We start from the raw sequence: 266,638 nt of genomic DNA, 5'->3' as shown, positions 1-266,638 counted from the left end.
GATATTAAGAGAAGAACAGACACCTCTGATTTGGTGGATTATTACAGGAATAGTGCTAGTAACAATAACGTTGCTCTTCTACAATCGTCATCATTCATAGAATATATCCTTGACAGGAACAAAAATGAGTATGTCTTCTTCATTTCGCTGTACTGGTTGTATTGATTTGAAGGTTGGGCTAAAATGGTGGTCTCACATCTGCTTTTCTATCATTAGGCATTGGCTGTGTAATGTCTACAGTTTAAACCAGGCTGAGCATATTTTCCAGCCATTTAAAAGAACAATTTCCTTTTCAAGGTGTACGTTGACTAATGTAGGCCAACCATGATTGTCAGGTCAGCTAAATAAATGTTGTCTTTTAACAACCAGAATGTATGCTAATGTCACCACAAGGGGTTTGGATAACTGCTGGTAATATTCATGGATATGATCACCCGGGAATGGATGGATACAAGGTTGAATCACTGGAATATAAACAGAATTAAACCATATGACACAGAGGAAAATCTAAACAAAACAAACAGACATTATAGTGATGAGTAAACACACATGAATAGAAAATAACAAAACCGTACAGGACGTCTACAAATTTGACAGAAAGAGACTGGTGAAGAATCTATGATAAAATGGAAGCGCCCACAGCATAATCCCAGTCCAGTGGCATTCTCCTTTAATCTGGGATTAGCGTTGACTGAGGACAGAGAGAAGCGCTGCCATCTTTAAGGCATGCACATGGAGCCAGGTTTCTCTCTCACACGCACCTCCTAGGGACCATAAAGGAGACATGTACACGTGGATAAAATTACAGTACCATCTTGCAAACACACCCTCTAGTCTAGTGCTCACTGTTGGTAAACCATGACAACAGAGTGAGGCATCCAGACTAAAAGATGCTATGACACACATATACTTTCATATAAAGTATAACCACTCATTATTGACATACATCATACAATTCTGCTGCGAAATTGTTGTGTATTTCTTCAGTGATTCTCTCTGTTTATCATCCCCTATGGGATTCTAGTCTGTGGGACACTTCTCATCATAATGTGGTTTTACAATTGAACGAACTCAATGCAAAAACTCAATGCATATCATTTTCAGGCCTTACGGATATTTAGGGAATGTGATACATTGTATCAGAATGACAACAATGTTGTTAATATCAGACATATCATTTTACAAGATAAACTGTTATGTTTCTTATGAATCACATTCACTACATATATTTAAAGACTTCATCATTGGCAGTGTACAGGATTTTACAAAAGGACATTCACCAAACGCTTAAACTCGAATGACACTCTCAATAATGGTTGCACAAAAACAATCTGTGTGCTCCCACAGATATTAGAATGAGCCCACGCCTCTAGCTGGGCTTGGTGTGGGCTTGGCTGTGTTGGGCTTTGCTGTGTTGGGCTTTGCTGTGTTGGGCTTTGTGTGGGCTAGCCTGTGTTGGGCTTGGTGTGGGCTGACCTGTGTTGGGCTGGTGTGGGCTAGCCTGTGTTGGGCTTGGTGTGGGGTGGTCCTTCCTGTGCTGGTGTGAGCTGGTCCATTTTGGGTTTGGTGTGGACTAGCCTGTGTTGGGATGGTGTGGGCTATCCTGTGTTGGGCTTGGTGTGGGCTGGCCTGTGTTGGGCTGATGTGAGCTAGCCTGTGTTGGGCTTGGTGTGGGTAAGCCTATGTTGGGCTAGGTGTGGGCTGACCTGTGTTGGGCTGGTGTGGGCTAGCCTGTGTTGGGCTGGCCTGTGTTGGGCTTAGTGTGGGCTGGCCTGTGTTGGGCTTGGTGTGGGCTAGCCTGTGTTGGGTTTGGTGTGGGCTAGCCTGTGTTGGATTTTGGTGTGGGCTAGCCTGTGTTGGGCTGGTGTGGGCTAGCCTGTGTTGGGTTTGATGTGGGCTTGTCCTTCCTGTGCTGGTGTGAGCTGGTCCATTTTGGGTTTGGTGTGGACTAGCCTGTGTTGGGCTGGTGTGGGCTAGCCTGTGTTGGGCTTGGTGTGGGCTGGCCTGTGTTGGGCTGATGTGAGCCAGACTGTGTTGGGCTTGGTGTGGGTAAGCCTATGTTGGGCTAGGTGTGGGCTGACCTGTGTGTGGCTGGTGTGGGCTAGCCTGTGTTGGGCTGGTGTGGGCTAGCCTGTGTTGTGCTTGGTGTGGGGTGGTCCTTCCTGTGCTGGTGTGGGCTGGTCCATCTTGGGTTTGTTGTGGACTAGCCTGTGTTGGGCTGGTGTGGGCTAGCCTGTGTTGGGCTTGGTGTGGGCTGGCCTGTGTTGGGCTAGGTGAGGGCTGGCCTGTGTTGGGTTTGGTGTGGGCTAGCCTGTGTTGGGCTGGTGTGGGCTAGCCTGTGTTGGGCTAGGTGTTGGCTAGCCTGTGTTGGGCTTGGTGTGGGCTGGCCTGTGTTGGACTTGGTGTGGGCTGGCCTGTGTTGTGCTTGGTGTGGGCTAGCTAGCCTGTGTTGGGCTTGGTGTGGGTTAGCCCGTGTTGGGTTTGGTGTGGGCAAGCCTGTATTGGGCTTGTTGTGGGCTAGCCTGTGTTGGGCTTGGTGTGGGCTAGCTTGTGTTGGGATGGTGTGGGTTAGCCTGTGTTGGGCTGGTGTGGGCTGGCCTGTGTTGGGTTTGGTGTGGGCTGGTCCTTCCTGTGCTGGTGTGAGCTGGTCCATCTTGGGTTTGGTGTGGACAAGCCTGTGTTGGGCTGGTGTGGGCTAGCCTGTGTTGGGCTTGGTGTGAGGTGGTCCTTCCTGTGTTCGTGTGGGCTGATCCATCTTGGGTTTGTTGTCGACTAGCCTGCTGGGCTGGTGTGGGCTAGCCTGTGTTGGGCTGGTGTGGGATGGCCTGTGTTGGGCTTGGTGTGGGCTGGCCTGTGTTGGGCTGATGTGAGCTAGCCTGTGTTGGGCTTGGTGTGGGTAAGCCTACGTTGGGCTAGGTGTGGGCTGGCCTGTGTTGGGCTGGTGTGGGCTAGCCTGTGTTGGGCTTGGTGTGGGTAAGCCTACATTGGGCTAGGTGTGGTTCTGGCCTGTGTTGGGCTTAGCGTGGGCTGGCCTGTGTTGGGCTTGGTGTGGGCTAGCCTGTGTTGGGCTTGGTGTGGGCTAGCCTGTGTTGGATTTTGGTGTGGGCTGGCCTGTGTTGGGCTGGTAATGGCTAGCCTGTGTTGGGCTGGTGAGGGCTGGCCTGTGTTGGGTTTGGCGTGGGATAGCCTGTGTTGGGCAGTTGTGGGCTAGCCTGTGTTGGGCTTGGTGCGGGCTGGCCTGTGTTGGGCTTGGTGTGGGCTGGCCTGTGTTGGGCTAGGTATGGGTAAGCCTACGTTGGGCTAGGTGTGGGCTGGCCTGTGTTGGGCTGGTGTGGGCTAGCCTGTGTTGGGCTGGTGTGGGCTAACCTGTGTTGGGTTTTGGTGAGGGCTGGCCTGTGTTGGGCTGGCAATGGCTAGCCTGTGTTGGGTTGGTGTAGGCTGGCCTATGTTGGGTTTGGCGTGGGTAAGCCTATGTTGGGCTAGGTGTGGGCTGGCCTGTGTTGGGCTGGTGTGGGTTAGCCTGTGTTGGGCTTGGTGTGGGTAAGCCTACATTGGGCTAGGTGTGGGCTAGCCTGTGTTGGGCTGGTGTGGGCTAGCCCGTGTTGGGTTGGTGTGGGCTAGCCCGTGTTGGGCTTGTTGTGGGCTAGCCCGCGTTGGGCTTGGTATGGGCTGGCCCATCTTGGGCTACTGTGGGCCAGCTTATGACGTGCTTGCGCATGTTGGACTGGTGTGGGTTTGGTGTGGGCTAGCCCGTGCCCACCATGACATTGAATACTCATATGGAGCCAATGGAGTCCTATTTTGCTGAGAAACTTAAAGTTCATATATGCAGCCACAACAAGAAATAGACCAAGATTCAGGGTTGGTTAGTGGGGTCTGTGATCGTGGGGGTATATTACAGCGGCAGTAGCACCTACTGGGAGAAAAATGACCACTGAGGCTGAATCTGTTCGACATTGAGATATCATTGGCCCTGAGCTGATCACGTCTCCCTGAGGTTCCAATATTGCCTCAACGCTCTGACGTTCTGACGTTCTGATTTGATCTCATCTTATTGAAATGTGTTTCCTGTATGTGTTACTTTTATTCATCTTTAAGTTGCCATAGTACACGTGAAAGGAAATCATAGTACACGTGAAAGGAAATCGTAGTACACATGAAAACAACTTCTTGCCTCATGCCTACCTGCCTGCACTGTGACATCCCGCTGTGCTTTTCTCGTCCAGACCAGTTTGTCTTTGATGTGAATGACTTTACTGAAGTTTTGAGAGAAAAAGGAAGCTGCCTTTTACGGAACTAGAAGACTCAGGAAAATATACTGTTTCATTGGAAACCACAATATAATAAGGATAACTAACTCTGTATGCAGTTATTACTCAGAAGAGAGTGAAGGTGAAATCGGATTGTCACTAGTTACCACAGCCACAAAGTTAAAATTGACTACGTCTTCAAAATTCATGAAAACAAAAATGATCTTTTTGGTCTTCGTTTAAGGTTTGGGTTAGGTATAAGGTTAGCAGTGTGGTTAAGGTTAGGTTTAAATCTGATTTTATTAAGATAAATTGTAGAAATTGGCAGGGTTTAGCTATTTGTGGATGTGGTAACTAGTGACAACTGTGAAATAGTGTGAGAAGTGGGAATTTGTTGACAGAGTGTCATGGAAAGAAATCAATCAGATGTCAACCCACTTGGCACAAACTGGTTGAATCAACGTTGTTTCAACTCAATTTGTCAATGCATTGTGACATGGGAAATAAATAAAAAATTTAAGTCATCAACGTAAACTGTTGTTTTGATGGTGAAATTTCTACCACAGGATTATGTCATCATGATAACCACATTTCAAAATAGGCAAACCTTGTATAAAATATGTTGAATTTTTTGAGAACACACGATTTTGAAATGACTCAATATGGGTCAAAATTCTACAGAGATCCAGGACCATATGCATTTCAGTTAAAAAAACAACCCATTGTTTATTTTCCAGGACAAATTATGTCCATGAATGTTTCATGGGTGTTTAATACAGTCGCTTCACAGATGGTTTTGGTATTTTAACCTGCATGTCATGAACTCGTCTGTTGAGGATAGACAAAATCCCACACTCACAATGGTGCACGCGCGGAGCCGGCTCGTCAGCATGTAATGGGTAGTTTAGGGTAGTTTCTCTGGACCCCCCCTTCCCTAAAAATAAAATATGCGTCACAAGCTGACTACACTGGGCACGGGCGTGCATCCTCGTGCACCATCACGCTTTTGTTGATTTTGTCCATCCACACCAGCGTTCTGCTGGCATCCAATACATAGTGCCAACTGTAAAGTTTGGTGGAATATGAATAATGGCCTGGGGCTGTTTTGCATGGTTTGGGCTAGGACCCTTAGTTCCAGTGAAGGGAAATCTTAACGCTACAGCATACAATGACATTCTAGATGATCCTGTGCTTCCAACCCGTGGCAACAGTTTGGGGAGGGCCCTTCCCTGTTTCTGCATGACAATGCCCCCGTGCACAAACACGAGGTCCATACAGAAATGGTTTGACGAGATCGGTGTGGAAGAACTTGACAGGCCTGCACAGAGCCCTGACCTCAACCCCATCGAACACCATTGGGATGAATTGGAATGCCAACTGTGAGCCAGGCCTAATCGCCCAACATCAATCCTCGACCTCACTAATGCTCTTGTGGCTGAATGGAAGCAAGTCCCTGCATGAATGTTCCAGTATCTAGTAGAAAGCCTTCCCAGAAGAGATATAGCAGCAAAGGGGGGACCAACTACATATTAATGCCCATGATTTTGGAATGAGATGTTCGACATCCATATACTTTTGGTAATGTATTTCTTATAAGTGCCCGGATTAGTGTCCCGCCCCTTGAAAGCGGCAGGGGACCACTTCTGAATTGAGCGAGTCACTGGTACTTCCTGCTTTGGTTTTTGCTTGTAAGCAGGAATCAATTATGGTCAGATTGTGCTTGCTTATGGCCTTATACAGCTCGTTGAGTGCGGTCTTAGTGCCAGCGTCGGTTTGTGGTGGTAAATAGGCGGCTACAAAAAATATAGACGAAAACTCTTTTGGTAGATAGTGTAGTCTACAGCTTATCATGAATTACTCTACCTCAGGCGAGCAATACCTTGAGACTACCTTCATATTTGACATTGCACACCAGCTGTTATTGACAAATGGACACACACCCCCACCCCTCATCATACCAGATGTAGATGTTCTGTCTTGCTGATGCACGGAAAACCCAGCAAACTATATATTATTTGTGTCATCGTTCAGCCACGAGTCGGTGAAACATAAGATATTACTGTTTTTAATGTTCTGTTTGTAGAATGTCTCGAATGGAGCTAATCCAGTTTATTCTCCATTGATTACACCAATAGAATGGATGGAAGAGGCGGGCTACCCACTCGCCAATGAATTCTCGCAAGGCACCCTGATCTACACTCCCAGTATCTCCTTATTTTCTTCATGTGAATGATGTGGATTTGGTCCTTGTCTGGGAGCAACATTATATCCTTCTCGTCAGACTCTTTAAAGAACAAATCTTCCTCTAGTTTGAGATGAGTAATCACTGTTCTGATATCCAGCAGCTCTTTTTGGTCATAAGAGGCAGTAGCATGAACATTATGTACAAAACAAGTTAAAAACAATGCAAAAAGACACAACAAATAGCACAATTGGTTAGGAGCCTGTAAAACGGCAGCCATCCCCTCAATTCAATATTACTTTTGAAATAAAATAAATCTTACAAACTAATGTAACATTCAACCTTAAAATGATTAACAAATCCATGGCCACAGTTTGAGGTTACTGTAAGTATAAATGTCTTCTTGTGTAATCAAGTTCAAGATAGCATGCATAGGTCATCGCAGGTCAGTGGAGATTTTCACAATTGTGTAATAATCTGCCCATGTACTTTTAATGTAATCTCAACTGCAATCTGGGTCATTTGATTCTGCTATTAGATAAAGCACAGTGATAACACATTCATCTGTTTTAAAAATAAATAAAATATCTGACATTGTATTCCCATTTGAACTTTCCTGTGCTTTTAAATGGTTGTGTGACAACTAAAACAAAAATCTAACATTTTTATTCCATTGGAATTTGGTTAGGAATTTAGTTGGTTAAAGGAATAGTGATAACAGATTTGAAATTCAACTAACTTGTGGCTGTGTTTTTGAGTGGGTGAATATAGGTTGTATTTTCATTGATCAACGTCTCAACCAAATATTACCCAATTATCCACGTTGAAATTACGCGGTGTGCCCAGTGGGAAAAGTTTCTATGAGGCTCTGAGTGGAAGGAGTGGGGAAGGGGTGGGGTCATATGGTTTCTATGAGGCTCTGAGTGGAAGGAGTGGGGAAGGGGTGGGGTCATATGGTTTCTATGAGGCTCTGAGTGGAAGGAGTGGGGAAGGGGTGGGGTCATATGGTTTCTATGAGGCTCTGAGTGGAAGGAGTGGGGAAGGGGTGGGGTCATATGGTTTCTATGAGGCATTGAGTGTGACAACATCACAGTCAGACGACACATGGCAGGTAATATGTAGGATCAAATCAAATCAAATTTATTTATATAGCCCTTCGTACATCAGCTGATATCTCAAAGTGCTGTACAGAAACCCAGCCTAAAACCCCAAACAGCAAGCAATGCAGGTGTAGAAGCACGGTGTCTAGGAAAAACTCCCTAGAAAGGCCAAAACCTAGGAAGAAACCTAGATAGGAACCAGGCTATGTGGGGTGGCCAGTCCTCTTCTGGCTGTGCCGGGTGGAGATTATAACAGAACATGGCCAAGATGTTCAAATGTTCATAAATGACCAGCATGGTCGAATAATAATAAGGCAGAACAGTTGAAACTGGAGCAGCAGCACGGTCAGGTGGACTGGGGACAGCAAGGAGTCATCATGTCAGGAGGACATAGAGGATGAATATTAAAAGTAAAATTAACAAAATATTTCCAATTACAGGTGTAACCAAGGTGATGGCTGATCAACACAAAAGGGGCAATTAAAAAATAAATAAATTATCACATGCTGTATGATTCCTATAGAGCCCTGGATGCTTTAAGGGGGGTCTAAATAATGCTAATTTAACCATTCTCCTATTTGTTTAAAATTACATTTGTACTGCTACAGTGGTAAATATTAAAATAAAAGCTAATTCCAAATTAAAGAAACACCCCCACCTCTGTGTCATGTTTAAAAATAAAACAAATCCAATGTGACTGTACTTGACTCTCAGGGCACATCCTTACATCATGTTAATGTACTGTATGTACTAGAAACAGCTGGACCTGACAGTGGCTCTTCAGACAGAACCAGAATGAGCCACCGCCATGATATGCCCACAACTTGATATAAGAACCTTGACATGAGGACAATGAGTTACTATCCCAAGTCCACTCCAGTATGTTGTAGCATTACATAGTGTTGGAAAACATCAGTTTTTTATTTGAAAGGAGATATGTGTACAATCTTCTGTGTCCCATACTTGAACTGGATGATTTACCAAAAACTATTGGATTAGCAGACAATGCCATGAAAAGGTTTTTGCCCCTCCTTCCCATTTGCTCTATTTTTGCATATTTTTTGCTACTGAATGTTATTAGATCTTCAACCAAAATCTAATATTAGATAAAGAGAACCTGAGTTTACAAATAACCCCAAAAAAGGATACTTATTTTATTTATTTCATTAACAAAGTTATGCAACACCCCCACAATACATCAATCCACACAATACCCCATAATGACAAAGAAAAAAACGTTTTTTAGAAATATTTGCAAATGTATTCAAAATAAAAACGGAACTATTACATTTACATAAGTGTTCAGACACTTTACTCAGTACTTTGTTGAAGCACCTTTGGCAGCAATTACAGCCTTTATTCTTCTTGCTTATGACGCTACAAGCTTGGCACACCTGTATTTGCGGAGTTTCTCCCTTTCTTCTCTACATATCCTCTCAAGCTCTGGTCAGGTTGAATAGGGAGCATTGCTACACAGCTATTTTCAGGTCTCTCCAGAGATGCTAGATCGGGTTCAAGTCCGGGCTCTGGCTGGGCCACTCAAGGACATGCGGGCTGGTGTGGGCTAGCCTGTGTTGGGTTTGGTGTGGGCTGGTCCTTCCTGTGCTGGTGTGAGCTGGTCCATTTTGGGTTTGGTGTGGACTAACCTGTGTTGGGCTGGTGTGTGGTGGTCCTTCCTGTGCTGGTGTGGGCTGGTCCATCTTGGGTTTGTTGTGGACTAGCCTGTGTTGGGCTGGTGTGGGCTAGCCTGTGTTGGGCTTGGTGTGGGCTGGCCTGTGTTGGGCTGATGTGGGCTAGCTTGTGTTGGGCTTGGTGTGGGGTGGTCCTTCCTGTGCTGCTCTGGGCTGGTCCATCTTGGATTTGGTGTGGACTAGCCTGTGTTGGGCTGGGGTGGGCAAGCCTGTGTTTGGCTTAGTGTGGGAAAGCCTATGTTGGGCTAGGTGAGGGCTGGCCTGTGTTGGGTTTGGTGTGGGCTAGCCTGTGTTGGGCTGGTGTGGGCTAGCCTGTGTTGGGCTAGGTGTTGGCTGGCCTGTGTTGGGCTTGGTGTGGGCTAGCCTGTGTTGGGCTTGGTGTGGGCTGGCCTGTGTTGTGCTTGGTGTGGGCTAGCTAGCCTGTGTTGGGTTTGGTGTGGGCTAGCCCGTGTTGGGTTTGGTGTGGGCAAGCCTATATTGGGCTTGTTGTGGGCTAGCCTGTGTTGGGCTGGTGTGGGCTAGCCTGTGTTGGGCTTTGTGTGGGCTAGCCTGTGTTGGGCTGGTGTGGGCTTGCCTGTGTTCGGTTTGGTGTGGGGGGTCCTTCCTGTGCTGGTGTGAGCTGGTCCATCTTGGGTTTGTTGTGGACTAGCCTGTGTTGGGCTGGTGTGGGCTAGCCTGTGTTGGGCTGATGTGAGCTAGCCTGTGTTGGGCTTGGTGTGGGCTAGCCTGTGTTGGGCTTGGTGTGGGCTGGCCTGTGTTGTGCTTGGTGTGGGCTAGCTAGCCTGTGTTGGGTTTGGTGTGGGCTAGCCCGTGTTGGGTTTGGTGTGGGCAAGCCTGTATTGGGCTTGTTGTGGGCTAGCCTGTATTGGGCTTGGTGTGGGCTAGCTTGTGTTGGGATGGTGTGGGTTAGCCTGTGTTGGGCTGGTGTGGGATAGCCTGTGTTGGGCTTGGTGTGAGGTGGTCCTTCCTGTGTTCGTGTGGGCTGATCCATCTTGGGTTTGTTGTCGACTAGCCTGTTGGGCTGGTGTGGGCTAGCCTGTGTTGGGCTGGTGTGGGATGGCCTGTGTTGGGCTGATGTGAGCTAGCCTGTGTTGGGCTTGGTGTGGGTAAGCCTACGTTGGGCTAGATGTGGGCTGACCTGTGTTGGGCTGGTGTGGGCTAGCCTGTGTTGGGCTGGTGTGGGCTAGCCTGTGTTGTGCTTGGTGTGGGTTAGCTAGCCTGTGTTGGGCTTGGTGTGGGTTAGGCGTGTTGGGTTTGGTGTGGGCAAGTCTGTGTTGGGCTTGTTGTGGGCTAGCCTGTGTTGGGCTGGTGTGGGCTAGCCTGTGTTGGGCTTTGTGTGGGATAGCCTGTGTTGGGCTGGTGTGGGCTTGCCTGTGTTGGCTTTGGTGTGGGGGGTCCTTCCTGTGCTGGTGTGAGCTGGTCCATCTTGGGTTTGTTGTGGACTAGCCTGTGTTGGGCTGGTGTGGGCTAGCCTGTGTTGGGCTGATGTGAGCTAGCCTGTGTTGGGCTTGGTGTGGGTAAGCCTACGTTGGGCTAGGTGTGGGCTGACCTGTGTTGGGCTGGTGTGGGCTAGCCTGTGTTGGGCTGGTGTGGGCTAGCCTGTGATGTGCTTGGTGTGGGTTAGCTAGCCTGTGTTGGGCTTGGTGTGGACTAGCCTGTGTTGGGCTTGGTGTGGGGTGGTCCTTCCTGTGCTGGTGTGGGCTGGTCCATCTTGGGTTTGTTGTGGACTAGCCTGTGTTGGGCTGGTGTGGGCAAGTCTGTGTTTGGCTTAGTGTGGGAAAGCCTACGTTGGGCTAGGTGAGGGCTGGCCTGTGTTGGGTTTGGTGTGGGCTAGCCTGTGTTGGGCTGGTGTGGGCTAGCCTGTGTTGGGCTAGGTGTTGGCTGGCCTGTGTTGGGCTTGGTGTGGGCTAGCCTGTGTTGGACCTGGTGTGGGCTGGCCTGTGTTGTGCTTGGTGTGGGTTAGCCCGTGTTGGGTTTGGTGTGGGCAAGCCTGTATTGGGCTTGTTGTGGGCTAGCTTGTGTTGGGCTTGGTGTGGGCTAGCCTGTGTTGGGCTGGTGTGGGTTAGCCTGTGTTGGGCTGGTGTGGGCTAGCCTGTGTTGGGCTTGGTGTGAGGTGGTCCTTCCTGTGTTCGTGTGGGCTGATCCATCTTGGGTTTGTTGTCGACTAGCCTGTTGGGCTGGTGTGGGCTAGCCTGTGTTGGGCTGGTGTGGGATGGCCTGTGTTGGGCTTGGTGTGGGCTGGCCTGTGTTGGGCTGATGTGAGCTAGCCTGTGTTGGGCTTGGTGTGGGTAAGCCTATGTTGGGCTAGGTGTGGGCTGGCCTGTGTTGGGCTGGTGTGGGCTAGCCTGTGTTGGGCTTGTTGTGGGTAAGCCTATGTTGGGCTAGGTGTGGGCTGGCCTGTGTTGGGCTTGGTGTGGGCTGGCCTGTGTTGGGCTTGGTGTGGGCTAGCCTGTGTTGGGCTTGGTGTGGGTTAACCAGTGTTGGGTTTTGGTGTGGGCTGGCCTGTGTTGGGCTGGTAATGGCTAGCCTGTGTTGGGCTGGTGTGGGCTGGCCTGTGTTGGGTTTGGCGTGGGCTAGCCTGTGTTGGGCAGGTGTGGGCTAGCCTGTGTTGGGCTTGGTGTGGGCTTGCCTGTGTTAGGCTTGGTGTGGGCTGGCCTGTGTTAGGCTTGGTGTGGGCTGGCCTGTGTTGGGCTGGTGTGGGTAAGCCTACGTTGGGCTAGGTGTGAGCTGGCCTGTGTTGGGCTGGTGTGGGCTAACCTGTGTTGGGCTTGGTGTGGGCTAGCCTGTGTTGGGCTTGGTGTGGGTTAACCAGTGTTGGGTTTTGGTGTGGGCTGGCCTGTGTTGGGCTGGTAATGGCTAGCCTGTGTTGGGCTGGTGTGGGCTGGCCTGTGTTGGGTTTGGCGTGGGCTGGCCTGTGTTGGGCAGGTGTGGGCTAGCCTGTGTTGGGCTTGGTGTGGGCTTGCCTGTGTTAGGCTTGGTGTGGGCTGGCCTGTGTTGGGCTTGGTGTGGGCTGGCCTGTGTTGGGCTGGTGTGGGTAAGCCTACGTTGGGCTAGGTGTGAGCTGGCCTGTGTTGGGCTGGTGTGGGCTAGCCTGTGTTGGGCTGGTGTGGGCTAGCCAGTGTTGTGCTTGGTGTGGGTTAGCTAGCCTGTGTTGGGCTTGGTGTGGACTAGCCTGTGTTGTGCTGGTGTGGGCTAACCTGTGTTGGGCTTGGTGTGGGGTGGTCCTTCCTGTGCTGGTGTGGGCTGGTCCATCTTGGGTTTGTTGTGGACTAGCCTGTGTTGTGCTGGTGTGGGCTAGCCTGTGTTGGGCTTGGTGTGGGATGGCCTGTGTTGGGCTTGGTGTGGGCTAGCTTGTGTTGGGCTTGCTGTGGGCTGGTCCATCTTGGATTTGGTGTGGACTAGCCTGTGTTGGGCTGGTGTGGGCAAGTCTGTGTTTGGCTTAGTGTGGGAAAGCCTACGTTGGGCTAGGTGTGGGCTGGCCTGTGTTGGGCTGGTGTGGGCTAGCCTGTGTTGGGCTTGGTGTGGGTAAGCCTATGTTGGGCTTGGTGTGGGCTGGCCTGTGTTGGGCTTGGTGTGGGCTAGCCTGTGTTGGGCTTGGTGTGGGTTAACCAGTGTTGGGTTTTGGTGTGGGCTGGCCTGTGTTGGGCTGGTAATGGCTAGCCTGTGTTGGGCTGGTGTGGGCTGGCCTGTGTTGGGTTTGGCGTGGGCTAGCCTGTGTTGGGCAGGTGTGGGCTAGTCTGTGTTGGGCTTGGTGTGGGCTTGCCTGTGTTAGGCTTGGTGTGGGCTTGCCTGTGTTAGGCTTGGTGTGGGCTGGCCTGTGTTGGGCTTGGTGTGGGCTGGCCTGTGTTGGGCTGGTGTGGGTAAGCCTACGTTGGGCTAGGTGTGAGCTGGCCTGTGTTGGGCTGGTGTGGGATAACCTGTGTTGGGCTGGTGTGGGCTAGCCTGTGTTGTGCTTGGTGTGGGTTAGCTAGCCTGTGTTGGGCTTGGTGTGGACTAGCCTGTGTTGGGCTGGTGTGGGCTAACCTGTGTTGGGCTTGGTGTGGGGTGGTCCTTCCTGTGCTGGTGTGGGCTGGTCCATCTTGGGTTGGTTGTGGACTAGCCTGTGTTGGGCTGGTGTGGGCTAGCCTGTGTTGGGCTTGGTGTGGGATGGCCTGTGTTGGGCTTGGTGTGGGCTAGCTTGTGTTGGGCTTGGTGTGGGCTGGTCCTTCCTGTGCTGCTGTGGGCTGGTCCATCTTGGATTTGGTGTGGACTAGCCTGTGTTGGGCTGTTGTGGGCAAGTCTGTGTTTGGCTTAGTGTGAGAAAGCCTACGTTGGGCTAGGTGAGGGCTGGCCTGTGTTGGGTTTGGTGTGGGCTAGCCTGTGTTGGGCTGGTGTGGGCTAGCCTGTGTTGGGCTAGGTGTTGGCTGGCCTGTGTTGGGCTTGGTGTGGGCTAGCCTGTGTTGGACCTGGTGTGGGCTGGCCTGTGTTGGGCTGATGTGAGCTAGCCTGTGTTGGGCTTGGTGTGGGTAAGCCTACGTTGGGCTAGGTGTGGGCTGGCCTGTGTTGGGCTGGTGTGGGCTAGCCTGTGTTGGGCTTGGTGTGGGTAAGCCTATGTTGGGCTAGGTGTGGGCTGGCCTGTGTTGGGCTTGGTGTGGGCTGGCCTGTGTTGGGCTTGGTGTGGGCTAGCCTGTGTTGGGCTTGGTGTGGGTTAACCAGTGTTGGACCTGGTGTGGGCCGGCCTGTGTTGTGCTTGGTGTGGGTTAGCCCGTGTTGGGTTTGGTGTGGGCAAGCCTGTATTGGGCTTGTTGTGGGCTAGCTTGTGTTGGGCTTGGTGTGGGCTAGCTTGTGTTGGGATGGTGTGGGTTAGCCTGTGTTGGGCTGGTGTGGGCTAGCCTGTGTTGGGCTTGGTGTGAGGTGGTCCTTCCTGTGTTCGTGTGGGCTGATCCATCTTGGGTTTGTTGTCGACTAGCCTGTTGGGCTGGTGTGGGCTAGCCTGTGTTGGGCTGGTGTGGGATGGCCTGTGTTGGGCTGGTGTGGGATGGCCTGTGTTGGGCTTGGTGTGGGCTAGCCTGTGTTGGGCTGATGTGAGCTAGCCTGTGTTGGGCTTGGTGTGGGTAAGCCTACGTTGGGCTAGGTGTGGGCTGGCCTGTGTTGGGCTGGTGTGGGCTAGCCTGTGTTGGGCTTGGTGTGGGTAAGCCTATGTTGGGCTAGGTGTGGGCTGGCCTGTGTTGGGCTTGGTGTGGGCTGGCCTGTGTTGGGCTTGGTGTGGGCTAGCCTGTGTTGGGCTTGGTGTGGGTTAACCAGTGTTGGACCTGGTGTGGGCTGGCCTGTGTTGTGCTTGGTGTGGGTTAGCCCGTGTTGGGTTTGGTGTGGGCAAGCCTGTATTGGGCTTGTTGTGGGCTAGCTTGTGTTGGGCTTGGTGTGTTCTAGCTTGTGTTGGGATGGTGTGGGTTAGCCTGTGTTGGGCTGGTGTGGGCTAGCCTGTGTTGGGCTTGGTGTGAGGTGGTCCTTCCTGTGTTCGTGTGGGCTGATCCATCTTGGGTTTGTTGTCGACTAGCCTGTTGGGCTGGTGTGGGCTAGCCTGTGTTGGGCTGGTGTGGGATGGCCTGTGTTGGGCTTGGTGTGGGCTGGCCTGTGTTGGGCTGATGTGAGCTAGCCTGTGTTGGGCTTGGTGTGGGTAAGCCTACGTTGGGCTAGGTGTGGGCTGGCCTGTGTTGGGCTGGTGTGGGCTAGCCTGTGTTGGGCTTGGTGTGGGTAAGCCTATGTTGGGCTAGGTGTGGGCTGGCCTGTGTTGGGCTTGATGTGGGCTGGCCTGTGTTGGGCTTGGTGTGGGCTAGCCTGTGTTGGGCTTGGTGTGGGTTAACCAGTGTTGGGTTTTGGTGTGGGCTGGCCTGTGTTGGGCTGGTAATGGCTAGCCTGTGTTGGGCTGGTGTGGGCTGGCCTGTGTTGGGTTTGGCGTGGGCTAGCCTGTGTTGGGCAGGTGTGGGCTAGCCTGTGTTGGGCTGGTGTGGGTAAGCCTACGTTGAGCTAGGTGTGGGCTGGCCTGTGTTGGGCTGGTGTGGGTTTGCCTGTGTTGGGCTTGGTGTGGGTAAGCCTACGTTGGGCTAGGTGTGGGCTGGCCAGTGTTGGGCTAGGTGTGGGCTGACTTGTATTGGGCTGGTGTGGGCTAGCCTGTGTTGGGCTGGTGTGGGCTAATCTGTGTTGGGCTTAGTGTGGGCTGGTCCTTCCTGTGCTGATGTGGGCTGGTCCATCTTGTGTTTGGTGTGGACTAGCCTGTGTTGGGCTGGTGTGGGCTAGCCTGTGTTGGGCTTAGTGTGGGAAAGCCTATGTTGGGCTAGGTGTGGGCTGGTCTGTGTTGGGTTTGGTGTGGGCTAGACTGTGTTGCGCTGGTGTGGGCTAGCCTGTGTTGAGCTAGGTGTTTGCTGGCCTGTGTTGGGCTTGGTGTGGGCTGGCATGTGTTGGGCTTGGTGTGGGCTGGCCTGTTGTCATGATCGTCGTAATGAGCGGACCAAGGAGTAGCGTGTGGTCAGGGCGTGACATTACCTCCTCCCAAAGGTGCGCACTGCGGCCGCAAAACCTGAAACCAAATGGGGAGGGTAGGGGGGTTGATTAGTGTCTGTGGCGGCTCCGGTGCAGGTCGTAGCCTCCGCCCAGACACCGGATCCGGCCATGGCGCCGGGCTGAACGCCGTGCCTGGACTGGGCATCGCCGCCGGAAGCTCTGGACTGTGAACCGTCGCCGGAAGCTCTGGACTGTGAACCGTCGCCGGAAGCTCTGGACTGTGAACCGTTGCCGGAAGCTCTGGACTGTGAATGCGCACTGGAGGCCTAGTGCGTGGAGCCCGTACAGGTTGCACCGGACTGGTGACACACACTTCAGGGCGAGTGCGGGGAGCTGGCACAGGACGTACCGGACTGGGGAGGCGCACTGGAGGCCTGGTGTGTGGAGCCGGCACAGGTGGCACCGGACTGGTGACACACACTTCAGGGCGAGTGCGGGGAGCTGGCACAGCACGTACCGGACTGGGGAGGCGCACTGGAGGCCTGGTGCGTGGAGCCGGCACAGGTGGCAATGGACTGGTGACACGCACTTCAGGAAGGGTGCAGAGAGTTGGCACAAGACTCACCAGACTGCTGACAGGCTCTTCAGGTCAGATGCTGTGCAGAACACACCTACATAACATTTCTCTCATCTCTCTCTCTCTATCCCATCTCTATCGTCTCCCTGAGGATGGAGAGCTGGCACAGATGGCACCGGACTGATGCTCTTCCACTCTCCGCTGCTCCGCCGACCACCCCTCGTGCCCCCCCCCCCCAAAAAAATCTTGGGGTTTCTGTGGCCGCGGTTCCCGGCGTCGTCGCTGTCCTTCCACCTTCCTTGGTGTCTCCTTCCAAGGAAGGGTCTAACAACCTCCCAAAATGTCTTCCCAGGTCCAAAACTCCACGCTGCTTGGTCCTTGCTTGGTGGGATATTCTGTCACGATCGTCGTAATGAGCGGACCAAGGCGCAGTGTGAGTATAATTCCACATATTTTCAATCTCCTTGAAACAAACAAAACAATAAAGAAACAACGAAACGTGACGTCATGACGTGCACACAGGCAACTAAACACAAACAATATCCCACAAAACACAGGTGGGGAAATGGCTACCTAAATATGATCCCCAATCAGAGGCAATGATAAACAGCTGCCTCTAATTGGGAACCATATTAGCACCAACATAGAAATAGACTTACTTGATCACCCCCTAGTCACGCCCTGACCTACTACACCATAGAGAACGAAGGGCTCTCTATGGTCAGGACGTGACACCTGTGTTGTGCTTTGTGTGCGCTGGCCTGTGTTTCGCTGGTGTGGGCTAGCCTGTGTTGGGCTTGGTGTGGGTAAGCCTACATTGGGCTAGGTGTGGGCTAGCCCGTGTTGGGCTGGTGTGGGCTAGCCTGTGTTGGGCTGGTGTGGGCTAGCCCGTGTTGGGCTGGTGTGGGCTAGCCTGTGTTGGGCTGGTGTGGGCTAGCCTGTGTTGGGCTGGTAAGGGCTAGCCTGTATTGGGCTGGTGTGGGATAGCCTGTGTTGGGCTTTGTGTGGGCTGGCCTGTGTTGGGCTGGTGTAGGCTAGCCTGTGTTGGGCTTGGTGTGGGCTGGTCCTTCCTGGGCTGGTGTGGGCCTGTCCTTCTTGGGCTTGGTGTGTGCTTGCTGTAGGCTAGCATGTGTTGGGCTGGTGTGGGCTTGCTGTAGGCTAGCATATGTTAAGCTTGTTGTGGGCTAGCCCGCGTTGGGCTTGGTATGGGCAGCTTATGACGTGCTTGCACATTTTGGACTGGTGTGGGTTTGGTGTGGGCTAGCCCGTGCCCACCATGACATTGAATACTCATATGGAGCCAATGGAGTCCTATTTTGCTGAGAAACTTAAAGTTCATATATGCAGCCACAACAAGAAATAGACCAAGATTCAGGGTTGGTTAGTGGGGTCTGTGATCGTGGGGGTATATTACAGCGGCAGTAGCACCTACTGGGAGAAAAATGACCACTGAGGCTGAATCTGTTCGACATTGAGATATCATTGGCCCTGAGCTGATCACGTCTCCCTGAGGTTCCAATATTGCCTCAACGCTCTGACGTTCTGATTTCGTTGTATCTCATCTTATTGAAATGTGTTTCCTGTATGTGATACTTTTATTCATCTTTAAGTTGCCATAGTACACGTGAAAGGAAATCATAGTACACGTGAAAGGAAATCATAGTACACGTGAAAGGACATCATAGTACACGTGAAAGGACATCATAGTACACGTGAAAGGACATCATAGTACACGTGAAAGGACATCATAGTACACGTGAAAGGACATCATAGTACACGTGAAAGGACATCATAGTACACGTGAAAGGACATCATAGTACACGTGAAAGGACATCATAGTACACGTGAAAGGACATCATAGTACACGTGAAAGGACATCATAGTACACGTGAAAGGACATCATAGTACACGTGAAAGGACATCATAGTACACGTGAAAGGAAATCATAGTACACGTGAAAGGAAATCATAGTACACGTGAAAGGAAATCATAGTACACGTGAAAGGAAATCGTAGTACACATGAAAACAACTTCTTGCCTCATGCCTACCTGCCTGCACTGTGACATCCCGCTGTGCTTTTCTCGTCCAGACCAGTTTGTCTTTGATGTGAATGACTTTACTGAAGTTTTGAGAGAAAAAGGAAGCTGCCTTTTACGGAACTACAAGACTCAGGAAAATATACTGTTTCATTGGAAACCACAATATAATAAGGAGAACTAACTGTGTATGCAGTTATTACTCAGAAGAGAGTGAAGGTGAAATCGGGTTGTCACTAGTTGCCACAAAGTTACCACAGCCTTCAAAATTCATGAAAACCAAAATTATCTTTTTGGTCTTCGTTTAAGGTTTGGGATAGGTATAAGGTTAGCAGTGTGGTTAAGGTTAGGTTTAAATCTGATTTTATTAAGATAAATTGTAGAAATAGGCAGGGTTTAGCTATTTGTGGACGTGGTAACTAGTGACAACTGTGAAATAGTGTGAGAAGTGGGAATTTGTTGACAGAGCGTCATGGAAATAAAGAAATCAGATGTCAACCAACTTGGCACAAACTGGTTGAATCAACATTATTTCAACTCAATTTGTCAATGCATTGTGACATGGGAAATACATTTTTTTTAAAGTCATCAACGTAAACTGTTGTTCTGATGGTGAAATTTCTACCACAGGATTATGTCATCATGTTAACCACATTTCAAAATAGGCAAACCTTGTATAAAATATGTTGCATTTTTTGAGAACACACGATTTTGAAATGACTCAATATGGGTCAAAATTCTACAGAGATCCAGGACCATATGCATTTCAGTTAAAATAACAACCCATTGTTTATTTTCCAGGACAAATTATGTCCATGAATGTTTCATGGGTGTTTAATACAGTCGCTTCACAGATGGTTTTGATATTTTAACCTGCATGTCATGAACTCGTCTGTTGAGGATAGACAAAATCCCACACTCACAATGGTGCACGCGCGGAGCCGGCTCGTCAGCATGTAATGGGTAGTTTCTCTGGACCCCCCCTTCCCTAAAAATAAAATATGCGTCACAAGCTGACTACACTGGGCACGGGCGTGCATCCTCGTGCACCATCATGCTTTTGTTGATTTTGTCCATCCACACCAGCGTTCTGCTGGCATCCAATACATAGTGCCAACTGTAAGGTTTGGTGGAATATGAATAATGGTCTGGGGCTGTTTTGCATGGTTTGGGCTAGGACCCTTAGTTCCAGTGAAGGGAAATATTAACACTACAGCATACAATGACATTCTAGATGATCCTGTGCTTCCAACTCGTGGCAACAGTTTGGGGAGGGCCCTTCCCTGTTTCTGCATGACAATGCCCCCGTGCACAAACACGAGGTCCATACAGAAATGGTCTGACGAGATCGGTGTGGAAGAACTTGACAGGCCTGCACAGAGCCCTGACCTCAACCCCATCGAACACCATTGGGATGAATTGGAATGCCAACTGTGAGCCAGGCCTAATCGCCCAACATCAATCCTCGACCTCACTAATGCTCTTGTGGCTGAATGGAAGCAAGTCCCTGCATGAATGTTCCAGTATCTAGTAGAAAGCATTCCCAGAAGAGATATAGCAGCAAAGGGGGGACCAACTACATATTAATGCCCATGATTTTGGAATGAGATGTTCGACATCCATATACTTTTGGTAATGTAGTAATGTATTTCTTTTAAGTGTTGAAAGGCCAGTCTTGGTAGTTCCAAACTTCTTCCATTTAAGAATGACGGATGTGTCACGCCCTGACCTTAGAGAGCCTTTTTATTTCTCTATTTGGTTAGGTCAGGGTGTGATTTGGGTGGGCATTCTAGTTTTTCTATTTCTTTGTTGGCCGGGTATGGTTCCCAATCAGAGGCAGCTATCTAATGTTGTCTCTGATTGGGGATCATACTTAGGCAGCCTTTTTCCCCCTTTAGTTTGTGGGATCTTGTTTGTGCGTAGATGCTTTCTGCACGTGTAGCTTCACGTTCGGTTGTAGTTTATTGTTCTTTCCTGTTCATCAAAAATAATGATGTACACTTACCACGCTGCACCTTGGTCTGATTCTTCCATCAACGAACGTGACAGGATGCCATTGTGTTCTTGGGGACCTTAAATTCTGCAGAAAAGATGCACTTCCCCAGATCTGTGCCTCGACACAATCCTGTCTCGGAGCTCTACAGATAAATTCTTCGACCTCTTGGTTTGGTTTTTGCTCTGACATGCACTGTCAACTGTGGGACCTTATATAGACAGGTGTGTGCCTTTCCAAATCATGTCCAATTAATTGAATTTACCACAGGTGGACTCCAATCAAGTTGTAGAAACATCTCAAGGATGATCAATGGATACAGGATGCACCTGAGCTCAATTTCGAGTCTCATAGCAAAGGGTCTGAATACTTATGTAAATGGTATTTTACATAAGGTATTTCTGTTTTTACTTTGTCATTATGGGGCATTGTGTGTAGATTGATGAGGAAAATTGTTAACTTAATCCATTTTAGAATAAGACTGTAACGTAACAAAATGTGGAAAAGTAAAGGGTTCTGAATACTTTCCGAATGCACTGTAGATATACCGCTGACACGAAGGTTCACACACGTTTCCTGGCCGGCATCACAGTGATGAAGATAAACTCGGCAAGAAACGAAAGGTCCTCTCACTGTCAACTGCTTTTATTTTCAGCAAACTTAACATGTGTAAATATTTGTATGAACATAACAAGATTCAACAACCGAGACATAAACTGAACAAGTTCCACAGACATGTGACTAACAGAAATGGAATAATGTGTCCCTGAACAAAGGGGGGGGGGGTCAAAATCAAAAGTAACTGTCAGTATCTGGTGTGGCCACTAGCTGCATTAAGTACTGCAGTGCATCTCCTCCTCATGGACTGCACCAGATTTGCCAGTTCTGTGCGATGTTACCCCACTCTTCCACCAAGGCACCTGTAGGTTCCCGGACATTTTTCTGGGGAATGGCCCTAGCCCTCACCCTCTGATCCAACAGGTCCCAGATGTGCTCAATGGGATTGAGATCTAGGCTCCTCACTGGCCATGGCAGAACACTGACATTCCTGTATTTCAGGAAATCACGCACAGAACGAGCAGTATGGCTGATGGCATTGCAGGAAGGGTACCACATGAGGAGGGAGGATGTATTCCCTGTAACACACATCGTTGAGATTGCCTGCAATGACAACAAGCTCAGTCCGGTGATTCTGTGACACACTGCCCCAGACCATGACGGACCATCCACCTCCAAATCGATCCTGCTCCAGAGTACATGCCTCGGTGTAACACTCTTTCCTTCGATGATGAACGCGAATCCAACCATCACCCCTGATGAGACAAAACCGTGACTTGTCAGTGAAGAGCACTTTTTGCCAGTCCTGTCTGGTCCAGCTATGCTGGGTTTGTGCCCATAGGCGACATTGTTGCCAGTGATGTCTGGTGAGGACTTGCATTACAACAGACCTACAAGCCCTCAGTCCAGCCTCTCTCAGCCTATTATGGACAGTCTGAGCACTGATGGAGGGATTGTGCGTTCCTGGTGTAACTTGGGCAGTTGTTGTTGCCATCCTGTACCTGTCCTGCAGGTGTGATGTTCAGATGTACTGATCCTGTGCAGGTGTTGTTACACGTGGTCTGCCACTGCGAGGACGATCAGCTGTCTGTCCTGTCTCCCTGTAGGTCTGTCTTAGGCGTCTCACAGTACGGACATTGCAATGTATTGCCCTGGCCACATCTGCAGTCCTCATGCCGCCTTGCCGCATGCTTAAGGCACGTTCACGCAGATGAGCAGGGACCCTGGGCATCTTTAATTTGCTGTTTTTCAGAGTCAGTACAAAGGCCTCTTTAGTTTCCTAAGTTTTCAAAACTGTGACCTTAATTGCCTACCATCTGTAAGCTGTTAGTGTCTTAACGACCCTTCCACAGGTGCATGTTCATTAATTGTTCATGGTTCATTGCACAAGCATGGGAAACAGTGTTGAAACCCTTTACAATGAAGATTTTTACGAATTTTCTTTGAAAGACAGGGTCCTGAAAAAGGGACATTTCTTTTTTTGCTGAGTTTAGTTAGGTGGTAGTCCATCAGATAGAAGTTCTACAGAGATTAGAGTGAGTGAGTATCTGTGTGTGTGTTTGTGACTGCGTGCGAGTGTGTAATACTACAGACACACATTGAGGCTGTTGAGGCCGCTGGATGACTATAGGGTTACCACCACACGGTCCTGTAGATATAAATGTATTGTGTGTGTTTGTACCCGTGTGTGTGTGTGTGTGTGTGCTCCTTTAGATGTTGATGTACTAAACAAACAGCGCCACCAGCAGGTAAAGAAAGAGCAGGAACTCAAACAACAGGCTGCTGTCCAATGGGAGTTCAGGGATCTGGGAATGACGGACAGGTTCCGCCGTGATCAGGTTCTGAGAGGGGCGGGGCCGAGAGACCCACACAGTTACGCTCCTAGTTAGTGCGTGTGTTTGTGGTGCAGTGTGAATTGGCTACAGGAATAGGGCCTAGGTGTCTGTAACATGGTCCCAGATTTGTGCTCTTGCCAACTCTATTGCTGTCATTGTCAAGCCAAACATTTGTCATCACCCAGTAGTGACAAGGAGTTTAGCATGATGGCACAAACAGACTGGGACTCAGGCCAAGGTCTGCAGCAGTGAGGAATGTGTGTCTGAATGTGCGGAAGAACATGTTGTGGCGAGAACAGAACAGTGGAAGACATCTCTCCTCCTCCTCTGTGTTGCCATACCTTACCCCTCAGGGGAAATATTGCTATTCTCCCCTCAGTCACATCACTGATTTGTTTGACTAACCTAACCTCTATTTTGTTAGAGCAGTGTTTCCCAACTCCAGTCCTCCAGTTCCCCAACAGAACACATTTTTGTTGTAGCCTGGACAAGCACACCTGATTCAACTTGTCAACTAATCACCAAGTCCTCAATGAGTTGAATCAGGTGTTCTTGTCTGGGGGCTACAACAAAAATGTGTGCTGTTGGGGGTACTCAAGGACTGGAGTTGAGGAATACTGTGATAGAGAAGGTGGGAGAGAAGATTAAATTGCAGGTATCTTACATCACAGGTTGGGAAGAAAGAAAATGTGATCGTCTTGCAGACTGATAGTCAACATCAAAACAATTCTCAGAAGGGAGTCAGATCAAATAGGCTTACACATTTCATTTTCCATGGAGCCTTGTGTGAATACATATAGCATGTGTGTGTGTGTGTGTGTGTGTTTTGGGGACGAGGATGTTAAGCCTGCTTGTTGTAGTGCAGTACTGTACCCGTCCGTGTGTGTATGTCTCTCTCTCTATATCTGTGTGTCATCCCCCCTCATTCATTCCTCACCTGTGCTATTGCTGAGGCTTCCTCCTACCACAGCCACTCCTCCACTGCAGGCACCTCCACTCTATGCCTCTCTGCCTAGACAAACACCCAGAGACCATCACCACTACTTCACAGCCTGACCCGACGCAGCCAGGCCAACCATAAAAACAAGAGATAATATAAGACTGGAAACATTAGAACACTATGACAAATCTGGGAAACCAGGCCTGGTATTCATAGTTGACTTTGAAAAGGCTTTTGATAAAGTATGACTAGAATTTATTTACATTTTGGAGAATATTTTATACAATGTGTTACATTTATGTATAGTAACCCTAGGTGTAAAATAGTAAATAATGGCTACTTCTCAGAGAAGTATTAAACTGTCAAGAGGAAGCTGTGCGCTGTTCCTCTGACACATTGGTGCAGCTGGCTTCCGGGTTAAGTGAGCAGTGTGTCAAGAAGCAGTGCGGCTTGGCGGGGTCGTGTTTTGGCGGACGCATGGCTCTCTCCCAAGTCCGTACGGGAGTTGCAGCGATAGGACAAGACTGTAACTACCTATTGGATATCTTGGAATTGGGGAGAAAAAGGAAAAAAAATAATTATAAAAAACTGTCAAGAGGAGTAAAACAAGGTTGTCTGTTAGCTATTAAAATAAGATCCAACCATAATATCAAGTGGCTTGAAATCTAGGGCTTGAAAACAAAGGCGTCATTGTACGCTGCTGATTCATGTTTTCTTTAAATCCACAATTTGGATCCCTCCATAATCTTATATAGGATCAAAAAAAAAATTATAGCCCTTCTGGATTACATATTACGTATTGGATCACTGAAAAATACAAGTTTTACATTACTGTGTAGTTTACCAATAAAATGGTCTGACGGTGAAGTGGACATACTCGGTATTCATATGCTGAAACTCAAATATACTAATTGATTAAAAAAATGTTTTTGGAAAAAATGATATCATATGTAGGCCTGCCGGAGTTATGTCACACATGCAGCTAACAAAGATATATGGAAATGTCTGCTCTATCCCAAACTACAACCAATGAATTGCAGCATTACCACAAAAATGGAAGAGGCAAGTGGAAGGGGGAGAAAGTAAGGAACTTGTCTGTCAGCCCTGCATTAAAGACCAGAACTGGTTAAAGAAAATTGTGATAAAAGTATACCAGTTTAATTTAAGCACCAAAAATAGTACAGCTGTGCCATACGTATTGCAAAATAGTTAGGAAGAGATTTTTGATGTATCGATTCCATGGCAGTTTATGAACTGATACACAAAACGACGGCGGATTCAAAACTTTGAGTTTTTCATTTTAGATCATTATACAAAATTCTTGCAACCAATAGGATGTCATATATTTGGGGGATACAACCATCCCAGCTCTGCAGATTTTGCTGCGAAGAAACAGAATCCTTACATCATTTGTTTTTTGGTACTGTCCATATGCAGTTTGTTTTTGGTCGCAGGTTCAGGAATGGCTGAAGAATTGCAACATTTACCTGGAGTTAACTCTGAAAATAGCACTGCTGGGTGATCTGAAAAGTCATAGTCAATAGATCAATAATATAATAATACTCTTAGCAAACATGTTTATCTTTAATTTAAAATCTGTAGAAACTATGAGAATAAAAAGGTTCAGACCTTTTCTGATACATCACAGCTCAGTTGAAAAATATATGGCAAATAGAAATTAAAACTCTATGGTCTTCAGAGATAGATGGAAGGGGTTATGGGTAGCTGAAGGATGGGACTAAAAACAAACAGAATATAACCAATATACACAGGCAGTTAAGAAAGCAAAGGCTAGCTTTATCAAACAGAAATGTGCATCCTGTAGCACAAACTCCAAAAAGTTCTGGGACACTGTCAAGTCCATGGAGAATAAGAGTACCTCCTCACAGCTGCCCACTGCACAGAGGCTAGGAAACTCTGTCACCACCGATAAATCTACAATAATCGAGAAGCATTTTTTTTTATGACTGGTCATGCGTTCCACCTGGCTACCCCTACCAGGCTACCCCCTGGGAGGTTAACAGCTCTGCACTCCCCACAGCCTCACCATTTGTCCTTCACCCAAATCAAGATACCTGATGTTCTGAAAGAGCTGCAATATCTGGACCCCCACAAATCTGCTGGAGGGCCTGTTGTCCGCACCTCTGGCAGTCTCAATGGCGGTGCCACAGGGTTCAATTCTCGGGCCGACTATTTTCTCTGTATACATCAATGATGTCGCTCTTGCTGCTGGTGATTCTCTGATCCACCTCTACGCTGACGACACCATTCTGTACACTTCTGGACGTTCTTTGGACACTGTGTTAACAAACTTCCAGATGAGCTTCAATGTCATACAACTCTCCTTCCGTGGCCTCCAACTGCTCTTAAATGCAAGCAAAACTAAATGTATGCTCTTCAACCAATCGCTGCCCGCACCTGCCTGCCCGTCCAGCATCACTACTCTAGATGGTTCTGACTTAGAATATGTGGACAACTACAAATACCTAGGTGTCTGGTTAGACTGTAAACTATCCTTCCAGACTCACATTAAGAATCTCCAATCCCAAATTAAATCTAGAATCTGCTTCCTATTTCGCAACAGAGCATCCTTCACTCATGCTGCCAAACATACCCTCGTAAAACTGACGATCCTACCGATCCTTGACTTCGGCGATGTCATTTACAAAATAGCCTCCAACACTCTATTCAGCAAATTTGATGTAATCTATCACAGTGCCATCCATTTTGTCACCAAAGCCCCATATATTACCCACCACTGCGACCTGTATGCTCTCGTTGGCTGGCCCTCGCTTTATATTCGTCGCCAAACCCACTGACTCCAGGTCATCTATAAGTCTTTGCTAGGTAAAGACTGGAACGAACTGCAAAAATCACTGAAGCTGGAGACTCATATCTCCCTCACTATCTTTAAGCATCAGCTGTCAGAGCAGCTTACCGATCATTGCACCTGTACATAGTCCATCTGTAAATAGCCAACCAACTACCTCATCCCAATATTGTTATTTATTTTTTGCTCCTTTGCACCCCAGTATCTCTACTTGCACATTCATCTTCTGCACATCTATCACTCCAGTGTTTAATTGTTAAATTCTAATTATTTTGCCACTTTGGCCTATTTATTGTGTTACCTCCCTAATTTTACTACATTTGCACACACTGTATATATACTTTGCTATTGTGTTATTGACTGTACATTTCTTTATCCCATGTGTAACTCTGTGTTGTTTGTGCCGCACTGCTTTTCTCTGTCTTGGCCAGGTCGCAGTTGTAAATGAGAACTTGTTCTCAACTGGCCTATCTGATTAAATGAAGGTGAAATAAAATGTATAAAAATAACTAATGTAAAATATACTGTGTCTGTAAAATGTATGTAGTATATATGAGCTGGAAGTAGAAGCCTAAGTGCTGTTGTACATTAGTTTACTCCAATTAGAGGGGGTGGTAGGGTTAGGGGAAAAAAGGGAAGAAAAAATATATATAAATAATATATATTTAAAAAATATATATATACAGTACCATTCAAAAGTTTTGCACACACCTTCTCTTTCAACATTTTTTCTTTATTTTTTACTATTTTCTACATTGTAGAATACTAGTGAAGACATCAAAACTATGAAAGAACACATATGTAATCATGTAGTAACCAAAAAAAGAGTTAAAAAAATCTAAATACATTTTAGATTTGAGATTTTTCAAAGTAGCCACACTTTACCTTGACGACAGCTTTGCACACTCCAGGCATTCTCTCAACCAGCTTCACCGGGAATACTTTTCCAACAGTTCACAAATATGCTGAGCACTTGCTGGCTGCTTTTCCATCACTCTGCAGTTTAACTCATCCCAAACCATCTCAATTGGGTTGAGGTCGGATGATTGTGGAGGCCAGGTTATCTGATGCAGCACTCCATCAATCTCCTTCTTGATCAAATAGCCGATACACAGCCTGGAGGCTCATTGTTCTGTTGAAAAATAAATGGCAGTCCTATTAAGCGCAAACCAGATGGGATGGCGTATGGTTAAGTGTGCCTTGAATTCTAAATAAATCACTGACAGTGTCACCAGCAAAGCACCCCCACACTATCACACTTCCTCCTCCATGCATCACAGTGGGAACCACACATGCGGAGATCATCCGTTCACCTACTCTGCGTCTCACAAAGACGTGGCGGTCGGAAGCAAAAATATAAAAATTGGACTCATCAGAACAAAGGACAGATTTCCACTGGTCTAATGTCCATTGCTCGTGTTTCTTGGCCCAAGCAAGTCTCTTCTTCTCATTGGTGTCCTTTAGTAGTGGTTTCTTTGCAGCAATTCGACTATGATGGCCTGATTCACACAGTCTCCTCTGAACAGTTGATGTTGAGGTGTGTCTGTTACTTGTACTCTGTGAAGCGTTTATTTGGGCTTTCATTTCTGAGGCTGGTAACTCTACTGAACTTATCCTTTGCAGCAGAGGTAACTCCGGGTTTTCCTTTCCTATGGCGGTCCTCATGAGAGCCAGTTTCAAAATAGCGTTCGATGGTTTTTGCGACTGAACTTGAAGAAACTTTAAAAGTTCTTGAAATGTTCAGGATTGACTGACCTTCATGTCTTAAAGTAATAATGGACTCTCATTTGTCTTTGCTTATTTGAGCTGTACTTGCCATAATATGGACTTGGTCTTTTATGAAATAGGGATATCTTCTGTATACCCCCCTACCTTATCACAACACAACTGATTGGTTCAAAAGCATTAAGAAGGATAGAAATTCCACAAATGAACTTTTAACAAGGCACACCTGTTAATTGAAATGCATTCCAGGTGACTACCTCATGAAGCTAGTTGAGAGATTGCCAAGCGTGTGCAAAGCTGTCATCGAGGCAAATGGGAGCTATTTTGAAGAATCTCAAATATAAAATATATTTTGATTTGTTTAACACTTTTTGGGTTACTACATGATTTCATATGTGTTATTTCCTAGTTTTGATGTCTTCACTATTATTCTACCATGTAGAAAATAGTCAAATAAAGAAAAACCCTTGAATGAGTAGGTGTGCCCAAACTTTTGACTTGTACTGTACGGTACCAAAAGTGTTGACACTGGAAGTGACATTGACTGAGACAGGCTCACAAATATATGCTCATGAATTAGTAAAACGTGTGCATGAATTGATATAAAACATGCTAATGATTTATAAGACGATCTACGAATTGCAAAACGTCCCGAAGATGCTAGGGAGACAATCTCGACGACCATCACCCATTTCCAACCAACAGGGACACACACCACACAAAGACACACCACACAAAGACAAACAACACACATATAAGTGCTGCTTTCTAAGTCAAGAATGTGTAGGCTATTACAATGAACTTCCCACCTAATGTTATCCATTGAAAAATTTCCCTTGAATGAGTAGGTGTGTCCAAACTATTGACTGGTACTCTATATATATATTTGAATGTAAATAAATTATATATTTTTTCACTTTGCTTTATGTGATGCGATTTCACATGGATGAATTTACAATTTGGGAGAGGGGTTAGATGCCAGCAACCTGTTTTACATGGTAAACAATGGCCAGACACACTTAGTTTTATGGCACACGTTGTGCGGTTGTGTCAGGGATTTCCTCCTCTTCTTCAGAGGACCAATATGCGAGGACCAATATGCGGCATGGTAAGTGTCCATAGTTCTTTTAATGCGTAAACGTACACATGAACAACTGATTACGTCACCTGGGTGCGTCACCTGAGTGGGTGCGTCACCTGGGTGCGTCACCTGGGTGCGTCACCTGACTGGGTGCGTCACCTGAGTGGGTTGATTCACTGTTGTGGTCATCCTGTCTGGGTTGGCGCCCCCCCCCCTTGGGTTGTGCCGTGGCGGAGATCTTTGTGGGCTATACTCAGCCTTGTCTCAGGATGGTAAGTTGGTGGTTGAAGATATCCCTCTAGTGGTGTGGGGGCTGTGCTTTGGCAAAGTGGGTGGGGTTATATCCTTCCTGTTTGGCCCTGTCCGGGGGTGTCCTCGGATGGGGCCACAGTGTCTCCTGACCCCTCCTGTCTCAGCCTCCAGTATTTATGCTGCAGTAGTTTATGTGTCGGGGGGCTGGGGTCAGTTTGTTATATCTGGAGTACTTCTCCTGTCCTATTCGGTGTCCTGTGTGAATCTAAGTGTGCGTTCTCTAATTCTCTCCTTCTCTCTTTCTTTCTCTCTCTCGGAGGACCTGAGCCCTAGGACCATGCCCCAGGACTACCTGACATGATGACTCCTTGCTGTCCCCAGTCCACCTGGCCATGCTGCTGCTCCAGTTTCAACTTCCACCTGACTGTGCTGCTGCTCTAGTTTCAACTGTTCTGCCTTACTAAGATTCGAACAAGCTGGTCATTTATGAACATTTGAACATCTTGGCCATGTTCTGTTATAATCTCCACCCGGCACAGCCAGAAGAGGACTGGCCACCCCACATAGCCTGGTTCCTCTCTAGGTTTCTTCCTAGGTATTGGCCTTTCTAGGGAGTTTTTCCTAGCCACCGTGCTTCTACACCTGCATTGCTTGCTGTTTGGGGTTTTAGGCTGGGTTTCTGTACAGCACTTTGAGATATCAGCTGATGTACGAAGGGCTATATAAATAAATTTGATTTGATTTGATTTGATTACAAAAACAAGAAACGTGTGAAAACCTAACAGCCCTATCTGGTGCAAAACACAAAGACAGGAACAATCCCCCACAAACACACAGTGAAACCCAGGCTACCTAAGTATGATTCTCAATCAGAGACAACTAATGACACCTGCCTCTGATTGAGAACCACACTAGGCCGAAACATAGAAATACCCAAATCATAGAAAAACAAACATAGACTGCCCACCCAACTCACGCCCTGACCATACTAAATAATGATAAAACAAAGGAAATAAAGGTCAGAACGTGACAGGTTGATTGGTCTGTGAACTCAATTTCTGTGCAGGGGTTGGCAGCAGGCAATATAGTAAGAGCCGATTAAGTGTCCAAAATATATATTATTGGCCCCTTAAAGTTTTTAGTTTTTAGTCAAAAAATACTCTAAATTCACCAGGAATTCTGCTAAAAAGAGTTTAATTTAGGAAATCTGTTCCCAAGTGTTCCCACAAATTAAAAAAGAGACACACACTACCGTTCAAAAGTTTGGGGTCACTTAGAAATGTCCTTGTTTCGAGAAGAATATTTTTTTTTGTCCATTAAAATAAAATGTTCTGATCAAAGAATCAATAAAACTGGTGAAGTGAAGCTTTTTCTTTGCAACTCTACCTAGAAGACCAGCATCCCGGAGTCGCCTTTTCACTGTTGACGTTGAAACCGGTGTTTTGCGGGTACTATTTAATGAAGCTGCCAGTTGAGGACTTGTGAGATGTCTGTTTTCAAAACTAGACACTAATGTACTTATCTTGCTCAATTGTGCACCGGGGCCTCCCACTCCTCTTTCTATTCTGGTTAGAGCCAGTTTGAGCTGTTCTGTGAAGGGAGTAGTACACAGCGTTGTACGAGATCTTCAGTTTCTTGGCAATTTCTCGCATGGAATAGCCCTCATTTCTCAGAACAAGAATAGACACGAGTTTCAGTTATCCTTCACGAGTTTCAATTAGCCTTTTAAAATGATCAACTTGGATTAGCTAACACAATGTGCCATTGGAACACAGGAGTGATGGTTGCTGATAATGGGCCTCTGTACGCCTTTGTAGATATTCCATTAAAAATCTGCCGTTTCCAGCTACAATATTAATTTACAACATTAACAATGTCAAAACTGTATTTCTGATCAATTTTAGTTTTTTTTCTCTTTCAAAAACAAGGACATTTCTAAATGACCCCAAACTTTGGAACAGTATAATCAAGGTATGAAATTATTGTAATGTTATTGGTTTTAATTGTGGTCCATTTGCAGTATACAAAGGATTACAATTATGATCCGGCCACCCGACCATCGGCTCCTACAAAAATCGGCCCCTGGCTGAATCTAATACCTAGCCCTGGAGTAATGTGTAATGAAGCAGACAGCAGGAGCTTGGCCTTGGTGGTGTGCAGGTTAATGGAACTACTGTTTGAATAGTTGCACAAAGTTTATAGGCACACTCTCAAACACACACACACACGTTTAACAACTTCCATTCCCCCTGTCATGAGGAGATTTATGGCTGATTTAAGATTAAATCATGAACCCTGTTATGATCAACCCTGTTACTTTATTTGGCACTTAATAGGCACTTACTAGAGTATATATGTTTTTACCTCTTAAGTTGAACATGTGCTCTTTAAGACAGAATGTTAATTAAAGTGAGATGAAATCAACTTTTTTTTTAAACATAGTTATACTTCTCAAAAGGCACCGAATTGGTGGAATTACCCAGCTGCCTTTCACATACAAGATGCAAGAAAAGATACTGTTTCAGTGGAAACTACAATGTAAAAAGGAGAACTGGGGGTGGGGAAGTTTGACACTGAGCGTGAGGGGTGGAGAAGGGGTGGGGAAGTTTGACACTGAGCGTGAGGGGTGGAGAAGGGGTGGGGAGGTTTGACACTGAGCGTGAGGGGTGGAGAAGCGGTGGGGAGGTTTGACACGGAGTGTGAGGGGTGGAGAAGGGGTGGGGAGGTTTGACACTGATTGTGAGGGGTGGAGAAGGGGTGGGGAGGTTTGGCACGGAGCGTGAGGGGTGGAGAAGGGGTGGGGAGGTTTGACACGGAGCGTGAGGGGTGGAGAAGGGGTGGGGAGGTTTGACATGGAGCGTGAGGGGTGGAGAAGGGGTGGGGAGGTTTGACACGGAGCGTGAGGGGTGGAGAAGGGGTGGGGAGGTTTGACACTGATTGTGAGGGGTGGAGAATGGGTGGGGAGGTTTGACAGGTAGGTAAAAGGGAAAAATACGTTGCGAAACGTGTTACTTGGCAACATAACCAATAATTCCAACGTGCCTCGAGGTCTCTGTTAGAGGGGCACGTATTTCAGACTAACCTTTCTGCCCTGCTGCTCCCTCCTTCTCTCTCTCTTCCTCTCACACGCCCTCTCTTCTCACTGTGGCAGGAGCTGGTTGATCTAAAAGGGAAACAGCTTCTCTCCTCTGACACGAGTGGTTCCTCTGACAGGGATATGAACAGGGAAATAGCTTCTCTCCTCTGACACAAGTGGTTCCTCTGACAGGGATATGAACAGGGAAATAGCTTCTCTCCTCTGACACAAGTGGTTCCAGGTGGGTTTCAGACCCATTAACTCTCATTTTGGTTTACAAAGATATATTCCACCTGGATGCTTGGCAGCAAAAAGCTTTCGATCCATACCATCCTTGAGGCTGAAATATGAGATCAAAGAAAGACCAAGGCACTGTACCAACTGAGATTCAGAAGAGCTCCTAGGTGCTTTAAGATCGCCACACGTTGGAATCAGGACGTGAGTCAACAACAACCGTACGTGTGAATGAATGAGAATGGTAAAGGACCTTGTTCAAGCTTGCTTGAGGTTGCTGTGGATTCTCACCATGGCAAAGTGTAAGATCCCAGGTAAGGATAAGATCTCTCTCGCCTTATGAAAGGTAGTAGTGCATGAATTGTCAGGAGAGGGTCAAGGCAGGGCATTGGACGTCTTTAATGTGACTATGCTGACCCTCTGAGTGAGGAAACAAATAATCTGACTACTGTATGTCTTTTGAATACTTACATCTCATCTAATCTTAAAATACATGTCTGTCTATTTGTTCATAGAACTGGAGCTTTTTGCATTTTGTGTCCCTTTCACCGCACAACAAACTGTATTTCCTTTTGGAAAAACTAGACAGGCATCTGAAAAATAACTTTTTTTTGTGGTTGGACTGTCTCCTTGCAATCCTAAAGGAAGGAGGTTTTCCACAAGACAAATCCAGGGTAACACAATGGTTTAGAGATGATGGTTTGGCCAGGAGTTTTGTGAATATTGTCAGTGTACTGTCCCTGTAAGTTTGAACTTGCCTTTGAAGGATTTATGATGTGAAAACATCCAAGCCAATGCTGAGCCTCCCTTGCTTTGCATGTGGAAATATGTGGTCCAGATGTGTTCTCTCTGAGGAATCCAGTGGCCCACGGCGTCTGTGACGGCTGGCCCTCCACACAGCTCTGTTTGTTCTGTCTGGAAGACTACGGAGACCGGGTCCCGCTGTCCTGTCCAGCGTTTAGACTGGCAAGACCCAACTGTCTCTCCTGCACAGGAGGCTGCTGAGGGGAGAACGGCTTATAATAATGGCCAGAACGAAGCAAATGGAATGCATCAAATACCTGGAAACAATGTGTTTGATGCATTTGTTACCATTCCACTGATTCCGCTCCAGTCATTGCTACAAGCCCATTCTCCCCAATTAAGGTGTCACCAACCTCCTGTGCTCTCCTGTTTGGGATGTTGCAGAGAATATGAAAGAAGTCTACTGAGGAGAGGATCACAGTCTAACTGGGACTTCTGACTCTTCACACGTTTTCACATGCAAATTCTGTATTGTCATGCACCAGGGCCGTGTAGACCATTACATATATAGATGTATATTACCCAAATACCTTATATTCATTATTCTCTACTAGCCTAGGCTACTGCTCACAGAGAGGGCAAATATAGGGTCTATCAGCTGAACATAGTGAATGTAGTTGATATAAACCAGATAATTAGTTAGCTAGCTAGATGTTTGATATGCTGTTGTAACAATTGAACTACTCTTTACCTGTGATTGGAGTTTGTTCTGCTGCTAACATCTGCTTTGCAGGCCTACTTAAAAACAGTCCAATTGAACTGTCCCTGTCCCTGGAAGTGAGAGACGACATACAACTCAAAAAGTAGCCAGTGTGCCACTACTCATACTACCGCGGTAGCTTCTGCTCGCATGTGGGAGGGGGGATTTCACCCCCAAAATGTTATTAGCTAGTTGGATGGGCAAGTCTTTACAGAACAGGAGAGAAATTGACTAAAAGTAAAATAAAAACATATTGATAAAAAAATGCTACCAATCTGAAAGTGCACTTTTCTCATAGGAGGGCAAAAGTGCAGGTGCTCAGGTACTCCTAGAGCCCTATCTCTGCATGGGCCTGTCAAGCACTATATTTGACTCTGAGTTGGTGCCCTGTCTATGAAGGACTTCACCGATTGCTATCGTTGTTATTTTGACAGTAAAAAGCCCATACATTCCCTTGTCAACATGGATGTCACATTTACCCATTTACAGTGCAACATATTGTTGTGTAACCACATTTTGTGCACAACAAATGACTGAAAAAGCCACATATTGAGAATAGGCTGTGTGATTACCAGTTTCAAGGGTATTATCTAATACTTATCCAGTCAAACCCTGCATTTAACTCAACAATTGTAATGTATGGCCTATCATGTTTGGCTTTAGGAATGCACCATAACCATATAGTGCTGGACCTCACTCTGGAGTGTGTGGGGGTTAAAATGGTGGGGTTGGGTAAGACAAAACGTAGGAAATGCGTCAGAGTTGTGGACAAACGCAAACTATAGTAAGATGGAAAGAGGGGGAGAAAGGTTGACTGATGTGTTTAATATAGGACACTTCATATGAGTTACATTGACATAGAAAGAACGTACTGCACATTATTTCTAATGTGTGTAGGTTGAAAGAGAAAGATATTGAGGGAAAAAAAGGTGACATTTCCCCAAACTGTCATCTCTCTACTTTTACCCTAGATGCCCACGTGACATGCCTATTCTCTGAAGACTGTGTTCTGCCCTGCAATTTCAAACCCAGTGGGAATGAGATCATCCGCTGGTACCTCCACAAAGTGCTCCTCCTCAGCCATTCCCAGCAGGGTGGGGAACAGCCTCCACAGGATCACAGTCCCAGGATGTACCTGCTCCAGGACCAGCTCTCCCGGGGCATCGCCTCGCTACACCTCAGCCAGTGTGGCATCAAGGACCGAGGCCGCTACAGGTGTCTGGTCAACAGCACTCTGGGACAACAGGAGTCCTTTGTCATCATGAAAGTGGAGGGTTAGTAGTCTCGCTGCGGCTTGTATCGAGGCTAGATTATGTAGCTGAGTATCCACTTCACATGTCAAATGCTTTCACTGTAGCTTGTCGTGAAATGCCCTCTGTGTCATGAAGGTTAAAAGACGTGAATCAACCAGCTGCAGCAGTATTTGAGCTGCTAGACATAGAGCCAAATGGCTAAACTGATATCAAGCCAAGAGTAGAGTATTTGCTCTTGTTATTGGTTTTGTGACCTTGCTGTACATATACATTTTAAAGGGTTTTTGCTCTCAAATTCAGTTTGAAGTGAAACCACTCAAGGTTGTTACTCTCTAATCCTGGCTATCTCTTATTGTTATTTCAGCTCCCATCAAGATGGTTACTATGGAGAAGAGTATGAACAGAGAGATTCAGTGTCTGTCCAAGGACATCTTTCCCGCTCCCCGTGTGCAGTGGTCCACTCTGCCCCCGAAAGACAACCTGAGACCCATCACCCATATGGGACCCAACACTGAAGGCCTCTACTCCTTTCAGAGCACGCTGAGAATGTTTGAAAATACCCTCACCTACATCTGCACCGTTAACTCCACATATGGATCACAGTCATGGAGGAGCTCACTGCAAGAAAAAGGTAAGTCATAACCAGCATTTAATCTCTCTCTCTCTCTCTCTCTCTCTCTCTCTCTCTCTCTCTCTCTCTCTCTCTCTCTCTCTCTCTCTCTCTCTCTCTCTCTCTCTCTCTCTCTCTCTCTCATTTTGCATAGTCTATAGTTGAGTAATTCTCATAAAAACAGTGACAAACTGCTGTGAGTGACTGTTATGATGACAGAAATTTATATGCGGGAGCTCTAAACACCCAGTTAGACTTGGTTTGATTTATTCAGTGTCACACACTGCCCTCTGGAGTTTAAGAGAGTGACTACAACGGGTGACTACAACGGAAAGGCCCCAAAAGGACAGTGATATTTAGACATATTTATGGCTCACAGTCCATAAAAGTATTTAATCAACAGGGTTGATTGGAGAGGCGGGGAAAGAGCTGTCCATACCCTGCATCGCTCCACAGAACCTCCAGAACTTCTCCCTCACCTGGACCTTCACCAGAACCAATGATCCCACAGTCATCCTCAGCTATGACAGCAGAACCAGACGGATCTCCAACCTCTGGGAGGGCCGGGCTGGACTGAAGCCGGACCAGGTTTTGACGGGAGATGGATCCCTCCTTCTTCACAACCCAGAAAGTCGGGAACAAACAGGAACTTACACCTGTACATTCACAGGCCTCCAGAGCAGACACATGGTACAAACCCAGGTCAACATCAGGTCAAGATCCCAGTTACCAGTGACAGGTACATAAACATTAAACCTTCATCTTAAATAACTATACTGTACTATTTATTTTGTAGTATACAGTGTGAGCTCATTATACACACAAGGTTATTGAAGATAGGTGTTCATATAATTTCATAATTCTGCATTTTTCACATGTTTACCTTGTCCAAACGTCTAGAAAAGATGCCAAAGACAACAGACCAGGCAGAGCGTACAGGGGGAAGTCACTTCCAAATGTTGGTGATTGTTGTAGTAGTTGCAGTGGTGGTTGCAGCAGTAATAACAGCACTACTACTGTATAGAAAACTACGAGGTAAGTGTAGCCTTCTTGCAGTCAAATGACCAAATCGCCCTCTATTGGCCTCATGGGTAGAATGTTATTCATATTCTTCATAATTTTATATTAATCAACATTATTTCTATGTCAAACGGTTTTGTTATATAGTCTTCTTCTATGTATATAAAGTGAAAATTTGGGATGCAAACTCAAAATGTCATACATTTCAACTCTATATCTGACATGGTACATGGTAAGGATATTTTTTTGTTGTTGCCCATAACCATGTGTTGTTTCAAAGTAGATTTGTTTAAGACCAAGAAACACTGTGTGACCCTGATTTAGCCCACTGCAGTAAAAGGATAAAGACAGAGCTAGGGTTGCAAAGGGAGGTTATATTACTAGAAACTTTCGACGTTTACCAGTAAATTACCAGAATTTTGGTACATTTCAAGGATTTTATGTAACCTACCTCAAGACATCTAGTGACCCTTTTGGGTACTTCCGATTATCACAGGCATTTGTAATAATATCTGGCCCTTTGTGTGGCCTTATCACATGTAAAATAGTTGAGGTGAGGCACCACAGGCTGAAATAGTTTTGCATCTACCTCTCAATTTTGAGATTTTTTAGTATTTTGGTCCTTTAATACTAGCATTTTCAAAAAGTAAACATAAAAATATATTTTTTAAACTGTTTTTACATTTTGTTTTTCATACTACCGCCATCAAAATGTCAGGATTTGTAACCACATTCAAATAGACATACAATGCCTTCGGAAAGTATTCAGACATTTTTCACATTTTGTTACGTTACAGCCTTATTCTAAAATTAATTTAAATAAAAATAAATCCTTATTAATCTACACACAATACCCCATTAAGACAAAGCAAAAACTGGTTTTTAGAAATGTTTGCTAATTTATAAAAGAACAACAAATGAAACATCAGACTATTTACAGAGTACTTTGCACCTTTGGCAGCGATTATAGCCTCGAGTATTCTTGGGTATCACGCTACAAGCTTGGCACACCTGTATTTGGGGAGTTTCTTCCATTCTTCTCTGTAGATCCTCTAAACCTTTGTTTGGTTGGATGGGGAACGTTGCTGCACAGCTATTTTCAGGTCTCTCCAGAAATGTTCGATCGGATTCAAGTCCGGGCTCTGGCTAGGCCACTCAAGGACATTCAGAGACAAGTCTGGGCTCTGGCTGTCATCTTAGGGTCATTGTCCTGTTGGAAGGTGAACGTTCACCCCAGTCTAAGGTCTGCTCTGGAGCAGATTTTCATCAATGATCTCTCTGTACTTTTCTCCGTTCATCATTCCCTCGATCCTGACTAGTCCCTGACACAGTTCCTGCCTCTGAAAAACATCCCCACAGCATAATGCTGCCACCTAAATGCTTCACCGTATGGATGTTGCCAAGTTTCCTGCAGGCGTTACACTTGGAATTCAGGCCAAAGAGTTCAATCTTGTTTTCATCAGACCAGACAATCTTGTTTCTCATGGTCTGAGAGTCCTTTAGGTGCCTTTTGGCAAACTCCAAGTGGGCTGTCATGTGCCTTTTACTGAGGAGTTGCTTCCGTCTGGCCACTCTACCATAAAGGCCTGATTGGTGGAGGACTTCAGAGATGGTTGTCCTTCTGGAAGGTTCTCCCATCTCCACAGTGGAACTCTGGAGCTTTGTCAGAGTGACCATCGGGTTCTTGGTCACCTCCTTGACCAAGGCCCTTCTCCCCTGATTGCTCAGTTTGGCCCGGCAGTCAGCTCTAGGAAGAGACTTGGTGGTTCTAACCTTCTTCCATTAAAGAATGATGGAGGCCACTGTGTTTGTTCTTGGGGACCTTCAATCCTGCGGACATTATTTGGTATGCTTCTCCAGATCTGTGCCTCGACACAATCCTGTCTCTGAGCTCTACGGACAATTCCTCATGGCTTGGTTTTAGCTCTGACATGCAGTGTGCCTTTCCAAATCATGTCCAATCAATTGAATTTACCACAGGTGGACTCCAATCATGTTGTAAAAACATCTCAAGGATGATCACTGGAAACAGGATGCACCTGAGCTCAATTTCGAGTCTCATACCAAAGGGTCTGAATAATTATGTGAATAAGATATTTCCGTTTTTTAAAAACCTGTTTTCGCTTTGTCATTATGGGGTATTGTGTGTAGATTTCTGAGGATTTGTTTTATTTAATTAATTTTAGAATAAGGCTGTAACGTAACAAAATGTGGAAAACGTCAAGGGTTCTGAATACTTTCTGAAGGCACTGTACATCTCTCATTTCATACACCATTTAAAAGCCCATTTCATAGAGAATGTTACAAACTGGACTATATGTAGTGACTTACTTTGAAGAGATTGTGATTGGGTCTAAATAGACATTTGGCGATGTTTAGGCTAAATTCAGTGTACTTGTCTTTAACTGCCATTTCCCGAAAGTCAGACTCTTCCCACATGCCAACAAATTTTTCTCAGACTTAAAATGTTGTGTGGTTATCCTTAGATATATTCCCCAGACTTGTATTGGGGAAAATGTTGATGTATTCTAACTTTTATTCTAGATCATATTTTCTTTGGAAATATGCTCAAAAATGCAATTTATCTTTAGTATTTTAGAGATAGAAATATGAAAAAGTATATATCCACAATCTGCCCTACATAAGTCCGGTCCTGGAGTGTTTTAACAAAATGAAACCCAAATATTAAGGCTGACTTTATCCAGTGTCCAGAAAAATAGATTTGCGGTATATACAAATATGTGCATATTTCAAGATTAAAAGTTTATTTGCCATGTGCACAGAATCCAACAGGTGTAAAACAGTACAGTTAAATTCTTACCTTGATAATAATAGAAAATAGAATAAAAAATTAAAGTATGAAGAAAGACCACACAAGAACTATGATGTGAGTTAAAGAAACACGAGAATGCAAATGCTGCATACACAGGTCAGTGCCAGTGCCTTATTTAATGTGCAGGGCTACTGGAGTGGTGGAGGTGGGTTTATACATAGAAAGTTACTGCTAGTAGGATATACAGTGCCTTGAGAAAATATTCGGCCCCCTTGAACTTTGCGACCTTTTGCCACATTTCAGGCTTCAAACATAAAGATATAAAACTGTATTTTTTTGTGAAGAATCAACAACAAGTGGGACACAATCATGAAGTGGAAAGACATTTATTGGATATTTCTTTTTTAACAAATCAAAAACGGAAAAATTGGGCGTGCAAAATTATTCAGCCCCTTTACTTTCAGTGCAGCAAACTCTCTCCAGAAGTTCAGTGAGGATCTCTGAATGATCCAATGTTGACCTAAATGACTAATGATGATAAATACAATCCACCTGTGTGTAATCAAGTCTCCGTATTAATGCACCTGCACTGTGATAGTCTCAGAGGTCCGTTAAAAGCGCAAAGAGCATCATGAAGAACAAGGAACACACCAGGCAGGTCCGAGATACAGTTGTGAAGAAGTTTAAAGCCGGATTTGGATACAAAAAGATTTCCCAAGCTTTACACATCCCAAGGAGCACTGTGCAAGCGATAATATTGAAATGGAAGGAGTATCAGACCACTGCAAATCTACCAAGACCTGGCCGTCCCTCTAAACTTTCAGCTCATACAAGGAGAATACTGATCAGAGATGCAGCCAAGAGGCCCATGATCACTCTGGATGAACTGCAGAGATCTACAGCTGAGGTGGGAGACTCTGTCCATAGGACAACAATCAGTCGTATATTGCACAAATCTGGCCTTTATGGAAGAGTGGCAAGAAGAAAGCCATTTCTTAAAGATATCCATGAAAAGTGTTGTTTAAAGTTTGCCACAAGCCACCTGGGAGACACACCAAACATGTGGAAGAAGGTGGAAGAAGGTGCTCTGGTCAGATGAAACCAAAATTGAACTTTTTGGCAACAATGCAAAATGTTATGTTTGGCGTAAAAGCAACACAGCTCATCACCCTGAACACACCATCCCCACTGTCAAACATGGTGGTGGCAGCATCATGGTTTGGGCCTGCTTTTCTTCAGCAGGGACAGGGAAGATGGTTAAAATTGATGGGAAGATGGATGGAGCCAAATACAGGACCATTCTGGAAGAAAACCTGATGGAGTCTGCAAAAGACCTGAGACTGGGACGGAGGTTTGTCTTCCAACAAGACAATGATCCAAAACATAAAGCAAAATCTACAATGGAATGGTTCAAAAATAAACATATCCAGGTGTTAGAATGGCCACGTCAAAGTCCAGACCTGAATCCAATCGAGAATCTGTGGAAAGAACTGAAAACTGCTGTTCACAAATGCTCTCCATCCAACCTCACTGAGCTCGAGCTGTTTTGCAAGGAGGAATGGGAAAAATGTTCAGTCTCTCGATGTGCAAAACTGATAGAGACATACCCCAAGCGACTTACAGCTGTAATCGCAGCAAAAGGTGGCGCTACAAAGTATTAACTTAAGGGGGATGAATAGCTTTGCACGCCCAATTTTTCCGTTTTTGATTTGTTAAAAAAGTTTGAAATATCCAATAAATGTCGTTCCACTTCATGATTGTGTCCCACTTGTTGTTGATTCTTCACAAAAAAATACAGTTTTATATCTTTATGTTTGAAGCCTGAAATGTGGCAAAAGGTCGCAAAGTTCAAGGGGCTGAATACTTTCGCAAGGCACTGTACATGTAAACAGGCCTGGAAAGGGACTGCTTGCAGGAATATATAAATAATTATGGTAATGCTGTATACTAGTGGTAATATATACATGTAAACAGGAGTAATAGTGACCAGTAGCAGGATAAATAGATAAATACTTATGGTAATCAATAATAATTTTAGCATCAGCGTATGTTGTGTCTCAGTGGGTAGAGCCCTGTGGATGGGCATAGAGTCAGTTTGGATAGTCTGTGGGAGAGAGAGAGCAGTAGTTGTCAGCCATTTAACAGTCTTATGGCCAGGAGGCAGAAGCTGTTTACGAGTCTGTTTGTCTGAGCCTTGATGCACCGGTACCGAGTATGGAGAACAGTCCATGTCTTGGATGGCTGGAGTCTTTGGCAATATTTGGGGCCTTTCTCAGACACCGCCTGGCATGTAGGTCCTGGATGGCTGGGAGCTTACCCCCAGTGATGTGCTGGGCCGTCCCTCTGTAGGGCCTTCCGGTCGTTGCTGATGATATCTCATGTAATGAGAATACCTGAGAGTAGATTAATCACTTCAGAGCACCATGCATTCTGTACTCATACTGAGTTGACAATGAATGAAGTGCTGCCTCATATCATGTATTTTTACTCCTTAGCCAACCAACGGCAGGCTGGTGGGACCACTGTGGAGGACACAGAGATGCAGCCAACGGAAACTAGTAAGTATTCTTTATCAATTGTCAGGACTCCTCATTATATGGCCTTTGTGCTTTTGTCCTATTATAATCCAATCCATTTATCAGATTTTTACCATTCTGCAAGGGCAAAACAAAAATGACTTGTGTAACCTTCAGCCCAGATACCTTTAGCCTTTACAGCATTCATAAAACTCCCACTCTTCTATCACTTTTGAATGATTTTAGCTACTAAACCTCTTATTTATTCAAGTATGGTTGAAGTACACTGGTTATAAATAATGCAGTCTTTAGAGTTATTACTTTATTGGCTAATATCTACTGCACTGCCTCACTGATTGGCCTCTCCATCTCTCCCTCATAGTTAAGACAGATGATTCACCAATGGATAACTGCCAGAAGACCACAACAATAGCTATAATTAGCTCTGACTGACAAGCAGGTTAGTGCTATCCGGGATCCTTGAGAGTTGGGATGTCCTTACCCTGAACCCTAACCTTAACCCCCTACCCTTACCCTTAGCTTAAACCTAACCATAACCATTACCTAACCCTAACCCTAACCCTTACCTTAACCATAACCATTACCTAACCCTAACCCTTACCTTAACCATAACCATAACCATAGCCATTACCTAACCCTTACCTTAACCATAACCATTACCTAACCCTTACCTTAACCATAACCATTACCTAACCCTAACCCTTACCCTTACCTTAACCATAACCATAACCATTACCTAACCCTAACCCTTACCATAACCATTACCTAACCCTTACCATGACCTAACCCTAACCCTTACCTTAATCATTACCTAACCCTAACCCTTACCTTAACCATTACCTAACCCTAACCTTAACCATAACCATTACATAACCCTAACCCTTACCTTAACCATAACCATTACCTAACCCTAACCCTTACCTTAATCATTACCTAACCCTAACCCTTACCTTAACCATTACCTTAACCATAACCATTACCTAACCCTAACCCTTAACCATAACCATTACCTAACCCTTACCTTAACCATTTCAAATGTCAACTTCAATGGAGTAGGGACCTCCCAAGGATCCAGGATAGCAAAGACCCTGACAGGCCTTTCTAGATTAGTCATACTGTTCCTAATCACAGACCTGAAGTCATCAATCAAGCATTCCTTTGTAGCTTCACTCACAACTCACATTTTTTGCTTAAGGGAGAAAATTCTACCACAGAGATGTATTCCAGGGATTTAATTGGAGAGTGCTGTTCCACAATGGAGCACATCTGTGTTCTAGACAATTGAATAACTGTACAGTCTTCATAATTTACATTAAAGTTGTGAATACAGTGTACATTGTAGCAGTTGTAGTTGTCAACTCTGAACTGCCTTATACCATTCTAAGGTTTTGAATGACAGTACTGAGACAGAAATAGACACTGCCTAAGGTATCTAATGACAGTACTGTAACAGAAATAGACACTGCTGTGCTGTATGTAATGGAGCGTGACATTTTCGTCCTCAATTTGATCTTTCATTTTTAAAATGCTGATGCTGCTATGGTAGGTTTTGTGTGATATTTAACTATATTTTGTATAATACTGGTTATGCTGCACCTTTGAGTTGACCTGCACTTAACTTTTGTTGTGAAAGGATACACAAGCATGAACACGTACTTCTTCAAATGGCGTTTATACTGTAACAGTAAAGGTTTTATAGAAATAGAAAGTGTTCTCTCTCATTCAACGGTCTCTACAAAACCACACCCATACAGTGCATTCAGAAAGTATTCACACCCCTTGACTTGACTTTTTCCACATTTTGTTGTGTTAAAGCCTGAATTTAAAATGGATCAAATTCAGATTTGTTGTGTTACTGGCCTACACACAATACCCCATAATGTCAAAGTGGAATTATGGTTTTAGATATGTTTACTAATGAATTTAAATGAAAAAGTGAAATGACTCGAGTCAATAAGTATTCAAGCCCTTTGTTATGGCAAGCCTAAATAAGTACAGGAATAGAAATGTGCTTAACAAGTCACATAATAAGTTGCATGTACTCACTCTGTGTGCAATAAGCATTATACAACGGATTAAAACCGCATTCCAACCTGTGTCTATTCCACATGTTACCACCAGTTAAATCTATGACGTTGAAATGCTTATTTACTCTGTTCCATCTGACTGTGCAATCCACTGTCTCATCAGCTCAGCCAGGCAATTTATGTACTAGCATCTAGACATTATTTCCCATTTCTTTTCGACTAACATTTGGTTTTCAACAGCAGAGATTTGTATTAACCTTGCTGTTTGTCTGTCCTACAAGGAAAAGAAAATAAAGTTTACACTAAAAAAAATATATATTTCATGAAATGTTGCTTTTAGGAAAGGGGTGTGTCCAGTTGTGGAGCACAACTCATGAGGCCACCTCCTGCACTGCTCACACCTAATCAAGTCCCTGTGACTGAAAACAGGGGGAGAGATGCCAACTGAAAAGTTCTCTCTTAAAAACGTAGCTAGCCATCTAGCTATATGACATCACATGCTGTGTTAAATAGCTAAAAGGCTATAAAGTAACTAACTGTAAAGCAATCAGTCAGCAGTGGAAACATTTACAACCGCAATTAAGTTACTTTCTCAAAAAATGATGACATAGAGGAAATGTTTTGTTGAGCAAGAGCAGTGGCAACCAGATCAAAGTGTTGGGAAAATAAAGAAAATGTGACATCTTGTGGTCTTAATGTAAATTACAGGGGGCTAGCTGCCTGGTGGCTAGCTGCCCCCTAGTGCCCTAAATGGCGTTGTTCGCAGTAGAGATTGACATGGGAGTAGCAGTACTGCATAAGTCCGTCTATTTTTATTTCACTCTTCACCTCAGATGGCACGGGTTTTGTTAAATATGCAAACAATTGGCCTTGATGGTAATGTTGTTGGGACTGGGAGTAGGGCAGCTATGCCACTTCAGGCCGCTTGTCCCACTCTCCGTTTGTGGCCTGTTTGATTTAACCTTAGCATTGCCGTGTACTCGGTTCTTTCGTTGTCAAAGACAACTCCATCAAATTCAATTTTTTTCCTTGACTCTAATGTTAATGATGGGTCTGTCCTTGGCTTCTACAAGACGTTGCAATTCCTCTATTGAAGGGGTCATCATTTAGTCTACTGACGTGGGTTGGTATCAGGTAGCCAAGTGACTGGCTACAACTGGAGCGAGGCGTGAGAGTGGAGAGTGACAGAGGGGGAAATTACCATTTATTTTAGTATAGATTTTTATTAAGTAAACTATATTAGGCTTAGCTTACATTGTTTTTTGTTTGTTAATGAAATGCCCCACACATGACACATTTCTGTTATGGTTACTCGCATCAATGCCTCTGTCTCGTCATTTAACATTCAAACAATTTCCACCCAAAAAACGACGCTTTGAACTGTTCCTGTACGGCCCGTTCCTGTACGGCCCGTTCCTGTACGGCCCGTTCCTGTACGGCCCGTTCCTGTACGGCCCGTTCCTGCGGATTGTTGAGCCTGTCCCATCCTGTCTCAAAGTTTACTCTAGGGCTGCCGTCCAATCACTTAAAAAACACATCCTCGTCCACTTACCCTTGCCTTATGCCCTTGGGGGAATCCCCATCGCCGTCTTGGAGGGTGGTCCAAATGATTAGCCAAGGGAAGTTTGCAATGTAAGCCTCTCAGCCCTTGTTTTTAGTCGGCTTTGCGAGTGTAAAATTATGTTCACTAAGGGGCCTGAAACTCCACATAAATTCAATTTGCAGCGATTGTACATCTTCTAAGAAAAGTCTGCGAAAACTTAAAAACTACAAATGGAGAAGTCAACATACAAGTGTAAGTGAAAACAAATGCAAATAAGTTACAAATTGTGCTACTAATGCACATGACGGCACAAACATGTCTCGTAAAAAGTCCATGTGTTTTTGTTTGGTTATCTTTTGGAAATTGTAGAAATAAAACATTTTCCTTCTTCAGAATTTCCAGCTAGGCAGGCTAACGTTAGTTAGCTAACTCATTTGCGAGCTATCATACAGTAGGCGTATATTAATAATGATATATTTAATATAAGTCGAAATGCAATCATAATTGACTGTAGAACATATAACGCACTCACAAGTTACCGGTGGCTGAAAACACAATCATCGCGGGATGAACGAGTGACGAATTTCCAGACAAGTGTGGTCCATTTAAAAATCATTCGTTCCTCCCTCCCCATCGGCCTGTAAGTGTATATTTGACACAAGTGATACGTCATCAGAAGTGTCCACTTAATTTTGAGGGCTGAGGGGATAGGGTGTGTCTTTTAAGTGTTTGGACCGCAGCCTAGAACTTCACTCCCATTCCTGCCAGAATCCTGTGGGAGTCCTGTTCCAGTGTCAACCTCTAGTTCCCAGTCGACCCATTTACCTGTGACTGTATTCATGATACAGCACTGCCTTGTTACTTTTATAAAACTGTACCCAACATATAAAAAATTCATACTATTGAATTATTCCACCAGAATATATAGTCCAGACAAAATCTAGTTAGTTATTTTGGTCATGTTGCTACAGACATGACCCAGTCAATAATTATTTTTGCATAGTTGTTATGCAAAATGTCTTGTCTTCTGTTCTAAACAAAATGGTTGCTATGCAGGCTGGATAACGTTATTCTCACTTGCTAGCTAGCTAGTCAACTTCAGCTAACTCAGTCATGTCAAGCATTGAACCTGGAATGACAGTAAACTAGCTGCATTTTGTTTGATCTTTTTTCTATTGGCATTTACTTGCATGTGCCCATGGTAATGACGTTGATGCCAGAGGAGGCTGGTGGGAGGAGCTATATGAGGATGGGCTCGTTGTATTGGCTGGAATGGAATTAATGGAACAGTATCAAACACATCAAACATAAAGCAACCACATGTTTGACTCCATTCCATTGATTCCTTCCAGCCAATACAACGAGCTCGTCCTCCTATATCTCCTCCCACCAGACTCTACTGGTTGATGTGTGATTTCAACTGGCTCAGAAGAAGTTGTCTTGTCTTGACACTGCTCACTCTACTTATGAGTATCAAAATTCAAAAGTGAAACATTGTTTCCGAGGTCGGGCAGGCAGACAGTGAGGCTTATATTAACCCCCACTGTACCAAACTAAATGCTAGGCTTATATTAACCCCTGCTGTACCAAACTAAATGCTAGGCTTATATTAACCCCTGCTGTACCAAACTAAATGCTAATCTTATATTAACCCCTGCTGTACCAAACTAAATGCTAGTCTTATATTAACCCCTGCTGTACCAAACTAAATACTAATCTTATATTAAACCCTGCTGTACCAAACTAAATGCTAGGCTTATATTAACCCCCGCTGTACCAAACTAAATGCTAGGCTTATATTAACCCCCGCTGTACCAAACTAAATGCTAGGCTTATATTAACCCCTGCTGTACCAAACTAAATGCTAGGGTAGCCTAGTGGTTAGGGTGTTCAACTAGTAACCGCAAGGTTGCAAGTTCAAACCCCTGAGCTGACAAGGTACAAATCTGTCGTTCTGCCCCTGAACAGGCAGTTAACCCACTGTTCCTAGGCTGTCATTGAAAATAAGAATTTGTTCTTAACTGACTTGCCTAGTTAAATAAAGGTCAAATAAAAATTAACCCCTGCTGTACCAAACTAAATGCTAATCTTATATTAACCCCTGCTGTACCAAACTAAATGCTAGGCTTATATTAACTCCCGCTGTACCAAACTAAATGCAAGGCTTATATTAACCCCTGCTGTACCAAACTAAATACTAATCTTATATTAAACCCTGCTGTACCAAACTAAATGCTAGGCTTATATTAACCCCCGCTGTACCAAACTAAATGCTAGGCTTATATTAACCCCCGCTGTACCAAACTAAATGCTAGGCTTATATTAACCCCTGCTGTACCAAACTAAATGCTAGGGTAGCCTAGTGGTTAGGGTGTTCAACTAGTAACCGCAAGGTTGCAAGTTCAAACCCCTGAGCTGACAAGGTACAAATCTGTCGTTCTGCCCCTGAACAGGCAGTTAACCCACTGTTCCTAGGCTGTCATTGAAAATAAGAATTTGTTCTTAACTGACTTGCCTAGTTAAATAAAGGTCAAATAAAAATTAACCCCTGCTGTACCAAACTAAATGCTAATCTTATATTAACCCCTGCTGTACCAAACTAAATGCTAGGCTTATATTAACTCCCGCTGTACCAAACTAAATGCAAGGCTTATATTAACCCCTGCTGTACCAAACTAAATGCTTATATTAACCCCTGCTGTACCAAACTAAATGCTAGGCTTATATTAACCCCTGCTGTACCAAACTAAATGCTAGTCTTATATTAACCCCCGCTGTACCAAACTAAATGCTAGGCTTATATTAACCCCTGCTGTACCAAACTAAATGCTAATCTTATATTAACCCCTGCTGTACCAAACTAAATGCTAGTCTTATATTAACCCCTGCTGTACCAAACTAAATGCAAGGCTTATATTAACCCCTGCTGTACCAAACTAAATGCTAGGCTTATATTAAACCCTGCTGTACCAAACTAAATGCAAGGCTTATATTAACCCCTGCTGTACCAAACTAAATGCTTATATTAACCCCTGCTGTACCAAACTAAATGCTTATATTAACCCCTGCTGTACCAAACTAAATGTTAGGCTTATATTAACCCCCGCTGTACCAAACTAAATGCTAGGCTTATATTAACCCCCGCTGCACCAAACTAAATGCTAGGCTTATATTAACCCCTGCTGTACCAAACTAAATGCTAGGCTAACATTAACCCCTGCTGTACCAAACTAAATGCTAGGCTTATATTAACCCCCGCTGTACCAAACTAAATGCTAGGCTTATATTAACCCCCACTGTACCAAACTAAATGCTAGTCTTATATTAACCCCCGCTGTACCAAACTAAATGCTAGGCTGGAAGCAAAGGGAAATAATGTGCAAGTTAAGATAAATACAAGAGATGATTCGAACAGTAACATGAACATGATATTCTTATGGAGGCACAGTGATAATTTTCAGATGGAACTGTTAGAAGGCATAGCTGACAAAGAAATTACAATTAAATCCATTTTAATCACACTTTGTAACACAAGAAAATGTAGAAAAAGTAAAGGGATGTGAATATATTCTGAAGGCACTGTATCTTCAACTACATCACTATCTTATGACGTTGCAAGCATAGCATGAGAAGATGATAATATATTTTCAGATTTTGAAAATGTTGTACACTAATATTTTCCCCTCTACTCTTAGATGTGTGAGTGGATGAATACTTGCAAAGGAAACAAGGGAATAACAGGGTCGATTACATTTCTACTCATCTTGTTGTTTACCCTGCAACTGGCTGAAAATGTAACTTCGGGTAAGAATACTAGATATATTTATTATCAGAAATGTTTGATTGCAATAAAATAACATTAACCTCTGGAATCCAAACAGCTATTAAAGAATATCGAGTCATTTTTATTTTTCATGTCTTCCCTCTCAGTCTCTCTGGTGAAATGTCTCTACTCTGAGGACTGTGTGCTGACATGCAGCTTCAAACCTAATGAAGAAGAGTTGGTTCACTGGTATAAACAACAGAAACTCGTCCATAGCTACTACTATCAAAGTGACCAGTTACAACTGCAGAATGGACATTTCAGTGGAAGGACCTCTTTGTTCAAAGACCAGCTTGTTCATGGAAATGCATCGCTCCTACTAGAGAGGGTAGATGTTTCAGATGAGGGCCTATATAGGTGTTACACCAGCACCGTGATGGGTAACAAGGAAACACTTGTGGATGTTAAGGTGGAAGGTTAGTTCCTGATGTTGCTGTGTGAAAGTATGGGGACAGTGACACATTTGTTGTTGTTTTGACTCTGTACTCCAGCACTTTGGATTTGAAATGACACAGTGACTATGAAGTTAAAGTGCAGACTGTCAGCTTTAATTTTAGGGTATTTTCATCCATATCGGCTGAACCGTTTAGAAATTATAGCACTTTTTGTACATAGTCCCCACATTTTAGGGGACCAAAAGTTTGGGGACAAAGTCACTTATTTGTGTATTAAAGTAGTCAAAAGTTAAGTATTTGTTCCTATATTCATAGCACACAATGACTAAATCAAGCTTGTGACTCTACAAATTGTTTGGATGAATTTTCAGTTTGTTTTGGTTGTGCCCAATAGAAATTAATGGTAAATAATGTATTGTGTCATTTTGGAGTCACTTTTATTGTAAATAAGAATATAATGTTTTTTTAAATGTTATATTAATGTGGATGCTACCATGACTATGGATAATCCTGCATTAATTGTGAATAGTGATGAGTTAGAAAGTTAGACGCACAAATATCATACTAATCATCATAATTTAGCCTGCAGCTTTGATATGTGCTGAGAGAAGGACAGTGTCCCATCTAGCAATACTCCCAAGTACTTGTATGAGGTGACTACCTCAAGCTCTAAACCCTCAGAGGTAGTAATCACACCTGTTGGGAGAGGTTAAGAGTAGAGAAAGCTTGTTGGACACTAAAAAAGTTTTTATTGTAGAGCATATAACACAAAATCCAGGGAGTGGCCAGCTGAGTATAAGACCGTAGCATCTGCATATAGATGGATGAGCGAGCTTCCTACTGCCTGAGCTATGTTGTTGATGTAAATTGAGAAGAGCATGGGGCCTAGGATTGAGCCTTGGGGTACTCCCTTGGTGGCAGGCAGTGGCTGAGACAGCAGATTTTCTGGCTTTATACACTGCACTCTTTGAGAGAGGTAGTTAGCAAACTAGGCTAAAGACCCCTCAGAGACACCAATACTCTTTAGCCGGCCCACAAGAATGAAATCGTCAACCGAATCAAAGTCAATAAAAATAGCAGCACAACATTGCTTAGAATCAAGGGCAATGGTGACATCATTGAGGACCTTTAAGGTTGCAGTGACATATCCATAACCTGAGTGGAAATCAGATTGCATACCAGAGAGAATTCTATAGACACCAAGAAAGCCAGTCAGTTGATTATTGACAAGTTTTTCCAACACTTTTGATAAACAGGGCAAAATAGAAATAGGCCTATAACAGTTTGGATCAGCTTGATCTCCCCTTTAAATAAAGGACAAACCGAGGCTGCCTTCCAAGCAATGGGAACCTCCCCAGAGAGGAGAGACAGGTTAAAAAGGTTAGAGATAGGCTTGGGGATGATAGGGGCAGCAACCTTAAAGAAGAAAGTGTCTAAACCATCTGGGGGTCACGTTTCAGGAGCTCCTTTAACACCTTGGACATAGTGACTGCCTGCAGGGATACACTTTGTAGTGGGGCAGGGGAAAAATAGGGAGAAGCATCGGGGATAGTTGCATTAGAAGGGGTGGGAGATGAGGAAATGTGGACGGGCAAGGAGGCATGGCTGAGTCATATAGGAATCCTGACTTAATGAAGTGGTGATTAAAGAGCTCAGCCAGGTGCTTGTTGTCAGTAACAACCCCATCATCAACTTTAAGGGACATGGGCAGCTATGAGGAGGAGGGTTTATTCTCCAGGTCTTTAACCGTTTTCAAGAACTTCTTGGGGTTAGACCCACAGAGAGAGAACTGCTCCTTCAAGTAACTAACTTTGGCCTTCCGTATAGCCTTAGTGCACTTTTTCTTCATTTTCCTGAACAAGAGCCTGAATTTGCGTGTGCCGAGCCTTTCGCCAAATGCGAAAGTAGTAACTCTGCAAGATCACGGTCGAACCAGGGGCTGAACCTGTTTTTAATTCTCATTTTCTTTATGGGGGCGTGTTTGTTAACAATACCACAAAAAATATCAAATTAAAAGGTCCAAGCGTCTTCGACAGAGGGGATCAAGCTGATTCTATACCATATTACAGTTGCCAGTTGACAAAGGAAGGCTTGCTCATTAAAGTTTTTTAGTAAAAGTCTATGACAAATCAGGACAGGTCGTTTCACTGAGCAGCCATTACGAACAGTGATCACTAAGGTCATTACAGAAAACACTAGACTGATACCTATCAGGATTATTTGTGAGGATAACGCCAAGAAGAGTAGCCTTTTCTGGGTGTTTAGAGTCATACCTTGTGGGATTGGTAATAATCTGAGAAAGATTTATGGAGTCCCATTGCTTTAGGATTTGGTCAGGTGGTCTAAGCATGTCCCAGTTTAGGTCACCTAGCAGGACAAATTCAGACTTAGTGTAAGGGGCCAGGAGAGAGCTTAGGGCAGGTAGGGTACAGGCCGGTGCTGATGGAGGACGATAACACCCAGCAACAATCAACAAAGAGCTATTTGAAAGTTTAATACTGAAAACAAGCAAATCAAATTGTTTGGGGACAGACTTGGTGGAGACAACCGAGCACTGAAGGTGATCCTTGGTAAAGATTGCCACTCCCCCACCTTTGGAAGATCTGTCTTGCTGAAAAAGGTTATAACCAGAAAGGTTAACATCAGTATTCAAAACACTCTTCCTTAACCACGTCTCAGTAATGACCAACACATCTGGATTGGAGTTGTGAACTCACACTTTCAATTTATCCATTTTAGGTAATAAGCTTCAAGTGTAAGCGACAGAAAACCCAGGCTTTTACATGAGCAGAAATCAGTGAAGCAGATATTAGAAAATCAGAAAATAATCTGAAACAATCAAACAAACAGAAAATGCACCTAACAAATGTGTAGTCAGAAGCTTTATGTCGTCATTGCGTGCTATGAATATGGAAACAAATACTTCACTTTTGACTACTTTAATACGTTAAGTACACTAAAATGGGGACTATGAGTACACTAAAATGGGGACTCAAATTAAAGCCTACAGTCTGCACTTTAACCTCGTCATTGTATAATTTAAAATCCAAAATGCTGAAGTACAGAGCCAAAACAAAAACAAATGTGTCGCTGTCCTAATACTTTTGGAGCTCACTAAGTGTTAATTAAGTAGTGCTTTGTTTCATCAGGCTAATTATTAGGTCCAATGCAGCCGTTTTTGTATCGATATCAGATCTTTCCTGGGTAACAATTAAGTGCCTTACGGTTATTATTTTAAATTGCAAATAGCAATTTCTCAAGGAAGAATTTTGCTAGTACTGTCTGGGCGTGGTCTGAGTGAGGAGGGGAAAACAGAAAACTAGCGGTTATTGGCAGAGAGTTTTGGAACTCATTCTTTTGGTCTATTAAAGGAAAATCCCACCAAAAAAACTATCTTTCATTAGTCCATTATTGATATAGTCTGTATTTTGAAAGTTAACTAGTCAGAACTAGGAAACAATGACATTTCTGACTTGCTGATTCGTTGAACACGGCACATGTTTAACTACAACCAGCTAGTAAGTCAGACATTTCTGAGTTTCCAAGTTCTGACCAGCACGTGAACGCGGCATGATATATTGGATCTTGACTACTTGAATGATGACATGCAAAACATTCACCAGGAAGGCCAAAACTCAATCCCACCAATACAGGCTGAAATGTCAGTATTTTCAAACAGCTCTTAAACTAAAATGTCATTATCATAATTTTGACAATTTCACAGTATTATTCCAACCTCATTGTGTGTAAAATATACACTACATGACCAAAAGTATGTGGACATCTGCTCGTCGAACATCTCATTCCAAAATCATGGACATTAATGTTAAGTTGGTCCCCCTTTGCTGTATAACAACTTCCACTCTTCTAGGAAGACTTTCTATTGGATATTGGAACATTGCTGTGAGGACTTGCTTACATTAAGCCACAAGAGCATTAGTGAGGTCGGGCACTGATGTTGGGCTATTGGGCCTGGCTCGCAGTCGGCGTTCCAATTCATCCCAAAGGTGTTCGATGGTGTTGAAGTCAGGGCTCTATGCAGGCCAGTTAAGTTCTTCCACTCCGATCTCAACAAACCATTTCTGTATGGACCTCGCTTTGTGCACGGGGGCATTGTAATGCTGATACATTTCAACCTGTTGCCAAAAGGTTGGAAGCACATAATCGTAGAAGAGTGGAATACTGTAGCGTTAACATTTCCCTTCACTGGAACTAAGGGGCCTAGCCCGAACCATGAAAAACAGCCCCAGACCATGATTCCTTCCACCAAACTTTACAGTTGGCACTATGCATTGGGGCAGGTAGCGTGCTCCTGGCATCCGCCAAACCCAGATTTGTCAGTCAGACTGCCAGATGGGGAAGCGTGATTTATCACTCCAGAGAATGCGTTTCCATTGCTCCAGAGTCCAATGGCGGCAAGCTTTACACCACTCAAGCCGACGCTTGGCATTGCGCATTGTGATCTTATGCTTGTGTGCGGCTGCTCGGCTATGGAAACCTATTTCATGAATGTCCAGACGAACAGTTCTTGTGCTGACGTTGCTTCCAGTTTGGAACCCGGTAGTGTTGCAACCGAGGACAGATGATTTTAAAGCGCTACGCACTAAAGCACTCGGCGGTCCCGTTCTGTGAGCTTGTGTGGCCTAACACTTCGCGGCTGAGCCATTGTTGCTCCCAGACATATCAACTTCAAAATAACAGCACTTACAGTTGACCGGGGCAGCTCTAGCAGGGTAGAAATTTGGTGAACTGACTTGTTGGAAAGGTGGCATCCTATGACTGTGCTACATTGAAAGTCACTGAGCTCTTCATTACGGGCCATTCTACTGCCAATGTTTGTCTATGGAGATTGTATGGCGGTGTGCTCAATTTTAAATACCTGTCAGCAACGGGTGTGGCTGAAATAGCCGAATCCACTCATTTGAAGGCGTGTCCACATACTTTTGGTGATGTATTGTATACAAAACACAGGAAAATCACTTTTTTTTGTCTGCACTGGGCCTTAAACCATTGTGACAATTTATTGAACACTTCTTTCTTTTTTGCAGCTCTCATTCAGTCAGTGAGAATGGAGATGACTGGGGAGGTGGTCTCCTGTTCATCTCAGGACATCTATCCTGCCCCTGAGGTGGCATGGTCCACAGACCCATTGTCTGGCCCAGAAACACTACAGAACTCCACAGTCAAAACCCCAGACTCCAAGGGTCTGTACATATTGGAGAGCAGAGTCAGGATCCTGGGTAATGTCTTTGACTACACCTACTTCTGCTCTGTCATCTCTGCAGACAAGGCCCAGGTGTGGACCACCTCCATAAAGAAGACAGGTATTTAGATCTTTCACCCATTTATCTAAGTCCACCATAACAATATAAAGGCCAAATAAGTTGGACAAAACCAGCCAGTCACACTTTGGGTGAATGTGTTTCTATTTCAGAGGAATTGATTGGAGAGGCGGGGAAAGAGCTGTCCATACCCTGCATTGCTCCACAGAACCTCCATAACTTCTCCCTCACCTGGACCTTCACCAGAACCAATGATCCCACGGTCGTCCTCAGCTACGACAGCAGAACCAGACGGACCTCCAACCTCTGGGAGGGCCGGGCTGGACTGGAGCAGGACCAGGTTCTGATGAGTAAAGGATCCCTCCTTCTTCACAACCCAGAGAGTGAGGAACACTCAGGAACATACACCTGTACATTCACAGGCTTCCAGAGGAGACACATGGTGCAAACCCAGGTCAACATCACAGCCAGACGACCCACTGCAGGTAACATGTAGGAGGAACAATCAAAGATATGGAGGATGATTATCAAAAGTAAAATGACCATAATATTTCCAATTACAGGTGTAACCAACATGATGGCTGATCACATGCTGTGGATGATTCCTGCAGTGTCAACACTTCTGTGGCAGTCCCTGTGGAACTATATACACTGAGTATACCGAACATTAGGAACACCTTCCTTTTCCCCTCAGAACAGCCTCAATGGACTCTACAAAGTGTCGAAAGCATTCTACAGGGATGCTGGCCCATGTTGACTCCAATGCTTCCCACAGTTGTGTCAAGTTGGCTGGATGGTCCATCACCCAAAGGACACACGGGAAACTGTTGAACGTGAAAAACCCAGCAGCAAGGCAGTGCTTAACACAAACCGGGGAGCCTGGCACCTACTATCATACCTCGTTCAAAGATTTTTTAAAATCCTTATTCAACCTGTCTCCTCCTCCTCATCTACACAGACTTACGTGGATTTAACAAGTGAAGTCAATAAGGGATCATAGCTTTCACCTGGATTCAAATGTCATGGAAAGAACAGGTGTTCTTAATGTTTTGTATACTCAGTGTATAAATGAATAATATATTTGTGGAGTGATTTCACATGGATGAATTTACACTTTGGGAGAGGGGTTAGATGCCAGCAACCTTTTTTACATGGTAAACAATGGCCAGACACACACTTACTCTCAGGCACAGTTTTATGGCACAAGTTGTACGGTTGATTAGTCTGTGAACTCAGTTACTGTGGCCTGGCTTAATGGAGTAATGTGTAACGAAGCAGACAGCAGGAGCTTGGCCTTGGTGGTGTGCAGGTTGTTGGAACAACTGCTTGAATAGTTGTACAAAGTGTACACCACAGGCGGCCGGTGGCACCTAAATTGGGGAGGACAGGCTTATAGTAATGGCTGGAACGGCATCAACAGAATGGTATCGAGCATATCAAACACATGGTTTCCGTGTGTTTGATACCATTCCATTAACTCCATTCCAGACATTATTATGAGCCATTCTTCCCTCAGCAGCCTCCTGTAACCAAGTCTGCAGTGACAATGAAAATAGTATATTCGGAATGAGGAGAGGGTGGAGAACAATTTACGCTTTTCTAAATTGAAATCCTAATAAAAAAGTAAAAATATGAAACTAACTTTACCTCAGTGCCAAACCGAAACATAAAAACAACCCTATGAGCAGAGTAAGTTCAAATGTAACTTTATTCAATATTCTGTCTTTCAATGTACATTTACACAATTGTGCGCACAAATGTTTCAGGCTGTATATACCAATTAATGATGTATTAAAGCCTGATTAATCAGACTAACCTAATGACTACTCATGGTTAGGCAGGTTAAAGTTTTACTTGCTTGGTTAATATGTCCTTGTTTCATCAATGTTACAGCCACTTTGACATGGATTCACACGACACAGCTCATTACACACACACACACACACACACACACACACACACACACACACACACACACACAATACTAACAGATACAGAATAAGTTCTGAACACAGACCCTCTGCGATGGCACTGACACATGGATCGGCCACTGTGCTCCTGATCTTTCTGTGGACATTGTCTATGACTGACTCCAAAGGTATGACTTGACCTCCTCTGTCTCTATATATATATATATATATATATATATATATATATATATATATATATATATATAAATATTTCAGGGGAGAACTGTCTGATCTACTGTAACTAAGCTCTAAGGAGGTGCTGTTATTGGGTCTCTACAGTATGTGTATCTCTTGTTTTAGAGAACATTTTACTTATCCATTTGGTGATCCATATAATGTCCTAACGGCAGCAGAGATAAGAGATATTTATTTGGGAATGACGATTCAGGTAATAGCAAGAAACTAAATGTAGTTACTTGTTCATCTAACCTTCCTGAATGTATTTATTGAACATCACCAGAGAAACAAACGATCGATAGATAGTAATATGCTGTCGTGGACTTTTATTCCACATCGGTTTATACTTGTACGTAGATTCATATACATTTTGTCAAGTCTCTGCTGTGAGAAGAGACTGCATGTTAAATAACACAAGATACATGATTTGTTTGGGTGGAAAACATCTTTGGGTATTTGCTGTTGGTCATTGATAGTTTAGAAGTTAGAACACTAAATATGCTGTAATATCCTGAAAAGGCCAGTCAATTGCATGTATTTTACTTGAATCAACATTCTGATATTCTGGTCATCTTACTGTTTGGATACGATCTCCTCATCCGTGGATGCTGAGGTATACTGCAAGTGTTCTTCAAAACCACTACTTCTAATTTTCAAATTTCTTTTCAGAGGCTTATGTGACTTGTTTATTCCATGAGGACTGCATGCTTCCCTGTAGCTTTACACCCACTGGTGCCGTGGTCATCCACTGGTACAAACAGCAGATCCCTGTTCACAGCTACTATTACAACAAGGACCAGTATGGACTGCAGAATAAGCACTTCAATGGAAGGACATGCTTGTTCAACTCCCAGATCGCCCATGGCAATGCATCGCTCCTCCTGAAAAGGATAAAAGTTCAGGACAAGGGAAGATACAAGTGCTACACCAGCACCAGAAAGAGGAACCAGGAGACCTTTGTCAACCTGGGGGTGAAAGGTCAGTGAAAAATCTCACTATTGTCTCCTAGTTTATTCCTCTTCCATGCAACATTTTAATGGACAGTTCACACAAACCACTTTCTATTCATCAGTAGATTCCACATTTCAAATCCTGTCCAGACATTTGTAAAGAGTTAAAAAGCTGGTAGGCTTTGTTCGCCATGCCTACCCCTGTCTCACTGTCCCTATGTTAACTGTGTCAGTTTATTTGTTGTGTAACAATATAAACCTCTGTAGGAGAGCCAAAAGGTGTGGTTAATCTGTAGTGTTTAATAAAAGCTTAGGTCTACTATTGAACATAACACATTTTTGGAGGACCATGTTTGTTAGTGCCCTGAAATATATATGTAGATATCTTTGTTAGAAATAATACTTTAATTCCCTTAATGGAGTGACGCTGAATGTAAAAAGTGGCCTAACTTACCCCACTACCCCCTACGGGCCTATCACATGACCAAGCCACAGTCACTGTGGAAACATGGTCGTGACTGCAGGGGGGAATAAAGCAGTCTCTATTTTCCACTGTAACACTTGACTGGGCCCTGTCTGCAGTAGTCTACTGGGCACACCATGTTTGTTCTATATACACACCTGACAAACACACAAAACACAGAAAAATCACGTTTTTTTGACTGCACTGGGCCTTTAACACAGGCTTAACACCTAACAAACACTTTTAACATTGGCCAGTCTCTGGTGTAACCTCATTTCCCAGTGATAATGCCTTGCATTAGGCCTGGGAAGAAAACCCTTCAATTTGATCAATTTGCCATTGGCTCAATCATTGGCTCAACTTAGCCCAAGGCAAACATTTAGATTTCATTACCCCACACTGCTACAAGAATGCTCTTCCATGATAAGTTTAAGACCTCATTTTGAAGCTTATAGATACCCCAACTGATGTATAGAACAATATTCAAATGATCTACTTTGGTTTTAGATTCAAGCATCATGAAACCTCTAACACAATACACTCATTTGACCTTTAATTTGACCACTTTTTCCATGTGTTTTTTTACTTCACAGACTCCATGAAATTATGACCTCTCCCTAAATATTTGGTCAAATTATTAATTGTGTGTATGGTTTCCTAGAAACAACGGGTGGCTCAACTAACCCCATTCTCCACTATGTCATATCTATGAAAGCCATAGTTGTCATACTAAAAATGCAAGCATCACTAGATCAGTAGGACCATTACTGATATACAATGATATGCCATGATTGGACATGTAAACTCCTTCTAGAGGGCTAGTAAATTAATGTTATCAATCTTTGAAAAAAAACTAAAGCTTAATTCTTTATTCAACACTATCAAGAACCATGTTTTCTCTTTTGCAGCTCTCATCCAGTCAGTGAGAATAGAGATGACTGGGGAGGTGGTCTCCTGTTCATCTCAGAACATCTATCCTGCACCTCAGGTGGCATGGAATACAGACCCACCGTCTGGTCCAGAAACACTACGGAACTCCACCATCAAAACCCCAGACTCCAAGGGTCTGTACACAGTGGAGAGCACAGTGAGGATCTTGGGTAATGTCTCTGACCATGCCTACTTCTGCTCTGTCATCTCTGCAGACAAGGCCCAGGTGTGGACAGTCTCTCTGCGGCAGCAAGGTATGGATCAACATCCTTGGATGCAGTGTTATGGTTATAAAACCAGGTCTCTCAGAAATTCACAGTGAACTAGCTGTTGTCTCCTAGATATAATCTAAAATGCATTTTACAAAGAACTGACTGAGCTTGTATTTGAGATGCTCCTTGGAATAGGAACTAGGAAATATAGCTGTGAGCAGCAATGAACGGGGTTCACAGGATGACAGAAAGGACACAAGATCAGTTCGATAACAAAGCAAGCACTGTACATTAAATGGACACATAAAATCAGATTTGTTTAATTTGTCAATAACTCAGCCATCTTTTGACCAATACCTTAGCTGTTCTCAAAGTAAGTTAAGACGTACCATAGGCCATTTGGTGTCATTTGGTCCTATGGTTCATGAGAAGAAGATGTTTTAATTTCTGCATAGCGTATGTGCTAATATGCATCTACTGGTATAGTGTGGCCATCTTTAAATGCATCAACATTATTTTCTCAAACTATTTAGGGACTATTGTGATGAGTCCAATTACAAAATGTAAAGTCCATGAGATTAAGATTTTTTATGATTATTTTAGGCATTAACATTACATTGTCAAAAAAGTGAATTAAATGCCAAACTTAACATGGTTCATAATGCGAATGTCTTTGACGACCCTAAAACATTTCAAGTTGATAGGCTATTGTGGAGTGGATGTAAATGGACATGTAAATGGACATGTCAAATCTGATTCACTGATGTATCAATAACTGAGCCATCCTTTAGTTCTTCTCAAACTAAGTTAAAAGATGCACCATGGGCCTACATACCAAAGATGGAGGCTATGGGTCCTTGAGGGAAAGACACCTACATACTCTAGGTCAAATGGGGCAATGTATATGAGAGTTTACAACAGTACCCCTCATCAGCCAATGGGTGCTATTTTTTTTTTTACCAAGTTACACCATGGCCTCTAGTTTCTGTGTGCCAAATTAGAAAAAAAAAATACCAATCAACACTGAGTGTACAAAACAATAGGAACACCTTCCTATTATTGAGTTGCAACCCCTTTTGCCCTCAGAACAGCCTCAATTCGTCGGGGCATGTACTCTACAAGGTGTCGAAAGCATTCAACAGGGACACTAGCCTATGTTAACTCCAGTGCTTGCCACAGTTGTGTCAAGTTGGCTGGATGTTCTTTGGGAGGTGAACCATTCTTGATACACACGGGAAAATGTTAAACATGAAAAACGCTGTGTTGCGGTTCTTGACACCCTCAAACCGGTGTGCCTTGCACATACTGCAATACCCCGTTCAAAGGCACTTAAATATTTTGTCTTGCCCATTCACCCTCTGAATGGCACACATGCACAAGCCATGTCTCAATTATTTCAAGGCTTAAAAATCCTTCTTTAACTTGTCTCCTCCCCTTCATCTACACTGATTGAAGTGGATTTAACATGTGACATCAATAATGGATCGTAGTTTCTCACCTGGAATCCCCTGGTCAGTCTATGTCATGGAAAGAGCAGGTGATCCTAATGTTTTGTACACTCTGTGTATGCTTGACCATGACAAGGATTTATTTTTAATAATAATTCAGACAATAACTATAGCTTTGATGTGAACCCCTAACTACGGGTCAGTCTGTTCTTTTAGTGTCTCTAGAGAAAACCAACCTGGAGATTTAAAGGCATGTAAAATATGTGCCTCATAAAAGTGGGTTACCAGCTTAGAATCGCTTCCATATGGTTGAATTTTATAAAGTTATTGACAAAGGGGACACCAGTTGTGTAGTGGAGGGTAAAATCCCTTAAACGCTGTACCCACCTTTTTTGGTACGAGCGTTGACCCACCTTTTGTGCAAAAATGAAGTGAAAGTATAAGGAGTGCTACTTTACTCACCACGAACAACAATCATTGTTTACCTTACTTTACTTTTTTTTACCACTACATCATTGATTGACTCATGACTTGTGACATGTTTAATCCTGCAGTGGAATTGATTGGAGAGGCGGGACAAGAGCTATCCATACCCTGCATCGCTCCACAGAACCTCCAGAACTTCTCCCTCACCTGGACCTTCACCAAAACCAATGATCCCACAGTCATCCTCAGCTACGACAGCAGAACCAGACGGACCTCCAACCTCTGGGAGGGCCGGGCTGGACTGGAGCAGGACCAGGTTCTGATGGGCAATGGATCCCTCCTTCTTCACAACCCAGAGAATCAGGAACACTCAGGAACTTACACCTGTACATTCACAGGCCTCCAGAGCAGACACATGGTACAAACCCAGGTCAACATCACAGTTACTCCAATAGGTAGGTGCACATTCATTAAATTGATATGTATATGTCCTTTATAATATTCATATAGAGTAGATTACCACAAAGACACCAAGACAAGCAGATAGTTAACGAGGAATCACAATGTCTGTTTCACAGTAGAGGATGAGCAGAACAGTGAGAGGTCATGGCTGGGCACAGTAGCCTCTGTCGCCTTCTTTGTCTTCACAGTTTCTGTGGCCCTTCCAAGGTATCTAAGGCACAGAGGTAAGTGACTACAGACCTCTAAATATAATTTTTATAATTATACTATCCAAAACACATAACTGTACACCTGATTGTATTTTCACCTATCTGTCCTGTAGGAAAGCAAACAACATATAATTGGAAAGATGGACGACCATTGCCTATAATGAGACCCTCGCATGCAGGTAACCATAGCGCAGGGGTATTCAACTCTTACTGGAGCCTCCTGGTTCTCTGTTCAACCTGGTAATTAATTACCCCCACCTGGTGTCCCTGGTTAAAATCCCTGATTAGAGGGATGAATTTAAAAAAGCAGTGGAACTGGCTTCGAGGCCCAGAGTTGGACTAGAGCACATGTGTCAAACTCATTCCACGGAGGGCTGAGGGTCTGCGGGTTTTCACTCCTCCCTTTTACTTGATTGATGAAATAAGGTCACTAATTAGTAAAGAACTCCCCTCACCTGGTTGCCTATGTCTTAATTGAAAGGAAAAAACAAAAACCTGCAGACACTAGGCCCTCCATGTAATGAGTTTGACATCCCTGGACTAGAGGGTAATCAACAGTCAGCTTGTTTTAAACCGTTCTTGAGGAGGATGACTGTATTTGGTATTCTTGTGTTGTAGATACAGCAATAATCATGATTGGTGCAACTTTACATCAACAAAATGGAGCAGGTCTGGATGAAACAGGAACAAAGGAACATAGACCACATAGCCAAGGACTGTACATATCTGGACCACATACACTAGATGGTGACATAACACAGCCATATACTCCAAGACTGGATGAATTGGCAAGCGATGTACCAGAGACAGCAGGACGTTGTTCACCACGATCACAGTCGAATTTGAGTGAGGAGCTAGATGGTGACACAATCGAACCACAAACACCAGGCAATGATGAACCACAGCCACACATACCAGAGAGTGATGAACCAGGAAATGGTGGCCCTGTAAGTTATTCACAAGACCTTGATGCAACAATATCATATGCCCAAGATGAGATGCCAGGACCATGTACATCAGGAGATGATGAAGAAGTAGGACTTCATCATCTACAGACACATGAAGAGGTCCTGTCCGACCAAACACCAGAAGAGTTGGTTCCTCTGGATCAGATGACTCTGAAAGAGGTGCACATATCCAGGACATATCAGGTAGTAACGCACCAGGACCTTACATAACAGGACGTGGCAACATGTCATAATGGACTAGCGATTGAGGAGATACTGTACTTCTCACAGTACTGGAGCAGGCAAAGGTCAATGATCACAGCTGATGATGGACACATGGCTACATCAATATCCTCACAGAGTCAGAGTCACGCAGGCTGATGTGGCCAGACCTATAAACAATATGACTATGGCAAACTTTGGGATGGTTGGATTTTTGGTGGGGAAATTAGTGTAAATTCTGTCAAAAATAATATTTGATTAGTTAATATGGCCCTGTTTGATATTTGCAATGAGTATACTGTTATGGTAACCTATATTTTCAGACTAAGGTTTTAATATATGTATTAAAGATAACTGGGTCAAGTTGTTGATTTTCCTGCCTCCTTGTTTGTTGCTTGGCCGTGCTCACAGAGAATGAGACTGCAGGTTACCGATTGTTAAATGAGGTCCACGCATGCTTATCCTGGCCTCACACTGTGGAGGAAACACATCCCAATGGTGACAACTGATACATGAAATGAAAGGGAATGTTTGACAAGTCAGATTGCTCTGGTCCTGGTCCTCTGAAGGACATAATTAAGTTCCCTCATTGCTTAGTAACTGTAATGCAGATTTTTACCAGGAAATACTGTTAACTTCCTTTTACCCTATCATATATGATAACATCGGATCAAAAGTGTATCTAAGGAGATGACAAGTAGTATGGATGAAGAACTAATGAAAATATGCTTGTGTGACCCCTGGGTCAGCAGAAAGGGGACCTTTGATGACCCTACAGAGAACTTAATTTCCTACTTTTGTTCTGACTGCACTAGCCAGTAAGTAATAAACACTGTGTGCATGGCTCAGGGGTATAGTGATCACAGAGAAGGCTGGTGGGAGGAGCTATTGGAGGACGGGATAATTGTAATGGCTGGAATGGAATTAATGGAACAGATTCAAACTCGTTGTTTCCATGTGTTTTATGTGTTTGGTACCATTCCATTGATTCCATTCCAGCCCTTCCTCCCTATAGCTCCTCTCACCAGCCTCCTCTTGAGTGATCACATGTCCTCTGTGACCATCACATGAACAGTGACAACACATGAAGTAGTAGGGAGTTTGTAGGGAGTTCTAGGGAGTTTTTCCTAGCCACTGTGCTTCTACACCTTCTACACATTGCTTGCTGTTTGGGGTTTTAGGCTGGGTTTCTGTACAGCACTTTGAGATATCAGCTGATGTTAGGGCTATATAAATCAATTTGATTTGAATTTGATTAGTAGTTGGAGCGAATTACTTGAAAGCATAAGGACATTAGTGCACACATAATCTTGGTTAACCCAGAACTAAAATCTTGCATAATTGTGTCTGTCCACAAGAGATTAGTGCTCATAAAATACAGGGACTATGTGATAGAAGTGACATGAGTTGTATCTCACTTATAATTTCATAGCCACAACCACTTTCTCCTCACACTTACAAAGGCAGTTAGCCAATCACACGCATCTGCATGAAAAACATGCACAAACTCATCATTGCAAAGCTACATAGTGAGTTACACACTCTCCAACAGAGCACAGCCCAAGGGATCCATTGTAGGGTTTTGCAGCTGTGACCATTTATCTTAAAATCAAGCTTCATCGACTTTTGACCCTACTGGGCCATGAATCCAAAAGGATGGCCAGGCTAAATTGTTCCAGGACAACAGTTATCCTTGGTTGTACACTGGAATTAGGATTCATGTACATGCAAACAGTTGAGGTCACTGGGGTTTCAGGGTAAGCACAACAACAACAGCAGACTAATATCTTATAAAAGTGTTGAGTACAAAGTGTTGACACTGCTGAGTAAGAACTTAAACATGAACTCAGTCATAAAAACAGCAGCTCTTTGCTGTATTCATTGACAGTCTCTCTAGTCATGGTTTTAAACATTTTGAAATCTCACAGTATCAATTTTACCGTAGCTTTATTTTATGCCTGCTATGTTACTGCAGTCTCGGTCATCTGAGCACTCTGATTGGCCAGCACTGGCATAGCACACTTGATTTTCTCTCCAGGCCCACCAGAAAGGCAGAGTTTGTACCTTCAGACACATGAAATGGCAACAGTGTGCCTACCCGGCGCGCAGGGCAGCTGAATTGGCTACACATACCACCAACAGCCCGAGACTAATAAAAAAAATAGGACCACAAGGCTTTATCGTTGGGTTTTTACAGAAATGTTTGGCTATCGATTAGAAATGCCTTAATTTAAGATCAACTTGTGGACACCATTTTTATTTCTCCTCGTGCATTATGAAGGAAGTTAGTGGTTGTTTCGCAAGCCAATGCTAACTAGGGTTAGCGCAATGACTGGACGTCTACATGTACGGTAACATTTACATTCGAAATATATATTTTGGGAGCGGTGGCGATTTTAGCATGTAAATCTCGGTGGGGCAAAATGTTAGATGCATCCCAGCAAAGCCACTACCCAACACAACACTAAACAATACATTCATTGCACAATAATGGTGACAGAACATGCTCACAAACTGTTACACAAGCCTAAATAAAGCTGTTCCAAACAGCAATATATAATATGCATATTATTGATACCATTTGAAAGGAAACACTTTGAAGTCTGTGGAAATGTGAAATGAATGTAGGAGAATATAACACATTAGATCTGGTAAAAAATAATACAAAGAAAAAAACATGCATTTTCAAAAAACATTTTTGTTCCATCATCTTTGGTAAGAGAAAGGCCAATATATGACTTAGGAATCTAGGCACAATTTAGGTTTTGGCCACTAGATGGCAGCATTGTATGTGCAAAGTTTTAGACTGATCCAATGAACTATTGCATTTCTGTTCAAAATGTTGTATCAAGTCTGCCCAATTTTCAAGTTCATAACTGCACTCTCCTCAAACAATAGCATCCAATTCTTTCACTGTAATAGCTACTGTAAACTCGACAGTGCAGTTCGATTAACAGGAATTGAAGCTTTCTGCCCATATCAGATATGTCTATGTCCTGGGAAATGTTCTTGTACGTACAACATCATGCTAATCCCACTAGCGCATGTTAGCTCAACCGTCCCGCTTCGTCTGCTATGCAGATATAGACGTACAGAAGGAGGGTAATTCATACATTTTCTATCCAAATATTTTGTATAAAGAAAAGCATTATATTGTTAGATTATAGGAGTAACTCTGGTAGGCCTGAAGCAGTCCTCCTCACCTCAAGGCCAACTGTCATAGTCAGTTGCAGTGCTGGGGTGCACTGCCTTTATATCACTGGCCTGCTGTAGCTAAAGCTTAATAATAGCCACACCATACCAAACCTTCACAAACGTTTCTAAACTTTATTAGGGTAATATCAAAGTAAATCAAGCCATTGTTTATAGGGAAAATATGAGCAGAAGAGCGAATGTAAACCAGGGGAAAAAAACTCACTACCCTCCCCTCAGGGTCTTTAGGGGGGGGTTTCCTGTTTACAAAAATATGTATCCTTCCGTCCAGAAGAGATGACAATCCGCAAGTTTCATTCCACCAATAATGCTACAGTCTTCTTTTGGACTTGTGAATATTCTGTCGAGAGTCGAGACCTTAATGGCACCGAAGAACCCCCCCCCCCCCCCCCCCAACGAACAGTGTCTCGCACTGTAAAGAAATGCCCTCCTCGTAATTAGATTAATTTGCCATTAATGTCCATTTCGGGAGTTATAACTGAAGCTTGCAGTTCGACTTCAACAATGGTACGTTTTTTTCCAACAATTTTACAAGTGGTCTGACTAGCTTGAAGCTCTAACTGATTTAAAAGAAAATTGCTTCCTACACTGTTAGTTATTTTCTCATTTTTAAACAGTCTCTGATAGTAGGCTACAGACGTTGTAATCCTGAACACTGCGAGTAACAATGGCTACATTATTATCCTCTGAATAATGTGACTTGCAGCAGCAGATACAAATGTATCAAAAACCCAAATTCCTTTACATTTTATGATCTGACCCCAGATGAGAGCTGATACTAGGATTCCATTGGAGGAGAGATGTGAGACACAACACTCTGATGGTGTTTACACTGTAAACACAACTCTATGTCCACGGTCATTAGGACAGGAATGACTTTGAATACATGTGGAGGATGTAACGTTTTATCAATTGATTAATACTATATAGATCAGGAGCTGACTCTTGAACTCTTGAAGGGAAGTGGTGGTAGATATAGTGATATATAGTGACCGTTTGCCCGGTTGTGTCACTCCCCTCGTGAGCTCCTGATGGACTTTCAGACGATAGCCCACTATTAAGATTCACTCTGGACCATGACCTGGTTCCCAGAGCCTAAACACAGCATGGGTGTTTTGACATGAAACAACATAGCTGAGTGAACACACAATCTGTTTCTGCTTAGATGGGTTTTTAACAGAGTAATGCTGAGACTCTTTAAAATTAATGCCAAACAAAAACCAATGGTTGCAAAGTAATCAAACCATACAACTCAAAGTAGGATTACACAAGGATTACTTTTAACAATTTCCACAGAACATTAAAAAATAAGTTTGGTAACAGGATGATGTTTGTGCTGTTTGTGCTGCACTGTTCTTCAAGTAAATGTGTTTTTAGTGTTTCAAAAAATATATGAGTCTCGACATCGCTCTGTTACTGTGGAAATGCCCAAGTCCCAACTGCCCCTGAAGTTAGGAAATAATATGATGGTATTACCAGTGACCTCATACAGGATGTGAGCTTTCAATGAGAGGAAATGCATGAGTTTTCACAACTCCTGGGGCACAAGGACATGCCTAGAAACTAGCAGGAGACTGGAGCAGTGGGATTATCACTTCACATTACTTTCAGCTCTAATCAATTTCCACTGGATTGTTGTGATTTGTCCGTCTGAGTTTAATAACTTGTCCTCACTCCTCAATTTTCGAGGTTACTTGTTTTTTTTCTACTTTTACTGACTCTCTGTTTCTCTATTCTCTTTAGATTCAATCTTTTCAGCAATTCTCTCACTTTCTCTTTCTGTAGTTTCTGTCTCATCCCCCTCTCTCAAAATCCCCTGAATCTGTTCCTAATTTTCTCTCCTAAACCACTCCCATTCCTTTTCCCCACCACATTCTCCATCCTGATGTAAGGCCATCTCCCTCTGGAACTTCCTATGACATCCATCTGTTCTCAGAGAGTTGTTAGTGTGTCTGTGTGTGTGTGTATGTGTGTGTGTCTGTGTGTGTGTCTGGGTCTACTCTTGGGCTTACATCGTTCTGTTGGTTTATAGGACTCAGACACAAGCAGCTGTACAGAGAGCCAGTCCCAGGCAGAGTCTGATCAGCAAGTTCTAGCTACACCCATGGTGAGTACACACACATGCACACACACGCACGCACATACACACACACACACACCAGTGGAGGCTGCTAAGGGGAGGAAGGCTCATAATATTGGCTAGAACTGAGCAAATGGAATGGCATCAAGCACATGGAAACCATGTGTTTGATGTATTTGATACCCTTCCACCTATTCCACTCCAGCCATTACCACGAGCCCGTCCTCCCCAATAAGGTGCCACCAACCTCTTGTGACACACACACACTCTCTATTTTGTTAAAGCTCACAGCACTACTCCAGGACCCTACCTCACTCTCTCTTTCCCCACAGAGGCCACCACTCAACCTGATAGAGACTGGAGGAGGCCTGAAGGTACAGACGACCACACCTCACCTGGTTGGCCTGGGCAGTGGCCGGCTCAGTGTTGCCATCACACTTATGCCCCTAAATGAAGGTATGCACACTACACTACACACACACACACACACACACACAATCACACACACACACAGACTATACACACACACACACACACACATCTTGCCTATGCCACTCTATCTTGCCTATGCCGCTCTGTACCATCACTCATTCATATATATTTATGTACATATTCTTTATCCCTTTACACTTGTGTGTATAAGGTAGTAGTTTTGGAATTTCGCTACACTCGCATTAACATCTGCTAACCATGTGTATGTGACAAATACATTTGATTTGATTTGATTTACACACAGACACACACACACACACACACACACACACACACACACACACACACACACACACACACACACAAAGAAATAACCTAGATGCATTTATGTAAATCAAGTCCAGTTGATAGCTAGAGAACACAAACACAGTTCTTTAGACTTCCTGTACTTCCCAGAAGGGAAGCACTGAACTGCAAGCACTCTGGTGTGAGTGTGTCTCTTGGCTGCTAAAACCCAGGATGATTTGACTTAGCAATGCTGTGTGAATGCCATAATATCAGTGCATAGTCACATGCCTTTTAAATGAACCAGTGCTAAACGTAGAGGGGTTATGACCAGCACTACTGTATGCATGAAAGAAAGGGGAAACGTGTTACTTAGTCAGTTGCACAACTGAACGCATTCAACCAAAACGTGTCTTCCCGCATTTAACCCAACCCCTCTACAGCAGATGTTTCCACCTTGCCGGCTCTGGGATTCCAACCAGTGACCTTTTGGTTACTGGCCCAACGCTCTTAACCGCTAGACTACCTGCCGTGTGTTGATGTTTCATATGGGGTGCTATGTGCTACAGAGACAGTAGCTTTCAATGACGAGACTTTTCTGTGTTTCAGGTGTGACCCGAATTGGCCGAGAGGATGCGTCCGTACCTCAAGACATCACTATTGAGGGCCTGGGTATAGAGGCAGAGCATTGTCGTATTATAAACAGAGGAGGAGTCATCACTCTTCACCCTTCCGGAAACCTGTGCTCACTTGATGGAGTCCATGTCTCAAAGCCAACATTGCTGACACAAGGTAATACCGCAAAGTAATACACATACTCACATATGCACATGCATCCATACCCACACACACACTTGTCATCAACATATTTAACATATTAAATGGTACATATGCAAACATACAGATGGATGCAAGTATCAGATTGAGGTGAAGTAGAAAATATTTTCAACTCCTCTGGTCTTGTCTAAGGATGTAATCTCCTGTAGTGTTAGGACAACAAACTGTGAGAATGAATGATTTCTTGTCGCCGGTCAGTTACCCATCAGGCAACTGACATGCTGTTGACATACAGTAGGCCCGCCCTATTGAGATTGGGTGAGGTGCTTAGTGGGGTGAGACTTCACATATGCTGTAGCTCTGTGCGGTCGACGTCACCGGTCTTTTAGTCATCGCCATTCCACTTTCCATTTTCCATTTGTTTTGTCTTTGTTTTCTACACACCTGGTTTCTATTCCCAAATTACATGTTCATTATTTAACCCTCTGTTTCCCACATGTTAGTGTGCATGTTTATTGATTGTTCATGGCGGTACTTGTCGGCTAGTTATGTTCGCCGGGTTACGCATTTACACCTGTTATTTTCGAGTGACCGGTATTTCTCAGCACTTTGAGTATTTTCTGTAGACTGGTGCTGTCGTGGAATGAAATACCTTGTAAACTCATTTCTGCTCTCCTGCGCCTGATTCACTGCACCAGGTAACCACCACCTGACAGGAATTAAGAAATATAAAAATATTAGGACGAGCAATGTCAGAGTCCAAAGTATACATCCATATATGTAGTGTTTACAGTAGAAGGGGTAGTAGTCGTTAGAGTTTCTGTGCTCGAGGTTCGTAGACACACAAACACACAGATGCTTCTCAGCAAAGATACTAAACATGGTACAGTACGTGTCTGGTATTCACTCCCCTCCTTCACACGCAGTGTACGAAATAACATTACACATCGACTCATTACACTCATCATCTCTGCATCATTGGCGTGTAAGAGAGAAAATTGTTTGGTGTGTTTAATACTGTGTGTGTGTGTGTGTGTGTGTGTGTGTGTGTGTGTGTGTGTGTGTGTGTGTGTGTGTGTGTGTGTGTGTGTGTGTGTGTGTGTGTGTGTGTGTACGTGCGCTCACGCACAAGAGTCTGTGTGAGTCAGAGTGTGTGTTGAGAGAGATTTTCAACAAGGACTAAAGAGCAGCATCTGGAAGTAATCAGCAGCCCCTCCCCATGATGTAACAGCAGTTGTGAGTGTGATGGAGAGCAGAGCCTGAAGGGTTTCAGCAGTGGGCGAGGCCCCTGCCTTCTACTGCCTAACTTTCACTTGTACAAATACACCCCAAACACACAGACCGTACACACACACATACACACTATCCCACGGTCCACACTCTGAGAGATGACAGTCGTGAATTTGTTAGTTCATCAGTCACTGTCACTGCTTCTTTGTACCAGTTTAATATGAGTTATATTATAATTATTATTATATTATTATAATGTCAGCCATATGTATTAGTGTTTGTAGTGTTACCAGGACCATTGTAGTAGCTTTACCTGGTTTCTGTCGTTTGTAATGCCCTAAGGGAAAACATACAGTGGTCTACATTATTTAGGTGTGAAAGAAACAAGGAAAAGCACTGATTAGAGACTTGAGTGATGTGCATAACGTGCTGATGACTTTGTTTTAGACATTGCTCTTTGGACTGCTTTCTCAGCTTGGGTCGATTAGGGACAGTTCTAAATGTACTGTGGGAAAGAGGGGGGGGGGGGGTCCAAAATAGGGGAGGGGTTGCGGGTCTACTCTCGACAGTTTATAAGGTCTAGAAAGACACCGTCTGGCTGTTTTTTTAAGGATGATACTGAGATGTGCTGTCTGTTGCAGATCATCATTCTCCCAAGTCGTCCAATAATATTGTGGCCACGTGGGCACCTGACAGGCCCAGTTATTCAGGAAGGTTTAAAGCGCACTTTGCCTCTCCAAATCCGAGCGGCTAATTCCTCACGCACCTACAACCCAACGCTTCAATACAGCCTAAATATTTGTCATTTAACTTTAAAAAGGTATTACATTGTATATATGGCATAAACACAACCAGACACGATGTTTTAATCTGATTAGGCTAATTCAAAAATCTCCTGTAGGCATGAGAACATTCATCCTAAATATAATTCCAGCATCCTCAAAATGGCTTTACATTAACCAGGTTTACATCCAACCCTTTTATGCGAGTAAAGTAGTCCTACATGTCGGATAAAACATGTCACGACATCATGGGAAAGCATGCCATTTCTTAGGCTAGATTAAATAAATTATGATTAACTTCACATGGGTAGTGAATGTGCACGGTGATGAGCTTGATGCTCCTTTCAATAAATAATGAGGGTCTTATTCTGGTTACATGATGATCAATGCTTGGCTGGCATTTGACAAATAAAAATAATCTCACACTTTTGTCCATAATAAATCCTCATCATGCAGCATATACCCGTACTGTATCTGCGAGCTGTTGGCTAGAGCGCATGCGCCAATAGGTTACCAGACTGTGCACCTATTTAACATGTTTTTTTCGGTGCATGGGAATTTAACCGGATTTTTTATGTGCACTAAGTATTTACACACAATGGAAATAAGTCCCGGACTTTATTGTGCAATCCTGGTCACTTTTACAAATATTTGTACTGAGATTATATATACTGTATGTCTTTTTTTTTTTACGGACAAATCAAATCAATCAGTTAATCAATCCAAACTGTGCACCAAAACAACAGAAAGTTCAACAACATTATGAGATTGTCAATCCAAGCCTTTGATACTGTGTAGGCCTATAATGTAGGAAGATATGTATTTTTTGGGGGGGGGGGCAAATTCGATATCCACGTTTGTAAACTCGAACTGCCTAGTTAAAAAAGGTTACATAAAAAAAAAATGTAACTGTCCCTTAGGGTTTGGGTTACAGCATCAAACGTCACCCGCCCCCATCACCCCCGTCCCACCAAAGCCCCCTCCTCTCCCCAATTTGGCGCGTCTGCGACCACCCAAATCAGCCAACCAGACTTGCGCAGTCCCCGGGTTTGGGGCTCCGTCTGAGAATGGGGAGGGGTGTCTGAGGACTCGTCAAGGTAGCAGAGGGAAGCGCCTCTGTCCCTTTGTCATGCTAATCCAAGGCAGAGGAGTTCCGTCCATCACCAACGCTCAACAGTTTGAATGGGACAGCACACAAAGGTTAGTTGTCGTCCTCGAAACAAAAACATCTCAGACGTTTTCAAAAGTTGCTCCAGAGAACATGCGTGTCTGTTTCACCATTCTCCCTCCTCATCTTGCAGGATAACAACTTTTTTTAACCAGTCAGTAATCTTTCGCGAACTCCAGTTTGGATTCATTGTTCAATTGTAGGCTATACATGGTTTTATTTGGTTATGTCCAGTTTGTCAAAGAGTTGCGCGCAAAATAGTCAATGTTCTTATTTTATTTTAAGCCATTGAAATACTCGAAGTGCATTTTTGTATGGACTCAGTAGTAGGATATGCCGCACACCTTTTAGGGGACTGTTTAAACTTTAGCGGGTTTAAAGGGTCTCGTCAGTGGCGTAGCGGTCTAAGCCACTGCATCTCAGTGTTAGAGGCGTCACTGGTTCGATTCCAGGCTGTATCATAATCCGGCCGTGATTTGGAGTCCCATAAAGTTGCGCACAATTGGCCCTGCGACGTCATTGTAAATCAGAATTTGTTCTTAACTGACTTGCCTTTATTTAATTAACAAAGGTTAATTAGGTTAATTTATTTAATTAAGTATGGTTAATTAAATAAATAAAAATATAGCTGTATTGCCAAGAGTGCGCTTTTCTTAATCATTTTCAAATGGTTGCACCGTTTCGCCGAAGTGGTTTGGTACTCATTGCACGTTTCCCCGAAGTGGGTTGGTATTCCTTGGGGAAAAATAAACAATAATAGCAATAGTCCTACTTATTTATAAGAATGATGTAAATTGATCACTCTTGTTTTTTTATGTGATTGGGAAGTAGCATAGATGCAAGAGGAGGTCGAGCGGCCTGCGCATTGGTCCCTAATCAGAAGTTGAGCGGCCTGTGCATTGGTCCCGAATCAGAAGTCGAGCGGTACATGCATTGTTGGTCCCTAATCAGAAGTCGAGCGGTACATGTATTGTTGGTCCCGAATCAGAAGTCGAGCGGTACATGCATTGTTGGTCCCGAATCAGAAGTCGAGAGGTACATGTATTGTTGGTCCCGAATCAGAAGTCGAGCGGTACATGTATTGTTGGTCCCTAATCAGAAGTCGAGCGGTACATGCATGGTTGGTCCCTAATCAGAAGTCGAGCGGTACATGCATTGTTGGTCCCTAATCAGAAGTCGAGCGGTACATGCATTGTTGGTCCCTAATCAGAAGTCGAGCGGTACATGTATTGTTGGTCCCTAATCAGAAGTCGAGCGGTACATGCATTGTTGGTCCCTAATCAGAAGTCGAGCGGTACATGCATTGTTGGTCCCTAATCAGAAGTCGAGCGGTACATGCATTGTTGGTCCCTAATCAGAAGCTAGCGGCCTGCGCATTGGTCCATAATTTTGACATCTTTGCTCCAAAATAACCATGTCATTAGCGGTCATTATGTGGTTACTTAATTAGACAAAAAGGGACTACTATTCTCAGAGGGGGCTGTGGTAGACAGATTATTAGTAGAGGATTAAGTTGTTGTGAAAATGTTTTATTAGAACAACTTATTACAGGTCTAATCAGTTAGTAATATACAGCCTACTATATATATATATATATATCTATTTCACAAAGTAACCAGTAGTTCTAGTGGAAGGCTAGTCATATAATACACACACACACACACACACACACACACACACACACACACACACACACACACACACACACACACACACACACACACACACACACACACACACACACACACACAATGAGTAGAACCCAAATGTGTAGGAGGAGTCTGTGAATTGGGTTTCCCCAATGGTGTCTATAAAATAAAATCCTCTGTCTGGTATTTGCTCTGCCTTGCTGCCCTGCTGTCTGTGTGATGCTTTAACCCCCCCCCCCCACCCCCACCCCCCACTTCTCATATGAGGGAAAGCTGTTTCAGGTGGCCAGAGCAGGGTGAACTAACTAATGCTGATGGATTGTATGTAGCTGACTGTGTAAAAGGATACCCCACTTCCTGAAGAACCATCAGCCTGGCGGAGCAGGAAACCTTGGATTATCAGACCCAGAAGACTCCGGCCCTGAAATGTGTGTGTGCGTGTGCGTGTGTGTGCGCGTGTGTGTTTGGGGGGAGGGAGTTGTACACCTCTGTCATAGCCCCAGTCTCAGAGAGTAAATATTGCTGAAATCATCACAGTGTCTCAGTGTAGAAGACAGCCCGGCTCAATGACATAGATAAAAGAGAAATGGAATATTGATTCAGGGACACAGAGCAGCCTTCTCAGTCGTCAATTATTTGTCCACAAAAGTGAGGAGAATTTTGTTTCCATCTCAGATACCATTAATATTGGAGGCTGAATTCTTTTCCTAGGATCTGTTTTCCTACTCTGTAAGGTTTCCTCATTTAGCTCCTCGGCTCCAGACAGTATGGTTTAGAGAACAGAGGGTATCTGTAATGTGCTCCATATGCTGCCTGGACTGAGGCATCGTGACAATGTCTTACACTACTGTCCTCTGCATTAAACAATGTGTTTTACATGGACGTCGATGTAATTGGAGAAAACTCAGTAAAGCCCTTTACTCCAAGGTAGAAACATTCTGTTGTGTGTGAGTGTGTGTGTGTGTGTGTGTGTATGGCTGTGTTCAAAATACTCTACAAAGCGCTCTGTTGAATGTGTGTGTATTTGTGAGAGAGTCAGTTCTGACTGTTGTTTATCCAGGATTCACACTCTGTCTGGGTAAATCCTACTTCTTCCGCTTTAACCACCCTGAGGAGGCCAGACGTATGAAGAGCATGCAGCCCCAGAAGAGTCCTGTCGCCACTATGGGCTACAGCTCAGGTAGGGACCGATCTCTGTCTCGCACAACCCTGAAGACTACACTCTTACTGCTATTTCTCTACATTTCCCAATCCTACTGCTATTCTCCCCTGTTTATCCCTTTTCCCCTGCATGAGGAACCTCCAGAAGTGCCGAGGTGTTACTGTGATGGCTGTGTGGTAAGGAAGTGGTTCTCAGAGTTCAGAATGTATTCGTTCTCTCTCTATCTGTATCTTTGTCTGCTGGGGGCAAGGGTCATGCTCTAGCTCTGCTTGACTCTACTCTGCTTTACTCAAGTCTGACGGTTATACTCTTCAGCTAAGCGATTATGTACACAGCCAAAGACCTTGGGTCAAACTGCCCATGTAAGGTATAAATAAATGGAAGTCCACCCCACTCTCCCCTGTCCGGTGTGAGTTTATCCACTGAGACAACAAATGACAGCATGTCAGCACAGATAAACAGAGCCTGAGGTCAGCCAGCCCAGGTGGTCTCAGAGCAGAAACCCTGCACTGCATACTGGGCCGCGGGTGCCGGGTCGGTGGGAGGAAGGGGCGTGCTGACAGAGGTGATTCCTCAGGGTCCAGGCTCTCCCTCAGTGCCAGAAAGTACAAAGGCATTCCGTCCCGTCTCACTCCGCCAGCATTCTTCCATTTTTAGAAGAAGCTTTCCTTACCCACAGACTATGTTTGTTTTGGGCCCAGAACCGTCTGAAGGACGTTCTTCGCTGGTTTCTCCCTCCTTAGTCATCATACTACAGGGGCTGATCACTGTTTGGTTATTAGATCCCACTCATGCTGGTTGCCTCAGTCTCTCTCAGCTTATAGGCGTTAGGCTTGAGTATAGGGTGTGTTTTTACTGTGCTCCAAGACAGGATCATATATACACATTAATGAGAGTTTGGTTTCTATGCATCTGATGTTTCTACAGACTGTGTAAAGACTGAGCACAGCAATGGCGGCTCAGTGGGAGGCACCATGATGAGAGGCTCCCGATCGAAGGCGGAGCTGCAGGACCTGATGGAGACTCTGCAACGCCGGAAGAGTGCTCTAGAGGCTAGCCTGAGGGCCAGCGCAGAATCTACCCGTACCTACCTCAGCCTGCCCCCTCCCAGCCCCCTGTCCCCCACGCCCCCCAGGAGTGCCGAGCGCCCCCCCTCCTCCAGAGGCCTCCCCTACATGACCAGTAGTAGCATGCCCCCGTCCCCTCGCCAGGGTGAGCGTCCTCTCAGCCCCAAACCGCCATACACCCGCTCACGCCACCAATCACAGGACAGCCTGCTCCTCTCTAGCTCCTCTGACAGGCATTGCCCAAATGTAGCCAGTTCTCTCCTATCCATGTGGAATGGTTCCTCTTCCTATGGGGAGCCTGCACACAGTCCTCCTCAGGGCCACAGTGGGGCGGCCAGCATGCCCTCCAGCCCTCGCCTAGGTCGAAGGTTCTATGCCCAGGGCCGGAACGGGGACAATGGTATGGACCCTGCGCCACGTCAGAGGAAGTACTCTACAGGGTCACTCAACGGCCTGGGCTCTACCCACAGCCGCTCTCTACCCCGCCTCCACCGTTCGGCAGACTCCACAGCCCTGTCCCTGCCCCCACGCCGCTCCGTGGGCTCCCACAGAGGGGAGAAGGGTTCTGTGTCCCTGTCCTCCAAAACGAGGCGCAGCCTGTCTCCTCTGGAGCGGCCGCCAGACGTAACAGTGCTAGCAACAGCCAGCGTACCGGGTACTCCCCGCAGGGCCAGCCTGGCCTCTCTGGCCTCGCTGGGCTGTGAACTGGAGCATGGGGGCCTGCGGGGCTCCTCACCCTGCCTGGACCTGGGCTTGGGGGAGAGGAGGCAGTCCTTTGGGATGGGTGGGCTGGGGCTGAGATCAAGAAGAGGCAGCATCAGCTCTCTGAATGGGAAGGAGGAGCTTACAGACTACCACAAGCACCAGAGAGACGAGAGGCTCAGAGAACAGGAGGTGCAGAGACTGGTGAGATAAACACAGCCTTAGATCAATCATTTTACTTGTTGCCTAATGCACTCTATTCATTATTATTAAACCTTTTTTATTATGATGTCATTATTATTATTATTATCCTGCCTTTATTCAGAGTCTACTACTCTAGCAGGCTCTGATTGTGTGACTTCGACACCTGGTTTCATTCTGCTAGTTTGTCTGGTCCTGTCTCTTTACTAGGGACTGTTATGAATACATGAAAGTGCTTATAGCGCTTTGATTTCAGCTTTTATTTCTTGAGAAGGCTAATTGGATGTTCTGGATAGTTGTCATCATGTTTCATTGACTGAACACACTCTCACATTCCTGCTGTAAAGAGATGGAACACACGGAGCGGAGCGCCATGAACCAGTTGGTCAGACTGTTGGTCAGGCCGTTGGTCAGACTGTTGGTCAGACTCATTTGAACTTTGTGTTCCTCGGAAAATCACTTGATTACATTTGAAATGTGGTTTCTCTGGTTTTATTGTGTTTCTATGGGTAGTTTATAGGTTGTTTGATCAGGCTTTTGGGTAATGACATGATCCCATTGTGTTGACAGAAGACTGTAAATAGATGAAAATACCCATCTCTGAAACAATTGGATCCCAATAACACAGTCTGAGTCTAATGAGTAGTACATTGGCAATAATATGTGACTGTGTTAACCACTGGTCCTCTTCCTGTAATGTGTGACTGTGTTAACAACTGGTCCTCTACCTGTAATGTGTGACTGTGTTAACAACTAGTCCTCTACCTGTAATGTGTGACTGTGCTAATCACTGGTCCTCTACCTGTAATGTGTGACTGTGCTAATCACTGGTCCTCTCCCTGTAATGTGTGACTGTGTTAACAACTGGTCGTCTTCCTGTAATGTGTGACTGTGTTAACAACTGGTCCTCTCCCTGTAATGTGTGACTGTATTAACAACTGGCCCTCTCCCTGTAATGTGTGACTGTGTTAATCACTGGTCCTCTTCCTATAATGTGTGACTGTGTTAACAACTGGTCGTCTTCCTGTAATGTGTGACTGTTAACAACTGGTCTTCTTCCTGTAATGTGTGACTGTGTTAACAACTGGTCCTCTTCCTGTAATGTGTGACTGTGTTAACAACTGGTCCTCTCCCTGTAATGTGTGACTGTGTTAACAACTGGTCCTCTCCCTGTAATGTGTGACTGTGTTAATCACTGGTCGTCTTCCTGTAATGTGTGACTGTGTTAACAACTGGTCGTGTTCCTGTAATGTGTGACTGTGTTAACAACTGGTCCTCGCCCTGTAATGTGTGACTGTGTTAACAACTGGTCGTCTTCCTGTAATGTGTGACTGTGTTAACAACTGGTCCTCTCCCTGTAATGTGTGACTGTGTTAATCACTGGTCCTCTCCCTGTAATTTGTGACTGTGTTAACAACTGGTCCTCGCCCTGTAATGTGTGACTGTGTTAATCACTGGTCCTCTCCCTGTAATTTGTGACTGTGTTAACCACTGGTTGTCTTCCTGTAATGTGTGACTGTTTTAACAACTGATCGTCTTCCTGTAATGTGTGACTGTGTTAACCACGGGTCCTCTCCCTGTAATGTGTGACTGTGTTAGTCACTGGTCCTCTTCCTGTAATGTGTGACTGTGTTAACCATGGGTCCTCTCCCTGTAATGTGTGACTGTGTAAACCACTGGTCCTCTTCCTGTAATGTGTGACTGTGTTAACCACTGGTCGTCTTCCTGTAATGTGTGACTGTGTTAACCACGGGTCCTCTCCCTGTAATGTGTGACTGTGTTAGTCACTGGTCCTCTTCCTGTAATGTGTGACTGTGTTAACCACGGGCCCTCTCCCTGTAATGTTTAGGAGCACCAGCGGCTGGAGACCATCCTGAGCCTGTGTACTGAGCTGGTCCAGGACCAGGGCGGCTCGGCCATCTCCGACCTGCAGAAGATCAACAAGGAGCTGGAGAAGCTGCAGGAGTCTGATGATGAGTCAGTGTTCTTCGACTCCCCTGGCAGCGCCAGTGGCACCGCCCCGGAGAACGGCTTTGGCACCAAAGCTCGGGAGTACCAGCTGGCTGAGGTGTTGCAGGTCCGCCAGCGCCGCCACAGCGGGCACAGAGAAGCCAGGAATGCCAGGGCCCAGTCACCTGCTGTCAGCCTGCGCAGCATTGTCCCCTCACCCTCCCCTCACCACAGAGCCAGGGTAAGTCCTGGTGACATGTCTAACATTGTCTTGAGACCCGAGGTCTTTCATCTCTTACCCTTTCAACATCAAACAAGCACACCAATTTAGACAGCCAAACATGTGGGTGCACACATACTCACAGTAGAACATGAGTGGGAAAAGTATGAAATGAAAGAAGGAATTCCCCTTGCCCAAGGGCTTGTTGTTGATAATTGCAGGGTTAGGGAGGGATTTATCAAAGCATCTGCATGACACAGTAACTCATTCCGACATAGCTGTGTGTGTTCACCCATGACAGAGTTGGTGTGAATGTAGAGGAAACTATGCAGCGCAGTGAGGGTTGAGGTATCAGTGTTGTTAAAGATATATGGAATTCTTACACACAGAGTACACCTCCAACAGTGCCCCAGTATGTCACGAGGAGCTCAGTCTCTCTGCACCTAACCCCAGTCTCAGTCCCAGAGCCAGTGTTACACTTCTAGAGGGGCTGTAATACTGTGGCATTTTCCACTCTAGATCAGTAATGACTTAATGGTGTGTTTAGTTTTAATGGAGGAGTTCTCTGGGGAATACAGTTACAGCCACTCAGACTTTCTGAAAGGAAGGGGAACAGGAAATGACTTTATCCTCAGTAGAATAACTGTACGCACTCGTGTGCTGTGTGTAAGATGTTTTGTTAATAATAAAGTACTTATAATACCCGGTACATACTTTGTAACTGAATATTTATACCATTACAACAGATAATCTTACAAGCTTTGTGTATTTGGAAAATAAAATATGTTGGGGCCTACTTTACTACTTTCATCTGGTACCCGACTACAAGATGAGTATTATATTTCATTCCATGTAGAGAATACATTTCCAAGATATAGTTTGTTACAGCTATGTCAGAGTCCCATTAAGTACATCAGTTATTGAACTTTCCAATCCAATCTCTTCTTCCATCTCATATTCCTAAATCCTGGCAGGGGAACAGTGGAGCAGCCAGTCAGATACTGCCTCTGAAACAGCCCATTAATCCCAGGACTGCTGTCTGCCTGCCACGTGAGGCTCTGACTGCTGTTCAGCAGGACTCCTGAAGGCTTGTAACTGGAGGTGGAGCAGGCAGCAGATATGATAGAGGTTGTGATGTGTCAGATACAGTGTGTGCCCGGATGTGTGTATATTAGATCAGGGGCTGATGACAGGAGCTGATGTTGACTCTCTGGTGGCAGCAGGGCTCTCTTACTGATAGGAGATCACTGAGGCTTGTGCAGTAGACAGTAGAGTATTAACACAGTCCCTGTTCTCCCGAGGGACCTGAATCTCCGCTGCATTACAGACACATGGAAGGGGCATTACTCCCCCTCATTATCGCTGACAGCAATCTGAGGCAGCTCCATCTAACCAATGTACTATTAGCTACAAATCAGAAGGTTGTTAAGAAAACATAAAAACATGTACCATAGCTTTAAATGAGGGGTGATCCTGTAGTGGACCATATCGTGTTTAAGACATGACATCATCACAGTGTTGACAGTAACACACATTGTGAGTAGATAGTGGGAGGTTTAGGCTGGGTTTCTGTAAAACACTCTTTAACAACTGCTGACGTAAAAAGAGCTTTATACAATACATTTGATTGGTTGATTGATTGATTGATAGTTTGTAGGCCCATGGACTGATGATGGCTCTGTAATATCACCAGCAGCAGGCTACGGAGGACGTGCATCTGAAACAGGAAGTAACGCGTATCGAGGAAGAGAGGATCCAGGTGCTGAACAACATAGAAGAGTTGGAGCAGAAGATCAAAGACCTGGACAACCAGATGGAGGAATCCATCAGAGAGGTATGCAGCACAACACAGTACCACACAACACAACACAGTACCACACAACACAACATAGCACAGCACGGGAGAGTGAATGGAGGGAGCTTCACCCATGCTGTGTGTTATGTGTGTGTGTCAGTGAGTGTTGACATGTGTGTGTTTATGAGTTGGGATACTTTGTGGAGTTAGGAAATGAGTGTTTACAGTGGCTGGGTAATGACAGTAGTGGGGGAAGGGGGATAGTTTTGGTCCATCTGTGTCTGGCTTTGGGGCGCTAACAATACTGATTTTAAGCTGTGTGTGTGTGTGTGTGTGTGTGTGTGTGTGTGTGTGTGTGTGTGTGTGTGTGTGTGTGTGTGTGTGTGTGTGTGTGTGTGTGTGTGTGTGTGTGTGGTGCAGATGGAGGTGGAGCGGGCTCTGCTGGAGGGAGAGCAGGACTCTGAGATGGCCCTGCTACATAGGGAGAAGGAGGTACTGGACCAACTCAATGAGAAGATTGGCAGCATTGACAAGACTGTCCTCACAGACAAGTCCCAGGTAACAGCAGTAGACATGTTGTCCATCTCTGCCATTGCTTTCAGACACAGGGAATGTGAGGTGGAGAGGGGGAGGGAGAGACACACGGTCAGGGTATGTGTGGGAGTTGGGGTTTCAGTGGTGAGAATCTGAGTTGGAGGAATCTTCAGTCCAGCCCACGGGTCTGAATACAGTAGGGCAGACCCTCTTTTCTGCTGCCTCCTTGGTTCCTCCTTTACCTTCACTAACACTCTTTCCTTGCTCTCAGTCTTTGCTGTGTTGTGGGTGTCAGTGTGTTCTTATGAGCACGCATGTGTGTGCTCTTGTATACGTGTGTGTTTGTGTGTCCCCACTGCTGTGCAGCCCATTTCGAAAAGGGGAGTAGCAGTGGTCCCATCCACGAATGGAAAGTGCAGTGGCATGAAGTATGTGCAAAGAAGGAGATTGTAGGTTGTTGTTAGCTAGCTAAGGAATTTTATTGGCATTACAGGATAATGGGAGCTCATTATTATGGTCTATTTGTCTGTAAAATGTCAATGTATTTGTCTGTCTGCTAGTTTGAATCCTCCACACAAGGACCCACCCAAAGCCAGTGCATTCTCAACCTTAAATGATGTGTGTGTGTGTGTGTGTGTCTGCTGTTCGTCAGGATGTTGAGGTGCTGGAGGCAGAGAGGAAGCGTAATGAGGACCTGGAGTTCCAGCAGCTGGAAAGAGCGAGTAGTCAGGACGAGGGGAAGGAGGCTCAGACCCAGCAACTACTCAGAGAGATAGCAGATTACCAGCGTAGTACTGTCACACGCAAGGAGAGACTCCTGACCCTGAAGAAGCAGTCTACACAGATTACTCAGCAGTCTCAGCGAGAGAAGGACAGCTTCCTAAAAGAGAAGAACAACCTGTTCCTGATGGTTCAGAGGGTAAGAAGGTTTTTGGGTACTGGTTCTGTTTTGTATCTGTATATCTTTACTGTTGTTTGACTGACAGTCTGTGTGTCTCTAGGAGAGGGAGAACCTGGCTTCTCTGGAGAGGAAGTATGCTGAACTGACTGGAGGGCAGGCCTTCCCTAACAACCCTGTTGCCATGAAGGAGGTATGATGTACAATACACTACTAACAGTGCATATGTCTGGCCAGCAGATGGCAGCGGTCTCTTCTAAGAGCCTCACAGTGCATGACTGAAATGCCTGACAGGTTCCTTTCTGAAAAACCTCCCATTTTCTATGAATGGAAGTCTTGTATCGTTTCCATGTTTCTTTTTTTTTGCATTCAACATATTTTTTTTGCCTTCCAACATACAGGTACCGCACGGATTGTTATTGAAAGATAAGACACATAAACAAAAGCAACAAATACATACAAGGAAAAACAACTACATACATTTAAAATAAACATAAAATGGCACTAGCAAGACACACCACACTCCGAGTGGGTTGGGTTGTGTACATACTTTGAAGGAATCAGTTAATATATACATGTAGAGTCCATAAAGAGTAAGGGATCATTGATCAGACACCATCTCTAGTCCTACTGAATTTCCATGTTCACAGTTAGTAATGACCACGTGTCCACAAATGTATCTTGCTTTAATCTTAATCTAAATGTGATTTTCTTTTGTATATTGTTCTTATAATTGCCACTCTTGCCATTATTTAAGTGCCATTCTTTCTGGGACCATCTTAATGCAGAGCTTTTTTTTTAGCTGCAATGAAAAGTATTTGTAACAAATATAATTTGGATCCAAGAATGGCTAACATGGGATCTGTGGGTTCTGAAAAAAACTACTATTTCCCACTGAATTCCCCTCCATGAATTTGCATTGGTAACTTTATGAGCTTCAGAGAATATATCTAACCATGGCTCTTCAATTATCTTGATGAAGTTCACCGTACCAACTTTGTCTAAGAATCAATGTGTTATCTTGTTTCATGGAGGATAAAGCACTGTATAAGTTAGTTGTCTGGCTAAGTTTTGTTCTATGTCCGTGGGGGTGCATTGTAACCTTATCCAGTTTTGGTGTTTGGATAGAAAGCTTCGTACTTGTAGATACCTGAAGAAGTCTGACCTTGGTATATTACACTCAGAGCTCAGCCTTTCAAATGATTTTCGAGTATCCTTTTCATGTAATTGATGGACGTATTGAAGTTTCAAATGTGCCCAGTTTCTAAAACTTGTGTCTAATCGTAGTGGCTTAAAACCCTTCATATGTACAATGGGTGAAAACACTGAGATTCCTGTAGTAAGGTTGAAAACTCGCTTTGTCTCTTTCCGTTCTTTTTATGTGGTTCCTGCCCATTTCCCACAACTCACTCAATATATTTTCCTCAGTGAATGGGAGTACGGGCAGAGGGACCAAAGTAAAGTCTGACTTTTCTATTTCCAGCCATCTGTACCTGCAGATTCAGACATACTGTCATGGCCCTAAATTGGGTTGCAAGCCAGTAGTGTTTCAGATTGGGGAGTTCACATCCTCCCTGTTTTTTTTTGTTGTACTTTATATCTGACCCTGGGATGTCGTCCCTGCCAGATACATCTGGAGATGAGTTTGTCTAATAGCACAAACAGATTTTGGTTGTCAAATTGGAAGTGTTTGAAAAGGGAACAATAATCTAGGTAATACGTTCATTCTTATTGATTCTACCCTTCCCGATAGGGTGAGGGGCAGCACAGACCAGCAGTCCAGATCTCCTTAGATAGACTCAATCAGCTTGGTGTAGTTGGCTTTGTATAAGTTATCAAGATCAGCAGCTATAGTTTTTCCTAGATATGTGGTAGCTTCATTTGACAACTTAAAAGAGAACAATGTTTTTATATAGCAGGTGATATGTGTATTAAAGGCCAGTGCTTCGTTTTATTAACATTCATATTGTACCTGGAGTAACCGCCACATTGATTTAAGACGTTCTATTAGCTTTGGGACAGACTTCCCAGGGTCAGACATAGCAGACCTAAACTACAACATCGTCAGCGTACAATCATATTTTATGCGTTTCATCCACAACCTTTATTCCTTTAATATGTTGATGTATCTGTTCTGGTCTGTGCAGCACTTCCGCTTTCTAGAGGAGAGGAGGCGGGGCAGTAAGGAGAACTCCTCCCACCTCAATGACACTCTGCCACGTAAGAGGAGCCAGCAGGCCCTCAGTCACTACAGCAGCTCTACCCTGGGCCGCAGCCTGTCCCCTAAGGTGAGCATAGGCGACCAACCTCCTCTTCCTGGGGGCAGCCTGTCCCCTAAGGTGAGCATGGGGGACCAACCTCACCTCCCTGGGCTGCAGCCTGTCCCCTAAGGTGAGCTTGGAGGACCAACCTCCCCTCCCTGGGCTGCAGCCGGTCCCCTATTGTGAGCATGGGGGAGCCAGACCAACCTCCTCTCCCTGGGCTGCAGCCGGTCCCCTATTGTGAGCATGGGGGAGCCAGACCAACCTCCTCTCCCTGGGCTGCAGCCGGTCCCCTATTGTGAGCATGGGGGAGCCAGACCAACCTCCTCTTCCTGGGGGCAGACAGTCCCCTAAGGTGAGCATGGGGGACCAACCTCCCCTCCCTGGGCCGCAGCCTGTCCCCTATGGTGAGCATGGGGGACCAACCTCCCCTCCCTGGTCCGCAGCCTGTTCCCCAAGGTGAGCATAAGCGACCAACCTCTTCCTGGGGGCAGCCTGTCCCCTAAGGTGAGCATTTGGGGAACCAGATCAACCTCTCCTCCTTGGGGCGTACTGTGCAGAGGACAACCACAGGGGTTAGATCAGCAGTGCACAACTCTAGTCCGTCAGGACCTTCATTTCTCTAATTTAATCATTAATTGATAATGCCATTGAATCCCAGTGTCCCCGCATCTGATTATTGGAGCATTGGGTTAGAGAGACACTTACCAGGTCATCTCACTCTCTGTTGTGTCCGTCTGTCTACTCTGCAGTCCCACCTGCCTCTTTCCCAGAGCTCCAGCTGTGGTAGTATCATCCCCCGGGGCCTCTCTATCTCTCCCAGAGTTCTGGAAACTCGACGCCTGCTCAAGGGTGAGCAACAACACTTTTTTGTTTTGTGAACTTGTGTGCATGTCTGGGCATACTTCAATTTGTATTTAGTTTTTATGATGCCTCTAATGACCTATTGTCTAGAAGTTCAATATTAGTTGTCCGTAGCTTATGGCTGCCTACACCATAACCCCACCACCACCATGGGGCACTCTGTTCACAACGTTGACATCAGCAAACCACTCACCCACACGACGCCATACATTCTTTCTGCCATCTGCCCGGTGCCGCTGAAACCGCGATTCATCTGGGAAGAGCATACTTCTCCAGTGTGACAGTGGCCATAGAAGGTGAGTATTTTCCCACTGAAGTTAGTTACGATGCCGAACTGCAGTCAGGTCAAGACCCTGGTGAGGAGGATGAGCACGCAGATGAGCTTCCCTGAGACGGTTTCTGACAGTTTGTGCAGAAATTCTTCGCTTGTGCAAACCTACAGTTTCATCAGCTGTCCTGGTGGCTGGTTTAAGACGATCCCGCAAGTGAAGAAACCGAATGTGAGGGTCCTGGGCTGACATGGTTACACATGGTCTGTAGTTATCGGGCCGGTTGGACGCACTGCCAAATTCTCTAAAACGACATCGGAGGCGGCTTATGGTAGAGACATGAACGTTACATTCCTTCAGTCAGCATGCCAATTGCACTCTCCATCAAATCTTGAGACATCTGTGGCATTGTGTTGTGTGACAACTGCACATTTTAGAGTGGCCAGCACAAGATGCACCTGTGTAATGATCATGCTGTTTCATGATATGCCACACCTGTCAGGTAGATGGATTATCTTGGCAATGGAGAAATGCTCACTAACAGGGATGTAAACACATTTGTGCACAACATTTTAGAGAAATAAGCTTTTTGTACACATGGAACATTTCTGGGATCTTTTATTTCAACTCATGAAACATGGGACCAACACTTAACATGTTCCGTTTATATTTTTGTTCAGTGTTGTAACACCATCTCATTATCTCTCTGTCTCTCTCTAGCTTTTCTCTAATCATTCATGGATTCCCTGCCTCTCTCCGTACCTGCTGCCTGTTTCTCACGGCATGCTAGCTACATGCTGCAGAGATAGACATTCATAGCTTTTCATTTCTTGAGTGGTCAATATTGCATGTCAATCTGTTAGTTAACATGGACTGCCACAGGGCATCTTTCCCCCAGTGTCCATTAGCATCGGCCTGAGCAGGAAAGACATGTTCAGCTATACTCTGATAGTATCTCAAGCAGAAGTAACTAGAGCCTTTGGGAACAGGTCTGAGGGGGTTGAATGACCATGCCCATTTCAGTGTTGGAGGGGAATATACTATTTGTGTATCAGCAATGCCCTCTGACCAACTGCAAATAAGTTGGGACAGTTAACCAGCAACAAACATTTTTAAATGTTTAATCTAATCTGATAAAATGCTTAATAAAGTGTATGTCTGTCTGTGTGTTCATCTGTCTCTCAGCAGGCCATAGCCACCTGTACATGAGTGAGAACAGACAGAGACTGGTTGACCTGTGTAGCAGGACCGTGTCTGAGTCCAATGTCTTCCTGGACCCCTTCCACTACGCAGACAATGGCCATGGCTTTGACACACGCAGTATGGACAGCTCTGACAGCATGGAGACCAGCATCTCTGCCTGCTCCCCAGACAACATCTCCAGGTGATAGAGAGAACTGTAGGACCATTGTTCAAGTAGCACAATGATTCAAGAAGGTTAGCTCAATGTGACATTAGTTTATAGAGCATTTTTGTTCAGAGCAGTACCGGGGGCATGGCATGTAAGAGACATGTTATGAATGAGAGATGTGACTCAGCATCATTCCATATTATGGTTCTTTCCAAGTTCTGTGATTTTAAGTGAAGTGTTGAGGCGTGAAGCTGAGTGAAGTGTTGAGACGTGAAGCTGAGTGAAGTGTTGAGGCGTGAAGCTGAGTGAAGTGTTGAGGCGTGAAGCTGAGTGAAGTGTTGAGGCGTGAGGCAGGGTGAAACATGCAGGAGTGAGGCATGGTGAGAGCCCCAGTTGGTGGGCTGACCAGCAGGGACTGGGATGGCTGAGGCTGGTGCAGAAGGGTCAGGTTACACACAGCTGTGGTTTCAGTGAAGGGGCCCAGCCACAGTGGAGATCCAGCCCATCAGTACTGTTACTGTGTCGCTGGGATAGTGCCAAGAGGCTGAATCTGAAGTGAGTAAAGAGCTTGTTTGTGTGCTTGTTTGTTGGTGCTTGGTTGTCTGTTGTAGAGAAGAGGCTATGTTTGTTTAAACCAAAAGTATCCTTTTGGGATCCTTTGTTGTTGCAACGTGTGTGTTATTGTTTTTAATCAAGTACTAGTACTTTGTCAACCATGTTCTTGTCAGAAATAATCAGTTAGATGAAATCAGTTGAACCCTCAGAAAAAAAGTTGGTTATGCTTAACGGACACATGGTTCTGCAGACTGTTTTCCATTAGATCTCATGCTCTTCCAAGTGAAACTATTAAATTCATTCTAAATCTTCAGGATATCCTGTTACATTGGGAAAACAATGTTTATTTATATATCTCTGCATGTAGCCTATAAAGAAACACATTTATCAACATAAGAGGTCTCCAAATCATTACTCTGAATTGACCAAGGGTGGACCAGAACATTTACTTGTGGGATCAGAACATTTTATTTTGTTAGTGAGGATGCTGAACGTGTCTTGGGTATATGTTGTCCAGCTGTCTCACACCCAGTTTTATATGCAGAAGAAGTGTTTTTTAATAAGCAGAAGAGATGTGTTTTCTACTTGACTGATTCTGTACACCTAGGACCACCCAGAAAGTCAAAATTGGTTAAGTGTGTGAGAGTTAAATAAAGGTTACATTTAAAATTTTTTAAAAAAGTGTGTGAGTGTGATATTGGTCAGTCCATGCAGTATATACAGGATGGAAAAATATGAGAGCAAATGTATGGTCTATACATTGTACAGAATGTGATGGTATGACTGGTGCAGAGGTGCAGTGTTTGTTAACTTTATAGTAAGGGCCCTGGTCTGGAATTTAACTCCCACTTAATAGGTTCCAGGATGGACAGTCCTTTTTCTGGTGGGCGTGTGTACTCTCCTTGCTTTGTGTTTATGAAACCTTTTTCCACAGTGCCAGCACATCCAACGTAGGAAAGATTAAGGAGATGGAACGTTTGTTACGAGAAGCCCAGGCTGACAAGCATCGACTCCTTGAGCACAAGGTAATGAAGCCTTCAGAACTAAAACCATCTCTTACCGTTCTTTTTGTGTGAGTGTTGACCATGCTGTAACTTTCTGTGTGTGGTGTGTATAGGAGCGTGAGATGGAGGTGCGTAGGCAGGCCCTGGAGGAGGAGCGGAGGAGGAGGGAGGACCTGGAGAAGAGACTGCAGGAGGAGACCAGCAGGAGGCAGAAAATGATCGAGAGGGAGGTGAAGTTACGCGAGAAACAGAGGGCACAGGTGAGAGATCCAGAAAGGGATGGGCCAAGATTCATAATACCAATCATTTCAGATGCATGGTAATTTAATTAGGCCACGGCTTTAAAGCAACTATGACATTTGACTGAAAAATGTCTATCAGATATTTAGCTTTCAAACATGGGCTCAACACAGACCAGACACCTCTGACCCCTGTCCCCAGGCCCGGCCGCTGACACGCTACCTCCCTCAGAGGAAGGATGACTTTGACCTCCATGGTCACATCGAGGCAGCTGGACACAACCCAGACAACTGCTACCACCTGGCCATCACCGATAAAACCTGCAGAGGGTTCCTGGTCAAGATGGGTGGTAAGATCAAGACCTGGAAAAAACGCTGGTTTGTCTTCGACCGGAACCGCAAGACCCTGGCCTACTACGCAGGTACATTCTACTATCTCTTCCTCTCTTTCTTTCTCATTCTTCTACTTCTGACATTCTCTCTCTCTCTCTTCTCTCTGTCCTCTCTCTCTGTCTGTTGCAGCTGTAAATGGTAGCTTAATCTGAGCACTGCAAGAAAAGCAGCGATGACATCATCATCAAGCTATGCTGTTTTACTCTGGAAGAGCTTTGATTCAAGTGGTTTTTGTTTCACCATTTTGTTTCAAACATGGTCATTCCAGTGCTACAGTGTGTGCTCTCTCTTACAGACAAACATGAGGTCAAGATGAAAGGGGTCATATACTTCCAAGCTATAGAAGAGGTTTACTATGACCATTTAAAGAATGCACACAAGGTAAGGGACAAATGGTTTACACATTTAAAGTATTGAAGTATCTGTATTTTATGCTAAGAAACACATTTTTTAAAACTATAGTGACATTGCTTTTTTTTTTGCTCTGTCTTTTTCCCCCACCCTCCCTCCATTCCAGAGCCCCAACCCATGTCTGACGTTTAGTGTGAAGACCCATGACAGGGTGTACTACATGGTGTCTCCCTCCCCTGAGGCTATGCGCATCTGGATGGACGTCATCGTTACAGGGGCGGAGGGATACATGCAATTCATGGTCTAAACCAGTGGCGGCTGGTGATTGGCTGAATGCCCGGGGCGCGAGGTGGTTGGAGTTGTAAACAAAACAGCATGACATATGATGCCAGGTTTTCGAGCTACTGGTAGTTTCTTTGAGAAGATATATAAAGCGATCTGTGCATTTGAACAACAGCATAAATGACCACTGCTGCACCTGCTGCCACTGTTTTGAACAGATTAGATTATACTATTTAGAATGAGAAGCAGGTCACGAACGAACAAGAACGTAACAAGCATGCAGATGCAGTAAGTGAAAACACATGATCTAACTGGGGTACTATAGCTAATATACTGTCACAAAGCATGATGCGCTAGCCAGTTCATTCTGAATATTTTCCATATTTCTGAGTTGGATATTAGTTTAGAAAGACCTGAAATTGGCATGGGAGCTAACTACCTAGCAAGTTACCAGATAGCTATAACTAGCTAGCTGCTTGTCAAAGGTAGATAACTGGTTAATTTGACAAAAAAAATCTACTAAACTATTTCTCAATGTTTATAAAAATGACTGTATCTGGCTTAATTAATTTGATCATGCTGTTTCAGTTCACACTACATGTCGCCCTCTCACCTACAAGAGAACCAAATTAACAACTTGGGGGGGAAACAATACAATTGGCCAGCCACCGTCATGCTTTTTTGTCCTACCAGATCCCCAATGAGAAAGTTCTAGCTAGTGTATCCCTCTGTCTTTCGACACTTGTTGGATGTAGATGTCAGGTCCCAGGCTCCAATGACTGTTATGGTTATTTATTTACAAGTTAATTACAATTCGATTGTTGCTTTGGCGCCATCTGTACCTGATAGAGCACACATCTGTACCTGATCTGGCGCGAGAGACTCATTGGGAGGGAGACTAGAACAGACCCAGAAGTTCTGATCGAGCACGCATTTGAGCGCCCCAGGACAGTCCATTAACTTTGTACTGTTATAATTTATTCTAAGAAATCCTGCAATTTCATTGGGGCAGTTCCCCCTCATAGCAAATAGCTGGCAAAACAATATAAGCAATGTTTGCATGGCATATGCACCCGCGAGGGACAGAGTAGTAAGTAACTTGAACAGCTGAATTTGAACATTTTTTAAATAGGAACATGTACACATTTACTGCACTTTTATGAGCATTTAAAACATAATTCATGAATTATATAATATATACTGTATATATTTTTTATACAAATATTTTTTGTTGACCAATCATAATTGGGGCACCGCCCTTAATGGGCGGGCCGCTACTGGTCTAAACAACCCCCATCCTGACCACAGACTCTCAGATGACTAACAAACAGGGAATATACTCTCCTCCAGGCCCATCGGTGCCTAAAAGACAAAACAAGTTGACTGGTCAGGTTTGAGAACCTCTGTGAACCTTCTGGTTTTTAGCTTTGTAACCACCTTATTTCTGTCTTACTTCAGTGAGCCCAGCTCTCTCCCCCTCTTCCGGATTCTGCTGATGTAATGGTCATCTGATACTTCGCAGTCTAGCAGGGAAGGACTTCCTCTGGAGGAGTGGGTGCCCAGTGCCGCTTGTTCATTCGGAAAGGACTTACTCAGACGATTCTGATACTTATCGCTTTATGTTTGGAGAGGAGCCTTTTGGCACCTTAACATGGTTTACCCTCATGATATTTCAGGACTGTTAATGACCCAGAGTCTATGTCTGAGGTGTATTATGTAGTCTGATAGGCTCACAGTGTACTAGAGATTACTGCCCATTCAGGACAAGATACTTCTCTTCCATTGTGGCGTAGTGAGATTACACATCGAATCCTTTAAAGTAGTATATATGAATCAGTAGAATCATAGGATTGAGGCTGCCATTGGATATAATATTATAATATATGCCATTTCACAGACGCTTTTATCCAAAGCGATTTACTGTCATGCATGCATGTATTTTACGCACAGATAGTCTGGGAATCAAACCCATTACCCTGGCGTTGCAAGGCCCATGCACTACCAATTGAGCTAACGCCTCTACTTCTCTGGGTTGAGAAGAGGACCAGGGCCTGGTTTCCCAAAAGCATCTTAAGGCTCAATGGTTCTAAAGATGAATTTAGCCTTAAGATGCATTTGGGAAACCGGGACCACATTGATTTAAGGAACACAAGCTGTCCCATCCTTTTCATCATCCAAATTGAGCTGGCTGTTGATTGGTCAACCAAAGCTCTCCCTCTGTTTTCCTTCCAGCTGGACAGTCTCTTTTTTCCCTCAAACACTCCCTCTCTCTCCGGGGCCAAACCTTCCTGAGACTGTCTAGCACCTGCACAGACTGAAAGGACAATATGTCCCTCCAGTGGAAAACCCAAGGTGATGCACATCACCAATGTGTGTCCTTTGTATCCTGCTGTTGCTTAGGAACGTGGAGATAACAGGGGAAACCCTGAAACACCAGGGACTTGAAAGATTTGAAAGTACCTCTCTCAGCACTATGTACCAAAGACATACCATGTCTGTATTTAATATGGAAATCATGGAAATGGAACCTTAAGGCTCCACAAAGGGCTACTTACCGGGTGTGGAAGGCATTGACTGTGTGTGTGTGTGTGTGTGTACCTTTTCGTGTGTGCCATACAGCTAAAATAAGTTAGCAAAAACATTCCAGGGCACTTCCAGTACTAGTAATGGCGCGTGGCATTGTTTATTGTGCCTTCATCTGAGTTGTGTTTTATGACATATAGTGTAGTATCATGCTGCCAGTGGATGGGTGCAGCTCCCTACCCGATCAATGGGCTCATTCATTTCTGAAAGATTGAGAAGCGTTGCGTCGTGCCTAAGAACAGCCCTTAGCCGTGGTATATTGGCTTATTGCTATTATAAACTGGTTACAAACGTAATTAGAACAGAAGAATTAAACGTTTTATCATACCCGTGGTATACGGTCTGATATACCATGGCTTTCAGATCATCAGAATTCAGGGCTCAAACCACCCTGTTCATAATTTGAGATATTACACAGTCGCTATAAAACCTGTGCAGTACTTGGATATACTTACTACTTTTAAAATGACTTTTTGGGTCACAAATAATGGCACATTAATTTATATTAGTTTAATTTTCTTTTTTAACAAATATATTCATATTTGTCAGTGGTATGTGCATGTTGAACATACAAATCAGCTATTTATGTGAAACCAAAGAGCAATGCTGCAGTATCTGCAGTATTCTAGGGAGATTATATGAAGTCATGGAAAAAAGAAAATGAGATTCTACTTATTTGACCCAGGTATCTTAGCTGATATATTTGTAATTATGACAATGTTCTGATAATTGTAAGATGTAATGATACTGAAATGGCTCCCTCATTCACCATGAAGTCACAGGTAGAACGTAGTAGCAAGGTCCCTGACTGTCAACGAGGTGACTGCGGGAGTGTTATGAAGAGGTGACTGCGGGAGTGCACACGAGACCAATTAACTTCTCTGACAGTGTTGCAGAGGTGACAGCAGGTTAGCTCACAGGGAATCTTTCACAGCGTTATGAAGAGGTCACTGACAAGCTCTCTGTGACCAGTTGTCTTTTAAAGGAGGATCCCCTATGTGCTCAGTCTGTGTGACTACACAATACAGGCACACTTTTCAGGTATTTTCCATGTATAAGTTACCAAGGAAAAAACTCAACATAACTGCAACACTTTTTTGATGCATTTTAAATATATATTTTGCATTTTTATATGAACAGTGTTATTGTTAATCCTGCATGTTTTTTAAACAAATGTAAGAATAAATCATATATGTTTACTAATTTGTTTCATGTTACTATTGTTATTCCACTATATTTATACTTTGTCAAGTATTGTATTGAGCGTGTTGCTCTAACAAGGAGCGGAAGTAACATTGAGATCCAACTGCTACAAAGGGAGGCTTACTGGTTATCCTATCTAAAAACGTTGACCCCTAGTGGTCTGAATATTGACTTTGAACAATTCTCTCTTATATGAACAAGTCTTATACGTTGATATATTCTTTCTACTGCTTATTAGCGTACACTTAATATGTTCCCCTGTTGATGCTTATTATGCTTTAAGGTTGAACCAACAAATATGAAATGAACTAGGAAACAATTAAATATGTGAAATTGAATTGAACAATAATGTATGTTGATGCTAATATTATGTACAATATTCAATTATGTTTTCATATGACAATAGCCGAATATATGTAATATGCCATGAACTACTATTTTTTTAACATTTTCACTCACTTGATTCTAATTAACGTAATAATTATTGGTTGCACTAATTGCACTGTTTGTCTACATAACCTGGTTCAAGCATTCTTGACGTCACCCTGAAGGAGGCAGAGTGTTTCCGAGACATTGGTGATTTACCCAATAAACGACTGGGAGTTGATAGATGGAGTGTGCAACTCTCCTTATTTTTAGAGTTTATAGTTTATTCGCCGGTAGTCAGCACCTCCACATAAAATCATTTTTCTGAGTGTTGTGCCAGCTCATGTTTTTTATTCAAATATTGTAATGGGGAAAATCTTCAACATGTATGGACCATAATCATGTTTTGTTGTATTTTATAGATTGTAGTGTAGCAAGTGAGTTATTAAGGTGTTTTATGAAATGCAAAGTGTTCTGCTGCCTTCACACTAGCTAACTGTCTTCACTTGTGAACTAGTGACCTAATTTGCAAACTCCTACATGGCTCAGAGTATCCATCTGGTGCACACTAATTATTTCTGCTTATCCACATACAGATGATACATTAGAGAATTGGTTGCTTTTTTCACACTTGTGTGTGTGTGTTTTGGTGGAGATGAACGCTGTGTTTTGGTGGAGACTAACTCTGTTTCTTCACAGCACAAACTGGATTAAGAGGCAATATCCATGTTTTACATTTCATAACAACATAATAACCACATTAAAATGGATTATTTCAAATGTGCAGGTACACTTATGATAGCATTATGCAAATCATGAGTGAATGAGGAAATATTTAGAATTATACATCCAAGCATGGTATGATACATATTATTACAGACATCATCCTATTTGTGTGTTCACATGTTGGGGCCCTTATACATACAGTACCTGTGAAAAGTTTGGACATACCTACTCATTCAAGGGTTTTTCTTTACTTTGACTATTTTCTACATTGTATAATAATAATGAAGACATCAAAACTATGAAATAACACATATGGAATCCTGTAATAACCAAAAAAGTGTTAATCAAATAAAAATATATTTTATTTTATTTAGAATTCAAGGCACGCTTAACCAGCATGGCTACCACAGCATCCTGCAGCGATACGCCTTCCCATCTGGTTTGCGCTTAGTGGGACTATTATTTGTTTTTCAACAGGACAATGACCCGAATGACCCGTGTAAGGGCTATTTGACAAAGGAGAGTGATGGAGTGCTGCATCAGATGACCTGAACCCAATTGAGATGGTTTGGAATGAGTCGGACCGCAGAGTGAAGGAAAAGCAGCCAACGAGCGCTCAACATGTGTGGGAACTCCTTCAAGACTGTTGGAAAATCATTCCAGGTGAAGCTCTTATCTAAAAAATTAAGCTCTTATCTCAAAATATAGACACTTTTTTTGGTTACACATGATTCCATATGTGTTATTTCATAGTGTTGATGTTTTCACTATTATTCTACAATGTAGAAAATAGTAAAAATAAAGAGAAACCCTGGAATGAGTAGGTGTGTCCAAACTTTTGACTGGTACTGTACATCTAGACCACTCCTCCTTACTCTCACAACCCTTTCATTGGTTGACCTAGTGGGGTTGGCATGGAGATACTGGAAATTGAGCATGCTAAATTAGCTTCAAAAGGAGTACATCCTTTCTCTCGGGGCAGACGCACACGAGCACACACATACACAGACTGTTCTTTGAATTGCCCAAGTGCATTGTGGGGATGGTAAATTGTGTAACATCTGGGGCAGGAGGGTGGTTTAGTTGGTAGAACTACATTGACTAGCTGGTTGAGAATGTAAAGAGTCAGCTTTATGTTCCTGTACAGCATGACAGAATCAGCATTTCTTATACCATACTAAAATACATAGTTTATCATCTTAGTATTCAACATTTAAGCAACATGACAGTAAAACTATGGTAAATAGCAGGCAACAAAGGTTATCGTTCAGTGCATTGTTTACATGTATGTGCTCGGATAGAGACGTATGCACCGTATTGTATAAGCACAACATGGAATAGATCCATCTGCTTCCTGTGTAATTCTCATGGAAAATGTCATCTCCAATTTCAGGAGGCCTTATAATACATGCATAATGAGCGTATCACTGACATTGTAAACCCTCTCTCACCTTTGGTAATGGCTTCCATCTGTCCCAGTGTCATGTATACATACAGTGACTGAAGAGAGAGAGAAACACTACTACAGAGACTCAAATTAAAGAGACTCAAACTACAGAGACTCAAATTGATCTGTGCTCATTATAATCCCAGATTTTTCTTTGCCCCCATCATAATTTCCAGTGAAAATCCATAATTATCTGTCATGAATGCCTCTATTGTCTCTGTTGCTGATCTCTGACCTCCCTGCTCGACCTAGCTAACACTCTACAGGCTACTCCTTTCTGCCTTACACCATCTCGCTACCAAACAACCTGCAAGTGTAGACATTCCATGTTCCTATCTATCACATACTCCACTTCATATTATCCTGAACAACTCCACTCGATCCTTTGAAACAACTGTTACTTACACCTAATTCTGTCCCACCCAGCCTCTCTCATGTCCTGCTTGCCTCGTAGATAGATAGAGCCTGGGGAGGATATTGTTCTATTTTCGCAGGGAGAGATGTTTTCACAGTCCTGATGTCTAATTCAGTATCTCATGCTTTTCCTGTGAAACGGCAACTGCTCTCTACTCTGCTCAGGGTCTCTGGCTTTACGTAGTGAACAGAGCTGTGTTTGTGCAGCCTGCCTTGCGCTTCATCTATAATTATAAACTGGGTGGTTCGAGCCGTGAATGCTGATTGGCTGACAGCCGCGGGTATGACAAAACATTTATTTTTACTGCTCTAATTACGTTGGTAATCAGTTTATAATAGCAACAAGGCACCTCAGGGGTTTGTGGTAAATTTAGCCAGTATATTGGCCAAATAAAACACCCTCTCCGGCCTTATTGCTTAAATACCCATCCTTTATTTCTCTCTCCTTTTGCTAAAAGACTAGCCGCCGATCACCAGGTCAGTGGGTCTGCTCTGCCGAGATTGGACCATCCCAGTGCACAATCATCATTATAATGCCTACACGATATGGTAGCGGGCCAGGAGGTTAGTTAAAGGACTGGAAGACTGCCTCTTTCCCATGCTGTCCTCTCTTCGTCCCTCCCCTCCTCTGTTTTAATGGTGTCAGGCCTAACATAATGCCACTGCAGTAGAGACTTTGTCACCACGCCATTGAGCCCTACCCTCACTGCAGATACTGTCTCTTACTCATGCATACTGTATGAACATACACATACTATTGATCCTCAGGACCCACATATACTTATCCCTCCATACTGTCTCTACATCCTCAGGACCCACATAGACGTATCCCTCCATGCTGTCTCTACATCCTCAGGACCCACATATACTTATCCCTCCATGCTGCCTCTACATCCTCAGGACCCACATAGACTTATCCCTCCATGCTGCTTCTACATCCTCAGGACCAACATAGACTTATCCCTCCATGCTGTCTCTACATCCTCAGGACCCACATAGACTTATCCCTCCATGCTGCCTCTACATCCTCAGGACCCACATAGACTTATCCCTCCATGCTGCCTCTACATCCTCAGGACCCACATAGACGTATCCCTCCATGCTGCCTCTACATCCTCAGGACCCACATAGACTTATCCCTCCATGCTGTCTCTACATCCTCAGGACCCACATAGACTTATCCCTCCATGCTGTCTCTACATCCTCAGGACCCACATTGACTTATCCCTCCATGATGATTCTACATCCTAAGATGCACCCACACATGAAATGAAGTTACACAATGTGTCATTTATCTCAGCTTAAGATAGGCATAGCAATTCCTTAGGTATGTAATGTGAGAGATAGACACCGAGGGTTGAAGAGTGTGTATGCAAATCCTTATGCCATCTATTAAAATAAAGCTGACACATTTATCTCCATCAGCTAACTGCATCGTTTGTGCACATATCCCTACGCTATCTATTCAGATGAAGATGCTTCAGACGCTGTGCTGTTGTTATACAAATACTGCATCAAAGTCACACGTTACTCAAAACAGTAGTTGTGAAATGGATCCTTGACATCACACTCAGAGATATCTAGGGTCATTTTAGGGTGACTTACGTACAGTGTACTCACATTGTTTTATTGATTAAATAGGAAACATAGATCATGTATAAACACAAATATTGTCCTCATCTGAGCATGACTACCGCTATTTTTATTTATACTTGTTTCACCAGGTAATTTGACTGAGAACACATGATCATTTACAGCAACGACCTGGGGAATAGGTATAGATTGGTGGGATTGGTAAAGGGATGCACCCTTCCAACATCTGAAGCGTTCAGCATCTACTCAGTGTAACTCAAACTCCACAGGGTCCGTTATACAGGCTTACCCCCTGTCCAAACCTTCCATAGGGGCCGTCCCATCCATAATGAACTCCATCCAGAGCAACAGTCTTTCCCAAAGTACACAGTGTGATTGATTGTTATTTATGAGCAGGCAGCAGCTAGGCAGGGTCTGTACGGTTCCACGCAGTGTAAATAAAAAACATGGAGAAAAGTAGGAAGAGTCGTCTGGCTCATATTGCCGTACATCCAGAGATGTTACAGGATACTGGTCTGTTTGTTTCGTTTCTTCAGAGGTGTGGACCCTCTCTTGGCACGAAGGCTACAGGATCACTTATCAAAAGAAAAAGAAAACAGGATTTTTAGACAGTAATTCAAAAAGAGGGAGTAACAAAAGATAAAAAGTATTGTAGAAAAAGTAGATTTTTCACTCTGATAGTCAGTAGGAAAAAAGCACCCTTAAGAATATCTCTCTCTTCCATGTGTTGTTGCTTCCGACCTCGGTATGCTACTGTACCGTGTCCCCTTTAATGATATATCCCAAACAAACGTTGTTGTGACCGTCCTCCTCAACCACCATTTTATCCCAGGTTGAGATTAGCCCTGAACCTTGGCTGAATGCATCTGTCAAGTTGGCACAATACAAGGTAGCCATAGTCATTACTCCGGTTCCCAGGGGAGATGTGTTGTTGTTCTTCAGCCTCAGCCTCCATGTTAGTGTTGCTCTGAAGCTGTTGTTGGTGTGGATAAGTAAAGAGACTTCAGCGATGTGGGATAGAGAGCCATTTGAGAAAGTCATGAAGATGAACCAGAGCAAAACAATTATTGCACTGTTTTTGTAAATATACAGACAGGGCAAAGGGTGCCCATGTGATAATGTTAAAATAATGATTTTGAGTGAAAGCAACCATTTGGATGTTTATGTTTGAAGCAGTCTCTTAGCATTATTTTCTGATTTGAGTGCTGGCAGCTGTGGTGGCTGTGAGCTTATTGCCGATCCTGCGGACAGGAACCTTGGACAAAGGTATCTTGGAGCGCGGGAGCTCCTTAGCTCCTTGGGGGACAGGGATATTGCACTGGACTCCCAGCTTGACAGGTATCTTGGAGTCACGTGGTATACCCCTGTAGACTGTGGGTTGCCGGAGCTGGCGACTCTCCTCTGGGCTATGTTTTACAGGGGACAGGCTGGCCTCAACTTCAGCTTCAGCAGAGGCGTTACTAATTGTGTCCTTGCTGACTTCGTGCCGTAAACTGGGGCGTTGACTCCCCTCTTCCAGCCCTGTAATAGGTGGGTCCCAGCACCCCTTGTGGTCAGTGGGCTGACTCTCACGGAGTGGCAACTTGCCCGTCCTGCCTCCACCACAGACAGGGATCTTACTGAGCCCTGCTGCCCTCACTGGGCGCGTCTTCTTCTCTGTGGGGGGGCCCTGGGGGACCATGTGTATTTCATTCTGTGTAACATGACGTTTCTCTTCTCTCTTGGGTGAATGTTTCCAGGCACCCCGCACATCCATGCCGTTTGGACTCGTCATGTCCTCTCCTCTATTCAGAGAGGCCTTGCGCTCACAACCCTTCACCTGAGCAGAGGCAAGGGGTGTATCCTGCAGAGGGAGAGGGGTGAGAACAGGAGAGGGCATAGAGGAAGGGACTGGGGCAGGGGCAGAGACAGGGGTTGTCTTTGACATAGGGACTGGAGTTGTGGTAGGGGCAGGGGTAGGGAAAGGAGGAGTCTTAGACATAGGGATTGGTGTTGGAGTAGGGGCAGGGGGAGCCTTTGAGTCAGCTAGAATTGAAGAGGGGGTTTGTACAGGAGCAGGGATAGTGACTGAGGCTGGCACTGGAACTGGGATAAAGGGAATTTTAAATGCTGAGCTCAGGACAGCCATAGGATAAAAGGATGTTAGGGAAGGAGGTGCGGTAATGGAATCCAGACATGGGGCAGAGCTAATTTTGGGTGGTGGGGTAAAGGTAAAAGTGGCTGGGGTGTTTACAGGAGCTGGCTTGGATGAGGTTACTACTGGAGCAGGTGGGAATGAGGTTACTACTGGAGCAGGTGGGAATGAGGTTACTACTGGAGCAGGAGGTGGGGATGAGGTTACCACTGGAGCAGGAGGTGGGGATGAGGTTACTACAGGGGGTGGAAGTGGGGATGAGGTTACCACTGGAGCAGGAGGTGGGGATGATGTTACTACAGGTGCTGGAGGTGGGGATGAGGTTACCATTGGAGCAGGAGGTGGGGATGACGTTACTACTGGAGCAGGAGGTGGTGATGAGGTTACCACTGGAGCAGGAGGTGGGGATGAGTTTACTACTGGAGCAGGTTTGAAAGTAGAGGTAGCAGTGATGCCAATAGGAGCGGGGCTTGGGGTGGATTTTGTTGTTGGTGGAGGGGAGGTTTTTGTTTTGGGGCTTGATTTGGTGGTAGGGCTAGTGATAGTTGTGGGCATAGTTGAGGGTTTGGTTGTCACAATAGGGTTAGGTTCAGGTTTTATCGACCAGCTGGTAGGTTCAGGTTTGGTAGTAGGGGCAGAGGAAGGGGTAAGCATTGGGATAGGGGTTGTACTAGCTGAATTAGCAGCAGTAGGAGCAGGGGTTGGTATAGGGGAAGGGGCAGATTTGGCTGAAAGAGTAGTTGAGGTACTCTCTCCAGCCACAGCTCCCTTGGTCCCAGGTCCGGTTCCGACAGTGGTGCTGGCTTTGCCCCACTCTGCCTCCACTTCAGCAGTGATGTCTCCACATCCGGACAGCGAGTCGAAGCTTATCAGAGAGGAGATGTCTGCAAGCAGCGACCTCAGACGATCCACAGCAGGATCCAACGGTGGTGGTTCAATGGTGGGCAGAGGCGACGCTACATCCTCATTATATCCAGTGACACTGTATGTAGCCGCTGAGAGAGCCATTGTCTCTGGTGGGATAGAGGCTGAGCTCTCCTGCACTGTGGGGCTCTTGGAAGAAACAGGGGACCCTTGTCCAGACTCAGGTTCTGGGACATCCAGGCTGTGAGGCGCAGGTCTGGGTGTCAAAGTCATGTCCTCCTTGATGATCTCCATGCTGTTTGTACAGGACGACATGAGGAGAGGGCTCGGAGGGGTATCGGCCTCGTCGCTGGCCTCCTCTCGCTGATTCCATCCCATACTGCCGAAGAGACCTTTCAAGCCCCGACGCTGACGTATTGTTGGCTGAGACTCTGTGCGGAACCTCCGGTCTACTCCTCCTTGTCGGCTGCGCTGCAGCTTCATCAGGAAGCTGAGTGATTTGGCGGAGGTGATGGAGGGAAGCTCGGCAGAAGGGATGGGGGGATTTCCATCATCACCCAGGGGCTCCTCCTCTGGTTCCTGCTCCTCTCTCTGACTCACCTCTGGTTCTTGCTCCTTCTCCGTCTCCTTGTCCTTCTCCAGCTCCGACTCTGCTGCCACAGACTCCTTTAATCCGTCCACTGTCTTACTCCTGGCAATAGGTGACTTGTTGTTCCCCTCGCCTTTGCCACGTATGGAGAAGATGCTGCCTGGCTTGCGCTTCCCAAACAGTTTGAAGGCTTTTCTGATTTTTCCAGGAGGCTGGGGATCGCATGGCGAGGGTTCGCTACTCTCCGACTGTACATCCATTTTGAATCTCTATATTCCTGTCTGCTGTTATCTTCCTACTTCGTGCTCTATTTCTATCACCCACCTATAGCTAACTGAACATTTACCATTATTTTCTCGTACCTTACGCTTTTTCCCGTCTCTGCAGACTGGCTGTGCTTCAATTGCTTGCAGTATGTTTCTCTCTCCTCTCTCTATCCCTCCCTTTGCCTATCTCTCCCCTCCAGCTCTTTCTCCTCTATTTCGCCCTCACATGCCCCTCCCATCTCCCTATCCCCTCTTTTTCTCTGGCTGCTCCTGCAGGTCTCCATGGCAACTGAGGGGCTGAGCAGCTTTCGTCAGTGATGGAGCAGAGCCAGAGGCTTTCATCATCCCACCCCAGACACCACTCTCATCTTTCTTACTCTTTCTCTATCGCTGATACCCCCCCTCCTCTCTCTATCTCTCTGTCTATTTTTGTTTACAACTCTGTCTGAGTTTCATGTCCCCTGTGTTGTTATGTATGCATTTTACCTGTTTTATGTTGATGTGTGTATGTCTCTGTCTTTGCCTGTAAATGCTGCGTGTCATTCCTGACTTGTTAAGCATGTAGGGCTATATTTATTCATTGATTTTAAGAGTGCATGTGGCATGAGTTTGCCTGTAAATGCTCCCTCTCAACACAAATCCTCACTGCCTTGACCTCTCCCACAACTCCAACAACAATCAAGATCAGGGAGGATGACAAACAAGCCTTTCGTATTAATTACATAAATCCAATTGAATAAAACATGGTTCCATTCCTGACAGATTCATGTCCCACATATAGGATTTGTGTAAATCTGGAAAATTAGGATTTGAAGGGAATGTGGAATTTGAGAGCTATTACAGCTCTAATGTACTTATGTTGCACATTATTCGCTGAATAGCATAGAGCTCTGTCTGGGCTGAGCATGTAGTCTCTGAGAGGATCTTTCCTTCTATATCGCCTGGGAGCAGAGAACACATTTTCTCTCACTCTGTCACACAAATGAACACACACACGCGCACATACATCTTCTAATGGAATTCATTATGCACTCCACTCAGAGAGCTTGTTGCCATCCTATCCAACACAGTTTCTTGAGTGTGATTCCACCCTCTTCCATCTTCATTATCTCGCCTAATTTTGGGGTTTTGTGGGTGATTGTTCCTGTCTTTGTGTTTGTTACACCAGGTAGGGCTGTTTTCAGATTTTCACATTTCTTGTTTTGTATATTGTTAATTTATCATCTTCATTAAAGATGTATCACAATGGTCCGCCTCTCCTTCAACAGAAGAATCCCGTGACAGTCCCCAGTAGTCAAATGCTGATGCTCCAGATGCTCAACTAGTCTAAAGAAGGGCAGTGTTATTGCTTATTTAATAAGCACAGCAGTTTTCAGCTGTGCTAACATAATTGCAAAAGTGTTTTCTAATGATCAATTAGCCTTTTAAAATGATAAACTTGGATTAGCTAACACAACGTGCCATTGGAACACAGGAGTGATGGTTGCTGATAATGGGCCTTTGTACGCCTATGTAGATATTCCATAAAAATAATCTGCCGTTTCAAGCTACAATAGTCATTTACAACATTAACAATGTCTACACTGTATTTCTGATAAATTTTATGTTATTTTAATGGACAAAAAATGTGCTTTCCTTTCAAAAACAAGGACATTTCTAGGTGACCCCAAACTTTTGAACAGTAGTGTACATACCCCAACCAGAAGCCATGGATTACAGGCAACATTCGCACTGAGCTAAAGGGTAAAGCTGCCGCTTTCAAGGAGCGGGACTCTAACCCGGAAGCTTATAAGATATCCCGTTAAGCCCTTCGACGAACCATCAAACAGGCAACGCGTCAAAACAGGACTAAGATTGAATTGTACTACACAGACTCTGACGCTCGTCAGATGTGGCAGGGCTTGCAGACATTACAGACTACAAAGGGAAGCACAGCCGAGAGCTAGCCAGTGACACGAGCCTACCAGACGAGCTAAATAACTTCTATGCTCGCTTCGAGGCAAGTAACACTGAAATATGCATGAGAGCACCAGCTGTTCCGGACGACTGTGTGATCACGCTCTCCGCAGCCGATATGAGTAAGACCTTTAAACAGGTCAACATTCACAAGGCACCTGGACCAGACGGATTACCAGGATGTGTACTCCGAGCATGTGCTGACCAACTGGCAAGTGTCTTCACTGAAATTTTCAACCACTCCCTGTCTGAGTCTTTAATACCAACATGTTTCAAGCAGACCACCATAGTCCCTGTACCCAAGAACACTAAGGTAACCTACCTAAATGACTACAGACCCGTAGCACTCACGTCTGTAACCATGAAATGCTTCGAAAGGCTGGTCATGGCTCACATCAACACCATTATCCCAGAAACCCTAGACCCACTCCAATTTGCATACCGCCCAAACATATCCACATATGATGCAATCTCTATTGCACTCCACACTGCTCTTTCCCACCTGGACAAAAGGAACACCTATGTGAGAATGCTATTCATTGACTACAGCTCAGTGTTCAACACCATAGTGCCCTCAAAGCTCATCACTAAGCTAAGGACCCTGGGATTAAACACCTCCCTCTGCAACTGGATCCTGGACTTCCTGACAGGCTGCCCCCTGGTGGTAAGGGTACGTAACAACACTTCCGACACGCTTTACTTCAACAAGGAGGCCCCTCAGGGGTATGTGCCCAGTCCCCTCCTGTACTCCCTGTTCCCTCATGACAGCACGGCCAGGCACGACTCCAACACCATCATTAAGTTTGCTGATGATACAACAGTGGTGGGCCTGATCACTGACAATGATAAGACAGCATATAGGGAGGAGGTCAGAGACCTGATCATGTGGTGCAAGGACAACAACCTCTCCCTCAATGTGATCAAGACAAAGAAGTTGATTGTGGACTACAGGAAAAGAAGGACCGAGCACGCCACCATTCTCATAGACGGGGCTGTAGTGGAGCAGGTTGAGAGCTTCAAGTTCCTTGCTGTCCCATCACCATCAAACTAACATGGTCCAAGCACACCAAGACAGTCGTGAAGAGGGCACGACAAAACCTATTCCCCCTCAGGAGACTGAAAAGATTTGGCATTGGTCCTCAGATCCTCAAAAGGCTTTACAGCTGCACCATCGAGAGCATCCTGACGGGTTGCATCACTGCCTGTTATGGCAACTGCTCGGCCCCCGACCGCAAGGCACTACAGAGCGTGGTGAGTACGGACCCAGTACATCACCGGGGCCAAGCTTCCTGCCATCCAGGACCTCTATACCAAGACTCCAGCCTGCTACTGCACGGCAAGCGGTACTGGAGCGCCAAGTCTAGGTCCAAGAGGCTTCTAAACAGCTTCTACCCCCAAACCATAAGACTCCTGAACAGCTAATCAAATGGCTACCCAGACTATTTGCATTGCCCCCCCTTCTATGCTGCTGCTACTCTGTTATTATCTATGTATAAGTCACTTTAATAACTCTACCTACATGTACATATTACCTCAATTACCTCGACACTGGTGCCCCCGCACATTGACTCTGTACCGGTACCCCCTGTATACAGCCCTGCTATTGTTATTTACTGCTGCTCTTTAATTATTTGTTATTATTATCTCTTAATTTTTCGGGGGGTATTTTCTTAAAACTGAATTGTTGGTTAAGGGCTTGTAAGTAAGCATTTCACTGTAAGGCACACCTCATTTCACTACACCTGTTGTATTCGGCGCATGTGACAAATAAAATGTGATTTGATTTGAATTGTTTATTTGTATCTGCACTCATTTTGGACCGTTAGCCTGTTGATCAATTCTGTTCAGTTGACTTTGTTTATCTGCTATATTCTCATGGTTACAGGCAGACTTAAATAAGCTTAAGTTGGATCATGTAGGCTACGAACTAGTCTGCGGGTGTCTTTTTCAATAGCACTGCTGCCCTCTGTTTCTAGGTAGGAGCACTGTACTTCAGCTTGAGTAAGGCTGTAGGGTTTGGCCATGTGAAGCTGGGGCTAACATGTGACAAATTATAATCGTACACAAATTGACCTCGGAAGTAAACAACATTTGCATATTAAAATAAAAAGAAACAGTAGGTACCCGGCACAGCCTATCTCTTATCTCCAAACAAATATGGCAAGTTTGGCAACCAGGTCATAAACTTTGACACATGAGGTGAAGCATATAAAACATGTTATCCATTCTCATGTGGTCTAGGCCAGGGGTTTTCAACTGGGGGTCCACAAAGATACTGTAGTGGGTCCTATAAAATATTATTTTATTTTCAGTGGTTTTTTTTGTTTTTTTATATCGCTTGCAACATACCTACAGTAGAAAAGAGGAGAATATATTCTAATGATGTCAACTTTATTGATCAACTCCTAATATTGAGCAAACTACACTCATTGGAGCCAATTACACTCACTGGAATATCTGACATAGGCCTTGAAAAAGCATCCGAGAATAGGCTACGAAGTGTGCGGGAAGTGCCACTGGCTGCTGGTAAGCTTTCTTGACTTGGACATTGGCCTACATTGGCCTAAACAACTGCTCTTAGCGAACATGGGTTTGGAGTTACCTTTCTAGATAATAGGCTATGTTAGAGTTTTACATCTCCTCTTCCACTTAGAATGTGGGAGGTCAAAATAATGAAAAACTATCTTCCAAATCTATTCATTTTAAAATGTTTCAAACTTTTTGTTGCTATTATCATTCACCTGATGATAAGACAAGACATTAAAAAATGAATTGATAAAGTATGATGGGGTCTCTGGGTCACCGTATGCCAGGGAGGGGCTCCCTGGGAAAGACAAGGTTGAAGACCCCTGTATTAGGCTTACAGACATAAGATCTTCATTTGAGACAGTTTGCTACAGCAGGGAAATAATTTTGCAACAACAGGAAATGTGAATTATTAAGTGGATTATAATTAATGGACATTTTTTGTAGGGGTTGATAAATGTTTCCTTATGGAAATCAAGTCTGACGTTTTAAAGTGGAAATTACAAACTTAAGAAGCCTTTTCAAACAATGAACACAAGCAGACATTGCAATAGTAACTTATTAGAATCACCCACCCCCACACAATTCGGTAATTTAATAAGATTGTCAATTCACGTCCAGTCTCCATGGCCTACCAGTTCACAGCTGTACAGATGTGTGGTGAATTCATCTGATGGAGAAGAGGCGTTCATTGTTCAGTGAGAAAGGAAGTGGTGAAGCGAAAGGGTTGATGCCGCGTTCAAATCAACTGGGAACTCGAAATAATACGAGGTCAAATCATGACGTCAGTGATCTTCAGGTTGGAAAGTCTAAAAAGCTGTAAAAAAAGAGATCCGAGTTCCCGAGTGGAAATTCCGATTTGGATGACTATTCGAATCGGGTTTTCCCAGTCGGACCTCGTATTTTTTCTCCAAGTTCCCAGTTCTTTTGAACAGACTGAATTCAGAGATTTCCGAGTTCCAAGCTCCCAGTGGTTTTGAACGCGGCATTACTCTGCCCAAAATCTGTCCACGAAGTGAGGTATTCTTGTATGGAGGTCAATGAGACAGTGTCGAATTTGGTCGAGCATAAAATGTAACTGCTAATTTTCCACGTGAGGCTTATTTGATCGAATACACGTTTCGTAATTGTGAGGTTGTTACGAATGCACTATATAAATGGCCGCACGTGGCGTTTCGGCAATTTGGGAAAAACCGACTAAATTTATATTGGAGCTGTGCGTGTTGTTCACTCGCGTATCTTCCCTTTCTGATTGGCTAGAATGGTCCCACCTGATATTGACTCCTCCCGTTTGCCTTCCATCTTTGAGGACATGTATTTCCATTGTTCAGTCATTTGTTAGAGCAGCTACTCGACTATCTTGTCAATATAATAGATCATCTTCGGTTCAGTCAAAAAACTGGAGCTTTGACGTCACACCACTATTTTCCGCAGGATTAAAGATGGCGCCGCATCATGTACTAAAGTGCTGTCAACGGAGTTTAGCTTGGATACCTGTTATTTTCATCAACCTGGTCGTTGGCTGGTCTTATTATGCATACGTCGTGGAACTCTGCATCTGTAAGTATACAATTATCGTTTTTGGATGATTAACGGAGTTTGTTTCCTTATTGAAACAAAGTTGCTTGACTGCCCAGCTGGAGGATGTGTAGGATTCGGGGAACAGTACAGAAATGTGGTGGGACGACAACAGGTGAAACAGTGAAAGACTACTTTGTTGCGGATTAGTGTGTGTTCGCCAAGATATTGAACCTAATTTTATAGAGCCCAACTTCCCACATAAATTTCGATACCTCGTTTTAGATATTGCCGACAATCCTGTGGAAAACATAATTAGATATTTCCCTATGACTAATAGGTCTCATCTGGGCTGTGATTCTGTATTAGATTGTGCCAATAATCTTAAGAGCCATTTGATATGAGGATACTCTGCCCTCAAATACTCGTATTCCCATACAGCTGACTCGTCATGTGAACCTCACTGTGACTAAACCTGTTTTAGCCTGTTTCTGCTGCTGATGGTACAATGACATGCATGTCTGTCTGTCAGTCAGTCAGTGAGTGGCTGTAATCAGGGGCATCCCTTCAGCAGGGCAAACAAAGCATTCTGTGATGAGTGGGTCCCCCACTGGTAGTGCCAGGCTACCACTGGGGGGTGAGAGGAGGGGGTCTGTAGATGTGAGCATACTACTGTAGTACTGTTACTCTGCAGACGCATCAATCAGATGCCCTCTCTAAACTCCTATTTTCTCTCTCTGTGTGTACTTTGTCTGTTTCAGTTACAATCCCAAATAATGCAGAAAAAAGTAAGTAACATTCAGAACATTTGGTGCTTTCACAACTGTCTTTGATCACACAAACTCTATTGTATCATACCTGGTTGTTTTTGTTCTTGCTCCCTCTCTCCAACAGTATCATACCTGGTTGTTTTTTTGTTCTTGCTCCCTCTCTCCAACAGTATCATACCTGGTTGTCTTCCACCTGTTCTTCATCATGTTTATCTGGTCCTACTGGAAGACTATCTGCAGTAGGCCTGCCAGCCCCTCTAAAGAGGTATTACAGAGTAGGGCTGACCCAATTTAGTCTACTGGCTGTTGGCCGATATTTTTTTTGTGGGTTGGTGGCAAGTATATATATTTTTTAAATGTATGGCACACGAGACGCCTGTCTGAGTGGACTAATCCATTGCGGATGCCGCTGGGATGGCACACCAGTATCACCAGTAGTACATTTACAGTTAATTACCATAATTTCTCATCTACAATGTTTGTTTGGTTATGGCAATATCTGTTTCCTGTGGAAATGTCGTAAAATAGGCCTACCCAATTACTTCTTATCCCATGCACAAATATCCTACAGCTGTGTCAGTCTGTCCGGATCTCACTAGCTCAGGATATGGCCTAGAATATTTTATACAATGTTGCAAGTTTGCTAGCTCAGACCAAATTAATAGTTGATACAATGTTTCAAGTTCCTTACAGACAAGCCACGTGTAGCCAATGTGAGTTATAGGATATTTATTTTTATCAGGATATTTTCTTCCTGCGGGCTGCAATGTTTTTGTTTGTTGGCTTTTTACATATTGGCAATGGCGATAAAGTTACTTTTAGATTTGTATCATTTTCATTTTGATAGAATATTGATTAACCACATGACATTGATTCTGAGATACATAGACTTTATTACAAATTAAAATGTGCATATGTAAATCGTAACTGGCATGCAGATCAGTAGAAATGGTAGGATAACTTGGCACTCCAAATGGAAAAGGTTACTGACCGCTGGTGTAGCCTAACCAGAAGACTGTAATAGGCTATCTTGATCTCTGACTCCCGCTTAAGTCATTTGTTTCTTAATTTTTAATCACAGTGCTTAAAGCATCAGACAAGCTCACTAGCCAACATATAGTTGATTTCATTCAAACATATGTTGTGTCTATACATGGAAAAATGCATGTTTTAACATTCCGACTGGTCATAAGAACAGACTACTTTCAGTCAGTCAAGATTTTCGTCGGAGACAGCCCTAATACACAGTGTATCTGTCTTCACCAGTAGTACTAATTCTGCCTCTCATGAGATGCTACACCACAATGCCACGGGGCCAGGGGAATGGGCACTGGGCTGGGTGGTTCCCTAGGCGCTCTGTAATTACACTGTACAGCAGATGTTCACATAGGAGTGTGTGAGAGCATATGGTTGTGAAGTGGGATTACTCTGTCTCAATCTCAAGTTACTTGTTTCACATTTCAACTGGGCCCTAATTTCTAGATGCATGACTACCGGTACTAACTATGTTATAACATACTTGGTGAAACACTCTCTGTTCTCCCATCAGTTTTGTCTGGCCAAAGTGGAGAAGGAGCAGTATGAGAAGGAGCAGCCAGATGCTCAGCAGGACATCCTGAAGAAAGCGGCCGTAGGATTGCCTGTCTACACACGCACTGGGACCGGAGGTGAGAATACAATACAGTGGACACATGGTTGGAACACACACACCTTGGATTTAAAGCTGATGATGATTGAGCAGGTGTATTGGTGTGTTCTCCACAGCCGTCCGGTACTGTGACCACTGTCAAGTGATCAAACCCGACCGCTGCCACCACTGCTCCACCTGTGACATGTGAGTTTAGTTAGTTCTGTCTCTATGGGGTTCAGATGAGATGCACCATTGGATTTTATGTGGGGTCTTTTTAGATGCTTCAACTCCAAAGTAATATACTATTTTCTTCTTTCCCTTGTTTTTTTTGTTCTCTCTCTCTCTGTCTCTGTCTCTCTCTCTCGCACTCTCTCTCGCGCTCTCTCTCTCTCGCTCTCTCAGGTGTGTACTGAAGATGGATCATCACTGTCCATGGTATGTAACACCTCAGTCCGTTCTTGTAATTTAGATGCTTAGCAACAGTACACTCCTTTTGTGTGTGAAGTTCTTTGTTCATACTGACTTGATAGTGATTGGATCAGTGGAGAGTTTAATCCTCTCAATTCTACTGCATCAGCATATTTGATCTGTCTGACCTTTTTACTTGATGAAGTCACTGTTTTGTCTAGTACAGCAATGGAAAAGGGATTACCCAGCTCTCAAACAGATCATTCTGTAGACTTTGTGTCCTCACTGTATTTGATACAGATTAGAGAATAGAGGCAACTAGTAGAGAAGGCAGCAGGAGCCACGTTGACTGATTAATTTACCCCTCTCTCTCTGTTTCTTGCTCAGGGTGAATAACTGTGTTGGATTTTCGAACTACAAGTTCTTTGTCTTGTTTCTGGCCTACTCCATGCTGTATTGTGTGTTTATCGCTGCTACTGTCCTGCAGTATTTCATAAAATTCTGGACAGTAAGTACTACTAAGTAATACTCTAGCTGCCTTTCATTTCTTCCTTAGCCAGAGCTTAGTGGTTGAGTGTAAACACTGACAGCAGTAAGATCCCTGATCGCATGTTCCAATTAGCCAATACCCAAATCCTCTACATAATCCACCTCAAATTTGAGCAGTCTGCATGTCAGATTTATTTTTATATCTAATCGCTGTAAAATAGTTGCACACATTTCTCCACTAACAATCTGTCTCTAATACTTTGCCTAAAGCATTGCCGAAGGAGATCTGTTGGGGATTGTCCTCAGGTAAAATGCAAGAGTGTCACCATCTGATCGTCATGGTTAGTTAAAAAGTAAGGTTGCACTTCTTTGAATAGCCTATTGCCACTAATGGCAAGTCACAATAAGGTAAGCTAGAGAAGCTCCACCCATAATGGCATTCACAGGCCTTTTGTCTCTGATGTACAAGTCGCTGTTGAGGGATTCTCTTCAGTATGTGTCAAACACTCTTGTCTTGCAGCATAAGCTGTTGTCTGTTCCTCCTTGAGTGTTAAGACTGGGCTTCTGTCCTTGTCTGTGTTGTATGCTGCCTTGCTTGTGACAATGAATGCCCACTGTCATCTTGGCCAACTGAGGCCCAGTGTGGAGTTGGACAGGATTGGTTGTTTAGCATGTCTTATTTTGCATATTGAATTCACAGACAACCAAAGGTCTGTACTGTATGTAGTACCTGCTGGGGCCAATCACTGAACAGTCATGTAGGCTCAGATTCTGCTTCTCCAGAATGAGGAGGTCACCCATTGTCATTTACAACTGACTGATCCTGTGTGTCTGTGCACATCCTGTGTGTCTGTGCAGAAGGTTAACATTACTACTGTATGGTTCTGTTGAAAAGTATGACATCACTAACGGCTCTCCTCTCTCTTCCCTCTCAAGAATCAGCTGCCCGACACTCACGCCAAATTCCACGTGTTGTTTCTGTTTTTTGTGGCGGCAATGTTCTTCATCAGCATCCTGTCGCTTTTCAGCTACCATCTCTGGCTTGTGGGAAAGAACAGGACCACCATAGGTAGCTGCTATGCCTCAACATGCTGTAACACAGAACATCTCATCAACTATTGTCTTGATTGATTGTTGACAACATTTTATCATTGTTTCTCATAGTATAAGTTTATGTATTGGTTTTTATTTTAGAGGCTTTCAGGGCTCCTGTCTTCAGAAATGGCCCAGACAAAAATGGCTTCTCTCTGGGCTTCAGTAGGAACGTGGTGGAGGTGTTTGGAGACCAGAAGAAGTACTGGATGTTTCCCATCTACACCAGGTGAAAACACCAAGTCTACTATCTACCTATTCTTTTGGAGCTTTAGAATCGTTTTTTTAAGTGGACCACAAAACATTTCAAATACTTAGGATGCTTAATAAGTGAAAAATATATAAAGAACTTGATCCCATCACTCACCAATATGAAAGCAGACCTAATGAAATGGAACAATCTTCACAGAAATCTAAGCGGTAGAATTAACCTTTTCAGAATGGAATGGCTCCCAAAGTATAGTTATTCTCGGTAATACGAATTACCCCACAGAAGTATACTCGGTCATAACAGACTGTATATGGGCAAATAAAACTGCTAGAATAAAAAGTAACATTTGAAATCTTCCTATGTCTAAATGTTGGTTTTAACCTTCCAGACTTGGAATTGTATCAACTCGCCTCTCAAGGCTTTTGCTTGTGACATATAGTTAAATGCATTAAAGAGGATAAATGTGTACATTTTGAAGATGCACATGTTCACCGCAGAATCTTTTTACGTGTCTTATTTTCAAAGGAAAAAGCTAAGAACATTAACAACTTCATAGTTAAGAACAACATGGACATTTTTTTACGTATTCTACAAAAACCAATATGACCTCCTAAAAACACAAGCCTATCGAACAGTCCTTGGACAGCTTTTCAGAATTCGCCAATAAATAAATTGGTCCACATGTAAATCTAAAGTCATAGAAACACACATATTTCCATGACAGCATTACAAAGCAATTTTGGATTGACTAATGTAGATATTTTAAAATGCATGCAACTTAAAACGTATCACAATGTCTATTTGATATTTTGGACAACAGAGCAATCTTGAGGGAATCCTATTTGAGTCAGAACAGGATGTTCATATAATAGGTAAGATATACAAGCCTATCCAACTGACAAAAACTATTGGAAATAAAACTGAAAAATAACTGATATTGGCACAAGATGGAGGGAATGTTGGAACATAACTAACGAAATGACAGTTAGCGAAAATGTAGGCTTAATCCAGTATAAACTAATGTATTGAATTTATTATACAAGAGACAAAATTCACAAATTCTACAGCACAACTGCAGAGTCATGTCTTAAGTGTAAAACTAACAATGAGGCAATAATCCAATGCCTTCTGGGATTGTTATAAAGTCCAAAAGTTAGGGGCGGATTGAGAAAGTTGGCTGTCAGAAGTATTAGTGTAAATGTACTTTTAATCCATCTGTCTTTTAATCCAGACATGGCATATGAGGGTGCAGTGAGATACCCAATGGGTTGGACAATACTTTTCTCGTCAGTCACCTTGAAAAACCGTATACGTAACCTGGAAATAAACCAATCCTCCGTTGTTAACACAATGGAAAGTTCAAGTGCTTTATTATCTAAATGTTGAAAGTGCGAAGAGACGGAGAGAAACAAAAGGGTGCAGTTTGAGGCCATGTGGCTGGAGCGTGATAAGGGCTCTGGAGATGCAGGTGTGATGTTATTTGTATGTTTTGTATTGTTTAAAAAAAAACATTTAAAAAAGTAATTAGAAACTTAGGGCAGGGTTTAAATACCAAATGTCCCTCCCCCTGTTCTCTCTCTCCTCTCCTTTCTCTCCGTTAGTCATGGTGATGGACACAGTTTTGTCACCCGGTTGCTGACCTTAGATCCTGAGCAAATAGCTGTGGGCCTCCAGATCAACGGCAAAAGGTTATTTATGGTTTCTCGGGTTGATTTATTTATTTCCTGATTCAGTAAAATGATCTGACCTAATTCATTAAAATAATCTCTGCCTTGTCCTCCAACAGCTCTGTAGATGGTCTGGCAAGCCCCAAGCACATCCTTGGCAACAACATTAACCACATTGAGGGCCATCAGGATGGTATGTAGATTCCCCATAGATATCCTGTAATGTCAAGTAGCCATGTGTCTGTGTGCTGCCTGACCCTAGAACCCTTGTGTTTCAGACGTAGCCCAGACGGTAACTGTGACAATGGAGAGCGAATCATAGACAGGTAAGCCTATAGATGAGTTCCGCTGAAGTGCGCGTGTTTCCTGCAGACCTTAGAGTGGAAACTGATGACCACCAGGTGGCTCAAATGGCCAGTTTACATGTCTGCCAGGAGCCAACTGAGCCATTAACTGTGATGCCTTACAACCAGCAGCATCTCTGTCTCTACAGAAACCAGCCTTTTATCACATGCAGTACCCCTACTACCATGGACAAAATGTCAAGTAAACGCTCTTGAATAGCCGTCATCCTTTTAATTGTCGTTCTCATGACCACAAAACAGCATCCCTGTTACCATGGACAAACCCTGGACACGACATCTGTCACCAGAGCTTTGATCAGCTTTCAGTTTCCATCCTCACCAAACGCATGCAGATGCGTTTTCTTTGTTGCTAACCAAAAACGCACAACAATATTTTTGTTGGTAACTATTATTAATCTCTGGAACTGCTCTGTTATTCAAGCCAAAAAAAGAATACTCTTTGCACTAGGTCAGATAAGTGCAGGAAAATAATTGCTTTCCAGTTATACGCCTCCGTCAAATCAGTATTCACTTGCTTTATTGGAAAAATGAAGAGGTCACTGTGTCTTAGCACAGAAAATATGTTAGTGGCTTTGATTTGATTAAACCCAGAGGATACAATGTGGTGTCTTGAGGCCCTGAAGGTCATGAGCACTACTGTCTCAGTTGATTGTAGCGTGTGTGTACTGTATGCACTTTACACTTGAATCCTGTGACGGGTGCTAAGCATATCCATTGATTTCAATAGGATAGTAGGTTTATACGAACCACGGCGTTGTAGGACCCTATGCCTCTCCCAAAATCCTCTCCTGCTCTGCATCATCGTAACTTAAATGTGCATTGTGCCTTCAGTACAGTATGGAAGAACAAAGGTATAGTGCAGTGCCATAGTTGACCGTAGCATGGTGTAATAACTTTACAATTTATACAGATGGAAATGGAACCCGGAGAGGATTTTTGTTTACAATTTTATGGGCCAAATCCCCACTCATGTTTTGCACAATTCCGTGCATCAGTGATGATATACACTGAGTGTACAAAACATTAGGAAAGCCTTTCCTAATATTGAGTTGCACCCCCTTTTGCCCTCAGAACAGCCTCAATTTGTCGGGGCATGGATTACAAGGTATTGAAACTTTTCAACAGGGATCCTGGCCCAATTTGACTCCCAATAGAGTTGTATCAAGTTGGCTGGGTGTCCTTTGGGTGGTGGACAATTCTTGATACACTTGGAAAACAAACTGTTGAGTGTGAAACCCAGTAGCATTGCAGTTCTTGACACTCAACCAGGCACCTACTACCATACCCTGTTCAAAGGCTCTTAAATATTTTGTCTTGCCCATTCACCATCTGAATGGCACACATACATAATCCATGTATCAAGGCTTAAAAATGATTCTTTAACCTGTCTCCACCCCTTCATCTATACTCATTGAAGTGGATTTAACAGGTGACCAACAAGGGATCATAGCTTTCACCTGGATTTACCTGGTCAGTCTCATGTTCCTAATGTTTTGTACACTCAGTGTATGTGACCAGGTAGATTTATTATTTTATCAAGAATTTGGTTGGGAGTCAACACAGTTTTTTCAGCGGTGTATAATTCATTACCATTGGACAGCATTGTTATTCCATTAAGTATTTATTTTCAAGGTTTCTTTTAAGTTGTAGATTTTCCATAGTTTATTTTTGCTATTGTCTGCATTGCCATATGTTTTCAGATATGTAGCGTTTTTTAAACTGAGTTTATGAAGATTAAGGTATCTGTGAAGTCATCACTTTTGTTCGCGAGAGGGGACTTTGACACATTTCACAGGAAAGTGAGATTAATTGTTTGATGTCAGAGTTCTATCTTTGAGAATAAGGAATTGCTATTTGTGTTCACTTTATGCAATTCCTGACTTCTCAATCTGATGAATGGTATACATATGGAGAAAAACGGAAGGCTTTGAAAAAAATGTTTTTTAAAGCACATTTTACATCACAAATGCTGCTTTCTTTGATTATTATAGCTGTTTTCTTATTAATCGATTGTTTGGACGATGTACAATGTTGAGCATATACATAAATATTTAATGTACTGAACCAGATTTGTTAATACCAGTAGGCCAGTTTCCATGTGTAGTAGTCCCTGGGAAAGTTACTGTTCTGCTGTAGTAAATCATGCTAGGATGCTCATAGACCACCAAGAGGACGCTTGAGCTAGACATCAACCTCTCAATGGACAGTTTTTATTTTTTTATTTTTTTTAAATCAGAATATTTGTGATCGGGTTTCTCAATTTCCAACTGACTATGATCCATGTGGTTTTTAGGAGAGTTGTTTGGAATTTGCAAGCGGTTTGTTTACTGGATGCATAAATGTTTGTATAACACCCTATCGTGGAGGAATGTAGAGTGAGAGCATTGTGACTAACCAGAAATCCTAACTTTCTCATTTTAAATGAATGCCATAGAGAAGTATTTTGTGCTACATTGTATATTCACAAAATCTGTTGACGGTAAATCATGGACCAATTTCCTGTTGAATTCTTTTTATTTTATAATATCTTATTTTTTTATTGAAGCTGTATTGCATGTTAAGTATTTTCTCACTATTTGTACTACCCTGTCAGCCAGTTTTGGTTGTTCATGTTTTTTTTTTTTATATATAATCTAAATGTGGAAATAATTTTCACAAAGTTCAATAATTTTTTATTTTGTAGATGAATACACTGTATTAATGTGTACATTTTAACAATAAATACTGTTTTCAGTGCATTCATTCTTGATTAATGCACTTCTACGTTGTTAGAAACCATGTTGGTTGCCTAGATAGTCCCATTAAAAACAAGGGTAGGGCCTGCTAAATGTTGTATACCGTCTGATTTAACATTTTAGTTAGACCACTTTATATGATGAGAGCAATGCGCCAAAATAAGCCACTGTCATGTCATAAGTCACTTGGCAAATCTTCAGCAAACGTGAGGGCAAGGTTTAGCAATATAAGACTATTCACACATCGTGGGGTCAACGAACGAGGTGTCAGTGACAGATGCATGGAAAATCACAGCATTCACTGTTACACATTTTTATATATTTTTTTATTTCACCTTTATTTAACCAGGTAGGCTAGTTGAGAACAAGTTCTCATTTACAACTGCGACCTGGCCAAGATAAAACAAAGCAGTTCAACACATACAACTCCACAGAGTTACACATGGAATAAACACGCATACAGTCAATAATACAATAGGAAAAAGTCTATATACATTGTGTGCAAATGAGGTAGGATAAGGGAGGTAAGGCAATAAATAGGCCATAGTTGTGAAATAATTACAATATAGCAATTAAACACCGGAGTGATAGATGTGCAGAAGATGAGTGCAAGTAGAGATACTGGGGTGCAAAGGAGCAAAATAAATAACAGTATGGGGATGAGGTAGTTGGATGGGCTGTTTACAGATGGGCTATGTACAGGAGCAGTTATCTATGAGCTGCTCTGACAGCTGGTGCTTAAAGTTAGTGAGGGAGATATGAGTCTTCAGCTTTGTGATTTTTGCAGTTTGTTCCAGTCATTGGCAGCAGAGAACTGGAAGGAACGGCGGCCAAAGGAGGGATTGGCTTTGGGGGTGACCAGTGAAATATACCTGCTGGAGCGCATGCTACGGGTGGGTGCTGCTATGGTGACCAGTGAGCTGAGAAAAGGCGGGGCTTTACCTAGCAAAGACTTATAGTTGACCTGGAGCCAGTGGATTTGGTGACGAATATTAAGCGAGGGCCAGCCAACGAGAGCATACAGGTCGCAGTGGTGGGTAGTATATGTGGCTTTGGTGACAAAACAGATGGCACTGTGATAGACTGCATCCAATTTGCTGAGTAGAGTGTTGGAGGCTATTTTGTAAATGACATCGCCGAAGTCCAGGATTGGTAGGATAGTCAGTTTTACAAGGGTATGTTTGGCAGCATGAGTGAAGGATGCTTTGTTGCGAAATAGGAAGCCGATTCAAGATTTAATTTTGGATTGGAGATGCAATCCAATCCAATCTTAATGTGAGTCTGGAAGGAGAGTTTACAGTCTAACCAGACACCTAGGTATTTGTAGTTGTCCACATATTCTAAGTCCGAACCGTCCAGAGTAGTTATGCTGGATGGGCAGAAATCGGTTGATGAGCATGCATTTAAGAGCAGTTGGAGGCCACGGAAGGAGAGTTGTATGGCATTAAAGCTCGTCTGGAGGTTAGTTAACATAGTGTCCAAAGAAGGGCCAGAAGTATACAGAATGGTGTCGTCTGCGTAGAGGTGGATCAGGGAATCACCAGCAGCATGTATACATCATTGATGTATACAGAGAAAATAGTCGGCCCGAGGATTGAACCCTGTGGCACCCCCATAGAGACTGCCAGAGGTCCGAACAACAGGCCCTCCGATTTGACACATTGAACTCTGTCTGAGAAGTAGTTGGTGAACCAGGCGAGGCAGTCATTTGAGAAACCTAGGCTGTTGAGTCAGCCGATAAGAATGTGGTGATTGACAAAGTCGAAAGCCTTGGCCAGGTCGATGAATACAGCTGCACAGTATTGTCTCTTATCGATGGCAGTTATGATATCGTTATTTATAACACTTTGTTTTAGAATGAATTGTTTGGCTTGGACAAAAAAGTGGCAGTTTTAGAAGTTTATCTCTGCATGGTTATGGCATTGAAGTGAAACAGGTTTATATCTCAAGGACTCACAGGAATGTGATGGTCCCTTCATACCATCAAGCACAAGTTTCCTTTTAGATGGTCGCCTATGGGCTTCACATATTTGGGCATAATGGTGAATGGTAATCTGAACAACCTCTATAAACTCAATCTGGCCAGTTTGTTGCAAAAGGTGGAGGTTGACCTTTGTAAATGGATGGACTTACCTCTCACTCTACTGGGTAGAATCAATGTAATTAAAATGAATGTCCTGCCTAGGTTTCTATATCTGTTTCAATCTCTCCCTATCCCTGTTCCCGCAGCATTTTTTTCCTCTCTCGACAAGCTGACCAGACGGTTTATCTGGCACGGCAAAACCCCTAGGGTTGGCCTGGATAAACTGACCCTTGATTACAGTCAAGGGGGCTTAAACCTCCCCAATTTTAGAATGTACTACTGGGCTGCACAGTCTAGGTTTCTGGCTCAGAGGTTTGATAACGGTCCCTCTCCCTCATGGTTGAACATTGAAAAGCTTGAGGTAAATGATGACACTGGGGCAGATTTGTTTTTACAAATGGGACAGAAAATCTATAAAAACCATCACAGACAACCCTTTAATCATACATTCTGTCCTGGCATGGTGCAAACTGCATGAGCTGTTCGGACGAGGGGGATTCCTTTCCCCTAAAACCCCTTTATGGAACAATAGATTGATCCCTATTTTTTTCCAGAATAGTAACTTTAGACCCTGGTCTGATAAGGGGATCACTCTTCTGGAACATTGTTACGAAGAGGGAGTTCTTATGTCTTTTGATCAGCTGAAACAGAAATACCACTTGCCTAACAGGGACTTCTTTAGCTACCTACAACTACGAAACTTTATGAGGTCTTTGGGTTACCTAAGATGTCACCTATTGAACAACTCTGCCACGCAGACCAACCACTGTTCAAGACCATTTCCCGTGTATACGATGCTCTTATGTCAGGACTAACACTGCCTGGGCTAGATAAACCCCGACTTAGATGGGGAAAAGATCTGGGTATTGATCTTGATGAGGATCTATGGAGTAACCTATGCAGGGATGGTGTTACATCCACATTGATACAGACTGATCCAGTTTAATTTTCTCCATCAGCTCTATATCACCCCATCTAGACTGCACAAGTTCAACCCAGATATCTCCTCCCTATGTTTTAGATGTGGCTCAGATGAAGGAACATTCCTCCATTCCACTTGGCAGTGTTCAAAACTACACGGTTTCTGGCAGGGGGTATGCGATACCATATCCTCAATTCACGGGGTTGCATTCCCTTTAGAACCGGAGGTCTGTCTACTGGGTAACTTTACGAACACCAATCTTAGGCAAAGCCATACTATAAAGCTAACAGAAATGTTGCTAGCGATTGCCAAGAAATGTATTGCCTTGAAATGGAAATTGGATTCCTCCCTCCCAGTTGCAATGTGGCTATCGGAAATTAATAGTTGTATCCCTTTGGAGAAAATCACTTACTGCTTGAGGAATAAGTTAAAGACATTGTACAGAATTTGGCAACCTTTTATTGACTATATGGAGAATCTCCCCCCACATCTCATTGATTGAATCTATATATAATCCTCACATAATGTTTCACGTGTAATGTATAATATGTAGCCTACAGCAGGTGATCCAATGTCTCGTTATTTAAAAAATAAAAAAAATCTTATTTTATGTTTGTTTATATAATTATTATTATTATTATTTATTTTTGTTACGCTCGTCTGTTACTGTCACTTTGTCCTATCGTTGTCAATATCTTTTCACTTTTGTTTTGAATGTTCTTAATTGGAAAATGCAAAAATAAAATATTTTTAAAAAAACTCATTAGACCTAATTGTCTCACCCTACATACTAAAATCATGTTTTTCTTAGCTCAAATGCAATTATGAAATTGAGTGATGATGAGACCATCTACATGTAGCCATTAGCTACAGCCCACTGCCGGAAAGTCTTTATTCTAGCTTCTGTATATGGGGACAGAGTTTTAGGGATCCAACAAAATCGATTTGGCTATAAAGGAATGGTTTATTGATTTGAAATTGGTAGAATTTGAAAAAAAGGTTATAGTTATCCTCAACACTCTTGCTGGTCTCAGTTCATATCATTACTGGTGAATGTTTTCATTACTAAAAGTTACACAGATACACAACAGATGAAAAACACAGTGAAGGCAATGAAATAGTGGCATTAACAAAGAGACAGTAATTCGATTGGCAGAACACTGAAATTAAATGGCTCCAGATAATCAGAGAGAGAGAGGTGATATTTTGTATATAAACCCACAACCTTTAAGATTGATGGCTGACCAATACCCACTGGGCAAGAACTGGTTGTATCAACATAGTTTCCACGTCATTTCAACAACAAAAAATATATGTGACGACATTGAATCAACGTGGAAAGCTGATTGGATTTGAAAAAATGTCACCAAACTATTAACCTAAATCCAATTACATGGTGGAATGTGTTGTTGATTTCACGTTGAATTCAGGTTGGCAAATGGAAATCAAAACCAGAAGTTGGATTGACTGTGGGTATTTATTTTCTACTTGGATTCATTTGGTAATATGTTAACTCTAGCATGCTTTCCCAACCCCTTTCATTCCTGTATGTTGGCTGGCAAGAAACGATACACCCCAATCAAAGTTCATTCTCCTAAAACGTAAATGTGTGCTGAATCAAATCAAATCTATGGGAAAGTAATTCCACTGAGAGTTACAGGAGCCGAATATGGGTCATTGGGCTCCCCTTGATAAGGAAGGTTGCTCAATAAATACAGTAGTTCTAAGATTTGAATGAAATACAGTTATCTGCCATTCTCTATGCGAAGGTGGTCTCATTGACTCGTTGGAAAATCGGCAGTATTCACTGAGCAAACAACTTACTCATCATCAGTCAGAAGTTAATTGCGGGGGAAAGTTCAATATCTATTGCTGCCTGCTTCCTCGCACCTCATATAACTGCAGTCAGTGGGCAAGAGATACATCACTGGTAGTTTAGTTTCTGCATATCCTCACAGCCTGGCTGCAAGTCCTTACATTACTGACTTCAACTGACTATGGACATGGAAGAGGCTCTCAACAGCACCATCCATCCGAGCTGTTTAGAAGAACCTCCGCTGGCTATCGATGTCATAAAGCGTGAGTTACCCAGATTACCTTATCTACCAGTTTGTAGATAGTGTTTCATTATAAAGTTGTAATTGTGAAAGCGAATTTCACTACAAATTGTACAAAACAGTTTTTGGGATGCAGACTGTTTCTTTTGCATGTTTGACTTCATTGATTCAACATACTCATTGATATGTGAAACAGATAATGAATAATAATAATAATAAATAATGATGTCTTGGTCTTCTATCATTCATTTGTACCTGACATGTCAAGCATCCCAAGGCAAAACAGGACTTACAGAAGTATGATAATATAGTAGGGCTATATTAGAAGTGACTGTTAGTCTATATCATTATTTTCTCAAATGTGTTTGGCAGAAATGTGACTGATTGGGTCTCTGGCACACAACAAGACTTTATTAGCCCGTTGAGCTAAAGCTCAGGTGTTAGCTCTGGAAGTATTCAGGTCTCCGGTGTTATGCCGAAAAACTCATTTCCTTAATTTTGTGGCTAGTCAAATACTTTCTGTGGCACACGTCAGAGTCAAATACTTTCTTTTGAACGAACTTCATGTCAGGATAGGCAACTGAATGTTGTTGTTCACCAAACAATCTCTGATACACAGACAAGCCCAATAAAACAGATTCTGAATGAATTTGTCCTCCAAATGGAAGGCTACACTGTCCCTCCAATCCAGGCTGATAGGAGGGACAGCATTTCACTCTGCTCATCAATACATCTCCATGTGTAGGCCACATATATGCATGTTTGGTTTCTCCAAAGTAATTTTTCTGTTCTGAGAAATATGATGGCTCATTTGATAAGAATGACAAATAACTTGCATGGCCTTTCATCCTTTCGTATTCAGTCAACATCTCTTCAAGGGTGGTTTATTGTTTCTGTAGATAGCCTCGATCTCAGTCCATATGAAACTAATCAAGGATACATTTAGACAGCTGGATTTGCACTGGGCCGAGTGAAGTATTGTTGGGATCTCATCAGCACTCAACCTCAAAAGAGGCTGAATAAAATGGTTTGGAGGCTGTTTCACAAATGCTGTTGTGTCCATGGAGATGTTGTCAGGGCATTGATCTGTCCTCAAGAGAGGTTGTTGTTGCCAGGGGCTTCTACTGACCTATACAACCTCTCTCTCTCTCTCCCTCCTGATCCCCTTACTCTCTCCCTTAACTAGAGCTGGATGTCTTTGGTGTGGCTCTGTACTCCATGCTGACCCTCATGTCTACGCTGTCCCTGCTGCTCTACCTGGAGGAGTGTGTGTTTATCTATAGAAAAGTCCCGTCTCCTAAGAAGACAACTATTATGTGGGTCAATGGTGCTGCACCGGTAAGAAGTCATCTCCCTGTCTCCGCTGGCCTTCACCAGATACAATTGAATGCAATAAGTACTGCCAGTGGATCTCTGTGGTTATAGCTACACTGTCTGTACTGGATGAGTATATAGTCTCGTTAATTGTTATTTTATTGTGTTACTTTTTATCGTATTTTTTACTTTAGTTTATTTAGTCAATATTTTCTTTAATCTGTTTCTTGAACTGCATTGTTGGTTAAGGGCATGTAAGTAAGCATTTCACCTGCATACACCTGTTGTATTCTGCGCATGTGACAAATATAATTTGATTTGATTTGATGTGCGACTGAGACAGCAGTGTATCACTGTGGTTATACACAGCTAGATTGCCTACATGGAGATCACAAACATCTGTTTGGGTGTTAAGGTCCAATGCAGACGTTTTTATTTGTATTTTAAATCCTTTCTGGGTAACAATTAAGTACCTTACCGCGATTGTTTTCTATTAAAATGGTCAAAAATAAACAAAAATTGCTTCTTAGCAGAACACATTTATTTTGCTGGGACTGTCTGGGAGTGGTGAGGGGAAATCTGAAAATGAGGTGTTATTGGCAGAGGGATTTGGAACTGTCATTCTTGTTGGTATATTAACTAATTTACCGCCTGGTGATGTCACCAGGCAGGTTAAAACTCCATCCCACCAAAACAGGCTGAAATTTCAGGTGGTCTTTTCAAGCAGCTCTTAGACGAAAAGGGCATTATCCTAATTTTCACAAAAATTATTCCAACCTCATAGTGTGGAAATATATATAAAACACAGGATAATCACATTTTTGACTGAACTGGGCCTTTAACTTTTAGCTAAACTGTAAATTAGAATGTCTGTCATTCCTATGATCATACAGTATTTTATTCATCACTTTATATGAATGGGAACCATGTGCATGATGAATGTTATGACTAAAAGTAACGTTCTGTTTCTGTCTCAGGTCATTGCCACCATGGCTTGTTTTGGGATGTGGATACCAAGGGCTACCATGTTTACAGATATGACGTCCAATTCGTAAGTTTCCTCTCACCAACACACTACTTACTACTCTCTCTCTCTCTCTCTTTCACATACCCTTCTATGAACGCATAAACAATTTGACTATACTGCACTAAGTAGATGCAGTGCTCTTTCACCTGTAGTAATGGGCTGACAGGAAGCCATAGTAAGGAGTACTGACATAAACGGGAGGAGGCTTTTTATGAATGCACTCAACTATGTGACCACAGTTTAACCACTCTCTTAATCATTACACTGTGTTAGAGATCATCCCCAGAGAGTTGGGCGCCTAGGAAGAAAAAATTAAGGTAATTACATTTTTAGCTAGTTGAAAAAGCCTGTTCATCAAGTACAGAAAATGCAGGCTAGACATCCGGCAAAACAATACTCCTATGCACCTGGTTGGCATAAGGGCTCGATTCAATCCCTATCGCAGAAGATCCATACTATAGCACGATTTAAATTGAGTGGTATAGCACAATTGTAAATTAGCATTTACCGTAAACGCAGTCTCCGCAAATGCGGGAACATTGCCTTTAAATGTAAATTGTGCTATGCAGCAGATCAGAGATCATCTCACATCCCCAGAGGGCTGGAAGGGAAAAATTCAGGAAATTATACAAACAAGCACAAACAAACGTTTTTGGGACACAAACAAAAGTTGAGTGGGCAGACTAACTGGTTTTGAAGGCTGGTGACACACACTTGTTATGTGTGTACAATGTATCTAACAATTTACAAGTAAACCTCTCCTTTTCTCTATAGGTACTTTGCAGTGGTGGTGTATAAGATCTTGGTTCTGATGATAGAGGAGAGTGGGGGTAGTGAGGCCTTTCTGAAGAGCAATGCCCAGAAAACCTTCAAGATCAGTGTAGGACCCTGCTGCTGCTGCTGTCCCTGCTTGCCACGCGTTCCAGTCACACGGTAACCGGAACAACCCACTGGGAAAAAACTGGTTGAATCAACTTGTTTCCATGTCATTTCATCCCAAAAATATCAATGTGATGACATGGAAAACTGATTGAATTTGCAAAAAATCATCAATTTATTTAGATTTTTTTTTCACCCAACTTTTAGCTTAAATCTAATGACATTTTAACTTTTTTTGTCGATTTCACATTGAATTCATCTTAGTTGACAAGTAATCCAAATGTAAATCAAAACTAGAGGACATTTGTGACCAGTGGGATGATGATTCATACGATTAAGATTCATTGTGTTGGTAGTGTTGGTAATGTTTAACACAAGTGGATAGAACATGTTATTGACGCTGGTCTGTTTTCATTCAGGTGCATGTTATTCTTGCTGAAGCTGGGGGCTCTTCAGTATGCTATCTTAAAGACAGTCCTCTCAATTGTGTCCATAATATTGTGGACCAATGGCAACTTTGATCTTTCTGATGTAAGTAACTGTCCTCCTTTCTGTGAAAATCTGCTCAGCAACAACAAACATCCCCTTTACATCTTAAGCTTCAAACTGAGCTTGGTGTCATTCCATTGAGTCCACTATTCAATGCCTACCCTCTTTAACCTTTCTCCATGTCTCGATGTTTAGCTGGAGATCACAGGCACGGCTATTTGGATCAACCCATTTATAGGTGTTCTCACAATCATCTCCCTCTGGCCTGTCGCCATCATGTTCATGAACATATGCAACACACTGCGCAGCATCAAGATCATACCTAAATATGCCATGTACCAGGTGAGTCTGTCCATGTCCTACTGCACAAACCAGATAGTCCAGGAACTGCCTGCTCAATGCCGTTGGTGAAATTACATCAGCTTCTGTCATTTCCTTAGTCCTAGACTTGAGTTTTTAGGAATGTTGTGTAGTGTCTGATTCAGTATGTCCGTGTCCATTGCTGCATCCCAATATTCTATGCATCTCCATGATGTCGCTGGTTATGTGTCCATAGTTGGTGCTGGTGCTCAGTCAGCTGCAGACGGCCATCATTAACATCCTGGCCTTGGATGGAACTATCGCCTGCTCCCCGCCATTCTCCTCTAGTGCCCGTGGTACCAGTAAGTGACAGAATAGCTCCAAACCAGCCAAACGAGAGCCATTACTTGATCAATATGAAGTCCATGTCCACCAACCCTGTCTGTCTGTCTGTCTGTCTGTCTGTCTGTCTGTCTGTCTGTCTGTCTGTCTGTCTGTCTGTCTGTCTGTCTGTCTGTCTGTCTGTCTGTCTGTCTGTCTTTCTGTCTGGTCTGTCTGTGTGTGTGTCTGTCTGTCTGTCTGTCTGTCTGTCTGTCTGTCTGTCTGTCTGTCTGTCTGTCTGTCTGGTTTGTCTATCTGTCTGGTCTGTCTGTGTGTGTGTCTGTCTGTCTGTCTGTCTGTCTGGTTTGTCTTTCTGTCTGGTCTGTCTGTGTGTCTGTCTGTCTGTCTGTCTGTCTGTCTGTCTGTCTGTCTGTCTGTCTGTCTGTCTGTCTGTCTGTCTGTCTGTCTGTCTGTCTGTCTGTCTGTCTGTCTGTCTGTCTGTCTGTCTGTCTGGTCTGTCTGTGTGTGTGTCTGTCTGGTCTGGTCTGGTCTGGTCTGTCTGTCTGTCTGTCTGTCTGTCTGGTTTGTCTTTCTGTCTGGTCTGTCTGTGTGTCTGTCTGTCTGTCTGTCTGTCTGTCTGTCTGTCTGTCTGTCTGTCTGTCTGTCTGTCTGGTCTGTCTGTCTGGTCTGTCTGGTCTGTCTGTGTGTTTGTCTGTCTGTCTGTCTGGTTTGTCTTTCTGTCTGTCTGTCTGTGTGTGTGTCTATGTGTCTGTCTGCAGTGTTGAGTCAGCAGCTAATGATCTTGGAAATGTTCATCATTACCCTGGTGACCCGGCCGTTGTACCGCCGTACCTATGACTCTCTTCCCACCGACCCCCACGAGACCGACAACGACCAGAACAGCAAGATCAGCCTGCAGGCCCCAGAGGGGGAGCACACTGCCTGAGAGATTGGGGTGGAGTGAGAGGGAGAGTGGTGTGTGTGTTTGCGTGAGTGTGCGTGTGTGCGTTAAAGAAAGAGAGAGGGACTCTCTACCAAACATTTACACTATTGTTTTACTTGTATATTAATTTTGTTTTGATGGTGTGATACTGTATATTCTGCTGTTCTAGTTGTTGGTTAGTCTTATATGAGATGAAACTTACTGTATATTAAAAGTTTACCTGCATTATGCTGAATATAATATTAGAACATATACCTCCAACAACATGTCTGTCCCATCCATATTTCCTGAAGTTGCCTCAGCTCTCAACACAGGTATGTGGAGTTTGGTGTGTGAGGGTGTTGGAAAGAGATGGAGTTTATAAACAAAAGTGGGTTAATGGGGGTGTGAAATATGTATTTTGTATTCATATCAATAAATATAGTGAATTACAACTAGTCTTAGTCAAAAGTTTGGACACATCTACTCATTCAAGAGTTGTTCTGTAGTTTTTACTATTTCCTACATTGTAGAATAATAGAGAAGACATCAAAACTATGAAATAATACATATGGAATCATTTAGTAACCAAAAAAGTGTTAAACCAAATCAAAATATATTTTAGATTTTAGATTCTTCAAAGTAGCCATCCTTTGCCTTGGTGACAGCTTTGCACACTCTTGGCATTCTCTCAACCAGCTTCACATATCCTGAGCACTTGAATTGTGTTGGCTGCTTTTCCTTCACTGTGCGGTCCAAATCATCCCAAACCATCTCAATTGGGTTGAGGTTGGGTGATCACTCTCCTTGGTCAAATAGCCCTTACACAGCCTGGAGGTGTGTTTTGGTTCATTGTCCTGTTGAAAAACAAATTATAGTCCCACTAAGCGCAAACCAGATGGGAAGGCGTATCGCTGCAGAATGCTGTGGGAGTCATGCTGGTTAAGTATGCCTTGAATTTTAAATAAGTCAGTGACAGTGTCACCAGCAAAGCACCCCCACACCATCACAACTCCTCCTCCATGCTTCACGGTGGGAACCACACATGCGGAGATCATCTTTTCATCTACTCTGCGTCTCACAAAGACGGCGGTTGGAACCAAAAATCTCAAATTTGGACTCATCAGACCAAAGGACAGATTGCCACCAGTCTAATGTCCATTTCTCATGTTTCTTGGTTTCTTGGTGTCCATGATCTTTTTGGCCTTCCTGTGATATCGGGTGCTGTAGGTGTCCTGGAGGGCAGGTAGTTTGCCCCCAAAAATGCATTGGGCAGACTGCACCACCCTCTGGAGAGCCATGCGGTTGCGGAATGGTGCAGTTGCTGTACCAAGCGGTGATACAACCCGACAGGATGCTCTCAATTGTGCATCTGTAAAAGTTTGTGGGGGTTTTAGATGATAAGCCAAATTTCTTCAGCCTGCTGAGGTTGAAGTGGACCTGTTAGGCTTTTTTCACCACACTGTCTGTGTGGGTGGACTATTTCAGATCGTCAATGATGTGTACGGTGAGGAACTTGAAGCTTTCCACCTTCTCCACTGCGTTCCTGTTGATGTGGAGAAGGGCCGTGTTCCCTCTGCTGTTACCTGAAGTCAACGATCAGCTCCTGTGTTTTGTTGACGTTGAGTGAGAGGTTATTTTCCTGGCACCACTCTCCCAGGGTCCTCACCTCCTCCCTGTAGGCTGTCTTGTCATTGTTGGTAATCAGGCCTACTACTGTTGTGTCATATGCAAACTTGATGATTGAGTTGGAGGCTTGCGTGGCCACACAGTCATGGGTGAACAGGGAGTACAGGAGGGGGCTGAGCATGCACGCTTGTGGAGCCCCTGTGTTGAGAATCAGTGAAGTGGAGGTGTTGTTTCCCACAACTCAGACGAGGAGACAGGGATAAGGTAACCATGGTATTTATTGAAAAGCGGGGGGGAGATGGGGTGAGACCAGGGGGAGCTCGGGTGGATACTAGGGAACCAGGAACTGAGGTTGTGGCTGGGGCAAGGGGAGTAGGGGCAGGGTAAGCAGGTCCGAAGCGGAATCCTAGGAAGCAGTAGAGCGGGGGTCCAGGGCAGGAGAGCAGGACTGACAAGACGAGGGACTGATGACCAGAGTCAGAGCGGACGGAACTGTAGCAGACAGACAAGCAGCGTCAGGCTAGCGAAAACAGGCACTACAGGATAATAAGATCTATGCAGTAACAAACGGCTTGAAATGCCGACTGACAGAGCAGAGGCAACGATCTGGCAGCGTGGAAGTGGCAGTTCTGAGTGTTTGTAGAGGTCTTGATTATGGAACAGGTTGCAGCTGGTGGGGATCTGCTCTGACTCCAGTACACCTGTCTCCACTCACATAATCAGATACACCCACACAGAGAGAATGAGAGAGCACTGGGGGAGTGGCAGGTTAGGGAGACACAGGATAAGAAGTAGAGGGCGAGGCAGGGGCAGATGTAACAGGGTGTCAGGTAAGGTAGAAGTGATATGATCCTTAACTAGCCTCTGAAAGCACTTCATGAAGACAGAAGTGAGTGCTACGGGGCGATAGATATTTAGTTCAGTTACCGTTCCTTTCTTGGGTTACATCGAAACCTCAAATAATATTATATTTTTCTCCCTCGTCAATGTCTATTAAGCCATTTCTGGACTTCGGTGAGTATAGAAAGAAGTTCTGCAAGAGTTTGAATATCATGGACACAGATATGGTATAGGGTTGCCACTGTGTTGAAAAGAAGACGGGTGGCTTTTACTCTACGACAGTTCCACGGTAATAGAGTGATGCTGAGACCCATCTTTTCACTTTAAAAATATATATTTTTAACAATTGCCACTGAAAATGTCTCTAAAACACATTTACTTGAGGAACAGTATTGATGGAAAGTTTGGTAGAATGCCATTCATAATCTCCCAAGCAGTTGCCTTATTAAGCAGTGATGCAGCCAATCAAGATGCTCTCAATAGTGTAGCTGTAGAACTTTTTGAGGATCTGAGGGCACATGCCAAAATCTTTTCAGCCTCCTGAGGGTAGAAGAGGAATTGTCGTGCCCTCTTCACAACTGTGTTGGTGTGTTTGGACCATGATAGATCCTTAGTGATGTAGACACAGAGGAACATGAAGCTATCAACCCAACCCTCCTTTGTCTTGCCGATGTTGAGGGAGAAGTTGTTGTCCTGGCACCACACTGCCAGGTCTCTGACCTCCCTATAGGCTGTCTCATCATCGCCGGTGATCAGGCCTACCACCTTTGTGTTGTCTGCAAACGTAATTATTATGTTGGAGTCATGCGCTGCCACACAGTTGTGGGTGAACAGGGAGTACAGAAGGAGACTAAGCACGGACCCCTGAGGGGCCCCCATGTTGAGGGTTAGCATGGCGATGTGTTGTGACCTACCCTTACCACATGAGGCCATCCCATCAGGAAGTCCAAGATACAGTTGCAGAGGGAGATGTTCAGTCCCAGGGTCCTTAGCTTAGGGATGAGCTTGGATGGCACTATGGTGTTGAATGCTGAGCTGTAGTCAGTGAACAGCATTCTCACGTAGATGTATATTTTGTCCAGGTGGGAAAGGGCAGTGTGGAGATACAATAGAGATTGCGTAATGGGTCCAGGGTGTCTGGGATGATGGTGTTGAACAAAGCATTTCATGGCTACAGATGCCAGTGCTACGGGGCCATAGTCATTTAGACATGTTACCTTGACGTTCTTGGGCACAGGGACTATTGTGGTCTGCTTGAAACATGTAGGTATTAAATTTAAATAAACTAGAATTAAAGTCAGACTAAATCAGTGGCACAGGCGGAATTATCCAAACAGAAGATACATCTCTTTCAAATGTTGATATTTGGTTGCGTTGACAACCAAACACCACTCAATATCACTTTTGAAATACAAAATAGCCTATTAAATTAATACATTATACTGTATGTTGGATTCACATCTCCAACCAAAAATCTAAGTTAAAGAATGTGATTAAGCCAGTGTCTCAGATGGAGATACAGCTCCTTTAAATGTTCATATTTGGTTGCGTTTTCAACCAAACACAATTCAATATAACATTTTCAATACAGTAAATAGCCTAAAGTTAAGGCCATCTTACAAACTAATGTAACAGTATTTATTCAACCTTAAAATGAGTAACACATCCATGGCCACATTTTGAGGTTACTGTAACTATACATTTCTTCTTGTGTAATCATATAAAGTGTGCATGTTCAAGATAGCATGCATAGGTCATGGCAGGTTTGTGGAGATCTTCACAATTGCTGTAATAATCTGCGCAGAATCTCAAACGGAATTGATTACTTGCACCATGTACATTCGGTTCTGATATTAGATGAAGCACAGTTGTATAAATAAGCAAAATATCAGGTACATCAAGAGCTTTGGGGAGCTGCTGGACTATGAGCACAAGGTGTCCAGCGAGTGAGTTGACATGTACACAGTGACACCAGGTACCCACCACATCTTCACCAGCACAAAGACTTCTGAGGGTCCTCACACCATATTTCTCTGTAACAGCTTTCTAGACATCCTGGTCAAAATCCATAATGGGCACAATGACGTGGTCCCCACCATGGATCAGTGTGTCAGGGTGCGGCGGCAGGGTAGCCTAGTGGTTAGAGCGGTGGACTAGTAACCGGAAGGTTGCAAGTTCAAACCCCCGAGCTGACAAAGTACAAATCTGTCGTTCTGACCCTGAACAGACAGTTAACCAACTGTTCCTAGGCCGTCATTGAAAATAAGAATTTGTTCATAACTCACTTGCCTAGTTAAATAAAGGTAAAATAAAATAAAAAAGAGTACAAGCAGAAGTTTGGCTTTGACCTTTTCATCAGCAGCAACGCTTCTACATCTGCATAGCTTGCTGTTTTGGGTTTCTGTATAACACTTTGTGACATCTGCTGATGTAAAAAGGGCTTTATAAATACATTTGATTGATTAATTGAATACTTTCTGGATCGCTTCTACAGCATAAGGATATCCTTCCGCATGCTCATCAACCAGCACTGTAAGTACACATCACCAGCCAATAAGCATGCACAGTACTGTGGGCATTTTATATGTGCGTGTCAGAAGTTCAGTCTAAAATCGTTCACTTATAGTGGATGTTATGACTTATAGTGGATGTCATGACTTATAGTGGATGTTATGACTCACAGTGGATGTTATGACTACAGTGGATGTTTTGACTTATAGTGGATGTTATGACTTATAGTGGATGTTGATGAAGATCTTGATAAGATGATACTTTCTGTTACAGCACTCATTTTTGGTGATGACAGGAACCACCTCCCATCCCAAGCACATTGGAAGTATTGATCCTACCTGCAACGTCCCTGAGGTGGTGAAAGGTGAGCAGAATTAAATTAAATTGATCCTAATCCTCAAATGGTAACATTGAGTCAGGCTGCATCTGGAAAACAACTTATTGAAGTAGTATTCAATGAAGGGTCTATGTTGTGTACACCCTCAGGTTGGTCAATGTTGAACACAATGCCACACATTGTAAGTCTTCTGTGTCTGTCCTGCTGCTTCATGACTATATACCCAATGTCCTGCTGCTTCATGTCTATTTACCCAATGTCCTGCTGCTTCATGACTATGTACCCAATGTCCTGCTGCTTCATGTCTATTTACCCAATGTCCTGCTGCTTCATGACTATGTACCCAATGTCCTGCTGCTTCATGACTATGTACCCAATGTCCTGCTGCTTCATGTCTATTTACCCAATGTCCTGCTGCTTCATGACTATGTACCCAATGTCCTGCTGCTTCATGTCTATTTACCCAATGTCCTGCTGCTTCATGACTATGTACCCAATGTCCTGCTGCTTCATGACTATGTACCCAATGTCCTGCTGCTTCATGACTATGTACCCAATGTCCCGCTGCTTCATGACTATGTACCCAATGTCCTGCTGCTTCATGACTATTTACCCAATGTCCTGCTGCTTCATGACTATGTACCCAATGTCCTGCTGCTTCATGACTATGTACCCAATGTCCTGCTGCTTCATGACTATGTACCCAATTTCCTGCTGCTTCATGACTATATACCCAATGTCCTGCAGCGTCATGACTATGTACCCAATGTCCTGCTGCTTCATGACTATGTACCCAATGTCCTGCTGCTTCATGACTATGTACCCAATGTCCTGCTGCTTCATGACTATGTACCCAATGTCCTGCTGCTTCATGACTATATACCCAATGTCCTGCTGCTTCATGACTATGTACCCAATGTCCTGCTGCTTCATGACTATGTACCCAATGTCCTGCTGCTTCATGACTATATACCCAATGTCCTGCTGCTTCATGACTATTTACCCAATGTCCCGCTGCTTCATGACTATGTACCCAATGTCCTGCTGCTTCATAACTATCTCAAATCAAAGTTTATATGCCACGTGCGCGAATACAACAGGTGTAGAACTTACAGTGAAATGCTTACTTACAGGCTCTAACCAATGGTGTGAAAAAAAGGTATATGTGTGTGTGTAACAGTATAACTTTAGACCGTCCCCTCACCCATACCCGGGCGCGAACCAGGGACCCTCTGCACACATCAACAACTGACAACCACGAAGCATTGTTACCCATCGCTCCACAAAAGCCACGGCCCTTGCAGAGCAAGGGGAACCACTACTTCAAGGTCTCAGAGCAAGTGATGTCACCGATTTAAACACTATTTAGCGCGCACCACCGCTAACTAAGCTAGCGTTTCACATCCGTTACGTGTGTGTGTGTGTAAAGACAGTAAAAAGACATTTGAAAAAAGAGTAGCAAGGCTATATACAGACACCTGTCTGGCTTATTGAGGTAGTATGTACATGTAGGTATCGTTAAAGTGACTATTTATATATGATGAACAGAGAGTAGCAGAAGCGTAAAAAGAGGGGTTGGCGGGTGGTGGGACACAATGCAGATAGCCCGGTTAGCCAATGTGCGGGAGCACTGGTTGGTCGGGCCAATTTAGGTAGTATGTACATGAATGTATAGTTAAAGGGACTATGCATATAAGATAAACAGAGAGTAGTAGCAGCAGCGAAAAGAGGGTTTGGGGGGTGGCACACAATGCAAATAGTCCGGGTAACCATATGGTTACCTGTTCAGGAGTCTCATAGCTTGGGGGTAAAAACTGTTGAGAAGCATTTTTGTCCTAGACTTGGCACTCAGGTACCGCTTGCCATGTGGTAGTAGAGAGAACAGTTTATGACTGGGGTGGCTGGGGTCTTTGACCATTTTTAGGGCCTTCCTCTGACACCGCCTGGTGTAGAGGTCCTGGATGGCAGGCAGTTTTGCCCCAGTGGGCCATACGCACTACCTTCTGAAGTGCCTTGCGGTTGGAGGCCGAGCAATTGCCGTACCAGGCAGTGATGCAACCGGTCAGGATTCTCTCGATGTTGCAGCTGTAGAACCTTTTGAGGATCTCAGGACCCATGCCAAATCTTTTTAGTTTCCTGAGGGGGAATAGGCTTTGTCGTGCCCTCTTCACAACTGTGTTGGTGTGTTTGGACCATGATAGATCCTTAGTGATGTAGACACAGAGGAACATGAAGCTATCAACCCAACCCTCCTTTGTCTTGCCGATGTTGAGGGAGAAGTTGTTGTCCTGGCACCACACTGCCAGGTCTCTGACCTCCCTATAGGCTGTCTCATCATCGCCGGTGATCAGGCCTACCACCTTTGTGTTGTCTGCAAACGTAATTATTATGTTGGAGTCATGCGCTGCCACACAGTTGTGGGTGAACAGGGAGTACAGAAGGAGACTAAGCACGGACCCCTGAGGGGCCCCCATGTTGAGGGTTAGCATGGCGATGTGTTGTGACCTACCCTTACCACATGAGGCCATCCCATCAGGAAGTCCAAGATACAGTTGCAGAGGGAGATGTTCAGTCCCAGGGTCCTTAGCTTAGGGATGAGCTTGGATGGCACTATGGTGTTGAATGCTGAGCTGTAGTCAGTGAACAGCATTCTCACGTAGATGTATATTTTGTCCAGGTGGGAAAGGGCAGTGTGGAGATACAATAGAGATTGCGTAATGGGTCCAGGGTGTCTGGGATGATGGTGTTGAACAAAGCATTTCATGGCTACAGATGCCAGTGCTACGGGGCCATAGTCATTTAGACATGTTACCTTGACGTTCTTGGGCACAGGGACTATTGTGGTCTGCTTGAAACATGTAGGTATTAAATTTAAATAAACTAGAATTAAAGTCAGACTAAATCAGTGGCACAGGCGGAATTATCCAAACAGAAGATACATCTCTTTCAAATGTTGATATTTGGTTGCGTTGACAACCAAACACCACTCAATATCACTTTTGAAATACAAAATAGCCTATTAAATTAATACATTATACTGTATGTTGGATTCACATCTCCAACCAAAAATCTAAGTTAAAGAATGTGATTAAGCCAGTGTCTCAGATGGAGATACAGCTCCTTTAAATGTTCATATTTGGTTGCGTTTTCAACCAAACACAATTCAATATAACATTTTCAATACAGTAAATAGCCTAAAGTTAAGGCCATCTTACAAACTAATGTAACAGTATTTATTCAACCTTAAAATGAGTAACACATCCATGGCCACATTTTGAGGTTACTGTAACTATACATTTCTTCTTGTGTAATCATATAAAGTGTGCATGTTCAAGATAGCATGCATAGGTCATGGCAGGTTTGTGGAGATCTTCACAATTGCTGTAATAATCTGCGCAGAATCTCAAACGGAATTGATTACTTGCACCATGTACATTCGGTTCTGATATTAGATGAAGCACAGTTGTATAAATAAGCAAAATATCAGGTACATCAAGAGCTTTGGGGAGCTGCTGGACTATGAGCACAAGGTGTCCAGCGAGTGAGTTGACATGTACACAGTGACACCAGGTACCCACCACATCTTCACCAGCACAAAGACTTCTGAGGGTCCTCACACCATATTTCTCTGTAACAGCTTTCTAGACATCCTGGTCAAAATCCATAATGGGCACAATGACGTGGTCCCCACCATGGATCAGTGTGTCAGGGTGCGGCGGCAGGGTAGCCTAGTGGTTAGAGCGGTGGACTAGTAACCGGAAGGTTGCAAGTTCAAACCCCCGAGCTGACAAAGTACAAATCTGTCGTTCTGACCCTGAACAGACAGTTAACCAACTGTTCCTAGGCCGTCATTGAAAATAAGAATTTGTTCATAACTCACTTGCCTAGTTAAATAAAGGTAAAATAAAATAAAAAAGAGTACAAGCAGAAGTTTGGCTTTGACCTTTTCATCAGCAGCAACGCTTCTACATCTGCATAGCTTGCTGTTTTGGGTTTCTGTATAACACTTTGTGACATCTGCTGATGTAAAAAGGGCTTTATAAATACATTTGATTGATTAATTGAATACTTTCTGGATCGCTTCTACAGCATAAGGATATCCTTCCGCATGCTCATCAACCAGCACTGTAAGTACACATCACCAGCCAATAAGCATGCACAGTACTGTGGGCATTTTATATGTGCGTGTCAGAAGTTCAGTCTAAAATCGTTCACTTATAGTGGATGTTATGACTTATAGTGGATGTCATGACTTATAGTGGATGTTATGACTCACAGTGGATGTTATGACTACAGTGGATGTTTTGACTTATAGTGGATGTTATGACTTATAGTGGATGTTGATGAAGATCTTGATAAGATGATACTTTCTGTTACAGCACTCATTTTTGGTGATGACAGGAACCACCTCCCATCCCAAGCACATTGGAAGTATTGATCCTACCTGCAACGTCCCTGAGGTGGTGAAAGGTGAGCAGAATTAAATTAAATTGATCCTAATCCTCAAATGGTAACATTGAGTCAGGCTGCATCTGGAAAACAACTTATTGAAGTAGTATTCAATGAAGGGTCTATGTTGTGTACACCCTCAGGTTGGTCAATGTTGAACACAATGCCACACATTGTAAGTCTTCTGTGTCTGTCCTGCTGCTTCATGACTATATACCCAATGTCCTGCTGCTTCATGTCTATTTACCCAATGTCCTGCTGCTTCATATCTATTTACCCAATGTCCTGCTGCTTCATGACTATGTACCCAATGTCCTGCTGCTTCATGTCTATTTACCCAATGTCCTGCTGCTTCATGACTATGTACCCAATGTCCTGCTGCTTCATGTCTATTTACCCAATGTCCTGCTGCTTCATGACTATGTACCCAATGTCCTGCTGCTTCATGACTATGTACCCAATGTCCTGCTGCTTCATGACTATGTACCCAATGTCCCGCTGCTTCATGACTATGTACCCAATGTCCTGCTGCTTCATGACTATTTACCCAATGTCCTGCTGCTTCATGACTATGTACCCAATGTCCTGCTGCTTCATGACTATATACCCAATGTCCTGCTGCGTCATGACTATGTACCCAATGTCCTGCTGCTTCATGACTATGTACCCAATGTCCTGCTGCTTCATGACTATGTACCCAATGTCCTGCTGCTTCATGACTATGTACCCAATGTCCTGCTGCTTCATGACTATATACCCAATGTCCTGCTGCTTCATGACTATGTACCCAATGTCCTGCTGCTTCATGACTATGTACCCAATGTCCTGCTGCTTCATGACTATATACCCAATGTCCTGCTGCTTCATGACTATTTACCCAATGTCCCGCTGCTTCATGACTATGTACCCAATGTCCTGCTGCTTCATAACTATCTCAAATCAAAGTTTATATGCCACGTGCGCGAATACAACAGGTGTAGAACTTACAGTGAAATGCTTACTTACAGGCTCTAACCAATGGTGTGAAAAAAAGGTATATGTGTGTGTGTAACAGTATAACTTTAGACCGTCCCCTCACCCATACCCGGGCGCGAACCAGGGACCCTCTGCACACATCAACAACTGACAACCACGAAGCATTGTTACCCATCGCTCCACAAAAGCCACGGCCCTTGCAGAGCAAGGGGAACCACTACTTCAAGGTCTCAGAGCAAGTGATGTCACCGATTTAAACACTATTTAGCGCGCACCACCGCTAACTAAGCTAGCGTTTCACATCCGTTACGTGTGTGTGTGTGTAAAGACAGTAAAAAGACATTTGAAAAAAGAGTAGCAAGGCTATATACAGACACCTGTCTGGCTTATTGAGGTAGTATGTACATGTAGGTATCGTTAAAGTGACTATTTATATATGATGAACAGAGAGTAGCAGAAGCGTAAAAAGAGGGGTTGGCGGGTGGTGGGACACAATGCAGATAGCCCGGTTAGCCAATGTGCGGGAGCACTGGTTGGTCGGGCCAATTTAGGTAGTATGTACATGAATGTATAGTTAAAGGGACTATGCATATAAGATAAACAGAGAGTAGTAGCAGCAGCGAAAAGAGGGTTTGGGGGGTGGCACACAATGCAAATAGTCCGGGTAACCATATGGTTACCTGTTCAGGAGTCTCATAGCTTGGGGGTAAAAACTGTTGAGAAGCATTTTTGTCCTAGACTTGGCACTCAGGTACCGCTTGCCATGTGGTAGTAGAGAGAACAGTTTATGACTGGGGTGGCTGGGGTCTTTGACCATTTTTAGGGCCTTCCTCTGACACCGCCTGGTGTAGAGGTCCTGGATGGCAGGCAGTTTTGCCCCAGTGGGCCATACGCACTACCTTCTGAAGTGCCTTGCGGTTGGAGGCCGAGCAATTGCCGTACCAGGCAGTGATGCAACCGGTCAGGATTCTCTCGATGTTGCAGCTGTAGAACCTTTTGAGGATCTCAGGACCCATGCCAAATCTTTTTAGTTTCCTGAGGGGGAATAGGCTTTGTCGTGCCCTCTTCACGACTGTCTTGGTGTGTTTGGACCAATCTAGTTTGTTGTTGATGTGGACACCAAGGAATTTGAAGCTCTCAACCTGCTCCACTACAACCCCGTTGATGAGAATGGGAACGTGCTCGGTGCTCCTTTTCCTGTAGTCCACAATCATCTCCTTAGTCTTGGTTACGTTGAGGGATAGGTTGTTATTCTGGCACCACCTGGCCAGGTCTCTGACCGCTCTATAGGCTGTCTCGTCGTTGTCGGTGATCAGGCCTACCACTGTTGTGTCGTCAGCAGACTTAATGATGGTGTTGGAGTTGTGCCTGGCCATGCAGTCGTGGGTGAACAGGGAGTACAGGAGGGGACTGAGCACGCACCCCTGGGGAGCTCCAGTGTTGAGGATTAGCGTGGCAGATGTGTTGCTACATACCCTCACCACCTGGGGGCGGCCTGTCAGGAAGTCCAGGATCCAGTTGCAGAGGGAGGTGTTTAGTCCCATGTTCCTTAGCTTGGTGATGAGCTTTGAGGGTACTTTGGTGTTGACGCTGAGCTGTAGTCAATGAACAGCATTCTCACATAGGTGTTCCTTTTGTCCAGGTGGGAAAGGGCAGTGTGGAGTGCAATAGAGATTGCATCATATGTGGATATGTTTGGGCGGTATGCAAATTGGAGTGGGTCTAGGGTTTCTGGGATAATGGTGTTGATGTGAGCCATCACCAGCCTTTCAAAGCACTTCATGGCTACGGACGTGAGTGCTACGGGTCTGTAGTCATTTAGGCAGGTTGCCTTTGTGTTCTTGGGTACAGGGACTATGGTGGTCTGCTTGAAGCATGTTGGTATTACAGACTCAATCAGGGACATGTTGAAAATGTCAGTGAAGACACCTGCCAGTTGGTCAGCACATGACCGGAGCACACGTCCTGGTAATCCGTCTGGCCCTGCAGCCTTGTGTATGTTGACCTGTTTAAAGGTCTTACTCACTTCGGCTACGGAGAGCGTGATCACAAAGTCATCCGGAACAGCTGATGCTCTCATGCATGCCTCAGTGTTGCTTGCCTTGAAGCGAGCATAGAAGTGATTTAGCTCGTCTGGTAGGCTCATGTCACTGGGCAGCTCGCGGCTGTGCTTCCCTTTGTTGTCTGTAATAGTTTGTAAGCCCTGCCACATCCGACAAGTGTCGGAGCCGGTGTAGTATGACTCAATCTTAGCCCTGTATTGACGCTTTGCCTGTTTGATGGTACGTCGCAGGGTATAGCAGGATTTCTTGTAAGCTTCCGGGTTAGAGTCCCGCAACTCTAAAGCGGAAGCTCTACCCTTTAGCTCAGTGCAAATGTTGCCTGTAATCCATGGCTTCTGGTTGGGGTATGTACGTACAGTCACTGTGGGGACGACGTCCTCAATGCACTAATTGATAAAGCAAGTGACTGATGTGGTGTATTCCTCAATGTCACCGTAAGAATCCCGGAACATGTTCCAGTCTCTGATAGCAAAGCAGTCCTGTAGTTTAGCATCTGACCATTTTTTTTATAGACCGAGTCACTGTTGCTTCCTGCTTTAATTTTTGCTTGTAAGCAGGAATCAGGAGTGGTCGGATTTACCAAATGGAGGGAGAGCTTTGTACGCATCTCTGTGTGTGGAGTACAGGTGATCTAGAATTCTTTGTTCAAATCCCCGAGCCTACAAGGTGAACATCTGTCGACATGCCCTTGAGCAAGGCAGTTAATGTTAATTTCTCCTGTAAGACGCTCTAGATAAGAGCATCTGCTAAATGGCTAAAATGTCATATGTAAGTGTCATGACAATGTTCTGCAGATGCCTATGAGACGTCTGAGTATACGCTATGCTCTTGGTTAGGATGTGGCAGGTTTATTAGCTGGAATGGAAAAGTCATCTGGAATGGAAAGTTAGCCTCATCTTAGAGTTTCTAGAAAAGTTTGTGTTCGTACACACATCCTTAAAAACATACTGTAGGTGCTGGGCTAATAAAGAATACCTGAAAAGAACAGGAAGGCCCGAACACTGTTTATGCTCCCAATTAACTGCTTTATAGACAACTCTTCGATCTGACCCGGATCTTCATCAGGTCGACCAGGCCTCCCTATTCTTTTCAACTCATATTGGAGTTTCCCATTGGCTTCTGTCTGAGACTGCAAATGTCAGCAAGAGATGCAGCAGATCCAATGAATATCTATTCCATGTGATATTGCATGAAACATGACTACTGTAATGATATATGAATAGAGGATGATTGATAAATATTGATTGGCTATATTTCCCATAAACATACATGTCCCTCTTTTCTCAGCCAAGGACCCTTCCAAGGCTATCCAGGTGGTTTATGTGCTATCTCACCTGTTCCATATGCAGGTTGAGCTCTTCAAGGTGAGTGGTTTTTCTGTTGTACCAAAATAAAGTTTCTTTAGGCTATCAAATAACTGGTTGTAATTTGAACTGCAGTTGTCACGCCCTGACCTTAGAGATCCTTTTTATTCTCTATTTTGGTTAGGTCAGGGTGTGACTAGGGTGGGCAATCTAGTTTTCCTATTTCTTTGGTTGGCCCAGTATGGTTCCCAATCAGAGGCAGCTGTTTATCGTTGTCTCTGATTGGGGATCATACTTGGGCAGCCTTTTCCCCACCTTAGTTTGTGGGATCTTGAGTTTGTATAGTTGCTGTGTAGTCTGCAGAACTTTACATTCATTTGTATTTAGCTGTTTTTTGGTGGTCATTTTAATAAAAGTAAGATGTTCACCTACCACGCTGCACCTTGGTCTCCTCATTCAACAAACGATCGTAACAGTAGTGTATGTGTTAAGTCCTTCCTTATTGCCTGTATCATGTTGTATTTACACTGAGTTTACAAAATATTAGCAACACCGGCTCTTTCCATGACATCGACTGACCAGATGACTGCAGATGAAAGCTATGATCCCTTGTCACTTGTTAAATCCACTTCAATCAGTGTAGATGAAGGGGAGGAGACAGGTTAAAGAAGGATTCTTAAGCCTTGAGGCAATTGAGACATGGATTATGTATGTGTGCCATTCAGAAGGTGAATGGACAAGACAAAAGATTTAAGTGCCTTTGAACAGTGTATAGTAGTAGGTGCCAGGCGCACTGGCTTGACTGTGTCAAGAACTGCAACGTTGCTGGGTTTCTCATGCTCAACAGTTTGCCGTGTGTATCAGAAATGGTCCACCACCCAAAGGACATCCAGCCAACTTGACACAACTGTGGTAAGCATTGAAGTCAACATGCTCCAGCATCCCATGTGTTTGTCTCTGACCTCCAGGCTCTGTCCAGTGAGTCCTTTGAGCATCTCCCGGTCTTCAACAAGTCAGCGTGGAGACACTACCAGACCGGCCCTGAGCCAGACGACTGGAGCAACCTGTCCTACAGTGAGAATATACTGTGTAAAACTAGAAGATTGGTTTGTCATGTTATGGCAGTATGCAATGTATTTCAGTAGATAAAGGGATGATCCAGTTAGTATGTATGTGTGTGTGACTAAGTGTTACTCAGGATGCTAGTAGGTCAGTAATTGAAAGGTTGACATTGCAATATGGTACTGTAAGTTTATAAGAGATTATAATCACATTGGATGCTTAAGAAATGCATAGGGCAGTATCAGAATACTTTGAGACATATCATACTTTCGATTGCTTTAAAAACATTTGTACCAAAGGCCTCAAATTAAATTGATTTAGGAAATGTGAGGTAGGTCAAATACTCTCAGAAAGGATTGTTTTGTATTTAATATTTAATAGAAATGTCATAAAATTGTTTTTTTTACTGTATACAGTGCATTCGGAATGTATTCAGACACCTTTAATTATTCCACAACTTTATTCTAAAATTGACTAAATCCATTTTTTTCCTCATCAATCTACACACAATACCCCATAATGACAAAGCGAAAACAGGTTTTTAGAAATGTTTGCAAATTTATCAAATAAAACAGAAATACCTTATTCAGACCCTTTGCTATGAGACTTGAAATTGAGCTCAAGTGCATCCTGTTTTCATTGATCATCCTTGAGATGTTTCTACAACTTGATTAGAGTCCACCTGTGGTAAATTCAATTGATTGGACCTGATTTGGAAAGGCACACACCTGCCGATTTAAGGTCCCACAGTTGACAGTGCATGTCAGAGCAAAAACCAAGCCATGAGGTCAAAGGAATTGTTCGTAGAGCTCAGAGACAGGATTGTGTCGAGGCACAGATCTGGGGAAGGGTACCAAAACATTTCTGCAGCACTGAATGTCCCTAATAACACAGTGGCCTCCATCATTGGGGCAGTATTGTGTAGCTTGGATGAAAGGTGCCCAGAGTAAATGGCCTGCTCCTCAGTCCCAGTTGCTAATATATGCATATTATTATTAGTATTGGATAGAAAACACTCTGAAGTTTCTAAAACTGTTTGAATGATGTCTGTGAGTATAACATAACTCATATGGCAGGCAAAAACCTGAGAAGAAATCCAAACAGGAAGTGGAAAATCTGAGGTTGGTCGATTTTCAAACCAGCCCCTATTGAATACAGAGTGGGATATTCGCTATGTTGCACTTCCTAACGCATCCACTAGATGTCAACCGTCTTTAGAAACTTGAATGACGCTTCTACTGTGTTGTGGAGCCGGATGGGAGCTCTTTGAGTCAGTGGTCTGGCAGAGAGTCAGGTCCTGGTCACACGCATTTCACATGATAGCGACCTGCTATCATTGCTTCTCTACAGACAGGAATTCTCCGGCTGAAATGTTATTGAAGATTTATGATAACAACATCCTAAAGATTGATTCTATACTTAGTTTGACAAGTTTCTTTGACCTGTAATATAACTTTTTCAAGTTTTCGTCCGACGTTCGGCTGGACCTGCACGAGCGTTTGGATTTGTGTACTAAAAGCGCTAACAAAAGTAGCTACTTGGACATAAATAATGGACATTATCGAACAAATCAAGCATTTATTGTAGAACTAGGATTGCTGGGAGTGCATTCTGATGAAGATCGTCAAAGGTACGGGATTATTTATAATGTTATTTCTGATTTCTGTTGACTCCAACATGGTGGATCATTTTTTTTCTTTTTCTGAGCGCCGTCTCAGATTATTGCATGGTATGCTTTTTCCGTAAAGTTTTTTTGAAATCTGACACAGGGGTTGCATTAAGGAGAGATATATCTATTTCCATGTCTAACAATTGTATTTATCGACATTTATAATGAGTATTTCTGTAAAATGATGTGGCTTTCTGCAATATCACCGGAGGTTTTTGGAACTAGTGAACGTAACGCGCCAATGTATACTGAGATTGTTTTATATAAAACAATGAACTTTATCAAACAAAACATACATGTATTGTGTAACATGAAGTCCTATGAGTGTCATCTGATGACGATCATCAAAGGTTAGTGATTAATTTTATATATATTTGTGCTTTTTATGACTCCTCTCTTTGGCTGGAGTTGTGAGTTTGGCTGGAGTCTGTGAGTTGGTGGTGACCTAACATAATCGTTTGTGGTGCTTTCGCTGTAAAGACTATTTGAAATCGAACACTGTGGTGGGATTAACAACAAGATTACCTTTAAAACGGTATAAAATATATGTATGTTTGAGGAATTTTAATTATGAGATTTTTGTTGTCTTGAATTTGGCGCCCTGCACTTTCACTGGCTGTTGTCATATCGATCCCGTTAACGGGATTGCAGCCCTAAGAAGTTTTTAAATGGAAGAAGATTGGAAAACCCAGACTCTTCCTAGAGCTGGCTGCCTGGCCAAACTGAGATATCAGGGGAGAAGGGCCTTGGTCACAGAGGTGACCCGATAGTCACTCTGACAGAGCTCCAGAGTTCCTCTATGGAGATGGGAGAAACTTCCAGAGGGACAACCATATCTGCAGCACTCCAACAATCAGGCATTTATGGTAGAGTGGCCAGACGGAAGCCCCTCCTCAGTAAAACGCACATGACAGCCCGCTTGGAGTTTGCCAAAAGGCACCTAAAGGACTCTCAGACCATGAGAAACAATATTCTCTGGTCTGATGAAACCAAGATTGAACTCTTTGTCCTGAATGACAAGCGTCACATCTGGAGGAAACCTGGCACCATTCGTACAGTGAAGCATGGTGGTGGCAACATCATGCTGTGGGGATGTTTTTCAGCAGCAGGGACTAGGAGACTAGTCAGGATCGAGGGAAATATGAATGGATCAAAGTACAGAGAGATCGTTGATGAAAACCTGCTCCAGAGCGCTCATGACCTTAGACTTGGGCAAAGGTTCACCTTCCAACAGGACAACGACCCCAAGCACACAGCCAAGACAACGTAGGAGTGGCTTCGGGACAAGTCTCTGAATGTCCTTGAGTGGCCCAGACAGAGCCTGAACTTGAACCCGATCGAACATCTCTGCAGAGACCTGAAAATAGCTGTGCAGCAACACTCCCCATCCAACTTGACAGCTTGAGAGGATCTGCAGAAAGAATGGGAGAAACTCCCCAAATATAGGTGTGCCAAGCTTGTAGCGTCATACCCAAGAAGACTCGCTGTGATCGCTGCCAAAGGTGCTTCAACAAATTACTGAGTAAAGGATCTGAAAACTTGTAAATGTGATATTTCAGTTTTAAATTGTATATACATTTGCAAAAACTTCAACAACAAAAAACTTGATTCAAGCCATTTTAGAATATGGCTGTAACGTAACCAAATGTGGAAAAAGTCAAGGGGTTTGAACACTCTCCGAATGCACTGTATCATATACAACTGAACACACATTTAAGCATGTTGCTAAAATAAAGCCAGGTTTAGACAGTGAAATAGTGGTATTAGTTGTATGTATTTGTGTGGTTCAGGAATCAGAAGTGAGAATGGAGTTTCAACAGTGCATTCAGTTACCTTACGACCTACACAATAAAATAACAATAATAACAATAACTGTGGGCGACATTTTACACACACACAGTGCACAAAGTAACCATGTACAGGTAACTGACAAAATAAAGGAAACACCAACATAGTCTCTTACTCTGGCGTTGGGCCACCACGAGCCACCAGAACAGCTTCAATGCACCCTGGCAAAGATTCTACAAGTGTCTGGAACTCTATTGGAGGGATGTGACACTATTCCTCCATGAGAAATTCCATCATTTGGTGTTTTGTTGATGGTGGTGGAAAACTGTCTCAGGCGCCGCTCCAGAATCTCCCATAAGTGTTCAATTGGTTTGAGATCAGATGACTGAGACACACCCACACACCATTTAAACCCTCTATGCTACTTTGAGTCTCCTCTTTCAAAGTCACTGAAATCTTTTCTTCTAGCCATGTTAGCCAACATAATGGGCAACTGGGAATTTTTATACATTACCCTAAGCATGATGGGATGCTAATTGTTTAATATACTCAGGAACCACACCTGTGTGGAAGCACCTGCTTTCAATATACGTTGTATCCCTCATTTACTCAAATGTTTCCTTTATTTTGGCAGTTACGTCTACAAAGTCAAAAATCTGAATCTATCTTTGTCTATGTTTTTAAATACACATGATTATTGACACATTCAAAATAGTTACAGCTGACAGAAGCATGTCTTTGAGGATGTAAAGACCAAGCTTCCCTTGTCCTGTATCTCTCATTTAGTTAAGTGTTTCTTCAAGTGTTTCCTTTATTTCGGCAGTTACCTGTACACTGAGTGTTTGAGGGACAGTGCTGTCTCTTTCTCGTCGTCATCCCCCTCACTCATGCTGCTGAGGGAAGTTGAGGGATGGGCAGAGGCACCCTTGGGGTAGGTGGCGGAGGAACGAGGAGAACGAGGGGATTGAGGGGAGGGAGGCGATGGGGAGCGCCCTCTGGTGGGGCTGCTGCTGGGGGAGCCACGGGGCGAGGCGACGGGCGATGTGTAGGGTGACAGAGCCTGGAGCATGCGACCACTTTTCTCCTGGATCACATGCTGCTCACAGAGAGGGAGAGAGGGGGAAAGAGGGAAAGACAGGGAGAGAGACAGCATGATATGTTTTGTTATTGTTTGTCAGCTGAGCATTTTTTTCCTAAACTACTTGTTCATATTGTCTAGTCACTTACTTTGAGGAATGGGATCATTACTAACCATCTTCCCCTATTGACCGTTCATGCTTCCTAACATAGTATCTATCTATTGTGGGCTAAAGATAAACTTACCCACGCTCCACCTGGACCAAACGACTCCAGGAAATTACTAATGAACTCCCGAGACTTCTCCTCCCACTTGTGGATGAGGTCTTGGCTCTTCTCTTCCACCGAGTGCACAAAGTGCTTGGACTTCTCCTCTACTGTCTTTACCGTCTCCTTCATACGATCCACCTGGTTTTGAAGACGGATTTTCTTCTCCTGCACAAATTAGACATGTGGTTGGCTGTAGGGAATCAGCTAAAGATGGTCTAGTGTTTATCAACCACAACCACCAATACTGAAACAACCATTCATCTTCCTCAAATGCAAGCTAATGTAACAGATGTTTATTCCAACTTCATTCATTGTTCTAAGGTAATTATGATGTCATTCTTACCCTGATGAAGCTAACGTTGAGGTCACTGGCTGTGTAGCCTCTCTGCAGGTTGCGTCGGACATAGAGGTCGTAGTCTCTCACTATCCTGGTGATGAGGTCAGATGTAGAGATGCCGTCTGTCCTCTGTGTGGCCACGAACATCCCTGAAACCCAACAAACAAAGAACAGTGCTCGAACCACAGTCAAGATGACACAGGTAGTGACAAATAGTAGGCTGTAACTCAGCAAACACACACAGATACAATCTCCATTGGTTACAGGTTAATATCTGTTTCAGAGCAGATCAGTTAGTTACCTGCTTCCTTGATGTGTTTGTAGACATCCTCTGATCCAGCAGAGGTGTATGGGATATCATCATGCGCTACAAAGTCAATCTGGGGAAATCACAGGATAGCATTAAGGTGATTTTATAACAGAAAAAAGGGACATGCTCTATATCAGATTTTAAGGTTGATTGTTAGTAATATTGAGTAATGTACAGCAATGGTCTCCAACCCTTTTCAGTTAGTGTACCACCAAGTACATTTTGCTCTGCCCAGAGAACCCTTGAAGTACCCCCTCATTTACATTTTTACCAGTAAGCTTATGGTCTCATGAGTCTTCTCAAGTACCCCCTGTGGGTAGGTTCTAGTACCTGCTGTGGATAGGTCCTAGTAACCCCTGTGGATAGGTCCTAGTACCCCTGTGGATAGGTCCTAGTACCCCTGTGGATAGGTCCTAGTACCCCCTGTGGATAGGGCCTAGTACCCCTGTGGATAGGGCCTAGTACCCCCTGTGGATAGGTCCTAGTACCCCCTGTGGATAGGGCCAAGTACCCCTTGTGGATAGGGCCAAGTACCCCTTGTGGATAGGTCCTAGTACCCCCTGTGGATAGACGCTAGTAACCCTGTGGATAGGTCCTAGTAACCCTGTGGATAGATCCTAGTACCCCCTGTGAATAGGGCCTAGTACCCCCTGTGGATAGGTCCTAGTACCCCTGTGGATAGGTCCTAGTACCCCCTGTGGATAGGTCCTAGTACCCCCTGTGGATAGGGCCTAGTACCCCTGTGGATAGGGCCTAGTACCCCCTGTGGATAGGTCCTAGTACCCCCTGTGGATAGGGCCAAGTACCCCCTGTGGATAGGTCCTAGTACCCCCTGTGGATAGGTCCTAGTACCCCCTGTGGATAGGTCCTAGTACCCCCTGTGGATAGGTCCTAGTACCCCTGTGGATAGGTCCTAGTACCCCCTGTGGATAGGTCCTAGTACCCCCTGTGGATAGGTCCTAGTACCCCTGTGGATAGGGCCAAGTACCCCCTGTGGATAGGTCCTAGTACCCCCTGTGGATAGGTCCTAGTACCCCCTGTGGATAGGGCCAAGTACCCCTTGTGAATAGGTCCTAGTACCCCCTGTGGAAAGGTCCTAGTAAACCTGTGGATAGGGCCTAGTACCCCCTGTGGATAGGTCCTAGTACCCACTGTGAATAGGGCCTAGTACCCCCTGTGGATAGGTCCTAGTAACCCTGTGGATAGGTCCTAGTAACCCTGTGGATAGGGCCTAGTACCCCCTGTGGATAGGGCCTAGTACCCCTGTGGATAGGGCCTAGTACCCCCTGTGGATAGGTCCTGTGGATAGACCCTAGTAACCCTGTGGATAGGTCCTAGTAACCCTGTGGATAGATCCTAGTACCCCCTGTGAATAGGGCCTAGTACCCCCTGTGGATAGGTCCTAGTACCCCTGTGGATAGGTCCTAGTACCCCCTGTGGATAGGTCCTAGTACCCCCTGTGGATAGGGCCTAGTACCCCTGTGGATAGGGCCTAGTACCCCCTGTGGATAGGTCCTAGTACCCCCTGTGGATAGGGCCAAGTACCCCCTGTGGATAGGTCCTAGTACCCCCTGTGGATAGGTCCTAGTACCCCCTGTGGATAGGTCCTAGTACCCCTGTGGATAGGTCCTAGTACCCCTGTGGATAGGTCCTAGTACCCCCTGTGGATAGGTCCTAGTACCCCCTGTGGATAGGGCCTAGTACCCCTGTGGATAGGGCCAAGTACCCCCTGTGGATAGGTCCTAGTACCCCCTGTGGATAGGTCCTAGTACCCCCTGTGGATAGGGCCAAGTACCCCTTGTGAATAGGTCCTAGTACCCCCTGTGGAAAGGTCCTAGTAAACCTGTGGATAGGGCCTAGTACCCCCTGTGGATAGGTCCTAGTACCCACTGTGAATAGGGCCTGGTACCCCCTGTGGATAGGTCCTAGTAACCCTGTGGATAGGTCCTAGTAACCCTGTGGATAGGGCCTAGTACCCCCTGTGGATAGGGCCTAGTACCCCTGTGGATAGGGCCTAGTACCCCCTGTGGATAGGTCCTAGTACCCCCTATGGATAGGTCCTAGTACCCCCTGTGGATAGGTCCTAGTACCCCTGTGGATAGGTCCTAGTACCCCCTGTGGATAGGGCCGAGTACCCCCTGTGGATAGGGCCGAGTACCCCCTGTGGATAGGTCCTAGTACCCCTGTGGATAGGGCCTGGTACCCCCTGTGGATAGGTCCTAGTAACCCTGTGGATAGGTCCTAGTACCCCCTGTGGATAGGTCCTAGTACCCCCTGTGGATAGGGCCTGGTACCCCCTATGGATAGGTCCTAGTACCCCTGTGGATAGGTCCTAGTACCCCCTGTGGATAGTTCCTAGCTGGATAGGGCCTAATACCCCTGGTTGAGAAACACTGATGTACAGTGTATGTGACCCTTGTCCAGAAGTGCTGACCTTATGTTTCTTCAGGAAGTCAGGGCTGAGGGTCCAGGGAGCGTCCCGTACCACCTCATCCACATAGCGACAGTGTATCAGGGCTTCGTAGCGCTCAGACTCTGTCATCACCGTGTAGCCCTTATACCGGTGTGTGAGATCATCACTGCAGACTTCGAGAACAGACACACAAAAACCTAATTTATACCTTGTGCCGCTAAAATGTGAGTTTCGTGATCTGATCAATATGATCCAATCACTGTCTGTGATCTATTTTAAAGGCACTATTTACCTCCCACTATGAGATGTGTGTTGGGGAACAGGTTCTTGGCTTGCATCAGAGCGCGAGCATGTCCAGAGTGGAAGAGGTCAAAGATCCCATCAGCATAGACTCGGACCGGTCGGATTGCTATAACAAAAGAAAAATGCTAATTTGATATGCCGCTCTCCGCGTTCTCCCAGTCTCCATCCCTCCCTCTGTTGACTGCCTCTTACCTCTTCTTATCCTTTTTCCCAGGTAGCCTAGCGGTTAAGAGCATTGGACCAGTAACCAAAAGGTTGCTGGTTTGAATCCCTGAGCCGGCAAGGTGTAAAAATCTGCCATTCTGCCCTTGAGGCAGTTAACACCCAACAACAACTGGGTGCCAATGACATCGATTAAGGCAGCCCCTCTCACCTCTCTGATTCAGAGGAGTTGGGTTAAATGCAACGTTCAGTTGTGCAACTGAGTAGGTCTCCTCTTTCGCTTGTCATTCCTCACTAATCTCAGCAGGAGTGATCAAACTGGTGGTCACACTGACCTCTGATTAGTCTGACCCACCTGTGAATGGTCTGACCTGGTAAGACCACAGAGTAGATGACTGACCTGGTGTGCCTCTCTTGGCTTGGGCGATGGTCAGCTTTTCATGAGGGACCTCCGACTCATATCCTGCTTCCTTGGCAAATAATGCTGGCTCTCTCAGCCTCTGAGATGGAACAGAAAGCGTTACAGATGTAGGATCTTAATTTGATCACTCTTTTGTTGCTGAGAATTTTCCTGCACAGCAGGAAATGCAAACTGGTAGTGTATTTGAGGTTAAAAAGGCTTCTAAATTTTGTAATTTCTACTTTAAAATGTCCGACTTTGCCCCAACGAAAAATGGATCAACCTCTACAAAAAATATTCCATTAATTATAATCCACATAATAATTCACATTTCCTGTTGCTGCAGGGTTATTTTCCTGTTGTAGCAAACTGTCTCAAATTAAGATCCTACGTCTGTAACTGACCTCATGGAAAGGGATGTCTGTACATAAGTAAAAGCGTGTATATTCACAGTTATGGAAATCATCAGGGCTTTAATAAGCATATGAATATATAAGGGATTTCTGGCTTCATGCGTGTTTACCTCTGCATGTGAGAGCTAGTGGGTGGGAGTGTATATGGTTATTAGGAATTATCTGTAGAGTTGTCAGTACACTTTGAACCCTGAACTGTTTGAAATCTGCCCATGATTTGAGAAAAGACTAACGAAGGGTTTAAAAAAAATCCATGTTAATGATTAAGAATACTTTCATTGACTGTAGAGATCAATTTACCATTCAAAGAGCGAGACCATTCCCATAATGCTTTAACATTTACAGTGAAAATATCATAACATTTATTGAGGAATCATTTGTAGCTGCCTATGTTATACAAATACATTATAGGCTACGTTTGTATTTTCAACTATTTGATATGCCACCTCTCGGCAGTCTGACTCACCTTGCGGGGTCCCCCTGTGCTTTGCTGTTGGGGCTTCTGGGACCCCCTGGTGGCTCTGGAGCCGCGTCTCCTTCCCACCATGCTGGATGTTCTGTTGCCTTGTTTACCTGTCGACTGGTACCTCGTCAACCTGGTCGTCCTCCAACCCTGTCAGTGTTACACTTCTGCAATCTGTGAGGGAGTTTTAAAGTTTGCATGTTGCTGGCTGGTCTGACCCCGGTGACACGAATCTAACGTGCAAAGTTCAAGCCAAGTTGGTAAGAGTATTAGGGCACTTCAGGCCACGTCTCTTTCATCAGCTCTGTAGAAGACACAGGGTGGATCAGGAGTTCCCCGTGTAGGCCTAAACAGACCTTTACAATCGGACTGTCCTCTTATTTTTTGACGTAGGCCTAGCTTATATGTTAATGTCCTCGTTCTGTTATCTGCCTCATTATTGGCTCATCCATTTGAAATAGATGTTTAACTTTGTCTCATGGAATAATATAATTTTATTTTTAACATGATATTTCCTAGTTTCATTCATAGAAATTGCTCTTAAATATGATCTGACTGAGGCAACCTCTTGACCCAAACATAATAGTGGGACAAGTTGTTCATGAGGCAGCCTCAAGGTGCCTATCTATCAACTCCACTGATTATGCAATGTTTAGTGAAACCTCATTCACTCAAACAACGTCATTAACTGGCCATGCGACACACCTTTGATCGTAAATCCACTTTATCAAGATTCCCAAATCACCTCAAGCATAAGGGCACTATGCCCTTATGCCTGAATCAGCAGCACATGGAGAAAACAGGTTTTATTAGCCCACTGAGCTACAGGCCATAGCACAAGGAGCTAACAAGTCTTCAGGCACGGCTAATCATGACATTTTTACATTTTAGTCAATTAGCAGATGTTCTTACCTAGAGCGACTTACAGTAATGAGTTCATACAGTGTGGCTCAGTTGGTAGAGCATGGTGCTTAACGCCAGGGTTATGGGTTTCGATTCCTAATGCTGGACCAGTATATGCACTCACTACTGTAAGTTGCTCTGGACAAGAGATTCTGCTAAAATGTAAATACAGTTTCTACTTTATTTTTTTCTTCTCCATACTGGTCCACCATGGGAATCAAACCCACAACCATGGCGTCACAAGTGCCATGCTCTACCAACTGAGCCACACGGGATTATCATCAGTCATCAAGTAAGCATGGCTCATTGAACCACCTCTGTTTTGACCTCTCCACAACAGTGATGTTGTTGAGGTTGAAGCATGTTAATTATCAGTAAGGCCTCTCAGAAGTTTAGAACACTGTCTAGGATGGATGGGTATGTAGAATCAGTAGGGGATGTCATGGAGGCAGAACTATCTGTGGGCCTGAGTTCCAGCATACTGTAATACAGACCATTTTTTTTTTTTTTTTACCTTTATTTAACCAGGCAAGTCAGTTAAGAACACATTCTTATTTTCAATGACGGCCTGGGAACAGTGGGTTAACTGCCTGTTCAGGGGCAGAACGACAGATTTGTACCTTGTCAGCTCGGGGGTTTGAACTCACAACCTTCCGGTTACTAGTCCAACGCACTAACCACTAGGCTACCCTGCCGCCCCGCATACCCTTTTCCTTGAGGGCTTGAAATTCAGTATTTATGTGATGGACGATAAAATAACTATTTCTGTAAAGTTCAGGCCATATGTATGTGTTATTAGTTAAGCACACCATTCGCTTCACATTGTTTGAATTAAATGTGCCAGTTCCAAGTGTAAATCTTGTCTCCCTCCATTGAAGTTTCAGACCAGTGGAGGGCAGTAGAGTACTAGTCTACAGCTGTGTAAGAAGCAATGCCTTTGGAAAGTATGGCACCAGCTGGCAATTGGAAACACAAAGATACAAGACTGGTTGAATGTAGACTGGTTGAATGTAGACTGGTTTAACATGAACTGAAATCTTGAGACCTCAGAAAAGACATGGATAATGAAACCAAGCATCTAGTAGGTCCTGACCATTGATGCTGGTCCCTGCTGCTGCTGCTGCTGACATGACCAGGTTGTCAGTCAGTCTTGGTGGGTCTGGTCTGTGGGAGTGACATCACCCCAGTGGACACCTGTTCTGTAGGGGGGGGGATGTGGGGTGGGATCCTTTTATCTGCTCTATTGGGTTGGGAGGCCCTGAGAGGGAAGAATGGGGGGTGTCAAACAGCTGCGTGTCTCTCCTTGATTAATAGATGGCTTATGGGGGACAGACAGTACTGGGGCTGCTGAGCCTGGATCAAATGGGACAAATCAAGTGCTCTGGTCCTCATTATCTGACTGGTCGCCCTGTGTTAGTTCAGTGTCCTCAGTAAAGCGTTTGGTGGTATTATCAGATCAAAACAGATTAGATAACTGAACACTGTCCATCTTTTCCAGCTTTCTCAATTAACAGCTTAGCACTCAAATCAACAAATGATGGTTAACTTAACAGCCGGGCCATTTAGCTAGATTATAAATGTTCTACTAGCTTATCCAATTAAACACAACTGTTCAAGGTTATCAAATGAACAATGAGATGATCCTATTGGCTCTATCCTCCCCAGAGTCCCCTCCATACCCCTCCATGGCCCTCCATAACCCTCCCTCTATGCCATAGTCAGGGAGAGGCAGTGACGACAGGACCTTTCTTGAGAAATGTGAAACTAGACAGCGCCCAGCTCTCAACAATGGTACTCATATTTCGGCCAGCCTTGTTCACGGTATGGCTTAATGGCTCCTGGGCAAGGGGATCTGTCCCTCAGGACCAATGTGTGATTGTAGAGAGGGAGATGTTGTTGAAGGAGATGCTAGGCTTCAGACGGACTGTAGTTCCCTGTGGCCTGTTTGCCATTTGACAGGCTGTCAGAGTAGCATTAGGTATGTACTTCTGAAGATGGTAGTATGGGTAATCCACTTCCAACCATTAACCACATGAATCCTTTTTATTGTATGGTAGGGTATAGCGGGATTTACATGTGTTGAAGGAACGATGAGTAGAAGGGAGGGTTTGTATGTGATTTTGTGGCTACATGCATCCATATGAAATCATATCAAGTCAAATGTTATTGGTCACATACACGTGGTTAGCAGATGTTATTGCGAGTGTAGCGAAACTCCACAATAAATGCCTAATACACACAAATCTAAGTAAAGGAATGGAATAAGAATATATAAATTTAAATATATGGATGAGCAATAACAGAGCGGCATAGGCTAAGATGCAATAGATAGTATAGAATACAGTATATACATATGAGATGAGTAATGCAAGATATGTAAACATTATTAAAGTGTCTAGTGTTCCGTTTGTTAAAGTGGCAAATTATGTTAAGCCTGTATGTAGCCAGCAGCCTCTCTGTGCTAGTGATGGCTGTTTAACAGCCTGATGGCCTTGAGCTTGAAGCTGTTTTTCAGTCTCTCCGTCCCAGCTTTAATGCACCTGTACTGACCTCGCCTTCTGGATGGTAGCAGGGTGAACAGGCAGTGGCTCGGGTGGTTGTTGTCCTTGATGATGTTTAAGGCCTACCTGTGACATCAGGTGCTGTAGGTGTCCTGGAGGGCAGGTAGTTTGCCCCCATTGATGCGTTGTGCAGATCGCACCACCCTCTGGAGAGCCCTGCGGTTGTGGGTGGTGCAGTTGCCATACCAGGCTGTGATACAACCCGACAGGATGCTCTCAATTGTGCATCTGTAAAAGTTTGTGAGGGTTTTAGGTGACAAGGCAAATTTATTCAGCCTCCTGAGGTTGAAGAGGCGCTGTTGTGTCTTCTTCACCACACTGTCTGTGTGGGTGGACCATTCCATTTTGTCCTTGATGTGTATGCCGAGGAACTTAAAACTTTCCACCTCTCCACTGCTGTCCCTTCGATGTGGATAGGGGGGGTGCTCCCTCTGCTGTTTCCTGAAGTCCACGATCATCTCTTTTGTTTTGTTGATGTTGAGTGAGAGGTTATTTTCCTGACACCACACTAGGAGAGCCTTCACCTCCTCCCTATAGGCTGTCTCGTCGTTGTTGGTAATCAAGCCCACTACTGTTGTGTTGTCTGCAAACTTGATGACTGAGTTGGAGGTGTGCATGGCCACGCAGTCATGTGTGAACAGGGAGTACAGGAGAGGGCTGAGCACGCACCCTTGTGGGCCCCCAGTGTTGAGTATCAGCGAAGTGGAGATGTACCTTCCCCACCTGGGGGCGACCCAACAGGAAGTCCAGGACCAAGTTGCACAGGGCGGGGTTGAGACCCAGGACCTCACATTGATGATGAGCTTGTAGGGTGCTATGGTGTTGAATGCTGAGCTATGGTCAATGAACAGCATTCTTACATAGGTGTTCGTCTTGTCCAGATGGGATAGGGCAGTTTGCAGTGTGTTGGCGATTCAATCGTCTGTGGACCTATTGGGGCGGTAAGCAAGTTTAAGTGGGTCTAGGGTGACAGGTAAGGTGAAGGTGATATGATCCTTGACAAGTCTCTCAAAGCCCTTCATGATGACAGACGTGAGTGCTACAGGGGGATAGCCATTTAGTTCAGTTACCTTTGCATATGATTGTGGCAGTGCATAGGTAGCCACATTTTCTGTCCTAAATGCATGCAGGCATAAGTGATTGTGTGGGTAGTGTGGAAGTAGTGAACCTGTATGTTTGTAGCACAGGAGGCTGGTGGCACCTTAATTGGGGAGGACGGGTTCGCGGTAATTGCTGGAGCAAATTTGGTTGAATCTTATCAAATACAGTGCATTCGCACACTTTGACTTTTTGGCAAAACTGTTTTGGTGACGACATGATTCCATATGTGTTATTTCATAGTTTTGATGTCTTCACCATTATTCTACAACGTTGAAAATATTACAAATAAAGAAAAACCCTTGAATGAGTAAGTGTTCTAAAACTTTTGACCGGTAGTGTACATATACTATTTGACAGCCACAAGGCACCCACATCTCAGAGAAAGAGCATTAGTTCCATTACATTGCAGTAGTAAAATATCATTTTTAAAGCAACATTCTCTCAGTGTTTGTTTTAAAATTGAGAGAATAGGGTCGGCTCTAGCATGTCTAGCTTCTGTTCAGGCAGTGGTTTTCTTCTAAGGCCTGGCGCCCCCTCCCCCAAACCCTTGTGGAGTTTTTGAGTTGAGGTGGCAGGCTGCCATGTCCCTGTGGCTCTAAAGCAGGGGTCTCCAACCTTGTCTAGCATGAGAGCTATTTAATTTTTTGTTTTTGCAAAGTACCATTTTTCTTTCTAGCTTTCAAATATACAAATTCTCCTATTTCCTCTCCCCTTCAACACCTCCCCCGGTCCTTAGTGTACAAGAAAAAGTAGTGCACTATGTTTTCTGTCAATATATCTGGTAAAATAATGGTTAATAAACATCTGTAAAGGGGGGGCTATAAAATCTGTGAATTATATATATTTACCCAAATGATGTTATGTTTTATTTTTCCTGTTTTTGGATTTGTGCTAGTTTTTCACTCTCAAAATTACAATTATTCATAGAGAAAAAGGGAAATTGGATGTTCTGAGTCTATGTCAATGATTATATCACATCAGAAGACCATTTTCTTTACGCCTGGAAGTAAACTAACAAATTGCGCATCTGGACCTTTATTTGCACATCTAGCAAGTGAGGAATGTCCATCTGTTTTTTTTTAACCTTTATTTAACTAGGCAAGTCAGACAGATTTGTACCTTGTCAGCTCGGGGATATGAACTTGAAACCTTTCGGTTACTAGTCCAGCGCTTACTAGGCTACCCTGCCGCCCCAATGTGCAGGTCTAGTGATGGTTCTGTACTGCTGCTGCTCATGTCATGGCAAAGTAAGCTAATAACAAATAATATATACAAATGATATACTTACTCATGATATACTTCTGCCAGGTAAGCCTACTTAATTTAACATTTAATTTAGAAGGTTTTGGTAAAAGTATTTCTGTCAACCCAAAAGACTGTTATCACATCAGCTGGCTGGCTACACACAGAGTGATAAATAAATGCGCGCCACACAGACAGACAGGGGCAATATTGCTGGACATTAATTGGAAGATATATTGTGTTAAGTTTGGCTTTTTAAGCCAATAGTGGCTAACCAAGGGTGGGATAGTGTCAATTTGGTGTTGATTAGTTAGTAGCTGGGAGCTTGTGGTTGTCTGATCTTTGGGAGATTTGTTTATGTTAGTTTGCGGTGGAAAACATGAAAAATTGCTTGTCCTTTTAGCATTTTTTGGCGAGCTAATCATATGTGGGCTCAAAGCTACTGGTAGCTGGCGATCCACCTGTTGGAGACCATCTGCTCTTAAGCATGCCAATGATGTTGGCATGCAGGGCAGCAGATATCACAATTACATTCTATTGTTGATGGTGAACCAGATCTTTCCACCGTGTTTAAACCAACATGGGTCCCTACTTTTATTAATGGTGGTTCCACTTGCTTCTTGGAAACAGGTTAAATAGTAACCTGCCATCTGAGTGAATTGAAATGCCTCTTGGCACTGAAATGTTCCCCAATGAGATGGCTTACTTCAGAAGGCCAAAGGTTTGTTTAGTAAGGCCCAGAATACAACACAAACAGCAATGATTATTGAGGCATTATGACCCTGCTCGTATTTCTACTTAGAAAACGTTCCGTGTGACACAATTAGCACCTTGGGCCAGGCTTAATCAACCCTCTCTGACCCAGCAACACAAAGATGTTGAACTAGCCGACTGCCGGATTAGATACAAGAGCCATCCAGGAGCTAACTCTGTGCTGCAGCACAAAGCCAAAAACATACAGCCAAGCAAGACCATCACACCACCTGTATCTACTTCATCACCACCACAGGCTGTATGTACCCTGATGTCTCCAGTGATCCATAATTGGGCTTTATCTGGTGGTAACCTAGATCTAGGACCCTGGTTGAGTAAGAGCGTTAGACCAGTATCCAAAAGGTTGCTGATTTTGAATCCCTGAGCTGACTAGGTGAAATGGCACCTCTGTTGATGTGCCATTGAGCAAGGCACATAACCCAAATTGCTCCTGTAAGTCCCTCTGGACTAAAATGTAAATGCAATCCCTCCAGGGTAATGTGGGTCAGTTATTTCTCCCCAAAGAGGGCAGTGTAGTGAGGTTTAATGAAGTTAAGTTTATGACTAATGGCTCTGTTCCACTGGACTGTGGAACACTGTGAGAAGTCTGACTTCTGACCTCTTGGCCACTGGCCACCAGCCACAGAGTTAAATTAGACCCATTATCTGTCCGTGGACCATGCCTATGGCAATAACTCACCCAGGGCTGGGACAGGGGGGGGGGGGCAGGGGTGGAGGTGTGTAGAGGAGAGATATGATCTGAGTAAACATTTTCCCAAGCACATGTTCGTCTGCACTCCCAAATGATGTACTCTCTGTTGTCAGAACCACAAAACGTGTCGTTTGATATTTCAGGAACAAGACATAATGGGAGAGGTGCATGCATTGTGACGGGGGGATACTGGAAAATCACGTTGCCAGTATGTATTTGATATGGCATGGCTACACAGGAATGGGGTCAGACTCATTAAGGATTGGGCTGTGGCTTAATGGGACAAAATTAAATGAGGGTTATTGGATAGTGCTGGTGGTTGTATGGTATGAGGTGGATGTATAGGTTATACCACATTGTTAGGAGGTGGAGTGATGTCTGTGTGTGTTTCTAATGTGTTGGGGTATGCACCAGGCAGTACCCTCATTGTCAAGATGTTTGTTGCGCAGATGACAGGCCCGGCCAGGGGAAGGGTATGTTTGGGATGAGGTAGGTCTTGATTTTCAGAGGTTTCATGTCCAGAATGCTGGCCTCGCTGCCTGCTGAAGTGATTTCAGGCGGTTGTATTAAATAAGAGGTGGTATTTCTGGGGACTTAAGGGTGCAGAACAGGGTGAGTCTCAGTTCTATGATCCCAACACTGAGGCATGCCCTTCCCGGCCTCCAGGCCTGGTTACTGACCTTCAAGTGACATCAGAATGACATGCTCACAGAGGCTGAGCTGTAAATTAGACAGGAAGGAGAGAGAAGAGAGCGAGAGAGTGGGATAGAGAGGGGGGAGAGAAGAGAGAGAGGGAGGAGAGAAGAGAGGGGGGACAGAGAGGGGGGGGGGGGGGAAGAGAGCGAGAGAAGAGAGAGGGGGAGACCGAGGGATAGAGAATTAGACATCATGTTCAGGGAAAACGTTTAAGGATATCACTGGTTGAAATAAACCAATTATTACAACTGACATAGAGAAAAGCAAGGAGAGAAAAGCTGACCGTAGCAGTTTAGTCAAAGTATGAATTTGGTATAGTTTTTATAAATATTTAGGAACAACACAATGTATATAGTTTGATGACCACAGCATACAGCAGGGATCATCAACTACTGTCGATTCAGGCGCGGGACAATTTTTTTCTTGAGCGGCTGGTCAGGGGGCCGGAACATAATTACAAATCATTGTAGACTGCAAATAACCCCAAACAGAAATAATATTTGATGAAAACATAACAATTTCAAACCTTGCTTCCAGGTGTAAAATGTTTAAATATGTTTGCTCAGAAAACTTGGGGGAAGGAGGGGCAAATTAAGTCACCCGCTGAGCATATTCGGTCCACGGGCAGCCAGTTGGGGAACCCTGGCATACAATATCCCTTTGGAGACAATGGCATTCAGTTTCTCCATTGGATTTTTGTGTGTTGAGTGTTGAGTATATCTGTGTGTGCTCCTTGAGTGGTCTGAACAGAAATTGACTTCGTCACTACTTGTATTTGTGAGAAGTATTGACATATCGAATGCACCAAGCTGTCTGTTTAAACTACTAGCACACAGCTCAGAGACCAGTGGTGGAAAAAGTACTCAACTGTCATACCTGAGTAAATAGGAAATGACTCAAGTAAAAATGAGACACCCAGTAAAATACTACTTGAGTAAAAGTCTAAAAGTATTTGGTTTTAAATATACTTATGCATCAAAAGTAAATGTAATTGATCAAATACACTTCAAACATAAAAGTATAAAATATACTTAAGTATCAAACATAAAAGTGAAAGTATAAATTATTGCAAATTCCTTATATTAAGCAAACCAGATGGCAATATTTTCTTGTTTTTTTAATTTACGGATAGCCAGAGGTACACTCCAACACTCATAATTTACAAACAATCATGTGTATTTAGTGAGTGCCCCAGATCAGATGACCAGGGATATCCTCTTGATAAGTGCGTGAATGTACTACTAATGGACTACTTTTGGGTGTCAGGGAAAATGTATGGAGTAAAAAGTACATTATTTTCTTTCGGAATGTAGTAAAGTAAGAGTTGTCAAAAAATATAAATAGTAAAATAAAGTACAGATACCCCAAAAAGTACTTAAGTAGTACTTGCAAGTATTTTTACTTATGTACTTTACACCACTATCAGAGACCCATGCGTACCCCACAAGACCTGCCACCAGAGGTCTCTTCACAGTCCACAAGTCAAGAACAGACTATGGGAGGTGGGTGCACAGTAGTACACAGAGGCGACGTTGCAAGGGTCATGTGACACGTGTAGAAGCTAACCTCATGGCGTCCTATGTTTTGATTGGCTTGAAATGTGTCCGTTGGCTTGCGTTTAAAGTCGAGCCCCTCCAACCTCCACCCTGGGGAGCATTCCTAGGCCATGGTCAAACTACTTGTCTTTCACTGACACCGCCACCCCAGTCCCTCAGCTGTCAGTCCTGTCAAAACACTGTCTCACCCTTTGGCCCCGGGGTCAAAGGTTAATGAGCTCTGTGACAAACTCAACACAGAGAACAGCACTCAGAAATCTAGGCCTAGATTCAATCAGATCAGGTGTTAACAGGCGATAGCAGACACCCGCATAGCGGATGTTTTGGCAGTGTTGGAGGTGGAACTGTTTTACAGCCGTCAAATCGGTGAGCAGCTGCTCTTGAGATCATTGTCAGGAAGCCATAGCCGCCCCATTCGTGTTAGAAGTTCAGAACGAAAAACTGTGTAATCTAGAAATAATTACGCTCAAGTAAACAAGGCTGCATTGGATTTCTGTTAATGTGACTCTGTGAAGCCAATGGCATTGTCCACTTTAGCTAGAATGCCAGGAACCGCTTGTGGATTTGACAGCTCTAACGCAGTTCCACCCCAGACACCGCCAAAACAACTGCTATGTGGATGTCAGCTAAAGCAGATCTAATTGAATAGAGACCTTAATAAGACAAGTGGAACTGTAGCCTTGTCGTCATCACTGCTCTCTCATCACTGCTTATTCATTAGGGGATAGAGATTTTTTTAGTAATCTCTCTGTTTCCTCTCCTTCTCTCTTTCTCACTCTCGCTCTCTCTCAATTCAATTCAAGGGGCTTTATTAGCATGGGAAACACGTCGCCAAAGCATATGACAAACAATAAACAAAAGTGAAAAAAAACAATAAAAAATGAACAGTAAACATTACAAAAAAACGTTTCTCTCTCCCTCTGTCTATCCATCTTTTTCTCTCATTCATTCTGTCTCTCTCTCATTCTCTTTCTTCTTGGTCTCTAAATAGCACCTCTGCCCAGCACCATGTGGCCATCCTAAGAAGATGTGGAGACCACAGTCAGTAAACCATGAATGAGAGAGCTGTGTGGAATATGTAGCTAAGCTGTTCCTGTAGACAGGCAGAACAATCAGGAGTAATGCCAAACTGTTCCTGTAGACAGGCAGAACAATCAGGAGTAATGACAAACTGTTCCTGTAGACAGGCAGAACAATCAGGAGTAATGCCAAACTCTTCCTGTAGACAGGCAGAACAATCAGAACTAATGACAAACTGTTCCTGTAGACAGGCAGAACAATCAGGAGTAATCAGAATAATTACTCACAGCTCTACTTCAGTGGTCTCCCACCACCGGAGAAGTCTTCTAGGACAGTGTTCAGTGACTGTGCTCTGAGGTGATAATAACGGTGCTAAGTCAACCCACCTGTTGGAACAGCAACAGTCACACAGATCATTCAGTTCTTTTCATGACCCCAGACCACAGCCACTTATCACAAGTTGAGTAGAGCTCCACCAGATCCCCATGCAGACTGTTTGATGAACTCTAGGTTGATCATGATGAATTTAGATTGGAATCTGCCTCTTTATTTATGGAGATTGTATTTTTGCAGTTGTTTCCCTTCTGATCTCTTTAAGCTGAGACTCATGACCCCTGCCATTATGACCATTCATATCCAATCACCTAACCTCATAATCCAAGCTGACCTTGCGAGGAGGAATGACAAGCAGAGCGATAGGGCTGTTCTGGCATTAGATAAGGCCTCTTCTCCCTCCCTCAGCTTATAAAAGGGGACCCATAAGCTGTTCTGTGGAGTCGAGCTTCACACAGAAATAGCCGCACTGTGTCCTTGTCTCAGGTGGAGCCGGGGACGAGGGGTGAGTTTGGGGTTGGGCTTGTTGTTGACAGGACGCAGAGCTACAGCATCTCCGTTTGCATGCCCCAGATTAGCACCCTTATTTCTGAACCACAGGACCATGTCACCCACCTGTCCACATCCCTCTGCTGCAGAGGTCACCCCCACATACACACACACACCATGACACATGCTAATCACATACACACACACACACACACCATGGCACATGCTAATCACATACACACACACCATGACACATGCTAATCACATACACACACACACCATGACACATGCTAATCACATACACACACACACCATGACACATGCTAATCACATACATACACACAGCATAACACATGCTAATCACATACACACACACACCATGACACATGCTAATCACATACACACACACACCATGACACATGCTAATCACATACACACACACACCATGACACATGCTAATCACATACACACACACACACCATGACACATGCTAATCACATACACACACACACACCATGACACATGCTAATCACATACACACACACACACCATGACACATGCTAATCACATACACACACACACACACACACCATGACACATGCTAATCACATACACACACACACACACATAATACACATGCTAATCACATACACACACACACATAATACACATGCTGTACGTAAATACATTCAAATTACAGTCTACACACATGCTTATCATGTACTGTACACCAAGAGTTCCACATCACGTTACATACACATACACTTCTCTACCTGTCCTACCACTTACATACTGTACTATGTGTCATCACACGTGTCATACAGCTGAATATGAGCTGCCCAGTCTGTTGTCTTATTTGTCTTACGCTCTTAGAAAAAAAAGTGCTAGAACCTAAAAGGGTTCTTCAGCTGTCCCCATTGGAGAACCCTTTGAAGAATCATTTTTGGTTCCAGGTATAACCCTTTTGGGTTCTATGTAGACCTCTTTCCACAGAGGGTTCTACCTGGAACCCAAAAGAGTTCTACCTGGAACCAAAAATGGTTCTACCTGGAACCAAAAAGTGTTATCCTATGGGGACAGCAGAATATCCTTTTTGGAACCCTTTTTTCTAAGAGTGAAGGTTGCGGCCCATTCTATGATTGTAACCAATAACCCTCGGATACAACTGCATAGTTCTCTGCTGCCCACAAGTTGCTGTGGTAAAAATTACCCAGTACAAAATTAAGTTATGTGAATTTACCACTCAGTTGGAGTTTCCATCATCATAAGTCTCTCTCTCTCTCCCCCCTTCTCTACCTCTCTTTCTCTCTCTCCTCTCTCTCTTCCTCATATCTGTTTGTGTGTCTCTCTCACTTATTGCAGCTGTTAGGGCAGAGAGGGGGTAGAGAGGGGGCCCTGTCTGCCACACAAGCGTTTCCTGATTAGCAGTCATTAGTGGTTATTATGACTCCGCCTGTGTGTGGATCTCAAGTCCCATTTAAATGCTGTTTATAACCCTCTCACTGAATTATCCTCCATTTAAAGGAAATCATAGTGGCTTACTCTGATGCAGTGATGAATTACTGAATACAAGTTCTAATTAAATGTGTTTTTTCCTGAAGTTGTCAGGAATTCTGGCAGCAAGTCTCTCTTAGCAGCTGTTAGAGTTCATCACAGTGCACACCATTTCCTAGTTTCAAGCAGATACAGAGAAGTTGGGAAGTTAACTGTGTGTGTATGTGCGTGCATGCATGGTTGTGTTACGCTGTGCCTGTGTGTTGTTCAGACCCCTCATGGACAACTTAACTAAAATGCAGTTGTTTTAACCCCTGCGACACACAACCCAAACGGCACCATCTGTTAAACCCCCACTTTATCACAGGCCCATTACCCGTTCATACAGAGTGATGTGTAAACATTTTGGAATTCCTCCATCCAATTAAGAGAGCCGTTTGCAAACCAGTGGATTGGGTTTCCTCTGCACTTACAGCACTGGTAATGGAGACAGCTCTAAATGTCCACTAATTAGCCAGAGAATCAGAGACATCTGGGAGATAAACGCTGTAGCCCACTGAACGTGGCCTGGTACACAGCAGAACACGTCACACTGCACAGATCTACAGTATTAAAGGACACTCATAAACCACAGACAAATCATGTTCAGGGACAGAAGTTTTCTCTTGACCCATGCGACCTGATCTTGTGACCTAACCCATGTGATCTGATCATGTGACCTTATCATGTGATCTGACCCATGTGATCTGATCAGGATAAACTCCTGACCCATATCGTGGAGTCTACAAGGAAGACTAATGAAGCTCTCGTCAAATATCTGAGCTTTCCCACTATCCTCATTTCCCTTTACAGTACATGGACGATAGTAAAACGTTTACAAAAATAAGTTGAATTTGAAAAATACTTTTAACATTGCAGAACCAATTTTATTTCTGTAAACTTATGTTTACAATTTTTATTTAAAAAATAAAGACAAATGGCTTGGCCAAAATGATTGGCACCTGGAGCTAGTACTTGGTTACACAGCCTTTGGCCAAGATAACTGCAGACAAACACTTTTTGAACGGTGCCCTCCACCAACTGCTGTTTTCTGCTCTTGCCATGGGTTACCGACGCTATTCAGATCTGAACTTTTCATTGGCTACTCCAGAAAAGTCCCGTGTTTATTCTTGAACCATTCCAGGGTGCGTTTGATGTGTGTTTGGGGTTGTTGTCCTGCTGGAAGATCAACCTTCAACGCTGGAAGATCAACAACCTTCAATGCTGGAAGATCAACAACCTTCAACGCTGGAAGATCAACAACCTTCAACGCTGGAAGATCGACAACCTTCAACGCTGGAAGATCAACAACCTTCAACGCTGGAAGATCAACAACCTTCAATGCTGGAAGATCAACAACCTTCAATGCTGGAAGATCAACAACCTTCAACGCTGGAAGATCAACAACCTTCAACGCTGGAAGATCGACAACCTTCAACGCTGGAAGATCGACAACCTTTCAGAAGTCTCTAAAACCTGACCCTTGGCAACACAGTGACTAGGGTCGAATTTCAATGACAGACTCTTTAGGCATCTCCCGGCCTACGTCACTACTCTAAAATACTAAACAGTATCTACTTTAGCAAGATGTAGATTATGGAGGTTGTTTGTAATGAGTGGCTAGGTTGCATCAAGTACCTTCAATAAAATCTCTGCAAAGGTTTTTTCCTGTAAACTTTGGTTTCGAAATGTGACGTTATGGCATAAATGCCTCGTGATTTGTTAGGAGAGTCCTGGGATTTGTTGTCTTCCCTTTATCGACGTAGGTTGTGACATAGTTCCTCTATGCCAAAAGAGTCCATCATTGAAACCGTACCCTAGTCACTGCTTTTGCCTAGGGTTGGGTTTACGAGACTACACAGTTTTATAAAATGTAAACTTGTTGCATAATCCAATGTCTATTTGTCACGCCCTGTCTTTGTGCTTGTCTCCACCCCCTCCAGGTGTCGCCCATCTTCCCCATTATCCCCTGTGTATTTATACCTGTGTTCTCTGTTTGTCTGTTGCCAGTTTGTTTTGTTTCGTCAAGAATACCAGCGGTTTTACCTCTGCTCCTGTCTCTTGTTTGTGCCTGCTTTCTAGTTTTCCCATTTTTGATCTTTCTGCCCGCCCTGACCCTGAGCCTGCCGTCCTTTACCTTTGCCCCACTACTCTGGATTACCAACCTCTGCCTGACCTGACCCTGAGCCTGTCTGCTGTCCTGTACCTTTGCCCCACGACTCTGGATTATCGACCTTTGCCTGCTTTGACCTGTTGTTTGCCTGCCCCTGTTGCTGTAATAAACATTGTTACATCGACAGTCTGCATTTGGGTCTTACTTGAAACGTGATTCTATTGATTCATCCATTATTACTTTGTTCACAATAACAAGATCACACATTATAGATCTGCTCACGGCACCCCCTTGAGAATATAAATTATTCATGTTTAGCCCAATATGGTAAAGCACCCTTAATGAGAGTCTAGTTTGAACAAATACATTGTGGAAAACAGAACAAAACACCTTATACACCTCCTAACCTAGGCCTGACTTGTCCTAACCCCTCCCAAGCCAATAACCCAGGGCCACCTGTCTTGTAATAAAGAAGTCCTCTTAGCAATAGAAGACTGGACAAATACAGGGGTCTGTTTATGTTTTATAGATGGAGGAAAGTAAAGATGGGGAGTTGAGGCTAACATGGCTACAGATAAGAAATGGGCATTGTTTGTTTAGAGTCCTGTCCAAACAGAGGCATTAATGAATTGAGAGGTGGAGAGTCCTGAACACCTCACTACTGTCCTCATTAGCAGGCTTACATTCTCAGGGGGCAAAGGCAAATATACATTTACACATTCACTCCCCAGTCTGGCCCAGCGTCACTAGCAGAAATAACAGTGTTGCACAAAGACCTGGTATTTACCCTGCTTTAATGGAGGTTGCCATGGCGTTTCACAAATCATTGTAATTATGCTCACCATGCGGGTCACCCATGGTAACCGGCTGGTGGAAGGGTAGCATGGGGGGGTTGACTGGAGAGGAGGGAAAGTGATAATCTGTGATAAATAATAGGTTGAATTGCTGAATATAAAGCCCTTGATTACCCAGAAAATGTAAAAGAGGGCTTATTCTTTAGGCTTACTTTTCATCGGTTAGGGAAGGGTGGGAGAGGGCTTATTCTTTAGGCTTACTCTTATTCGGTTAGGGCCAGGGTGGGAGAGGGCTTATTCTTTAGGCTTACTTTTCATCGGTTAGGGCCAGGGTGGGAGAGGGCTTATTCTTTAGGCTTACTTTTCATCGGTTAGGGCCAGGGTGGGAGAGGGCTTATTCTTTAGGCTTACTCTTATTCGGTTAGGGCCAGGGTGGGAGAGGGCTTATTCTTTAGGCTTACTTTTCATCGGTTAGGGCCAGGGTGGGAGAGGGTTTATTCTTTAGGCTTACTCTTATTCGGTTAGGGCCAGGGTGGGAGAGGGCTTATTCTTTAGGCTTACATTTCATCGGTTAGGGCCAGGGTGGGAGAGGGCTTATTCTTTAGGCTTACTTTTCATCGGTTAGGGCCAGGGTGGGAGAGGGCTTATTCTTTAGGCTTACTTTTCATCGGTTAGGGCCAGGGTGGGAGAGGGCTGACCAAAGGAATACCAAGGGACAGAGAGATACAGTATATAGAGAGATGAGCAACAAAGAGAGACAGGTTGGCTGCTTTGAATGCTGAGCCCTTGTAGCCTTGCTCTGTTTTGTTAAATTACCTGGAATTCATTGCAGAGGTGTCTGTGTTCATTGGATTAGAAATTGACTGGTATAATTATGTAATTGGTAGAGCTTTATCCTCGAAATAAGCTGTCAGCTGGTGGAATTGATTTATTTCCCTTCCCCACTTCTCTGACATCCTCATTTCCAACCATAATAACTGACTAAATTATACTGTATAGGCTGCAGTGCCATCATATGGCATCTTTCCATTTAAGTGTTGCCTGTATAGTAGTCATTAAACCTTCCCAAGAAAAACAACTATATCAAATGTCTATATACCCACAGCCTGGACTTAGAGTTGAGTTGAGTTACCATTTTCTAGCATAAGGGACGTGTGAGTCTGTTATTGAAGGCAGTGGGATTGTAGCTAGTGGTCAGATATCAGACATTGTATGAGATGAACCAGGTCAAATGAATGGGAGAGAAACCTGCCACATTGTACGAGAGTTGAGGGGATCATCATTAAATACGATCGAGAGATTCATTCCTCGTTTCATTTCATTCACATGGCACTGACTTCTCCTCTGTTGAGTAATTTGCCTCAATAAATATTTTTAAAAGGACAAATATTGCCCAGATCAATTTGTGTTTGTTCTGCTGGTTAACCATGAAAGGTGCATGCTGCTACAGCCATACCTGGCTAGGAATAGTGATTCATTAGTTGTGGTAGTGAGTGGGAGTGTCATACCAGTGTGACTTTAGCTCATTTTGCCAGGGGAAAGGCAGGTGCCAATTAGATCTGAGTAAAGGTTCTTCTATACATGCACTTCTATTATAAAGTGTATTATGAAACCGCCATCACAGGACGAACAGCCCCACTCCCCCTTGCCCTGCCCACTATCCTGATGGACTAAAATTGCTCCAAGTAGACGGGATTGATTCAATGGTTTCTACTGATTTTGAAAGAAACCTCTGGTTTATAATGATACTATTCAAGCTGTTACAATGGATACTGATTTGAGATAGACAGTTGAGAGCAACAGAGTGAGAGAGGGGGGGAGAGAAGGAGAGAGGGTGAGGAGAGAGGGGGGAGAGAGAGAGAGACGGAGTGAGAGAGAGCGCGAGAGAGCGCGAGAGAGACTGATTTTGGGACTTGTTATGGGGTTGTTGAGCTGCATGTTTGTCCAAGAGGACTGGGGTTTTGTGGACAGTAACTGTCTCCTTCATCTTTTTATTGTTCTCCCGCCTATATCTCCCCCTATTTCATCTCCCCCTCACTCTTCCCTTTTCTTCGTCAGTTGTATTGATGTGCATCACAGTTTCCTATTTTCTCCAGTTCAAATTGCAGCATGTTAATTCTCCCACAAATTACAGCAATAGCAGGTATCTCTCTGTGATACTTTATAGAGGGGAGCAATCAGGGATAATTGAGTGCCTTTCAGATGGAGCCCAGCACATTCACTCCATTCAGATGGAGCCCAGCACATTCACTCCATTTCAAAGAGCATCAATTTATGGCCTAATCGCTCTTTAAGCACTGAATTTCTGGAACACAAATGATTTTGCTTAAGTGTATTTGGGAATCATAGTCTTTTGAGGATGGATAATAGAAATCAAATCCCTTTCACGAGAGCTGACATTTCTACATTTTCCAATTGAAATTAATTTCTAAAATTTAGCATGAATATCTTCAAATTGCTGACAATTATACCTTTCAATGGGAACAAATTACGCCCAACAAAAAGTGGAGACATCAACTGGTGCTTCAGTTAAATGGTTTTGTTTCCCAATTCCCTGCTTTTCCTTATTTTCCTTATAATGATGTACATACAGTATATTGACTCAGGGGGCGACCTGCTTTGTGGATTACTTTCCATTCTCATTTTTGCCCATTAAATTAACTAAAATGATTTATTTTTGTTAAGCTTCAACAAACCTGTTTAGGATTTTTGTTTCTCTACGGCAGCTGCAGACATAACTGTTGATGTGTTTACAATGGAAGTTGTGGGGCCAGAATCATGCTGCTTGACCACTAGTCAACAATTGATTTTAGGTGTAGCAAAGCATTCTCTTTGAACTATTAGACTGAATACCAATGTGGACTGAATAATGCTAGGTATTGGACAGACGTTTTAAGGTTTGTTTTTGCTCTTGGCCATTGTGTTGGTAAACAGTTTACAACATGGATGTGATGGTGTAATGGGAATGCATCCATGTGGGTGTGTAGGGTTCAATAAATTCCCTGGTAGTCCCAAAATCCCGTTTGGTAGTCCCAAAATCCCGTTTGATAGTCCCAAAATCCTGTTTGGTAGTCCCAAAATCCCGGTTGGTAGTCCCAAAATCCTGGTTGGCATTCCCAGAATGAGAAGGGAATAATCAGGAAATCCAACCCTGGATTTCTGGAAAATCAGGGAATTTATTGAAAGTTCCTGTAATGTGAGCGGCACTTTTAGGGTCTTGCAGCCAAAGGAGGGGGAACATTGGATTGCTCTGATAAAGAAGTAATTTCACAGATGGTTAAGTCCAGCGTTGCTCAAGCTGAAAAATCTGCAACTTTGCTGTGAAAATAGCTTTTTTTAGGCTTACAACAGATCAGCAAATAGGAGTCATGGAATGTCATAATGTGTGTTGGAGACAGAGGGGAAGGGTTCATTAATAGTGCTTTGCTGAACTGACAGGCTACAGTTCGTGGGTAACAGTTGCCAAGCCAAACATGAGTATTAAAACCATTCACAACTCTTCCTAATTCCCCCTAAAGTGTTGTTCATGCAAGAATTGTATGACTACTATGGGGACACAGCAGTTCAGGCCCAATAACGACAATTAGCAGGAAGAATAATGGCGAATCAAATTGACAGCCACTGCTCATCAGCTTCTCACACAATATCTTATCAAAACAAACTACTATGAAGGAGGTCATTTCTCTGCTTTTCTCCATCACTCATGTGTATGACTGGAACAACAGTGGCAGGTGTTAAGTTGAGTTAGGGCAGTTACTGAGGGATTTACAAACAAAACAAAAGGTTTTCACAGGTCTCCTCTCATAGGGAACGTCACAGGATCCATCTCTCTGCTCCTTCATAACAATATTTATCATGATCAATTTGTAATGAGCTCCTCTGTGGCTTTTGGAATAAGCTTCTGGTCCAGCTCATTTATTGATGGCTGGAATATTCTAAGCCTATCCCCTTGTAAAAAAAAAACACACACAAAGGGACTTGAACCATTTTGATGATGGAACACTTATATAGGTTGAGGATAGCTCTGACAGCAGCTCAGCGATTCATCCAGTCATTTCTGTAGAATCCATTCTTACAATTCCTGACCCCTCATACTGTCCATTTTGTCCAATGCAGCCAGTTTAAATGTTTTCTCAAGTGGTGGTCATTTTGGGGAGGAGAATAAATGATGCGCCTATATATTCCTCTCGGGTAAGGACATTTTGACAGCACTCACTTTACAGTGGTCGCAATCAGGACGCATCCACAATGCAAATTGGACCAATCACTGTCCTAGGAGCAGGATAAGGAGACAGAGGGAAAGAGGGCGCCATCACACTGCCTGGACGGCCGGTGTTGATTGAAAACAGTCTTCAGACTCCGGGAAATGATAGGGAGAGTAATTGACGAGAGGGCAAAAGGATAGCCCTTCATAAATAATGGGACATGGAGCATGTGTTTGAGCTGGCCAGCTAGGCCTTGTTTGGAGCGCTCAAGACGAGCTTCAGGCCTGCTATTTTCATCTGGGGCCGGAGCACTGAGAGGCCTAAGGGATCGTTATCATCACACGCTGCCATGATGGATGTCACTTGATTGAAAAAGGGGACCCTCTTAGAATGGATTCGTTTAAATGTTAGTGAACACTTTGGGAGTTTGTAGCGAAAGGCAGGGAGGCTGGTTAGATGTGTAATCAATAGATGAACGCTCATCTGTCTAGGCCGGATTCCAGGGGAGAGGCTAACATGATTCTTTCTTCATCCTCTGTTCTTCAGACACCACTTAGGCATTCAAGGTTTGCTGTATATATTTATTCATCAATTTATTTGTATTCCCCCTGATTCAAGGGCCACTGTTCAGCAGCACGCAACAGTTCACACGTATAATTCTGAGAAAACACACACACACAGACATACACACAAGATGAATAAAAACACACCTCCACTGATTTAGAAAATGCATTTGCATGTAAAACTCCATGGCGTTTCCCACCCTTCAATTAGACGTTGTACTGATTCACTCATACATTTCCACATAGCTGAAAGTATGCAATACCTTATTGCAATACCTTATAGTCATGTAGCACCCAACACTTTAAACAGCTAGGCTAAAAGTAATGATAAGTACATGTGCATTCCTACACTCAAAATGGAATGCACAACTTGTTCCAACATGAAAGGCGACCCAATTGGGCATTTGATTTATTCTTCCCTACGAATATTTCTGCCAATGCTGTTGAGATGAGACCAGAGAACCTAATGATTGTCCTCTGTTCTGTGGTTCACTGATCAGACCTCTGTCATTTAGTTCCTGACAGATTTGGCTACTGGTCATCTGAGAACAGACCTGCAAAAGCATAGATACCACACAAATGTGTTCTCTCACACGCAATGCATGGCAACCTTTTAAACCCATTTTCCCCTTAATCATTCAGGCACATTTGTTCCCTTTTCCTCTTTAAACTCAATAGCTCAGGAATAAGCTCTGATTTCTGAATAGGATGGGCAACAGCAAAGAGAGAGGGATGAATAGAGGGATGAAGAGAGAAATGTCAGAAGGAGGACAGGGTGGAGGTTCAGGGGGGATGGCGCTCACAGCTAATCTACATGTAGACCACAATCCTCTCTGCCTGATTGGTGTCTACCAAGTTAAATGTGGAGGCAATTTAAAACACAGTGTGAGCTATTCGGTGAAATGTAAAAAATGCAGACGATTGAATATCCAATATCAACAGATTCTCTGTTGACTTTGATTGTATTCTCGTGAACAACTTTTCATCCCCCCTCTGGCTACTGCATTCTCTCATGCCCTGTAACTCCTCATACTCATGTCCTATAATGTGGTCTGTGCGATTACGTACATATTTACATGTCATTTACCACATTGATAACCTAAAATGGTCTTTAATCTGCTCTGCTCATTTTCTCTCAGGCTCCATGTCTTGCTGGGACTCACTCAGCCCACCTACCACCCCCTGAGCCCTGCACCATTGTGAATCCACTGGTACAATTGTCAAACCAATTATTAATTCTCTGCAATTACAATCGCACAAAGAACTTTTCTCTGCTCGGAGTGATGATTAAATTAACAGCTATTCCAGCTGCCTAATAACATCTAATAGAATATTCATAAGCAGCTCAAATGGAATGTGTGTTATCTCCATTAACTTCATCATGCTCACTTAATTACATGCTTGTTATTGTATTTACACCTTGTTAGCACTCACTGAAGCTGACACACTTTGTGACTGGCTGTACAGCCTGTAGAAGAGATTATCACAGCATCTCTCTCTCTCTCGCTCTCTTTCGTCATCTCTCTCTCTCTCTATAGCTCTCTTTCCTCATCTCTCTCTCTATCTTTCTGTTTTGATATTTTCTACTCTCCTTTCTTGGCTGTCATTTTAGCTCTCATTTTCAAAATAATGTACTCTCTTTCCTCAGCCTTTCTCTCTCCTCTCCATCTTTCTTATTCATGCTGTAAGGCAATCCATTTGACTTGTGATATGGCTCCTGCTGTGCCCCAGCGGTGCTTTCAGCTGAATGTGTTCAAGGGAAGAAGATGCCTCATACAGTCTCCATCGCTTTAGAATGATCTATCTACCTCTCCACTCCTCAGATTGTTCAAATACAAATCAGAAAGATAAAACATCTAATCTTGAACAATTGATGGCATGATTGCTTTTGTTTTGATTACCTTTAATCCTCCTCTTTATCTTCCCTGTTTTCTCTTTACTTTCTCTTGTATTTGGGTTATTTTGTGTGATCATCATGTTCTCATCTCTCAGAGTTTCACCCATGACTCTCAATCTGTGCCAGTTGAGCAGTATTTGTCCAATGCTTGGAATGAGGCCTGGCTGTGTGATGGCCATTGTCACAAGCCCTGTCACCAAGGTATGGGCGTTATAAGGCGTTTGAAATGATTTTTTTAAAAGTATACATTTTTAATATAAACTAATTGCTAAACGGATTATTATGTTTTAAATTTATGTTGAACCCTATTCACTTATTCTTCCCTCTTTCCAAATGTATTTTCCTCTTTACATATTTTCCTCTTTCCTTAGATTCACCTCATTTCCCCCTCTGTTTGTTGATATCATCAAATTTGTACCTTCAGAATACGTAAATGGGAAGGTTTGAAATTATTTCAAAATACAAATTTCAGAAAATGTTTATTCAATAATAGAGTTCTAATTTGTTCTGATATTTTTATAAGCCAATAACCCATCAACAGAGTGGGTCAACTTTTTCTCTCTCTCACGTGCACTCTGTACTGTTCATGCTGTTGAATACACCTCTCAATTCTGTCCTCAGAATGATTGCATTATTCATTTCATTGCAACACAGTTAAAAGCAAGGAAAGGTGTAACGTTTTCCATTTGAAAGTTTATTGAAAATGAAAATGTTTTTTCTATAATAGAATATAATTTGTTATGATATTTTGTACACCTCTCTCTATCTCTGAGCCAACTCCCCAATGCCCACCTTCCTCTTCCTTTCTCTCCCTCTCTCCTCCTTCTCTGCCTACATGGCAGTAAGTGAAAGTTTGTCTGTAACTCCCCTACAGCTGTGAGGTGGAGTAAATAGTCCCCTTTTCTCCAACCTGGTGGGAAAAGTCAATACGCCATCTACAGAGTGAGTTCACTCACACTCTCTCTCTCTCTCTCTCTCTCTCTCTCTCTCTCCCTCTCTCTCTCTCTCTCTTTTATCTTATTGATGGACTCATTTGTGATCCAACAAAATGCCTGGCATTTGAGGCGTAAGTGGCACAGTGACAACTTCAAATTGGTTGCTAATGATGCCTAATGAACTTAATCATTTTTTTTGCCTCTGTTTATCCAAATTATAACTTGTTGGCCTTTATTGTTTCATTGCCTGCATGTGCTGTTGTTCTTTAGTCTGATTAAACATCTTGTGTGTGGTCAAATGTGTTCATATACATCTTGGCATTCAGAAGAGTGTTTCAGCATGGCCTGTTTCCCTCTTTGGGGCTATATGCCAAAGCCTCTCAACCACCGATCACAATATGACAGGTGTTTGGCTGTTCCTTATTTTCTTCTTGCCTCTGAGTTTCCTTGGATTAGGCTACTCAATGAAATTCAATTTACTGTGTTGCTGATAGTCCTTTGAAGGGGGATTGGTGTAGGCCTATCCTGGACTATTATTCTCTCGACATTATTCATGACATTGTCGAATATGTAAGTAGCCTGCCTCAGGGAAATAATGGAACCCCCAGCCTTTTAACAAAGTGATTTCCTTGTTGCTCTGAATGGAAAGCTATGAGATGACAAACCGCTTAATAAATAACGTATTCTAATTGGATGAAGGAGAATGAGCTGCAAGAGAATTGACGCAAGTCACACAATGAGTGCCATACTTCAGTCATTCTTTGCTTTTCAAAATCGGTCATTCAGTCATTCAACGTTATCTCCAGTCGATTTTTAAGGTTTATTCATCCTGGAACAGGCATCGCTAATCGGGTTATTGTCCATTTTTAAAGATGCTTTCTTGAGATGCCGACGAAATGCGTTATCATGAAAACAATGTTACATTTTAAAATATTTATTTGGACAGTTTATTTGGGTTAATTATTACGCCATGCTATTTGAAACGGGGAAATTAATGGCTAAAAATGCGCGCACATATACACATAGATGTAAACGCTTGGAAAACACTTGGAAATATATTTGGGAAATAGTTAGCCCTTGTAACAATGCCCCTATACTAAAGGGATCCAGCTGGTGAAACTGAAATAAAGCTACTTCTAGTGACCCTTTTATCTAAAAGTCGCTTTATTGTGTCGTTTAAATTAGACGAGATTAGTAAGTAAAAGACGCGAAGGATTTTCAATAAAAAGGGATATTAATCCGAGAGGTAATTTCACGCGATTTGGTTCAGCAGCATGGACGGGGTCAAATTGAGCAGAAGAGTTTAAAAAAAAGGAGCGGTAACTGCTATCAAGTTAATAGCCAATGGTAGGGCTCCAGAATTAAGATGTGAGATCAAGAGGAAAAACAACATCTAATGAGATGGTAGGATACGGCACCACATAATATGAAAAAAAAGCAGTATTTTTTTAATGTCTTTTAATGCCGGTCTACGTTTTGTTGCAAAATAAGTATGACCATATAAATCCCTTAATCCACATCTTTGTCCCTGTTTAAGAGTTGAATCCAGCTCTTGAGATCCATCAGTGGGACTATGAACTAGGCTCCATCAATCCATACTGGGCAAGAGTATTTTTGGAGACACATCTGTTTCTCTTTTGCAAGCTTGTTAATACTGTTTCATGCTGTTGAATACACCTCTCAATTCTGTCCTCAGAATGATTTCATTTAGCATTTTTTCATTTCATTGCAACACAGTTAAAAGCAAGCAAAGGTGCAAAGTTTTGCATTTGACAGTTTTTTGTCAACTGATTCATCTGAAACCAGGAAAGAAAACTTAATTTGATATATATATGTAAAATGTTCCTCCGGAAAACTTGCTTCTGGCTCATATATGATTGATCATAAATAATAACTTGAATACCCAAGTAATTTAATAAGACTGCGAAAATCTATCTATCAACAAACACCATATCATCAATACACTAAACATACATTGGGCTTATATGATCAACAGCATTGCTCTCCTTTTAAACCTCTCCAGGGCCTAGAGCTGTTCCTTTGGTGGCCTGTAGTACCCTGTGCGAGGCTGCTAATGGGTCATTCCTGAGGGTCAAAGGGCAGGGAGTTCACTATTTGTATTTCTTCTCTCTTCCTCAGTTCATGAGTAAAGCATGTTGTGGACAGTCTGGAGTAACAGAACATTGGGACAACTAACTGGGAAAGATGAGGCCTTGTTGTGCTATAGCCTACCACTTCAAAGCTGCTATTCCTTTGGTCATGACTCCTGCTCCATATAGAAGGAATTGGAGGGGGTTTAATGTCTCCTAACACACCTCCTTCCCAGTGGTGCTGGAAGGTAGGATGTTGAGTTGTGTCAGCTGAGCTGAGTGCTCTTTGGCTTTGAGGCGCAGTGCTGCGATACTGGAGGCCCGACGGTCTACAGGCGAGGAGGGGGAGGCCTCTGACAAGGCCGTTGGGGGCTGGACTGGGGCCTCTACTGCAGGTATGGGCTGACGTAAGAGTGTCAGGGGACCCATGCTGGAGAAGAGTCTGTCAATGGAAGAAGAGCGATAGGGAAGGGTGGAAGAGATAGATACAGAAGATGTCAGGGAAGGAGAGAAGTGAGAAATAATTTATTATACATATAGTCCAAATTAACCACTTCAATCAGATGAAGCCTTACTAATAGAGGTGTTGATGGTGCTCACCTTCCAAAGGAGGGGCTAATAAAGGTGGGGTGTCTAAACATGGCTGCTCCCAGGAAGGGGCCAAATCCCAGGGGGGAGGAAGAGCAGGAGAGGGGGTGGGTTAGACCCTGGAATGAGGTGGTAGCAGCTGTCCAGGCACAGTCCAGGGAGGGGTGAGAGTGGGGTGAAAAGGGACTTCCCTCCAGGTAGTGGCTTAGGTGGTGTGCTGCACCCAGGGGTCCAGAGATGGTGTGGCCCTGGGGGTGAGTCTGAACCCCAGATTTCTCTCGTTTCCGCCATTTAGCTCTACGGTTCTGGAACCACACCTTAGAGAGAGGGAGGAAGAGAAAGAACATTAGGCCTAGCGTTGGGGTTAGAGTTATGTGGTTATGGTTAGTATTTCAAAATGTTGGGTACATACTTAGTATTATCTATTTAGTATGTGTTACTTGTTGAAATTGTCATTTGGACATGATAATAAAGCATGTTTTGTTCAAATTGAAAGTAATCCAATTATTGGCGACAGTGAAGAGAACAGAGAGGGAGGATTCCCCTCCCATACAGACTTGACACTGGTTATAAAACGAAATATATGGAATTTACGAGGTTTTATCACCTCTCCAAAATATGATTTGCTAATCTACAGCTGAAGCGAGTGACATCTGGGGGGTTGAATGCTTAGTCTGGTATCTAAGGTTGAGACTCGAGTTTCAAAATGTAAGCAATATCCTAAAATGAGGATAGGGTAGCGAGCACCAATAACGGCGTCTATCTCAGTGCAAGATATCAACATATCAATGCAGGACTATTACAAAAGAAGATGGGAAATCAAACAGCTTTACCCGCCACCGCAGTGCGAGGATGGCCATTACGTCAATACTGGCTGTTTGAACTGATATTAAGTGCACGATAAAGTCATGAACGCCCTAAAGCAAATTCCGTTTTCTGGTGTGTTTTTAAAACCATTTTCCCTCTCACTGTCATAAGTGAACTGTATTACTTAATGTAATAATAATAATAGCAATAATATGCAATTAGGTCTATCATAGACTTTACACTTGTATTATGATGCACATTGTTATAGGATATCATATAATGTGCTTGCATGTTTATCGAAATTAAATATGGTGATAATGATGTAAAATATGAAGTAATAATAATTTAGACTCACTTGCACACGCGCCTCGGTGAGATTCAACTGCATCGCTAACTCCTCCCTAAATTGAAAGAAGAAAAAATGCCAAATAATATTCAGTATCATCGCTTTAAACATCTCAATGATGAGAATAATACAAGCCTAAAGATACAATAGAAATAACATTATATAAAATATGAAATAGTGTTGGATTAGCTTACTTTCTGTGTAGGCTTCTTATAATGAAAATAAACAATGACAATTCATAGCTATCAATCTTCAAAATTCTGCTGTTTGAATCAATAGATATCCTGTCTCACAAATATGTTGCAATTATGCAAACAAATAGCTCCATCATTTAATAACAAACCTTTCTATCTGCAGCAGCCAACTTCAATTGACCTCTCAATAATTTAAACACTCTCGAACAATATTTTTGGAGAATTATTTTTTTTTGCAACCACAATTATCATGAGTAAAAAAACACACAATATTTCACAATTATAATTAATAATAATGAAAATGAGTGTGTCACTGTAAGATCATCATTACAATGGGTTTAAAGGAATATAATATTTAAACCAATATAATAGCCTCCTCTATAATATTTCATTGGTATTCTATTCCCTGCACACACACACCTTTTTATATTTCCTTTTCGTTATGTGTTAATTATAGTGTACAACACGTATTATTAGTATTATTAGTATTATTAATAACAAAGTAGGCTAATGATGCGTAATATGACTGTTATATAATAATTCATAACAATTTAATAAATAATATTACTGTTCTGATATTACTATTAATGATAATAAATGTTTGATATTCTTACATTTCTTAGGCAAACAATGTTCATTTATATGTTGATCACCTCAATGCAAGGATTTACCATTAAAAAAGGCTAATTTTCGAATCATATCTAGACTCCTAATTTGGATTATCACAAACTGAAAGCTCATTTTTATTTTATTTTCATAACCATAGGCCTAGCCATATATGCAACAGATTAACATTTTGATAGTGTTAAAATAACAGATTTTTAAAAGTGCTGGCACACGATAATTCTACCTTGTGAACACATCCGGGTAGTGCGTCTTCTGGAAAGCTCTCTCCAGCTCCTCAAGTTGATAACTTGTAAACGTAGTCCTGTATCTCCTCTGTTTTCGCTTTAGCATCCCCTCCTCTGAGTCACTGCCAGCTGAAAGGCACACGTTGTCCTCGCTATCTTTTACATCTCCATCGATGTGCAAACTCTCCCTGTTCTTTGGGGACGTTTCTACGTCTTCGCAGATGCGCTCCTTGCAAGGGTCCTCGAATTTTGGGGCGCCAAGTTCACCCTGCCCGTCTTTCCCTCGGCCGGGGTTCTGTTCTTCCTCTCTCGGACTGTGGGAGGCGTTCTCCCTGTATGATTTACTGCGGCTGATGTTAACTTGTGGCGCCTGAGTGATTTTCAGAATTTCATGGGCTTTGTCTAGAGGACGCTCCCTGTCTTCTTGCTTCTCATGATCGCGAACTCCGCGACTGGAGTCCATGAACTTCCCGGCTGGGCCATATAGACGCCGCAACTTGGTGGGCAGGTGTATGTCGGCATTTTTCTGAGAGGCTGTGAAGACAGACCGTTTATTTTAAGGAACTTATAAATAATCAACAGCGCAATATGCAATATGTTTAATAAGACTAGTATATAGCCCTGTATATGCTAGTCTTCTCTAAAAACCCATAGGCGGGCCTAATGAAATTTAAGTTAAATGCAAAGGGCAGGCTGCACAAATTTTACACTTTTTTTGTTTGTTTCTCATGTTGTTTCGTTCGTATGCGTTTTGAACGCTATATCCAGTGCTTGACTTGGGCGGGAGCTGAGTAGGCCTACCGGCACCTCCGGTTTTACTGCTTGAGCTCCTGTTCCTCTTATAGACTATTAGCTCAAACCTATCGTGGAGCTCCTGCACCTATATACTGTATAAACATTACCGGCACCCAAAATGAGTACCGGAACCTATTTCAGTCCAAGTCAAGCACTGGCTATATCTTAACCATTAGCTGCAAATGCAATAAAGATTTGGACATGTTTACATTTGGACATGTATTATTTAATTGCATATTGCGCCCAAAGTAGGGTGCAAGGTGTTACAGAGAAAGTCAACCAACAACATATTACCTTCCAAAGACGCATTATTACTTCCAGCCAGCATTGGTAAACTTTGCATTCCTGTGAGTCTGACTTTGAGAGGACTTCTCCGGCCGAGTATGCTTTCGATGCAGTACGAGAGCATGGGGGATTTAGGTTTACTCTCGGTTGTGTCAGAGGCATCTTTCTCATTTGGATGGCTCATCTTTTTCGCCGCACAGGTGAGCCTCTTGTCTGGACTGAGCTTGACTAAAAAAGTATGTTCGTCAACCACGCTGCCTACCTTCTCTCATCCCCCGTCGACACTGACATCTGAGGGCTACTTTACTTGTCACAGTCCCAAATCTGTCGCATCCACGTGTTCTTGGCTTCCTATTGGTTGCCAGCTGAAAAAAACAAGCATAATAGCCCCCGATTGTCAGTCAAGTTCAATTTCAAGAACCAGACAGATCACAGCTTACTTTTTTAAAGAGCTCTTGCCATACGTTTCGATGTCAGGCCAGTGTAACGACCCTGGGTTTATAAGCGCGGAAATCGACCCTGCCGCACGAGCATGCTTTTGCGGTACAGTCGATAGCTCGCCGGACCTCGGGCTCGAAGGTCGAGGGTTCGAGACCTACTCTTTTCATTACATTGGTGTGAGAAGTGATCGGACCTCGCATCCACGACAGTGCGTGTGCTTGGTCGGTAAGCGCGTTCCTGTAAGACGTAGAGTCGCGAGGACGCGCTCTTTGATAGGAGGGAGTAGTGTAACAACCCTGGGTTAATAAGCGCGGAAATCGAACCTGCCGCACGAGCATGCTTTTGCGGCACAGTCGTTAGCGCGCCGGACCTCAAGCACGAAGCACGAGGGTTCGAGACCTGCTCCCTGCTGTTTCATTACACTATTAAAACCCTTATAATTTAAATTCTTACGCACGTTGAGATCAGATACTTTGACATATGGATACAATTGTGTTATAGACCTAGGTGAGGAAGAACAATAACCTATAGGTAGGATATAGGTTATTATAGGACAGGTGATATAGGGGGACTGACGTTTTAATGTGCAGCGATCAGTGCTAAGGTGTGTGTGTTTGTCATTGAGTGGTGGTGCTATAACGTCAACCGTGAATTGAATATGCCACCTGCTGTAATTGGTTTGCCATTGCAGGTTAGGAAACGAACGCAGTTTTCGTTTTCTCTCTCTCTCGCTCGCTCCCTTTCTATTTCTCGCTTTCTTTATTGGCAATTTGGCATGACGTACACAGGTAGGCCTAGCTATATAATTACATTTTTTTGATCACAATGAATGCATTCAAATCAATGGCAATGGCATTAGATATTGTGTGATATTGGATATCATTAGATATTGTGTGTTGTGTGTTTCTGTCTATTTTACACACTCCTGCGTAATTGTTGTAGTTGAGGAATAAAGGATTGGGGGAAAAAAGAGAAATATTTTTTATTTAGATTGAAAATCACCCACATTTCTCTGGCCTGTAGGGTTGATTGGCTTATCAATTTCCATAGACACTTGGCAAACAGGATGTTTAATCTCTCAGCGTTCGAGAATGTGTGACCATGGAGACGGGTAAACAAACACAGAAAGCGGTTGTTGGTAGAATGGCTGCGAAAAATGAAACAGCGCAAGAATCTGTCGATGGGCCATATTACCTCGAAAAGGTGTTGATACCAGATGACTCAGACGACGATTATCAATATGAGGAGGTTCTGGCCGATGAAGAAAGGAGCTTGGCAGAGGGGGATGATGAGGATTTGGAGGCCGCGGTAAGAGCATTGCGCGATGCTTCAGATGGAACGGGGTCAGTGTTACAGAGGCTCAGCTCAGCTAAGCAACCCGTCTCACACATTCCAGAAGTGGTGGACGACTTTCTCCGCAACTTCCTTGTCAAAATGGGCATGAGCAGAACTTTGGATTGTTTCCAAGCAGAGTGGTACGAAATGGAGCAGAGGGGGTTGTTGAAAACCGAGCTAGTGGAGTTTGTGCCTGACGCGTATACACACAACCAACTTCTAGACAACGAGCTGAAGAATGTACAGAGAGAGCGGGACAGCTACAGGCAGGCAGCTTCCAAAGCTAGCGAAACACTGGTCAAACTTCAGAAAGAGAGGGATTTCCATCGTCTGCAGCATAAGCGTGTTGTCCAAGAAAAGAACAGGCTTGTTGAAGACATCAAACGACTGAAGAAGCACTATGGGTCATATGAGCCTGCACTGAAGCAGTTGAGTGATAAGTACCAAGTGGCCCTGAAACAGAAGATGCTCATCAGTTTAGAGAGGGACAGAGCATGTGGCCAGGCCAACAGCCTGGAAGCCACCCTGTGTAATGTACATTCCTCATCTACAATCCGCTCAGCCAACAGAGACACAGGTCTGCCCCCACAACAGGAGACATATCAGAGTAAGTCTGGGAAAGGAATCCAGCTACAGAATGATGGAATTGCCCTCTATGACCAAGACAAAGACCCAACCAAAAACACAGCTCAGAAACACCCGAAAGACTCAGAGTTTCCTGTCAGCAGCCGTGTGAACCCCTACCTAGGCCAAATTAAAGCCCTGGCCTCACACTGCCCCAAAGCATCTGGATTCCGCTTCACCAACTCACTGAAGGCCCATACCCTGCCAATAAGCTGTCTCGCCCTGCACCCCCGGAAGTTTATTGTAGCCTCCTCCAGTGACGATCAGCTCTGGAGGTTGTGGGGTATGCCCATGGGGGACATGATCATGACTGGAGAGGGTCATAGTGATTGGCTCTCTGGCTGCAGCTTTCACCCAAATGGTGGTAGCCTGGCCACCACCAGTGGAGACACAACAGTAAGGATCTGGGATTTCTCCCAAGGCCGCTGCATCCTGACTCTGGATGGCCACACCCATGCCACTTGGGGCTGCTCCTTCCACTCATGTGGGGACTTTGTGGCCTCCTGCTCAATGGACAACACTACAAAGGTGTGGGACCTGCAGAGCGAGCGCTGTCGTAGCACGCTGCGTGGCCACGTTGACTCGGTCAACAGTGTTACTTTCCTGCCCTTTTCCAACACTCTTCTTACTTGTTCAGCTGATAAAACCCTGTCTTTGTGGGACGCCAGGATTGGCCTGTGTGCACAGACCTTCTATGGCCACCAGCACTCCTGCAACCATGCCACCTTTAATGCACTGGGCAACACTGTTGCCTCCTGTGATTCATATGGAGTGGTCAAACTATGGGATGTGAGGAAAGTAGCAGCCTTGATAACCATGGACACTGGGCCACATCCCAGCAACCAAATGGCCTTTAGCCCGTCAGGCCGAACACTGGCTATCGCCAGTAATGATGGCTCAGTTAAGCTGGTGGAGCTGGCATCTACGCAGGTGTCCAGTTTATTGGGCCATGATGATGCTGTCCAGAGTGTAGTCTTTGATCACAAGGGGGAGTACTTATTATCAGCTGGGTCAGATGGTGCCATTCTCATCTGGTCATGAAATTAATAAATGCTTAAAATTATTTTTAGCTGGTTATTAAATGTAAAATAGACTTCTAATTGCTGACGTGTTACATTGTTTGATTCTTGCACATAATTCTGTTGTCCAATTATCTTATTTTTGAAGAACATTTACCACTTTTCCTCAATAAAATAAGATATTTAAAGATGTTTTATAATTTACTAATTTATTTCTGAATTGAAGCATGAATAAGGTTTTAATGACCTTATTTACATGATTCACATTAGCTATGCCTATGATTAATACAAATCACTCATTTGACACATGTAGTCTACCGGTAAGGAAAAACCTAGTCGTTTCTCTCTAGAATGCCCAGGTGCGGCGCTATGATTTTAGTAGCCCTTTTTTGAGTGGAGAGCGGAAGTGGGAAGAAGCACAGACACAACATCTACAAAAACAAAACAAAACGTGCACACGAGATACAATTGGAAGTTTCAATTTTTTAAGGTTCACCGAGATTAAAGCTTGGTATCAACATAAGAGTAACGTTGTTTACATATGGTTGCTCGCATAGATAATGTTTTATAGGCGACATTTTACACAAATGAGCATGTTCTGCATCTCACATTAGCTAGCTAATTGCTAACGTTAGCCAGCCAGCCAGCCAGGGAGCCAGGGTTGGTAACGTTATTTAACTTTTATTTGGTCTGTTAACTTAGCAGCACTGTGTAAGCAACTATGGAAAGCCTGTACAAGCGTCAAGTGTTCGCGACGATGCGAAAAAATAAAGCTGAAGCAAAGAAGAAAAGGGCTCAAATTGGTCTGCCGTCGTCTATCCTTGATGACAGTGACGAGGAGTCATGCGCGAGCACGACCAGCATCAGCGCCTCAGACTCAGAGAGTGAGTATCAGAATTCAGACAGCGGGAGCGAAAGTACACCTGCCAGTGGAGAACAGAGTGAAGGTAGTAGCTCCAGCGAAGGTAGATCCCGTCCTCGTCGGAAGCGCGTCCTCGCTGACAGCTCCAGTGACTCTGACAGCGACGTAGGAACCAAACCCAAACGGAAAGTCGTTCCCAAAAAACGCATTAAACAGCAAAGTCAAGATTCTGACTCGGAGGACCAGATTGCTGCACAAAATGCCAAACAATTTGCTGAAGCCAAAGAGACCGCAGCTAAACGAAAGCAACGCCAGTCTCAACTCCTGGCATTATCCAAGAAGATGAAGTCCCGCGTCCCGAAACGCAGGAGCACGTTGGAGGTAGCTTATCACCATATATAATGTGAACGAGCATAACATAACATGCAGTATCTTTAAGTGTTGATCCATTGTGCAAAATCATGTCGCATATACCCACAAAACGTCCATAAGGTACTGAGGAAATGTTTAACATTGTTTTACAACAAATGTTTTGTTCGCTTGTAAAGATTCAGGATTCGGGTGATGAAAAGAAAGGTAAAGAAGCAAAAGATGCTAGTGGTGATGAGGATGATGCCCACAGTGATGATGCCCCTGAAGTATTGGTGGGCAGTAGTGAAGAAGAGGCGGCAGATGACAGCGACAGTCAGAAGGAGTTCATAGTTGAGGATAAGAAAAAGACAGGGGACAAGGAGTCGTCAGATGAAAAGGCTGTTTCTCTTCCACGCCAGTGTGAGTCTTAGCTGACACTATATCATGGGTCAATGTTTACACCTGAAATCACTACTACTATATGTGTTATGATTCATTTTCCTGTTTTTGCTAGTCATCACTGGGTCTCAGCTCAATCACTTTCAAGTGGTCGTCAAAGCCCTTATGATCAACGTCCTGGATGAAACCTTTCTCAAGTCTCTTTATGGTAAGTGTTTTTTTTTAAACAATAATGGGTCTTTAACACCATCCCCAATTGACTGTATCATCCAAGTGTAGGGAATCTAATTGGTTGATCACTGTGAGCAGGCGGTGATCGGACAAAGCGATATGCTCAGGAGATGATGGCGTCGCTGTTCCACTTTGATGAGCGGATGATCCTCCCTCGCCTGGAGAACCTAAAACAGAGGAGCCGCTGGACTGACCGGTACAAGGTGAAGAAACATTTCAGAGAACTTCAGTCATTCAACATTGGCTGCATATTCACCGATCTGTATACATCTATGCTTGTACTTTGGCTAAGACTTCCATTCTTTACATCATGTGAAAAAAACAATATATGCAAACTGAGGTATGTTTTTTTGTGTCCATGTACAGGAGCGGGTGGAGTGTTACCCCAAGGTCCAGCTGATGAAGTTAGGATTGCATGGGAGTGTTTGTGAGGCATGCAAGCTCCAGCGACAGTGCAGTTTCAGTGTGAATCTCTCGGGGCAACTGTATGACCTCAACAGCCTTCAAGAGGACCAATTCATGCCCAGTGACACACAGGTACTACATCTGAGAAGAAAACAACCGTCTTTGTTTTATCCATCACTGTCCCCAGATGAACGCATATAGTACATGATGTTGGCATCCCATAAAATCCACCCTAACAAAAAGTACATCACAACAGATCAACATCAGATCGAATAATTATGTATCTTATCCTTGCACCAATTTAACCTTTTGTGAAATGTCAAGTTTGCAGTTTGTCTGAGAGGGTTTTCCACAACAGGTCACCTACCTTGCATGTCTTTCCTAAATTACAGGCTTTCAGTGTGTGCTCTGTTTGTGCCAGCCGAACAGAGGTGTATCATGCTCTGAAACACTTCAAGTACCACTTGTTTCAACACTGCCGGACCGTGATGGAGGAGGAGAAGAATGGTGAGGAGGAGCCGGTGAAGGAAACTGTGAAAAGGGTGTTCACAAAACTGGAGGAGAGTGGCTGGATCTCAGAGGTATATACCCCACTTACTCTCCATAAAATGACAGTACTCCTCATTGAATCATCAAATCAAACTTTGTCACATGTGCCGAATACAAGTGTAGACCTTACTATGAAATGCCTACTTACAAGCTCTTAACTCTTTCTTGAACTGTTGGTTATCTAATGCCTGTTTCCTCTTTACTTGTTTCCCCAAACTCCACATGTGTAGAATAGAAAGCCATGCTCTCTGATTTTCTTTACTGACTATCACTCGCTGTTTCACTCTCATGTCTCTCTCTTAGGAATATGAGAAGTTCCAGGACCATCTCAATGAGGCAGACTACTTCCAGGAGGAGAAGCTAGACTGAAGGTTTACAACAGACAGGATCATGGATCCATATCTACATCATATCGGCATCCATTTAAGTTTTACTGTTTATTCTGCACATTGTTAGGAAAGAAGTGTTTTATTCCTATAGACATTTGACTTTCATTCAATGTAAACATTTAAGATTGTACTGAAAGCTTTTTAATAACTATTTTCCTCCTTTAGTTGTTACCCTATACAAAGACATCTATTGTACCTGTATTTTATCAACCATTTTATATCAGTAAATGCTCATAAGCAACCAAAACATTTAGTGCAGACATATGTTATATACTGTATGTGCAAAGATGAAGCAGAATACTCTGATACTGCTGTAAATCAAATTAATGCTACCACTGAGTGTTTTCTTTAAACTGTCCTTACCTTCCCTACTAAGTTGAAGCAGTGTTGTCCTTCTAATAGTTAAGATCATGTCAAATGGAGTTTGCTACAACAGATGATCTGAAATGAATTGACTATATAAACATGAGTAATGTTCTGTGGACTGCAGTATAGGAAGGTACGACTCTTGTGAGTTGCTTATTTTCTATTAAAAACGCCTGTGTGCTGCTTCATAACACAAACCAATAATAAAAACTACATTAAACAACATGTTGTCCATCCTCATACATTCATATTTCACACTGCAATTTTATCTGGCATGTAAGAAAAACAATTAAAAACACAGAAATAAACCCACAGACAAATGTAACAAACACTAGTTGGGAGACTCTTACATCAGTCCCAATGTGTTCTCCATCCTGAGATGTAGCTCTCCCATCAATTCACATTGAGCTGGATCTGCAAGAACATCTAAATATGACCACCACATTAGTCACACTCCTTTATAAAACAGCTGAATGATGGCAGTTTTCAAATACTCTAGTAAACAGTAAACTATATAAAGTTGCATATTAATTATGCTCCAAAACATTTAATGGGTGTAGCAACCAACGTTTTGGCACGCAGTGTTGTGCTTTCTTCAGGATTGAAGAAGCCACTGTGTGCCAACACGTTGGTTGCTACACCCATTAAATGATCAGGGACATAATTGATTAGTGTGTGCAACTTTTTTTTATAGTATTCAAATACTCCCCATTAAGAACATCCTCAAACCACATGCTCTCATCACTCCCACTGAGTGTGTCTAGGGAAAGGTTGAAACTTTTAGGAATTCCTAAATTATTCTGCAATCTGGCACTCAGACGAGAGTGCACTGAAATTGGAGTTGATAGCCAGAGTGAATTTACGAACACACCCTTTGTAGGAAGTCAAGCGCCTGTCTCCTAGGATAAGATGACAATGTAATAAAGTGTGGGAAAGACAGATGCATGTGTATTACACAATCAAAGACACTGAAAACTAACTAGATAGCAATTAAATGTACAATAATTTTATTAGTTTAGTACACGTAGCAAGGTAACTAGCTAGCTAGCAAATTCCTAGGGAACTTGATGTAGTTGGCTAACTAGCTAGTATGGACCATTGGTATGGATGGACCAAACTAAGCTAGCTGGTTACTATACCGTTAAATGGTTAGCTAACGTCAGCTAGCTACTTATCTAGCTAGTTAGGATGAAGGTGATTGTACGATATTAACTAGACTTCGTTGGTAAAGAGTACAATCATTTGTAATGAGTTTGAATACAAGTCGGTATTCAATCACAATGATAGGAATTAAAGGTGAAAAAAGATCGGCTTGGAATTCAGGTCAAGAGGGTCATTGTTTTTGACCTCTCGAAATGGGATCAGTATGAAAAGCTTTTCTAGAGTAATATGCTATATGATACTGGGTTATAAGAAATTGTTATAAAGCTGGCTAGCAAACTACTCAAAATGCTCACTATGGCTGCTGTCTTGTCATTCAATTGAACAAATACTCACTGCCTACTTCCGGTGTAGGCTCTGAAACGTTATATTTATTTTATTTAACTGGGCAAGTCAATTAAGAACAAATTCTTATTTACAATGATGGCCTAACAAAAGGAAAAAGGCCTCCTGCGGGGACGAGGGCTGGGATTAAAAATTAAAATAAATTAAATAAAAATGTAGGACAAAACACATCACCACAACTAGCCAACTGGTTCGAGACCTGCTCCCTGCTGTTTCATTACAATATACTTGTTTTGTATCAAAACTGTAGCGATAGACTTTAGTCAAAACATTTAAATTATCTAGGAAATAAAACCACAGGCAGTCCAAAGTGAAGTCAATGTGATACTACTCTACGTAAATTTTACAATCTAAGCATAGCCATCTCGGTGCTGTTGAACGAGTAGCTAGCTATAAGTACTAAAACATACCCCACGTAAATTTAACAATACACGCATAACCACAATTGTGCTGTTCAATAAGTAGCTATATATTTGAAAACATTCTTTAATTTACACGCATTGGGGGTATAGCTCAGTGGTAGAGCATTTGACTGCAGATCAAGAGGTCCCCGGTTCAAATCCGGGTGCCCCCTCATTTTTGTGATTTTTAGCCTTAGTTGTAGACAAGAATAATGGATCACAAGCAACAGTAACTGTGAAGCAAATATCTAGTTTATTAATTGCACAATCATAGGTTATTGTCACGAGTCTTGCTCTGAAGGCAGAATTGAGCGATTTCCGCTAGATGGTTGAACCGCAGTATTGTACAAATTACTTGAAAACAACATTTCGCTTTTTGGTCTTAATTTAAGGTTAGGTCTTAATTGGTCTTAATCTTAATTTAAGGTTAGGGCAGTTAGCAGATTTGATGACTTTGTGGCTGTGCCAGCTAGTGACCAATATTTATGCCGAAAAAAAAGCAATCAATCTATAGTATATCATGCCAACAAATTGTTTTATATTGTCCCCATCCAAGGAATATCTATAGTAATGGACACTCTTAGAACAGTTGTGGCTGCTTTGCGTGATGTATTGCTGTATTACCTTCTTGTCCTTCGTGCTTTTGTCTGTGCCCAATAATGTTTGTACCCTTTGCTTCTGCCATGTTGTTATCATGCTGTGTTGCTGCCATGCTATGTCATCTTAGGTCTCTCTTTATGTCGTGTTGTGATTTGTCCTATATTTATATTTAATTTATTTGATTTTTAATCTCTGCCCCATCCCCGTAGCAGGCCTTATCCTTTTGGTAGGCCAACATTGTAAATAAGAATGTGTTTATAACTGACTTGCCAAGAAAAATAAAGGTTAAATTAAATAAAAATAAATAACCAAGGCAAATGACCTGATCTTGGTCAAACAGGAGGTTAACAAACATCAAAGGCAATCTAAGAAAATGTAAAAAATATCAATTTTTATAAAAATGCAATCATGATGACCATCATACAATTACAAAATGCAGTACAAAATATCACACAGGACAGTGAAAACAGTGGAAATTGATGTTTGCATAATGGTCTTGTCAATAAAGCAGTCATAATCCAGGCAAAGTGAGCTGTGACATGGTCCCTCTGGCTCAAACCAAATGGAATATTTCTCTATATGAATGTTGGTACATCCACTTAGCTAGCAGTCCTGATCTCAGAGGTAATTCTTCCTTTAATAAGCACTTTCTGTATTGAAATAGCTAGGGTCTCTCCTCTTTCCTTTCAAAGTGTTTTGATCAGAGTTCATCCTTATTCCGGCTGGGATCATCTATTTGAGGCTCTCGCTGACAGCTACAAAGGGCACTCTGGTCTGAAGGCTGGGGCACCAGCTCCATATCTGGATGTTGTGTCGGCCGGCTTGTCTGACGCTCAGAGTACATCTGTTATGACAGGAAAGAACTTCCTCAGCCGGGTTTCTTATATCAATGATAAGAATGCTACCTTAATATATGAGCCGATTAAGCATTGGCAAGCATAGCATAAAAACAATACCAGGAGGCAATTACCTGTAGCACACTAAAATAGTAACAGTACAGTCTGTTCGGTTGTACCAGCTCTCTTACAATTGCCTGGCCTGCTTTAGCGATTGCCTGTGCTTCAGCATCATTCTCCTGCAGGGAAAATAAAGACATTACTATCTTAAATCAAATATGCACAAAAAAACAGCTAAATCCTAATGGTAAAAAAATGCATTCGCATTGCAAGCAGACAAACATACAAATGGTAGCAATGCATATTGACACACAATGACATACATTCCTTGGCATGTCCTTCCTTAACATGCACTTACTGCTTGGCATACGACGCAAGGCGTTAGAGGGTAGTGTGTACGGCCCAGTACATCACTGGGGCCGAGCTCCCTGCCATCCAGGACCTCTATACCAGGCAGTGTCAGAGGAAGGCCCTAAAAATTGTCAAAGACTCCAGCCACCCAAGTCATATTGTTCTCACTGCTACTGCATGCCAAGCAATACTGATGCACCAAATTTGGAACCAACAGGGCCCTGAACAGCCTCTACTCACCCCAAGCCATAAGACTGCTAAATAGTTAACCAAATAGCTACCCAGACTATCTGCATGACCCCCTTTGCACTAACTCATCACATACGCTGCTACTGCTGCTTATTATCTATCCTGTTGCCTAGTCACTTTACCCCTACCTACAGTGCATTCGGAAAGTATTCATACACCTTGACAATTTCCACATTTTGTTAAGTTACAGCCTTATTCTTAAATGGACATTCAGAGAATTGTCCCAAAGCCATTCCTTCGTTGTCTTGGCTGTGTGCTTAGGGTCATTGTCCTGCTGGAAACTGAACCTTCGCCCCAGTCTGAAGTCCTGAGCACAGTGGAACAGGTTTTTTATCAAGGATCTCTCTGTTCATCTTTCCCTCGATCCTGACTAGTCTCCAAGTCCCTGCCACTGAAAAACATCCCCACAGCATGATGCTGCCACCACCACCATGCTTCACCGTAGGGATGGTGCCTGGCTTCCTCCAGACGTTATGCTTAGCATTCAAGCCAAATAGTTCAATCTTGGGTTCATCAGACCAGAGAATCTTGTTTCTCATGGTCTGAGAATCCTTTAGGTGCCTTTTGGCAAACTCCAAGTAGGCAGTCATGTGCCTTTTATTCAGGAGTGGCTTCAGTCTAGCTACTCTACCATAAAGACCTGATTGATGGAGTGCTGCAGAGATAGTTGTCCTTCTGGAAGGTTCTCCCATCTCCACAGAGGAACTCTAGAACTCTGTCAGAGTGGCCATTGGTTTCTGTTCAGAGTGACCAGACATTTTTTGGTACCCTTCCCCAGATCTGTGCCTCGACACAATCCTGTCTCAAGAGCTCTACGGACAATTCCATCAACCTTTTTTATTTTTTATTTATTTCACCTTTATTTAACCAGTTCTCATTTGCAACTGCGACCTGGCCAAGATAAAGCATAGCAGTGTGAGCAGACAACAAAGAGTTACACATGGAGTAAACAATTAACAAGTCAATAACACAGTAGAAAACAAAAGGGGGAGTCTATATACAATGTGTGCAAAAGGCATGAGGTAGGCAAATAATTAAAATTTTGCAGATTAACACTGGAGTGATGAATGATCAGATGGTCATGTACAGGTAGAGATATTGGTGTGCAAAAGAGCAGAAAAGTAAATAAATAAAAACAGTATGGGGATGAGGTAGGTGAAAAAGGGTGGGCTATTTACCAATAGACTATGTACAGCTGCAGCGATCGGTTAGCTGCTCAGATAGCTGATGTTTGAAGTTGGTGAGGGAGATAAAAGTCTCCAACTTCAGCGATTTTTGCAATTTGTTCCAGTCACAGGCAGCAGAGTACTGAAACCTCATGGCTTTGTTTTTGCTCTGACGTGCAGTGTCAACTGTGGCACCTTATATAGACAGGTGCCTTTCCAAATCATGTCCAATCAATTTAATTTACCACAGGTGGACTCCAATCAAGTTGTAGAAAATCTCAAGGATGATCAATGGAAACAGGATGCGTCTGAGCTCAATTTCGAGTCTCATAGCAAAGGGTCTGAATACGGTATGTTTTTTATTTTCAATACATTTGCAAAAATGTCTCAACTTTTTCGCTTTGTCATTATGGGGTATTGTGTGTAGATTGATGAGGGAAAACATTAATTTAATCAATTTTAGAATAAGGCTGTAAAGTAACAAAATGTGGAAAAAGTGAAGGGGCTGAATACTTTCCAAATGCACTGTATATTGCCAGGTTATCGTTACTCTTTGTGTATTTATTCCTCATGTTATCTTTCTATTATTTTTTCTCTCTGCATTGTTGGGAAGGGCCCGTAAGTAAGCATTTCACTATTAGTCTCTGCATTGTTGGGAAGGGCCCGTAAGTAAGCATTTCACTATTAGTCTCTGCATTGTTGGGAAGGGCCCGTAAGTAAGCATTTCACTATTAGTCTCTGCATTGTTGGGAAGGGCCCGTAAGTAAGCATTTCACTATTAGTCTCTGCATTGTTGGGAAGGGCCCGTAAGTAAGCATTTCACTATTAGTCTCTGCATTGTTGGGAAGGGCCCGTAAGTAAGCATTTCACTATTAGTCTCTGCATTGTTGGGAAGGGCCCATAAGTAAGCATTTCAATATTAGTTTTCCCCATGTTGTTTACGTAACAAGTTACTTTTTTGTTGTTGTTGATTTGACTCTCTCCCTTACCTTAGCCCACTCAATCTTTTGTATGAGGTCAGAGAGACTCCTCTTCACATGGATGTAGTGGGTGCCTGGCTTCAGATGGGTGTAGAAATGCTCATAATATGGTGAGATCTGCTTCAGCACCAAACTGTTCCCCAGCATCAGGTAAGGGAACCTGTAAGCTGCCACTGTACCATCCACATTCACCTGATACTTATACTATAAATGGGAGAGGGAACTCAAGGTGTCACAGTTCTGAATAAATAAATAAAAAATCATCAATGGCTAACATTTCTTTATCTTCTCACTTCTCACACATGTAAAATCAGTTTTTAAATGGGAAACTGCTGGCTTTGGGTGATTGAAGTGTTCAGAATGTTCCCTCACCTTGAAGAAGTCAAAGAATCCAACAAGATTTGCTTTCCCCAGATCCTTCTCCCTTTCCCTGAAAAAGAACCAGCCAGTGATCCCGGCGTCTAGCAGCTCTGGGTTTTTCTTGGACAGAGTGACGAGGTGTAGGCGCTCTTCACGACTGTCCCGGCCACGGAAGAAGGCCTGTTCCGTTTTGTTGGCCCAAGGGGGACCTAGACACCAAGGAAACAGAATAAGGTTATTGTGAGTAATGATGTGTAAGTAAGCAGAATGAGGTTAAGGGATAGTGTATGAGGTTATATGTCTTACCTGTGTTGCCTTGGACTGACAGTAGGTCATTGGAAACGCCCCTCATGGTCTCCAGGGTTGAGTGAGTGATGTCGTAAGTGGGCAGAATGATGTCTCGGGTGTCTGTGGAGCCACACCAGGAGATGATTGGAACAGGCCCAGGATCGTCATCTGCTTTCCTTGTTTCCATTGGCCAGTCTCCCACATTGATGTAAAATTCCACATCAGGCAGCCTCACCTTTCAATTCAAATTCAGAGACAAAGACAGGGGAGCTCAGTTTATGGAGAACAATGAACTAAACAATTATATTGAAAATACAGTATTAGGATAGTTTCAGGCAACGGACAAAGTATCACAAAACAGTTCAGAAAGGAACATGATCATACTTCTTGATGAAAGGACAGAGACCTGCACACACAACCCCCCACAAAGCAATTCTTTACCTTCCTGGCTAGGGATAGTAACATCTCATCAGAGAACATCTTGAAGTCAGTGTATTTTCCCAGCGAGCGACGGTACACCTGGTTGTTGATGACAGCATAGTGAATGAGACCTCCTCTGTTGGAGAACCGCTGGGGAACTTCCTGTAGGAGGCGCTGCAGATCAATGGAGGGGAAGGCATTGAAGTCCCTCTGGATCTGGGGTTCCTCAGCAGGACACTGCATAATGCTCTGCCAGGTGGGAACATCATGCTCTGGGCAGTCGCAGTACTCATGATAGACTGGGCCTGAGTGTATATACAACCAAAGGGATGCATCATGTGGAATCAGTAAGAATAGATCAAATTTACAGCATACTGCCATCTAGTCAAGTGTTTCCTAGCTCCAGTCCCCCCAACAGTACATATTTTTGTTATGGCCCTGGACAAGCACACCTGATTCTACTTGTCAGCTAATCATCAAGCCCGTGGCAAGTTCAATTAGGTGTTTTTGTCTGGGGCTACAATAAAAATGTGTGCTGTTGGGGGTATTGGAGGATACACTGATCTAGCCTATATTATTCATACAGGCATACTCTGATGAGGAGTTCACTTGTCATTTCTGTCAAATGATCACACTAATCTGCTTTCATTGAAATAATCTGTGAGCCATTGACTGATATAGGTACCTTGTAGGGTGTAAGGTGACTTGGCAACGTGACTGTCTCTGTAGAGTACTTCGACCTTCAGTCCCTTGAGGATACTGCCATACAGACGGTACCTCATCAGAAAAGAACCATCTCCTCTGTCCAGGGGGAGGGGGACGTGGATGCGGACATGCTCCTTCTGTGAGAGTGAGACAATCTTCACTCTGAATGAGTCTTTGCCTACATGTAAAGAGAATTAAAATGAGTTAGATGGATCACCTCTAACGGAAACAATAATGTAACCATAAGGTCAATTAGAGATGGAGTAATTTTCAGTCTGCAAAGACTAAGCTAACTAGGGGAATAAAAGGGTTCCCAATCATGGACACTGTTTAAGAGTTTGATTTTGTGCAGCAATAAAACATTAGCTAGGGCAACAAAAACATGTATTTGGAAGATGACAAACTCACCATTATATATGAGACCTCAATTGATATTGGGATAAAATGCCTTGAAAAGGATGGATTGCTAAAAAGTTTCCCAAAAGAGAACTTTGATAAGGGATAGACATCCAACAGATATTAAATAATTGGGTGCGTTCGACCGGATCACTTTTGTCAAGTCAGTGACTATCGTTGGTCACCGCCTTTCAAAGTGTGTTGCAGTCTGCATTCACTGCTTACTTACAAGCCATTAACCAACAATGCAGTTTAAAGAAAAATAAGTGTTCAGTAAAAAATAGATAAGTAAAAAAAAAAAAATGTTAACAAATAATTAATGAGCAGCAGTAAAATAACAGTCGAGAGGGCACCAGTTAGTTGAGGTAATATGTACATGTAGGTTGAGTTAAAGTGACTATGGACTGCATGAACCTTACAAAATCATGAGATCAAAGGTCATGAAGTTGACTTCAAATGTCTGCAGTTGCTCTTCACCAATTTCATCCTGCAGCGATCACCTTCATTGTGGGAGGCGCTATTGTCAAGCAATCATTTGGGTGTTTGTACTTGACCCACGCGAAAGAAACAGAAACCAATTTGCTGCAATTCATGTGTAGCCTACAGTGAATGAGGCTACATGTGATTGAGGCTCTCCCTCACTAATTGATTGCACACATGTGATTTCGGTTTGCGAGTGTGTGATATTGGTGTTGGATAAATGTTTTTTTCGACATAAAGAAAACATTTTTTGGCGCGTTGGGCCAGTGACCGAGAGGTTGCTAGATCGAAGACCAAGGTAAAAATCTGTCTTAAAAATAAGAATTTGCTCTTAACTGACTTGCCTAGTTAAATAAAATATTGATCTGAGCCTTGCTTTGGAAAACCACATTACTTTCGGCTGTCGCAGACGCACCTCCCCCCGACGTCACTCAACTTTCGTCTTCAGTCGGTTGCGCCCATTGGTTTTAGGTAATTCTGCTGTTTATCAACACGTACCTGGAGAGAGGGTGAAGTTTTTCCCAGCTGAGTTGACAGCCTGGATGATGAAATATCGGACGGGCAAAACGACTTTTGGGTCGAGCCCTGGACCCCAAACAAGACATTTTTCAGGACCGACTTCACTAGCTTGACAACACGGAAAGTCACTACAACATGTGGATAATATTAAAACTATACAAACTAACGGAAATAAACTCCGTGTAGGGTTGAGTAGGTTATCTTTACGCGTCATAGTTCATTTCTAAAAGTAGACTAGCAAACTAATATTTATTTTTATGGTACCAATTATGCAGGCAGCATCTCGTCTTCAGAAAAGGGTGGAGATCGGGGGGGTGAAGTTTTGATTTGGCGGAGTGTGATTGGACGATGTATGGACTCGTGGGTATTGAGGAATTTTGATGAAATACGCACAGGAAAAAGCATTTGTTTACACAGACCAATTGTCGATTTGATATTACAGAAGAATACCGTATATTACACGCTTTTAATTAAACAAGATTCGTTTAATGTCACGAACTTTTTTCCAGACTGAATGTACCATGAAAATATCCTCGGTGTAGTCCACTGGGATCCATACTTTAGTTCCGCTTACGCAAAGCAACAATACATAGGCTTAACAATTTTTTGAAATGATTCAATTATTTAAACAAAAATATTAACTGTGCTTATATGTGCAACGCAGGGCTCTACGGTGCGAGCATTTTACTCGTATATACGCCTAAATATCTAGCTGTGCGACCTGGAATTTTTATTTAGGAGCACCAGTGAAACTAGAAAATGTAAGATTCTAGTTTTATTACCTCAAATATTTTTCATTGTGCTCTTCAATTTATTTGTGTTCGCAAAAAAATTTCAGCTTGTAAAAAAGCATAGAGCCCTGCAACAGTAGAGATGTGATTAAGTTGGCTACAATATGGATTCAATTAATGCACATATGTAGTCCCGTTTTAGTCATGTTTTTCAACAATACAGAGGCCTGTAAGAAATGATTTTCACTAAAACGTGAATTGCTAAATAAAAATATTTGCACAATGTTACTCAAAACATCCCCCTTTGCTAGAGTATTGACTCTTCTCCCAATCACCACTGCTCAAGTAGTACTCTCCATCTGTAGTGGTATCTGAGTCATACTCCTCAAAGTCTGACAAACTGAACCTGTGACGTCTGATCAATGATAAGTGAATTTTAAATCTCTGTGGGCAAAATTGATGACTCATTGAACCGTAGAGGCCGGGTCCATGTCAGGCTCTTAGAGCTTAGGATGCAGTCTGTTCTATTCTGGCTAACAGGTTCTCTGGCTCAGTATGCAAGAACAAGCTCTGGAAAGGGTCCTGTGTGTGCGACCAATGTCCCCTGGCCCTCTGATATCCTCCAGACTCCTTAGGTCCCTTGTGGAGGCCATATCAGTTCCTGTGGAGATGCGCCTGTTTTTTGATGTTCGGTTTGAGTAAATGTTGGTGACAGAGATGGAGCGGCCATGTTTCAGGCCCAAATCTGTAGTGGTTGGAGTGCTGTGTGAGTTTAAAACAGCCAGTTGTACTCCTATCTGATCTACTGTCCTTACCTAATGAGCTAAAGAAGGCATCTTCATTCTCCATGTTGAGGCTAACATGATTGGGTCTAGAACTTGGAGATTCAATCTGGGATTCTTTTACAACAGATTGACTACTAAAATAGGGTGAATGTGGATAATGTGTTCTACTTCATTCTTCCTTTGATAGTGATGAGTTTGCATTTTATATTGATATTGTGTTCCTTTCTTTGTCTTGAAAATCTAACTGGGCATTCATGGATGCTATTTTAGTGGTAGGCATTGTCTGCCTATTCCTGCCTCTGTTCTGTAGTCTTAGTTTTAGCACTTATTTGACCTCTGGACCACTGCCCTTCCCTCTCCCTCTATTCTCACGGATGTCACAAGCTCCCTCAAGTGTTGAGGGAACCATTTTCCCCATTCTACCAAGCGACACACTCTTCTCCTCTATACGTTTGCTACTGAATGTTATCCTGAGGTGATTCAGTATCTGATCTACTTTGCGGTTGCTTCTGTATCCAGTGGGCTCTTTTTCAGCTCTCTCAGAGATAGGAGTTGCACCCTGAGTAGGCAGATCCAAGCTATTCTTTCTATTACGAAATGCAAACAAATCCTTTTTTGAAGTCTGCTGTTTAAGCTGACTGATATGATGTATTTCACTATCATTCATTTCTGAACCAATTGCTTTTATTCTTTCTATGACCTAGTGAAACTGGGGAGCTGTGAAGAGGTGTCGGAGTCCGGTGGGAGGACCTGGAGCTAAGGCTGGAGAGAGAATGAGTCGTAATTGCCAGGTTGGGACCTGTGTCATATACACCTGTAAAATATGCATGGTGTTTGAACATTCTTTGGTTATTGGATTGAACAGAAGCATTTGTCTGCAGATTCCTCTGTGGGCTGATGGCTTTTGATAAACCAACTTGGGCTGCTAAGTTATGCTGCTTTGCCAACATGTTGATTCTCTCAGAAGATGACAACCATCTTGTTTTACTGGGTGGCGAGTAGAGGGAGTTATTGTCACCAGCGGTTAAATGTCTATCAAGTGACTTGGCCCTGTTAGAGTGTTTTGGACTCTCAGTTGCTGTAGCTGAGGTGTTCTTATACATGGACAGAGAGTTAAATATCAAAGATGAGCTTAATCTGGTCCTATATTCAGGGTAATGAGACCGTGTGGTATGAAGCATGGTTCTGCTGATGCTCTGGGGTGGAGCACGCTGTAGGTCAGAGGCAGGGAACAAGGTGGGATGACTACTTGAAATGTGCTGTCTCATGGTGACTTAACTCTCTCTGTGGTCAGAGGAGGGAAGGCCGGAGGGGAGGTTGGAGGGCAGGCCTGAGTCTTGAGCCTGGGTCTCTACATGGTGGGCAGTGTGGTGGATCTGCTTGGTCTTAGCAAGGAGAACATTCCTGGCGACTCCACACACCGTGGCCTGATCAAGGACAAATGGCAAGCTGGTGTTATGGCGCAACCAGAGATCTTCTGAAGCGGACTTTTCTGATGGGGCTGCTACATATGTTCAGAGTTGGGCTGTTAGAGTTGGGAATAGATGTTTTCAATTCAGCTGATGGTTGGATGTGTTCTCTCCATTGGATAGATGTACAATCCTCATGCTTCACTGGAGGCTGACTGACTGGTTCTGATGCTGGTCCAGTTAGTCTAGAATTGTCTTGGTCCTCTCTCTAAGTGGTGCTGCAGTGAGCCTGACCTATGGCTATGGAAGAGAACAAGATTGGCATTAACTTTTGGCACATCTGTATGTATTTGCTAGGAAGCCAGCCTCTTTGAGAGATATCTAATCTTATTTCCTGATTAAGTATATATATATATATATCAGACCAAAGATTACAGAAAAAAAATCACAACTGAACTTATATTGCTCCATTTGTATGTACATGGATTACAGAATGGTCAAGTGAACTGTTTGTTTTAGTGTATGTGTCACTACCCACCCAACTGGAAGCCACTGTAGCTGATGTGGGGATCTTAAAGGTCTTAAATCTTAAATCTGTCATTTAGTGAAGAACCAGGGGAGGACTGGAGCCATTAAACAACTGTGGAGTTTGTCTGCTTTCCACCTGTTTCCAGTGGATCTGTGAACCTCTTCCCTGTTATACCCTCCGAGAAGGCAGCAGGTTCAATCACCTGTAAATCATAGAGTTATGTATGCAAGTCATGTCTATTTTTAGACATTACCTTCTTTCTGGTGCAAACATACAATAAAATCCAAACACGAGTTCAGCCATGAATGCGAGTTCAGCCATGTAAAGCGTTAACGGCGCCAGGAAGAGAAAATAATATTCATTTTATATTTAACTAGGCAAGTCAGTTAAGAACAAATTCTTATTTACAAAAGGCAAAAGGCCTCCTGCGGGGTCAGGGGCTAGGATTAAAAACAAACAAATATAGGACAAAACACACATCACGACAAGAGAGACAACACTACATAAAGAGAGACCTAAGACAACAAAATAGCATGGCAGCAACACATGACAACACAGCATGGTAGCAACACAGCATGGTAGCAACACAACATGGCAGCAGCACAAAACATGGTGCAAACTTTATTGGGCACAAACACCAGCACAAAGGACAAGAAGGTAGAGACTAGAGGTCAACCGATTATGATTATTCAACGCCAATAAAGATTATTGTAGGACCCCAAAAAAAACGATACCGATTAATCGACAGATTTATATATATATCTATATTTGTAATAAATTACACTTACAACAATACTGAATGAACACACTATTTTAACTTCATATAATGCATAAATACAATGAATTTAGTCTCAAATAATCAAACATGTTCAATTTGGCTTAAATAATGTAAAAACACAGTGTTGGAGAAGCAAGTAAAAGTGCAGCATGTGCCATGTAAAAAAAAGCTAACATTTAAGTTCCTTGCTCGGTCGCAGTTGCAAATGAGAACTTGTTGTCAACTAGCCTACCTGGTTAAATAAAGTTGAAAGAATAAAGAAAAAATTGCTCAGAACATGAGAAGCTGGTGGTTCCTTTTAACATGAGTCCTCAATATTCCCAGTTAAGAAGTTTTAGGTTGTAATTATTATAGGAATTATAGGACTATTTCTCTCTATCATTTGTATTTCATATACCTTTGACGATTGGATGTTCTTATAGGCACTTTAGTATTGCCAGCCTAATCTCGGGAGTTGATAGGCTTGAAGTCGTAAACAGCGCTGTTCCTCAAGCATTGCTAAGAGCTGCTGTTTGATTGAATGCTTACGAGCCTGCTGCTGCCTACCATCGCTCAGTCAGACTGCTCTATCAAATCATATACTTAATTATAATATAATAAACACACAGAAATACAAGCCTTTGGTCATTAATATGGTCAAATCCGGAAACTATCATTTCGAAAACAAAAAGTGTTTATTCTTTCAGTGAAATACGGAACCGTTCTGTATTTTATCGAACGGTGGCAACCTTAAGTCTAAATATTACTGTTACATTGCACAACCTTCAATGTTATGTCATAATTATGTAAAATTCAGGCAAATTAATTACAGTCTTTGTTAGGAATAAATGGCCTTTCAACAGTTCGCAATGAGCCAGGTAGCCCAAACTGTTGCATATACCCTGACTCTGCTTGCACTGAACGCAAGTGACGTGACACAATTACCCTAGTTATTATTGACATGAATTAACATGAATTTCTTTCAATTACCTATGCAGGTTTAAAAATATATACTTGTGTATTCATTTAAAAAAGGCATTGATGTTTATGGTTAGGTACATTATTGCAACGATTGTGCTTTTTTTGCGAATGCGCTTTTGTTAAATCATCAACCTGTTTGGCGAAGCTGAAGTAGGCTGTGGTTCGATGATAAATTAACAGGCACCGCATTGATTATATACAACGCAGAACAATCTAGTTAACCTAGTAATATCATCAACCATATGTATAACTAGTGATTATGTGAAGACGGCCGAATGGTAAAGAACATCTATCCACTCGAGAGCACCCTCACCTGCCGATCTATAAATTACGTCTCCATAATCTAGCATGGGTAGGATGGTCATCTGAATCAGGGTTAGTTTGGCAGCTGGGGTGAAAGAGTGATTACGATAGAGGAAACCAAGTCTAGATTTAACCATAGCCTGCAGCTTTGATATGTGCTGAGAGAAGGACAGTGTACCATCTAGCCATACTGCCAAGTACTTGTATGAGGTGACTACCTCAAGCTCTAAACCCTCAGAGGTAGTAATCACACCGGTGGGGAGAGGGGCATTCTTCTTACTAAACCACATGACCTTTGTTTTGGAGGTGTACAGAACAAGGTAAAGGGCTGTCGTGTCTTTGGCTATCCCGGATTAAGTGATATGACATGCTATTCTATAAAATCCTTTCTCCGTAATTAATATTACCTGATTGAGCTAACCTTGTAAATGTAATTAACTAGAGTCGGGGCACCACAAAATAATATTTATAGAGCTGTTATCTTCCGAATAAACTCTTAAAGACCTAGTAATATTTTACATCAATAGCAATCAATATTAATCGTCACCTTAATTCAGTTTCATCTGAAAGTTGTAAATACCTGGTTATCTTCACAAACACTGGCTCAGCAATACAAAATTGGGTTTAATTATTTATTTACTAAATACCTAACTAATCACACAGAATTACACATACACATAATTAATCATAACTTGATTACAAATTATGTCATAAAGGAAAACGTCCCTAACGGGCGGAACAGATATGACAGCCTGTTACACAAAAGAAAAGGGCTGGGTTTGAGTGAAAGAGTTAATGCTGAATTGTAATTATTTTGCCTCTCTGGCCTATTTATTGCCTTAACTCCATACTCTTCTACATTTGCACACACTGTACATATATTTTTCTATTGTGTTATTGACTGTACGTTTGTTTATGTGTAATCTGTGTTGTTGTTTTTGTCACACTGCTTTGCTTTATCTTGGCCAGGTCGCAGATGTAAATGAGAACGTGTTCTCATCTGGCCTACCTGGTTAAAATAAAGGTGAAATAAAAAAATACAAAAATGATGTTCATTGACTATAGTTCAGCACTCAACACCATAGTACCCTCCAAGCTCCTCATTAAGCTTGAGGCCCTGGGTCTCAACCCCGCCCTGTGCAACTGGGTCCTGGACTTCCTGACGGGCCACCCCCAGGTTGTGAAGGTAGGAAACAACATCTCCACTTCGCTGTCCCTCAACACTGGGGCCCCACAAGGGTGTGTGCTCAGCCCCCTCCTGTACTCCCTGTTCACCCATGACTACGTGGCCATGCACGCCTCCAACTCAGTCATCAAGTTTGCAGTCGACACAACAGTAGTAGGCTTTATCAACAATGCTGAGACAGCCTACAGGGAGGAGGTGAGGGCACTCAGAGTGTGGGGTCAGGAAACAACCTCTCACTCAACATCAGCAAAACAAAGGAGATGACTTCAGGAAACAGCAGAGTGAGCACCCTCATATCCACATCAACGGGACAGCAGTGGAGAAGGAGAAAAGTTCCTCGGCATACACATCACGGACAAACTGAAATGGTCCACCCACACAGACAGTGTGGTGAAAAAGGCGCAACAGCGCCTCTTCAACCTCAGGAGGCTGAATAAATTTGGCTTGTCACCTAAAACCCTCACAAACTTTTACAGATGTACAATTGAGAGCATCCTGTCGGGTTGTATAACCGCCTGGTACGGCAATTGCACCGCCCACAACTGCAAGGCTCTCCAGAGGTTGGTGTGGTCTGCACAACGCATCACCGGGGGCAAACTACCTGCCCTTCAGGACACCTACAGCACACGATATCACAGGAAGTCCAAAAAGATAATCAAGGACAACAACCACCCAAGCCACTGCCTGTTCACCTCGCTACCATCCAGAAGGCGAGGTCTGTACAGGTGCATCAAAGCTGGGACCAAGAGACTGAAAAACAGCTTTTATCTCAAGGCCATCAGACTGCTAAACAGCAATCACTAACTCAGAGAGGCTGCTGCCTACATTGAGACCTGATCACTAGTCATACAATGCACTCTAAATAATGCCACTTTAATAATGTTTACATATCTTACATTACTCATATCACGTGTGTGTGTGTGTATACTGTATTTTATACCATCTATTGCACCTTGTCTATGCCGTTCGGCCATCGCTCATCCATATACTTACATGAACACATTCTCATTCACCCCTTTAGATTTGTGTGTATTAGGTAGTTCTTGGGGAATTGTTAGATTACTTGTTAGATATTACTGCACTGTCGGAACTAGAAGCACAAGTATTTCGCTACACTCGCATTAACATCTGCTAACCATGTGTATGTGACAAATACAATTTGATTGTATTTGATTTATGGGCTGCCAGAGAGTGAGATGCCGCATTTGCCAACGTTACAACGTAAACCCTCGTAAAAAAATAAAAAAAATGAAAGAAATTTGATTCTTGCGATATATCCATTTTGGTATATCGCACAAAAATGAGATATCGCCCAGCCCTAATATGATGATGTGATAGTTGGTGTGAACTAAAGGCTAGAGCTGCTGCTTTCAAGGAGAGGGACTAACCTGGAAGATAAGAACTCCCGCTATGCCCTCCGACGAACCATCAAACAGGCAAAGCAACAATACAGAACTAAGATCGAATCGTACTACACCGGCTCTGACACTCGTCGGATGTGGCAGGCCTTGCAAACCATTACAGACTACAAAGGGAAGCACAGCCTAGAGCTGGCCAGTGACACGAGTCTACCAGATGAGCTAAACTACTTCTATGTTTGCTTCGAGGCAAATAACACTGAAACATCGATGAGATCACCAGCTGTTCCGGAAGACTGTGATCCTGCTCTCCGCAGCCGATGTGAGTCAGACCTTTAAACAGGTCAACATTCACAAGGCCACAGGGCCAGAATGATTACCAGGATATGTACTGCGAGCGTGCACTGACCAACTGGCAAGTGTCTTCACTGACATTTTCAACTTCTCCCTGTCCGAGTCTGTAATACCAACATGTTTCAAGCAGACCACCATAGTGCCTTTGCCCAAGAACACTAAGGTAACCTTCCTAAATGACTACCAAACCATAGCACTCATGTCCGTAGCCATGAAGTGCTTTGAAAGGCTAGTCATGTCTCACATCAACACCACGAAACCCTAGACCCACTTCAATTTGCATACCGCCCCAACAGATCCACAGATAATAGTCTCTATTGCACTCCACACTGCCCTTTCCCACCTGGACAAGAGGAACACCTGTGTGAGAATGCTATTCATTGACTACAGCTCAGCGTTCAACACCATAGTATCCTCAAAGCTCATCATTAAGCTAAGGATCCTGGAACTAAACACCTCCCTCTGCAACTGAATCATGGACTTCCTGACGGGCCGCCCCAGGTGGTAAGGGTAGGTAGCACCACATCCGCCATGCTGATCCTCAACACAGGGGCCCGTCAGGGTGTGTGCTCAGTCCCCTCCTGTACTCCCTGTTCACTCATGACTGCATGGCCAGGCACGACTCCAACACCATCATTAGTTGTTTGCCGATGACACAACAGCCTGATCACCGACAACAACAAGACAGCCTATAGGGAAGAGGTCAGAGACCTGACTGTGTGCTGCCAGGACAACAACCTCTCCCTCAACATGATCAAGACAAAGGAGATGATTGTGGACTACAGGAAAAAGAGGACCGGGCACGCCCCCATTCTCATCGACGGGGCTGAGTTGGAGTACGGGATGCTGGCCTTCTAGGCAGAGTTGCAAAGAAAAAGCCATATCTCAGACTGGCCAATAAAAATAAATATTAAGATGGGCAAAAGAAAACAGACACTGGATAGAGGATTTCTGCCTAGAAGGCCAGCATCCCGGAGTCGCCTCTTCACTGTTGACATTGAGACTGGTGTTTTGCAGGTACTATTTAATGAAGCTGCCAGTTGAGGAACTATGAGGCGTCTGTTTCTCAAACTAGACACTCTAATGTACTTGTCCTCTTGCTCAGTTGTGCATTGGGGCCTCCCACTCCTCTTTCTATTCTGGTTAGAGACAGTTTGCGCTGTTCTGTGAAGGGATTAGTACACAACATTGTATGAGATCTTCAGTTTCTTGGCAATTTCTCGCATGGATTAGCCTTCATTTCTCAGAACAAGAATAGACTGACGAGTTTCAGAAGAAAGGTCTTTGTTTCTGGACATTTTGAGGCTGTAATCGAGCCTACAAATGCTGATGCTCCAGATACTCAACTAGTCTAAAGAAGGCCAGTTTTATTGCTTCTTTAATCAGAACAACAGTTTTCAGCTCTGATAACATAATTGAAAAAGGGGTTTCCAATGATCAATTAGCCTTTTAAAATTATAAACTTGGATTAGCTAACACAACGTGCCATTGGAACACAGGAGTGGTTGTTGCTGATAATGGGTCTCTGTATGCCTATGTAAAATCAGCAGTTTCCAGCTACAATAATCATTTACAACATTAAATGTCTACACTGTATTTCTGTTCAGTTTTATGTTATTTTAATGGACAAACAATTTGCTTTTCTTTCAAAAACAAGGACATTTCTAAGTGACCCCAAACTTTTGAACTGTAGTGTACGTACCAATCTCATAACTTAACAACTCCTAATAAATCAATATTTAAGTTCAACATTAAAACTCACAAGCTGCTGAGTTTACTCAAGCATGTGTTCATAGGTGTGGAAACCTGTTAAGGTTACACACAGCTGTTAAATAGACTCCCTGAAGGTGTGCAATATGGGAACTTTGGCGCAGTGCGTGAGCAATACTTTATAGGAAGATATATATATACTTTTACAGTATTCTTATACAGTATATGCCCAAAGGTAAGAAGAACTCCCAGGCACTGGCTACTACAACTCTACTGATTGCCATTATGCTGTATACAGCGCTGTTCAACTCCGGTCCTGGAGGGCTGAATCACTTCTGGTTTTCATCCTCTCCTTCTAATCAGGGACTAATTCACCTCTTTGGTGAGCCCCTCCTATGCGTGCACCTCCTTGGTGAGCCCCTCTTCTGCGTGCACCTCCTTGGTGAGCCCCTCCTCTGCGTGCACCTCCTTGGTGAGCCCCTCCTCTGCGTGCACCTCCTTGGTGAGCCCCTCCTCTGCGTGCACCTCCTTGGTGAGCCCCTCCTCTGCGTGCACCTCCTTGGTGAGCCCCTCCTCTGCGTGCACCTCCTTGGTGAGGTCTTCTGAAAACTCACATTTTTTCTCCTCCACATGCTTTGCCTCAGTACTCTTGTCTTTGCAGCTTGGTTCTGCAGATAAGGGTATATTGCTATCTCTAGGGGATGGGAATAAAACATGCATTAGAATATCACGTACCCTAATTTCATACTCTGAAGGCTGTTGTACAGTGTATTTAAAAATGTATAAATAACTTTAATCTGCATGTTTCCACCATGTTTTGTAAGTGAGCTAGCTACTTAATTGTGACAAACCCATTGTTGTGACAAACCCATTGTTGTGGCTGTGGCTCTTGTCTTTTCCTCCTGGGTCTCTGCTGCCCCTGATAGGGACCATGAGGCTGAACATGGAGCTGAGACGGCCTCGCAGAGTTGTATTTCTTCCGCTCTGCTCATCCTTCCCTTTTATTGGCGACTTCTCCGACTTTGGTTCTCTGAAGAATTGACAGAATTGGTTGAAATATAATTTGGGAGAAGCAGCACTGAATGCTGAGAACTACGATAGCCAAAACTATAAAGAATAGGACTGCATTGACCTGAACCCTTATGAGTAGCAGCAATATCTACAGCTAGGTCACCAGTAGTGACCTACTCATACTCTTGTTGCAGCAGTAGCAGATCTGATTCCACTTCTATGTGTCTTAATCTTTACATTGCTCTGGCCTCTTAAAAGTCATTTCTTGTCCTAAGGGCAATTTCTAAGGCCATGGTTCACCATACAGTTCTTGTAAACAATTACATGTAATGCATCATAGTGATGATTCTCCCTAACCTCAGTCTAGCCAGTCATAGACAGAGCAAATTAACAATAAGTGCATACACTGAGTATACAAAACAATAAGAACACCTGCTCTTTCATTACATAGACTGACCTGGGGGGGGGGGGGGGGGGGACTAAATATTAGGAAGGTGTTCCTAATGTTTGGTATACTCACTGTATACAGATCATTATATGGAAAGAGTAATGTTATGAGACATCTATTACATTATGAGGAAACATTTAAACCAATGCAACATGTAAAACACTATACAGGTTTCTGTGCCTCTGGGAATGGAAGTTTCCTCCATCCCAGGTAGGAATACAAGTATTTTTATTCACTGTGGTGTGTGAAGAAAAGCTCTGTGTCCCTTCCCACAGGCAGAACTGAAACTCTATAGCATTGTGTTCTGCCATCCATGTATGAGTGTGTGTATACAGTATATCTGGTGGTCTGTACTCGCCTGTGTTAGTGCTGTGTGGTGACAGGAATGGGTAGACACTAGAGGTCAACCGATTAATCGGAATGGAGACCGATTTTTGGACACCGATTTGGCCGATTTATTTAACTCGGCAAGTCAGTTAAAGAACACATTCTGATTTTCAATGACGGCCTAGGAACGGTGGGTTAACTGTCTCGTTCAGGGGCAGAACGACAGATAATTCAAAAGCCATTGTGGTGAGTGTGAAACAGCCAAATTATCGCCAACATTATCTTCAAAACATAATATGCAACATACTGCCTTCTGTGTCATAATTTTACAAAGCCATGGGAAGTCTAATTTGTATTTCAGGCACAGCCCCTAAATGTGTGCATTAGCCACAACCTTATTCAAAATCATTGATTGATTTAGTAATCAAGACTGCAAAATATCCTAATTCAGGACTGAATGTTCTGCTTCCCTGAAGCCTGTAATCCCAGTGCCAGGGGAGCCGTCTGGTCTGGAAGAGCCAGTCAGTGAACGGAGAGACCAGGGTGTACTCACAAGGGTGCTGGGTCTGCACCCAGCGGCCATCCTCCTCACACATGAGAAGATCTCCAGAGTACCCCTTAAACAACAGGAAGACAAAGTCGGTGGACATCATTGTCACACACTACATGGATACTACTAACAGTAATTTAATGGCATTGTGTACTGATGGCATGCATTGGACATCACACAAATACCCACACTTTACTATCTCGTACTGGCCTGGGACAGCACCATTTCTAAAATATTTCCTGGTGTAGTTATTTCACAGAAATGTAGTGGTCTACAGCCAATAACATGCTATAGCGTGTCCAGGTCTCTCTTGAAGAAGAGATTTTTATCTCAACGAGACTAACCTGGTTAAATTAAATAAAAATAAAAAACTGCCCACAGAGGGATAAAACCATTGTTAATCCATGTACATGGCCCCATCCTGGTTGTGAGGACCAGCTCACCAGGGTCAGCACTCCCTGCTGCAACACATTACCTACTGCCTGGAGGGAATATCAACATTTACAGACAAATGCATCAACCACATCCTCAGATGAACCTGTTCATTGTAAGCTGAACTAACTTGTTGAGTGACACCAGTCCTCACCTTGGTCCCCAGCCTGCAATCAAATACTTCCTCCAAGCCTCAAACTGCTGGTCACTTCCTGGCAGACAGATGGGTTGAATATAATCTGTGAAAGCAGAGTCCGTATGAAGATGATATCATGTGTGTTTGAATCGGTGTGTATATGTGAGGAACATCTACTTAATAATCCTCGTTATATGAACGAAACATGACATGGCCGCTTGTGCTCACTGCCAACCTGACATAAGGCCAAAACTGCCTCCCAGTTGGAAAGATTAATATTTATCCTGCAGGATAAGAAGATGATCATCAATGTTGACTAGAAAAACAATGTTAGAGCTACACTATATGACCAAAAGTATGTGGACACCTGCTCGTCGAACGTCTCATTCCAAAATCATGGACATTAATATGGAGTTGGTCCCCCCTTTAACAGCTTCTACTCTTCTGGGAAGGCTTTCCACTAGATGTTGGAACATTGCTGCTGGAACTTGCTTCCATTCAGCCACGAGCATTAGTGAGGTCGAGCACTGATGTTGGGCGATTAGGCCTGGCTTGCACTCGGAGTTCCAATTCATCCCAAAGGTATTTGATGGGGTTGAGGTCAGGGCTCTGTGCAGGCCAGTCAAGTTCTTCCACAGCGATTTTGACAAACCATTTCTGTATGGACCTCGTTTTGTGCACAGGGGCATTGTCATGCTGAAACAAGAAAGGGTCTTCCCCAAACCGTTGCCACAAAATTGGAAGGACAGAATAATCTAGAATGTCATTGTATGCTGTAGCATTAAGATTTCCCTTCACTGGAACTAAGGTTGGCAGACTGGGGAGTGTATGGGCGCTTGGTCTGCGTTTCTCTTTGCTTTTGGGTTCCTCTAGTTTGAGTAATTTCCTCATCAATTTGTCTTTGTGCTCAATAAAAGTGTGAGTTGATAGACAGCAACAATTAGGCAAACATTATCTAAGCAAGGCAATAATATGAGACACCAGTTTAACATATCCATGTAAACATTAGAGACAGACAGACAATCAGCCAGGCAGACATGTGAGAGAGAACTGATGTCACATACAGTAAGTTACAGACAGAACAAAACCTACCACTTGTTTCAATCACTTTGACAGGAGAACTCTCGTCCTCCCACACATCATCCACTATTTCCCCCAGGTTGAACACCTTTTATGAGTTAAAAAAAAAATGCGTACAATATAACATTTGGGTGGCTCCTCCTGCCACTCTATTAGCACCTACTTATCTGTAGGTTCAACATCGAGAAATCATTACAATGGGGTCAATAGGGATATATATGCCTTACTGACCCCATTGACGGCTATGTAAACGTTATTGATAGCTTTGAAAACCCCTTTAGCTTTAGTGTAATGTTAGCTAACTTTAGATAACCATGGCCTCCAACTAAGCTACTGTTATATGACTTAATCTAGCTACTGTAAAGTTAAGTTGTTTATGTCAGATAGCTAGATAGCTAACATTAGCTACATTAGCTAACCTTAACATTATTTTCTAACTTAGTGGATAGTTAACTTAGCTAGCTAGTTGGATATGTGGTTAGTTATTCAGTAAGACAGACTAATTACCTACAGTTTAATAGCTAGCTAGTGTAAATGTGACCGCTGGAAGAAATATGTACATTCCCTGTCTTGCTCTCCGGTCTTTCTCACTCTCGTGTCCGCTCTAACTACACCAGTTTAAACCAATCACGTACAGATGGTTCTCCAGGAGGCATCCCAGGACTACCTGGACATGGGGGATGTGGTCCTCCAAGGTGGCTGAGTAGATCAGGGTGTTGTCGATATACACGACCACCTGGCACCCAAGTATGTCCTGAAACACCTCGGTCACGAATATCTGAAACACAGATGTAGTATTGGCTAAACCTTAAGGCATCACCGAGTACTCGTAGTGCCCAGACACCCTACTAAAGGCCGTCTTCCATTCATCACACTCCCGGATGTGGATCAGATTGTAGGCACTCCGCAGGTCCAGCTTGGTAAATAACTGGGACCCGTGGAGCTGTTCAATGGCGCCCGGCCCCAACGGGAGGGGGTAGCGGTACTTGGTGGTGATGGCATTGAGACCTCTGTAGTCAATACACGGATGAATACACCCCTCCTTCTTGGCCACAAAGAAGAAACCAGCCACCGCTGGGGAGGTCGATGGGCGAATGAAACCATGTTGGAGAGCCTCCTGGTTGTAGTCCTCCATTGCCTTGGTTTCAGCCACCGATAGAGTGCAGATGCGACTGCGCGGAGTCACAGAGTCTGTTAGCAGGTCGATGGCTCAGTCCCAGGGGCGATGAGGAGGGAGACAGGGGGGCGAGTCTTGGAGAAAACCTCCGGGATGTCAGCCTGGAGGAGCAACCACAGGACTCTCAACTGACGTGAAACCACAAATGGGTGCCCAGGCCGTAATCTCCATCCTCGGCCAGGAGATGGTGGGGTCGTGGAGTTGGAACCATGGGAGGACGAGGACGACTTTGTGTACAGGTACCTGGATGATAAGGAAGGGGAGGCTTTCTTGGTGCAGGGGCCCCACGGTGATGGTAGATGTTTTTGTGTGACTGTGCCAGATCCCAGTGGTCGGTTATCCAGAACTTGAACCGGAAATGGAGAGGAGAGCGGGTATGATGTTATGTTCAGGGAGGAGGCAAAGGCCTGGTCAATACAATTCCCTGTGGCTCCTGAGTCCATTAGAGCTGTGGAAACAACACAGCTAGGGAAATCGGTACTACGAAGGGTTTGGTGGAGAGTGAAGATGATGGAATACTCACACCTACCCCAGGAGACGGATGATCACAGGACCGCCCCCTGCTCTAGTGACTCTCGGGTTAGAACGTTGCAGAAACCATTGAAACTGGTGTCCCTCCTGGCCACAATAGGGACAGAGCCACAGTTGTCTCTGACGGTATCGCTCAGCTGCGGGGAGGCGTGTGGCCCCTACCTCCATGGTATCAGACTCTGACTCAGATCGGTCAATGAAGGAGGGAGAGAGGCGAGGGGAGTGCCGACGCTCGCGAAGGAGGTTATCGCGAAGAATGGCCATCGAGATGAGTGCGTCCAATGAGGGGGTGTCGTCTCGGCATGCCAGTTTAGTCTGGACCTCCTCACGCAATCCTCTTCTGAATAAGGTGCGGAGAGCCGTGTCATTGTGGACACCAAGGAACTTGAAGTTCTCAACCCGCTCCGCTACAGCCCAGTCAATGAGAATGGGGGCGTGTTCGGTCCTCCTTTTCCTGTAGTCCATGATCATCTCCTTTGTCTTGCTCATGTTGAGGGAGAGGTTGATGTGGTGCCAGGTCTCCGTCCTCCTCCCTATAGACTGTCTCATAGTTTTTGGTGATCAGGCCTACGACTGTTGTGTCGTCAGCAAACTTAATGATGGTGTTGGAGGCGTGCCTGGCCGTGCAGTCGTGAGGGAACAGGGAGGGGCCCCGTGTTGAGGATCAGCGTGGCGGATGTGTTGTCACTACCCTTACCACCTGGGGGTGGTCCGTCAGGAAGTCCAGGATCCAGTTGCAGAGGGAGGTGTTTAGACCCATGGTCCTTAGCTTAGTGATTAGCTATGTGGACACTACGATGTTGAACGCTGAGCTTTAGTCAATGAATAACATTCTCACATAGGTGTTCCTTTTGTCCAGCTGGGAAAGGGCAGTGTGGAGTGCAATTGAGATTGCTTCATCTGGTGATATGTTGGGGTAGTGTGGTAATTAGAGTGGGTCTAGGGTTTCCAGGATGATGGTGTTAATGTGAGCCATTACCAGCCTTTCAAAGCACTTCATGGCTACCGACGTGAGTGTTACGGAGTGGTAGTCATTTAGGCAGGTTACCTTCTTATCTGTAACAATGTTTGAGGGTAAAACATATGCCACCTCATGTTTCTGATCGGTTGGCCATGTATAGCGTGAGGTGTCAGTCTAGGGTGGACCAGGTGAAACTGGGTCTGTGTTCAGTGGCAGGCGTGTCATCATGAATGGTGCTGTGTTCACTGAAAAGGTGAGGGACAGGAGCAGCCTGCAGTTCAAGTACCTGGCCTTCGACACAAAGGATCTGGTATGTAGTGATCCAATCCACACAAGTATCATTCTGCTGTCCACTCTCCTACACACTTTATCCATGTATTATATACTGTACACTGCATTGTCTTATGGATATCTGAAGCTTATGGCTCCCTCACTGGCAACTTCCTGTGAAGTTTTAGATTTTGGGAAAGCCCAGATGCATTCGGAAAGTATTCAGACCACTTCAGAATTTTTTCACATTCTGTTACGTGACAGCCGTATTCTAAAATGGATTAAATGCATTTCCCCTCATCAATCTACACACAATACCCCATAATGACACAGCAAAAACAGGTTTTTAGACATTTTTGACAATATATTAAAAATTAAAAACGGAAATAGCTTGTTCACATTAGTATTCAGACCTTTCGCTATGAGACTCGAAATTGAGCTCAGGTGCATCCTGTTTCCATTGATCATTCTTGAGATGTTTCTACAACTTGATTGGAGTCCACCTGTGGTAAAGTCAATTGATTAGACATGATTTGGAAAGGCACACACATGTCTATATAACATCCCAGAGTTGACAGTGCATATCAGAACAAACCCAAGCCATGCGGTCGAAGGAACTGTCCGTAGATCGCAGAGATAGAATTGTGTCAAGGCACAGATCTGGGGGAGGGTATCAAAAAATGCCTGCAGCATTAAAGGTCTCCAAGAACACAGTGGCCTCCATCATTCTTAAATGGAAGAAGTTGAGAACAACCAAGACTCTCCCTAGAGCTTGCTGCCCGGCCAAACTGAGCAATCGGGGGAAAAGGGCCTTGGTCAGGGAGGTGACCAAGAACCTGATGGTCACTCTGACAGACTTCCAGAATTCCTCTGTGGAGATGGAATATCCTTCCAGAAGGACAACAAATACAGGTGTGCCAGCACTCCACCAACAGGCCTTTATGGTAGAGTGGCCAGAAGGAAGCCACTCCTCAGTAAAAGGAACATGACAGCCCGCTTGGAGTTTGCCAAAAGGCACCTACAGGACTCTCAGATCATGACAAAACAAGATTCTGCTGAAACCAAGATTGAACTCTTTGGCCTGAATGCCAAGTGTCTCATCTGGACGAAACCTGGCTCCATCCCTACAGTGAAGCATGGTGGTGACAGCATCATGCTGTGGGGATGTTTTTTTCAACGGCAGGGACTGGGAGACTAGTCAGGATCAAGGGAAAGATGAATGGAGCAAAGTATAGAGAGATCCTTGATGAAAACCTGCTCCAGAGTGCTTAGGACCTCAGACTGGGGTGACGGTTCACCTTCCAACAGGACATTGACAGCCAAGACAACATAGGAGTGGCTTCAGGACAAGTCTCTGAATGTCCTTGAGTAGCCCAACTTGATCGAACATCTCTGGAGAGACCTGAAAATATCTGTGCAGCAACACCCCCCATCTGACCCGACAGAGCTTGGGAGGATCTGCAGAGAAGAATGGGAGAAAGTTCCCAAGTACAGGTGTGTCAAGCTTGTAGTGTCATGGGTCTCTCTGTGAAATGCAATGACAGTGTTCCTCTCAGATGAGGAGAGGCTGAGCTGCTGTGTTTCTGGAGACAGGAGCCTGAGGACGAAGCGAACTGGATGTGCAGGTCCCCACATTCCCCCCTTCACATGCCCAAAGTTCAACCATACATTTGTGAACCAATCAGGTATGTCATTATGTCACAAAACATTAATTAATTAAAAGGCTGTGTTTCGATGGGGCATTGTTATAGTCTGTTGCTGCTATGTGATGTGACTGCTATTGTGTGCTGACAACACATTGCCACATTGGAAAGCCCTGGCCAATGGGAGAAGAAGTTCTAGATCCGGAGCCTCCCACCAACTCATTCAAATGAACTAATGTGTCTTTAGTTCTGGTAGGGGACCCTCTCTCCCTCTATTATTTTACTGTCTATGGATAACCATCTCTAAATAATTAACCTCTGAACAGCTGTGTATTGATGTTACTTGTCGCTCCAGTTACCACCTGAAAGGGGAGGATGTGCGTCGGTTGAGGGTTTTGGTAGAGAGAAGGTCAACATCTTTGGTCAGGAGGGAGGCTTCAGCCACTGTGTTTTTCAGGAGGGGAACTATGGGGATAACTGGAACTACAGCCAGGTCATGGTCAGAACTACCAGACTCCAACACTGTATTTGTGATGCTGTTATACTTGGCTGGGGATGTCATGTCTAATAGTATGTAATGTGGATTAGTGGCTGTTGCTTTGCAGCGACGTTCTTCTCCTGGTAATGTTTGAGGCTCAGAAGAAGTGTGTGTGGGGGGGGGGGGGGGGGGGGTGTATGAAAATTGATGTCAGTCTGACATGGGGTCCCTGTGAGGATGGCCCACCAGAGCCATCCTTGTTTTTATTTATATACTAAAACTGTGTTTTTTGTTCGTTGCCTCAGGGCAACATTTTGCAGTTAGACCACTTTTGTTATGGACAATATCATGCTAAAGTGTGGCGACGTGCTCGAATGCATAATTATGACCATAGTCAATATTTTTACTATCTACTGATACTTACAGGAAATGGACACAATAATATTTTCTGGGCGGAAGGAACATGATCAAGCAGTCAGGGTCATTTCCTCTGACAGTGAGGACTGAGCTTGAGGCAAGTGACGATGAGCTTGAAGAGAGTCAGGAAGAGTGGATCCCCGAATCAGGTTTGAGAGACAGTTTGATCAGGGGTCAGTTAGGAGTCAGTCAGCAAAGTAGCGTGTGTGTGTTTGCATACGTGTCAGCGGATGAAGGGTACATGACACATTCAAATTTGTGCACGCCCAATTTTTCAGTTTTTGATTTGTTAAAAAAGATTGAAATATCCAATAAATGTCGTTCCACTTCATGATTGTGTCCCACTTGTTGTTGATTCTTCACAAAAAAATACAGTTTTATATCTTTATGTTTGAAGCATGAAATGTGGCAAAAGGTCGCAAAGTTCAAGGGGGCCGAATACTTTCGCAAGGCACTGTACTACCCACCACTGCGACCTGTATGCTCTCGTTGGCTGGCCCTCGCTTCATATTCGTCGCCAAATCCACTGGCTCCAGGTCATCTATACGTCTTTGCTAGGTAAAGCCCCGCCTTATCTCAGCTCACTGGTCACCATAGCAGCACCCACCTGTAGCACGCACTCCAGCAGGTATATTTCACTGGTCACCCCCAAAGCCAACTCTTCCTTTCCTTCCAGTTCTCTGCTGCCAATGACTGGAATGAATTTTTAAAATCACTGAAGCTAGAGACCCATATCCCTCACTAACTTTAAGCACCAGCTGTCAGAGCAGCTCACAGATCACTGCACCTGTACATAGCCCATCTTTAAATAGCCCATCCAACTACCAAATCCCCATACTGTTATTTTTTTTTTTGCTCATTTAGGTTTTGTATTTGTATCTCCTCCTAGGTTTTGTATTGAAGTCAATGTAGCCAGACAGAAGCTAGCTGTCCTCCAGCTGCGCCATGGTGCTACCCCAGACAGTGCTGTTGAAGTTACTGTAGACCTTCATTGCAAAAAATAATAATTTAATTATTTGGTGACATATGAATATATTTAATATAGTTTTATAAAAAAAAATGTGTTATTGTGTTTAACTATTTTTATTTTCACTGAGAAGGATGGTCCTCCCCTTCCTCCTCTTAGGAGCCTCCACTGGTTTGTGTGTGTGTGCGTGTGTGTGCGCGTGCGCATGTTTGTTAGGGAAGAGGATAAATGAGAGGGACAGAGGATATAACAGCTGAAACTGTGTGTTGTGTTACCTTCGCCTGCATGGCTGTGCAGTGCTGCTGCCTGTGTTAGTCAATCTCTCTGTTGTTCATTGGCTCGGTCTTAACTGGGGAGGAGAGGAAAGAGATGAGAGAACAGAGTTCACAGGATGTAACATCAGAAACTGTGTGTGTGTTACATGAAGAACAGTGACAAAGGAAATAACAAGTAACAGTTAGGTCATACTTACCAGAATAGTAATTACAGTCATAAATCCAACTCAATGAAACGGGTTGTACTTGGAACAGAAAAAAACTTGATTGTTGTTTAAACATCGTTATTAAGGCCATATATATGCGCTATCACTAATAGGCTGTCAACTTAGTCACATGGGTAATGATTAGCCTATGTAATGATATAATATTTAACATGTTACAAAACGCTTTTCTTGTTTTGTATCGTTCTTTGTCATTAACTTCTTATGGGCAGGTGAGACAGTAGCATCCCACCTGGCCAACATCTGGTGAAATTGCAGAGCGTGAAATTCAAAAATACCAAATTCAAACATTTAACATTCCATGCTATTATCTGAGGACAGCGCCCTGCATACAAACACATGAAAATTATACTTCAACCAGGCAGGTGCAATAATTCATGCCTTACCTTTGAAGATCTTCTTCTGTTGGCACTCCAAAATGTCCCAGAAACATCACAAATGGTCCTTTTGTTCTATAATATCCTTCTTTACGTCCCAAAAATGTCAATTTATTTGGCGTATTTGATTCAGAAATACACCGGTTTCAACTCACCCAACATGCCTACAAAGTATCTAATAAGTTACATGTAAACTTGGTCTAAACATTTCAAACAATGTTCCTAATCCAACCACAGGTACCCTAAAACGTAAATAATCGATCAAATTTAAGACGGAATAAACTGTTTCCGATACCGGATAAAAACAACGTGAAGCGCGCTCCAGTTTACACGCATCAAAACAGTAGAGTCCACCTGGAGTGACACTTACAATGAATAGCACTACTTCTTCATTTCTCAAAAGAAAAACATAGAACAATTTCTACAGACTGTTGACATCTAGTGGAAGCCATAGGAACTGCAACCAGGTAATAATAAGGGTATCCCATAGAAAACAAATTGAAAATCCTATGACTTCAATTTGTTTTCTTCCCTGGATGGTTTGTCCTCGGGGTTTTGCCTGGCATATCAGTTCTGTTATACTCACAGACATTATTTTAACAATTTTAGCAACTTAAGAGTGTTTTCTATCCAAATCTACCAATTATATGCATATCCTAGCTTCTGGGCCTGAGTAACAGGCAGTTTACTTTGGGCACGCTTTTCATCTGGAGGTGAAAATACTGCCCCCTACCCAAGAGAGGTTAAAATCACTAACTGCACTTGTTTCCTGACTCCCTGCGTCTACGTTACAGAATATTGCCTCACAGGATGGAAGCAGCAGCCAACCGAGATATCTCCCAGATGATCGGTGAACAGGGAGACCTACTTTGCCAACACCACGATCAGCTGGCGCAATTGTGGACAGTGATGGATGAGGTCTTCCGCATTCTTCAATATTTAGCCTACTTCAACTATGGCAGGAGGACCAGCCCGCTGCGGATTACGCCCTCACCTTTCGTACAGTGGCAGGATCCAACAAACTATCATGGTCCAAACAGTATATATATTTTATAACAGTATATATGACAATATATTTTCCCCCTCAGGAGACTGGAAAGTTTTGGCATGAGTCCCCAGATCCTCAAAAATGTCTACAGTAGCACCATCGAGAGCCTCCTGACCGGTTGCATCACCGCCTGGTATGGCAACTGCTCGGCATCCGACCGTAAGGTGCTACAGAGGGTAGTGGGTACGGCCCAATACATCACTGGAACCAAGCTTTCTTCCATCCAGGACCTATATACTAGGCGATGTTAGAGGAAGGCCCAAAAAATTGTCAGACTCGTCACCCAAGTCATAGAATGTTCTGTCTGTTACTGCACAGCAAGCGGTACCGCAGCACCAAGTCTAGGTCCAAAAGGTCTTTAACAGCTTCTACTCCCAAGCCATAAGACTGCTGAACAATAAATAAAATGGCCACCCGGACTACTTACAACACTTATTATTATCTATGTGTAGTCACTTTACCCCTACCTACATGTACAAATGACCTCGACTAACCTGTATGCCCGCACATTGACTCACTACCGTTATCCCCTGTATAAAGCCTCGGTATTGTTATTTAATTGTGTTACTTTTTATTTGATTATTTTCTTTCTATTTCTTGAACTACATTGTTGGTTAAGGGTTTGTAAGTAAGCATTTCACGGTAAGGTCTACCTGTTGTATTCGGCGCATGTGAAAACTATTTATTTTTATTTGAGATGTTGAATGTCAGTGAAGAAAATCTAAATGTTTAAGTCTGGAGGGTTTTTCTCTGGGTCAGTCAGGTGACCATGATAAAACTAACACACCACCAGCAGGGTCAGACACTGCTGTCCCTCCGTGGACGAGCAACGCCGCTTCCCACACCACATGGCTTCCTGACCTCCTCACACAGTCAGTACAGTCTTCTTGTCCATCAGCTGACAGCTCACACCCAATTCTCAGGGTCTCTGTGATTCACACACTTTTCCTGTGATGAACTGTCATACGATAATCATTCCGCCCTGTGTAGTGTGTAGTGAGTCTAACTACATTTGAAGTTGGAAGTTTACATATTTATTTATTTATTTATTTATTTACCTTTATTTAACCAGGTAGGCAAGTTGAGAACAAGTTCTCATTTACAATTGCGACCTGGCCAAGATAAAGCAAAGCAGTACAACAGATACAACGACACAGAGTTACACATGGAGTAAAACAAACATACAGTCAATAATACAGTATAAACAAGTCTATATACAATGTGAGCAAATGAGGTGAGAAGGGAGGTAAAGGCAAAAAAGGCCATGGTGGCAAAGTAAATACAATATAGCAAGTAAAACACTGGAATGGTAGTTTTGCAATGGAAGAATGTGCAAAGTAGAAATAAAAATAATGGGGTGCAAAGGAGCAAAATAAATAATAAATAAAAATTAAATACAGTAGGGAAAGAGGTAGTTGTTTGGGCTAAATTATAGGTGGGCTATGTACAGGTGCAGTAACCTGTGAGCTGCTCTGACAGTTGGTGCTTAAAGCTAGTGAGGGAGATAAGTGTTTCCAGTTTCAGAGATTTTTGTAGTTCGTTCCAGTCATTGGCAGCAGAGAACTGGAAGGAGAGGCGGCCAAAGAAAGAATTGGTTTTGGGGGTGACTAGAGAGATATACCTGCTGGAGCGTGTGCTACAGGTGGGAGATGCTATGGTGACCAGCGAGCTGAGATAAGGGGGGACTTTACCTAGCAGGGTCTTGTAGATGACATGGAGCCAGTGGGTTTGGCGACGAGTATGAAGCGAGGGCCAGCCAACGAGAGCGTACAGGTCGCAATGGTGGGTAGCATATGGGGCTTTGGTGATAAAACGGATTGCACTGTGATAGACTGCATCCAATTTGTTGAGTAGGGTATTGGAGGCTATTTTGTAAATGACATCGCCAAAGTCGAGGATTGGTAGGATGGTCAGTTTTACAAGGGTATGTTTGGCAGCATGTGTGAAGGATGCTTTGTTGCGAAATAGGAAGCCAATTCTAGATTTAACTTTGGATTGGAGATGTTTGATATGGGTCTGGAAGGAGAGTTTACAGTCTAACCAGACACCTAAGTATTTGTAGTTGTCCACGTATTCTAAGTCAGAGCCGTCCAGAGTAGTGATGTTGGACAGGCGGGTAGGTGCAGGTAGCGATCGGTTGAAGAGCATGCATTTAGTTTTACTTGTATTTAAGAGCAATTGGAGGCCACGGAAGGAGAGTTGTATGGCATTGAAGCTTGCCTGGAGGGTTGTTAACACAGTGTCCAAAGAAGGGCCGGAAGTATACAGAATGGTGTCGTCTGCGTAGAGGTGGATCAGGGACTCACCAGCAGCAAGAGCGACATCATTGATGTATACAGAGAAGAGAGTCGGTCCAAGAATTGAACCCTGTGGCACCCCCATAGAGACTGCCAGAGGTCCGGACAGCAGACCCTCCGATTTGACACACTGAACTCTATCAGAGAAGTAGTTGGTGAACCAGGCGAGGCAATCATTTGAGAAACCAAGGCTGTCGAGTCTGCCGATGAGGATGTGGTGATTGACAGAGTCGAAAGCCTTGGCCAGATCAATGAATACGGCTGCACAGTAATGTTTCTTATCGATGGCGGTTAAGATATCGTTTAGGACCTTGAGCGTGGCTGAGGTGCACCCATGACCAGCTCTGAAACCAGATTGCATAGCAGAGAAGGTATGGTGAGATTCAAAATGGTCGGTAATCTGTTTGTTGACTTGGCTTTCGAAGACCTTAGAAAGGCACGGTAGGATAGATATAGGTCTGTAGCAGTTTGGGTCAAGAGTGTCCCCCCCTTTGAAGAGGGGGATGACCGCAGCTGCTTTCCAATCTTTGGGAATCTCAGACGACACGAAAGAGAGGTTGAACAGGCTAGTAATAGGGGTGGCAACAATTTCAGCAGATAATTTTAGAAAGAAAGGGTCCAGATTGTCTAGCCCGGCTGATTTGTAGGGGTCCAGATTTTGCAGCTCTTTCAGAACATCAGCTGAATGGATTTGGGAGAAGGAGAAATGGGGAAGGCTTGGGCGAGTTGCTGTTGGGGGTGCAGTGCTGTTGTCCGGGGTAGGAGTAGCCGTAGAAAAATGCTTATTGAAATTCTCAATTATGGTGGATTTATCAGTGGTGACAGTGTTTCCTATCTTCAGTGCAGTGGGCAGCTGGGAGGAGGTGTTCTTATTCTCCATGGACTTTACAGTGTCCCAGAACTTTTTTGAGTTAGTGTTGCAGGAAGCAAATTTCTGCTTGAAAAAGCTAGCCTTGGCTTTTCTAACTGCCTGTGTATAATGGTTTCTAGCTTCCCTGAACAGCTGCATATCACGGGGGCTGTTCGATGCTAATGCAGAACGCCATAGGATGTTTTTGTGTTGGTTAAGGGCAGTCAGGTCTGGGGAGAACCAAGGGCTATATCTGTTCCTGGTTCTAAATTTCTTGAATGGGGCGTGTTTATTTAAGATGGTTAGGAAGGCATTTAAAAAAAATCCAGGCATCCTCTACTGACGGGATGAGATCAATATCCTTCCAGGATACCCCGGCCAGGTCGATTAGAAAGGCCTGCTCGCAGAAGTGTTTCAGGGAGCGTTTTACAGTGATGAGTGGAGGTCGTTTGACCGCTGACCCATTACGGATGCAGGCAATGAGGCAGTGATCGCTGAGATCTTGGTTGAAGACAGCAGAGGTGTATTTAGAGGGGAAGTTGGTTAGGATGATATCTATGAGGGTGCCCGTGTTTAAGGCTTTGGGGAGGTACCTGGTAGGTTCATTGATAATTTGTGTTTAGATTGTAGGATGTCTGGGGTGTTAAGCATGTTCCAGTTTAGGTCGCCTAGCAGCACGAACTCTGAAGATAGATGGGGGGCAATCAGTTCACATATGGTGTCCAGAGCACAGCTGGGGGCAGAGGGTGGTCTATAGCAGGCGGCAACGGTGAGAGACTTGTTTTTAGAGAGGTGGATTTTTAAAAGTAGAAGTTCAAATTGTTTGGGCACAGACCTGGATAGTAGGACAGAACTCTGCAGGCTATCTTTGCAGTAGATTGCAACACCGCCCCCTTTGGCAGTTCTATCTTGTCTGAAAATGTTGTAGTTTGGAATTAAAATGTCTGAATTTTTGGTGGTCTTCCTAAGCCAGGATTCAGACACAGCTAGAACATCCGGGTTGGCAGAGTGTGCTAAAGCAGTGAATAGAACAAACTTAGGGAGGAGGCTTCTAATGTTAACATGCATGAAACCAAGGCTATTACGGTTACAGAAGTCGTCAAAAGAGAGCGCCTGGGGAATAGGAGTGGAGCTAGGCACTGCAGGGCCTGGATTCACCTCTACATCGCCAGAGGAACATAGGAGGAGTAGAATAAGGGTACGGCTAAAAGCTATGAGAATAGGTCGTCTAGAACGTCTGGAACATAGAGTAAAAGGAGGTTTCTGGGGGCGATAAAATAGCATCAAGGTATAATGTACAGACAAATGTATGGTAGGATGTGAATACAGTGGAGGTAAACCTATGTATTGAGTGATGAAGAGAGAGATATTGTCTCTAGAAACATCATTGAAACCAGGAGATGTCATTGCATGTGTGGGTGGTGGAACTAATAGGTTGGATAAGGTATAGTGAGCAGGACTAGAGGCTCTACAGTGAAATAAGCCAATAAACACTAACCAGAACAGCAATGGACAAGACATATTGACATTAAGGAGAGGCATGCTTAGTCGAGTGATCAAAAGGGTCCAGTGAGTGGAGAGGTTGGTTGGTGATTTAGACAGCTAGCCAGGCCATCGGTAGCAAGCTAGCATAGGATGGAGGTCGTTATTAGCCACCTCTTGCGTTCCGTCAGTAGATTAGTGGGGTTCCGTGTGGTAGAGGGGATTAATCCAAATCACACAACAACAACAAAAATAAAAACTATAGATATAGTTATAGAGGCCCAAGAAGAAAACATAATAATAATAAAAATAAATAAATTGTCCGATTGTCTATTCAGATAGCAGCCGGTAAGACAGCTAACGGTTAGCAGGCCGCAGATGGGCGTTCAGGTAACGTCGCGACGGAGGAGCCAGCCGGATCTCCTTCGGGTAGATAACGTCAGCAGTCCAGTTGTGAAGGCCCGGTGGGGCTCCGCGTAGGCAGTAAAACGGGTCCGGATAGGACATATACCTTAGCCAAATATATTTAACTCAGTTTTCACAATTCCTGACATTTAATCTTAGTAAAAATTCTTGTCTTAGGTCAGTTAGGATCACCACTTTATTTTAAGAATGTGAAATGTCAGAACAATAATAGAGAGAATGATTTATTTCATATTTTATTTCATTCATTGCATTCCCAGTGGATCCCAGAAGTTGACATACACTCAATAGTATTTGGTAGAATTGCCTTTAAATTGTTTAACTTGGGTCAAATGTTTGGGGTAGCCTTCCACAAGCTTCCCACAATAATTGGGTGAATTTTGGCCCAATCCTCCTGACAGAGCTGGTGTAACTGAGTCAGGTTTGTAGGCCTCCTTGCTCGCACAAGCATTTTCAGTTCTGCCCACAAATTTTCTATGGGATTGAGGTCAAGGCTTTATGGTGGACACTCCAATGCCTTGACTTTGTTGTCCTTGAGCCATTTTGCCACAACTTTGGAAGTATGCTTGGGGTCATTGTCCATTTGGAAGACCCATTTTGCAACCAAGGTTTAACTTATGATCACACCGGTAATAGATCCATTGATGTATTACTTATGAGGTACAGCTGAGTGAGCATACATTTAAATAATTTGCTTTTTAATTTACTGGGCTGATGGTGCCTGCATCTGATGGTCAGTCTCAGCGGAGGGAGAGAGCAGCAGACTGAAGGGCCGTCTCTCAATATCCTTCCGCTCTCCCTTTCCTCCACTGACACTGACCAAAAAGGGACAGTGTCTTCCAGCTGATAGCGAAAACTCGAGTCGCACTGCATTATTTCTCCCTCATGCACAAATTCATGTTGTTACTCCTATGAACAGAGATCGTGAAATAATCCTTGATATAAAAAAGACCCAAGCCGCTAATAATAACAACAACGCAAGACTATAGATACACTTTCCTACTTATTCATTACTGCTGCACTGCTTGTTGTGGCGCTGAGTGGAAATATGAAGAACGCGCATTTGATGGTTTATACAAGTGGTGAATACAAAGTGTTGACCATGCTAAGTAAGAACTTAACATGAGCACATTCATAAAAACAGCAGCTCTTTGCTGTATTCGTTGACAGTCTCGCTCTAGTCATTGTTTTAAACGTTTTGAAATCTCACAGTATCAATTTTGCCTTTAGCTTTCTTTTATGGCTGCTAAATTCCTGCAGACTCGTTCATCTGAGCAATCTGATTGGCCAGCGAAGTTATAGTGCACTTGATTTCCTCTCCAGGCCCACCGGGAAGGCAGAGTTTGTACCTTCAGACACATGAAATGGCAACAGTTTGCCTACCCGGCGAGCAGGGCAGCTGAATTGGCTACACATACCACCAACAGCCCGAGACTAATAAAAAAAAAATAGGACCACAAGGCTTAAAAGTAGTTTTTTTACAGAAATGTTTGGCGATGGACTAGAAATGTTTGTTTACATCCCTGTTGGTGAACATTTCTCCTTTGCCAAGATAATCCATCTACCTGACAGGTGTAGCATATCAAGAAGCTGGTTAAACAGCATGATCATTACACAGGTGCACCTTGTGCTGGGGCAATGCCACAGATGTCTCAAGTTTTGAGGGACCGTGCAATTGGCATGCTGACAGGAAGGTCCACCAGAGCTGTTGCCAGAGAATTTAATGTTAATTTCTTTGCCAAAGAGAATTTGGCAGTTTGTCCAACCGGCCTTACAACTGCAGACCACGTGTAACCACGCCAGCCCAGGACCTCCACATCTGGCTTCTTCACCTGCGGGATCGTCTGAAGCCAGTCACAGCTGATGAAACTGTGGGTTTGCGCAACTGAAAAATGTCTGCACAAACTGTCAGAAACCGTGTCAGGGAATCTCATCGGCGTGCTCGTCATCCTCACCAGGGTCTTGACCTGACTGCAGCTTGGCGTCTTAACCGACTTCAGTGAGCAAATGCTCACCTTCGATGGCCACTCGCATGCTGGAGAAATGTGCTCTTCACGGATGAATCCTGGTTTCAACTGTACTGGGATGATGGCAAACAGCGTGTATGGCGTTGTGTGTGCGAGCAGTTTGCTGATGTCAACGTTGTGAACAGAGTGCCCCATGGGGTTATGGTATGGACAGGCATAAGCTACGGACAACGAACACAATTGCATTTTATTGATGGCAATTTGAATGCACAGAGATAACGTGACGAGATCCTGAGGCCCAATGTCGTGCCATTCATCCGCCACCATCACCTCATGTTTCAGCATGATAATGCACAGCCCCATATCGCAAGGATCTGTACACAATTCCTGGAAGCTGAAAATGTCCCATTTCCTCAATGGCCTGCATACTCACCAGACATGTCACCCATTGAGCATGTTTGGATCAACAGCGTGTTCCAGTTCCCGCCAATATCCAACAACTTCGCACAACCATTGAAGAGGTGTGGGACAACATTCTACAGCCTGATCAACTCTATGCAGAGGAGATGTGTGAAGCTGCATGAGGCAAACAGTGGTCACACTGAATGGTTTTCTGATGCACATCCCTACCTTTTCTTAAGGTATCTCTGACCAACAGATGCATATCTGTATTCCCAGTCATATGAAATCCATAGATTAGGGCCTAATGATTTTTTTAAATTATTATTGACTGGTTTCCTTATATTTACAATAACATTTACCGGTATGTCATTTAGCAGGCGCTCTTATCCAGAGCAACTTACAGTAGTGAGTGCATACATTTACACATTTATTTGTACTGGTCCCCCGTGGAGATGCCGGCAGAGCGATGCCTTGCCTTACCTACTGGGTTATGTAAATAGAAAGGCCGTTTTTCATGTTGGCTCCCTAGGAGTGAATAGACTATGTAATGCTTTTTGCACTGCTCTTCCAAAGACCTAGGGCTGTATTCAATCAACTTTGATTGAATGGGACATCTTGTCAGGTAGCTGCTCTGTTCAGCTCACTCAATCAGTGCTGTCTGCCCTGCCAATCAAGCAAGTTTGGCACCGCAGCAACAATGGAGCTGGCTAATGCATAACACTGACTACATCATATAGTAACTGGCAGTCAGGAGTGCTGACTACCTCCATATATTTTTCCACAACCAAAGATTGTGTTGTTTTACTTCTTACTTCTTTTACTTCTTACATTTGTCCCTTATCTCCTCATTATAATGTTGTGTCTGTTGTCCTTTGATTTCGATGTTTTGTGTACTGTATTTGTGATATTGAATTTTTGCATGTATGAATGTGTTTGCTTTGCTTCACTATTGTCTTTTTTTTGTTTTTCCTTTCTCTAGACTTTCATCATACTTCAGTTCCCTGAGCTAATATATGTACCTCTCTTTCTCTCTCTCGGAGGACCTGAGCCCTAGGACCATGCCTCAGGACTACCTGCCATGATGACTCCTTGCTGTCCCCAGTCCACCTGGCCGTGCTGCTGCTCCAGTTTCAACTGTTCTGCCTGCGGCTATGGAATCCTGACCTGTTCACCGGATGTGCTACCTGTCCCAGACCTATTATTTGACCATGCTGGTCATTTATGAACATTTGAACATCTTGGCCATGTTCTGTTATAATCTCCACCCGGCACAGCCAGAAGAGGACTGGCCACCCCTCATAGCCTGGTTCCTCTCTAGGTTTCTTCCTAGGTTTTGGCCTTTCTAGGGAGTTTTCCTAGCCAACGTGCTTCAACACCTGCATTGCTTGCTGTTTGGGGTTTTAGGCTGGGTTTCTGTACAGCACTTTGAGATATCAGCTGATGTACGAAGGGCTATATAAATACATTTGATTTGATTTTTGATTTGATGTGTCTCTAATGCTCTTAATAAAATATACAACTTTTTGACAAGAGACAATTGTGTTTTTATGGCAAGTGAAATTGTCAAGGTCTCTTCTGATTGTTCTACCAGCAGGTTGCAGAGTTGATTATTGTTATTCTTTAATTATTTGTTACTTTTATTTCTTCTTTTTTTTAAGGTATTTTTCTTAACTGCATTTTTGGTTAAGGGCTTGTAAGTAAGCATTTCACTGTAAGGTCCACACTGTATTCAGCGAATGTGACAAGTTTTGATTTGATAGATACTAGAAAGCTATCTCAGCAACCCGAGTAGGAATGTGCCAAATTATGTCCTTGGGCAGGGGGGTGTGGCCAGGCTAGAACAGTGGGAGTTTATATCGCTCTGTGGTCTCACCTCTTTTACTTTCTCTATTGAACACAGACACGCAGACATGAATAGAGGGCTCTGGAACTTGACACACTGAGCGCAGGGAACCAGTGCTCCCCAGCTAACAACAAGGTAAGTCTTCCACAATGTCTCAATTCCTTTCTGCTTATCTCTCTCATACTCCCTATATTTCTCCCTGAATAAGGTTTTAAAGCTTCTTCAGCAGTATTGTTATTCTATAATAGAGTAGATTGTTGGCAGAGCAGACTACAGCATGTACACTATGGAGAATGGCATTACGGCAGGGTTTTTATTACTGTAAACATGTGAGGTCTAATAATGTAAATAAAACACGTTGTCAACATGTACAGGCATTGTTCTTCTGATTGTGTGGATTACTTTTAACCCTTTTTTTCCATTCTAATTACTAAATATTAAAACCTACAATCTACCTGCAGTGAAGCCATTCAACATTCACATTGCATTCAGTCATCTAACCGGCTCCCGGTTGTGTGGATTATTAGCTTTGTGTTTTGATGACAATCCAGCTCAGTACATGACCACATCCAAGAAGTTTTGAACACAACTATAAGGATTAACCACAAGGTTTCACATTGACAGCCAAGCAGTGTCGTTGTCACAGGGTAGATCAACGGTGTTATTACTGCATTAGGTTTTGGTGGTCAGAAACAAATGTTTTCCTTTTACCAACTTCCTTTTAATCTATTTTATTATCTCTCTATCTCATTCTCTCTCTCTCACACATACACACACTTACTTTTATGCATGCTATAGGCTTACACATTTTTCCTAGGAATACATTTCTATTAAAAACTGTACTAAGACAAAGATTGGATCCCTTTCTCATACAAACAGGAAGTGAAACTGTAGGCGGGAGGGTGAGGCAACTTTGGAAGTTACTGTCCCTTTAGTTCCAAAGAATGCAATGATAATGTGCTTATATCTGTGCTACTAATTAGGAAGGTGTCTGTGCTGTCTTAGTGGTGAGCACCAATATCACTAATGCAATATGATATCATTATTGTTTGAGCAAGGCATATCAAGATATTGTTTTATCCTTGCTGTTAACCTACACTTTTATGTAAAAGAGCATACATGACTGTTCCGGCCGGCTGTCACAAACCCTCTCACAGGCTCTCAGTTTAGCATACTTAACTGCCTGCTGATGGCTTCCCATTGTATTCAAACTGACTGGGAATGTTAGGACCCCAGAACATTCATACCTGACCCAATGGGCAATCAGCAAGCAGTTGTCTGAATTTCACAAGCCTTTGAAGTGAAGCCCACACAGTCCACACAATGTCATTCAAACCAATGTGATATTGACATTGGTTAGAAAAAATGCAGCTGATACTTGCCATATCAGTGCCCATCAGTAATGCCTATCACTGTTTGAGCTGAATGCAGGATCAGTCAGGAAGAATGTCTTCCTATCTCCTCATTAATTTTATTGTAACAACGAAGAAAGCCACACACATGGGATCACACACTGCAGAATCAGGATTAGAAAACTACCTAGTAAATTACCTAGTGCTGATCTGTCATTACATTTACATGACCAGAGTGCTGCTTCAGTATCAACCTATGTCCATGAGCTGTTCTGATGACAGAGTGACTCTCCAGTGACAATTGAGGGATACTTCTCAATTGCAATCAAAAATAGCTCACTAGCTTTAGAGAACTTACACTTTTCGAAATCGTCCCTCTTTTGCCTGCTCTACAAGTTCACACATTCCCTTATTGATGCGGTGAAGCAAATGCAGCACCACGGCATGCCCAGTAGTACACAAATTCACCATAATCACATAATCACAAATGTAAGCGAGAGGGACAGAGATATCCAGCTCAGTCAACTGGTCTCATCATGTTAATGTACAATCAAATAGTGTTATTTGACAATAGTTGGAGAAAAAGATTCACCCTGTTTTATGACATTTTGTAACCTTTGCAGACCTGAATGATGATCTTTTGGTGGTTCCTGGCACTGCTGCTGGGATCTGTTGAAATATATAGAGGTATGGTGACCTAACACACACACACACGCATGCACACACACACACATACATACACACTTGATTAAGTGCACTTTAACTGTGCTACACATAGGGTGGGGACATCAAACAATTCCCCCCCCCCAGCTATTGGCAGACCATTTGGAAACTTTAAATCATCACATAAATAGGCTGTGTAAGCAGTCACTTAAAGGAAAGGCTGCTTATGTTACTTCCCAATCAGCAATGACGGTGATTTCTTCTTTCTGACTCTCTCTCTTTCCCCTTGACTAACCCTGTCTCTAGCCCATGAATGTGATGTGTTCACTTATCTGGACCTTTATCACGCTATCATTGGAACCAGTCTGTATGTGAAGCTGTTGCTGTACACCAGAGCTAATCTGACCTGTGGTCAGGAGCTGTCCCACCATAACCTGTCAGCCCAGCCCCAGTTCAACCTCACCAAGCCCACCACTTTTGTCGTTCATGGCTACCGTCCTACGGGCGCTCCGCCCAACTGGTTGAATAACATCATAGAGCAGCTGTTGGCCCGCGGAGACATGAATGTCCTGGTGGTGGACTGGAACCGCGGAGCTGCCAATATCAACTACCTGAAAGTTGTGACCTACTCACGAGATACAGCGGACAACCTCACTGCCTTCATCCGAAACATGCAGGTTATTAAGAATGAGTGCTAAGTCTGAATACCTAACATATTTGATGAGGGCCAAATGTATTACTTTGTACTAACAGTGTAGTATCTCTTTTGCCTGTTTTGTCTGTATCAGGAGAATGGTGCCTCTCTTAGTTCCATCCATATGATTGGGCTCAGTCTAGGAGCTCACATCACAGGCTTTGTTGGAGCCAAGTTTAATGGCAAAATTGGGAGGATCACAGGTTCGAATAGATTTTCTTCTTTGTTGTTTTTATTATGGATACAAACTTTAGAAGTCTTTAAAAACCTTGAATACACTATAAGTTTGCAAAGAGTGATAAAATGAAGATCCTACATCTGTACTGATCTGATATTGACCTGATCAGCTGTAGATCCAGCGGGGCCTCAGTTCAACGGGAAACCCCCTGAGGATCGTCTGGACCCTACAGATGCACAGTTTGTAGACGTTGTGCACACAGACATGGACGGTATGTGCCTCTGCTTGCCTGTTTGGTTTAATACAATGGGAATCATGTAGTTATGTGATGTGTTTCCTGTTCTGTCACGTGTTCATTGTGCATTACCAGCATTTGGTTTCAGGAAGCCTTTGGGCCACATTGATTTCTATGCTAACGGTGGAGCCGACCAGCCTGGCTGTCCACTGACCATCTTATCAGGTAAGTCGCTTAGTAAGAGACCGTCCTTCGAATGATACATTAGATATAAATTCAACATGTGTATCACATAGTTTATTCCTGTAATGGTAAATACATCACTGATGTCCTCTAAATCCATCCTCAGTTCTCCCCTTCCTACTCTCCCAGGGTCTGGATATTTTAAGTGTGACCACCAGAGATCAGTGCTCCTCTATCTGGGTTCCCTGAACCGGACCTGTAACATCAGAGCTTTCCCCTGCACCTCCTACACTGACTTCCTGGACGGACTTTGCATGGATTGTGATCAATTCAAACCTGCTGGATGCCCTGTATTTGGTGGGCCCTCTAACTCCCCTTAGATTCATGAGTTTCATCTCATTAAAAGCTTTTTATAATCACATAAAGATGTGATAGTTTACCTACTCGCCAAAATCAAGGCCTTAATTAAGCTAATGTACATTACTGAATGGCACATAGGCTGCACTTACACATGCAGCCCAATTCTGATATTTTTTTTTCACACTAGTTGCTATTTGGACCAATCACATCAGATCTTTCTGTTTTGGAAGGCAGTGTCCCTTCACATAGACATAACATGGCTGTTTTATCTGTTGTTTCAGGTTATGACATCATAGAGTGGAAGGAGTCTCTGGTTCCTCTGCAGCAAACCAAGGCTTTCTTCACCACCAATAAACAGACACCATACTGCAGTAAGAGAATAATCATCAGCTTGCACACACGTTTGACCTCTAAAGAGAGACTTGCCGGGAATACTGTTGTACATAATGGCCAGTAATTTTTCTGTGACGGTCTTCCTGGTCTAGCTTTGCGTGCCTGGCTTATTTTAAATGATCAGGCAAACATACAGTATAGCAACACTAACAAGAGCTCTGTCAAAGTTGTTAAAATATGTTACTACGCCTATTCAATGAATGGAAACATACAGAGTCTGTAACTAGGTCATTGGTCAGAGGAAATCAAATTAATGTATGTACTTTTTGACCTCTCTCTCTCTCAGAGACGAGCTATTGGGTGGACATTGTAACATGGAACCGTGATACTCGCTGGGGCTACATCACCATAAAACTACACAATGGTAGTGAGGTGACAGAGGCAACAATAAACCAGTAAGTAACTATTTACTCACTGTATCATTACCAAAACAACACATACTGTACATACAGTATAGATGGACACTCTGGGGAATCTCATTAACATCTCATATGCTCTCCTTCTTCAGTAAAGCATCCAGTTTTAAGAAGTACTCGGAGACCCGATTACTGGCCCAGTTTGAAAAAGACCTTCAGAAAGTCCACAAGATCTCAATCAAATTCTCCAGGGTGAATGCATTTAAACCTAAGTACAAACTACGGGTGCTCCGCATCCGTCTCACACACTTGGAGCGCAAAGACAGGTCAGTGTTCCGTCACATCTTCTTTCCTCTAAAGCTTCTATCACGTGTCACCTATTTTCTACGTGGTACCTTTTCTTTTACTTTTCCCTTTCGTGTTGTTGGAAAAGGTTGATAGCAATTATAATTTTATTAAAATTGGAAATGTTAAATAAACCTTGTGTGAAGTAAAATGTGAATCCTGCCGATGCAAGGGATCTTTTGGGGTTGAGTGAAGAGTAAAAGTCTGTTGTTGCAGCAGGAAATTATACTTAGATAATGACATCCTGTGTATCTGCCGTTTGAGGTATACTGTAGAAATGTTATATGTTCCATTTGAAAAGCAGCATATGTTGAAAAAGGAGCAAGGTTTTATACCCAGAGAGATAGCATATGCACACTTAGAGACACACATAAATCATTGTATACAGTAAGTGCACCCATCCAAAATTGGTCCATTTCTGGGACTGAGTAGCAGGCAGTTCACTCTGGGCACGCTATTCATCCAAAAGTGAAAATGCTGCCCCCTATCCCAAATAAGTTTTAAGAGAAGCCTCGTCTGTCCTGAGCGATACAAGAAAGATCAGGAAACATGTTTTTTTTATGTTCATGTATATAACTCCTTATTTGTCACTAAACAATCTAAGCCCTGTTAACCCATACAAATGCATCGAATAACAGATTCACTACATGGAACAACAGATAGTCCCACCCCAAAAATGTTCAAAAAGTTTGTTCTGAAGTGTCTATCCTACATCTGAGAGATAAGAAAAATACATGTAAAATAAATATATATATATAACTAAACAGTCTCCACACGGTGCCTTCGGAAAGTATTCAGACCCCTTGACTTTTTCCACATTTTGTTACGTTACAGCCTTATTATAAAATTTATTAAATTGTTTTTTCCCCCTCATCAATCTACACACAATACCACGTACTGACAAATCAAAAACAGGTTTTTAGAAATGTTTGCTAATTTATTAGCAAAAAGTATCAGACTCAGTACTTTGTTGAAGCACCTTTGGCAGCGATTACAGCATCAAGCCTTCTTGGGTATGACGCTACAAGCTTGGCACACCTGTATATGGGGAGTTTCTCCCATTCTTCTCTGTAGATCCTCTCAAGCTCTGTCAGGTTGGATTGGGAGCATTGCTGCACGGCTATTTTTAGGTCTCTCCAGAGATGTTCGATCAGGTTCAAGTCCGGGCTCTGGCTGGGCCACTCAAAGACGTTCAGAGACTAGTCCCGAAGCCACTCCTGCGTTGTCTTGGCTGTGTGCTTAGGGTTGATGTCTGGTTGGAAGGTGAACCTTCACCCCAGGCTGAGGTCTTGAGTGCTCTGGAGCAAGTTTAAGGATTTAAGGATCTCTCTGTATTTTGCTCTGTTCATCTTTGCCTCGATCCTGACTACTCCCTGCCACTGAAAAAACATCCCCACAGCATGATGTTGCCACCACCATGCTTCACTGTAGGGATGGTGCCAGGTTTCCTCCAGAAGTGATGCTTGGCATTTAGGCCAAAGAGTTCAATCTTGATTTCATCAGATCAGATAATCTTGTTTCTCATGGCCAAGAGTGTGCAAAGCTGTCATCAAGGCAAAGGGTGGGTACTTTGAAGAATCTCAGATATAAAATATATTTTGATTTGTTTAGCACTTTTTTGGTTACATGATTCCATGCGTTATTAGTTTTTGATGTCTTCAGGATTATTCTACAATATAGAAAATAGTCCAAATAAAGAAAAATCTGGAATGAGTAGGTGTGTCCAAACTCTTGACTGGTACTGTATATACTGTATAAATAAATATATATATGTTTTCATTGTTGGACATAAAAGACAGTAAAAACACCAGGAAATCAGCTCCAATGTATTTTAATTTTGTTCATCTGTTCCCAAGTATTCCGATGCATAATAGAAAGGCACGGGATCGTATACAAGGTTTGAAATGACTGTTTACGTCAAATTATATTATAACTGTTTGAGCTTCTTGCAGTCAATTTGTAGTATACAAATGATTTGTAATTATGTTCCAGCCCCCAGACCATCTGCTCAAGAAAAGAAATTGGCCAGTTTTTTATTTTAATTTTTTAACCTTTATTTAACTAGGCAAGTCAGTTAGGCTACCCTGCCGCCCCTGTGGCTGAATCTAGTTTATGATCCCTGACATACATTATCCCAAAATGGTGTCAGTTTATCACAATATATGTAATAGGTTTCCTTTGTGCTTTTTGAATCTCTAACAGAGATGTGACATTTCGTGGTGCATTACATGCATTCTGGCAGGAGTGAGGTGAGTCCTATAGATGATCTTAAATTGCATTATTTTATGTTTTAGGTTGTAGGGCAGGTATGAACATTTTCACATCTCTATGACCAATTGTTCTCCTCAATTTCTTTCTTTAGATCTGTTTCCCATTTTCCCCTTATGTTTTAATCAACCCTTAATATAACTTCAATCAACTTCTTTGTTGTAGCAGCTTCTTTCAGTATTATTTCTGTGCCAGAGGCTTTAAGTGTATCCAGATTCTGTTGAAGCGATTAAATAAGATTTCAGAGTTGTAAGGACTTGAAGAAATTGGCCTTGGATAATACAACTCTTTTATTTTATTGATTGAATCACAGTAGAGATTTTTTTTAAATCAAGATGCCACTTTGGGACCAGAACTTAAATGTGTTGTCAGTAAACACTGGATATATGGTGGGGTTATTCCATGAATTTATGTACATTTTCCCAAATACGAATGGTATTGAGAATCAAATCAAACTTTATTTGTCACATGCGCCGAAAACAACAGGTTACCGTGAAAATCGTACTTACAAGCCCTTAACCAACAAAACAGTTCAAGAAATAGTTAAGAAAATATTTACCAAATAAACTAAAGTAAAAAATTATAAAAAGTGTAACAATAAAATAACAATAATGAGGCTATATACCAGGGGTACCGGTACCGAATCAATGTGTGGGGGTACAGGTTAGTCTAGGTAATTGGTGTAAGTAGGTATGGGTAAAGTGACTGCATACAGTTGAAGTCGAAAGTTTACATACACCTTACATTTAAACTCAGTTTTTCACAATTCCTGACATTTAATCCTAGTCAAAATTCCCTGTCTTAGGTCAGTTAGGATCACCACTTTATTTTAAGAATGTGAAAAGTCAGAACAATAGTAGAGAGAATGATTTATTTCAGGTTTTATTTATTTCATTACATTCCCAGTGGGTCAGAAGTTAACATACACTTAATTAGTATTTGGTAGCTTGGGTTAACTTGGGTCAAACCTTTTGGTTAGCCGTCCACAAGCTTCCCACAATAAGTTGGGTGAATTTTGGCACATTTCTCCTGACAAAGCTGGTGTAACTGAGTCAGGTTTGTAGGCCTCCTTGCTCACACACACTTTTTCAGTTCTGCCCACAAATTGTATATAGGAATGAGGTCAGGGCTTTGTGATGGCCACTCCAATGGCTTGACTTTGTTGTCCTTAAGCCATTTTGCTACAATTTCGGAAGTATGCTTGGGGTCATTGTCCATTTGGAAGACCCATTTGCGACCAAGCTTTAACTTCTTGACTTGACTTGATCTTGAGATGTTGCTTCAATATATCCACATAATTTCCCCTCTTCATGATGCCATCTATTTTGTGAAGTGCACCAGTCCCTCCTGCAGCAAAGCACCCCCACAATATGATGTTGCCACCCCCGTGCTTCCTGGTTGGGAATGGTTTTCTTCGGCTTGCAAGCCTCCCCCTTTTTCCTCCAAACATAACAATGGTCATTATGGCCAAAGAGTTCTATTTTTGTTTAATCAAACCAGAGGACATTTCTCCAAAAAGTATGTCTTTGTCCCCATGTGCAGTTGCAAACCGTAGTCTTTTTTTATTGCGGTTTTGGAGCAGTGGCTTCTTCCTTGCTGAGCAGCCTTTCAGGTTATGTCGATATAGGACTCGTTTAACTGTGGATATAGATACTTTTGTACCTGTTTCCTCCAGCATCTTCGCACGGTCCTTTGCTGTAGTTCTGGGATTGATTTTCACTTCCGCACCAAAGTACGTTCATCTCTAGGAGACAGAACGCGTCTCTTTCCTGAGCGGTATGACGGCTGCGCTGTGCCATGGTATTTATACTTGCGTACCATTGTTTGTACAGATGAACGTGGTAGCTTCAGGAATTTGGAAATTGCTCCCAAGGATGAACCAGACATGTGGAGGTCTACAAAAAAAATTCTGAGGTCTTGGCTGATTTCTTTGGATTTCCCCATGATGTCAAGCAAAGAGGCATTGAGTTTGAAGGTAGGCCTTGAAATACATCCACAGGTACACCTCCAATTGACTTTAATGATGCCAATTAGCCTATCAGAAGCTTCTAAAGCATGACATCATTTTCTGGAATTTTCCAAGCTGTTTAAAGGCACAGTCAACTGAGTGTATGTAAACTTCTGACCCACTGGAATTGTGATACAGTGAATTATAAGTGAAATAATCTATCTGTAAACAAATTGTTGGAAAGATTACTTGTGTCATGCACAAAGTAGACTTGCCAAAACTATAGTTTGTTAACAAGAAATTTGTGGAGTGATTGAAAAACGAGTTTCAATGACTGAAACCTAAGTGTATGTAAACTTCTGACTTCAACTTTAGATAATAAACAAAGAGTAGTAACAGTGTCAAAACAAATGTGGGGAAGGGGTCAATATAAATAGTCTGGGGGGCCATTTTATTAATTGTTCAATAGTCTTATTGATTGTTGGATTGTCTGTTGTTTTCATCAACGCCATGGACCCGAAGTAGTAAGTATATTTTAGATCATACAGTATTAAATTTGTGCCTTCGATACTCCTCCACGCACGAGGATAGTCTGCTGTCCTTTGAACGCAGTAATACGTCTTCATATGAGGTATTCCAAGACCTTCAGCTGTATAGGGTAAGTTTAAAACAGTCAACTTGACTCTTGAGGTTTTCCATTCCAATTAAAGTTGGAGAGCAGACCATTTATTCTATTTAAAAGTTGGATGCAATTGAAACTGACAAGGCCTGGAAAAAATACATCAACCTTCGTAATATATTATTTTTGATTATGTTGACCCTACCTAACATAGAAATAGGGAGAGATCTCCATCTCTGAACATCAGATTCAAACCCATCTATTAAAGGAGAGTAATTGATTTTATATGCCTCCTCCAGATTGCATGGTATAAGTACACCCAGGTATTGCATATGTGTGTTTGTCTATTTCCACTTAAATGTACTTTCTAAGCAGAAATATATATTATTTCAGTTTTCTCCCAGTTCACTTTGAATCCTGATACAGCACCATAGGTGTCTAACAGATAAATAAAGTAAAATGTCAGCTGTAATCTGCATACAATGATATTACATGTTGATCTCCACCAATCTCTATGCCCCAGATTGAGCCATGATTTCTAATGATTGATGCTAGGGTTTCCTGTGGCTAGAGAAAATAAATAACTTGACAAAGGTCTTCCCTGTCTTGTTCCTCTTGATAACTTAAATGATTCAGAGATCTGTCCATTTGTTTGTAAAGACACTTGTACAAATTTGTACAATGGTTCAATCCACTAAATATAAACCGGACCAAAACCAAACAGTTTTAAGACAGCCACCAAATATGCACATTACACCATATGGAGTGATGGATTATAAAGTTATAAAGTACAAATGATAAAGTATGAAAATGTATGCACTCACTACTGTAAGTGTAGGTCGCTCTAGATAAGAGCATCTGCTAAATGACTAAAATGTAAATGTAATTATATTGAAAAAACTGCAGCGATTGTCTGAAAACCCTACTTGATCTGAGTGAATCAACTAAAAATGTTTTTCTTTGGATTTTGTAATCCACTTTCGAAATTGATACTGGGTGGAAGGCTCTGCATTACTTTATTTTTAAGTAGCGGGATTGTAGCCAAACATAGTGACTTGGGAAGTTTATTTTTTTCTAGTGCTACTGTGAGTGTAAGTAACATTGGCTTTAATCATTTGGGACAAAAATGTCTATAACATTCAACTGGGAATTCATCATTACCAGGAGATTTCCCAATTTGTAGATTATTGATGGCCTCCAATTGTTCACATGGGGTAATGTTTCTATCCATATACATTTTCTCTGGTGCACTTATAATTGGTAAAACAGCCTTAAGGAAATTGTCTATATCCTCCTTTGAGCTTTTGTTTTTCAGATTGATACCGTTTGTGATAGAATGTTTTTAAGACCGAGTTCATTTTAGAAGGATCCATTGTCATACTACCATCTTTGGTTTGAATGTTATACAGTAGATGGGATATTCCTCTTCCTTCTTTCTCTCTCTTATTGAATTTGATGGCAGCAATCTCTGCAGATCGGGTGCTTATTGTGTTATATTCAAGCTTCAAAGTGTTCCAACTGTTGAAGGGTTTCAACATTTCTATCCAAATTGTGTTTTCTTCCTAAATCGTGGATTTTCTGTTCTATTATTCTAAATGGGGTCTTCTTTTTCTCATGTTAAGAGTTAGACATGATACACCGCCTTGCTTTAACAGATTCCCAGACAACAGTTGGGCATACTTCATTGTATAAATGTTTTTCCAAAAACATCTTTCTGTGTTGAGTAACATTTGCATTTGAGCTTAAACATAAAGGTCAAAGGGCTATGGTCCGTAATGATTCTAGGAAAATGCACTATATATATATATATATATATATATATATATATAGTAGGCAGTAGACTGTAATTTGAAGGGGTGTCCACATACTTTTGTGTATGTGTATATATATATATATATATACACACACATACACAAAAGTATGTGGACACCCCTTCAAATTACTGGATTCGGCTATTTCAGCCACACCCGTTGCTGACAGCTGTATTTAATCCAGCACACATCCATGCCATCTCCATAGACAAAGATTGGCAGTAGACTGGCCCATACTGAAGAGCTCAGTGGCTTTCAACGTGGGACCATCATAGGATGCCACCTTTTCTGCCCTGCTAGAACTGCCCTGGTCAACTGTAAGTGCTGTTATTGTGAAATGCAAACGTCTAGCAGCAACAACGGCTCAGCTGCAAAGTGGTAGGCCACACAAGCTCACAGAAGGGGACCACTGAGTGCTGAAGCACGTAGCGTGTAAAAATAATCTGTCCTCGGTTGCAACACTTACTACAGAGGGCCAATCTGCCTCTGAAAGCAACTTAAGCACAAGAACTGTTCGTCGGGAGCTTCATTGGTTTCCATGGCCGAGCAGTAGTACACAAGCCTAAGATCACCATGCACAATGCTGAGCGTCAGCTGGAGTGGTGTAAAGCTCGCCGCCATTGGACTATGGAGCAGTGGAAACGCATTCTCTGGAGGGATGAATCATGCTTCACCATCTGGAAATCCGACGGATGAATCTGGGTTTGGCGGATGCCAGGAGAACACTACCTGCCTGAATGCATAGTGCTAACTGTAAAGTTTGATGGTGGAGGAATAATAGTCTGGGGCTTTTTTTCATGGTTCGGGCTAGGCTCCTTAACGCTTTAGCATAAAATGCCATTCTAGACAATTCTGTGCTTCCAACATTGTGGCAACAGTTTGGGGAAGGCCCTTTCCTGTTTCAGTGTGACAATGCCCCTGTGCACAAAGCGACCTCCATAAAGAAATGGTTTATCCAGATCGGTGTGGAAGAACTTGACTGGCCTGGAAAGGGCCCTGACCTCAACCCCATCATACGCCTTTGGGAGGAATTGGAATGCCGACTGCGAGCCAGGCCTAATCGCACATCAGTGCCCGACGTCACTAATGCTATTGTGGCTGACTCGAAAAAGTCCCCGCAACAATGTTCCAACATCTAGTCGAAAGCCTTCCCAGAAGAGTGGAGGCTGTTATAGCAGCAAAAGGTCAAAACATATTGATACAACAGTAGCTAAGATGGGGAGAAGTAAATCTCTGCTCTACCTTCGTAACAGCACTATCAACAAATCTGTGAATGTATTGTTATGTTTTATAAATAGTATGAACTGACTTAATTTTGCCGGACCCCAGGAAGAGTAGCTGCTGCTTTGGCAGGGGATCCATAATCAATACAACTCCATATTAATGCCCATGATTTTGGAATGAGATGTTCGACGAGCAAGTGTCCACATACTTCTGGTAATGTAGTGTATTACACATTCAGAAACACAGTCAATACAATAAAACAATGCCTAACGGGATGTAGTTAAAGGCGCCAAAAGCATTATGTATTGTCAAATAAATATTGCATTTGTCATGTACATGTGATTAAATGTAACCACATGGACTTCTTAAACCTGTTGTGAAACTTTTAATAAACTTGTTTTATTATTTCCAAACCTGTTTCCATTAAGTTAAAGAGTCAGACAAGTGCATGTATTTTACTCAGGACTTTTGTTCTAGTTAGTTGATTGAGGATTTTATTATAATAATAAATTATATTAATAATAAGATTTCATTTGTATAGCGCTTTTAATGACAGCAAGAATCTCAAAGACCCTCTTAAAACAACAAAACCAAACATTTCAGTTAGCCTATTGACAGTTCTGGCTGGAGGCGTTAAGTGTCCTGGTTTCTAGAAATGGTTCCACACCCAGCTGTCAAAAGTAAGGCATTAGTAGGAGTCTGTATAGTATCTCAATCTAGTCCTAGCTAGGCAAGGAGAGGTTGGTACTTAATGTTTTCGGTATAAGCCCTGCTCACAAGAGTGTGAGGTAGCATGGGTATTAGACTCTGAGGATCGCTCGCTATTCGATAAGGCCCTTGGCACCGAGGCTTAGTCCAAACCCATGCTGTGACCTGTCTGTTGTCAAGGCAAAGAAGCCTTTTACAGGCCGCTTGGGAACAGGGACAAGGAATAACTGACTGCTGTGAGATAGGCAGGTCCGGGTTGAGACCGATTCACGAGAGGAGAGATATAGTAGCTTTAACAATATGTGAAGTCACTGTTTCCTCTGTGCATTTTGCATAACATTTTCACCTCTCATCTTACTTCTCGTACCCTTTTACTAAATCATCCATGTCACCCTCTCTCACACACAGGCCTCTCTGCCGCTATGACATTCTCCTGGAGGACAACAGAGAGGTGACCTTCAGATCCATCCCCTGTGAGGAGTCCAACTTCTGAGACAATAACAGATACACAGTATGATGTAGAGAGTCAGCAGTGGCCATTTGATGGCTCTCTGGGTAAATGGAGTGAGGCAGTTGACCCAGGTAGCCTACATGCTACTCACCCTCTGGTCTGTGTATTCAGTGGCTTAAGTCTAGTATGAGTCCAGAGCATTGTAAATGTGTGTAAGTGTGATGATTTTAATGAATGATATATTGTATTCATTTATGCATTTTTTTAAAGTACTATGATGATTGTGTCTGTATCACTGAGACCACTGTGTGGTATAATATCTGTGGGAAACCACTACTAAATACATATTTTATTAACGTAAATACATATGACATTTTTGGGAATGAGAGCCACGTCAATGGGTCATTACACGAAAAGAGTGCATTTTGTATCCCTTTGATATCTTAATTAACCCCTCTATGGAAAGAGGAGACTCTCTCGAACACGATTGTGTTCTCCGTTTTGCTCTACGACCTCCACAAGTGTCTTGGGACTCGTCTGTCAGTAAATATCAGTTGTTTTGCTCTAGGACCTCACAAGACTTGTCTGAAGGTCCCACGGTACCCGTTTAAAAAAAGATTGGAAGTATATATGGAGACTGTTTAGTGCCAAAAAGAAGGGTTAAATACGTTCCCTGCTCTTTCTTATATCTCTCAGATATATGACAGACACTTAAGAACTAACTTCCTTTAGATAATTTTTTTAGCTAAATAATCCTTAGTATGACCTTAAAACAAGTCCATATAGCTTAGTAGAACACCCCCCCCCCCCCCCCCCCCTTAGACAGGGCTTCGACTGTTTAGTGCCAAAAAGAAGGGGTTTATTGTACATATATTTTTTAAACATCACGTGGAGAATTCAATACAGATTTTTTATATGAATGAAGACTTGCTAAAGTGCCAAAATGAATCATTTTGACATGTCCCTCTGTGCCTCCTCTGTGCACCTCTGTGCCCCTCTGTGACTTCTTGGAAGATTTTAACTGACTTGACCCCAACATTTCTCCAAGTTTCCACCCTCATTGTAAAGCAGCAACCCTGTTATGGTCAACCCTGTTTTGGTTAACCCTGCTACTTATTTTGGCACTTAAAGTTAGGTGAAATCAAAAGTTTTTTTTGTTGACCAAGTTACATCAAATTGGTGGAATGACCCCAATACAATTGAACATGTACCTTAAACCACTTGACTTAAAGAACATGCTTGTTTTTTTGTTTTTATTTTATAAAAAATGTCACATAATAAGCTGAAATAAAATGTTTTTGTAGAAGATGCTCATTAGTTTTATTTTGTTACATACGTTACATCAACTTTTCTCAAATAGACAAAGATTGTTAATTATATTTAAACAAATATTCATATTCAATATTTTTCTATTGTTTCATAAATGATTGATACTATACAGCAAATTCCTGTCTGGATTTCATTGATACTATACAGCAAATTCCTGTCTGGATTTCATTGATACTATACAGCAAATTCCTGTCTGGATTTCATTGATACTTAATTTTGAGAGAACATTCTAAGAGACAGATTACCACTTGTTCTGGCATTGTTGGTGATACCATGCTGTTTGAGCCTGCCTGCTCATTTAGACTTGTGCTTCTTCATCTGGGACACAAGACAACACACAGACATGAGACCCAGAGGTAACATCAAGTAGACACAAGAGCAAGGTGGTAAATTGGTTAATAAACTAATAACAATGAGAGTTCAGATTCCCCCCTCCCCACTCAGACCACTCCCATACATTCCTAGCTAAATTATTGCTATTTTTGTAAATGTAATGGAAAACTATTATAGTAAGGTACTTAATTGTTACCCAGAAATGATTTCATGTTGATATAAAAACAACTGCATTGGGCCTGTAAGTCAGGAAAAGTTAATGTCATAAAATTGATCACTAATACAATGTGGAGGTACACCCCTAATCTCTGTTAGGTACATATTTGATAGAGTGATGTATTCAGTACTTGGATCATATGTCTACCATATGTCTACCGTGTCTACCGACAGACCCGCAGTACCTGTAATGACAAGCGAATCCTTTTCTCCTCATCCAGCTCATTCATCAGCAGTTGAATCTCTTTGCTAACACATAGAGAAGAGAAATCCTAATCAGTGGCACACTTAGAAAACGCAATACAATACATTACTGTAGTTGCACACACAGAAATAACAATACAAAACAATAGTTGCACAAACAGAGATACTTTAACAATAGAATACATTACTGTAGTTGCACACACTGAGATAAACAAAGACTTAATTGTGCTGGCTCTTCATCAGTTCGACCTCATCCCTTAGGTCCCGGAGCTCTGTCCGCAGCTGCGGAATAGAAAGCCGACTCTTGATTTGATTTTCGATTGGAGATGTTTGATATGAGTCTGGAAGGAGAGTTTACAGTCTAGCCAGACACCTAGGTACTTATAGATGTCCACATATTCAAGGTCGGAACCATCCAGGGTGGTGATGCTGGTCAGGCGTGCGGGTGCAGGCAGCGAACGGTTGAAAAGCATGCATTTGGTTTTACTAGCGTTTAAGAGCAGTTGGAGGCCACGGAAGGAGTGTTGTATGGCATTGAAGCTCGTTTGGAGGTTAGATAGCACAGTGTCCAAGGACGGGCCGGAAGTATATAGAATGGTGTCGTCTCTTGCATCTCACCCACCTGTGTAGGGGCTACCTGTACGTCTTCCTGTATGTCAAGGTTAGACTGAGGAGCCTGAGAGGACACAAGCAAACACAGACAGAGAAACATGAGGATTGAAAGAAGGATTTTGTTATTTTGATTGACATATATCCTGTTACATGTACATGTAGTTATGGTAATATTGTAGTCGTTTGGTCTGTAGTCCTTAATGACTATAGTATACGGAATACTTCAATTTAACACACGCCAAATGTACGTTTGTGTTGTCTGCCATCTTGCCAGCTCAAATTAGGTAAATTTAACTCAAGGACAAATGGGACACAAACAGAACACAGTGAGTAGTTGAAAAGTTTCCTCAGAGACAATAAACAACCCCTCTCGCATGCTTCACTACTCCACAATAATAAACAGATAGCCATTGACATCAGTGTAAAAATATACATACCAGTGAAAAAATCTGTGACTGAAATCTTTCATCCGCCACACGTGCTGCCAATTGGTTCAGGGTCTCTGTGACTGAAACACTGTGTGACTCAAAATCTTCAATGTCTTGGAGAAATAAAACAAACCAACAGACGCATTAGATAAATTGTTGACTTGATTTGAAGGCATAATTCATGGTGGGGTCATTGAAGCAAAACAACAGGCTGTCAAAAACAGAGTGTCATCCAGTATTACATTGTTTTGCCATTGATGACAGTTTGGAGAATCTAAACCGTCATAGGTGAGTTCAAAGGAACATAAGAAAGGATTTGAGAATGATGACATGGCTTACCCACGGTAAGGCCAGAGCTATAGTTGCCCATGAAGACACAGAAGAATGCCAACGTGATATGTCGAGCGACAAAATGAAAGTGAGAAAAGAGCTCCAGAAGTTTCGAATTTTTTTCTAAAAATGATGACAGAGTGGAGTGAGTTAAGTCAGTAGATAGTCTTTGGGATTTCTCCAACTAAGCACATTAGTCAATCAGATCATAGACATGCACGTGTTCAAGCCTATTTTGAAAAGCGTCAAACTTATCAGATATCAACAGCCAAGAGGATAATTAATGAATCATTCTTTATCAAGAAAATAAACTAGGTTCAACTGTTGTTTGAAATATAACATGATTGCATACACTATAACCAGAGTGCTGTTTACAGTAGAAGAAATCCCAAGCGTCAGCAGTTACCATTTGTTACAGCCAAGAAAATAGACAGCGACTGATTGACAAAACAGCAATCTTAGCTGGTGTTGTTAGGAGTTCTGCTGTACACACATTGTTTGGCCAGTGTTCCTATGGCAATACAGCTCCATTGATGGTAACTCTACACCATTCCCTCCTGGTTCCATTGTAACCTAACATGAATTGTGCTAGTGTGATGAGAGGTGGTCTTGGGCTAAGTTTAGCACACAGACATGCTTACCACCAATACCATTGGGGCAGTCCCTGATACAACTAGTTTGCAGGGACACAGACTTGGGAGTACTTAAAGGGACAGACTACAGGGCATCGAACACACACATTTATCCAATATCCTCCGAGGGGGGAACAGGGTGCTGAGATCTATACAGCATGCCATGAAAACACAAAGTCAGTTCCATCATTTGAGTTTGAATTTGAATGGAAAAAGTCACGAGGAAGCTGGATTGGATGTTGAATTGGAATAAGAAGCGCAACCAGTTTATCATTAGTTTTTGTATATTATGCAGAGATGAGATATGTGACTCTCAGTCTACCAAAATGAGTCAGATTTGAATTAATGATATTTAACCATAACCTGTCCTTTGTTATACCATTCTCACTCCAAGTGGAACTAACTCCACCCTTACCAAAAAAAAAATGCATTTTTAAACAGCAGTAAAAGTAGTCACTGCAGTCAAATGTGGCACAGTAATACTGCACTGTAACTGCAGTTACACTACAAAATTACTGCAGTAAAAATATATATTTTGGACACAGTATTTTCAGCATTCTGCAGTTATACTGCACTCTGAAAGCAATCTTTTTTCGTAGAGTAAAAGTGGATGGTGGTCTTGTAACCCTCCTGCTACCTAATGTTACCTTTGTAGCAAACCTGTAAATAAGTGTATTTGTACCTTTGTCTCCTTTATTTCAAATCTTACTTTTCTATACCCGTTATTCCCACAAGCTTCCTTCAGCTGTCAAACCTTTGACACTTCTGGGATGCAACCGGTCCAACAGACAATGGGCCTGATCGGATAGCTGAGCTTCTGCTCTTTTCTGTCCATAAAAACAAATGGTCCCCTGCAGTCCTCTCCTTTTATGGTGACATTGTACAACCAATCACAAGAAAGGACACGGCTAGCCTACACTACAGCGCCAACGGCTCGTCAGACTGGTGATCCCCAAGGAATATATTTACGGCACACCCGAGAACAGTTGTCTCCACACCTCTCACTTCAGCGCATTTCCTTCTATCACACGTTTTTCTATTTGATTCTTTCTCTGTACATTTTTGTCTTTAACATCTGTCAAGGTTTTGCCTTACCTGCATTTAGACAGGCAGCCCGATTCTATTTAATTTTACCTTAAACTAGGCAAGTCAGTTAAGAGCAAATTCTTATTTACAATAACAGCATACCGGGGAACAGTAGGTTAACTGCCTTGTTCAGGTGCAGAACGACAGATTTGGACCTTGTCAGCTCGGGGACTCGATCCAGCAACCTTTCGGTTACTGGCCCAACGCTCTAACCACTAGGCTCTGAAAGAGATCTGATGTAAAGACTTGATTTACATAAAGCATCTACATCATTGTATTCATAAATGAGAATCAGTCTATTGAATTTCCCAGCTATATTTTGATCACTGCTTTTTCCATTAAGCTTCTACTGGAATAAAGGGAGACCAGTAATAAAGCATCCATTTTACATTAACCTTGACATGATGAAATTGGTGACACGCAATGTGAAATGCAAACTACATCTCCCAAGTCCTTATGAAAACACATCCAATTCTATTGTGTATCCTACGGCACAACAGACAATTTCACAAAAGGCATGTTGAGCCATTTATTTGCAATATCTTAAACAAAACAATGTACATAGGTTGAAATGAGCAGGACTTGAAGATGGCATCAGTAGTTTTTACAGGTTGAGAATTAAACTGAGCATCATATTCAACAGCCCTTGGGGAATCGTCTTGAAGACTGCTTCTACTTTACAGCAAAAAGTGTTTCTCTAAGCACTGGGGAACAACAAAAAAGTGTTTCTCTAAGCACTGGGGAACAACAAAAAAGTGTTTCTCTAAGCACTGGGGAACAACAAAAAAGTGTTTCTCTAAGCACTGGGGAACAACAAAAAAGTGGTACTGGGAACTATAAAAAGGTAAAATCTTCATAATACCATTTACACGATACGAGAGGTGTAACAGTTGTGAAATCAAAAAAACAATGTCCATAATAACCAGTCTGGAAGACTAGAAACTGATAGCCTATTCTGTATATTTAAACACATCTTATGCAAACAGGGAGAGTTGCATTGGGGGACCATCTCCAGGACAAAGACGCAACCCAAGGCCAAGGGGGAAAGGGTGTGTAACCCTGAACTGTGCCCTTGGTCCCTCTAGTTTGATCACCAGCGGCGATAATTAGACCCTCTGTTGTGGGGTACATGTTGACGCATCGTCGGCATGTTACGGTATTTGGACAGGATGCTCTGGCTCTTCCTGAACACTGGCCTTTGAGAGAAAGGACGTGGCACAAAGCCTCCCTACAGAGGGGGGAAAAAAATTCAACAAAACCGGTCAGAAATGCAGTTTCAGTGACCTACAGCTTCATCCCCGTGATATTACTACCTCCATTTTCAAAAGGCCAAGAGGCACATGAATACAGTCAGTGGGCTAAGACAAGTCCTACTGGCCACAAGTTATAATAGGAGCTGCTCACAAATGCAACATACCATGAGTGGCTTCCTAAAGGGACCAGGCAGTTCAGGGCCTGGTCTTCTCTGAGGAGGAGGACCTGGTTTGCGATTTGGGCTAGTGGGACGGAAGCTCGATCTCTGTGGGACATACGAGTAAAGGATGTGCATACATGGTGGAATGGAGTTTATCGAGAAATATAATTGCGCAGGGGTTGCCAAAATGTATGGGAGGCAACATTCGACATATTGTATCCCTGGGCGGCCTACTCATTACAGTAAACACGTTCCCACTCCCAAGACTAAAGCTATGAACACTCAGCTTTCAAAGAACCCAGCCATCAGGAAATTCTCACCTGTGGTCCTGGTTTCCTGAAGGGTCTTTCATGTCTGTGGTTCTCCTGTGGCACGTTCGTTGGCCTAAAATAACAAGCAAAAAGTTAATTATCTGACTAAATAACCTTGAATGAAACTAGTTATTGGTGTGAAGCCATACCCATCATGTGACACATCATTACCAAATACCCATAACCACTAGGCACCAAGATTTAAACAAATCAGATGGTTATATTCCATGCTATACAATCATGTCACTTCACATCAAATCTTTTATATTGATTCTCATATTGGTGGATTACCTTTCCGCATATCTCCGGTCTCTTGGTGAAGGGGAAGGACTGGAGTCATGGATTTTAGAGAAGCGTTCATTCAGCGTAAGTTGTTCATCTGAATTGTAATAGCGCTCTGAAAAGTCAGGAGTGGAGTGAGTAAGAGGTATTCTCATAATGAATCATATTAAATTTACCAAGAGACATTGCATTCCCATTGAGGAGCATCAAACAAACTGTTAGCCAACAGACAAAATGAGACCAAACCAAATCAGGGGCCACTTGCCAGTTTTGTTTTTTGGTGTCCTACTTCTATCCCTTGGGGGGCTGTCCTTTGAGCTTGAGTTAGTCCCAGGTGCCTGCCACTGGGACACAACGACTAGGTCACGAGCCAGCCGTTTGTCTATAGAGGAAGAGCTGGAGCGGGACCAGCCAAGACAGAGAATTACAAGTGATGAGCATCCCATCAGTGGAGCCTGTGAGGCCAGGTTAGGTAAGCAGCGGAGCAGAACATTACTACTACTAGCATCATCTTTAGATGTTGCCCTGTAAGTGAGAATTCCATCAGTCTAAATAATGCCCTGGAAAATGTTAATTTTATTCTGTAGAACAAAAACATGTAATCTCAAAAAATGGACTGACATGGAAAGACAAACAGAAAGGAGAGAGTTCTGTTGGAAAAGCTACATTCACATAATTACTCAGGAAAGACCATTGGTCTACATGTGGAATAAAAAGAATGATAAAAGCTGATCATCACTCAGGTACTTACAAAGAGCACGTAATGTCCATGTTTTCTTTACGCTGTATTGTCACTGAACCCCGAATCCACCTGACATCCCAGTAGTGCTGCTCACAAATTCTGAATGAAAATTGACACGCATGAATGGAAAAGTGTTGCCGAAAGCTCTGAGGAACTGGTCTCTTGTTGTCCAGATTTTCACTTGAAGCTGGACTCAAAAGGCTGTCAATTCTCTCCACTTACTATTGAAATAATGATGAAAAAGGGAGATGAGCGTCTAATCTGTTCAGCCAAATGGTCCATCTATCCATGATTTCCCTGTTGATCTTTAGTTCATCCTTACTAGTCTTCGTTAAGGTCAGTCTCAGCTTCCAAATCTAAACTCCTCTTCAAACCCTGGGCATTCAATTTCAAAGGGGGATTATCTTGTAATCTTGCATCCTGTCTGGTGAAAGTAGTGTGAGGAATTAAGCTCGAGGTGGTCAGTGTACGGTCAGTGTTCCACTTGTACATCTTCAGTCAAAACTTAGTACGCTTGAATAAACAAGCCAAACAGAGCAATTGTTGTAAAGCAGCTTGCACTTTGTATGAATGGAATCCATTGTTTGCTTGTAAACATTCCAATTGTTGTACTTGTAAGGCTGCCATCCTCTGCAAAACTTGCGGTGTAGATATTAGATCCACTGTGTAGTGTAGAGAACTGTAGTCCACTGCATATGTTCTGTATAGACACAGATTTGATGTATTCTTGCATGCAGAAAAAGTCCACTGTTCACTGGCCTAGCCAGATGAAGTTCAGTGTGCTGTTAATGTACAGAGGTGTGGTCCATTATCTCTTCAGTCGTCAGTTTGCTTCTTGAAGGTCAAATTGTTCATTTGGGGAGTAATTCAAAAAAAATTTAGATAGACAGAATGCAGACGTGCAGTTGACTCTAAGAATTAAAAGTAGTATTGTATGATCTATGTATTATTACAGCGTAAGGTCCCAATTGTCTCAGTTGGTAGCGCGTGGCACTTGGCCAGGGTTGTGGGTTTAGTTCCCATGCGGGACCAGTATGAAAAAGTATGAGAATTGATGCACTCACTACTGTAAATCACTAGATGGCGTTCTGCCAAATTATTAAAATGTTTTTTTGTTGTTTAAAAAATAAATAATGAATGGCATCGTCCTCTCCTCTTGCCACTTGTCCCGTTGTTGCCAGTGGTAGTATCATGCATTTTCCCCAAAGTTCCTCAAGACATCATCTTCATGGAAGCTGGTGCATATTCATTTGCCATTTGAATGTTATTGCTCAAACTGACAGATTGTGTAACCTAAACCAGTACGACAGCTTCCAGTTTCAGAGCCTTCTATATGGTGATCAACATCAATCTCCTCCTTTTCCATGAGTCATGCATGTTGGTGTGCAACGACTGTGGCATTTCAGCTGATTTAAAGGGAATGTCCTCAGTTCTCTTATTAGCTGTCCTCTTCATGTATGAACTGCTCTTTTGAACTTCTGTTATGTCAGGGGGTTATGTTGTGTCTGGCATCTTGAGAATGTTGCTTCTACTTTTCCACTTGGTCAGAGAAGAGCACCTCAGAGCACCTCTAGCTTCAGACCCCAATAGCACCACAGAGGGACAGGCCTCGCAAAACACAGAGATTTTCTAGTATCTTTTGTATTGAATAGTATCGAATAGGCAGATATGAATTCAACTTTGAATGACTGGCGCCCAGAACAATCCCTTGTGAATTATTTTGTACACTGCCAGCACACTTGAAAGTGCAACCCCAGAGGTCTTTGGATATTTGATTTCAAAACTTAACTGATACAGGGCATCACTGTAACTCCATTTCCTCCATCACAGGAAAATGGCTGTAAGTTGGCATTCCCTTCATATTCAGATATCTTTGAAGATTGACCTTCTAAACATCATCACGCCCCTGCTCCCAGAGTGAGAAGGAAGATACCGTACCTGTGTGTGCTCAAGGCTCGCTGAGAGTCCACGTGTTCCTTCTGTGACTCAGAGTCCCTGGAAGACTTGGTTGAATTGGCTTCTTGGTTGGGGGGTGATTGATGGGGCATCGGCCTCTTCCTCAGTGGGCCAGCGTTTGCTTGGAAACGCTCCCTCCGAAGAGCAAACTTGGATGGCGCATTTCCCCTGGACGTATGAGGCCCTTCCTCTTCATGGATCTCTGCTCCTTGGGGCTGAGGTGGAGGTACTTTGAGCCTCATCACCGACTCCGCTCTCATTTTACGCCCCTTCAGCAAACGACTCTTGTCCCTGAATGACAAGGGACGGCCGCCAAATCCCCTAGGGGTGTTGAAGTAATGTGGAATCTCTCTGCGAGGGCGCTTTGGGTGACCATGCTCCACATCAGGGCCTACAGGAGGGATCCCGCGCTCCTGGAACTTCCTCTTGTGTGGTGGTCCACTTGGCCCTGCCTGAGGGCTGTTCTCGTGGAAAGAGGACGACGACCAACCTCCTTTCCATGTGGGGGATCTGTGGGGAGGGTGGTGAGGGCTGCCTTCCTGTGCCCACTCAGCGCTGCGGCGTCCGCTGCCCTCCCGCTCCCTTCCCACCACTCCATGCTGCTGCCTGGGATCTCGCTCAGCAGACCACCTGCACATCCATCACAAACAATACAAAAAATGATTACATTGGAAGATCCATTATCGTGTGAAGTGGGAAACGGAGGTTTAGCTTTCCTTTATGCTGCCCCTTCACCATTATGCCATGATACAGGTAGGAGAGTAAAACCTTCAGAGCATATACTTTCCAGTGGCAGGTGACTAGTAGTGTAATAACATCAGATCACTGCATTTTACTGTTTATCAGCATTGTAATACTGAACGATAATTTTGACCTCTGACGCAGAGGACTACGTGAGTTTACACTTTTCCCCTCCATTTATATTACCCAGCCCATACTGTATCTTCACTCCTGTACCTCTCTGGATAAGGACCTCTGCCATGAGAATCCCGTGGCTTTCTCTGGGGGGAGCCAGAGGGCCCACGTTCACCATTGTGTGGTCGGGGAATGGGCCCTGGCCCATTCCAGCGCATCCCCCCGCGACCTGGGCGCTCAAACTGCCTCTCCCTGGGACTATAAGGCGGCCGGACACCCCAGCTCCTGTCCTCTTCGTGAGACGGACTTGGGCGCTTGTGAGGGCCCCTGAAGGAACTGTGGGGGGACTGTGAGGGTTGTGGCCTCCTGTCAGGAGGTTGGTTATGATAATGGCGTGGTGAGGGGGATCTGTAACCTGAGTGGTTTCCATGGATATGTGCACCCCTCTGGCCCTGGGGCCCTTGTCCAGGAGTATGCGGGGAGGACCTATGCTGAGCTGGGGGGGGGCGGTTTGGCCCGGAAGGGGAAGGCCTCCTGTGGCCATGATGGGGCTCCGTTTGGGAGGGGTATGTGTTGAAGGAATCCTGGTTTTGGGACCTCCACTGATTGAAAGGTCGCTCCCTCCGTTCTCCCATCAGTGGGGGCCTCCGTTCTCCCATCAGTGGGGGTCTCCGTTCTCCCATCAGTGGGGGCCTTTTGGCAAAGTGAGCACGTCCTCTACCTCTGGAATCTCTCCAGCTTGGAGGGACCTTTCCTGAGTGGCCCCGGAATCCTCTCTGACTCCTGGGGTAGGGGCTGTAATTCTCTTCATGTGGCATGTTGTAGCCATCAGAGTAGGGCCTGTTGAATAACAAAACAAAGTCTTGAAGAAACTTGAAACACCCACACAATTCATGTTATTTATATCATTAGCCATATCTAGTCTACACAAGTAAAATAGACTAAAATCCAAATTAATTGACATCACCAATTATTAATTAGTATACACTGCCCCTTTTGTTGTAACTCTGCACATACCTGGGTTTGAAACGAGGAGGTCCGGAGTACGGTCTGACCATCTTTGGGATACACTGAATAATCTGCAGACAAGAAATAACGTTTTTGCATTGACAGAGGTGCCAGTTAGTGGTAAAAATATGTCTAACTAGCTAGCCGAATTTGCAAAACTATAGCTAGTTAGCTACTGACGTGACACACTCGGATAAATAAGTACCTAGCTGAACCTTAACGACCCTTGCGGCCATTTTAAAAGGGCACATGTTAGTCGGTAGCTTGTTAGCTAGCTAACATTAGCTACCCCGGGTTGTCAGAACTGTGCGAATGTATCTAATTAGCTAGTTACAGCTGTAACGTTATGTAACAGTTGCTATAAAAAGTAGTTCGTCATCTGATAAAATGTAGGTGATGTAGGCCTTATTATATCAGTAACGTTATATTTTGATATCGTCTCGCAAAACAAGTCCACCTAGCTAACTAAGTCAACTTGGCTCGCGTTAATAAACAAACGTTGCGGTTTACATGATTAAATAGCCATCTGTTATTGAATATAATTTAAGAGGCCAGTGTTACACTGTACGTTCTCGCTAGCTAAACTCCCGAAGCCTGTGTTGGCTAACGTTAACTAGCTACCAGCTAGCGACGTCTCTATAAAGTTGATTTGCATACCACCACGTAAAACTAGTTGTTTGTAATGGGACATTTTAATAGTAATTTACCTTTCAATTTTGTAACCGACACTAAACGCCTTCGTTCTTCTACAGTCAGATCCGTCGAAACGAAAAACTGTACTAAAGTTAAATGACATAGAAATGTGCAACAACAACAAAAATATTTGGTGGAGGGTGTGCCGCTGCAAATCTTATTATACCCAGTCAAATATTTGTATAACTAACCCTCATTGCTGCAAACGCTTGAGGCACAGTTAAAACAATGAGACATATTTCACCAGATGTGAAGCAATCCGCTTGGCGTTTACACTCACTACAGAAGATGGAACGAGATGAATTTTGGCCGACGTCCTGCTAATCATCTCATCGATTAAACATCTGATCTCAATACAGTTTTCAGTTCCCAAAACTAAAATATGTAACGAACAGAGTGGACTAAGTTTTGTCAAATGTACCCTTTGCCAAAGGAAAAAAACGAATTGCGTAGTATAGGAGTACAAAGACGAATTGAGTTATTGCACACGCGCACTTCAGAGTAGGCGTCCCCTAACGGAAATACTCCAATAGAATCTCGCTAAATTGTGATTAGCACTGCCAACCTCCTTGCTTGTTCCGCCCACTCTTACTCACTTGTTCCCATTTGAAACGATGGGTTGTGGTTTAGCTTGGTTTAGTTATTAACATCTTTGCGTAAACGGTCACTCAGAAACTTTCTTCTTCTATGGTGTTATGGTGGTCCTATAGAAAAAATATCCATTGTAGTAAAAAAGTGGGAAAGCTGACATCATACAAAATACACACATAAAAAAAAAAATCTATTCCATACCTTCTGTAACCTTCCAATTCAAGTCACTTTTATTTTATTTTAGTTAACCTTTATTTACCTAGGCAAGTCAGTTCAGAACAAATTCTTATTTATGATGGCCTACCAAAAGGCAAAAGGCCTCCTGCGGGGACAGGGGGTGGGATAAATAAAAAAAAGATAGGACAAAACACACATCACGACAAAAGAGACACCACAACAGTACATAAAGAGAGACCTATGATAACAACATAGCATGACAGCAACACATGACAACACAGCATGATAGCAACACAATATGACAACAACATGGTAGCAACACAACATGGTATAAACATTATTGGGCACAGACAACAGCCCAAAGGGCAAGAAGGTAGAGACAACAATACATCACATGAAGCAGCCAGTAAGAGTGTCCATGATTGAGTCTTTGAACAAAGAGATGGAGATAAAACTGTCCAATTTGAGTGTTTTTTGCAGCTCGTTCCAGTCGCTAGCTGCAGCGAACTGTAAAGAGGAGCGACCCAAGGATGTTTGTGCTTTGGGGACCTTTAACAGAATGTGACTGGCAGAATGGGTGTTGTATGTGGAGGATGATGGCTGCAGTAGGTTTCTCAGATACAGAGTAGTGTGGCCTAAGAGGGTTTTATAAATAAGCATCATCCAGTGGGTCTTGCAACAGGTATACAGAGATGTTTACAGAGGAGTATAGAGTGTAGTGATGTGTCCTATAAGGAGCAGTGGTGGCAGATCTGATGGCCGAATGGTAAAGAACATCTAGCCGCTCGAGAGCACCCTTACCTGCCGATCTATAAATTACGTCTCCAAAATCTAGCATGGGTAGGATGGTCATCTGAATCAGGGTTAGTTTGGCAGCTGGAGTGAAAGAGGAGCGATTACGATAGAGGAAACCAAGTGTAGATTTAACCATAGCCTGCAGCTTTGATATGTGCTGAGAGAAGGACAGTCTAGCCATACTGCCAAGTACTTGCTCTAAACCCTCAGAGGTCGTAATCACACAGGTGGGGAGAGGGGCATTCTTCTTACCAAACCACATGGCCCTTGTTTTGAAGGTGCTAAGAGCAAGGTTAAGGGAAGAGAAAGCTGGTTGGACACTAAGAAAGCTTTGTTGTATAGTGTTTAACACAACATCCGGGGAGGGGCTTGATGAACCAGACTTGTGGAGGTCGACAATTTCTTTTCTGAGGTCTTGGCTGATTACTTTGATTTTTTCTTTTGATTTTCCCATGATGTCAAGCAAAGTGGCACTGAGTTTGAAGGTAGGCCTTGAAATACATCCACAGGTAAACCTCCAATTGACACAAATTATGTCAATTAGCCTATCAGAAGCTTCTAAAGCCATGACATAATTTTCTGGAATTTTCCAATCTGTTTAAAGGCACAGTCAAATCAAATCAAATTTATTTATATAGCCCTTCGTACATCAGCTGATAACTCAAAGTGCTGTACAGAAACCCAGCCTAAAACCCCAAACAGCAAGCAATGCAGGTGTAGAAGCACGATGGCTAGGAAAAACTCCCTAGAAAGGCCAAAACTTAGGAAGAAACCTAGAGAGGAACCAGGCTATGTGGGGTGGCCAGTCCTCTTCTGGCTGTGCCGGGTGGAGATTATAACAGAACATGGCCAATATGTTCAAATGTTCATAAATGACCAGCATGGTCGAATAATAATAAGGCAGAACAGTTGAAACTGGAGCAGCAGCACGGTCAGGTGGACTGGGGACAGCAAGGAGTCATCATGTCAGGTAGTCCTGGGGCATGGTCCTAGGGCTCAGGTCCTCCGAGAGAGAGAAAGAAAGAGAGAAGGAGAGAATTAGAGAAGGCACACTTAGATTCATACAGGACACCAATAGGACAAGAGAAGTACTCCAGATAAAACTGACCCTAGCCCCCCGACACATAAACTACTGCATTATAAATACTGGAGGGAGACAGGAGGGGTCAGGAGACACTGTGGCCCCATCCGAGGACACCCCCGGACAGGGCCAACTTAGTGTATGTAAACTTTTGACCCCCTTGTGTCATGCACAAAGTAAATATCCTAACTGACTTGCCCAAACTATAGTTTGTTAACAAGAAATTAGTGGAGTGGTTGAAAAATGTGTTTTAATGACTCCAACCTAAGTGCAGGTAAACTTACGACTTCAACTTTAAGTGTTCAGACTGCTGAGACTTGAAATTGAGTTCAGTTGCATCCTGTTTCCATTGATCATCATTATGATGTTTCTACAACTTGATTGGAGTCCACCTTTTGGTAAATTAAATTGATTGGACATGATTTGGAAAAGCACATACCTGTCTATATAAGCTCGAACATTTGACAGTACATGTCAGAGCAAAAACCAAGCCATGAGATTGAAGGAATTGTCCATAGAGCTTCGAGACAGGATTGTGTCGAGGCACAGATCTGGGGAAGGGTACCAAAACATTTCTGCAGCATTAAAGGTCCCCAAGAATACAGTGGCCTCCATCATTCTTAAATGGAAGATGTTTTGAACCACCAAGACTAGAGTTGGCTGCCCAGCTAAACCGAGCAATCAGGGGGAGAAGGGCCTTGGTCAGGGAGATGACAAAGAACCCAATGTTCACTCTGACAGAGCTCCAGAGTTCCTCTGTGGGGATGAGATAACCTTCCTGTTAGAGGAATTTATTTCCTATATGTTCAATTAAAATACTCTGTCCGTTTCTAAGAATTTGTAAGATACTTATTTGCATAAAATGGACAGAGACCAGTCTCATAATTAATCAGTAGCGTTTATTTTCGAGAGCTCTCGTCATAATACAATGTACATTGGTTTATATACCTCACATTTCGTCGTAAATATCTCTCCTCCTCTCAGATACAATGGCAATATAGTTCACAAGCCTTCCCACATTGTCTGCCACCTGTTAAACAATCTACTACTAGCCCAAGGTCTCTCCCCTCCCTGGGTAGAGACAGAATGTCCTGTAAGGAACACAGCATTCCAGCCCGTCTGATGATAGCTCCATTAGTTTCTAACAAGGAACAGAAATTCCTTGTTCTTATTTTTGACGAAAACTACACACATTACATTCAGTATTATGATTATAATAAGATTCATACATCCCTACAGTAACATAGTAGTATTCTGTTTAGTTATAGATCTGATTTAAAAGCATACATCATTTAGTCGTTACTCATAAAAATCCCTTAACACTTCCAGAACTACAACTGTCTCTGCAGCACTTCCACCAATCAGGCCTTTCTGGTAGAGTGGCCAGACGGAAGCCACACCTCAGTAGAAGACACATGACAGCCCGCTTGGAGTTGGTCAAAAGGCACCTAAAGGACCCTCAGACCATGAGAAACAAGATGCTCTGATCTGATGAAACCAAGATTGAACTCTTTAGACTGAATGCCAAGTGTCACGTCTGGAGGAAATCTGGCACCATCCCTACGGTGAAGCATGGTGGTTGCAGCATCATTCTGTGGGGATGATTTTTCAGTGGCAAGGACTGGGAGACTAGTCAGGATTGAGGGAAAAGATGAACGGAGCAAAGTACAGAGAGATCCTTAATGAAAACCTGCTGCAGAGTGCTCAGGACCTTAGACTGTGGCGAAGGTTCACCTTCCAACAGGACAACGACATTAAGCACACAACCAAGACAACGCAGGAGTGGCTTCTGGACTGGTCTCTGAATTTAGTTGGGTGGTCCAGCCAGAGCTGGACTTGAACCCGATCAAACATCTCTGGAGAGGCCTGAAAATAGCTGTGCAGCAACGCTCCTCATCCAACCTGACAGAGCTTGAGAGGATCTGCAGAGAAGAATGGGAGAAACTCCCCAAATACAGGGGTGCCAAGCTTGTAGCGTCATACAAATACATACACATGGTTAGCAGATGTTAATGCAAGTGTAGCAAAATGCTTATTTCTAAATGCTTTTACACAAGTGTAAAGGGATAAAGAATATGTACATAAAGATATATGAATGAGTGATGGTACAGAACGGCATAGGCAAGATGCAGTAGATGGTATCGAGTACAGTATATACATATGAGATGAGTAATGTAGGGTATGTAAACAAAGTGGCATAGTTTAAAGTGGCTAGTAATACATGTATTACATAAAGACACAGTAGATGATATAGAGTTCAGTATATACATATACGTACATATGAGATGAGTAATGTAGGGTATGTAAACATTATATTAAGTGGCATTGTTTAAAGTGGCTAGTGAAACATTTTTTCCATCAATTTCCATTATTAAAGTGGCTGGAGTTGAGACAGTATGTTGGCAGCAGCCACTCAATGTTAGTGGTGGCTGTTTAACAGTCTGATGGCCTTGAGATAGAAGCTGTTTTTCAGTCTCTCGGTCCCTGCTTTGATGCACCTGTACTGACCGCGCCTTCTGGATGATAGCGGGGTGAACAGGCAGTGGCTCGGGTGGTTGTTGTCCTTGATGATCTTTATGGCCTTCCTGTGCCATCGGGTGGTGTAGGTGTCCTGGAGGGCAGGTAGTTTGCCCCCGGTGATGCGTTGTGCAGACCTCACTACCCTCTGGAGATCCTTACAGTTGTGGGCGGAGCAGTTGCCGTACCAGGCGGTGATACAGCCCGACAGGATGCTCTCGATTGTGCATCTGTAGAAGTTTGTGAGTGCTTTTGAATTTCTTCAGCCTCCTGAGGTTGAAGAGGCCGCGCTGCGCCTTCTTCACCACGCTGTATGTGTGGGTGGACCAATTCAGTTTGTCCGTGATGTGTACGCAGAGGAACTTAAAACTTACTACCCTCTCCACTACTGTCCCGTCGTTGTGGATAGGGGGGTGCTCCCTCTGCTGTTTCCTGAAGTCGACAATCATCTCCTTTGTTTTGTTGACGTTGAGTGTGAGGTTATTTTCCTGACACCACACTCTGAGGGCCCTCACCTCCTCCCTGTAGACCGTCTCGTCGTTGTTGGTAATCAAGCCTACCACTGTAGTGTCGTCCGCAAACTTGATGATTGAGTTGGAGGCGTGCATGGCCACGCAGTCGTGGGTGAACAGGGAGTACAGGAGAGGGTTCAGAACGCACCCTTGTGGGGCCCCAGTGTTGAGGATCAGCGGGGTGAAGATGTTGTTACCTACCCTCACCACCTGGGGGCAGCCAGTCAGGAAGTCCAGTACCCAGTTGCACAGGGCGGGGTCGAGACCCAGGGTCTTGATGATGAGTTTGGAGGGTACTATGGTTTTAAATGCTGAGCTGTAGTCGATGAACAGCATTCTCACATAGGTATTCCTCTTGTCCAGATGGGTTAGGGCAGTGTGCACTGTGGTTGCGATTGCGTCTTCTGTGGACCTATTGGGGCGGTAAGCAAATTGGAGTGGGTCTAGGGTGTCAAGTAGGGTGGATGTGATATGGTCCTTGACTAGTCTCTCAAAGCACTTCATGATGACGGAAGTAAGTGCTACGAGGCGGTAGTTGTTTAGCTCAGTTACCTGAGATAATACCTAAGAAGACTCAAGGCTGTAATCGCTGACAAAGGTGCTTCAACAAAGTACTGAGTAAATGGTTTGAATACATATGTAAATGTGATAATTAATTTAAAAAAATATATTTTCACTACCAGTCAAACGTTTTTTGAACACCTACTTGTTCAAGGGTTTTTCTTTATTTGTACTATGTTCTACATTGTAGAATAATATTGAGACATCAAAACTATGAAATAACACATATGGAATCATGTAGTAACCAAAAAAGTGTTAAACAAATTAAAATATATGTTATATTTGAGATTCTTCAAATAGTCACCCTTTGCCTCAATGAGAGCTTTGCACACTCTTGGCATTCTCTTAACCAGCTTCAACTGGAATGCTTTTCAACAGTCTTGAAGGAGTTCCCACATATGCTGAGCACTTGTTGACTGCTTTTCACTCTGTTGTCCAACTCATCCCAAACCATCTCGATTTGGTTGATGTCGGGTGATTATGGAGGCCAGGTCATTTGATGCAGCACTCCATCACTCTCCTTCTTGGTCAAATCGCCTGAAGTTGTGTTGGGTCATTGTCCTGTTGAAAAAAAAATGATAGTCCCACTAAGCCCAAACCAGATGGGATGGCGTATCACTGCAGAATGCTGTGGTAGCCATGCTGGTTAAGTGTGCCTTGAATTCTAAATACATCACAGACAGTGTCACCAGCAAAGCACCCCCACACCATACCAACTCCTCCTCCATGCTTTACGGTGGGAAATACACATGCAGAGATCATCCGTTCACCCACACCTTGTCTCACAAAGACACGGTGGTTGGAACCTGTTAGAATTATTATGAATAAATGAATAAACAATATCCCCATTTCAAATAGAACTGTAACTAAGTAAACTTATACTCTGTTTTATTATATCTGATTAACAATATGAGTTCATAAGAAGGGATTGTGTGACACGGACATAGAGTAATTAAAGTTAATGAACACCATTCCAACTAGGAAGAAACAAATGGGTTGTGGATTAAGTAAACAGATAAGGTAGTTAACCTATGGTTGAACCTACGAAACTGAGCTCTGGGGTTTTTAGATAAGGAAGTGAGTGCATTCCTAGGTTTTCTGTTAATTAGAACTGTCAGCTAAGTGGTGATCGATAATGTTGGTGGGTCAAAAGTTAATTCAGTTATGTTGTGTGACCTGTGAGTGTGTTAGTAAGTTAGAATGAACTATTAATCTCACTTTGTCCCGGTCGAGAGGAGGGGATTCTGTTAAGCAATGAAATGACGTCATGTTATTGTATATAAACTGTTGCTCGTGGTAACGTGGCAGCGCGCTTCGAGAATAAATTCTATTACCTATTATTGAAATGGCTGGTCTCCGTCTATTTTATGCAAACAAGAATCTTACAAATTCTCATAAAATAGATTAAGGGTTTACAATTAATGAAAACACATTGGCATAATTAAATTACAGTAACAGAACCAAACATGCCCAATTTGGACTCCAGACCAAAGGACACATTTCCACCGGTCTAATGTCCGTTGCTCGTGTTTCTTGGCCCAAGCAAGTCTCTTCTTCTTATTGATGTCATTTTAGTAGTGGTTTCTTTGCAGCAAGTCAATCACGAAGGCCTGATTAACACAGTCTCCTCTGAACAGTTGATGTTGAGATGTGTCTGTTACTTGAACTCTGTGAAGCATTTATTTGGGCTGCAATTTCTGAGGCTGGTAACTACTGAACTTATCCTCTGCAGCAGAGGCAACTCTGGGTCTTCCATTCCTGTGGTGTTCCTCATGAGAGACAGTTTCATCATTGCGCTTGATGTTTTTTACGACTGCACTTGAAGAAACTTTCAAAGTTCTTGAAATTTTCCGTATTCACTGACCTTCGTGTCTTAAAGTAATGATGGACTGTCGTTTCTCTTTCCTTATTTGAGCTGTTCTTTCCATAATATAGACTTGGTATTTTACCAAATAGGGCTATCTTCTGTATACTACCCCTACCTTGTCACAACACAACTGATTGGCTCAAACGCTTTACATTTCTTCAGGATTGGTGGGTCCCCCACAGGATGGTTGAGCTAAGGCGAATGCGATTAGCATAAGGTTGTAAGTAACAAGAACATTTCCCAGGACATAGACATATCTGATATTGGCAGAAAGCTTAAATTCTTGTTAATCTAACTGCACTGTCCAATTTACAGTAGCTATTACAGGGAAATAATACCGTGCTATTGTTTGAGGAGAGTGCACAGTTATGAACTTGAAAAGTTATTCTTAAACCAATTAGACACATTTGTTCAGGCTTGAAACAAAATTTTGAACAGAAATACAATGGTTCATTGGATCAGTGTAAAATTTTGCAGCTACACTGCTGCCATCTAGTGGCCAAAATCTAAATTGCGCCTGGGCTGGAATAATACATTAAGGCCTTTATCTTGCATTTCAAAGATGGTACA

General features: G+C 43.3%; 12 protein-coding genes and 1 non-coding gene across 31 annotated transcripts; 9 read left to right on the top strand and 4 right to left on the bottom strand.

The window, feature by feature from the left end:
* The first annotated feature begins 32,631 nt into the window (after positions 1 to 32,631).
* LOC109873815 (uncharacterized) lies at positions 32,632 to 44,246 on the top strand. The gene is made up of 7 exons (XM_020465534.2): positions 32,632 to 33,155; positions 35,317 to 35,619; positions 35,963 to 36,229; positions 36,612 to 36,947; positions 37,109 to 37,243; positions 42,497 to 42,559; positions 42,900 to 44,246. Exons 1-7 carry the CDS (start codon positions 33,077 to 33,079, stop codon positions 42,968 to 42,970), a joined length of 1,254 nt encoding a protein of 417 aa, XP_020321123.1. The 5' UTR covers positions 32,632 to 33,076; the 3' UTR covers positions 42,971 to 44,246.
* Positions 44,247 to 67,632: 23,386 nt separating this feature from the next.
* Positions 67,633 to 96,135, top strand: LOC109873983 (pleckstrin homology-like domain family B member 2). Of its 7 annotated transcripts, XM_031809011.1 has the most exons (20): positions 67,633 to 67,744; positions 69,270 to 69,344; positions 69,650 to 69,773; positions 70,644 to 70,826; positions 76,701 to 76,820; positions 77,730 to 78,775; positions 80,622 to 80,963; positions 82,636 to 82,776; positions 83,158 to 83,295; positions 83,924 to 84,190; positions 84,273 to 84,362; positions 86,317 to 86,457; positions 87,183 to 87,282; positions 88,749 to 88,947; positions 90,404 to 90,494; positions 90,587 to 90,733; positions 90,915 to 91,134; positions 91,401 to 91,486; positions 91,623 to 91,805; positions 93,197 to 96,135. In XM_031809011.1, exons 1-19 carry the CDS (start codon positions 67,694 to 67,696, stop codon positions 91,761 to 91,763), a joined length of 3,702 nt encoding a protein of 1,233 aa, XP_031664871.1. In that variant the 5' UTR covers positions 67,633 to 67,693; the 3' UTR covers positions 91,764 to 91,805; positions 93,197 to 96,135. The 7 variants fall into 7 exon arrangements, with proteins under 7 accessions (XP_031664871.1, XP_031664873.1, XP_031664872.1 ...); XM_031809013.1 differs by having other exon boundaries at positions 82,639 to 82,776; positions 88,752 to 88,947; positions 91,623 to 96,135; XM_031809012.1 differs by having other exon boundaries at positions 82,639 to 82,776; positions 91,623 to 96,135.
* Positions 96,136 to 109,693: 13,558 nt separating this feature from the next.
* LOC109874369 (palmitoyltransferase ZDHHC20-like) lies at positions 109,694 to 119,293 on the top strand. Of its 3 annotated transcripts, XM_031809398.1 has the most exons (14): positions 109,694 to 109,965; positions 110,685 to 110,711; positions 110,864 to 110,958; positions 112,243 to 112,360; positions 112,458 to 112,527; positions 112,726 to 112,758; positions 113,119 to 113,239; positions 113,491 to 113,526; positions 114,157 to 114,289; positions 114,415 to 114,541; positions 116,125 to 116,211; positions 116,310 to 116,383; positions 116,469 to 116,516; positions 116,684 to 119,293. In XM_031809398.1, exons 1-13 carry the CDS (start codon positions 109,848 to 109,850, stop codon positions 116,510 to 116,512), a joined length of 1,083 nt encoding a protein of 360 aa, XP_031665258.1. In that variant the 5' UTR covers positions 109,694 to 109,847; the 3' UTR covers positions 116,513 to 116,516; positions 116,684 to 119,293. The 3 variants fall into 3 exon arrangements, with proteins under 3 accessions (XP_031665258.1, XP_020321831.1, XP_031665257.1); XM_020466242.2 differs by lacking the exon at positions 113,491 to 113,526; XM_031809397.1 differs by having other exon boundaries at positions 116,469 to 119,293.
* A 4,891-nt stretch (positions 119,294 to 124,184) lies between these two features.
* LOC109874441 (organic solute transporter subunit alpha-like) lies at positions 124,185 to 130,068 on the top strand. Its single transcript, XM_020466342.2, has 8 exons — positions 124,185 to 124,374; positions 125,539 to 125,690; positions 126,644 to 126,717; positions 127,468 to 127,626; positions 127,992 to 128,103; positions 128,257 to 128,403; positions 128,618 to 128,723; positions 129,462 to 130,068. Exons 1-8 carry the CDS (start codon positions 124,293 to 124,295, stop codon positions 129,626 to 129,628), a joined length of 999 nt encoding a protein of 332 aa, XP_020321931.1. The 5' UTR covers positions 124,185 to 124,292; the 3' UTR covers positions 129,629 to 130,068.
* A 4,260-nt stretch (positions 130,069 to 134,328) lies between these two features.
* LOC116358317 (pyruvate dehydrogenase (acetyl-transferring) kinase isozyme 3, mitochondrial-like) lies at positions 134,329 to 169,473 on the top strand. Of its 3 annotated transcripts, XM_031809604.1 has the most exons (6): positions 134,329 to 134,948; positions 139,011 to 139,048; positions 139,301 to 139,391; positions 143,696 to 143,772; positions 144,681 to 144,786; positions 169,361 to 169,473. In XM_031809604.1, the coding sequence occupies exons 3-6, from the start codon at positions 139,316 to 139,318 to the stop codon at positions 169,456 to 169,458; spliced, it is 357 nt and encodes a 118-aa protein (XP_031665464.1). In that variant the 5' UTR covers positions 134,329 to 134,948; positions 139,011 to 139,048; positions 139,301 to 139,315; the 3' UTR covers positions 169,459 to 169,473. The 3 variants fall into 3 exon arrangements, with proteins under 3 accessions (XP_031665464.1, XP_031665465.1, XP_031665466.1); XM_031809605.1 differs by having other exon boundaries at positions 139,011 to 139,391; XM_031809606.1 differs by lacking the exon at positions 134,329 to 134,948 and having other exon boundaries at positions 138,772 to 139,048.
* On the bottom strand, positions 148,539 to 155,484 carry LOC109874336 (choline-phosphate cytidylyltransferase B-like). Its single transcript, XM_031809603.1, has 8 exons — positions 154,383 to 155,484; positions 153,504 to 153,603; positions 152,931 to 153,047; positions 152,660 to 152,811; positions 150,217 to 150,295; positions 149,922 to 150,064; positions 149,555 to 149,743; positions 148,539 to 149,327 (listed from the first exon to the last, which is right to left on the bottom strand). Exons 1-8 carry the CDS (start codon positions 154,461 to 154,463, stop codon positions 149,055 to 149,057), a joined length of 1,134 nt encoding a protein of 377 aa, XP_031665463.1. The 5' UTR covers positions 154,464 to 155,484; the 3' UTR covers positions 148,539 to 149,054.
* Positions 169,474 to 177,418: 7,945 nt separating the features above from the next.
* Positions 177,419 to 184,272, bottom strand: LOC109874397 (aristaless-related homeobox protein-like). Its single transcript, XM_020466276.2, has 5 exons — positions 183,751 to 184,272; positions 182,661 to 183,195; positions 181,626 to 181,671; positions 180,476 to 180,780; positions 177,419 to 180,317 (listed from the first exon to the last, which is right to left on the bottom strand). The coding sequence occupies exons 1-5, from the start codon at positions 183,923 to 183,925 to the stop codon at positions 180,092 to 180,094; spliced, it is 1,287 nt and encodes a 428-aa protein (XP_020321865.1). The 5' UTR covers positions 183,926 to 184,272; the 3' UTR covers positions 177,419 to 180,091.
* Positions 184,273 to 185,158: 886 nt separating this feature from the next.
* Positions 185,159 to 187,352, top strand: spag16 (sperm associated antigen 16). Its single transcript, XM_020465685.2, has one exon. The coding sequence runs from the start codon at positions 185,284 to 185,286 to the stop codon at positions 187,180 to 187,182; it is 1,899 nt and encodes a 632-aa protein (XP_020321274.1). The 5' UTR covers positions 185,159 to 185,283; the 3' UTR covers positions 187,183 to 187,352.
* A 226-nt stretch (positions 187,353 to 187,578) lies between these two features.
* LOC109873962 (coiled-coil domain-containing protein 82) lies at positions 187,579 to 190,937 on the top strand. The gene is made up of 7 exons (XM_020465686.2): positions 187,579 to 188,403; positions 188,571 to 188,793; positions 188,888 to 188,980; positions 189,082 to 189,206; positions 189,370 to 189,540; positions 189,801 to 189,989; positions 190,261 to 190,937. Exons 1-7 carry the CDS (start codon positions 187,882 to 187,884, stop codon positions 190,324 to 190,326), a joined length of 1,389 nt encoding a protein of 462 aa, XP_020321275.1. The 5' UTR covers positions 187,579 to 187,881; the 3' UTR covers positions 190,327 to 190,937.
* Positions 190,938 to 192,720: 1,783 nt separating this feature from the next.
* trnac-gca (transfer RNA cysteine (anticodon GCA)) lies at positions 192,721 to 192,792 on the top strand. The gene has a single exon. It is a non-coding gene; the product is annotated as a tRNA-Cys (tRNA).
* A 796-nt stretch (positions 192,793 to 193,588) lies between these two features.
* Positions 193,589 to 200,558, bottom strand: LOC109873731 (protein O-glucosyltransferase 3). 2 transcript variants are annotated; one of them, XM_031809423.1, is made up of 9 exons: positions 199,450 to 199,618; positions 199,043 to 199,100; positions 198,615 to 198,812; positions 197,951 to 198,234; positions 197,528 to 197,744; positions 197,234 to 197,430; positions 196,871 to 197,065; positions 194,190 to 194,294; positions 193,589 to 194,063 (listed from the first exon to the last, which is right to left on the bottom strand). In XM_031809423.1, exons 3-9 carry the CDS (start codon positions 198,709 to 198,711, stop codon positions 193,920 to 193,922), a joined length of 1,239 nt encoding a protein of 412 aa, XP_031665283.1. In that variant the 5' UTR covers positions 198,712 to 198,812; positions 199,043 to 199,100; positions 199,450 to 199,618; the 3' UTR covers positions 193,589 to 193,919. The 2 variants fall into 2 exon arrangements, with proteins under 2 accessions (XP_031665283.1, XP_020321017.2); XM_020465428.2 differs by lacking the exons at positions 199,043 to 199,100; positions 199,450 to 199,618 and adding an exon at positions 200,009 to 200,558.
* Positions 199,691 to 246,846, top strand: LOC109873732 (lipase member H). The gene is made up of 13 exons (XM_020465429.2): positions 199,691 to 199,808; positions 202,250 to 202,336; positions 231,806 to 231,883; positions 233,724 to 233,787; positions 234,070 to 234,440; positions 234,552 to 234,660; positions 234,805 to 234,906; positions 235,006 to 235,095; positions 235,243 to 235,410; positions 235,695 to 235,784; positions 236,093 to 236,201; positions 236,315 to 236,488; positions 245,494 to 246,846. The coding sequence occupies exons 4-13, from the start codon at positions 233,730 to 233,732 to the stop codon at positions 245,576 to 245,578; spliced, it is 1,356 nt and encodes a 451-aa protein (XP_020321018.1). The 5' UTR covers positions 199,691 to 199,808; positions 202,250 to 202,336; positions 231,806 to 231,883; positions 233,724 to 233,729; the 3' UTR covers positions 245,579 to 246,846.
* A 4,364-nt stretch (positions 246,847 to 251,210) lies between these two features.
* LOC109873730 (pre-mRNA 3' end processing protein WDR33) lies at positions 251,211 to 258,453 on the bottom strand. Of its 8 annotated transcripts, none has more exons than XM_020465423.2 (10): positions 258,159 to 258,445; positions 257,284 to 257,345; positions 256,369 to 257,106; positions 255,394 to 256,041; positions 253,465 to 253,554; positions 252,979 to 253,109; positions 252,723 to 252,828; positions 252,441 to 252,504; positions 252,124 to 252,225; positions 251,211 to 251,934 (listed from the first exon to the last, which is right to left on the bottom strand). In XM_020465423.2, the coding sequence occupies exons 1-10, from the start codon at positions 258,162 to 258,164 to the stop codon at positions 251,797 to 251,799; spliced, it is 2,085 nt and encodes a 694-aa protein (XP_020321012.1). In that variant the 5' UTR covers positions 258,165 to 258,445; the 3' UTR covers positions 251,211 to 251,796. The 8 variants fall into 8 exon arrangements, with proteins under 8 accessions (XP_020321012.1, XP_020321009.1, XP_020321010.1 ...); XM_020465420.2 differs by having other exon boundaries at positions 258,212 to 258,445; XM_020465421.2 differs by having other exon boundaries at positions 258,248 to 258,445.
* Between the last annotated feature and the right edge of the window lie 8,185 nt (positions 258,454 to 266,638).

The sequence above is a fragment of the Oncorhynchus kisutch genome, linkage group LG29, assembly GCF_002021735.2.
Source record: "Oncorhynchus kisutch isolate 150728-3 linkage group LG29, Okis_V2, whole genome shotgun sequence".
Taxonomy (NCBI): Eukaryota; Metazoa; Chordata; class Actinopteri; order Salmoniformes; family Salmonidae; genus Oncorhynchus; species Oncorhynchus kisutch.
This window is presented reverse-complemented; position numbering and strand designations above follow the sequence as displayed.

Coding starts and splice junctions, on each gene's coding strand:
- LOC109873815 (XM_020465534.2), top strand. CDS start 33,077: ATGAGAATGGTAAAGGACCTTGTTCAAGCTTGCTTGAGGTTGCTGTGG. Junction 35,620..35,962: donor TGTCATCATGAAAGTGGAGG/GTTAGTAGTCTC, acceptor TTGTTATTTCAG/CTCCCATCAAGATGGTTACT. Junction 37,244..42,496: donor ACTGTATAGAAAACTACGAG/GTAAGTGTAGCC, acceptor TTTACTCCTTAG/CCAACCAACGGCAGGCTGGT.
- LOC116358317 (XM_031809604.1), top strand. CDS start 139,316: ATGACAGGAACCACCTCCCATCCCAAGCACATTGGAAGTATTGATCCT. Junction 139,392..143,695: donor CGTCCCTGAGGTGGTGAAAG/GTGAGCAGAATT, acceptor CTCTTTTCTCAG/CCAAGGACCCTTCCAAGGCT. Junction 144,787..169,360: donor CTGGAGCAACCTGTCCTACA/GTGAGAATATAC, acceptor CCTGCTTTCTAG/TTTTCCCATTTTTGATCTTT.
- LOC109873730 (XM_020465420.2), bottom strand. CDS start 258,295: ATGATTAGCAGGACGTCGGCCAAAATTCATCTCGTTCCATCTTCTGTA. Junction 257,346..258,211: donor AGCGGATTGCTTCACATCTG/GTGAAATATGTC, acceptor TCTTGTCTGCAG/ATTATTCAGTGTATCCCAAA. Junction 256,042..256,368: donor AGAGGTCCTTATCCAGAGAG/GTACAGGAGTGA, acceptor ATGGATGTGCAG/GTGGTCTGCTGAGCGAGATC.
- LOC109873732 (XM_020465429.2), top strand. CDS start 233,730: ATGATGATCTTTTGGTGGTTCCTGGCACTGCTGCTGGGATCTGTTGAA. Junction 235,096..235,242: donor TCCACTGACCATCTTATCAG/GTAAGTCGCTTA, acceptor CTACTCTCCCAG/GGTCTGGATATTTTAAGTGT. Junction 235,785..236,092: donor TAAACAGACACCATACTGCA/GTAAGAGAATAA, acceptor TCTCTCTCTCAG/AGACGAGCTATTGGGTGGAC.
- spag16 (XM_020465685.2), top strand. CDS start 185,284: ATGGAGACGGGTAAACAAACACAGAAAGCGGTTGTTGGTAGAATGGCT.
- LOC109873983 (XM_031809011.1), top strand. CDS start 67,694: ATGTCCATTTCGGGAGTTATAACTGAAGCTTGCAGTTCGACTTCAACA. Junction 83,296..83,923: donor TCCTCACAGACAAGTCCCAG/GTAACAGCAGTA, acceptor GCTGTTCGTCAG/GATGTTGAGGTGCTGGAGGC. Junction 87,283..88,748: donor AACTCGACGCCTGCTCAAGG/GTGAGCAACAAC, acceptor TCTGTCTCTCAG/CAGGCCATAGCCACCTGTAC.
- LOC109874441 (XM_020466342.2), top strand. CDS start 124,293: ATGGACATGGAAGAGGCTCTCAACAGCACCATCCATCCGAGCTGTTTA. Junction 125,691..126,643: donor GGGTCAATGGTGCTGCACCG/GTAAGAAGTCAT, acceptor TTTCTGTCTCAG/GTCATTGCCACCATGGCTTG. Junction 127,627..127,991: donor CCACGCGTTCCAGTCACACG/GTAACCGGAACA, acceptor GTTTTCATTCAG/GTGCATGTTATTCTTGCTGA.
- LOC109873962 (XM_020465686.2), top strand. CDS start 187,882: ATGGAAAGCCTGTACAAGCGTCAAGTGTTCGCGACGATGCGAAAAAAT. Junction 188,404..188,570: donor AACGCAGGAGCACGTTGGAG/GTAGCTTATCAC, acceptor TCGCTTGTAAAG/ATTCAGGATTCGGGTGATGA. Junction 188,794..188,887: donor TGTTTCTCTTCCACGCCAGT/GTGAGTCTTAGC, acceptor TGTTTTTGCTAG/TCATCACTGGGTCTCAGCTC.
- LOC109874369 (XM_031809398.1), top strand. CDS start 109,848: ATGGCGCCGCATCATGTACTAAAGTGCTGTCAACGGAGTTTAGCTTGG. Junction 109,966..110,684: donor CGTCGTGGAACTCTGCATCT/GTAAGTATACAA, acceptor TGTCTGTTTCAG/TTACAATCCCAAATAATGCA. Junction 110,712..110,863: donor CCCAAATAATGCAGAAAAAA/GTAAGTAACATT, acceptor TCTCTCCAACAG/TATCATACCTGGTTGTCTTC.
- LOC109873731 (XM_020465428.2), bottom strand. CDS start 200,243: ATGACGCGTAAAGATAACCTACTCAACCCTACACGGAGTTTATTTCCG. Junction 198,813..200,008: donor AAACTTCACCCTCTCTCCAG/GTACGTGTTGAT, acceptor CTTTACATGTAG/GCAAAGACTCATTCAGAGTG. Junction 198,235..198,614: donor GTCACCTTACACCCTACAAG/GTACCTATATCA, acceptor ATATACACTCAG/GCCCAGTCTATCATGAGTAC.
- LOC109874397 (XM_020466276.2), bottom strand. CDS start 183,925: ATGAGCCATCCAAATGAGAAAGATGCCTCTGACACAACCGAGAGTAAA. Junction 183,196..183,750: donor TAATAATGCGTCTTTGGAAG/GTAATATGTTGT, acceptor CTGTCTTCACAG/CCTCTCAGAAAAATGCCGAC. Junction 180,781..181,625: donor TCACCGAGGCGCGTGTGCAA/GTGAGTCTAAAT, acceptor CCTCTCTCTAAG/GTGTGGTTCCAGAACCGTAG.
- LOC109874336 (XM_031809603.1), bottom strand. CDS start 154,463: ATGGTGGGAAGGAGACGCGGCTCCAGAGCCACCAGGGGGTCCCAGAAG. Junction 153,604..154,382: donor GCACAGGGGGACCCCGCAAG/GTGAGTCAGACT, acceptor GTTCCATCTCAG/AGGCTGAGAGAGCCAGCATT. Junction 149,328..149,554: donor TTGGTCCAGGTGGAGCGTGG/GTAAGTTTATCT, acceptor CTCTGTGAGCAG/CATGTGATCCAGGAGAAAAG.